This window comes from Spea bombifrons, chromosome 3, assembly GCF_027358695.1.
Source record: "Spea bombifrons isolate aSpeBom1 chromosome 3, aSpeBom1.2.pri, whole genome shotgun sequence".
Taxonomy (NCBI): Eukaryota; Metazoa; Chordata; class Amphibia; order Anura; family Pelobatidae; genus Spea; species Spea bombifrons.
The window spans coordinates 2883770-3169758 of NC_071089.1; the positions used below are offsets into that span (position 1 = coordinate 2883770).

General features: G+C 43.3%; 2 long non-coding RNA genes and 70 other non-coding genes across 72 annotated transcripts; 2 read left to right on the forward strand and 70 right to left on the reverse strand.

The window, feature by feature from the left end:
* Positions 1-1172: 1172 nt before the first annotated feature.
* LOC128488053 (U5 spliceosomal RNA) lies at positions 1173-1287 on the reverse strand. The gene has a single exon (XR_008353493.1). It is a non-coding gene; the product is annotated as a U5 spliceosomal RNA (small nuclear RNA).
* A 1623-nt stretch (positions 1288-2910) lies between these two features.
* Positions 2911-3025, reverse strand: LOC128488101 (U5 spliceosomal RNA). Its single transcript, XR_008353539.1, has one exon. It is a non-coding gene; the product is annotated as a U5 spliceosomal RNA (small nuclear RNA).
* An 8593-nt stretch (positions 3026-11618) lies between these two features.
* On the reverse strand, positions 11619-11733 carry LOC128488054 (U5 spliceosomal RNA). Its single transcript, XR_008353494.1, has one exon. It is a non-coding gene; the product is annotated as a U5 spliceosomal RNA (small nuclear RNA).
* A 1622-nt stretch (positions 11734-13355) lies between these two features.
* LOC128488245 (U5 spliceosomal RNA) lies at positions 13356-13470 on the reverse strand. Its single transcript, XR_008353675.1, has one exon. It is a non-coding gene; the product is annotated as a U5 spliceosomal RNA (small nuclear RNA).
* A 1623-nt stretch (positions 13471-15093) lies between these two features.
* Positions 15094-15208, reverse strand: LOC128488142 (U5 spliceosomal RNA). The gene has a single exon (XR_008353579.1). It is a non-coding gene; the product is annotated as a U5 spliceosomal RNA (small nuclear RNA).
* A 1623-nt stretch (positions 15209-16831) lies between these two features.
* On the reverse strand, positions 16832-16946 carry LOC128488055 (U5 spliceosomal RNA). Its single transcript, XR_008353495.1, has one exon. It is a non-coding gene; the product is annotated as a U5 spliceosomal RNA (small nuclear RNA).
* Positions 16947-18569: 1623 nt separating this feature from the next.
* Positions 18570-18684, reverse strand: LOC128488056 (U5 spliceosomal RNA). Its single transcript, XR_008353496.1, has one exon. It is a non-coding gene; the product is annotated as a U5 spliceosomal RNA (small nuclear RNA).
* A 1624-nt stretch (positions 18685-20308) lies between these two features.
* On the reverse strand, positions 20309-20423 carry LOC128488186 (U5 spliceosomal RNA). Its single transcript, XR_008353619.1, has one exon. It is a non-coding gene; the product is annotated as a U5 spliceosomal RNA (small nuclear RNA).
* An 8580-nt stretch (positions 20424-29003) lies between these two features.
* On the reverse strand, positions 29004-29118 carry LOC128488104 (U5 spliceosomal RNA). Its single transcript, XR_008353542.1, has one exon. It is a non-coding gene; the product is annotated as a U5 spliceosomal RNA (small nuclear RNA).
* Positions 29119-30741: 1623 nt separating this feature from the next.
* On the reverse strand, positions 30742-30856 carry LOC128488113 (U5 spliceosomal RNA). Its single transcript, XR_008353550.1, has one exon. It is a non-coding gene; the product is annotated as a U5 spliceosomal RNA (small nuclear RNA).
* Positions 30857-32479: 1623 nt separating this feature from the next.
* LOC128488057 (U5 spliceosomal RNA) lies at positions 32480-32594 on the reverse strand. Its single transcript, XR_008353497.1, has one exon. It is a non-coding gene; the product is annotated as a U5 spliceosomal RNA (small nuclear RNA).
* A 1623-nt stretch (positions 32595-34217) lies between these two features.
* Positions 34218-34332, reverse strand: LOC128488114 (U5 spliceosomal RNA). Its single transcript, XR_008353551.1, has one exon. It is a non-coding gene; the product is annotated as a U5 spliceosomal RNA (small nuclear RNA).
* A 1623-nt stretch (positions 34333-35955) lies between these two features.
* LOC128488058 (U5 spliceosomal RNA) lies at positions 35956-36070 on the reverse strand. Its single transcript, XR_008353498.1, has one exon. It is a non-coding gene; the product is annotated as a U5 spliceosomal RNA (small nuclear RNA).
* Positions 36071-37693: 1623 nt separating this feature from the next.
* On the reverse strand, positions 37694-37808 carry LOC128488059 (U5 spliceosomal RNA). Its single transcript, XR_008353499.1, has one exon. It is a non-coding gene; the product is annotated as a U5 spliceosomal RNA (small nuclear RNA).
* A 1623-nt stretch (positions 37809-39431) lies between these two features.
* LOC128488060 (U5 spliceosomal RNA) lies at positions 39432-39546 on the reverse strand. The gene has a single exon (XR_008353500.1). It is a non-coding gene; the product is annotated as a U5 spliceosomal RNA (small nuclear RNA).
* A 1624-nt stretch (positions 39547-41170) lies between these two features.
* On the reverse strand, positions 41171-41285 carry LOC128488161 (U5 spliceosomal RNA). Its single transcript, XR_008353597.1, has one exon. It is a non-coding gene; the product is annotated as a U5 spliceosomal RNA (small nuclear RNA).
* Positions 41286-49877: 8592 nt separating this feature from the next.
* Positions 49878-49992, reverse strand: LOC128488061 (U5 spliceosomal RNA). Its single transcript, XR_008353501.1, has one exon. It is a non-coding gene; the product is annotated as a U5 spliceosomal RNA (small nuclear RNA).
* Positions 49993-51615: 1623 nt separating this feature from the next.
* On the reverse strand, positions 51616-51730 carry LOC128488112 (U5 spliceosomal RNA). Its single transcript, XR_008353549.1, has one exon. It is a non-coding gene; the product is annotated as a U5 spliceosomal RNA (small nuclear RNA).
* Positions 51731-53353: 1623 nt separating this feature from the next.
* On the reverse strand, positions 53354-53468 carry LOC128488062 (U5 spliceosomal RNA). The gene has a single exon (XR_008353502.1). It is a non-coding gene; the product is annotated as a U5 spliceosomal RNA (small nuclear RNA).
* A 1623-nt stretch (positions 53469-55091) lies between these two features.
* On the reverse strand, positions 55092-55206 carry LOC128488146 (U5 spliceosomal RNA). Its single transcript, XR_008353583.1, has one exon. It is a non-coding gene; the product is annotated as a U5 spliceosomal RNA (small nuclear RNA).
* A 1622-nt stretch (positions 55207-56828) lies between these two features.
* LOC128488096 (U5 spliceosomal RNA) lies at positions 56829-56943 on the reverse strand. The gene has a single exon (XR_008353534.1). It is a non-coding gene; the product is annotated as a U5 spliceosomal RNA (small nuclear RNA).
* Positions 56944-58566: 1623 nt separating this feature from the next.
* LOC128488065 (U5 spliceosomal RNA) lies at positions 58567-58681 on the reverse strand. Its single transcript, XR_008353504.1, has one exon. It is a non-coding gene; the product is annotated as a U5 spliceosomal RNA (small nuclear RNA).
* A 1623-nt stretch (positions 58682-60304) lies between these two features.
* Positions 60305-60419, reverse strand: LOC128488066 (U5 spliceosomal RNA). Its single transcript, XR_008353505.1, has one exon. It is a non-coding gene; the product is annotated as a U5 spliceosomal RNA (small nuclear RNA).
* A 1623-nt stretch (positions 60420-62042) lies between these two features.
* On the reverse strand, positions 62043-62157 carry LOC128488067 (U5 spliceosomal RNA). The gene has a single exon (XR_008353506.1). It is a non-coding gene; the product is annotated as a U5 spliceosomal RNA (small nuclear RNA).
* A 1623-nt stretch (positions 62158-63780) lies between these two features.
* LOC128488068 (U5 spliceosomal RNA) lies at positions 63781-63895 on the reverse strand. Its single transcript, XR_008353507.1, has one exon. It is a non-coding gene; the product is annotated as a U5 spliceosomal RNA (small nuclear RNA).
* A 1623-nt stretch (positions 63896-65518) lies between these two features.
* LOC128488069 (U5 spliceosomal RNA) lies at positions 65519-65633 on the reverse strand. Its single transcript, XR_008353509.1, has one exon. It is a non-coding gene; the product is annotated as a U5 spliceosomal RNA (small nuclear RNA).
* A 1623-nt stretch (positions 65634-67256) lies between these two features.
* LOC128488143 (U5 spliceosomal RNA) lies at positions 67257-67371 on the reverse strand. Its single transcript, XR_008353580.1, has one exon. It is a non-coding gene; the product is annotated as a U5 spliceosomal RNA (small nuclear RNA).
* Positions 67372-68993: 1622 nt separating this feature from the next.
* Positions 68994-69108, reverse strand: LOC128488070 (U5 spliceosomal RNA). Its single transcript, XR_008353510.1, has one exon. It is a non-coding gene; the product is annotated as a U5 spliceosomal RNA (small nuclear RNA).
* A 1623-nt stretch (positions 69109-70731) lies between these two features.
* On the reverse strand, positions 70732-70846 carry LOC128488149 (U5 spliceosomal RNA). Its single transcript, XR_008353586.1, has one exon. It is a non-coding gene; the product is annotated as a U5 spliceosomal RNA (small nuclear RNA).
* Positions 70847-72469: 1623 nt separating this feature from the next.
* Positions 72470-72584, reverse strand: LOC128488136 (U5 spliceosomal RNA). Its single transcript, XR_008353573.1, has one exon. It is a non-coding gene; the product is annotated as a U5 spliceosomal RNA (small nuclear RNA).
* Positions 72585-74206: 1622 nt separating this feature from the next.
* Positions 74207-74321, reverse strand: LOC128488071 (U5 spliceosomal RNA). The gene has a single exon (XR_008353511.1). It is a non-coding gene; the product is annotated as a U5 spliceosomal RNA (small nuclear RNA).
* A 1623-nt stretch (positions 74322-75944) lies between these two features.
* LOC128488105 (U5 spliceosomal RNA) lies at positions 75945-76059 on the reverse strand. Its single transcript, XR_008353543.1, has one exon. It is a non-coding gene; the product is annotated as a U5 spliceosomal RNA (small nuclear RNA).
* Positions 76060-77681: 1622 nt separating this feature from the next.
* LOC128487885 (U5 spliceosomal RNA) lies at positions 77682-77796 on the reverse strand. The gene has a single exon (XR_008353331.1). It is a non-coding gene; the product is annotated as a U5 spliceosomal RNA (small nuclear RNA).
* Positions 77797-79419: 1623 nt separating this feature from the next.
* LOC128488072 (U5 spliceosomal RNA) lies at positions 79420-79534 on the reverse strand. The gene has a single exon (XR_008353512.1). It is a non-coding gene; the product is annotated as a U5 spliceosomal RNA (small nuclear RNA).
* Positions 79535-81157: 1623 nt separating this feature from the next.
* Positions 81158-81272, reverse strand: LOC128488073 (U5 spliceosomal RNA). The gene has a single exon (XR_008353513.1). It is a non-coding gene; the product is annotated as a U5 spliceosomal RNA (small nuclear RNA).
* A 1623-nt stretch (positions 81273-82895) lies between these two features.
* LOC128488183 (U5 spliceosomal RNA) lies at positions 82896-83010 on the reverse strand. Its single transcript, XR_008353618.1, has one exon. It is a non-coding gene; the product is annotated as a U5 spliceosomal RNA (small nuclear RNA).
* Positions 83011-84633: 1623 nt separating this feature from the next.
* Positions 84634-84748, reverse strand: LOC128488075 (U5 spliceosomal RNA). The gene has a single exon (XR_008353514.1). It is a non-coding gene; the product is annotated as a U5 spliceosomal RNA (small nuclear RNA).
* A 1622-nt stretch (positions 84749-86370) lies between these two features.
* Positions 86371-86485, reverse strand: LOC128488077 (U5 spliceosomal RNA). The gene has a single exon (XR_008353516.1). It is a non-coding gene; the product is annotated as a U5 spliceosomal RNA (small nuclear RNA).
* Positions 86486-89677: 3192 nt separating this feature from the next.
* LOC128488078 (U5 spliceosomal RNA) lies at positions 89678-89792 on the reverse strand. Its single transcript, XR_008353517.1, has one exon. It is a non-coding gene; the product is annotated as a U5 spliceosomal RNA (small nuclear RNA).
* A 1619-nt stretch (positions 89793-91411) lies between these two features.
* LOC128488196 (U5 spliceosomal RNA) lies at positions 91412-91526 on the reverse strand. The gene has a single exon (XR_008353629.1). It is a non-coding gene; the product is annotated as a U5 spliceosomal RNA (small nuclear RNA).
* A 1622-nt stretch (positions 91527-93148) lies between these two features.
* Positions 93149-93263, reverse strand: LOC128488079 (U5 spliceosomal RNA). Its single transcript, XR_008353518.1, has one exon. It is a non-coding gene; the product is annotated as a U5 spliceosomal RNA (small nuclear RNA).
* Positions 93264-94886: 1623 nt separating this feature from the next.
* Positions 94887-95001, reverse strand: LOC128488080 (U5 spliceosomal RNA). The gene has a single exon (XR_008353519.1). It is a non-coding gene; the product is annotated as a U5 spliceosomal RNA (small nuclear RNA).
* A 1623-nt stretch (positions 95002-96624) lies between these two features.
* Positions 96625-96739, reverse strand: LOC128488144 (U5 spliceosomal RNA). The gene has a single exon (XR_008353581.1). It is a non-coding gene; the product is annotated as a U5 spliceosomal RNA (small nuclear RNA).
* A 1622-nt stretch (positions 96740-98361) lies between these two features.
* LOC128488153 (U5 spliceosomal RNA) lies at positions 98362-98476 on the reverse strand. The gene has a single exon (XR_008353589.1). It is a non-coding gene; the product is annotated as a U5 spliceosomal RNA (small nuclear RNA).
* Positions 98477-100099: 1623 nt separating this feature from the next.
* LOC128488211 (U5 spliceosomal RNA) lies at positions 100100-100214 on the reverse strand. The gene has a single exon (XR_008353643.1). It is a non-coding gene; the product is annotated as a U5 spliceosomal RNA (small nuclear RNA).
* A 1620-nt stretch (positions 100215-101834) lies between these two features.
* LOC128488081 (U5 spliceosomal RNA) lies at positions 101835-101949 on the reverse strand. The gene has a single exon (XR_008353520.1). It is a non-coding gene; the product is annotated as a U5 spliceosomal RNA (small nuclear RNA).
* A 1623-nt stretch (positions 101950-103572) lies between these two features.
* LOC128488173 (U5 spliceosomal RNA) lies at positions 103573-103687 on the reverse strand. The gene has a single exon (XR_008353608.1). It is a non-coding gene; the product is annotated as a U5 spliceosomal RNA (small nuclear RNA).
* Positions 103688-105311: 1624 nt separating this feature from the next.
* Positions 105312-105426, reverse strand: LOC128488082 (U5 spliceosomal RNA). The gene has a single exon (XR_008353521.1). It is a non-coding gene; the product is annotated as a U5 spliceosomal RNA (small nuclear RNA).
* A 1623-nt stretch (positions 105427-107049) lies between these two features.
* Positions 107050-107164, reverse strand: LOC128488218 (U5 spliceosomal RNA). The gene has a single exon (XR_008353649.1). It is a non-coding gene; the product is annotated as a U5 spliceosomal RNA (small nuclear RNA).
* A 1623-nt stretch (positions 107165-108787) lies between these two features.
* LOC128488083 (U5 spliceosomal RNA) lies at positions 108788-108902 on the reverse strand. The gene has a single exon (XR_008353522.1). It is a non-coding gene; the product is annotated as a U5 spliceosomal RNA (small nuclear RNA).
* A 1619-nt stretch (positions 108903-110521) lies between these two features.
* Positions 110522-110636, reverse strand: LOC128488162 (U5 spliceosomal RNA). Its single transcript, XR_008353598.1, has one exon. It is a non-coding gene; the product is annotated as a U5 spliceosomal RNA (small nuclear RNA).
* An 8590-nt stretch (positions 110637-119226) lies between these two features.
* On the reverse strand, positions 119227-119341 carry LOC128488084 (U5 spliceosomal RNA). Its single transcript, XR_008353523.1, has one exon. It is a non-coding gene; the product is annotated as a U5 spliceosomal RNA (small nuclear RNA).
* Positions 119342-120964: 1623 nt separating this feature from the next.
* Positions 120965-121079, reverse strand: LOC128488174 (U5 spliceosomal RNA). The gene has a single exon (XR_008353609.1). It is a non-coding gene; the product is annotated as a U5 spliceosomal RNA (small nuclear RNA).
* Positions 121080-122703: 1624 nt separating this feature from the next.
* Positions 122704-122818, reverse strand: LOC128488219 (U5 spliceosomal RNA). Its single transcript, XR_008353650.1, has one exon. It is a non-coding gene; the product is annotated as a U5 spliceosomal RNA (small nuclear RNA).
* Positions 122819-124441: 1623 nt separating this feature from the next.
* LOC128488220 (U5 spliceosomal RNA) lies at positions 124442-124556 on the reverse strand. Its single transcript, XR_008353651.1, has one exon. It is a non-coding gene; the product is annotated as a U5 spliceosomal RNA (small nuclear RNA).
* Positions 124557-126179: 1623 nt separating this feature from the next.
* Positions 126180-126294, reverse strand: LOC128488085 (U5 spliceosomal RNA). The gene has a single exon (XR_008353524.1). It is a non-coding gene; the product is annotated as a U5 spliceosomal RNA (small nuclear RNA).
* An 8593-nt stretch (positions 126295-134887) lies between these two features.
* LOC128488086 (U5 spliceosomal RNA) lies at positions 134888-135002 on the reverse strand. The gene has a single exon (XR_008353525.1). It is a non-coding gene; the product is annotated as a U5 spliceosomal RNA (small nuclear RNA).
* Positions 135003-136625: 1623 nt separating this feature from the next.
* LOC128488221 (U5 spliceosomal RNA) lies at positions 136626-136740 on the reverse strand. Its single transcript, XR_008353652.1, has one exon. It is a non-coding gene; the product is annotated as a U5 spliceosomal RNA (small nuclear RNA).
* A 1623-nt stretch (positions 136741-138363) lies between these two features.
* LOC128488088 (U5 spliceosomal RNA) lies at positions 138364-138478 on the reverse strand. Its single transcript, XR_008353527.1, has one exon. It is a non-coding gene; the product is annotated as a U5 spliceosomal RNA (small nuclear RNA).
* An 8593-nt stretch (positions 138479-147071) lies between these two features.
* On the reverse strand, positions 147072-147186 carry LOC128488137 (U5 spliceosomal RNA). The gene has a single exon (XR_008353574.1). It is a non-coding gene; the product is annotated as a U5 spliceosomal RNA (small nuclear RNA).
* A 1622-nt stretch (positions 147187-148808) lies between these two features.
* On the reverse strand, positions 148809-148923 carry LOC128488089 (U5 spliceosomal RNA). Its single transcript, XR_008353528.1, has one exon. It is a non-coding gene; the product is annotated as a U5 spliceosomal RNA (small nuclear RNA).
* A 1623-nt stretch (positions 148924-150546) lies between these two features.
* Positions 150547-150661, reverse strand: LOC128488102 (U5 spliceosomal RNA). Its single transcript, XR_008353540.1, has one exon. It is a non-coding gene; the product is annotated as a U5 spliceosomal RNA (small nuclear RNA).
* Positions 150662-152284: 1623 nt separating this feature from the next.
* Positions 152285-152399, reverse strand: LOC128488091 (U5 spliceosomal RNA). Its single transcript, XR_008353529.1, has one exon. It is a non-coding gene; the product is annotated as a U5 spliceosomal RNA (small nuclear RNA).
* Positions 152400-154022: 1623 nt separating this feature from the next.
* LOC128488232 (U5 spliceosomal RNA) lies at positions 154023-154137 on the reverse strand. Its single transcript, XR_008353663.1, has one exon. It is a non-coding gene; the product is annotated as a U5 spliceosomal RNA (small nuclear RNA).
* A 1624-nt stretch (positions 154138-155761) lies between these two features.
* Positions 155762-155876, reverse strand: LOC128487884 (U5 spliceosomal RNA). The gene has a single exon (XR_008353330.1). It is a non-coding gene; the product is annotated as a U5 spliceosomal RNA (small nuclear RNA).
* Positions 155877-159441: 3565 nt separating this feature from the next.
* On the reverse strand, positions 159442-159556 carry LOC128488092 (U5 spliceosomal RNA). The gene has a single exon (XR_008353530.1). It is a non-coding gene; the product is annotated as a U5 spliceosomal RNA (small nuclear RNA).
* A 1623-nt stretch (positions 159557-161179) lies between these two features.
* Positions 161180-161294, reverse strand: LOC128488093 (U5 spliceosomal RNA). Its single transcript, XR_008353531.1, has one exon. It is a non-coding gene; the product is annotated as a U5 spliceosomal RNA (small nuclear RNA).
* Positions 161295-162917: 1623 nt separating this feature from the next.
* On the reverse strand, positions 162918-163032 carry LOC128488155 (U5 spliceosomal RNA). The gene has a single exon (XR_008353591.1). It is a non-coding gene; the product is annotated as a U5 spliceosomal RNA (small nuclear RNA).
* A 1623-nt stretch (positions 163033-164655) lies between these two features.
* On the reverse strand, positions 164656-164770 carry LOC128488094 (U5 spliceosomal RNA). Its single transcript, XR_008353532.1, has one exon. It is a non-coding gene; the product is annotated as a U5 spliceosomal RNA (small nuclear RNA).
* Positions 164771-166391: 1621 nt separating this feature from the next.
* Positions 166392-166506, reverse strand: LOC128488095 (U5 spliceosomal RNA). Its single transcript, XR_008353533.1, has one exon. It is a non-coding gene; the product is annotated as a U5 spliceosomal RNA (small nuclear RNA).
* Positions 166507-184693: 18187 nt separating this feature from the next.
* LOC128484264 (uncharacterized) lies at positions 184694-185348 on the forward strand. Its single transcript, XR_008351131.1, has 2 exons — positions 184694-184756; positions 185014-185348. It is a non-coding gene; the product is annotated as an uncharacterized LOC128484264 (long non-coding RNA).
* A 49879-nt stretch (positions 185349-235227) lies between these two features.
* On the forward strand, positions 235228-235951 carry LOC128483908 (uncharacterized). Its single transcript, XR_008351123.1, has 2 exons — positions 235228-235290; positions 235617-235951. It is a non-coding gene; the product is annotated as an uncharacterized LOC128483908 (long non-coding RNA).
* The last annotated feature ends 50038 nt before the right edge of the window (positions 235952-285989 follow it).

Genomic DNA, 285989 nt, shown 5'->3' on the forward strand with positions numbered 1-285989 from the left:
ATCTGATTACTACTCTTTTTTCCAATCGTGGCGTGCTGAACCCATCGGCTTCACAAATACCAAGTTGCCTGATGCTGTTTCCTTTGAAAGCAAATATATCTTTTCCACAAATCCAATCTTTCTAATTAAACCACCTTTCCAAAGTTAGCGGTTAGAAACGTTTAAGCATGGAAAGGTTTGGTGATAGAGCTTGGGTTAGGGGCGGGTTAAGCTCATGGCTTTGAAGAGGCCCAGTTACAGTTAGCGTCGGAGTACTGTTAATGGTTTACGGTTGACAGTTTAGGGTTAGGTAAGGCTTAGAATCCTTCCCCATTGTGGCGTGTTTAGCCCATCCTTTTCACAAACACCAAAAAAGCCTGATTTCCTTCAATTTCTTTTTGTCTTAAGCAGCATCGCCAGTGCCAACATTTTGCACCTAAGATTATAAAAAGTACCTAACAAAATTGTTTTTGTATTAAAACTGCGGCGGGAAGAAAACGCACAAAATCTCGGACAGTTCACCATACGGCCTTGCGACGAACGAGCAAAAGGCTCACTAACGGCAGCGCACGGACGACCGGACTCCCCAGCACCGCCACAAAGAAGGAGCGCAGCACGGCATCGGAGCGGCAAAAGTCAATCCAAACACGGCAGACTAGACACTTTGCCAAAAATGAAGTCTGCAACCTGATCTTTCCACACGCATAGAGCTTCCCAATTCGTGTCGGAAAGCTTTTAAACAAATAGCAAAAAAGCTATGATCACTGAACGTGCAGAGGGCGCATTAGTCCTTTCCATGCTGAAAACCGGCCCCTTAAGCGTGTGGTGAGTACTTTTTCCAGATGTTTCACTATTGATATTTGAGGAAATGAATAATACAACTGCACATGTAAGGAACAGAGATCTCAATGTTAAACATTTAAGGACAGTTGTTTTTTTTTTTTTGGTTTGTTTATTATCATAAAGAACAATTGGGAATATGCTTGAAAGCATATGTACAGGCTTATTTGCATACAGTCTGGAGGGCGTGGTCTAACTCTGCCTCGTTAAAGCATTTCTACAACCCCAAACAGTACATAGCATGACACAGGCAGGATATTTTGCGCTTCTGGATGCGACGCAGCCCTTAGCCAGGGCGAAGCTTGCGACTAAAGCAAGCAATCTTTTTGATCTATCGTTAACAACAGCAAAGAAGCCCAGCAAACGCCAGGCATCAAAAAATTGATTAAGACTCATGGTCGTTCCTCCCCACGGAAATCTTTAGTAAAAGGCGAAAGATTTATTCGGTCTGAAGAGAAACCAGAGTATACCCAAGCATGCCGCAGGGCAACGGCCCGGCCCCAGGCAGTGCTCCTCGAGGTTAAGGTGTGTTTAATTAATCCCACCCAGCTCTTGCCTGATCATTGGAACCTTTAACACATGCAAAATTCAATTGCAAAGGGATTGGAACTATTTAATATTGGGCTGTTTTAAAGTCTTATTAAACTAACAATAAGGCGGGGCGTTTCTCGGTGCATCATGGGTATTCAAATGAGGCGGCAGCTCAAACAAACCTTCCAGCAGTCTTAGTGACTGGGGCGCGAGGTTGCTTCTTTGAAACAATGTTGTTTGCGTTAAGAAAAGAAAAGCTGAAGATTGTAACTCCCCCACCGCTTACCTACGGGGGTCCGCAACTTCCCCTTCTGCTGCAGCCACCAGAAGTTCCTGGCACACATTCTTTGGGCTGTGTTACAAGGTTAGGGGTAAGGCTTCGGGATGGAATCTGATTACTACTCTTTTTTCCAATCGTGGCGTGCTGAACCCATCGGCTTCACAAATACCAAGTTGCCTGATGCTGTTTCCTTTGAAAGCAAATATATCTTTTCCACAAATCCAATCTTTCTAATTAAACCACCTTTCCAAAGTTAGCGGTTAGAAACGTTTAAGCATGGAAAGGTTTGGTGATAGAGCTTGGGTTAGGGGCGGGTTAAGCTCATGGCTTTGAAGAGGCCCAGTTACAGTTAGCGTCGGAGTACTGTTAATGGTTTACGGTTGACAGTTTAGGGTTAGGTAAGGCTTAGAATCCTTCCCCATTGTGGCGTGTTTAGCCCATCCTTTTCACAAACACCAAAAAAGCCTGATTTCCTTCAATTTCTTTTTGTCTTAAGCAGCATCGCCAGTGCCAACATTTTGCACCTAAGATTATAAAAAGTACCTAACAAAATTGTTTTTGTATTAAAACTGCGGCGGGAAGAAAACGCACAAAATCTCGGACAGTTCACCATACAGCCTTGCGACGAACGAGCAAAAGGCTCACTAACGGCAGCGCACGGACGACCGGACTCCCCAGCACCGCCACAAAGAAGGAGCGCAGCGCGGCATCGGAGCGGCAAAAGTCAATCCAAACACGGCAGACTAGACACTTTGCCAAAAATGAAGTCTGCAACCTGATCTTTCCACACGCATAGAGCTTCCCAACTCGTGTCGGAAAGCTTTTAAACAAATAGCAAAAAAGCTATGATCACTGAACGTACAGAGGGCGCATTAGTCCTTTCCATGCTGAAAACCGGCCCCTTAAGCGTGTGGTGAGTACTTTTTCCAGATGTTTCACTATTGATATTTGAGGAAATGAATAATACAACTGCACATGTGAGGAACAGAGATCTCAATGTTAAACATTTAAGGACAGTTGTTTTTTTTTTTTGGTTTGTTTATTATCATAAAGAACAATTGGGAATATGCTTGAAAGTATATGTACAGGCTTATTTGCATACAGTCTGGAGGGCGTGGTCTAACTCTGCCTCGTTAAAGCATTTCTACAACCCCAAACAGTACATAGCATGACACAGGCAGGATATTTTGCGCTTCTGGATGCGACGCAGCCCTTAGCCAGGGCGAAGCTTGCGACTAAAGCAAGCAATCTTTTTGATCTATCGTTAACAACAGCAAAGAAGCCCAGCAAACGCCAGGCATCAAAAAATTGATTAAGACTCATGGTTGTTCCTCCCCACGGAAATCTTTAGTAAAAGGCGAAAGATTTATTCGGTCTGAAGAAAAACCAGAGTATACCCAAGCATGCCGCAGGGCAACGGCCCGGCCACAGGCAGTGCTCCTCGAGGTTAAGGTGTGTTTAATTAATCCCACCCAGCTCTTGCCTGATCATTGGAACCTTTAACACATGCAAAACACAATTGCAAAGGGATTGGAACTATTCAATATTGGGCTGTTTTAAAGTCTTATTAAACTAACAATAAGGCGGGGCGTTTCTCGGTGCATCATGGGTATTCAAATGAGGCGGCAGCTCAAACAAACCTTCCAGCAGTCTTAGTGACTGGGGCGCGAGGTTGCTTCTTTGAAACAATGTTGTTTGCGTTAAGAAAAGAAAAGCTGAAGATTGTAACTCCCCCACCGCTTACCTACGGGGGTCCGCAACTTCCCCTTCTGCTGCAGCCACCAGAAGTTCCTGGCACACAGTCTTTGGGCTGTGTTACAAGGTTAGGGGTAAGGCTTCGGGATGGAATCTGATTACTACTCTTTTTTCCAATCGTGGCGTGCTGAACCCATCGGCTTCACAAATACCAAGTTGCCTGATGCTGTTTCCTTTGAAAGCAAATATATCTTTTCCACAAATCCAATCTTTCTAATTAAACCACCTTTCCAAAGTTAGCGGTTAGAAACGTTTAAGCATGGAAAGGTTTGGTGATAGAGCTTGGGTTAGGGGCGGGTTAAGCTCATGGCTTTGAAGAGGCCCAGTTACAGTTAGCGTCGGAGTACTGTTAATGGTTTACGGTTGACAGTTTAGGGTTAGGTAAGGCTTAGAATCCTTCCCCATTGTGGCGTGTTTAGCCCATCCTTTTCACAAACACCAAAAAAGCCTGATTTCCTTCAATTTCTTTTTGTCTTAAGCAGCATCGCCAGTGCCAACATTTTGCACCTAAGATTATAAAAAGTACCTAACAAAATTGTTTTTGTATTAAAACTGCGGCGGGAAGAAAACGCACAAAATCTCGGACAGTTCACCATACGGCCTTGCGACGAACGAGCAAAAGGCTCACTAACGGCAGCGCACGGACGACCGGACTCCCCAGCACCGCCACAAAGAAGGAGCGCAGCACGGCATCGGAGCGGCAAAAGTCAATCCAAACACGGCAGACTAGACACTTTGCCAAAACTGAAGTCTGCAACCTGATCTTTCCACACGCATAGAGCTTCCCAATTCGTGTCGGAAAGCTTTTAAACAAATAGCAAAAAAGCTATGATCACTGAACGTACAGAGGGCGCATTAGTCCTTTCCATGCTGAAAACCGGCCCCTTAAGCGTGTGGTGAGTACTTTTTCCAGATGTTTCACTATTGATATTTGAGGAAATGAATAATACAACTGCACATGTGAGGAACAGAGATCTCAATGTTAAACATTTAAGGACAGTTGTTTTTTTTTTTTGGTTTGTTTATTATCATAAAGAACAATTGGGAATATGCTTGAAAGCATATGTACAGGCTTATTTGCATACAGTCTGGAGGGCGTGGTCTAACTCTGCCTCGTTAAAGCATTTCTACAACCCCAAACAGTACATAGCATGACACAGGCAGGATATTTTGCGCTTCTGGATGCGACGCAGCCCTTAGCCAGGACTCAGCTTGCGACTAAAGCAAGCAATCTTTTTGATCTATCGTTAACAACAGCAAAGAAGCCCAGCAAACGCCAGGCATCAAAAAATTGATTAAGACTCATGGTCGTTCCTCCCCACGGAAATCTTTAGTAAAAGGCTCTTTTATTATCATAATGCAACTTTACAATTAAACGCAGTGGGTTACATTAAAAGAACACGAATAAAACAAACACAATGGACAAAAAGCCTAAAATAAATACATAACATAAAAGCATTAAAAACTAGCTACAAAACCAGTTAAAATGCATAAAATGTTAATAAGACAGCATACAATTCCACATTTTTAAATTCCACAGTGTCATAGCTCTTGGACTTCCTATTCGTTTACAATCACATAAAAAGTAAATGTGCATAAAACTGATGGCAAGTTTAAGACAGTCCACAATCAAAATCTCACTTTGTCTGTAAAGTAAAATATTTCTCGCTTTCCACAGCGCTTCCTTAATACAGTTGATTTTCTGCCACAAAATCCGGGATTTTTCCCCACTTGGGCAGGAAAAAAGGCCATAAAAAATGCCCTCAAGTGTCAGATCTTTAAGGCCACAAATCCAACATAAAATAGGCCGAGCCTTGTCCCAAACGCCTCTGGCAAAGGCGCAGGTCCAAAAAATATGCTGCACCGACTCTACACCCCTACAGCCAGCTCTGGGACAGAGGGAGCTCGGAACCAGGCCACGACTGTTTCCGAGCTACCGGGTCGGCAGGCATTCAGTAACCACCTGCCACGCCAAATCCCTTTGTAAAGGTGTAAGGTACGGCGCAGACACATTACCCCATACTGTCCGTGACTTCTCGCTACTCAAATTACTCACACGCTCTATAACTTCACCCTGTAAAATGGCAGTCGTTACTTTCTTTGCGTCGTTTAAAATCACGGAAGGGAGGGTGTGAAGACGAAATAACTGAATAATCTTATCTAAAAACTCATACTGCCATGGGGGGAATAAAAGGACAGGCCTAGTCAAGGGTAAGAAATAAAAAGCGTGCTTCCTAAAAACATATCCTGCTGCGTACCTTAAAAAACAGGCAAACGTTGTGGAATCATTAAAGTGCTTAAAACATAATACAAAATACTTGATATATAAGAACAGTTTAAGATCCGGCATCCCTTTTCCGCCATTACAAGGCAACTTACAAACGACATCCCTTTTTAACCTTTCCATGCGGGAATTCCATAAAAACATAAAACATATCCGTATTAGTTTTTTAACATAAAATTCCGTAGGGGGGTAAATCAAAGCCACATATAACATAATGGGTAATAAAATTGCTTTAATAATTAAAATCTTACCCTCCATTGTAAGTTGCCGGGATGCCCACAGTGCCACTTTTTGATTCAGTTTATTTATGACGAGCTCCCATGATTTGTGTCCGTCATTCTTTTTATCAAAAATGATTCCTAAAATCTTAACACTGTCCCTTTGTGTCGGGACCGCAGTTATTTGGCTGCAGTCCCAATCACCCAAGATAAAATAGTCACATTTCCGTAAATTAAGTTTAAAACCGGACACACGGCAAAAATCTGCTGTGACTTTCATAGCTCTCCTAACGGACTCCGGGGTTGCGCAATACACACTCACGTCGTCCATATACCCCAGAGCCTTAACTTGAGCTCCCGCTCCACCTGGGATAGGGACACCCCGTAAAAATTTATCTGCTCGTAGGGAGGCTAAAAGAGGCTCAATGGCACAAATAAAAAGGAGTGGGGACAAAGGACATCCCTGCTTAACTCCTGAACACAGTTCCACCTTTTTAGTTAAAAAGCCATTGATTGATACCTGACTAAAAGAGCCATGATATAAAACCTGTATGTTTCGAATAAAAGTATCTGGGAACCCCATCACCTTTAAAACAGTAAAAAGGAAGTCATGGGACACTCTGTCAAAAGCTTTCATAAAATCCAGTGATAAAATTGCCAAGCTCTGCTTCCTCTCCTGCTGGTACCAGATCAGATCTCTAATAACTCCCAGGTGCTCCCAGATTGCCCTCCCGGGAACACCGCAGACCTGATCAGGATGCACTATTTTATCAATAACGCTTTTCATTCTATTTGCTAAAATCTTTGCTAAAATCTTATAATCTACATTAAGGAGGGTGATTGGCCTCCAATTCTCCAAATTGTCCTTCTCACCCTTCTTTAAAAGCAAAGAAATCACACCTCCCCTCCACGAAGGAGGGAGCTCAGAAACATGCAAAGCTTCAGTAAAAACATTGAAAAGATCGCCCTGAAAAATACTCCAAAAACAATTATAAAACTCAATAGGGAGACCATCAGCACCTGGAGATTTGCCTCTGGAAAGACTCTTAGCAGCTTGATCTACCTCCATGAGAGTGACTTCCATACTCAGACCAGCCTTGTCCACCTCTTCCAATGCAGAAGACAAATTCCCCAAGACAACAGGTAAAACGGAGCGATCTATATGTTTCTCATTAAAAAGCTTCTGATAAAAATCGTGGGTGACTGATAAAATCTCGTGCATATCTACTTTGCCGTCCACAGACGGAACGAGCTCTTTCTTTCGTGCCAGCTGACGGAAGAAGTACCGAGTGCACTTCTCTCCTTCCTCCACATGCCGGACTCGAGAATTAAAAATAATACTTTTACCTTTGGCCATTAAAAACTTCTTGATATCCGTCCTTAATGCAACAATTAATGGCTCAATATCAGCCACCCCAGCTTCCTGTAGCTTATAAAAAGTTTGCAACTGCGTATTAAAACACTTAAAAACCTTCTGTCTCTCTCTTTGCTTCCTCTTACCAGCTCTGATAAAAAAGGACTTAATTTTACCTTTAATACCTTCCCACCATGTTAAAAAGGGCTGAGCAGGATCCTTTTGCACGCGCCAAAGATTATAACAATTTATAAATTGCAATCTTATGGCCTCGTCTTCTAATAAAAGCGTGTTCAATTTCCAAAAGGTCCTGCGTGATCTAGCTTCAACCGGAGCCCTCATAAAAACTTGCAACATACAGTGATCAGAAAATACATTAGCCTCTAAAACAGCATTTTGCAAATTAAAACAGGGAGAAGAGAAGATAAAATCAATGCGCGAGCTCACTTGGGAACTCGACCACGTAAAACCAGGCTCAATAGCGTGTATTTTCCTCCAAGCGTCGCGTAAATTGAAATCAGTAATAAAATGGTTCAGCTGATAAGAGGTTTTGTCGTGCTTCCTATTAGCATCCCCACCACGCCTAGCTTCTCCCAACAGAATGCAATTAAAATCACCTCCCATAATCAGCGGGGACGCACCTGTAGCAAAGAGAGAGACCGTATCAAAAAGGGCACTGCGTTCATTTTTATCTGGCGGAGCATAAACATTTATAAAACGTATGTTAAAACCTTTAAAATCCACATCCGTTAAAAGCGCTCTGCCAGGAGCCACTTCAGTAATAGAATTTAAAAGAACATCGTGAGTCTTAAAAAGGATCCCAACTCCAGCATTCTTGTTCTCATTGGACCCAGACCAATAAGAGGGACCCGCGGTCCAGTCCCTCTTAATATGGCCATAAGATAGTCCATGGGATAATCCACATTCTTGTAAAAGAAACACATCGATGTTCAAAGTCAATAAATACGTAAATAACGCGACTCTTCTTGCTGGGTTTTTTAAACTCCTCACATTTAGCGAGGCAACGGAAATATTTGCCATAGAAAAAGCAATCAACAACTCTTCCTATGCAGCCCTCCACCGTCTGAGTCCGTGGTATCCGATATAGATGGTAAAAAGGATAATTCCTCCTCTGAACTTGAGACGTCCATAATCAGCTGGGACCCAAGAATAGGCAAATTCCCAGGCTCAGCAGCCACAGACCAGGTATCTTCCACAGCCCCTCCAGGTGCTGGATCAAATTCCATCCTCCGCTCAGACATTAATTCCGCAGATGCAAGAAATCCACCGTCGTGGCCTGGTTCAGACTGCACTCCGGGTCTCCCCTTTGTGCCATCCCCCCGGGCCACACGGAAAAGGTCGGATACAGATACCTCGGCAGATTCCCTTACTGGCAGGACCTCTCCGACCACATCTTTCTCATCCTGAGCAGAGTCTGTCTTTTCTGGAACTGGATCAGCAGCCGCCATGGACGATGAAACAATCTCTGCTGGAGAGGAGGATCGGACTTCCCGAGACTCAGACTCCACGCTTTCAGGAACAGCAGTCTCTAGAAACGGACCTAAAGCGGGACTTAAAGAAACATTAGGATCCGCGGGTCCCTCTGCCAGGGAGGGATCCGTTGGACCCAAAGCAGCAACCTTCCGTCTTTTAGCCCCTCGCTGTTCCAGACCCCCACTTTTTTTAGCCAGTGGGTCTTCTGAGGGCCGCATAGCACGAGTCAAAGTAGGTGGGATAACCACAGGAGCTTCAGCAGGCACCCTTGCCCCAGGCCCGCCTGCAACCAAGGCAGCCCACGACTGCCGAGGCTTTGTGGGGCAGTCACGGTACATGTGACCAGCCTGGCCACACCCGTTGCACATTGTAGGTTTATCACAGTCTGGTGTTAAGTGACCCCTCTGACCACAATTCCTACACAAAGGGCGGGGGTCGGCTGTACATTTCGCCTGGGTGTGGCCGTAACCTCCACATCTCCTACATACAAAGGGCATCCCTGGATAAAAACAATAACCCCGATGGCTTCCTATGGAAAAACTGGAAGGAGGATGCATAATCCCTCCAATTCCCTCTGGGTGTTCTTTAAATTTGACAAAAAATCTACGTTTGCCAGTCCAGATTCCAAAGTCATTAGTGACTCTCTTTGCTCCAGTAACAGAGGTACAAAACCGCATAAGCCACATAGTCACAGCTTCTTCCGGAACAAACGGATTAAACATATGGACCGTAATAGGAATTTCCTCACCTCCGTATAACATAATAAAAACGAGGCCGTCTAATCGTGGATCGCTGATGTGATCTTTCAAGGTCTTGAAAAACTGATGACATTTTCCAATAGAGTCCAGCGTGACTGTAAAAATCCCCTTCACCGGATCTTGCAAGCAAAAGATGTCTGCATACTGGACTCCAAGAACCGTCTTCAACACGACCTCCACGACGAACTTCAAGTTCTTCTCCTCCCGGTCTGCATCAGGAACCTCGATACGAAACGAATTGCGAAGTCTTCCTTCCTTCACGGAAGGAAACTTGATGGTCGCTGGCATTCTACCTTGCCTTGGTACTAAAACCCAGTCTCTACAACAGACTCTATCGGGACCCCCTATAGCAGCATCTTGCTTAAGACACCCTAGGATGACAACGAAAGAAGGCCGAGGGCCGAAATCCGCCTGAAGCAGAGACCTACAGGTCTCAGTTTAGTTCCTCCACAACCCAAACAAGCCGCAAAGTTTATTCGGTCTGAAGAGAAACCAGAGTATACCCAAGCATGCCGCAGGGCAACGGCCCGGCCACAGGCAGTGCTCCTCGAGGTTAAGGTGTGTTTAATTAATCCCACCCAGCTCTTGCCTGATCATTGGAACCTTTAACACATGCAAAACACAATTGCAAAGGGATTGGAACTATTTAATATTGGGCTGTTTTAAAGTCTTATTAAACTAACAATAAGGCGGGGCGTTTCTCGGTGCATCATGGGTATTCAAATGAGGCGGCAGCTCAAACAAACCTTCCAGCAGTCTTAGTGACTGGGGCGCGAGGTTGCTTCTTTGAAACAATGTTGTTTGCGTTAAGAAAAGAAAAGCTGAAGATTGTAACTCCCCCACCGCTTACCTACGGGGGTCCGCAACTTCCCCTTCTGCTGCAGCCACCAGAAGTTCCTGGCACACATTCTTTGGGCTGTGTTACAAGGTTAGGGGTAAGGCTTCGGGATGGAATCTGATTACTACTCTTTTTTCCAATCGTGGCGTGCTGAACCCATCGGCTTCACAAATACCAAGTTGCCTGATGCTGTTTCCTTTGAAAGCAAATATATCTTTTCCACAAATCCAATCTTTCTAATTAAACCACCTTTCCAAAGTTAGCGGTTAGAAACGTTTAAGCATGGAAAGGTTTGGTGATAGAGCTTGGGTTAGGGGCGGGTTAAGCTCATGGCTTTGAAGAGGCCCAGTTACAGTTAGCGTCGGAGTACTGTTAATGGTTTACGGTTGACAGTTTAGGGTTAGGTAAGGCTTAGAATCCTTCCCCATTGTGGCGTGTTTAGCCCATCCTTTTCACAAACACCAAAAAAGCCTGATTTCCTTCAATTTCTTTTTGTCTTAAGCAGCATCGCCAGTGCCAACATTTTGCACCTAAGATTATAAAAAGTACCTAACAAAATTGTTTTTGTATTAAAACTGCGGCGGGAAGAAAACGCACAAAATCTCGGACAGTTCACCATACGGCCTTGCGACGAACGAGCAAAAGGCTCACTAACGGCAGCGCACGGACGACCGGACTCCCCAGCACCGCCACAAAGAAGGAGCGCAGCACGGCATCGGAGCGGCAAAAGTCAATCCAAACACGGCAGACTAGACACTTTGCCAAAAATGAAGTCTGCAACCTGATCTTTCCACACGCATAGAGCTTCCCAATTCGTGTCGGAAAGCTTTTAAACAAATAGCAAAAAAGCTATGATCACTGAACGTGCAGAGGGCGCATTAGTCCTTTCCATGCTGAAAACCGGCCCCTTAAGCGTGTGGTGAGTACTTTTTCCAGATGTTTCACTATTGATATTTGAGGAAATGAATAATACAACTGCACATGTAAGGAACAGAGATCTCAATGTTAAACATTTAAGGACAGTTGTTTTTTTTTTTTTGGTTTGTTTATTATCATAAAGAACAATTGGGAATATGCTTGAAAGCATATGTACAGGCTTATTTGCATACAGTCTGGAGGGCGTGGTCTAACTCTGCCTCGTTAAAGCATTTCTACAACCCCAAACAGTACATAGCATGACACAGGCAGGATATTTTGCGCTTCTGGATGCGACGCAGCCCTTAGCCAGGGCGAAGCTTGCGACTAAAGCAAGCAATCTTTTTGATCTATCGTTAACAACAGCAAAGAAGCCCAGCAAACGCCAGGCATCAAAAAATTGATTAAGACTCATGGTCGTTCCTCCCCACGGAAATCTTTAGTAAAAGGCGAAAGATTTATTCGGTCTGAAGAGAAACCAGAGTATACCCAAGCATGCCGCAGGGCAACGGCCCGGCCCCAGGCAGTGCTCCTCGAGGTTAAGGTGTGTTTAATTAATCCCACCCAGCTCTTGCCTGATCATTGGAACCTTTAACACATGCAAAACACAATTGCAAAGGGATTGGAACTATTTAATATTGGGCTGTTTTAAAGTCTTATTAAACTAACAATAAGGCGGGGCGTTTCTCGGTGCATCATGGGTATTCAAATGAGGCGGCAGCTCAAACAAACCTTCCAGCAGTCTTAGTGACTGGGGCGCGAGGTTGCTTCTTTGAAACAATGTTGTCTGCGTTAAGAAAAGAAAAGCTGAAGATTGTAACTCCCCCACCGCTTACCTACGGGGGTCCGCAACTTCCCCTTCTGCTGCAGCCACCAGAAGTTCCTGGCACACATTCTTTGGGCTGTGTTACAAGGTTAGGGGTAAGGCTTCGGGATGGAATCTGATTACTACTCTTTTTTCCAATCGTGGCGTGCTGAACCCATCGGCTTCACAAATACCAAGTTGCCTGATGCTGTTTCCTTTGAAAGCAAATATATCTTTTCCACAAATCCAATCTTTCTAATTAAACCACCTTTCCAAAGTTAGCGGTTAGAAACGTTTAAGCATGGAAAGGTTTGGTGATAGAGCTTGGGTTAGGGGCGGGTTAAGCTCATGGCTTTGAAGAGGCCCAGTTACAGTTAGCGTCGGAGTACTGTTAATGGTTTACGGTTGACAGTTTAGGGTTAGGTAAGGCTTAGAATCCTTCCCCATTGTGGCGTGTTTAGCCCATCCTTTTCACAAACACCAAAAAAGCCTGATTTCCTTCAATTTCTTTTTGTCTTAAGCAGCATCGCCAGTGCCAACATTTTGCACCTAAGATTATAAAAAGTACCTAACAAAATTGTTTTTGTATTAAAACTGCGGCGGGAAGAAAACGCACAAAATCTCGGACAGTTCACCATACGGCCTTGCGACGAACGAGCAAAAGGCTCACTAACGGCAGCGCACGGACGACCGGACTCCCCAGCACCGCCACAAAGAAGGAGCACAGCGCGGCATCGGAGCGGCAAAAGTCAATCCAAACACGGCAGACTAGACACTTTGCCAAAAATGAAGTCTGCAACCTGATCTTTCCACACGCATAGAGCTTCCCAACTCGTGTCGGAAAGCTTTTAAACAAATAGCAAAAAAGCTATGATCACTGAACGTACAGAGGGCGCATTAGTCCTTTCCATGCTGAAAACCGGCCCCTTAAGCGTGTGGTGAGTACTTTTTCCAGATGTTTCACTATTGATATTTGAGGAAATGAATAATACAACTGCACATGTGAGGAACAGAGATCTCAATGTTAAACATTTAAGGACAGTTGTTTTTTTTTTTGGTTTGTTTATTATCATAAAGAACAATTGGGAATATGCTTGAAAGCATATGTACAGGCTTATTTGCATACAGCCTGGAGGGCGTGGTCTAACTCTGCCATGTTAAAGCATTTCTACAACCCCAAACAGTACATAGCATGACACAGGCAGGATATTTTGCGCTTCTGGATGTGACACAGCCCTTAGCCAGGACGAAGCTTGCGACTAAAGCAAGCAATCTTTTTGATCTATCGTTAACAACAGCAAAGAAGCCCAGCAAACGCCAGGCATCAAAAAATTGATTAAGACTCATGGTCGTTCCTGCCCACGGAAATCTTTAGTAAAAGGCGAAAGATTTATTCAGTCTAAAGAGAAACCAGAGTATACCCAAGCATGCCGCAGGGCAACGGCCCGGCCCCAGGCAGTGCTCCTCGAGGTTAAGGTGTGTTTAATTAATCCCACCCAGCTCTTGCCTGATCATTGGAACCTTTAACACATGCAAAACACAATTGCAAAGGGATTGGAACTATTTAATATTGGGCTGTTTTAAAGTCTTATTAAACTAACAATAAGGCGGGGCGTTTCTCGGTGCATCATGGGTATTCAAATGAGGCGGCAGCTCAAACAAACCTTCCAGCAGTCTTAGTGACTGGGGCGCGAGGTTGCTTCTTTGAAACAATGTTGTCTGCGTTAAGAAAAGAAAAGCTGAAGATTGTAACTCCCCCACCGCTTACCTACGGGGGTCCGCAACTTCCCCTTCTGCTGCAGCCACCAGAAGTTCCTGGCACACATTCTTTGGGCTGTGTTACAAGGTTAGGGGTAAGGCTTCGGGATGGAATCTGATTACTACTCTTTTTTCCAATCGTGGCGTGCTGAACCCATCGGCTTCACAAATACCAAGTTGCCTGATGCTGTTTCCTTTGAAAGCAAATATATCTTTTCCACAAATCCAATCTTTCTAATTAAACCACCTTTCCAAAGTTAGCGGTTAGAAACGTTTAAGCATGGAAAGGTTTGGTGATAGAGCTTGGGTTAGGGGCGGGTTAAGCTCATGGCTTTGAAGAGGCCCAGTTACAGTTAGCGTCGGAGTACTGTTAATGGTTTACGGTTGACAGTTTAGCGTTAGGTAAGGCTTAGAATCCTTCCCCATTGTGGCGTGTTTAGCCCATCCTTTTCACAAACACCAAAAAAGCCTGATTTCCTTCAATTTCTTTTTGTCTTAAGCAGCATCACCAGTGCCAACATTTTGCACCTAAGATTATAAAAAGTACCTAACAAAATTGTTTTTGTATTAAAACTGCGGCGGGAAGAAAACGCACAAAATCTCAGACAGTTCACCATACGGCCTTGCGACAAACGAGCAAAAGGCTCACTGACGGCAGCGCACGGACGACCGGACTCCCCAGCACCGCCACAAAGAAGGAGCGCAGCACGGCATCGGAGCGGCAAAAGTCAATCCAAACACGGCAGACTAGACACTTTGCCAAAAATGAAGTCTGCAACCTGATCTTTCCACACGCATAGAGCTTCCCAACTCGTGTCGGAAAGCTTTTAAACAAATAGCAAAAAAGCTATGATCACTGAATGTACAGAGGGCGCATTAGTCCTTTCCATGCTGAAAACCGGCCCCTTAAGCGTGTGGTGAGTACTTTTTCCAGATGTTTCACTATTGATATTTGAGGAAATGAATAATACAACTGCACATGTGAGGAACAGAGATCTCAATGTTAAACATTTAAGGACAGTTGTTTTTTTTTTTTGGTTTGTTTATTATCATAAAGAACAATTGGGAATATGCTTGAAAGCATATGTACAGGCTTATTTGCATACAGCCTGGAGGGCGTGGTCTAACTCTGCCTCGTTAAAGCATTTCTACAACCCCAAACAGTACATAGCATGACACAGGCAGGATATTTTGCGCTTCTGGATGCGACGCAGCCCTTAGCCAGGACGAAGCTTGCGACTAAAGCAGGCAATCTTTTTGATCTATCGTTAACAACAGCAAAGAAGCCCAGCAAACGCCAGGCATCAAAAAATTGATTAAGACTCATGGTCATTCCTCCCCACGGAAATCTTTAGTAAAAGGCGAAAGATTTATTCGGTCTGAAGAGAAACCAGAGTATACCCAAGCATGCCGCAGGGCAACGGCCCGGCCACAGGCAGTGCTCCTCGAGGTTAAGGTGTGTTTAATTAATCCCACCCAGCTCTTGCCTGATCATTGGAACCTTTAACACATGCAAAACACAATTGCAAAGGGATTGGAACTATTTAATATTGGGCTGTTTTAAAGTCTTATTAAACTAACAATAAGGCGGGGCGTTTCTCGGTGCATCATGGGTATTCAAATGAGGCGGCAGCTCAAACAAACCTTCCAGCAGTCTTAGTGACTGGGGCGCGAGGTTGCTTCTTTGAAACAATGTTGTTTGCGTTAAGAAAAGAAAAGCTGAAGATTGTAACTCCCCCACCGCTTACCTACGGGGGTCCGCAACTTCCCCTTCTGCTGCAGCCACCAGAAGTTCCTGGCACACATTCTTTGGGCTGCGTTACAAGGTTAGGGGTAAGGCTTCGGGATGGAATCTGATTACTACTCTTTTTTCCAATCGTGGCGTGCTGAACCCATCGGCTTCACAAATACCAAGTTGCCTGATGCTGTTTCCTTTGAAAGCAAATATATCTTTTCCACAAATCCAATCTTTCTAATTAAACCACCTTTCCAAAGTTAGCGGTTAGAAACGTTTAAGCATGGAAAGGTTTGGTGATAGAGCTTGGGTTAGGGGCGGGTTAAGCTCACGGCTTTGAAGAGGCCCAGTTACAGTTAGCGTCGGAGTACTGTTAATGGTTTACGGTTGACAGTTTAGGGTTAGGTAAGGCTTAGAATCCTTCCCCATTGTGGCGTGTTTAGCCCATCCTTTTCACAAACACCAAAAAAGCCTGATTTCCTTCAATTTCTTTTTGTCTTAAGCAGCATCGCCAGTGCCAACATTTTGCACCTAAGATTATAAAAAGTACCTAACAAAATTGTTTTTGTATTAAAACTGCGGCGGGAAGAAAACGCACAAAATCTCGGACAGTTCACCATACGGCCTTGCGACGAACGAGCAAAAGGCTCACTAACGGCAGCGCACGGACGACCGGACTCCCCAGCACCGCCACAAAGAAGGAGCGCAGCGCGGCATCGGAGCGGCAAAAGTCAATCCAAACACGGCAGACTAGACACTTTGCCAAAAATGAAGTCTGCAACCTGATCTTTCCACACGCATAGAGCTTCCCAACTCGTGTCGGAAAGCTTTTAAACAAATAGCAAAAAAGCTATGATCACTGAACGTACAGAGGGCGCATTAGTCCTTTCCATGCTGAAAACCGGCCCCTTAAGCGTGTGGTGAGTACTTTTTCCAGATGTTTCACTATTGATATTTGAGGAAATGAATAATACAACTGCACATGTGAGGAACAGAGATCTCAATGTTAAACATTTAAGGACAGTTGTTTTTTTTTTTTGGTTTGTTTATTATCATAAAGAACAATTGGGAATATGCTTGAAAGCATATGTACAGGCTTATTTGCATACAGTCTGGAGGGCGTGGTCTAACTCTGCCTCGTTAAAGCATTTCTACAACCCCAAACAGTACATAGCATGACACAGGCAGGATATTTTGCGCTTCTGGATGCGACGCAGCCCTTAGCCAGGACGAAGCTTGCGACTAAAGCAAGCAATCTTTTTGATCTATCGTTAACAACAGCAAAGAAGCCCAGCAAACGCCAGGCATCAAAAAATTGATTAAGACTCATGGTCGTTCCTCCCCACGGAAATCTTTAGTAAAAGGCGAAAGATTTATTCGGTCTGAAGAGAAACCAGAGTATACCCAAGCATGCCGCAGGGCAACGGCCCGGCCACAGGCAGTGCTCCTCGAGGTTAAGGTGTGTTTAATGAATCCCACCCAGCTCTTGCCTGATCATTGGAACCTTTAACACATGCAAAACACAATTGCAAAGGGATTAGAACTATTTAATATTGGGCTGTTTTAAAGTCTTATTAAACTAACAATAAGGCGGGGCGTTTCTCGGTGCATCATGGGTATTCAAATGAGGCGGCAGCTCAAACAAACCTTCCAGCAGTCTTAGTGACTGGGGCGCGAGGTTGCTTCTTTGAAACAATGTTGTTTGCGTTAAGAAAAGAAAAGCTGAAGATTGTAACTCCCCCACCGCTTACCTACGGGGGTCCGCAACTTCCCCTTCTGCTGCAGCCATCAGAAGTTCCTGGCACACATTCTTTGGGCTGCGTTACAAGGTTAGGGGTAAGGCTTCGGGATGGAATCTGATTACTACTCTTTTTTCCAATCGTGGCGTGCTGAACCCATCGGCTTCACAAATACCAAGTTGCCTGATGCTGTTTCCTTTGAAAGCAAATATATCTTTTCCACAAATCCAATCTTTCTAATTAAACCACCTTTCCAAAGTTAGTGGTTAGAAACGTTTAAGCATGGAAAGGTTTGGTGATAGAGCTTGGGTTAGGGGCGGGTTAAGCTCATGGCTTTGAAGAGGCCCAGTTACAGTTAGCGTCGGAGTACTGTTAATGGTTTACGGTTGACAGTTTAGGGTTAGGTAAGGCTTAGAATCCTTCCCCATTGTGGCGTGTTTAGCCCATCCTTTTCACAAACACCAAAAAAGCCTGATTTCCTTCAATTTCTTTTTGTCTTAAGCAGCATCGCCAGTGCCAACATTTTGCACCTAAGATTATAAAAAGTACCTAACAAAATTGTTTTTGTATTAAAACTGCGGCGGGAAGAAAACGCACAAAATCTCGGACAGTTCACCATACGGCCTTGCGACGAACGAGCAAAAGGCTCACTAACGGCAGCGCACGGACGACCGGACTCCCCAGCACCGCCACAAAGAAGGAGCGCAGCACGGCATCGGAGCGGCAAAAGTCAATCCAAACACGGCAGACTAGACACTTTGCCAAAAATGAAGTCTGCAACCTGATCTTTCCACACGCATAGAGCTTCCCAACTCGTGTCGGAAAGCTTTTAAACAAATAGCAAAAAAGCTATGATCACTGAACGTACAGAGGGCGCATTAGTCCTTTCCATGCTGAAAACCGGCCCCTTAAGCGTGTGGTGAGTACTTTTTCCAGATGTTTCACAATTGATATTTGAGGAAATGAATAATACGACTGCACATGTGAGGAACAGAGATCTCAATGTTAAACATTTAAGGACAGTTGTTTTTTTTTTTTGGTTTGTTTATTATCATAAAGAACAATTGGGAATATGCTTGAAAGCATATGTACAGGCTTATTTGCATACAGTCTGGAGGGCGTGGTCTACCTCTGCCTCGTTAAAGCATTTCTACAACCCCAAACAGTACATAGCATGACACAGGCAGGATATTTTGCGCTTCTGGATGCGACGCAGCCCTTAGCCAGGACGAAGCTTGCGACTAAAGCAAGCAATCTTTTTGATCTATCGTTAACAACAGCAAAGAAGCCCAGCAAACGCCAGGCATCAAAAAATTGATTAAGACTCATGGTCGTTCCTCCCCACGGAAATCTTTAGTAAAAGGCGAAAGATTTATTCGGTCTGAAGAGAAACCAGAGTATACCCAAGCATGCCGCAGGGCAACGGCCCGGCCACAGGCAGTGCTCCTCGAGGTTAAGGTGTGTTTAATTAATCCCACCCAGCTCTTGCCTGATCATTGGAACCTTTAACACATGCAAAACACAATTGCAAAGGGATTGGAACTATTTAATATTGGGCTGTTTTAAAGTCTTATTAAACTAACAATAAGGCGGGGCGTTTCTCGGTGCATCATGGGTATTCAAATGAGGCGGCAGCTCAAACAAACCTTCCAGCAGTCTTAGTGACTGGGGCGCGAGGTTGCTTCTTTGAAACAATGTCGTTTGCGTTAAGAAAAGAAAAGCTGAAGATTGTAACTCCCCCACCGCTTACCTACGGGGGTCCGCAACTTCCCCTTCTGCTGCAGCCACCAGAAGTTCCTGGCACACATTCTTTGGGCTGTGTTACAAGGTTAGGGGTAAGGCTTCGGGATGGAATCTGATTACTACTCTTTTTTCCAATCGTGGCGTGCTGAACCCATCGGCTTCACAAATACCAAGTTGCCTGATGCTGTTTCCTTTGAAAGCAAATATATCTTTTCCACAAATCCAATCTTTCTAATTAAACCACCTTTCCAAAGTTAGCGGTTAGAAACGTTTAAGCATGGAAAGTTTTGGTGATAGAGCTTGGGTTAGGGGCGGGTTAAGCTCATGGCTTTGAAGAGGCACAGTTACAGTTAGCGTCGGAGTACTGTTAATGGTTTACGGTTGACAGTTTAGGGTTAGGTAAGGCTTAGAATCCTTCCCCATTGTGGCGTGTTTAGCCCATCCTTTTCACAAACACCAAAAAAGCCTGATTTCCTTCAATTTCTTTTTGTCTTAAGCAGCATCGCCAGTGCCAACATTTTGCACCTAAGATTATAAAAAGTACCTAACAAAATTGTTTTTGTATTAAAACTGCGGCGGGAAGAAAACGCACAAAATCTCGGACAGTTCACCATACGGCCTTGCGACGAACGAGCAAAAGGCTCACTAACGGCAGCGCACGGACGACCGGACTCCCCAGCACCGCCACAAAGAAGGAGCGCAGCACGGCACCAGAGCGGCAAAAGTCAATCCAAACACGGCAGACTAGACACTTTGCCAAAAATGAAGTCTGCAACCTGATCTTTCCACACGCATAGAGCTTCCCAACTCGTGTCGGAAAGCTTTTAAACAAATAGCAAAAAAGCTATGATCACTGAACGTACAGAGGGCGCATTAGTCCTTTCCATGCTGAAAACCGGCCCCTTAAGCGTGTGGTGAGTACTTTTTCCAGATGTTTCACTATTGATATTTGAGGAAATGAATAATACAACTGCACATGTGAGGAACAGAGATCTCAATGTTAAACATTTACGGACAGTTGTTTTTTTTTTGGGGTTTGTTTATTATCATAAAGAAAAATTTGGGAATATGCTTGAAAGCATATGTACAGGCTTATTTGCATACAGTCTGGAGGGCGTGGTCTAACTCTGCCTCGTTAAAGCATTTCTACAACCCCAAACAGTACATAGCATGACATAGGCAGGATATTTTGCGCTTCTGGATGCGACGCAGCCCTTAGCCAGGACGAAGCTTGCGACTAAAGCAAGCAATCTTTTTGATCTATCGTTAACAACAGCAAAGAAACCCAACAAACACCAGGCATCAAAAAATTGATTAAGACTCATGGTCGTTCCTCCACACGGAAATCTTTAGTAAAAGGCGAAAGATTTATTCGGTCTGAAGAGAAACCAGAGTATACCCAAGCATGCCGCAGGGCAACGGCCCGGCCACAGGCAGTGCTCCTCGAGGTTAAGGTGTGTTTAATTAATCCCACCCAGCTCTTGCCTGATCATTGGAACCTTTAACACATGCAAAACACAATTGCAAAGGGATTGGAACTATTTAATATTGGGCTGTTTTAAAGTCTTATTAAACTAACAATAAGGCGGGGCGTTTCTCGGTGCATCATGGGTATTCAAATGAGGCGGCAGCTCAAACAAACCTTCCAGCAGTCTTAGTGACTGGGGCGCGAGGTTGCTTCTTTGAAACAATGTCGTTTGCGTTAAGAAAAGAAAAGCTGAAGATTGTAACTCCCCCACCGCTTACCTACGGGGGTCCGCAACTTCCCCTTCTGCTGCAGCCACCAGAAGTTCCTGGCACACATTCTTTGGGCTGTGTTACAAGGTTAGGGGTAAGGCTTCGGGATGGAATCTGATTACTACTCTTTTTTCCAATCGTGGCGTGCTGAACCCATCGGCTTCACAAATACCAAGTTGCCTTTGAAAGCAAATATATCTTTTCCACAAATCCAATCTTTCTAATTAAACCACCTTTCCAAAGTTAGCGGTTAGAAACGTTTAAGCATGGAAAGGTTTGGTGATAGAGCTTGGGTTAGGGGCGGGTTAAGCTCATGGCTTTGAAGAGGCCCAGTTACAGTTAGCGTCGGAGTACTGTTAATGGTTTACGGTTGACAGTTTAGGGTTAGGTAAGGCTTAGAATCCTTCCCCATTGTGGCGTGTTTAGCCCATCCTTTTCACAAACACCAAAAAAGCCTGATTTCCTTCAATTTCTTTTTGTCTTAAGCAGCATCGCCAGTGCCAACATTTTGCACCTAAGATTATAAAAAGTACCTAACAAAATTGTTTTTGTATTAAAACTGCGGCGGGAAGAAAACGCACAAAATCTCGGACAGTTCACTATACGGCCTTGCGACGAACGAGCAAAAGGCTCACTAACGGCAGCGCACGGACGACCGGACTCCCCAGCACCGCCACAAAGAAGGAGCGCAGCACGGCATCGGAGCGGCAAAAGTCAATCCAAACACGGCAGACTAGACACTTTGCCAAAAATGAAGTCTGCAACCTGATCTTTCCACACGCATAGAGCTTCCCAACTCGTGTCGGAAAGCTTTTAAACAAATAGCAAAAAAGCTATGATCACTGAACATACAGCAGGCGCATTAGTCCTTTCCATGCTGAAAACCGGCCCCTTAAGCGTGTGGTGAGTACTTTTTCCAGATGTTTCACTATTGATATTTGAGGAAATGAATAATACGACTGCACATGTGAGGAACAGAGATCTCAATGTTAAACATTTAAGGACAGTTGTTTTTTTTTTTTTGGTTTGTTTATTATCATAGAGAACAATTGGGAATATGCTTGAAAGCATATGTACAGGCTTATTTGCATACAGTCTGGAGGGCGTGGTCTACCTCTGCCTCGTTAAAGCATTTCTACAACCCCAAACAGTACATAGCATGACACAGGCAGGATATTTTGCGCTTCTGGATGCGACGCAGCCCTTAGCCAGGACTCAGCTTGCGACTAAAGCAAGCAATCTTTTTGATCTATCGTTAACAACAGCAAAGAAGCCCAGCAAACGCCAGGCATCAAAAAATTGATTAAGACTCATGGTCGTTCCTCCCCACGGAAATCTTTAGTAAAAGGCTCTTTTATTATCATAATGCAACTTTACAATTAAACGCAGTGGGTTACATTAAAAGAACACGAATAAAACAAACACAATGGACAAAAAGCCTAAAATAAATACATAACATAAAAGCATTAAAAACTAGCTACAAAACCAGTTAAAATGCATAAAATGTTAATAAGACAGCATACAATTCCACATTTTTAAATTCCACAGTGTCATAGCTCTTGGACTTCCTATTCGTTTACAATCACATAAAAAGTAAATGTGCATAAAACTGATGGCAAGTTTAAGACAGTCCACAATCAAAATCTCACTTTGTCTGTAAAGTAAAATATTTCTCGCTTTCCACAGCGCTTCCTTAATACAGTTGATTTTCTGCCACAAAATCCGGGATTTTTCCCCACTTGGGCAGGAAAAAAGGCCATAAAAAATGCCCTCAAGTGTCAGATCTTTAAGGCCACAAATCCAACATAAAATAGGCCGAGCCTTGTCCCAAACGCCTCTGGCAAAGGCGCAGGTCCAAAAAATATGCTGCACCGACTCTACACCCCTACAGCCAGCTCTGGGACAGAGGGAGCTCGGAACCAGGCCACGTCTGTTTTGAAAGTACCGGGTCGGCAGGCATTCAGTAACCACCTGCCACGCCAAATCCCTTTGTAAAGGTGTAAGGTACGGCGCAGACACATTACCCCATACTGTCCGTGACTTCTCGCTACTCAAATTACTCACACGCTCTATAACTTCACCCTGTAAAATGGCAGTCGTTACTTTCTTTGCGTCGTTTAAAATCACGGAAGGGAGGGTGTGAAGACGAAATAACTGAATAATCTTATCTAAAAACTCATACTGCCATGGGGGGAATAAAAGGACAGGCCTAGTCAAGGGTAAGAAATAAAAAGCGTGCTTCCTAAAAACATATCCTGCTGCGTACCTTAAAAAACAGGCAAACGTTGTGGAATCATTAAAGTGCTTAAAACATAATACAAAATACTTGATATATAAGAACAGTTTAAGATCCGGCATCCCTTTTCCGCCATTACAAGGCAACTTACAAACGACATCCCTTTTTAACCTTTCCATGCGGGAATTCCATAAAAACATAAAACATATCCGTATTAGTTTTTTAACATAAAATTCCGTAGGGGGGTAAATCAAAGCCACATATAACATAATGGGTAATAAAATTGCTTTAATAATTAAAATCTTACCCTCCATTGTAAGTTGCCGGGATGCCCACAGTGCCACTTTTTGATTCAGTTTATTTATGACGAGCTCCAATGATTTGTGTCCGTCATTCTTTTTATCAAAAATGATTCCTAAAATCTTAACACTGTCCCTTTGTGTCGGGACCGCAGTTATTTGGCTGCAGTCCCAATCACCCAAGATAAAATAGTCACATTTCCGTAAATTAAGTTTAAAACCGGACACACAGCAAAAATCTGCTGTGACTTTCATAGCTCTCCTAACGGACTCCGGGGTTGCGCAATACACACTCACGTCGTCCATATACCCCAGAGCCTTAACTTGAGCTCCCGCTCCACCTGGGATAGGGACACCCCGTAAAAATTTATCTGCTCGTAGGGAGGCTAAAAGAGGCTCAATGGCACAAATAAAAAGGAGTGGGGACAAAGGACATCCCTGCTTAACTCCTGAACACAGTTCCACCTTTTTAGTTAAAAAGCCATTGATTGATACCTGACTAAAAGAGCCATGATATAAAACCTGTATGTTTCGAATAAAAGTATCTGGGAACCCCATCACCTTTAAAACAGTAAAAAGGAAGTCATGGGACACTCTGTCAAAAGCTTTCATAAAATCCAGTGATAAAATTGCCAAGCTCTGCTTCCTCTCCTGCTGGTACCAGATCAGATCTCTAATAACTCCCAGGTGCTCCCAGATTGCCCTCCCGGGAACACCGCAGACCTGATCAGGATGCACTATTTTATCAATAACGCTTTTCATTCTATTTGCTAAAATCTTTGCTAAAATCTTATAATCTACATTAAGGAGGGTGATTGGCCTCCAATTCTCCAAATTGTCCTTCTCACCCTTCTTTAAAAGCAAAGAAATCACACCTCCCCTCCACGAAGGAGGGAGCTCAGAAACATGCAAAGCTTCAGTAAAAACATTGAAAAGATCGCCCTGAAAAATACTCCAAAAACAATTATAAAACTCAATAGGGAGACCATCAGCACCTGGAGATTTGCCTCTGGAAAGACTCTTAGCAGCTTGATCTACCTCCATGAGAGTGACTTCCATACTCAGACCAGCCTTGTCCACCTCTTCCAATGCAGAAGACAAATTCCCCAAGACAACAGGTAAAACGGAGCGATCTATATGTTTCTCATTAAAAAGCTTCTGATAAAAATCGTGGGTGACTGATAAAATCTCGTGCATATCTACTTTGCCGTCCACAGACGGAACGAGCTCTTTCTTTCGTGCCAGCTGACGGAAGAAGTACCGAGTGCACTTCTCTCCTTCCTCCACATGCCGGACTCGAGAATTAAAAATAATACTTTTACCTTTGGCCATTAAAAACTTCTTGATATCCGTCCTTAATGCAACAATTAATGGCTCAATATCAGCCACCCCAGCTTCCTGTAGCTTATAAAAAGTTTGCAACTGCGTATTAAAACACTTAAAAACCTTCTGTCTCTCTCTTTGCTTCCTCTTACCAGCTCTGATAAAAAAGGACTTAATTTTACCTTTAATACCTTCCCACCATGTTAAAAAGGGCTGAGCAGGATCCTTTTGCACGCGCCAAAGATTATAACAATTTATAAATTGCAATCTTATGGCCTCGTCTTCTAATAAAAGCGTGTTCAATTTCCAAAAGGTCCTGCGTGATCTAGCTTCAACCGGAGCCCTCATAAAAACTTGCAACATACAGTGATCAGAAAATACATTAGCCTCTAAAACAGCATTTTGCAAATTAAAACAGGGAGAAGAGAAGATAAAATCAATGCGCGAGCTCACTTGGGAACTCGACCACGTAAAACCAGGCTCAATAGCGTGTATTTTCCTCCAAGCGTCGCGTAAATTGAAATCAGTAATAAAATGGTTCAGCTGATAAGAGGTTTTGTCGTGCTTCCTATTAGCATCCCCACCACGCCTAGCTTCTCCCAACAGAATGCAATTAAAATCACCTCCCATAATCAGCGGGGACGCACCTGTAGCAAAGAGAGAGACCGTATCAAAAAGGGCACTGCGTTCATTTTTGTCTGGCGGAGCATAAACATTTATAAAACGTATGTTAAAACCTTTAAAATCCACATCCGTTAAAAGCGCTCTGCCAGGAGCCACTTCAGTAATAGAATTTAAAAGAACATCGTGAGTCTTAAAAAGGATCCCAACTCCAGCATTCTTGTTCTCATTGGACCCAGACCAATAAGAGGGACCCGCGGTCCAGTCCCTCTTAATATGGCCATAAGATAGTCCATGGGATAATCCACATTCTTGTAAAAGAAACACATCGATGTTCAAAGTCAATAAATACGTAAATAACGCGACTCTTCTTGCTGGGTTTTTTAAACTCCTCACATTTAGCGAGGCAACGGAAATATTTGCCATAGAAAAAGCAATCAACAACTCTTCCTATGCAGCCCTCCACCGTCTGAGTCCGTGGTATCCGATATAGATGGTAAAAAGGATAATTCCTCCTCTGAACTTGAGACGTCCATAATCAGCTGGGACCCAAGAATAGGCAAATTCCCAGGCTCAGCAGCCACAGACCAGGTATCTTCCACAGCCCCTCCAGGTGCTGGATCAAATTCCATCCTCCGCTCAGACATTAATTCCGCAGATGCAAGAAATCCACCGTCGTGGCCTGGTTCAGACTGCACTCCGGGTCTCCCCTTTGTGCCATCCCCCCGGGCCACACGGAAAAGGTCGGATACAGATACCTCGGCAGATTCCCTTACTGGCAGGACCTCTCCGACCACATCTTTCTCATCCTGAGCAGAGTCTGTCTTTTCTGGAACTGGATCAGCAGCCGCCATGGACGATGAAACAATCTCTGCTGGAGAGGAGGATCGGACTTCCCGAGACTCAGACTCCACGCTTTCAGGAACAGCAGTCTCTAGAAACGGACCTAAAGCGGGACTTAAAGAAACATTAGGATCCGCGGGTCCCTCTGCCAGGGAGGGATCCGTTGGACCCAAAGCAGCAACCTTCCGTCTTTTAGCCCCTCGCTGTTCCAGACCCCCACTTTTTTTAGCCAGTGGGTCTTCTGAGGGCCGCATAGCACGAGTCAAAGTAGGTGGGATAACCACAGGAGCTTCAGCAGGCACCCTTGCCCCAGGCCCGCCTGCAACCAAGGCAGCCCACGACTGCCGAGGCTTTGTGGGGCAGTCACGGTACATGTGACCAGCCTGGCCACACCCGTTGCACATTGTAGGTTTATCACAGTCTGGTGTTAAGTGACCCCTCTGACCACAATTCCTACACAAAGGGCGGGGGTCGGCTGTACATTTCGCCTGGGTGTGGCCGTAACCTCCACATCTCCTACATACAAAGGGCATCCCTGGATAAAAACAATAACCCCGATGGCTTCCTATGGAAAAACTGGAAGGAGGATGCATAATCCCTCCAATTCCCTCTGGGTGTTCTTTGAATTTGACAAAAAATCTACGTTTGCCAGTCCAGATTCCAAAGTCATTAGTGACTCTCTTTGCTCCAGTAACAGAGATGCAAAACCGCATAAGCCACATAGTCACAGCTTCTTCCGGAACAAACGGATTAAACATATGGACCGTAATAGGAATTTCCTCACCTCCGTATAACATAATAAAAACGAGGCCGTCTAATCGTGGATCGCTGATGTGATCTTTCAAGGTCTTGAAAAACTGATGACATTTTCCAATAGAGTCCAGCGTGACTGTAAAAATCCCCTTCACCGGATCTTGCAAGCAAAAGATGTCTGCATACTGGACTCCAAGAACCGTCTTCAACACGACCTCCACGACGAACTTCAAGTTCTTCTCCTCCCGGTCTGCATCAGGAACCTCGATACGAAACGAATTGCGAAGTCTTCCTTCCTTCACGGAAGGAAACTTGATGGTCGCTGGCATTCTACCTTGCCTTGGTACTAAAACCCAGTCTCTACAACAGACTCTATCGGGACCCCCTATAGCAGCATCTTGCTTAAGACACCCTAGGATGACAACGAAAGAAGGCCGAGGGCCGAAATCCGCCTGAAGCAGAGACCTACAGGTCTCAGTTTAGTTCCTCCACAACCCAAACAAGCCGCAAAGTTTATTCGGTTTGAAAAGAAACCAGAGTATACCCAAGCATGCCGCAGGGCAACGGCCCGGCCACAGGCAGTGCTCCTCGAGGTTAAGGTGTGTTTAATTAATCCCACCCAGCTCTTGCCTGATCATTGGAACCTTTAACACATGCAAAACACAATTGCAAAGGGATTGGAACTATTTAATATTGGGCTGTTTTAAAGTCTTATTAAACTAACAATAAGGCGGGGCGTTTCTCGGTGCATCATGGGTATTCAAATGAGGCGGCAGCTCAAACAAACCTTCCAGCAGTCTTAGTGACTGGGGCGCGAGGTTGCTTCTTTGAAACAATGTTGTTTGCGTTAAGAAAAGAAAAGCTGAAGATTGTAACTCCCCCACCGCTTACCTACGGGGGTCCGCAACTTCCCCTTCTGCTGCAGCCACCAGAAGTTCCTGGCACACATTCTTTGGGCTGTGTTACAAGGTTAGGGGTAAGGCTTCGGGATGGAATCTGATTACTACTCTTTTTTCCAATCGTGGCGTGCTGAACCCATCGGCTTCACAAATACCAAGTTGCCTGATGCTGTTTCCTTTGAAAGCAAATATATCTTTTCCACAAATCCAATCTTTCTAATTAAACCACCTTTCCAAAGTTAGCGGTTAGAAACGTTTAAGCATGGAAAGGTTTGGTGATAGAGCTTGGGTTAGGGGCGGGTTAAGCTCATGGCTTTGAAGAGGCCCAGTTACAGTTAGCGTCGGAGTACTGTTAATGGTTTACGGTTGACAGTTTAGGGTTAGGTAAGGCTTAGAATCCTTCCCCATTGTGGCGTGTTTAGCCCATCCTTTTCACAAACACCAAAAAAGCCTGATTTCCTTCAATTTCTTTTTGTCTTAAGCAGCATCGCCAGTGCCAACATTTTGCACCTAAGATTATAAAAAGTACCTAACAAAATTGTTTTTGTATTAAAACTGCGGCGGGAAGAAAACGCACAAAATCTCGGACAGTTCACCATACGGCCTTGCGACGAACGAGCAAAAGGCTCACTAACGGCAGCGCACGGACGACCGGACTCCCCAGCACCGCCACAAAGAAGGAGCGCAGCACGGCATCGGAGCGGCAAAAGTCAATCCAAACACGGCAGACTAGACACTTTGCCAAAAATGAAGTCTGCAACCTGATCTTTCCACACGCATAGAGCTTCCCAACTCGTGTCGGAAAGCTTTTAAACAAATAGCAAAAAAGCTATGATCACTGAACGCACAGAGGGCGCATTAGTCCTTTCCATGCTGAAAACCGGCCCCTTAAGCGTGTGGTGAGTACTTTTTCCAGATGTTTCACTATTGATATTTGAGGAAATGAATAATACGACTGCACATGTGAGGAACAGAGATCTCAATGTTAAACATTTAAGGACAGTTGGTTTTTTTTTTTGGTTTGTTTATTATCATAAAGAACAATTGGGAATATGCTTGAAAGCATATGTACAGGCTTATTTGCATACAGTCTGGAGGGCATGGTCTACCTCTGCCTCGTTAAAGCATTTCTACAACCCCAAACAGTACATAGCATGACACAGGCAGGATATTTTGCGCTTCTGGATGCGACGCAGCCCTTAGCCAGGACGAAGCTTGCGACTAAAGCAAGCAATCTTTTTGATCTATCGTTAACAACAGCAAAGAAGCCCAGCAAACGCCAGGCATCAAAAAATTGATTAAGACTCACGGTCGTTCCTCCCCACGGAAATCTTTAGTAAAAGGCGAAAGATTTATTCGGTCTGAAGAGAAACCAGAGTATACCCAAGCATGCCGCAGGGCAACGGCCCGGCCACAGGCAGTGCTCCTCGAGGTTAAGGTGTGTTTAATTAATCCCACCCAGCTCTTGCCTGATCATTGGAACCTTTAACACATGCAAAACACAATTGCAAAGGGATTGGAACTATTTAATATTGGGCTGTTTTAAAGTCTTATTAAACTAACAATAAGGCGGGGCGTTTCTCGGTGCATCATGGGTATTCAAATGAGGCGGCAGCTCAAACAAACCTTCCAGCAGTCTTAGTGACTGGGGCGCGAGGTTGCTTCTTTGAAACAATGTTGTTTGCGTTAAGAAAAGAAAAGCTGAAGATTGTAACTCCCCCACCGCTTACCTACGGGGGTCCGCAACTTCCCCTTCTGCTGCAGCCACCATAAGTTCCTGGCACACATTCTTTGGGCTGTGTTACAAGGTTAGGGGTAAGGCTTCGGGATGGAATCTGATTACTACTCTTTTTTCCAATCGTGGCGTGCTGAACCCATCGGCTTCACAAATACCAAGTTGCCTGATGCTGTTTCCTTTGAAAGCAAATATATCTTTTCCACAAATCCAATCTTTCTAATTAAACCACCTTTCCAAAGTTAGCGGTTAGAAACGTTTAAGCATGGAAAGGTTTGGTGATAGAGCTTGGGTTAGGGGCGGGTTAAGCTCATGGCTTTGAAGAGGCCCAGTTACAGTTAGCGTCGGAGTACTGTTAATGGTTTACGGTTGACAGTTTAGGGTTAGGTAAGGCTTAGAATCCTTCCCCATTGTGGCGTGTTTAGCCCATCCTTTTCACAAACACCAAAAAAGCCTGATTTCCTTCAATTTCTTTTTGTCTTAAGCAGCATCGCCAGTGCCAACATTTTGCACCTAAGATTATAAAAAGTACCTAACAAAATTGTTTTTGTATTAAAACTGCGGCGGGAAGAAAACGCACAAAATCTCGGACAGTTCACCATACGGCCTTGCGACGAACGAGCAAAAGGCTCACTAACGGCAGCGCACGGACGACCGGACTCCCCAGCACCGCCACAAAGAAGGAGCGCAGCACGGCATCGGAGCGGCAAAAGTCAATCCAAACACGGCAGACTAGACATTTTGCCAAAAACGAAGTCTGCAACCTGATCTTTCCACACGCATAGAGCTTCCCAACACGTGTCGGAAGGCTTTTAAACAAATAGCAAAAAAGCTATGATCACTGAACGTACAGAGGGCGCATTAGTCCTTTCCATGCTGAAAACCGGCCCCTTAAGCGTGTGGTGAGTACTTTTTCCAGATGTTTCACTATTGATATTTGAGGAAATGAATAATACGACTGCACATGTGAGGAACAGAGATCTCAATGTTAAACATTTAAGGACAGTTGTTTTTTTTTTTTGGTTTGTTTATTATCATAAAGAACAATTGGGAATATGCTTGAAAGCATATGTACAGGCTTATTTGCATACAGTCTGGAGGGCGTGGTCTACCTCTGCCTCGTTAAAGCATTTCTACAACCCCAAACAGTACATAGCATGACACAGGCAGGATATTTTGCGCTTCTGGATGCGACGCAGCCCTTAGCCAGGACGAAGCTTGCAACTAAAGCAAGCAATCTTTTTGATCTATCGTTAACAACAGCAAAGAAGCCCAGCAAACGCCAGGCATCAAAAAATTGATTAAGACTCATGGTCATTCCTCCCCACGGAAATCTTTAGTAAAAGGCGAAAGATTTATTCGGTTTGAAGAGAAACCAGAGTATACCCAAGCATGCCGCAGGGCAACGGCCCGGCCACAGGCAGTGCTCCTCGAGGTTAAGGTGTGTTTAATTAATCCCACCCAGCTCTTGCCTGATCATTGGAACCTTTAACACATGCAAAACACAATTGCAAAGGGATTGGAACTATTTAATATTGGGCTGTTTTAAAGTCTTATTAAACTAACAATAAGGCGGGGCGTTTCTCGGTGCATCATGGGTATTCAAATGAGGCGGCAGCTCAAACAAACCTTCCAGCAGTCTTAGTGACTGGGGCGCGAGGTTGCTTCTTTGAAACAATGTTGTTTGCGTTAAGAAAAGAAAAGCTGAAGATTGTAACTCCCCCACCGCTTACCTACGGGGGTCCGCAACTTCCCCTTCTGCTGCAGCCACCAGAAGTTCCTGGCACACATTCTTTGGGCTGTGTTACAAGGTTAGGGGTAAGGCTTCGGGATGGAATCTGATTACTACTCTTTTTTCCAATCGTGGCGTGCTGAACCCATCGGCTTCACAAATACCAAGTTGCCTGATGCTGTTTCCTTTGAAAGCAAATATATCTTTTCCACAAATCCAATCTTTCTAATTAAACCACCTTTCCAAAGTTAGCGGTTAGAAACGTTTAAGCATGGAAAGGTTTGGTGATAGAGCTTGGGTTAGGGGCGGGTTAAGCTCATGGCTTTGAAGAGGCCCAGTTACAGTTAGCGTCGGAGTACTGTTAATGGTTTACGGTTGACAGTTTAGGGTTAGGTAAGGCTTAGAATCCTTCCCCATTGTGGCGTGTTTAGCCCATCCTTTTCACAAACACCAAAAAAGCCTGATTTCCTTCAATTTCTTTTTGTCTTAAGCAGCATCGCCAGTGCCAACATTTTGCACCTAAGATTATAAAAAGTACCTAACAAAATTGTTTTTGTATTAAAACTGCGGCGGGAAGAAAACGCACAAAATCTCGGACAGTTCATCATACGGCCTTGCGACGAACGAGCAAAAGGCTCACTAACGGCAGCGCACGGACGACCGGACTCCCCAGCACCGCCACAAAGAAGGAGCGCAGCACGGCATCGGAGCGGCAAAAGTCAATCCAAACACGGCAGACTAGACATTTTGCCAAAAACGAAGTCTGCAACCTGATCTTTCCACACGCATAGAGCTTCCCAACTCGTGTCGGAAAGCTTTTAAACAAATAGCAAAAAAGCTATGATCACTGAACGTACAGCGGGCGCATTAGTCCTTTCCATGCTGAAAACCGGCCCCTTAAGCGTGTGGTGAGTACTTTTTCCAGATGTTTCACTATTGATATTTGAGGAAATGAATAATACAACTGCACATGTGAGGAACAGAGATCTCAATGTTAAACATTTAAGGACAGTTGTTTTTTTTTTTTGGTTTGTTTATTATCATAAAGAACAATTGGGAATATGCTTGAAAGCATATGTACAGGCTTATTTGCATACAGTCTGGAGGGCGTGGTCTACCTCTGCCTCGTTAAAGCATTTCTACAACCCCAAACAGTACATAGCATGACACAGGCAGGATATTTTGCGCTTCTGGATGCGACGCAGCCCTTAGCCAGGACGAAGCTTGCGACTAAAGCAAGCAATCTTTTTGATCTATCGTTAACAACAGCAAAGAAGCCCAGCAAACGCCAGGCATCAAAAAATTGATTAAGACTCATGGTCGTTCCTCCCCACGGAAATCTTTAGTAAAAGGCGAAAGATTTATTCGGTCTGAAGAGAAACCAGAGTATACCCAAGCATGCCGCAGGGCAACGGCCCGGCCACAGGCAGTGCTCCTCGAGGTTAAGGTGTGTTTAATTAATCCCACCCAGCTCTTGCCTGATCATTGGAACCTTTAACACATGCAAAACACAATTGCAAAGGGATTGGAACTATTTAATATTGGGCTGTTTTAAAGTCTTATTAAACTAACAATAAGGCGGGGCGTTTCTCGGTGCATCATGGGTATTCAAATGAGGCGGCAGCTCAAACAAACCTTCCAGCAGTCTTAGTGACTGGGGCGCGAGGTTGCTTCTTTGAAACAATGTTGTTTGCGTTAAGAAAAGAAAAGCTGAAGATTGTAACTCCCCCACCGCTTACCTACGGGGGTCCGCAACTTCCCCTTCTGCTGCAGCCACCAGAAGTTCCTGGCACACATTCTTTGGGCTGTGTTACAAGGTTAGGGGTAAGGCTTCGGGATGGAATCTGATTACTACTCTTTTTTCCAATCGTGGCGTGCTGAACCCATCGGCTTCACAAATACCAAGTTGCCTGATGCTGTTTCCTTTGAAAGCAAATATATCTTTTCCACAAATCCAATCTTTCTAATTAAACCACCTTTCCAAAGTTAGCGGTTAGAAACGTTTAAGCATGGAAAGGTTTGGTGATAGAGCTTGGGTTAGGGGCGGGTTAAGCTCATGGCTTTGAAGAGGCCCAGTTACAGTTAGCGTCGGAGTACTGTTAATGGTTTACGGTTGACAGTTTAGGGTTAGGTAAGGCTTAGAATCCTTCCCCATTGTGGCGTGTTTAGCCCATCCTTTTCACAAACACCAAAAAAGCCTGATTTCCTTCAATTTCTTTTTGTCTTAAGCAGCATCGCCAGTGCCAACATTTTGCACCTAAGATTATAAAAAGTACCTAACAAAATTGTTTTTGTATTAAAACTGCGGCGGGAAGAAAACGCACAAAATCTCGGACAGTTCACCATACGGCCTTGCGACGAACGAGCAAAAGGCTCACTAACGGCAGCGCACGGACGACCGGACTCCCCAGCACCGCCACAAAGAAGGAGCGCAGCACGGCATCGGAGCGGCAAAAGTCAATCCAAACACGGCAGACTAGACATTTTGCCAAAAACGAAGTCTGCAACCTGATCTTTCCACACGCATAGAGCTTCCCAACACGTGTCGGAAGGCTTTTAAACAAATAGCAAAAAAGCTATGATCACTGAACGTACAGAGGGCGCATTAGTCCTTTCCATGCTGAAAACCGGCCCCTTAAGCGTGTGGTGAGTACTTTTTCCAGATGTTTCACTATTGATATTTGAGGAAATGAATAATACGACTACACATGTGAGGAACAGAGATCTCAATGTTAAACATTTAAGGACAGTTGTTTTTTTTTTTTGGTTTGTTTATTATCATAAAGAACAATTGGGAATATGCTTGAAAGCATATGTACAGGCTTATTTGCATACAGTCTGGAGGGCGTGGTCTACCTCTGCCTCGTTAAAGCATTTCTACAACCCCAAACAGTACATAGCATGACACAGGCAGGATATTTTGCGCTTCTGGATGCGATGCAGCCCTTAGCCAGGACGAAGCTTGCGACTAAAGCAAGCAATCTTTTTGATCTATCGTTAACAACAGCAAAGAAGCCCAGCAAACGCCAGGCATCAAAAAATTGATTAAGACTCATGGTCATTCCTCCCCACGGAAATCTTTAGTAAAAGGCGAAAGATTTATTCGGTTTGAAGAGAAACCAGAGTATACCCAAGCATGCCGCAGGGCAACGGCCCGGCCACAGGCAGTGCTCCTCGAGGTTAAGGTGTGTTTAATTAATCCCACCCAGCTCTTGCCTGATCATTGGAACCTTTAACACATGCAAAACACAATTGCAAAGGGATTGGAACTATTTAATATTGGGCTGTTTTAAAGTCTTATTAAACTAACAATAAGGCGGGGCGTTTCTCGGTGCATCATGGGTATTCAAATGAGGCGGCAGCTCAAACAAACCTTCCAGCAGTCTTAGTGACTGGGGCGCGAGGTTGCTTCTTTGAAACAATGTTGTTTGCGTTAAGAAAAGAAAAGCTGAAGATTGTAACTCCCCCACCGCTTACCTACGGGGGTCCGCAACTTCCCCTTCTGCTGCAGCCACCAGAAGTTCCTGGCACACATTCTTTGGGCTGTGTTACAAGGTTAGGGGTAAGGCTTCGGGATGGAATCTGATTACTACTCTTTTTTCCAATCGTGGCGTGCTGAACCCATCGGCTTCACAAATACCAAGTTGCCTGATGCTGTTTCCTTTGAAAGCAAATATATCTTTTCCACAAATCCAATCTTTCTAATTAAACCACCTTTCCAAAGTTAGCGGTTAGAAACGTTTAAGCATGGAAAGGTTTGGTGATAGAGCTTGGGTTAGGGGCGGGTTAAGCTCATGGCTTTGAAGAGGCCCAGTTACAGTTAGCGTCGGAGTACTGTTAATGGTTTACGGTTGACAGTTTAGGGTTAGGTAAGGCTTAGAATCCTTCCCCATTGTGGCGTGTTTAGCCCATCCTTTTCACAAACACCAAAAAAGCCTGATTTCCTTCAATTTCTTTTTGTCTTAAGCAGCATCGCCAGTGCCAACATTTTGCACCTAAGATTATAAAAAGTACCTAACAAAATTGTTTTTGTATTAAAACTGCGGCGGGAAGAAAACGCACAAAATCTCGGACAGTTCATCATACGGCCTTGCGACGAACGAGCAAAAGGCTCACTAACGGCAGCGCACGGACGACCGGACTCCCCAGCACCGCCACAAAGAAGGAGCGCAGCACGGCATCGGAGCGGCAAAAGTCAATCCAAACACGGCAGACTAGACATTTTGCCAAAAACGAAGTCTGCAACCTGATCTTTCCACACGCATAGAGCTTCCCAACTCGTGTCGGAAAGCTTTTAAACAAATAGCAAAAAAGCTATGATCACTGAACGTACAGCGGGCGCATTAGTCCTTTCCATGCTGAAAACCGGCCCCTTAAGCGTGTGGTGAGTACTTTTTCCAGATGTTTCACTATTGATATTTGAGGAAATGAATAATACAACTGCACATGTGAGGAACAGAGATCTCAATGTTAAACATTTAAGGACAGTTGTTTTTTTTTTTTGGTTTGTTTATTATCATAAAGAACAATTGGGAATATGCTTGAAAGCATATGTACAGGCTTATTTGCATACAGTCTGGAGGGCGTGGTCTACCTCTGCCTCGTTAAAGCATTTCTACAACCCCAAACAGTACATAGCATGACACAGGCAGGATATTTTGCGCTTCTGGATGCGACGCAGCCCTTAGCCAGGACGAAGCTTGCGACTAAAGCAAGCAATCTTTTTGATCTATCGTTAACAACAGCAAAGAAGCCCAGCAAACGCCAGGCATCAAAAAATTGATTAAGACTCATGGTCGTTCCTCCCCACGGAAATCTTTAGTAAAAGGCGAAAGATTTATTCGGTCTGAAGAGAAACCAGAGTATACCCAAGCATGCCGCAGGGCAACGGCCCGGCCACAGGCAGTGCTCCTCGAGGTTAAGGTGTGTTTAATTAATCCCACCCAGCTCTTGCCTGATCATTGGAACCTTTAACACATGCAAAACACAATTGCAAAGGGATTGGAACTATTTAATATTGGGCTGTTTTAAAGTCTTATTAAACTAACAATAAGGCGGGGCGTTTCTCGGTGCATCATGGGTATTCAAATGAGGCGGCAGCTCAAACAAACCTTCCAGCAGTCTTAGTGACTGGGGCGCGAGGTTGCTTCTTTGAAACAATGTTGTTTGCGTTAAGAAAAGAAAAGCTGAAGATTGTAACTCCCCCACCGCTTACCTACGGGGGTCCGCAACTTCCCCTTCTGCTGCAGCCACCAGAAGTTCCTGGCACACATTCTTTGGGCTGTGTTACAAGGTTAGGGGTAAGGCTTCGGGATGGAATCTGATTACTACTCTTTTTTCCAATCGTGGCGTGCTGAACCCATCGGCTTCACAAATACCAAGTTGCCTGATGCTGTTTCCTTTGAAAGCAAATATATCTTTTCCACAAATCCAATCTTTCTAATTAAACCACCTTTCCAAAGTTAGCGGTTAGAAACGTTTAAGCATGGAAAGGTTTGGTGATAGAGCTTGGGTTAGGGGCGGGTTAAGCTCATGGCTTTGAAGAGGCCCAGTTACAGTTAGCGTCGGAGTACTGTTAATGGTTTACGGTTGACAGTTTAGGGTTAGGTAAGGCTTAGAATCCTTCCCCATTGTGGCGTGTTTAGCCCATCCTTTTCACAAACACCAAAAAAGCCTGATTTCCTTCAATTTCTTTTTGTCTTAAGCAGCATCGCCAGTGCCAACATTTTGCACCTAAGATTATAAAAAGTACCTAACAAAATTGTTTTTGTATTAAAACTGCGGCGGGAAGAAAACGCACAAAATCTCGGACAGTTCACCATACGGCCTTGCGACGAACGAGCAAAAGGCTCACTAACGGCAGCGCACGGACGACCGGACTCCCCAGCACCGCCACAAAGAAGGAGCGCAGCACAGCATCGGAGCGGCAAAAGTCAATCCAAACACGGCAGACTAGACACTTTGCCAAAAATGAAGTCTGCAACCTGATCTTTCCACACGCATAGAGCTTCCCAACTCGTGTCGGAAAGCTTTTAAACAAATAGCAAAAAAGCTATGATCACTGAACGCACAGAGGGCGCATTAGTCCTTTCCATGCTGAAAACCGGCCCCTTAAGCGTGTGGTGAGTACTTTTTCCAGATGTTTCACTATTGATATTTGAGGAAATGAATAATACGACTGCACATGTGAGGAACAGAGATCTCAATGTTAAACATTTAAGGACAGTTGGTTTTTTTTTTTGGTTTGTTTATTATCATAAAGAACAATTGGGAATATGCTTGAAAGCATATGTACAGGCTTATTTGCATACAGTCTGGAGGGCATGGTCTACCTCTGCCTCGTTAAAGCATTTCTACAACCCCAAACAGTACATAGCATGACACAGGCAGGATATTTTGCGCTTCTGGATGCGACGCAGCCCTTAGCCAGGACGAAGCTTGCGACTAAAGCAAGCAATCTTTTTGATCTATCGTTAACAACAGCAAAGAAGCCCAGCAAACGCCAGGCATCAAAAAATTGATTAAGACTCATGGTCGTTCCTCCCCACGGAAATCTTTAGTAAAAGGCGAAAGATTTATTCGGTCTGAAGAGAAACCAGAGTATACCCAAGCATGCCGCAGGGCAACGGCCCGGCCACAGGCAGTGCTCCTCGAGGTTAAGGTGTGTTTAATTAATCCCACCCAGCTCTTGCCTGATCATTGGAACCTTTAACACATGCAAAACACAATTGCAAAGGGATTGGAACTATTTAATATTGGGCTGTTTTAAAGTCTTATTAAACTAACAATAAGGCGGGGCGTTTCTCGGTGCATCATGGGTATTCAAATGAGGCGGCAGCTCAAACAAACCTTCCAGCAGTCTTAGTGACTGGGGCGCGAGGTTGCTTCTTTGAAACAATGTTGTTTGCGTTAAGAAAAGAAAAGCTGAAGATTGTAACTCCCCCACCGCTTACCTACGGGGGTCCGCAACTTCCCCTTCTGCTGCAGCCACCATAAGTTCCTGGCACACATTCTTTGGGCTGTGTTACAAGGTTAGGGGTAAGGCTTCGGGATGGAATCTGATTACTACTCTTTTTTCCAATCGTGGCGTGCTGAACCCATCGGCTTCACAAATACCAAGTTGCCTGATGCTGTTTCCTTTGAAAGCAAATATATCTTTTCCACAAATCCAATCTTTCTAATTAAACCACCTTTCCAAAGTTAGCGGTTAGAAACGTTTAAGCATGGAAAGGTTTGGTGATAGAGCTTGGGTTAGGGGCGGGTTAAGCTCATGGCTTTGAAGAGGCCCAGTTACAGTTAGCGTCGGAGTACTGTTAATGGTTTACGGTTGACAGTTTAGGGTTAGGTAAGGCTTAGAATCCTTCCCCATTGTGGCGTGTTTAGCCCATCCTTTTCACAAACACCAAAAAAGCCTGATTTCCTTCAATTTCTTTTTGTCTTAAGCAGCATCGCCAGTGCCAACATTTTGCACCTAAGATTATAAAAAGTACCTAACAAAATTGTTTTTGTATTAAAACTGCGGCGGGAAGAAAACGCACAAAATCTCGGACAGTTCACCATACGGCCTTGCGACGAACGAGCAAAAGGCTCACTAACGGCAGCGCACGGACGACCGGACTCCCCAGCACCGCCACAAAGAAGGAGCGCAGCACGGCATCGGAGCAGCAAAAGTCAATCCAAACACGGCAGACTAGACATTTTGCCAAAAACGAAGTCTGCAACCTGATCTTTCCACACGCATAGAGCTTCCCAACACGTGTCGGAAGGCTTTTAAACAAATAGCAAAAAAGCTATGATCACTGAACGTACAGAGGGCGCATTAGTCCTTTCCATGCTGAAAACCGGCCCCTTAAGCGTGTGGTGAGTACTTTTTCCAGATGTTTCACTATTGATATTTGAGGAAATGAATAATACAACTGCACATGTGAGGAACAGAGATCTCAATGTTAAACATTTAAGGACAGTTGTTTTTTTTTTTTGGTTTGTTTATTATCATAAAGAACAATTGGGAATATGCTTGAAAGCATATGTACAGGCTTATTTGCATACAGTCTGGAGGGCGTGGTCTACCTCTGCCTCGTTAAAGCATTTCTACAACCCCAAACAGTACATAGCATGACACAGGCAGGATATTTTGCGCTTCTGGATGCGACGCAGCCCTTAGCCAGAACGAAGCTTGCGACTAAAGAAAGCAATCTTTTTGATCTATCGTTAACAACAGCAAAGAAGCCCAGCAAACGCCAGGCATCAAAAAATTGATTAAGACTCATGGTCGTTCCTCCCCACGGAAATCTTTAGTAAAAGGCGAAAGATTTATTCGGTCTGAAGAGAAACCAGAGTATACCCAAGCATGCCGCAGGGCAACGGCCCGGCCACAGGCAGTGCTCCTCGAGGTTAAGGTGTGTTTAATTAATCCCACCCAGCTCTTGCCTGATCATTGGAACCTTTAACACATGCAAAACACAATTGCAAAGGGATTGGAACTATTTAATATTGGGCTGTTTTAAAGTCTTATTAAACTAACAATAAGGCGGGGCGTTTCTCGGTGCATCATGGGTATTCAAATGAGGTGGCAGCTCAAACAAACCTTCCAGCAGTCTTAGTGACTGGGGCGCGAGGTTGCTTCTTTGAAACAATGTTGTTTGCGTTAAGAAAAGAAAAGCTGAAGATTGTAACTCCCCCACCGCTTACCTACGGGGGTCCGCAACTTCCCCTTCTGCTGCAGCCACCATAAGTTCCTGGCACACATTCTTTGGGCTGTGTTACAAGGTTAGGGGTAAGGCTTCGGGATGGAATCTGATTACTACTCTTTTTTCCAATCGTGGCGTGCTGAACCCATCGGCTTCACAAATACCAAGTTGCCTGATGCTGTTTCCTTTGAAAGCAAATATATCTTTTCCACAAATCCAATCTTTCTAATTAAACCACCTTTCCAAAGTTAGCGGTTAGAAACGTTTAAGCATGGAAAGGTTTGGTGATAGAGCTTGGGTTAGGGGCGGGTTAAGCTCATGGCTTTGAAGAGGCCCAGTTACAGTTAGCGTCGGAGTACTGTTAATGGTTTACGGTTGACAGTTTAGGGTTAGGTAAGGCTTAGAATCCTTCCCCATTGTGGCGTGTTTAGCCCATCCTTTTCACAAACACCAAAAAAGCCTGATTTCCTTCAATTTCTTTTTGTCTTAAGCAGCATCGCCAGTGCCAACATTTTGCACCTAAGATTATAAAAAGTACCTAACAAAATTGTTTTTGTATTAAAACTGCGGCGGGAAGAAAACGCACAAAATCTCGGACAGTTCACCATACGGCCTTGCGACGAACGAGCAAAAGGCTCACTAACGGCAGCGCACGGACGACCGGACTCCCCAGCACCGCCACAAAGAAGGAGCGCAGCACGGCATCGGAGCGGCAAAAGTCAATCCAAACACGGCAGACTAGACACTTTGCCAAAACTGAAGTCTGCAACCTGATCTTTCCACACGCATAGAGCTTCCCAATTCGTGTCGGAAAGCTTTTAAACAAATAGCAAAAAAGCTATGATCACTGAACGTACAGAGGGCGCATTAGTCCTTTCCATGCTGAAAACCGGCCCCTTAAGCGTGTGGTGAGTACTTTTTCCAGATGTTTCACTATTGATATTTGAGGAAATGAATAATACAACTGCACATGTGAGGAACAGAGATCTCAATGTTAAACATTTAAGGACAGTTGTTTTTTTTTTTTTGGTTTGTTTATTATCATAAAGAACAATTGGGAATATGCTTGAAAGCATATGTACAGGCTTATTTGCATACAGTCTGGAGGGCGTGGTCTACCTCTGCCTCGTTAAAGCATTTCTACAACCCCAAACAGTACATAGCATGACACAGGCAGGATATTTTGCGCTTCTGGATGCAACGCAGCCCTTAGCCAGGACGAAGCTTGCGACTAAAGCAAGCAATCTTTTTGATCTATCGTTAATAACAGCAAAGAAGCCCAGCAAACGCCAGGCATCAAAAAATCGATTAAGACTCATGGTCGTTCCTCCCCACGGAAATCTTTAGTAAAAGGCGAAAGATTTATTCGGTCTGAAGAGAAACCAGAGTATACCCAAGCATGCCGCAGGGCAACGGCCCGGCCACAGGCAGTGCTCCTCGAGGTTAAGGTGTGTTTAATTAATCCCACCCAGCTCTTGCCTGATCATTGGAACCTTTAACACATGCAAAACACAATTGCAAAGGGATTGGAACTATTTAATATTGGGCTGTTTTAAAGTCTTATTAAACTAACAATAAGGCGGGGCGTTTCTCGGTGCATCATGGGTATTCAAATGAGGCGGCAGCTCAAACAAACCTTCCAGCAGTCTTAGTGACTGGGGCGCGAGGTTGCTTCTTTGAAACAATGTTGTTTGCGTTAAGAAAAGAAAAGCTGAAGATTGTAACTCCCCCACCGCTTACCTACGGGGGTCCGCAACTTCCCCTTCTGTTGCAGCCACCAGAAGTTCCTGGCACACATTCTTTGGGCTGTGTTACAAGGTTAGGGGTAAGGCTTCGGGATGGAATCTGATTACTACTCTTTTTTCCAATCGTGGCGTGCTGAACCCATCGGCTTCACAAATACCAAGTTGCCTGATGCTGTTTCCTTTGAAAGCAAATATATCTTTTCCACAAATCCAATCTTTCTAATTAAACCACCTTTCCAAAGTTAGCGGTTAGAAACGTTTAAGCATGGAAAGGTTTGGTGATAGAGCTTGGGTTAGGGGCGGGTTAAGCTCATGGCTTTGAAGAGGCCCAGTTACAGTTAGCGTCGGAGTACTGTTAATGGTTTACGGTTGACAGTTTAGGGTTAGGTAAGGCTTAGAATCCTTCCCCATTGTGGCGTGTTTAGCCCATCCTTTTCACAAACACCAAAAAAGCCTGATTTCCTTCAATTTCTTTTTGTCTTAAGCAGCATCGCCAGTGCCAACATTTTGCACCTAAGATTATAAAAAGTACCTAACAAAATTGTTTTTGTATTGAAACTGCGGCGGGAAGAAAACGCACAAAATCTCGGACAGTTCACCATACGGCCTTGCGACGAACGAGCAAAAGGCTCACTAACGGCAGCGCACGGACGACCGGACTCCCCAGCACCGCCACAAAGAAGGAGCGCAGCGCGGCATCGGAGCGCAAAAGTCAATCCAAACACGGCAGACTAGACATTTTGCCAAAAATGAAGTCTGCAACCTGATCTTTCCACACGCATAGAGCTTCCCAACTCGTGTCGGAAAGCTTTTAAACAAATAGCAAAAAAGCTATGATCACTGAACATACAGCAGGCGCATTAGTCCTTTCCATGCTGAAAACCGGCCCCTTAAGCGTGTGGTGAGTACTTTTTCCAGATGTTTCACTATTGATATTTGAGGAAATGAATAATACGACTGCACATGTGAGGAACAGAGATCTCAATGTTAAACATTTAAGGACAGTTGTTTTTTTTTTTTTGGTTTGTTTATTATCATAGAGAACAATTGGGAATATGCTTGAAAGCATATGTACAGGCTTATTTGCATACAGTCTGGAGGGCGTGGTCTACCTCTGCCTCGTTAAAGCATTTCTACAACCCCAAACAGTACATAGCATGACACAGGCAGGATATTTTGCGCTTCTGGATGCGACGCAGCCCTTAGCCAGGACTCAGCTTGCGACTAAAGCAAGCAATCTTTTTGATCTATCGTTAACAACAGCAAAGAAGCCCAGCAAACGCCAGGCATCAAAAAATTGATTAAGACTCATGGTCGTTCCTCCCCACGGAAATCTTTAGTAAAAGGCTCTTTTATTATCATAATGCAACTTTACAATTAAACGCAGTGGGTTACATTAAAAGAACACGAATAAAACAAACACAATGGACAAAAAGCCTAAAATAAATACATAACATAAAAGCATTAAAAACTAGCTACAAAACCAGTTAAAATGCATAAAATGTTAATAAGACAGCATACAATTCCACATTTTTAAATTCCACAGTGTCATAGCTCTTGGACTTCCTATTCGTTTACAATCACATAAAAAGTAAATGTGCATAAAACTGATGGCAAGTTTAAGACAGTCCACAATCAAAATCTCACTTTGTCTGTAAAGTAAAATATTTCTCGCTTTCCACAGCGCTTCCTTAATACAGTTGATTTTCTGCCACAAAATCCGGGATTTTTCCCCACTTGGGCAGGAAAAAAGGCCATAAAAAATGCCCTCAAGTGTCAGATCTTTAAGGCCACAAATCCAACATAAAATAGGCCGAGCCTTGTCCCAAACGCCTCTGGCAAAGGCGCAGGTCCAAAAAATATGCTGCACCGACTCTACACCCCTACAGCCAGCTCTGGGACAGAGGGAGCTCGGAACCAGGCCACGTCTGTTTTGAAAGTACCGGGTCGGCAGGCATTCAGTAACCACCTGCCACGCCAAATCCCTTTGTAAAGGTGTAAGGTACGGCGCAGACACATTACCCCATACTGTCCGTGACTTCTCGCTACTCAAATTACTCACACGCTCTATAACTTCACCCTGTAAAATGGCAGTCGTTACTTTCTTTGCGTCGTTTAAAATCACGGAAGGGAGGGTGTGAAGACGAAATAACTGAATAATCTTATCTAAAAACTCATACTGCCATGGGGGGAATAAAAGGACAGGCCTAGTCAAGGGTAAGAAATAAAAAGCGTGCTTCCTAAAAACATATCCTGCTGCGTACCTTAAAAAACAGGCAAACGTTGTGGAATCATTAAAGTGCTTAAAACATAATACAAAATACTTGATATATAAGAACAGTTTAAGATCCGGCATCCCTTTTCCGCCATTACAAGGCAACTTACAAACGACATCCCTTTTTAACCTTTCCATGCGGGAATTCCATAAAAACATAAAACATATCCGTATTAGTTTTTTAACATAAAATTCCGTAGGGGGGTAAATCAAAGCCACATATAACATAATGGGTAATAAAATTGCTTTAATAATTAAAATCTTACCCTCCATTGTAAGTTGCCGGGATGCCCACAGTGCCACTTTTTGATTCAGTTTATTTATGACGAGCTCCAATGATTTGTGTCCGTCATTCTTTTTATCAAAAATGATTCCTAAAATCTTAACACTGTCCCTTTGTGTCGGGACCGCAGTTATTTGGCTGCAGTCCCAATCACCCAAGATAAAATAGTCACATTTCCGTAAATTAAGTTTAAAACCGGACACACAGCAAAAATCTGCTGTGACTTTCATAGCTCTCCTAACGGACTCCGGGGTTGCGCAATACACACTCACGTCGTCCATATACCCCAGAGCCTTAACTTGAGCTCCCGCTCCACCTGGGATAGGGACACCCCGTAAAAATTTATCTGCTCGTAGGGAGGCTAAAAGAGGCTCAATGGCACAAATAAAAAGGAGTGGGGACAAAGGACATCCCTGCTTAACTCCTGAACACAGTTCCACCTTTTTAGTTAAAAAGCCATTGATTGATACCTGACTAAAAGAGCCATGATATAAAACCTGTATGTTTCGAATAAAAGTATCTGGGAACCCCATCACCTTTAAAACAGTAAAAAGGAAGTCATGGGACACTCTGTCAAAAGCTTTCATAAAATCCAGTGATAAAATTGCCAAGCTCTGCTTCCTCTCCTGCTGGTACCAGATCAGATCTCTAATAACTCCCAGGTGCTCCCAGATTGCCCTCCCGGGAACACCGCAGACCTGATCAGGATGCACTATTTTATCAATAACGCTTTTCATTCTATTTGCTAAAATCTTTGCTAAAATCTTATAATCTACATTAAGGAGGGTGATTGGCCTCCAATTCTCCAAATTGTCCTTCTCACCCTTCTTTAAAAGCAAAGAAATCACACCTCCCCTCCACGAAGGAGGGAGCTCAGAAACATGCAAAGCTTCAGTAAAAACATTGAAAAGATCGCCCTGAAAAATACTCCAAAAACAATTATAAAACTCAATAGGGAGACCATCAGCACCTGGAGATTTGCCTCTGGAAAGACTCTTAGCAGCTTGATCTACCTCCATGAGAGTGACTTCCATACTCAGACCAGCCTTGTCCACCTCTTCCAATGCAGAAGACAAATTCCCCAAGACAACAGGTAAAACGGAGCGATCTATATGTTTCTCATTAAAAAGCTTCTGATAAAAATCGTGGGTGACTGATAAAATCTCGTGCATATCTACTTTGCCGTCCACAGACGGAACGAGCTCTTTCTTTCGTGCCAGCTGACGGAAGAAGTACCGAGTGCACTTCTCTCCTTCCTCCACATGCCGGACTCGAGAATTAAAAATAATACTTTTACCTTTGGCCATTAAAAACTTCTTGATATCCGTCCTTAATGCAACAATTAATGGCTCAATATCAGCCACCCCAGCTTCCTGTAGCTTATAAAAAGTTTGCAACTGCGTATTAAAACACTTAAAAACCTTCTGTCTCTCTCTTTGCTTCCTCTTACCAGCTCTGATAAAAAAGGACTTAATTTTACCTTTAATACCTTCCCACCATGTTAAAAAGGGCTGAGCAGGATCCTTTTGCACGCGCCAAAGATTATAACAATTTATAAATTGCAATCTTATGGCCTCGTCTTCTAATAAAAGCGTGTTCAATTTCCAAAAGGTCCTGCGTGATCTAGCTTCAACCGGAGCCCTCATAAAAACTTGCAACATACAGTGATCAGAAAATACATTAGCCTCTAAAACAGCATTTTGCAAATTAAAACAGGGAGAAGAGAAGATAAAATCAATGCGCGAGCTCACTTGGGAACTCGACCACGTAAAACCAGGCTCAGTAGCGTGTATCTTCCTCCAAGCGTCGCGTAAATTGAAATCAGTAATAAAATGGTTCAGCTGATAAGAGGTTTTGTCGTGCTTCCTACTAGCATCCCCACCACGCCTAGCTTCTCCCAACAGAATGCAATTAAAATCACCTCCCATAATCAGCGGGGACGCACCTGTAGCAAAGAGAGAGACCGTATCAAAAAGGGCACTGCGTTCATTTTTATCTGGCGGAGCATAAACATTTATAAAACGTATGTTAAAACCTTTAAAATCCACATCCGTTAAAAGTGCTCTGCCAGGAGCCACTTCAGTAATAGAATTTAAAAGAACATCGTGAGTCTTAAAAAGGATCCCAACTCCAGCATTCTTATTCTCATTGGACCCAGACCAATAAGAGGGACCCGCGGTCCAGTCCCTCTTAATATGGCCATAAGATAGTCCATGGGATAATCCACATTCTTGTAAAAGAAACACATCGATGTTCAAAGTCAATAAATACGTGAATAACGCGACTCTTCTTGCTGGGTTTTTTAAACTCCTCACATTTAGCGAGGCAACGGAAATATTTGCCATAGTAAAAGCAATCAACAACTCTTCCTATGCAGCCCTCCACCGTCTGAGTCCGTGGTATCCGATATAGATGGTAAAAAGGATAATTCCTCCTCTGAACTTGAGACGTCCATAATCAGCTGGGACCCAAGGATAGGCAAATTCCCAGGCTCAGCAGCCACAGACCAGGTATCTTCCACAGCCCCTCCAGGAGCTGGATCAAATTCCATCCTCCGCTCAGACATTAATTCCGCAGATGCAAGAAATCCACCGTCGTGGCCTGGTTCAGACTGCACTCCGGGTCTCCCCTTTGTGCCATCCCCCCGGGCCACACGGAAAAGGTCGGATACAGATACCTCGGCAGATTCCCCTACCGGCAGGACCTCTCCGACCACATCTTTCTCATCCTGAGCAGAGTCTGTCTTTTCTGGAACCGGATCTGCAGCCGCCATGGACGATGGAACAATCTCTGCTGGAGAGGAGGATCGGACTTCCCGAGACTCAGACTCCACGCTTTCAGGAACAGCAGTCTCTAGAAACGGACCTAAAGCGGGATTTAAAGAAACATTAGGATCCACGGGTCCCTCTGCCAGGGAGGGATCCGTTGGACCCAAAGCAGCAACCTTCCGTCTTTTAGCCCCTCGCTGTTCCAGACCCCCACTTTTTTTAGCCAGTGGGTCTTCTGAGGGCCGCATAGCACGAGTCAAAGTAGGTGGGATAACCACAGGAGCTTCAGCAGGCACCCTTGCCCCAGGCCCACCTGCAACCAAGGCAGCCCACGACTGCCGAGGCTTTGTGGGGCAGTCACGGTACATGTGACCAGCCTGGCCACACCCGTTGCACATTGTAGGTTTATCACAGTCTGGTGTTAAGTGACCCCTCTGACCACAATTCCTACACAAAGGGCGGGGGTCTGCTGTACATTTCGCCTGGGTGTGGCCGTAACCTCCACATCTCCTACATACAAAGGGCATCCCTGGATAAAAACAATAACCCCGATGGCTTCCTATGGAAAAACTGGAAGGAGGATGCATAATCCCTCCAATTCCCTCTGGGTGTTCTTTGAATTTGACAAAAAATCTACGTTTGCCAGTCCAGATTCCAAAGTCATTAGTGACTCTCTTTGCTCCAGTAACAGAGATGCAAAACCGCATAAGCCACATAGTCACAGCTTCTTCTGGAACAAACGGATTAAACATATGGACCGTAATAGGAATTTCCTCACCTCCGTATAACATAATAAAAACGAGGCCGTCTAATCGTGGATCGCTGATGTGATCTTTCAAGGTCTTGAAAAACTGATGACATTTTCCAATAGAGTCCAGCGTGACTGTAAAAATCCCCTTCACCGGATCTTGCAAGCAAAAGATGTCTACATACTGGACTCCAAGAACCGTCTTCAACACGACCTCCACGATGAACTTCAAGTTCTTCTCCTCCCGGTCTGCATCAGGAACCTCGATACGAAACGAATTGCGAAGTCTTCCTTCCTTCACGGAAGGAAACTTGATGGTCGCTGGCATTCTTCCTTGCCTTGGTACTAAAACCCAGTCTCTACAACAGACTCTATCAGGACCCCCTGTAGCAGCATCTTGCTTAAGACACCCTAGGATAACAACGAAAGAAGGCCGAGGGCCAAAATCCGCCTGAAGCAGAGACCTACAGGTCTCAGTTTAGCTCCTCCGCAAACCAAACAAGCCGCAAAGTTTATTCGGTCTGAAGAGAAACCAGAGTATACCCAAGCATGCCGCAGGGCAACGGCCCGGCCACAGGCAGTGCTCCTCGAGGTTAAGGTGTGTTTAATTAATCCCACCCAGCTCTTGCCTGATCATTGGAACCTTTAACACATGCAAAACACAATTGCAAAGGGATTGGAACTATTTAATATTGGGCTGTTTTAAAGTCTTATTAAACTAACAATAAGGCGGGGCGTTTCTCGGTGCATCATGGGTATTCAAATGAGGCGGCAGCTCAAACAAACCTTCCAGCAGTCTTAGTGACTGGGGCGCGAGGTTGCTTCTTTGAAACAATGTTGTTTGCGTTAAGAAAAGAAAAGCTGAAGATTGTAACTCCCCCACCGCTTACCTACGGGGGTCCGCAACTTCCCCTTCTGCTGCAGCCACCAGAAGTTCCTGGCACACATTCTTTGGGCTGTGTTACAAGGTTAGGGGTAAGGCTTCGGGATGGAATCTGATTACTACTCTTTTTTCCAATCGTGGCGTGCTGAACCCATCGGCTTCACAAATACCAAGTTGCCTGATGCTGTTTCCTTTGAAAGCAAATATATCTTTTCCACAAATCCAATCTTTCTAATTAAACCACCTTTCCAAAGTTAGCGGTTAGAAACGTTTAAGCATGGAAAGGTTTGGTGATAGAGCTTGGGTTAGGGGCGGGTTAAGCTCATGGCTTTGAAGAGGCCCAGTTACAGTTAGCGTCGGAGTACTGTTAATGGTTTACGGTTGACAGTTTAGGGTTAGGTAAGGCTTAGAATCCTTCCCCATTGTGGCGTGTTTAGCCCATCCTTTTCACAAACACCAAAAAAGCCTGATTTCCTTCAATTTCTTTTTGTCTTAAGCAGCATCGCCAGTGCCAACATTTTGCACCTAAGATTATAAAAAGTACCTAACAAAATTGTTTTTGTATTAAAACTGCGGCGGGAAGAAAACGCACAAAATCTCGGACAGTTCACCATACGGCCTTGCGACGAACGAGCAAAAGGCTCACTAACGGCAGCGCACGGACGACCGGACTCCCCAGCACCGCCACAAAGAAGGAGCGCAGCACGGCATCGGAGCGGCAAAAGTCAATCCAAACACGGCAGACTAGACACTTTGCCAAAAATGAAGTCTGCAACCTGATCTTTCCACACGCATAGAGCTTCCCAACTCGTGTCGGAAAGCTTTTAAACAAATAGCAAAAAAGCTATGATCACTGAACGTACGGAGGGCGCATTAGTCCTTTCCATGCTGAAAACCGGCCCCTTAAGCGTGTGGTGAGTACTTTTTCCAGATGTTTCACTATTGATATTTGAGGAAATGAATAATACAACTGCACATGTGAGGAACAGAGATCTCAATGTTAAACATTTAAGGACAGTTGTTTTTTTTTTTTGGTTTGTTTATTATCATAAAGAACAATTGGGAATATGCTTGAAAGCATGTGTACAGGCTTATTTGCATACAGTCTGGAGGGCGTGGTCTAACTCTGCCTCATTAAAGCATTTCTACAACCCCAAACAGTACATAGCATGACACAGGCAGGATATTTTGCGTTTCTGGATGCGACGCAGCCCTTAGCCAGGACGAAGCTTGCGACTAAAGCAAGCAATCTTTTTGATCTATCGTTAACAACAGCAAAGAAGCCCAGCAAACGCCAGGCATCAAAAAATTGATTAAGACTCATGGTCGTTCCTCCCCACGGAAATCTTTAGTAAAAGGCGAAAGATTTATTCGGTCTGAAGAGAAACCAGAGTATACCCAAGCATGCCGCAGGGCAACGGCCCCGCCACAGGCAGTGCTCCTCGAGGTTAAGGTGTGTTTAATTAATCCCACCCAGCTCTTGCCTGATCATTGGAACCTTTAACACATGCAAAACACAATTGCAAAGGGATTGGAACTATTTAATATTGGGCTGTTTTAAAGTCTTATTAAACTAACAATAAGGCGGGGCGTTTCTCGGTGCATCATGGGTATTCAAATGAGGCGGCAGCTCAAACAAACCTTCCAGCAGTCTTAGTGACTGGGGCGCGAGGTTGCTTCTTTGAAACAATGTTGTTTGCGTTAAGAAAAGAAAAGCTGAAGATTGTAACTCCCCCACCGCTTACCTACGGGGGTCCGCAACTTCCCCTTCTGCTGCAGCCACCAGAAGTTCCTGGCACACATTCTTTGGGCTGTGTTACAAGGTTAGGGGTAAGGCTTCGGGATGGAATCTGATTACTACTCTTTTTTCCAATCGTGGCGTGCTGAACCCATCGGCTTCACAAATACCAAGTTGCCTGATGCTGTTTCCTTTGAAAGCAAATATATCTTTTCCACAAATCCAATCTTTCTAATTAAACCACCTTTCCAAAGTTAGCGGTTAGAAACGTTTAAGCATGGAAAGGTTTGGTGATAGAGCTTGGGTTAGGGGCGGGTTAAGCTCATGGCTTTGAAGAGGCCCAGTTACAGTTAGCGTCGGAGTACTGTTAATGGTTTACGGTTGACAGTTTAGGGTTAGGTAAGGCTTAGAATCCTTCCCCATTGTGGCGTGTTTAGCCCATCCTTTTCACAAACACCAAAAAAGCCTGATTTCCTTCAATTTCTTTTTGTCTTAAGCAGCATCGCCAGTGCCAACATTTTGCACCTAAGATTATAAAAAGTACCTAACAAAATTGTTTTTGTATTAAAACTGCGGCGGGAAGAAAACGCACAAAATCTCGGACAGTTCACCATACGGCCTTGCGACGAACGAGCAAAAGGCTCACTAACGGCAGCGCACGGACGACCGGACTCCCCAGCACCGCCACAAAGAAGGAGCGCAGCACGGCATCGGAGCGGCAAAAGTCAATCCAAACACGGCAGACTAGACACTTTGCCAAAAATGAAGTCTGCAACCTGATCTTTCCACACGCATAGAGCTTCCCAACTCGTGTCGGAAAGCTTTTAAACAAATAACAAAAAAGCTATGATCACTGAACGTACAGAGGGCGCATTAGTCCTTTCCATGCTGAAAACCGGCCCCTTAAGCGTGTGGTGAGTACTTTTTCCAGATGTTTCACTATTGATATTTGAGGAAATGAATAATACAACTGCACATGTGAGGAACAGAGATCTCAATGTTAAACATTTAAGGACAGTTGTTTTTTTTTTTTGGTTTGTTTATTATCATAAAGAACAATTGGGAATATGCTTGAAAGCATATGTACAGGCTTATTTGCATACAGTCTGGAGGGCGTGGTCTAACTCTGCCTCGTTAAAGCATTTCTACAACCCCAAACAGTACATAGCATGACGCAGGCAGGATATTTTGCGCTTCTGGATGCGAAGCAGCCCTTAGCCAGGACGAAGCTTGCAACTAAAGCAAGCAATCTTTTTGATCTATCGTTAACAACAGCAAAGAAGCCCAGCAAACACCAGGCATCAAAAAATTGATTAAGACTCATGGTCGTTCCTCCCCACGGAAATCTTTAGTAAAAGGCAAAAGATTTATTCAGTCTGAAGAGAAACCAGAGTATACCCAAGCATGCCGCAGGGCAACGGCCCGGCCACAGGCAGTGCTCCTCGAGGTTAAGGTGTGTTTAATTAATCCCACCCAGCTCTTGCCTGATCATTGGAACCTTTAACACATGCAAAACACAATTGCAAAGGGATTGGAACTATTTAATATTGGGCTGTTTTAAAGTCTTATTAAACTAACAATAAGGCGGGGCGTTTCTCGGTGCATCATGGGTATTCAAATGAGGCGGCAGCTCAAACAAACCTTCCAGCAGTCTTAGTGACTGGGGCGCGAGGTTGCTTCTTTGAAACAATGTTGTTTGCGTTAAGAAAAGAAAAGCTGAAGATTGTAACTCCCCCACCGCTTACCTACGGGGGTCCGCAACTTCCCCTTCTGCTGCAGCCACCAGAAGTTCCTGGCACACATTCTTTGGGCTGTGTTACAAGGTTAGGGGTAAGGCTTCGGGATGGAATCTGATTACTACTCTTTTTTCCAATCGTGGCGTGCTGAACCCATCGGCTTCGCAAATACCAAGTTGCCTGATGCTGTTTCCTTTGAAAGCAAATATATCTTTTCCACAAATCCAATCTTTCTAATTAAACCACCTTTCCAAAGTTAGCGGTTAGAAACGTTTAAGCATGGAAAGGTTTGGTGATAGAGCTTGGGTTAGGGGCGGGTTAAGCTCATGGCTTTGAAGAGGCCCAGTTACAGTTAGCGTCGGAGTACTGTTAATGGTTTACGGTTGACAGTTTAGGGTTAGGTAAGGCTTAGAATCCTTCCCCATTGTGGCGTGTTTAGCCCATCCTTTTCACAAACACCAAAAAAGCCTGATTTCCTTCAATTTCTTTTTGTCTTAAGCAGCATCGCCAGTGCCAACATTTTGCACCTAAGATTATAAAAAGTACCTAACAAAATTGTTTTTGTATTAAAACTGCGGCGGGAAGAAAACGCACAAAATCTCGGACAGTTCACCATACGGCCTTGCGACGAACGAGCAAAAGGCTCACTAACGGCAGCGCACGGACGACCGGACTCCCCAGCACCGCCACAAAGAAGGAGCGCAGCACGGCATCGGAGCGGCAAAAGTCAATCCAAACACGGCAGACTAGACACTTTGCCAAAAATGAAGTCTGCAACCTGATCTTTCCACACGCATAGAGCTTCCCAACACGTGTCGGAAAGCTTTTAAACAAATAGCAAAAAAGCTATGATCACTGAACGTACAGAGGGCGCATTAGTCCTTTCCATGCTGAAAACCGGCCCCTTAAGCGTGTGGTGAGTACTTTTTCCAGATGTTTCACTATTGATATTTGAGGAAATGAATAATACAACTGCACATGTGAGGAACAGAGATCTCAATGTTAAACATTTAAGGACAGTTGTTTTTTTTTTTTGGTTTGTTTATTATCATAAAGAACAATTGGGAATATGCTTGACAGCATATGTACAGGCTTATTTGCATACAGTCTGGAGGGCGTGGTCTAACTCTGCCTCGTTAAAGCATTTCTACAACCCCAAACAGTACATAGCATGACACAGGCAGGATATTTTGCGCTTCTGGATGCGACGCAGCCCTTAGCCAGGACGAAGCTTGCGACTAAAGCAAGCAATCTTTTTAATCTATCGTTAACAACAGCAAAGAAGCCCAGCAAACGCCAGGCATCAAAAAATTGATTAAGACTCATGGTCGTTCCTCCCCACGGAAATCTTTAGTAAAAGGCGAAAGATTTATTCGGTCTGAAGAGAAACCAGAGTATACCCAAGCATGCCGCAGGGCAACGGCCCGGCCACAGGCAGTGCTCCTCGAGGTTAAGGTGTGTTTAATTAATCCCACCCAGCTCTTGCCTGATCATTGGAACCTTTAACACATGCAAAACACAATTGCAAAGGGATTGGAACTATTTAATATTGGGCTGTTTTAAAGTCTTATTAAACTAACAATAAGGCGGGGCGTTTCTCGGTGCATCATGGGTATTCAAATGAGGCGGCAGCTCAAACAAACCTTCCAGCAGTCTTAGTGACTGGGGCGCGAGGTTGCTTCTTTGAAACAATGTTGTTTGCGTTAAGAAAAGAAAAGCTGAAGATTGTAACTCCCCCACCGCTTACCTACGGGGGTCGGCAACTTCCCCTTCTGCTGCAGCCACCAGAAGTTCCTGGCACACATTCTTTGGGCTGTGTTACAAGGTTAGGGGTAAGGCTTCGGGATGGAATCTGATTACTACTCTTTTTTCCAATCGTGGCGTGCTGAACCCATCGGCTTCACAAATACCAAGTTGCCTGATGCTGTTTCCTTTGAAAGCAAATATATCTTTTCCACAAATCCAATCTTTCTAATTAAACCACCTTTCCAAAGTTAGCGGTTAGAAACGTTTAAGCATGGAAAGGTTTGGTGATAGAGCTTGGGTTAGGGGCGGGTTAAGCTCATGGCTTTGAAGAGGCCCAGTTACAGTTAGCGTCGGAGTACGGTTAATGGTTTACGGTTGACAGTTTAGGGTTAGGTAAGGCTTAGAATCCTTCCCCATTGTGGCGTGTTTAGCCCATCCTTTTCACAAACACCAAAAAAGCCTGATTTCCTTCAATTTCTTTTTGTCTTAAGCAGCATCGCCAGTGCCAACATTTTGCACCTAAGATTATAAAAAGTACCTAACAAAATTGTTTTTGTATTAAAACTGCGGCGGGAAGAAAACGCACAAAATCTCGGACAGTTCACCATACGGCCTTGCGACGAACGAGCAAAAGGCTCACTAACGGCAGCGCACGGACGACCGGACTCCCCAGCACCGCCACAAAGAAGGAGCGCAGCACGGCATCGGAGCGGCAAAAGTCAATCCAAACACGGCAGACTAGACACTTTGCCAAAAATGCAGTCTGCAACCTGATCTTTCCACACGCATAGAGCTTCCCAACTCGTGTCGGAAAGCTTTTAAACAAATAGCAAAAAAGCTATGATCACTGAACGTACAGAGGGCGCATTAGTCCTTTCCATGCTGAAAACCGGCCCCTTAAGCGTGTGGTGAGTACTTTTTCCAGATGTTTCACTATTGATATTTGAGGAAATGAATAATACAACTGCACATGTGAGGAACAGAGATCTCAATGTTAAACATTTAAGGACAGTTGTTTGTTTTTTTTGGTTTGTTTATTATCATAAAGAACAATTGGGAATATGCTTGAAAGCATATGTACAGGCTTATTTGCATACAGTCTGGAGGGCGTGGTCTAACTCTGCCTCGTTAAAGCATTTCTACAACCCCAAACAGTACATAGCATGACACAGGCGGGATATTTTGCGCTTCTGGATGCGAAGCAGCCCATAGCCAAGACAAAGCTTGCGACTAAAGCAAGCAATCTTTTTGATCTATCGTTAACAACAGCAAAGAAGCCCAGCAAACGCCAGGCATCAAAAAATTGATTAAGACTCATGGTCGTTCCTCCCCACGGAAATCTTTAGTAAAAGGCGAAAGATTTATCCGGTCTGAAGAGAAACCAGAGTATACCCAAGCATGCAGCAGGGCAACGGCCCGGCCACAGGCAGTGCTCCTCGAGGTTAAGGTGTGTTTAATTAATCCCACCCAGCTCTTGCCTGATCATTGGAACCTTTAACACATGCAAAACACAATTGCAAAGGGATTGGAACTATTTAATATTGGGCTGTTTTAAAGTCTTATTAAACTAACAATAAGGCGGGGCGTTTCTCGGTGCATCATGGGTATTCAAATGAGGCGGCAGCTCAAACAAACCTTCCAGCAGTCTTAGTGACTGGGGCGCGAGGTTGCTTCTTTGAAACAATGTTGTTTGCGTTAAGAAAAGAAAAGCTGAAGATTGTAACTCCCCCACCGCTTACCTACGGGGGTCCGCAACTTCCCCTTCTGCTGCAGCCACCAGAAGTTCCTGGCACACATTCTTTGGGCTGCGTTACAAGGTTAGGGGTAAGGCTTCGGGATGGAATCCGATTACTACTCTTTTTTCCAATCGTGGCGTGGTGAACCCATCGGCTTCACAAATACCAAGTTGCCTGATGCTGTTTCCTTTGAAAGCAAATATATCTTTTCCACAAATCCAATCTTTCTAATTAAACCACCTTTCCAAAGTTAGCGGTTAGAAACGTTTAAGCATGGAAAGGTTTGGTGATAGAGCTTGGGTTAGGGGCGGGTTAAGCTCATGGCTTTGAAGAGGCCCAGTTACAGTTAGCGTCGGAGTACTGTTAATGGTTTACGGTTGACAGTTTAGGGTTAGGTAAGGCTTAGAATCCTTCCCCATTGTGGCGTGTTTAGCCCATCCTTTTCACAAACACCAAAAAAGCCTGATTTCCTTCAATTTCTTTTTGTCTTAAGCAGCATCGCCAGTGCCAACATTTTGCACCTAAGATTATAAAAAGTACCTAACAAAATTGTTTTTGTATTAAAACTGCGGCGGGAAGAAAACGCACAAAATCTCGGACAGTTCACCATACGGCCTTGCGACGAACGAGCAAAAGGCTCACTAACGGCAGCGCACGGACGACCGGACTCCCCAGCACCGCCACAAAGAAGGAGCGCAGCACGGCATCGGAGCGGCAAAAGTCAATCCAAACACGGCAGACTAGACACTTTGCCAAAAATGAAGTCTGCAACCTGATCTTTCCACACGCATAGAGCTTCCCAACTCGTGTCGGAAAGCTTTTAAACAAATAGCAAAAAAGCTATGATCACTGAACGTACGGAGGGCGCATTAGTCCTTTCCATGCTGAAAACCGGCCCCTTAAGCGTGTGGTGAGTACTTTTTCCAGATGTTTCACTATTGATATTTGAGGAAATTAATAATACAACTGCACATGTGAGGAACAGAGATCTCAATGTTAAACATTTAAGGACAGTTGTTTTTTTTTTTTGGTTTGTTTATTATCATAAAGAACAATTGGGAATATGCTTGACAGCATATGTACAGGCTTATTTGCATACAGTCTGGAGGGCGTGGTCTAACTCTGCCTCGTAAAGCATTTCTACAACCCCAAACAGTACATAGCATGACACAGGCAGGATATTTTGCACTTCTGGATGCGACGCAGCCCTTAGCCAGGACGAAGCTTGCGACTAAAGCAAGCAATCTTTTTGATCTATCGTTAACAACAGCAAAGAAGCCCAGCAAACGCCAGGCATCAAAAAATTGATTAAGACTCATGGTCGTTCCTCCCCACGGAAATCTTTAGTAAAAGGCAAAAGATTTATTCGGTCTGAAGAGAAACCAGAGTATACCCAAGCATGCCGCAGGGCAACGGCCCGGCCACAGGCAGTGCTCCTCGAGGTTAAGGTGTGTTTAATTAATCCCACCCAGCTCTTGCCTGATCATTGGAACCTTTAACACATGCAAAACACAATTGCAAAGGGATTGGAACTATTTAATATTGGGCTGTTTTAAAGTCTTATTAAACTAACAATAAGGCGGGGCGTTTCTCGGTGCATCATGGGTATTCAAATGAGGCGGCAGGTCAAACAAACCTTCCAGCAGTCTTAGTGACTGGGGCGCGAGGTTGCTTCTTTGAAACAATGTTGTTTGCGTTAAGAAAAGAAAAGCTGAAGATTGTAACTCCCCCACCGCTTACCTACGGGGGTCCGCAACTTCCCCTTCTGCTGCAGCCACCAGAAGTTCCTGGCACACATTCTTTGGGCTGTGTTACAAGGTTAGGGGTAAGGCTTCGGGATGGAATCTGATTACTACTCTTTTTTCCAATCGTGGCGTGCTGAACCCATCGGCTTCACAAATACCAAGTTGCCTGATGCTGTTTCCTTTGAAAGCAAATATATCTTTTCCACAAATCCAATCTTTCTAATTAAACCACCTTTCCAAAGTTAGCGGTTAGAAACGTTTAAGCATGGAAAGGTTTGGTGATAGAGCTTGGGTTAGGGGCGGGTTAAGCTCATGGCTTTGAAGAGGCCCAGTTACAGTTAGCGTCGGAGTACTGTTAATGGTTTACGGTTGACAGTTTAGGGTTAGGTAAGGCTTAGAATCCTTCCCCATTGTGGCGTGTTTAGCCCATCCTTTTCACAAACACCAAAAAAGCCTGATTTCCTTCAATTTCTTTTTGTCTTAAGCAGCATCGCCAGTGCCAACATTTTGCACCTAAGATTATAAAAAGTACCTAACAAAATTGTTTTTGTATTAAAACTGCGGCGGGAAGAAAACGCACAAAATCTCGGACAGTTCACCATACGGCCTTGCGACGAACGAGCAAAAGGCTCACTAACGGCAGCGCACGGACGACCGGACTCCCCAGCACCGCCACAAAGAAGGAGCGCAGCACGGCATCGGAGCGGCAAAAGTCAATCCAAACACGGCAGACTAGACACTTTGCCAAAAATGAAGTCTGCAACCTGATCTTTCCACACGCATAGAGCTTCCCAACTCGTGTCGGAAAGCTTTTAAACAAATAGCAAAAAAGCTATGATCACTGAACGTACAGAGGGCGCATTAGTCCTTTCCATGCTGAAAACCGGCCCCTTAAGCGTGTGGTGAGTACTTTTTCCAGATGTTTCACTATTGATATTTGAGGAAATGAATAATACAACTGCACATGTGAGGAACAGAGATCTCAATGTTAAACATTTAAGGACAGTTGTTTTTTTTTTTTGGTTTGTTTATTATCATAAAGAACAATTGGGAATATGCTTGAAAGCATGTGTACAGGCTTATTTGCATACAGTCTGGAGGGCGTGGTCTAACTCTGCCTCATTAAAGCATTTCTACAACCCCAAACAGTACATAGCATGACACAGGCAGGATATTTTGCGCTTCTGGATGCGACGCAGCCCTTAGCCAGGACGAAGCTTGCGACTAAAGCAAGCAATCTTTTTGATCTATCGTTAACAACAGCAAAGAAGCCCAGCAAACGCCAGGCATCAAAAAATTGATTAAGACTCATGGTCGTTCCTCCCCACGGAAATCTTTAGTAAAAGGCGAAAGATTTATTCGGTCTGAAGAGAAACCAGAGTATACCCAAGCATGCCGCAGGGCAACGGCCCGGCCACAGGCAGTGCTCCTCGAGGTTAAGGTGTGTTTAATTAATCCCACCCAGCTCTTGTCTGATCATTGGAACCTTTAACACATGCAAAACACAATTGCAAAGGGATTGGAACTATTTAATATTGGGCTGTTTTAAAGTCTTATTAAACTAACAATAAGGCGGGGCGTTTCTCGGTGCATCATGGGTATTCAAATGAGGCGGCAGCTCAAACAAACCTTCCAGCAGTCTTAGTGACTGGGGCGCGAGGTTGCTTCTTTGAAACAATGTTGTTTGCGTTAAGAAAAGAAAAGCTGAAGATTGTAACTCCCCCACCGCTTACCTACGGGGGTCCGCAACTTCCCCTTCTGCTGCAGCCACCAGAAGTTCCTGGCACACATTCTTTGGGCTGTGTTACAAGGTTAGGGGTAAGGCTTCGGGATGGAATCTGATTACTACTCTTTTTTCCAATCGTGGCGTGCTGAACCCATCGGCTTCACAAATACCAAGTTGCCTGATGCTGTTTCCTTTGAAAGCAAATATATCTTTTCCACAAATCCAATCTTTCTAATTAAACCACCTTTCCAAAGTTAGCGGTTAGAAACGTTTAAGCATGGAAAGGTTTGGTGATAGAGCTTGGGTTAGGGGCGGGTTAAGCTCATGGCTTTGAAGAGGCCCAGTTACAGTTAGCGTCGGAGTACTGTTAATGGTTTACGGTTGACAGTTTAGGGTTAGGTAAGGCTTAGAATCCTTCCCCATTGTGGCGTGTTTAGCCCATCCTTTTCACAAACACCAAAAAAGCCTGATTTCCTTCAATTTCTTTTTGTCTTAAGCAGCATCGCCAGTGCCAACATTTTGCACCTAAGATTATAAAAAGTACCTAACAAAATTGTTTTTGTATTAAAACTGCGGCGGGAAGAAAACGCACAAAATCTCGGACAGTTCACCATACGGCCTTGCGACGAACGAGCAAAAGGCTCACTAACGGCAGCGCACGGACGACCGGACTCCCCAGCACCGCCACAAAGAAGGAGCGCAGCACGGCATCGGAGCGGCAAAAGTCAATCCAAACACGGCAGACTAGACACTTTGCCAAAAATGAAGTCTGCAACCTGATCTTTCCACACGCATAGAGCTTCCCAACTCGTGTCGGAAAGCTTTTAAACAAATAGCAAAAAAGCTATGATCACTGAACGTACAGAGGGCGCATTAGTCCTTTCCATGCTGAAAACCGGCCCCTTAAGCGTGTGGTGAGTACTTTTTCCAGATGTTTCACTATTGATATTTGAGGAAATGAATAATACAACTGCACATGTGAGGAACAGAGATCTCAATGTTAAACATTTAAGGACAGTTGTTTTTTTTTTTTGGTTTGTTTATTATCATAAAGAACAATTGGGAATATGCTTGAAAGCATGTGTACAGGCTTATTTGCATACAGTCTGGAGGGCGTGGTCTAACTCTGCCTCATTAAAGCATTTCTACAACCCCAAACAGTACATAGCATGACACAGGCAGGATATTTTGCGCTTCTGGATGCGACGCAGCCCTTAGCCAGGACGAAGCTTGCGACTAAAGCAAGCAATCTTTTTGATCTATCGTTAACAACAGCAAAGAAGCCCAGCAAACGCCAGGCATCAAAAAATTGATTAAGACTCATGGTCGTTCCTCCCCACGGAAATCTTTAGTAAAAGGCGAAAGATTTATTCGGTCTGAAGAGAAACCAGAGTATACCCAAGCATGCCGCAGGGCAACGGCCCGGCCACAGGCAGTGCTCCTCGAGGTTAAGGTGTGTTTAATTAATCCCACCCAGCTCTTGCCTGATCATTGGAACCTTTAACACATGCAAAACACAATTGCAAAGGGATTGGAACTATTTAATATTGGGCTGTTTTAAAGTCTTATTAAACTAACAATAAGGCGGGGCGTTTCTCGGTGCATCATGGGTATTCAAATGAGGCGGCAGCTCAAACAAACCTTCCAGCAGTCTTAGTGACTGGGGCGCGAGGTTGCTTCTTTGAAACAATGTTGTTTGCGTTAAGAAAAGAAAAGCTGAAGATTGTAACTCCCCCACCGCTTACCTACGGGGGTCCGCAACTTCCCCTTCTGCTGCAGCCACCAGAAGTTCCTGGCACACATTCTTTGGGCTGTGTTACAAGGTTAGGGGTAAGGCTTCGGGATGGAATCCGATTACTACTCTTTTTTCCAATCGTGGCGTGCTGAACCCATCGGCTTCACAAATACCAAGTTGCCTGATGCTGTTTCCTTTGAAAGCAAATATATCTTTTCCACAAATCCAATCTTTCTAATTAAACCACCTTTCCAAAGTTAGCGGTTAGAAACGTTTAAGCATGGAAAGGTTTGGTGATAGAGCTTGGGTTAGGGGCGGGTTAAGCTCATGGCTTTGAAGAGGCCCAGTTACAGTTAGCGTCGGAGTACTGTTAATGGTTTACGGTTGACAGTTTAGGGTTAGGTAAGGCTTAGAATCCTTCCCCATTGTGGCGTGTTTAGCCCATCCTTTTCACAAACACCAAAAAAGCCTGATTTCCTTCAATTTCTTTTTGTCTTAAGCAGCATCGCCAGTGCCAACATTTTGCACCTAAGATTATAAAAAGTACCTAACAAAATTGTTTTTGTATTAAAACTGCGGCGGGAAGAAAACGCACAAAATCTCGGACAGTTCACCATACGGCCTTGCGACGAACGAGCAAAAGGCTCACTAACGGCAGCGCACGGACGACCGGACTCCCCAGCACCGCCACAAAGAAGGAGCGCAGCACGGCATCGGAGCGGCAAAAGTCAATCCAAACACGGCAGACTAGACACTTTGCCAAAAATGAAGTCTGCAACCTGATCTTTCCACACGCATAGAGCTTCCCAACTCGTGTCGGAAAGCTTTTAAACAAATAGCAAAAAAGCTATGATCACTGAACGTACAGAGGGCGCATTAGTCCTTTCCATGCTGAAAACCGGCCCCTTAAGCGTGTGGTGAGTACTTTTTCCAGATGTTTCACTATTGATATTTGAGGAAATGAATAATACAACTGCACATGTGAGGAACAGAGATCTCAATGTTAAACATTTAAGGACAGTTGTTTTTTTTTTTTGGTTTGTTTATTATCATAAAGAACAATTGGGAATATGCTTGAAAGCATGTGTACAGGCTTATTTGCATACAGTCTGGAGGGCGTGGTCTAACTCTGCCTCATTAAAGCATTTCTACAACCCCAAACAGTACATAGCATGACACAGGCAGGATATTTTGCGCTTCTGGATGCGACGCAGCCCTTAGCCAGGACGAAGCTTGCGACTAAAGCAAGCAATCTTTTTGATCTATCGTTAACAACAGCAAAGAAGCCCAGCAAACGCCAGGCATCAAAAAATTGATTAAGACTCATGGTCGTTCCTCCCCACGGAAATCTTTAGTAAAAGGCGAAAGATTTATTCGGTCTGAAGAGAAACCAGAGTATACCCAAGCATGCCGCAGGGCAACGGCCCGGCCACAGGCAGTGCTCCTCGAGGTTAAGGTGTGTTTAATTAATCCCACCCAGCTCTTGTCTGATCATTGGAACCTTTAACACATGCAAAACACAATTGCAAAGGGATTGGAACTATTTAATATTGGGCTGTTTTAAAGTCTTATTAAACTAACAATAAGGCGGGGCGTTTCTCGGTGCATCATGGGTATTCAAATGAGGCGGCAGCTCAAACAAACCTTCCAGCAGTCTTAGTGACTGGGGCGCGAGGTTGCTTCTTTGAAACAATGTTGTTTGCGTTAAGAAAAGAAAAGCTGAAGATTGTAACTCCCCCACCGCTTACCTACGGGGGTCCGCAACTTCCCCTTCTGCTGCAGCCACCAGAAGTTCCTGGCACACATTCTTTGGGCTGTGTTACAAGGTTAGGGGTAAGGCTTCGGGATGGAATCTGATTACTACTCTTTTTTCCAATCGTGGCGTGCTGAACCCATCGGCTTCACAAATACCAAGTTGCCTGATGCTGTTTCCTTTGAAAGCAAATATATCTTTTCCACAAATCCAATCTTTCTAATTAAACCACCTTTCCAAAGTTAGCGGTTAGAAACGTTTAAGCATGGAAAGGTTTGGTGATAGAGCTTGGGTTAGGGGCGGGTTAAGCTCATGGCTTTGAAGAGGCCCAGTTACAGTTAGCGTCGGAGTACTGTTAATGGTTTACGGTTGACAGTTTAGGGTTAGGTAAGGCTTAGAATCCTTCCCCATTGTGGCGTGTTTAGCCCATCCTTTTCACAAACACCAAAAAAGCCTGATTTCCTTCAATTTCTTTTTGTCTTAAGCAGCATCGCCAGTGCCAACATTTTGCACCTAAGATTATAAAAAGTACCTAACAAAATTGTTTTTGTATTAAAACTGCGGCGGGAAGAAAACGCACAAAATCTCGGACAGTTCACCATACGGCCTTGCGACGAACGAGCAAAAGGCTCACTAACGGCAGCGCACGGACGACCGGACTCCCCAGCACCGCCACAAAGAAGGAGCGCAGCACGGCATCGGAGCGGCAAAAGTCAATCCAAACACGGCAGACTAGACACTTTGCCAAAAATGAAGTCTGCAACCTGATCTTTCCACACGCATAGAGCTTCCCAACTCGTGTCGGAAAGCTTTTAAACAAATAGCAAAAAAGCTATGATCACTGAACGTACAGAGGGCGCATTAGTCCTTTCCATGCTGAAAACCGGCCCCTTAAGCGTGTGGTGAGTACTTTTTCCAGATGTTTCACTATTGATATTTGAGGAAATGAATAATACAACTGCACATGTGAGGAACAGAGATCTCAATGTTAAACATTTAAGGACAGTTGTTTTTTTTTTTTGGTTTGTTTATTATCATAAAGAACAATTGGGAATATGCTTGAAAGCATGTGTACAGGCTTATTTGCATACAGTCTGGAGGGCGTGGTCTAACTCTGCCTCATTAAAGCATTTCTACAACCCCAAACAGTACATAGCATGACACAGGCAGGATATTTTGCGCTTCTGGATGCGACGCAGCCCTTAGCCAGGACGAAGCTTGCGACTAAAGCAAGCAATCTTTTTGATCTATCGTTAACAACAGCAAAGAAGCCCAGCAAACGCCAGGCATCAAAAAATTGATTAAGACTCATGGTCGTTCCTCCCCACGGAAATCTTTAGTAAAAGGCGAAAGATTTATTCGGTCTGAAGAGAAACCAGAGTATACCCAAGCATGCCGCAGGGCAACGGCCCGGCCACAGGCAGTGCTCCTCGAGGTTAAGGTGTGTTTAATTAATCCCACCCAGCTCTTGCCTGATCATTGGAACCTTTAACACATGCAAAACACAATTGCAAAGGGATTGGAACTATTTAATATTGGGCTGTTTTAAAGTCTTATTAAACTAACAATAAGGCGGGGCGTTTCTCGGTGCATCATGGGTATTCAAATGAGGCGGCAGCTCAAACAAACCTTCCAGCAGTCTTAGTGACTGGGGCGCGAGGTTGCTTCTTTGAAACAATGTTGTTTGCGTTAAGAAAAGAAAAGCTGAAGATTGTAACTCCCCCACCGCTTACCTACGGGGGTCCGCAACTTCCCCTTCTGCTGCAGCCACCAGAAGTTCCTGGCACACATTCTTTGGGCTGTGTTACAAGGTTAGGGGTAAGGCTTCGGGATGGAATCCGATTACTACTCTTTTTTCCAATCGTGGCGTGCTGAACCCATCGGCTTCACAAATACCAAGTTGCCTGATGCTGTTTCCTTTGAAAGCAAATATATCTTTTCCACAAATCCAATCTTTCTAATTAAACCACCTTTCCAAAGTTAGCGGTTAGAAACGTTTAAGCATGGAAAGGTTTGGTGATAGAGCTTGGGTTAGGGGCGGGTTAAGCTCATGGCTTTGAAGAGGCCCAGTTACAGTTAGCGTCGGAGTACTGTTAATGGTTTACGGTTGACAGTTTAGGGTTAGGTAAGGCTTAGAATCCTTCCCCATTGTGGCGTGTTTAGCCCATCCTTTTCACAAACACCAAAAAAGCCTGATTTCCTTCAATTTCTTTTTGTCTTAAGCAGCATCGCCAGTGCCAACATTTTGCACCTAAGATTATAAAAAGTACCTAACAAAATTGTTTTTGTATTAAAACTGCGGCGGGAAGAAAACGCACAAAATCTCGGACAGTTCACCATACGGCCTTGCGACGAACGAGCAAAAGGCTCACTAACGGCAGCGCACGGACGACCGGACTCCCCAGCACCGCCACAAAGAAGGAGCGCAGCACGGCATCGGAGCGGCAAAAGTCAATCCAAACACGGCAGACTAGACACTTTGCCAAAAATGAAGTCTGCAACCTGATCTTTCCACACGCATAGAGCTTCCCAACTCGTGTCGGAAAGCTTTTAAACAAATAGCAAAAAAGCTATGATCACTGAACGTACAGAGGGCGCATTAGTCCTTTCCATGCTGAAAACCGGCCCCTTAAGCGTGTGGTGAGTACTTTTTCCAGATGTTTCACTATTGATATTTGAGGAAATGAATAATACAACTGCACATGTGAGGAACAGAGATCTCAATGTTAAACATTTAAGGACAGTTGTTTTTTTTTTTTGGTTTGTTTATTATCATAAAGAACAATTGGGAATATGCTTGAAAGCATGTGTACAGGCTTATTTGCATACAGTCTGGAGGGCGTGGTCTAACTCTGCCTCATTAAAGCATTTCTACAACCCCAAACAGTACATAGCATGACACAGGCAGGATATTTTGCGCTTCTGGATGCGACGCAGCCCTTAGCCAGGACGAAGCTTGCGACTAAAGCAAGCAATCTTTTTGATCTATCGTTAACAACAGCAAAGAAGCCCAGCAAACGCCAGGCATCAAAAAATTGATTAAGACTCATGGTCGTTCCTCCCCACGGAAATCTTTAGTAAAAGGCGAAAGATTTATTCGGTCTGAAGAGAAACCAGAGTATACCCAAGCATGCCGCAGGGCAACGGCCCGGCCACAGGCAGTGCTCCTCGAGGTTAAGGTGTGTTTAATTAATGCCACCCAGCTCTTGCCTGATCATTGGAACCTTTAACACATGCAAAACACAATTGCAAAGGGATTGGAACTATTTAATATTGGGCTGTTTTAAAGTCTTATTAAACTAACAATAAGGCGGGGCGTTTCTCGGTGCATCATGGGTATTCAAATGAGGCGGCAGCTCAAACAAACCTTCCAGCAGTCTTAGTGACTGGGGCGCGAGGTTGCTTCTTTGAAACAATGTTGTTTGCGTTAAGAAAAGAAAAGCTGAAGATTGTAACTCCCCCACCGCTTACCTACAGGGGTCCGCAACTTCCCCTTCTGCTGCAGCCACCAGAAGTTCCTGGCACACATTCTTTGGGCTGTGTTACAAGGTTAGGGGTAAGGCTTCGGGATGGAATCTGATTACTACTCTTTTTTCCAATCGTGGCGTGCTGAACCCATCGGCTTCACAAATACCAAGTTGCCTGATGCTGTTTCCTTTGAAAGCAAATATATCTTTTCCACAAATCCAATCTTTCTAATTAAACCACCTTTCCAAAGTTAGCGGTTAGAAACGTTTAAGCATGGAAAGGTTTGGTGATAGAGCTTGGGTTAGGGGCGGGTTAAGCTCATGGCTTTGAAGAGGCCCAGTTACAGTTAGCGTCGGAGTACTGTTAATGGTTTACGGTTGACAGTTTAGGGTTAGGTAAGGCTTAGAATCCTTCCCCATTGTGGCGTGTTTAGCCCATCCTTTTCACAAACACCAAAAAAGCCTGATTTCCTTCAATTTCTTTTTGTCTTAAGCAGCATCGCCAGTGCCAACATTTTGCACCTAAGATTATAAAAAGTACCTAACAAAATTGTTTTTGTATTAAAACTGCGGCGGGAAGAAAACGCACAAAATCTCGGACAGTTCACCATACGGCCTTGCGACGAACGAGCAAAAGGCTCACTAACGGCAGCGCACGGACGACCGGACTCCCCAGCACCGCCACAAAGAAGGAGCGCAGCACGGCATCGGAGCGGCAAAAGTCAATCCAAACACGGCAGACTAGACACTTTGCCAAAAATGAAGTCTGCAACCTGATCTTTCCACACGCATAGAGCTTCCCAACTCGTGTCGGAAAGCTTTTAAACAAATAGCAAAAAAGCTATGATCACTGAACGTACAGAGGGCGCATTAGTCCTTTCCATGCTGAAAACCGGCCCCTTAAGCGTGTGGTGAGTACTTTTTCCAGATGTTTCACTATTGATATTTGAGGAAATGAATAATACAACTGCACATGTGAGGAACAGAGATCTCAATGTTAAACATTTAAGGACAGTTGTTTTTTTTTTTTGGTTTGTTTATTATCATAAAGAACAATTGGGAATATGCTTGAAAGCATATGTACAGGCTTATTTGCATACAGTCTGGAGGGCGTGGTCTAACTCTGCCTCGTTAAAGCATTTCTACAACCCCAAACAGTACATAGCATGACGCAGGCAGGATATTTTGCGCTTCTGGATGCGAAGCAGCCCTTACCCAGGACGAAGCTTGCAACTAAAGCAAGCAATCTTTTTGATCTATCGTTAACAACAGCAAAGAAGCCCAGCAAACGCCAGGCATCAAAAAATTGATTAAGACTCATGGTCATTCCTCCCCACGGAAATCTTTAGTAAAAGGCGAAAGATTTATTCGGTCTGAAGAGAAACCAGAGTATACCCAAGCATGCCGCAGGGCAACGGCCCGGCCACAGGCAGTGCTCCTCGAGGTTAAGGTGTGTTTAATTAATCCCACCCAGCTCTTGCCTGATCATTGGAACCTTTAACACATGCAAAACACAATTGCAAAGGGATTGGAACTATTTAATATTGGGCTGTTTTAAAGTCTTATTAAACTAACAATAAGGCGGGGCGTTTCTCGGTGCATCATGGGTATTCAAATGAGGCGGCAGCTCAAACAAACCTTCCAGCAGTCTTAGTGACTGGGGCGCGAGGTTGCTTCTTTGAAACAATGTTGTTTGCGTTAAGAAAAGAAAAGCTGAAGATTGTAACTCCCCCACCGCTTACCTACGGGGGTCCGCAACTTCCCCTTCTGCTGCAGCCACCAGAAGTTCCTGGCACACATTCTTTGGGCTGTGTTACAAGGTTAGGGGTAAGGCTTCGAGATGGAATCCGATTACTACTCTTTTTTCCAATCGTGGCGTGCTGAACCCATCGGCTTCACAAATACCAAGTTGCCTGATGCTGTTTCCTTTGAAAGCAAATATATCTTTTCCACAAATCCAATCTTTCTAATTAAACCACCTTTCCAAAGTTAGCGGTTAGAAACGTTTAAGCATGGAAAGGTTTGGTGATAGAGCTTGGGTTAGGGGCGGGTTAAGCTCATGGCTTTGAAGAGGCCCAGTTACAGTTAGCGTCGGAGTACTGTTAATGGTTTACGGTTGACAGTTTAGGGTTAGGTAAGGCTTAGAATCCTTCCCCATTGTGGCGTGTTTAGCCCATCCTTTTCACAAACACCAAAAAAGCCTGATTTCCTTCAATTTCTTTTTGTCTTAAGCAGCATCGCCAGTGCCAACATTTTGCACCTAAGATTATAAAAAGTACCTAACAAAATTGTTTTTGTATTAAAACTGCGGCGGGAAGAAAACGCACAAAATCTCGGACAGTTCACCATACGGCCTTGCGACGAACGAGCAAAAGGCTCACTAACGGCAGCGCACGGACGACCGGACTCCCCAGCACCGCCACAAAGAAGGAGCGCAGCACGGCATCGGAGCGGCAAAAGTCAATCCAAACACGGCAGACTAGACACTTTGCCAAAAATGAAGTCTGCAACCTGATCTTTCCACACGCATAGAGCTTCCCAACTCGTGTCGGAAAGCTTTTAAACAAATAGCAAAAAAGCTATGATCACTGAACGTACAGAGGGCGCATTAGTCCTTTCCATGCTGAAAACCGGCCCCTTAAGCGTGTGGTGAGTACTTTTTCCAGATGTTTCACTATTGATATTTGAGGAAATGAATAATACAACTGCACATGTGAGGAACAGAGATCTCAATGTTAAACATTTAAGGACAGTTGTTTTTTTTTTTGGTTTGTTTATTATCATAAAGAACAATTGGGAATATGCTTGAAAGCATATGTACAGGCTTATTTGCATACAGTCTGGAGGGCGTGGTCTAACTCTGCCTCGTTAAAGCATTTCTACAACCCCAAACAGTACATAGCATGACGCAGGCAGGATATTTTGCGCTTCTGGATGCGAAGCAGCCCTTAGCCAGGACGAAGCTTGCAACTAAAGCAAGCAATCTTTTTGATCTATTGTTAACAACAGCAAAGAAGCCCAGCAAACGCCAGGCATCAAAAAATTGATTAAGACTCATGGTCGTTCCTCCCCACGGAAATCTTTAGTAAAAGGCGAAAGATTTATTCGGTCTGAAGAGAAACCAGAGTATACCCAAGCATGCCGCAGGGCAACGGCCCGGCCACAGGCAGTGCTCCTCGAGGTTAAGGTGTGTTTAATTAATCCCACCCAGCTCTTGCCTGATCATTGGAACCTTTAACACATGCAAAACACAATTGCAAAGGGATTGGAACTATTTAATATTGGGCTGTTTTAAAGTCTTATTAAACTAACAATAAGGCGGGGCGTTTCTCGGTGCATCATGGGTATTCAAATGAGGCGGCAGCTCAAACAAACCTTCCAGCAGTCTTAGTGACTGGGGCGCGAGGTTGCTTCTTTGAAACAATGTTGTTTGCGTTAAGAAAAGAAAAGCTGAAGATTGTAACTCCCCCACCGCTTACCTACGGGGGTCCGCAACTTCCCCTTCTGCTGCAGCCACCAGAAGTTCCTGGCACACATTCTTTGGGCTGTGTTACAAGGTTAGGGGTAAGGCTTCGGGATGGAATCTGATTACTACTCTTTTTTCCAATCGTGGCGTGCTGAACCCATCGGCTTCACAAATACCAAGTTGCCTGATGCTGTTTCCTTTGAAAGCAAATATATCTTTTCCACAAATCCAATCTTTCTAATTAAACCACCTTTCCAAAGTTAGCGGTTAGAAACATTTAAGCATGGAAAGGTTTGGTGATAGAGCTTGGGTTAGGGGCGGGTTAAGCTCATGGCTTTGAAGAGGCCCAGTTACAGTTAGCGTCGGAGTACTGTTAATGGTTTACGGTTGACAGTTTAGGGTTAGGTAAGGCTTAGAATCCTTCCCCATTGTGGCGTGTTTAGCCCATCCTTTTCACAAACACCAAAAAAGCCTGATTTCCTTCAATTTCTTTTTGTCTTAAGCAGCATCGCCAGTGCCAACATTTTGCACCTAAGATTATAAAAAGTACCTAACAAAATTGTTTTTGTATTAAAACTGCGGCGGGAAGAAAACGCACAAAATCTCGGACAGTTCACCATACGGCCTTGCGACAAACGAGCAAAAGGCTCACTAACGGCAGCGCACAGACGACCGGACTCCCCAGCACCGCCACAAAGAAGGAGCGCAGCACGGCATCGGAGCGGCAAAAGTCAATCCAAACACGGCAGACTAGACACTTTGCCAAAAATGAAGTCTGCAACCTGATCTTTCCACACGCATAGAGCTTCCCAACTCGTGTCGGAAAGCTTTTAAACAAATAGCAAAAAAGCTATGATCACTGAACGTACAGAGGGCGCATTAGTCCTTTCCATGCTGAAAACCGGCCCCTTAAGCGTGTGGTGAGTACTTTTTCCAGATGTTTCACTATTGATATTTGAGGAAATGAATAATACAACTGCACATGTGAGGAACAGAGATCTCAATGTTAAACATTTAAGGACAGTTGTTTTTTTTTTTTGGTTTGTTTATTATCATAAAGAACAATTGGGAATATGCTTGAAAGCATGTGTACAGGCTTATTTGCATACAGTCTGGAGGGCGTGGTCTAACTCTGCCTCATTAAAGCATTTCTACAACCCCAAACAGTACATAGCATGACACAGGCAGGATATTTTGCGCTTCTGGATGCGACGCAGCCCTTAGCCAGGACGAAGCTTGCGACTAAAGCAAGCAATCTTTTTGATCTATCGTTAACAACAGCAAAGAAGCCCAGCAAACGCCAGGCATCAAAAAATTGATTAAGACTCATGGTCGTTCCTCCCCACGGAAATCTTTAGTAAAAGGCGAAAGATTTATTCGGTCTGAAGAAAAACCAGAGTATACCCAAGCATGCCGCAGGGCAACGGCCCGGCCACAGGCAGTGCTCCTCGAGGTTAAGGTGTGTTTAATTAATCCCACCCAGCTCTTGCCTGATCATTGGAACCTTTAACACATGCAAAACACAATTGCAAAGGGATTGGAACTATTTAATATTGGGCTGTTTTAAAGTCTTATTAAACTAACAATAAGGCGGGGCGTTTCTCGGTGCATCATGGGTATTCAAATGAGGCGGCAGCTCAAACAAACCTTCCAGCAGTCTTAGTGACTGGGGCGCGAGGTTGCTTCTTTGAAACAATGTTGTTTGAGTTAAGAAAAGAAAAGCTGAAGATTGTAACTCCCCCACCGCTTACCTACGGGGGTCCGCAACTTCCCCTTCTGCTGCAGCCACCAGAAGTTCCTGGCACACATTCTTTGGGCTGTGTTACAAGGTTAGGGGTAAGGCTTCGGGATGGAATCTGATTACTACTCTTTTTTCCAATCGTGGCGTGCTGAACCCATCGGCTTCACAAATACCAAGTTGCCTGATGCTGTTTCCTTTGAAAGCAAATATATCTTTTCCACAAATCCAATCTTTCTAATTAAACCACCTTTCCAAAGTTAGCGGTTAGAAACGTTTAAGCATGGAAAGGTTTGGTGATAGAGCTTGGGTTAGGGGCGGGTTAAGCTCATGGCTTTGAAGAGGCCCAGTTACAGTTAGCGTCGGAGTACTGTTAATGGTTTACGGTTGACAGTTTAGGGTTAGGTAAGGCTTAGAATCCTTCCCCATTGTGGCGTGTTTAGCCCATCCTTTTCACAAACACCAAAAAAGCCTGATTTCCTTCAATTTCTTTTTGTCTTAAGCAGCATCGCCAGTGCCAACATTTTGCACCTAAGATTATAAAAAGTACCTAACAAAATTGTTTTTGTATTAAAACTGCGGCGGGAAGAAAACGCACAAAATCTCGGACAGTTCACCATACGGCCTTGCGACGAACGAGCAAAAGGCTCACTAACGGCAGCGCACGGACGACCGGACTCCCCAGCACCGCCACAAAGAAGGAGCGCAGCGCGGCATCGGAGCGGCAAAAGTCAATCCAAACACGGCAGACTAGACACTTTGCCAAAAATGAAGTCTGCAACCTGATCTTTCCACACGCATAGAGCTTCCCAACTCGTGTCGGAAAGCTTTTAAACAAATAGCAAAAAAGCTATGATCACTGAACGTACAGAGGGCGCATTAGTCCTTTCCATGCTGAAAACCGGCCCCTTAAGCGTGTGGTGAGTACTTTTTCCAGATGTTTCACTATTGATATTTGAGGAAATGAATAATACAACTGCACATGTGAGGAACAGAGATCTCAATGTTAAACATTTAAGGACAGTTGTTCTTTTTTTTTGGTTTGTTTATTATCATAAAGAACAATTGGGAATATGCTTGAAAGCATGTGTACAGGCTTATTTGCATACAGTCTGGAGGGCGTGGTCTAACTCTGCCTCATTAAAGCATTTCTACAACCCCAAACAGTACATAGCATGACACAGGCAGGATATTTTGCGCTTCTGGATGCGACGCAGCCCTTAGCCAGGACGAAGCTTGCGACTAAAGCAAGCAATCTTTTTGATCTATCGTTAACAACAGCAAAGAAGCCCAGCAAACGCCAGGCATCAAAAAATTGATTAAGACTCATGGTCGTTCCTCCCCACGGAAATCTTTAGTAAAAGGCGAAAGATTTATTCAGTCTGAAGAGAAACCAGAGTATACCCAAGCATGCCGCAGGGCAACGGCCCGGCCACAGGCAGTGCTCCTCGAGGTTAAGGTGTGTTTAATTAATCCCACCCAGCTCTTGCCTGATCATTGGAACCTTTAACACATGCAAAACACAATTGCAAAGGGATTGGAACTATTTAATATTGGGCTGTTTTAAAGTCTTATTAAACTAACAATAAGGCGGGGCGTTTCTCGGTGCATCATGGGTATTCAAATGAGGCGGCAGCTCAAACAAACCTTCCAGCAGTCTTAGTGACTGGGGCGCGAGGTTGCTTCTTTGAAACAATGTTGTTTGCGTTAAGAAAAGAAAAGCTGAAGATTGTAACTCCCCCACCGCTTACCTACGGGGGTCCGCAACTTCCCCTTCTGCTGCAGCCACCAGAAGTTCCTGGCACACATTCTTTGGGCTGTGTTACAAGGTTAGGGGTAAGGCTTCGGGATGGAATCCGATTACTACTCTTTTTTCCAATCGTGGCGTGCTGAACCCATCGGCTTCACAAATACCAAGTTGCCTGATGCTGTTTCCTTTGAAAGCAAATATATCTTTTCCACAAATCCAATCTTTCTAATTAAACCACCTTTCCAAAGTTAGCGGTTAGAAACGTTTAAGCATGGAAAGGTTTGGTGATAGAGCTTGGGTTAGGGGCGGGTTAAGCTCATGGCTTTGAAGAGGCCCAGTTACAGTTAGCGTCGGAGTACTGTTAATGGTTTACGGTTGACAGTTTAGGGTTAGGTAAGGCTTAGAATCCTTCCCCATTGTGGCGTGTTTAGCCCATCCTTTTCACAAACACCAAAAAAGCCTGATTTCCTTCAATTTCTTTTTGTCTTAAGCAGCATCGCCAGTGCCAACATTTTGCACCTAAGATTATAAAAAGTACCTAACAAAATTGTTTTTGTATTAAAACTGCGGCGGGAAGAAAACGCACAAAATCTCGGACAGTTCACCATACGGCCTTGCGACGAACGAGCAAAAGGCTCACTAACGGCAGCGCACGGACGACCGGACTCCCCAGCACCGCCACAAAGAAGGAGCGCAGCACGGCATCGGAGCGGCAAAAGTCAATCCAAACACGGCAGACTAGACACTTTGCCAAAAATGAAGTCTGCAACCTGATCTTTCCACACGCATAGAGCTTCCCAACTCGTGTCGGAAAGCTTTTAAACAAATAGCAAAAAAGCTATGATCACTGAACGTACAGAGGGCGCATTAGTCCTTTCCATGCTGAAAACCGGCCCCTTAAGCGTGTGGTGAGTACTTTTTCCAGATGTTTCACTATTGATATTTGAGGAAATGAATAATACAACTGCACATGTGAGGAACAGAGATCTCAATGTTAAACATTTAAGGACAGTTGTTTTTTTTTTTGGTTTGTTTATTATCATAAAGAACAATTGGGAATATGCTTGAAAGCATATGTACAGGCTTATTTGCATACAGTCTGGAGGGCGTGGTCTAACTCTGCCTCGTTAAAGCATTTCTACAACCCCAAACAGTACATAGCATGACGCAGGCAGGATATTTTGCGCTTCTGGATGCGAAGCAGCCCTTAGCCAGGACGAAGCTTGCAACTAAAGCAAGCAATCTTTTTGATCTATTGTTAACAACAGCAAAGAAGCCCAGCAAACGCCAGGCATCAAAAAATTGATTAAGACTCATGGTCGTTCCTCCCCACGGAAATCTTTAGTAAAAGGCGAAAGATTTATTCGGTCTGAAGAGAAACCAGAGTATACCCAAGCATGCCGCAGGGCAACGGCCCGGCCACAGGCAGTGCTCCTCGAGGTTAAGGTGTGTTTAATTAATCCCACCCAGCTCTTGCCTGATCATTGGAACCTTTAACACATGCAAAACACAATTGCAAAGGGATTGGAACTATTTAATATTGGGCTGTTTTAAAGTCTTATTAAACTAACAATAAGGCGGGGCGTTTCTCGGTGCATCATGGGTATTCAAATGAGGCGGCAGCTCAAACAAACCTTCCAGCAGTCTTAGTGACTGGGGCGCGAGGTTGCTTCTTTGAAACAATGTTGTTTGCGTTAAGAAAAGAAAAGCTGAAGATTGTAACTCCCCCACCGCTTACCTACGGGGGTCCGCAACTTCCCCTTCTGCTGCAGCCACCAGAAGTTCCTGGCACACATTCTTTGGGCTGTGTTACAAGGTTAGGGGTAAGGCTTCGGGATGGAATCTGATTACTACTCTTTTTTCCAATCGTGGCGTGCTGAACCCATCGGCTTCACAAATACCAAGTTGCCTGATGCTGTTTCCTTTGAAAGCAAATATATCTTTTCCACAAATCCAATCTTTCTAATTAAACCACCTTTCCAAAGTTAGCGGTTAGAAACATTTAAGCATGGAAAGGTTTGGTGATAGAGCTTGGGTTAGGGGCGGGTTAAGCTCATGGCTTTGAAGAGGCCCAGTTACAGTTAGCGTCGGAGTACTGTTAATGGTTTACGGTTGACAGTTTAGGGTTAGGTAAGGCTTAGAATCCTTCCCCATTGTGGCGTGTTTAGCCCATCCTTTTCACAAACACCAAAAAAGCCTGATTTCCTTCAATTTCTTTTTGTCTTAAGCAGCATCGCCAGTGCCAACATTTTGCACCTAAGATTATAAAAAGTACCTAACAAAATTGTTTTTGTATTAAAACTGCGGCGGGAAGAAAACGCACAAAATCTCGGACAGTTCACCATACGGCCTTGCGACGAACGAGCAAAAGGCTCACTAACGGCAGCGCACGGACGACCGGACTCCCCAGCACCGCCACAAAGAAGGAGCGCAGCACGGCATCGGAGCAGCAAAAGTGAATCCAAACACGGCAGACTAGACACTTTGCCAAAAATGAAGTCTGCAACCTGATCTTTCCACACGCATAGAGCTTCCCAACTCGTGTCGGAAAGCTTTTAAACAAATAGCAAAAAAGCTATGATCACTGAACGTACAGAGGGCGCATTAGTCCTTTCCATGCTGAAAACCGGCCCCTTAAGCGTGTGGTGAGTACTTTTTCCAGATGTTTCACTATTGATATTTGAGGAAATGAATAATACAACTGCACATGTGAGGAACAGAGATCTCAATGTTAAACATTTAAGGACAGTTGTTTTTTTTTTTTGGTTTGTTTATTATCATAAAGAACAATTGGGAATATGCTTGAAAGCATATGTACAGGCTTATTTGCATACAGTCTGGAGGGCGTGGTCTAACTCTGCCTCGTTAAAGCATTTCTACAACCCCAAACAGTACATAGCATGACGCAGGCAGGATATTTTGCGCTTCTGGATGCGACGCAGCCCTTAGCCAGGACGAAGCTCGCAACTAAAGCAAGCAATCTTTTTGATCTATCGTTAACAACAGCAAAGAAGCCCAGCAAACGCCAGGCATCAAAAAATTGATTACGACTCATGGTCGTTCCTCCCCACGGAAATCTTTAGTAAAAGGCAAAAGATTTATTCGGTCTGAAGAGAAACCAGAGTATACCCAAGCATGCCGCAGGGCAACGGCCCGGCCACAGGCAGTGCTCCTCGAGGTTAAGGTGTGTTTAATTAATCCCACCCAGCTCTTGCCTGATCATTGGAACCTTTAACACATGCAAAACACAATTGCAAAGGGATTGGAACTATTTAATATTGGGCTGTTTTAAAGTCTTATTAAACTAACAATAAGGCGGGGCGTTTCTCGGTGCATCATGGGTATTCAAATGAGGCGGCAGCTCAAACAAACCTTCCAGCAGTCTTAGTGACTGGGGCGCGAGGTTGCTTCTTTGAAACAATGTTGTTTGCGTTAAGAAAAGAAAAGCTGAAGATTGTAACTCCCCCACCGCTTACCTACGGGGGTCCGCAACTTCCCCTTCTGCTGCAGCCACCAGAAGTTCCTGGCACACATTCTTTGGGCTGTGTTACAAGGTTAGGGGTAAGGCTTCGGGATGGAATCTGATTACTACTCTTTTTTCCAATCGTGGCGTGCTGAACCCATCGGCTTCACAAATACCAAGTTGCCTGATGCTGTTTCCTTTGAAAGCAAATATATCTTTTCCACAAATCCAATCTTTCTAATTAAACCACCTTTCCAAAGTTAGCGGTTAGAAACGTTTAAGCATGGAAAGGTTTGGTGATAGAGCTTGGGTTAGGGGCGGGTTAAGCTCATGGCTTTGAAGAGGCCCAGTTACAGTTAGCGTCGGAGTACTGTTAATGGTTTACGGTTGACAGTTTAGGGTTAGGTAAGGCTTAGAATCCTTCCCCATTGTGGCGTGTTTAGCCCATCCTTTTCACAAACACCAAAAAAGCCTGATTTCCTTCAATTTCTTTTTGTCTTAAGCACCATCGCCAGTGCCTACATTTTGCACCTAAGATTATAAAAAGTACCTAACAAAATTGTTTTTGTATTAAAACTGCGGCGGGAAGAAAACGCACAAAATCTCGGACAGTTCACCATACGGCCTTGCGACGAACGAGCAAAAGGCTCACTAACGGCAGCGCACGGACGACCGGACTCCCCAGCACCGCCACAAAGAAGGAGCGCAGCACGGCATCGGAGCGGCAAAAGTCAATCCAAACACGGCAGACTAGACACTTTGCCAAAAATGAAGTCTGCAACCTGATCTTTCCACACGCATAGAGCTTCCCAACTCGTGTCGGAAAGCTTTTAAACAAATAGCAAAAAAGCTATGATCACTGAACGTACAGAGGGCGCATTAGTCCTTTCCATGCTGAAAACGGCCCCTTAAGCGTGTGGTGAGTACTTTTTCCAGATGTTTCACTATTGATATTTGAGGAAATGAATAATACAACTGCACATGTGAGGAACAGAGATCTCAATGTTAAACATTTAAGGACAGTTGTTTTTTTTTTTTGGTTTGTTTATTATCATAAAGAACAATTGGGAATATGCTTGAAAGCATGTGTACAGGCTTATTTGCATACAGTCTGGAGGGCGTGGTCTAACTCTGCCTCATTAAAGCATTTCTACAACCCCAAACAGTACATAGCATGACACAGGCAGGATATTTTGCGTTTCTGGATGCGACGCAGCCCTTAGCCAGGACGAAGCTTGCGACTAAAGCAAGCAATCTTTTTGATCTATCGTTAACAACAGCAAAGAAGCCCAGCAAACGCCAGGCATCAAAAAATTGATTAAGACTCATGATCGTTCCTCCCCACGGAAATCTTTAGTAAAAGGCGAAAGATTTATTCGGTCTGAAGAGAAACCAGAGTATACCCAAGCATGCCGCAGGGCAACGGCCCCGCCACAGGCAGTGCTCCTCGAGGTTAAGGTGTGTTTAATTAATCCCACCCAGCTCTTGCCTGATCATTGGAACCTTTAACACATGCAAAACACAATTGCAAAGGGATTGGAACTATTTAATATTGGGCTGTTTTAAAGTCTTATTAAACTAACAATAAGGCGGGGCGTTTCTCGGTGCATCATGGGTATTCAAATGAGGCGGCAGCTCAAACAAACCTTCCAGCAGTCTTAGTGACTGGGGCGCGAGGTTGCTTCTTTGAAACAATGTTGTTTGCGTTAAGAAAAGAAAAGCTGAAGATTGTAACTCCCCCACCGCTTACCTACGGGGGTCCGCAACTTCCCCTTCTGCTGCAGCCACCAGAAGTTCCTGGCACACATTCTTTGGGCTGTGTTACAAGGTTAGGGGTAAGGCTTCGGGATGGAATCTGATTACTACTCTTTTTTCCAATCGTGGCGTGCTGAACCCATCGGCTTCACAAATACCAAGTTGCCTGATGCTGTTTCCTTTGAAAGCAAATATATCTTTTCCACAAATCCAATCTTTCTAATTAAACCACCTTTCCAAAGTTAGCGGTTAGAAACGTTTAAGCATGGAAAGGTTTGGTGATAGAGCTTGGGTTAGGGGCGGGTTAAGCTCATGGCTTTGAAGAGGCCCAGTTACAGTTAGCGTCGGAGTACTGTTAATGGTTTACGGTGGACAGTTTAGGGTTAGGTAAGGCTTAGAATCCTTCCCCATTGTGGCGTGTTTAGCCCATCCTTTTCACAAACACCAAAAAAGCCTGATTTCCTTCAATTTCTTTTTGTCTTAAGCAGCATCGCCAGTGCCAACATTTTGCACCTAAGATTATAAAAAGTACCTAACAAAATTGTTTTTGTATTAAAACTGCGGCGGGAAGAAAACGCACAAAATCTCGGACAGTTCACCATACGGCCTTGCGACAAACGAGCAAAAGGCTCACTAACGGCAGCGCACAGACGACCGGACTCCCCAGCACCGCCACAAAGAAGGAGCGCAGCACGGCATCGGAGCGGCAAAAGTCAATCCAAACACGGCAGACTAGACACTTTGCCAAAAATGAAGTCTGCAACCTGATCTTTCCACACGCATAGAGCTTCCCAACTCGTGTCGGAAAGCTTTTAAACAAATAGCAAAAAAGCTATGATCACTGAACGTACAGAGGGCGCATTAGTCCTTTCCATGCTGAAAACCGGCCCCTTAAGCGTGTGGTGAGTACTTTTTCCAGATGTTTCACTATTGATATTTGAGGAAATGAATAATACAACTGCACATGTGAGGAACAGAGATCTCAATGTTAAACATTTAAGGACAGTTGTTTTTTTTTTTTGGTTTGTTTATTATCATAAAGAACAATTGGGAATATGCTTGAAAGCATGTGTACAGGCTTATTTGCATACAGTCTGGAGGGCGTGGTCTAACTCTGCCTCATTAAAGCATTTCTACAACCCCAAACAGTACATAGCATGACACAGGCAGGATATTTTGCGCTTCTGGATGCAACGCAGCCCTTAGCCAGGACGAAGCTTGCGACTAAAGCAAGCAATCTTTTTGATCTATCATTAACAACAGCAAAGAAGCCCAGCAAACGCCAGGCATCAAAAAATTGATTAAGACTCATGGTCGTTCCTCCCCACGGAAATCTTTAGTAAAAGGCGAAAGATTTATTCGGTCTGAAGAGAAACCAGAGTATACCCAAGCATGCCGCAGGGCAACGGCCCGGCCACAGGCAGTGCTCCTCGAGGTTAAGGTGTGTTTAATTAATCCCACCCAGCTCTTGCCTGATCATTGGAACCTTTAACACATGCAAAACACAATTGCAAAGGGATTGGAACTATTTAATATTGGGCTGTTTTAAAGTCTTATTAAACTAACAATAAGGCGGGGCGTTTCTCGGTGCATCATGGGTATTCAAATGAGGCGGCAGCTCAAACAAACCTTCCAGCAGTCTTAGTGACTGGGGCGCGAGGTTGCTTCTTTGAAACAATGTTGTTTGAGTTAAGAAAAGAAAAGCTGAAGATTGTAACTCCCCCACCGCTTACCTACGGGGGTCCGCAACTTCCCCTTCTGCTGCAGCCACCAGAAGTTCCTGGCACACATTCTTTGGGCTGTGTTACAAGGTTAGGGGTAAGGCTTCGGGATGGAATCTGATTACTACTCTTTTTTCCAATCGTGGCGTGCTGAACCCATCGGCTTCACAAATACCAAGTTGCCTGATGCTGTTTCCTTTGAAAGCAAATATATCTTTTCCACAAATCCAATCTTTCTAATTAAACCACCTTTCCAAAGTTAGCGGTTAGAAACGTTTAAGCATGGAAAGGTTTGGTGATAGAGCTTGGGTTAGGGGCGGGTTAAGCTCATGGCTTTGAAGAGGCCCAGTTACAGTTAGCGTCGGAGTACTGTTAATGGTTTACGGTTGACAGTTTAGGGTTAGGTAAGGCTTAGAATCCTTCCCCATTGTGGCGTGTTTAGCCCATCCTTTTCACAAACACCAAAAAAGCCTGATTTCCTTCAATTTCTTTTTGTCTTAAGCAGCATCGCCAGTGCCAACATTTTGCACCTAAGATTATAAAAAGTACCTAACAAAATTGTTTTTGTATTAAAACTGCGGCGGGAAGAAAACGCACAAAATCTCGGACAGTTCACCATACGGCCTTGCGACGAACGAGCAAAAGGCTCACTAACGGCAGCGCACGGACGACCGGACTCCCCAGCACCGCCACAAAGAAGGAGCGCAGCACGGCATCGGAGCGGCAAAAGTCAATCCAAACACGGCAGACTAGACACTTTGCCAAAAATGAAGTCTGCAACCTGATCTTTCCACACGCATAGAGCTTCCCAACTCGTGTCGGAAAGCTTTTAAACAAATAGCAAAAAAGCTATGATCACTGAACGTACAGAGGGCGCATTAGTCCTTTCCATGCTGAAAACCGGCCCCTTAAGCGTGTGGTGAGTACTTTTTCCAGATGTTTCACTATTGATATTTGAGGAAATGAATAATACAACTGCACATGTGAGGAACAGAGATCTCAATGTTAAACATTTAAGGACAGTTGTTCTTTTTTTTTGGTTTGTTTATTATCATAAAGAACAATTGGGAATATGCTTGAAAGCATGTGTACAGGCTTATTTGCATACAGTCTGGAGGGCGTGGTCTAACTCTGCCTCATTAAAGCATTTCTACAACCCCAAACAGTACATAGCATGACACAGGCAGGATATTTTGCGCTTCTGGATGCGACGCAGCCCTTAGCCAGGACGAAGCTTGCGACTAAAGCAAGCAATCTTTTTGATCTATCGTTAACAACAGCAAAGAAGCCCAGCAAACGCCAGGCATCAAAAAATTGATTAAGACTCATGGTCGTTCCTCCCCACGGAAATCTTTAGTAAAAGGCGAAAGATTTATTCGGTCTGAAGAGAAACCAGAGTATACCCAAGCATGCCGCAGGGCAACGGCCCGGCCACAGGCAGTGCTCCTCGAGGTTAAGGTGTGTTTAATTAATCCCACCCAGCTCTTGCCTGATCATTGGAACCTTTAACACATGCAAAACACAATTGCAAAGGGATTGGAACTATTTAATATTGGGCTGTTTTAAAGTCTTATTAAACTAACAATAAGGCGGGGCGTTTCTCGGTGCATCATGGGTATTCAAATGAGGCGGCAGCTCAAACAAACCTTCCAGCAGTCTTAGTGACTGGGGCGCGAGGTTGCTTCTTTGAAACAATGTTGTTTGCGTTAAGAAAAGAAAAGCTGAAGATTGTAACTCCCCCACCGCTTACCTACGGGGGTCCGCAACTTCCCCTTCTGCTGCAGCCACCAGAAGTTCCTGGCACACATTCTTTGGGCTGTGTTACAAGGTTAGGGGTAAGGCTTCGGGATGGAATCTGATTACTACTCTTTTTTCCAATCGTGGCGTGCTGAACACATCGGCTTCACAAATACCAAGTTGCCTGATGCTGTTTCCTTTGAAAGCAAATATATCTTTTCCACAAATCCAATCTTTCTAATTAAACCACCTTTCCAAAGTTAGCGGTTAGAAACGTTTAAGCATGGAAAGGTTTGGTGATAGAGCTTGGGTTAGGGGCGGGTTAAGCTCATGGCTTTGAAGAGGCCCAGTTACAGTTAGCGTCGGAGTACTGTTAATGGTTTACGGTTGACAGTTTAGGGTTAGGTAAGGCTTAGAATCCTTCCCCATTGTGGCGTGTTTAGCCCATCCTTTTCACAAACACCAAAAAAGCCTGATTTCCTTCAATTTCTTTTTGTCTTAAGCAGCATCGCCAGTGCCAACATTTTGCACCTAAGATTATAAAAAGTACCTAACAAAATTGTTTTTGTATTAAAACTGCGGCGGGAAGAAAACGCACAAAATCTCAGACAGTTCACCATACGGCCTTGCGACGAACGAGCAAAAGGCTCACTAACGGCAGCGCACGGACGACCGGACTCCCCAGCACCGCCACAAAGAAGGAGCGCAGCACGGCATCGGAGCGGCAAAAGTCAATCCAAACACGGCAGACTAGACACTTTGCCAAAAATGAAGTCTGCAACCTGATCTTTCCACACGCATAGAGCTTCCCAACTCGTGTCGGAAAGCTTTTAAACAAATAGCAAAAAAGCTATGATCACTGAACGTACAGAGGGCGCATTAGTCCTTTCCATGCTGAAAACCGGCCCCTTAAGCGTGTGGTGAGTACTTTTTCCAGATGTTTCACTATTGATATTTGAGGAAATGAATAATACAACTGCACATGTGAGGAACAGAGATCTCAATGTTAAACATTTAAGGACAGTTGTTTTTTTTTTTTGGTTTGTTTATTATCATAAAGAACAATTGGGAATATGCTTGAAAGCATGTGTACAGGCTTATTTGCATACAGTCTGGAGGGCGTGGTCTAACTCTGCCTCATTAAAGCATTTCTACAACCCCAAACAGTACATAGCATGACACAGGCAGGATATTTTGCGCTTCTGGATGCGACGCAGCCCTTAGCCAGGACAAAGCTTGCGACTAAAGCAAGCAATCTTTTTGATCTATCGTTAACAACAGCAAAGAAGCCCAGCAAACGCCAGGCATCAAAAAATTGATTAAGACTCATGGTCGTTCCTCCCCACGAAAATCTTTAGTAAAAGGCGAAAGATTTATTCGGTCTGAAGAGAAACCAGAGTATACCCAAGCATGTCGCAGGGCAACGGTCCGGCCACAGGCAGTGCTCCTCGAGGTTAAGGTGTGTTTAATTAATCCCACCCAGCTCTTGCCTGATCATTGGAACCTTTAACACATGCAAAACACAATTGCAAAGGGATTGGAACTATTTAATATTGGGCTGTTTTAAAGTCTTATTAAACTAACAATAAGGCGGGGCGTTTCTCGGTGCATCATGGGTATTCAAATGAGGCGGCAGCTCAAACAAACCTTCCAGCAGTCTTAGTGACTGGGGCGCGAGGTTGCTTCTTTGAAACAATGTTGTTTGCGTTAAGAAAAGAAAAGCTGAAGATTGTAACTCCCCCGCCGCTTACCTACGGGGGTCCGCAACTTCCCCTTCTGCTGCAGCCACCAGAAGTTCCTGGCACACATTCTTTGGGCTGTGTTACAAGGTTAGGGGTAAGGCTTCGGGATGGAATCTGATTACTACTCTTTTTTCCAATCGTGGCGTGCTGAACCCATCGGCTTCGCAAATACCAAGTTGCCTGATGCTGTTTCCTTTGAAAGCAAATATATCTTTTCCACAAATCCAATCTTTCTAATTAAACCACCTTTCCAAAGTTAGCGGTTAGAAACGTTTAAGCATGGAAAGGTTTGGTGATAGAGCTTGGGTTAGGGGCGGGTTAAGCTCATGGCTTTGAAGAGGCCCAGTTACAGTTAGCGTCGGAGTACTGTTAATGGTTTACGGTTGACAGTTTAGGGTTAGGTAAGGCTTAGAATCCTTCCCCATTGTGGCGTGTTTAGCCCATCCTTTTCACAAACACCAAAAAAGCCTGATTTCCTTCAATTTCTTTTTGTCTTAAGCAGCATCGCCAGTGCCAACATTTTGCACCTAAGATTATAAAAAGTACCTAACAAAATTGTTTTTGTATTAAAACTGCGGCGGGAAGAAAACGCACAAAATCTCGGACAGTTCACCATACGGCCTTGCGACGAACGAGCAAAAGGCTCACTAACGGCAGCGCACGGACGACCGGACTCCCCAGCACCGCCACAAAGAAGGAGCGCAGCACGGCATCGGAGCGGCAAAAGTCAATCCAAACATGGCAGACTAGACACTTTGCCAAAAATGAAGTCTGCAACCTGATCTTTCCACACGCATAGAGCTTCCCAACCCGTGTCGGAAAGCTTTTAAACAAATAGCAAAAAAGCTATGATCACTGAACGTACAGAGGGCGCATTAGTCCTTTCCATGCTGAAAACCGGCCCCTTAAGCGTGTGGTGAGTACTTTTTCCAGATGTTTCACTATTGATATTTGAGGAAATGAATAATACAACTGCACATGTGAGGAACAGAGATCTCAATGTTAAACATTTAAGGACAGTTGTTTTTTTTTTTTGGTTTGTTTATTATCATAAAGAACAATTGGGAATATGCTTGACAGCATATGTACAGGCTTATTTGCATACAGTCTGGAGGGCGTGGTCTAACTCTGCCTCGTTAAAGCATTTCTACAACCCCAAACAGTACATAGCATGACACAGGCAGGATATTTTGCGCTTCTGGATGCGACGCAGCCCTTAGCCAGGACGAAGCTTGCGACTAAAGCAAGCAATCTTTTTAATCTATCGTTAACAACAGCAAAGAAGCCCAGCAAACGCCAGGCATCAAAAAATTGATTAAGACTCATGGTCGTTCCTCCCCACGGAAATCTTTAGTAAAAGGCGAAAGATTTATTCGGTCTGAAGAGAAACCAGAGTATACCCAAGCATGCCGCAGGGCAACGGCCCGGCCACAGGCAGTGCTCCTCGAGGTTAAGGTGTGTTTAATTAATCCCACCCAGCTCTTGCCTGATCATTGGAACCTTTAACACATGCAAAACACAATTGCAAAGGGATTGGAACTATTTAATATTGGGCTGTTTTAAAGTCTTATTAAACTAACAATAAGGCGGGGCGTTTCTCGGTGCATCATGGGTATTCAAATGAGGCGGCAGCTCAAACAAACCTTCCAGCAGTCTTAGTGACTGGGGCGCGAGGTTGCTTCTTTGAAACAATGTTGTTTGCGTTAAGAAAAGAAAAGCTGAAGATTGTAACTCCCCCACCGCTTACCTACGGGGGTCCGCAACTTCCCCTTCTGCTGCAGCCACCAGAAGTTCCTGGCACACATTCTTTGGGCTGCGTTACAAGGTTAGGGGTAAGGCTTCGGGATGGAATCTGATTACTACTCTTTTTTCCAATCGTGGCGTGCTGAACCCATCGGCTTCACAAATACCAAGTTGCCTGATGCTGTTTCCTTTGAAAGCAAATATATCTTTTCCACAAATCCAATCTTTCTTATTAAACCACCTTTCCAAAGTTAGCGGTTAGAAACGTTTAAGCATGGAAAGGTTTGGTGATAGAGCTTGGGTTAGGGGCGGGTTAAGCTCATGGCTTTGAAGAGGCCCAGTTACAGTTAGCGTCGGAGTACTGTTAATGGTTTACGGTTGACAGTTTAGGGTTAGGTAAGGCTTAGAATCCTTCCCCATTGTGGCGTGTTTAGCCCATCCTTTTCACAAACACCAAAAAAGCCTGATTTCCTTCAATTTCTTTTTGTCTTAAGCAGCATCACCAGTGCCAACATTTTGCACCTAAGATTATAAAAAGTACCTAACAAAATTGTTTTTGTATTAAAACTGCGGCGGGAAGAAAACGCACAAAATCTCGGACAGTTCACCATACGGCCTTGCGACGAACGAGCAAAAGGCTCACTGACGGCAGCGCACGGACGACCGGACTCCCCAGCACCGCCACAAAGAAGGAGCGCAGCACGGCATCGGAGCGGCAAAAGTCAATCCAAACACGGCAGACTAGACACTTTGCCAAAAATGAAGTCTGCAACCTGATCTTTCCACACGCATAGAGCTTCCCAACTCGTGTCGGAAAGCTTTTAAACAAATAGCAAAAAAGCTATGATCACTGAACGTACAGAGGGCGCATTAGTCCTTTCCATGCTGAAAACCGGCCCCTTAAGCGTGTGGTGAGTACTTCTTCCAGATGTTTCACTATTGATATTTGAGGAAATGAATAATACAACTGCACATGTGAGGAACAGAGATCTCAATGTTAAACATTTAAGGACAGTTGTTTTTTTTTTTGGTTTGTTTATTATCATAAAGAACAATTGGGAATATGCTTGAAAGCATATGTACAGGCTTATTTGCATACAGTCTGGAGGGCGTGGTCTAACTCTGCCTTGTTAAAGCATTTCTACAACCCCAAACAGTACATAGCATGACACAGGCAGGATATTTTGCGCTTCTGGATGCAACGCAGCTCTTAGCCAGGACGAAGCTTGCGACTAAAGCAAGCAATCTTTTTGATCTATCGTTAACAACAGCAAAGAAGCCCAGCAAACGCCAGGCATCAAAAAATTGATTAAGACTCATGGTCGTTCCTCCCCACGGAAATCTTTAGTAAAAGGCGAAAGATTTATTCGGTCTGAAGAGAAACCAGAGTATACCCAAGCATGCCGCAGGGCAACGGCCCGGCCACAGGCAGTGCTCCTCGAGGTTAAGGTGTGTTTAATTAATCCCACCCAGCTCTTGCCTGATCAATGGAACCTTTAACACATGCAAAACACAATTGCAAAGGGATTGGAACTATTTAATATTGGGCTGTTTTAAAGTCTTATTAAACTAACAATAAGGCGGGGCGTTTCTCGGTGCATCATGGGTATTCAAATGAGGCGGCAGCTCAAACAAACCTTCCAGCAGTCTTAGTGACTGGGGCGCGAGGTTGCTTCTTTGAAACAATGTTGTTTGCGTTAAGAAAAGAAAAGCTGAAGATTGTAACTCCCCCACCGCTTACCTACGGGGGTCCGCAACTTCCCCTTCTGCTGCAGCCACCAGAAGTTCCTGGCACACATTCTTTGGGCTGCGTTACAAGGTTAGGGGTAAGGCTTCGGGATGGAATCTGATTACTACTCTTTTTTCCAATCGTGGCGTGCTGAACCCATCGGCTTCACAAATACCAAGTTGCCTGATGCTGTTTCCTTTGAAAGCAAATATATCTTTTCCACAAATCCAATCTTTCTAATTAAACCACCTTTCCAAAGTTAGCGGTTAGAAACGTTTAAGCATGGAAAGGTTTGGTGATAGAGCTTGGGTTAGGGGCGGGTTAAGCTCATGGCTTTGAAGAGGCCCAGTTACAGTTAGCGTCGGAGTACTGTTAATGGTTTACGGTTGACAGTTTAGGGTTAGGTAAGGCTTAGAATCCTTCCCCATTGTGGCGTGTTTAGCCCATCCTTTTCACAAACACCAAAAAAGCCTGATTTCCTTCAATTTCTTTTTGTCTTAAGCAGCATCGCCAGTGCCAACATTTTGCACCTAAGATTATAAAAAGTACCTAACAAAATTGTTTTTGTATTAAAACTGCGGCGGGAAGAAAACGCACAAAATCTCGGACAGTTCCCGGTCGCAGGCAACTTAGATTTTGCTCCGGGGATGGAGGACGGGTATCTTTCCTCGATGGGCTTGAACCCTAAGGCCTGCATTTCTGACTTCTGGGACAGTGGTGCTCCCCGGTCTGCTATGAGGGTTTTCCCGCCTCCTGGCCCTGGTATACTCCAAAGGTATCGCTTTTCACAACTCACGCACTACATCCACACACTTCCTGGTAAACATAACCTCACAAGGGACCTCACGGCTTTTGAACGGATCCTTCAATTGGATAAGATACCTCGGGGTGGGGTCTCGATCACATACCAGCTTTTGAACGTGGGTACCCCTGCTGCCCCCCCCTCATTTATGGGTGCTTGGGAGGAAGCCCTAGGGGAAGTCCTCACTGACAACCAGTGGGAGAAGGTTTGTGTTTTAACTCACAAAGGTTCTGTAGCCTCAAAATACCAGGAGACGGCATATAAGATTCTCACTATGTGGTACAGGACTCCAGTCTACATTGCTAAGATTAGCCCGGGGAGTGATCCGTCATGCTGGAGGTGTGGGGAGGAGATTGGTACATTTTTGCATATTTGGTGGGATTGCGAGAGGATCAGACCCTTTTGGAAGGGCGTGCTGCGTGGTGTGGGGGAGGTGTCAGGTCATGAGGTGCCATATTCCCCTGGTCTTTGCCTCATTTCCCTCACGGGTGAATCTCTGACTTCCATGAAACGTTCTGTTACTAGACACCTTCTTAATGCTGCCCGTTCCCTGATCCCCCGCTACTGGAAACGCACTGAAGCCCCATCCCTACGTCAATGGGTTACTCAGGTTGAGGAGATTAGAGAGATGGAGGAATTAGTCCACCTGTCCTCTGACAGGATGGAAGCATTTACTAAGGTCTGGGCAAGTTGGCTTTCATTCCTGTCATCCCCGGTTCTAGCTGCGCTCTTGAGGTGATGCGGTTTGGCGGTTCCCTTCCTTACTCTCTGGTCTCTACCCTCTTCATATCCTTGTCCCCCACTCTCTTTCCCCTTCCTTCTCTATTATTCCATCTCTCCACCCCCCCACCCCCCTTTTTTTTTTTTTTTTTTTTTTTTTTTTTTTTTGTGTGGTCCGGGCGGGTGTTGGATGCCACTGGGGACGATGTGTTTCGGTGGCCTGAACCACCGTAATCCCTCGTGTGTCTCCATTGTTCTGTCCTGTCTGATTTGATTGTATTCATTTGTCTTCCCATTTTTGTCCCCCTCTTGTTTATGCATGTTTTGAATTACGATGTGAGATTACTTGACCATGCACCATAGGTTGTGCTCTGTGATACTGGAGACATTTATACTCACCTGTCATCCACTGTTTTATTTTCTCTCTTTGATTGTTACATAAGCCGCCCCACGATTGTCAATTTGTTTGACCTCTTTAGCAGCCCCTGCGTGGGTTTTAACGTGATTTACTCTGCATTGTCCGACGCATGTTTAAGTGGCTCCTTCTCAGTTTTGACATTTACATGTATCTCATTGTCCGAGTGATCTTTATTGTACTGCCTTGTGTTGTACCCCATATGTGTCAATAAAAACGTTATTTACCTAAAATCTCGGACAGTTCACCATACGGCCTTGCGACGAACGAGCAAAAGGCTCACTAACGGCAGCGCAAGGACGACCGGACTCCCCAGCACCGCCACAAAGAAGGAGCGCAGCACGGCATCGGAGCGGCAAAAGTCAATCCAAACACGGCAGACTAGACACTTTGCCAAAAATGAAGTCTGCAACCTGATCTTTCCACACGCATAGAGCTTCCCAACTCGTGTCGGAAAGCTTTTAAACAAATAGCAAAAAAGCTATGATCACTGAACGTACAGAGGGCGCATTAGTCCTTTCCATGCTGAAAACCGGCCCCTTAAGCGTGTGGTGAGTACTTTTTCCAGATGTTTCACTATTGATATTTGAGGAAATGAATAATACAACTGCACATGTGAGGAACAGAGATCTCAATGTTAAACATTTAAGGACAGTTGTTTTTTTTTTTTGGTTTGTTTATTATCATAAAGAACAATTGGGAATATGCTTGAAAGCATATGTACAGGCTTATTTGCATACAGTCTGGAGGGCGTGGTCTAACTCTGCCTCGTTAAAGCATTTCTACAACCCCAAACAGTACATAGCATGTCACAGGCGGGATATTTTGCGCTTCTGGATGCGACGCAGCTCTTAGCCAGGACGAAGCTTGCGACTAAAGCAAGCAATCTTTTTGATCTATCGTTAACAACTGCAAAGAAGCCCAGCAAACGCCAGGCATCAAAAAATTGATTAAGACTCATGGTCGTTCCTCCCCACGGAAATCTTTAGTAAAAGGCGAAAGATTTATTCGGTCTGAAGAGAAACCAGAGTATACCCAAGCATGCCGCAGGGCAACGGCCCGGCCACAGGCAGTGCTCCTCGAGGTTAAGGTGTGTTTAATTAATCCCACCAGCTCTTGCCTGATCATTGGAACCTTTAACACATGCAAAACACAATTGCAAAGGGATTGGAACTATTTAATATTGGGCTGTTTTAAAGTCTTATTAAACTAACAATAAGGCGGGGCGTTTCTCGGTGCATCATGGGTATTCAAATGAGGCGGCAGCTCAAACAAACCTTCCAGCAGTCTTAGTGACTGGGGCGCGAGGTTGCTTCTTTGAAACAATGTTGTTTGCGTTAAGAAAAGAAAAGCTGAAGATTGTAACTCCCCCACCGCTTACCTACGGGGGTCCGCAACTTCCCCTTCTGCTGCAGCCACCAGAAGTTCCTGGCACACATTCTTTGGGCTGCGTTACAAGGTTAGGGGTAAGGCTTCGGGATGGAATCTGATTACTACTCTTTTTTCCAATCGTGGCGTGCTGAACCCATTGGCTTCACAAATACCAAGTTGCCTGATGCTGTTTCCTTTGAAAGCAAATATATCTTTTCCACAAATCCAATCTTTCTTATTAAACCACCTTTCCAAAGTTAGCGGTTAGAAACGTTTAAGCATGGAAAGGTTTGGTGATAGAGCTTGGGTTAGGGGCGGGTTAAGCTCATGGCTTTGAAGAGGCCCAGTTACAGTTAGCGTCGGAGTACTGTTAATGGTTTACGGTTGACAGTTTAGGGTTAGGTAAGGCTTAGAATCCTTCCCCATTGTGGCGTGTTTAGCCCATCCTTTTCACAAACACCAAAAAAGCCTGATTTCCTTCAATTTCTTTTTGTCTTAAGCAGCATCGCCAGTGCCAACATTTTGCACCTAAGATTATAAAAAGTACCTAACAAAATTGTTTTTGTATTAAAACTGCGGCGGGAAGAAAACGCACAAAATCTCGGACAGTTCACCACACGGCCTTGCGACGAACGAGCAAAAGGCTCACTAACGGCAGCGCACGGACGACCGGACTCCCCAGCACCGCCACAAAGAAGGAGCGCAGCACGGCATCGGAGCGGCAAAAGTCAATCCAAACACGGCAGACTAGACGCTTTGCCAAAAATGAAGTCTGCAACCTGATCTTTCCACACGCATAGAGCTTCCCAACTCGTGTCGGAAAGCTTTTAAACAAATAGCAAAAAAAGCTATGATCACTGAACGTACAGAGGGCGCATTAGTCCTTTCCATGCTGAAAACCGGCCCCTTAAGCGTGTGGTGAGTACTTTTTCCAGATGTTTCACTATTGATATTTGAGGAAATGAATAATACGACTGCACATGTGAGGAACAGAGATCTCAATGTTAAACATTTAAGGACAGTTTTTTTTTTTTGGTTTGTTTATTATCATAAAGAACAATTGGGAATATGCTTGAAAGCATATGTACAGCTTATTTGCATACAGCCTGGAGGGCGTGGTCTAACTCTGCCTCATTAAAGCATTTCTACAACCCCAAACAGTACATAGCATGACACAGGCAGGATATTTTGCGCTTCTGGATGCGACGCAGCCCTTAGCCAGGACGAAGCTTGCGACTAAAGCAAGCAATCTTTTTGATCTATCGTTAACAACAGCAAAGAAGCCCAGCAAACGCCAGGCATCAAAAAATTGATTAAGACTCATGGTCGTTCCTCCCCAGGGAAATCTTTAGTAAAAGGCGAAAGATTTATTCGGTCTGAAGAGAAACCAGAGTATACCCAAGCATGCCGCAGGGCAACGGCCCGGCCACAGGCAGTGCTCCTCGAGGTTAAGGTGTGTTTAATTAATCCCACCCAGCTCTTGCCTGATCATTGGAACCTTTAACACATGCAAAACACAATTGCAAAGGGATTGGAACTATTTAATATTGGGCTGTTTTAAAGTCTTATTAAACTAACAATAAGGCGGGGCGTTTCTCGGTGCATCATGGGTATTCAAATGAGGCGGCAGCTCAAACAAACCTTCCAGCAGTCTTAGTGACTGGGGCGCGAGGTTGCTTCTTTGAAACAATGTTGTTTGCGTTAAGAAAAGAAAAGCTGAAGATTGTAACTCCCCCACCGCTTACCTACGGGGGTCCGCAACTTCCCCTTCTGCTGCAGCCACCAGAAGTTCCTGGCACACATTCTTTGGGCTGCGTTACAAGGTTAGGGGTAAGGCTTCGGGATGGAATCTGATTACTACTCTTTTTTCCAATCGTGGCGTGCTGAACCCATCGGCTTCACAAATACCAAGTTGCCTGATGCTGTTTCCTTTGAAAGCAAATATATCTTTTCCACAAATCCAATCTTTCTAATTAAACCACCTTTCCAAAGTTAGCGGTTAGAAACGTTTAAGCATGGAAAGGTTTGGTGATAGAGCTTGGGTTAGGGGCGGGTTAAGCTCATGGCTTTGAAGAGGCCCAGTTACAGTTAGCGTCGGAGTACTGTTAATGGTTTACGGTTGACAGTTTAGGGTTAGGTAAGGCTTAGAATCCTTCCCCATTGTGGCGTGTTTAGCCCATCCTTTTCACAAACACCAAAAAAGCCTGATTTCCTTCAATTTCTTTTTGTCTTAAGCAGCATCGCCAGTGCCAACATTTTGCACCTAAGATTATAAAAAGTACCTAACAAAATTGTTTTTGTATTAAAACTGCGGCGGGAAGAAAACGCACAAAATCTCGGACAGTTCACCATACGGCCTTGCGACAAACGAGCAAAAGGCTCACTGACGGCAGCGCACGGACGACCGGACTCCCCAGCACCGCCACAAAGAAGGAGCGCAGCACGGCATCGGAGCGGCAAAAGTCAATCCAAACACGGCAGACTAGACACTTTGCCAAAAATGAAGTCTGCAACCTGATCTTTCCACACGCATAGAGCTTCCCAACTCGTGTCGGAAAGCTTTTAAACAAATAGCAAAAAATCTATGATCACTGAACGTACAGAGGGCGCATTAGTCCTTTCCATGCTGAAAACCGGCCCCTTAAGCGTGTGGTGAGTACTTCTTCCAGATGTTTCACTATTGATATTTGAGGAAATGAATAATACAACTGCACATGTGAGGAACAGAGATCTCAATGTTAAACATTTAAGGACAGTTGTTTTTTTTTTTGGTTTGTTTATTATCATAAAGAACAATTGGGAATATGCTTGAAAGCATATGTACAGGCTTATTTGCATACAGTCTGGAGGGCGTGGTCTAACTCTGCCTTGTTAAAGCATTTCTACAACCCCAAACAGTACATAGCATGACACAGGCAGGATATTTTGCGCTTCTGGATGCAACGCAGCTCTTAGCCAGGACGAAGCTTGCGACTAAAGCAAGCAATCTTTTTGATCTATCGTTAACAACAGCAAAGAAGCCCAGCAAACGCCAGGCATCAAAAAATTGATTAAGACTCATGGTCGTTCCTCCCCACGGAAATCTTTAGTAAAAGGCGAAAGATTTATTCGGTCTGAAGAGAAACCAGAGTATACCCAAGCATGCCGCAGGGCAACGGCCCGGCCACAGGCAGTGCTCCTCGAGGTTAAGGTGTGTTTAATTAATCCCACCCAGCTCTTGCCTGATCATTGGAACCTTTAACACATGCAAAACACAATTGCAAAGGGATTAGAACTATTTAATATTGGGCTGTTTTAAAGTCTTATTAAACTAACAATAAGGCGGGGCGTTTCTCGGTGCATCATGGGTATTCAAATGAGGCGGCAGCTCAAACAAACCTTCCAGCAGTCTTAGTGACTGGGGCGCGAGGTTGCTTCTTTGAAACAATGTTGTTTGCGTTAAGAAAAGAAAAGCTGAAGATTGTAACTCCCCCACCGCTTACCTATGGGGGTCCGCAACTTCCCCTTCTGCTGCAGCCACCAGAAGTTCCTGGCACACATTCTTTGGGCTGCGTTACAAGGTTAGGGGTAAGGCTTCGGGATGGAATCTGATTACTACTCTTTTTTCCAATCGTGGCGTGCTGAACCCATCGGCTTCACAAATACCAAGTTGCCTGATGCTGTTTCCTTTGAAAGCAAATATATCTTTTCCACAAATCCAATCTTTCTAATTAAACCACCTTTCCAAAGTTAGCGGTTAGAAACGTTTAAGCATGGAAAGGTTTGGTGATAGAGCTTGGGTTAGGGGCGGGTTAAGCTCATGGCTTTGAAGAGGCCCAGTTACAGTTAGCGTCGGAGTACTGTTAATGGTTTACGGTTGACAGTTTAGGGTTAGGTAAGGCTTAGAATCCTTCCCCATTGTGGCGTGTTTAGCCCATCCTTTTCACAAACACCAAAAAAGCCTGATTTCCTTCAATTTCTTTTTGTCTTAAGCAGCATCGCCAGTGCCAACATTTTGCACCTAAGATTATAAAAAGTACCTAACAAAATTGTTTTTGTATTAAAACTGCGGCGGGAAGAAAACGCACAAAATCTCGGACAGTTCACCATACGGCCTTGCGACGAACGAGCAAAAGGCTCACTAACGGCAGCGCACGGACGACCGGACTCCCCAGCACCGCCACAAAGAAGGAGCGCAGCACGGCATCGGAGCGGCAAAAGTCAATCCAAACACGGCAGACTAGACACTTTGCCAAAAATGAAGTCTGCAACCTGATCTTTCCACACGCATAGAGCTTCCCAACTCGTGTCGGAAAGCTTTCAAACAAATAGCAAAAAAGCTATGATCACTGAACGTACGGAGGGCGCATTAGTCCTTTCCATGCTGAAAACCGGCCCCTTAAGCGTGTGGTGAGTACTTTTTCCAGATGTTTCACTATTGATATTTGAGGAAATGAATAATACAACTGCACATGTGAGGAACAGAGATCTCAATGTTAAACATTTAAGGACAGTTGTTTTTTTTTTTTGGTTTGTTTATTATCATAAAGAACAATTGGGAATATGCTTGAAAGCATATGTACAGGCTTATTTGCATACAGCCTGGAGGGGGTGGTCTAACTCTGCCTCGTTAAAGCATTTCTACAACCCCAAACAGTACATAGCATGACACAGGCAGGATATTTTGCGCTTCTGGATGCGACGCAGCCCTTAGCCAGGACGAAGCTTGCGACTAAAGCAAGCAATCTTTTTGATCTATCGTTAACAACAGCAAAGAAGCCCAGCAAACGCCAGGCATCAAAAAATTGATTAAGACTCATGGTCGTTCCTCCCCACGGAAATCTTTAGTAAAAGGCGAAAGATTTATTCGGTCTGAAGAGAAACCAGAGTATACCCAAGCATGCCGCAGGGCAACGGCCCGGCCACAGGCAGTGCTCCTCGAGGTTAAGGTGTGTTTAATTAATCCCACCCAGCTCTTGCCTGATCATTGGAACCTTTAACACATGCAAAACACAATTGCAAAGGGATTGGAACTATTTAATATTGGGCTGTTTTAAAGTCTTATTAAACTAACAATAAGGCGGGGCGTTTCTCGGTGCATCATGGGTATTCAAATGAGGCGGCAGCTCAAACAAACCTTCCAGCAGTCTTAGTGACTGGGGCGCGAGGTTGCTTCTTTGAAACAATGTTGTTTGCGTTAAGAAAAGAAAAGCTGAAGATTGTAACTCCCCCACCGCTTACCTACGGGGGTCCGCAACTTCCCCTTCTGCTGCAGCCACCAGAAGTTCCTGGCACACATTCTTTGGGCTGCGTTACAAGGTTAGGGGTAAGGCTTCGGGATGGAATCTGATTACTACTCTTTTTTCCAATCGTGGCGTGCTGAACCCATCGGCTTCACAAATACCAAGTTGCCTGATGCTGTTTCCTTTGAAAGCAAATATATCTTTTCCACAAATCCAATCTTTCTAATTAAACCACCTTTCCAAAGTTAGCGGTTAGAAACGTTTAAGCATGGAAAGGTTTGGTGATAGAGCTTGGGTTAGGGGCGGGTTAAGCTCATGGCTTTGAAGAGGCCCAGTTACAGTTAGCGTCGGAGTACTGTTAATGGTTTACGGTTGACAGTTTAGGGTTAGGTAAGGCTTAGAATCCTTCCCCATTGTGGCGTGTTTAGCCCATCCTTTTCACAAACACCAAAAAAGCCTGATTTCCTTCAATTTCTTTTTGTCTTAAGCAGCATCGCCAGTGCCAACATTTTGCACCTAAGATTATAAAAAGTACCTAACAAAATTGTTTTTGTATTAAAACTGCGGCGGGAAGAAAACGCACAAAATCTCGGACAGTTCACCATACGGCCTTGCGACGAACGAGCAAAAGGCTCACTAACGGCAGCGCACGGACGACCGGACTCCCCAGCACCGCCACAAAGAAGGAGCGCAGCACGGCATCGGAGCGGCAAAAGTCAATCCAAACACGGCAGACTAGACACTTTGCCAAAAATGAAGTCTGCAACCTGATCTTTCCACACGCATAGAGCTTCCCAACTCGTGTCGGAAAGCTTTTAAACAAATAGCAAAAAAGCTATGATCACTGAACGTACAGAGGGCGCATTAGTCCTTTCCATGCTGAAAACCGGCCCCTTAAGCGTGTGGTGAGTACTTTTTCCAGATGTTTCACTATTGATATTTGAGGAAATGAATAATACAACTGCACATGTGAGGAACAGAGATCTCAATGTTAAACATTTAAGGACAGTTGTTTTTTTTTTTTGGTTTGTTTATTATCATAAAGAACAATTGGGAATATGCTTGAAAGCATATGTACAGGCTTATTTGCATACAGCCTGGAGGGCGTGGTCTAACTCTGCCTCGTTAAAGCATTTCTACAACCCCAAACAGTACATAGCATGACACAGGCAGGATATTTTGCGCTTCTGGATGCGACGCAACCCTTAGCCAGGACGAAGCTTGCGACTAAAGCAAGCAATCTTTTTGATCTATCGTTAACAACAGCAAAGAAGCCCAGCAAACGCCAGGCATCAAAAAATTGATTAAGACTCATGGTCATTCCTCCCCACGGAAATCTTTAGTAAAAGGCGAAAGATTTATTCGGTCTGAAGAGAAACCAGAGTATACCCAAGCATGCCGCAGGGCAACGGCCCGGCCACAGGCAGTGCTCCTCGAGGTTAAGGTGTGTTTAATTAATCCCACCCAGCTCTTGCCTGATCATTGGAACCTTTAACACATGCAAAACACAATTGCAAAGGGATTGGAACTATTTAATATTGGGCTGTTTTAAAGTCTTATTAAACTAACAATAAGGCGGGGCGTTTCTCGGTGCATCATGGGTATTCAAATGAGGCGGCAGCTCAAACAAACCTTCCAGCAGTCTTAGTGACTGGGGCGCGAGGTTGCTTCTTTGAAACAATGTTGTTTGCGTTAAGAAAAGAAAAGCTGAAGATTGTAACTCCCCCACCGCTTACCTATGGGGGTCCGCAACTTCCCCTTCTGCTGCAGCCACCAGAAGTTCCTGGCACACATTCTTTGGGCTGCGTTACAAGGTTAGGGGTAAGGCTTCGGGATGGAATCTGATTACTACTCTTTTTTCCAATCGTGGCGTGCTGAACCCATCGGCTTCACAAATACCAAGTTGCCTGATGCTGTTTCCTTTGAAAGCAAATATATCTTTTCCACAAATCCAATCTTTCTAATTAAACCACCTTTCCAAAGTTAGCGGTTAGAAACGTTTAAGCATGGAAAGGTTTGGTGATAGAGCTTGGGTTAGGGGCGGGTTAAGCTCATGGCTTTGAAGAGGCCCAGTTACAGTTAGCGTCGGAGTACTGTTAATGGTTTACGGTTGACAGTTTAGGGTTAGGTAAGGCTTAGAATCCTTCCCCATTGTGGCGTGTTTAGCCCATCCTTTTCACAAACACCAAAAAAGCCTGATTTCCTTCAATTTCTTTTTGTCTTAAGCAGCATCGCCAGTGCCAACATTTTGCACCTAAGATTATAAAAAGTACCTAACAAAATTGTTTTTGTATTAAAACTGCGGCGGGAAGAAAACGCACAAAATCTCGGACAGTTCACCATACGGCCTTGCGACGAACGAGCAAAAGGCTCACTAACGGCAGCGCACGGACGACCGGACTCCCCAGCACCGCCACAAAGAAGGAGCGCAGCACGGCATCGGAGCGGCAAAAGTCAATCCAAACACGGCAGACTAGACACTTTGCCAAAAATGAAGTCTGCAACCTGATCTTTCCACACGCATAGAGCTTCCCAACTCGTGTCGGAAAGCTTTTAAACAAATAGCAAAAAAGCTATGATCACTGAACGTACAGAGGGCGCATTAGTCCTTTCCATGCTGAAAACCGGCCCCTTAAGCGTGTGGTGAGTACTTTTTCCAGATGTTTCACTATTGATATTTGAGGAAATGAATAATACAACTGCACATGTGAGGAACAGAGATCTCAATGTTAAACATTTAAGGACAGTTGTTTTTTTTTTTGGTTTGTTTATTATCATAAAGAACAATTGGGAATATGCTTGAAAGCATATGTACAGGCTTATTTGCATACAGCCTGGAGGGCGTGGTCTAACTCTGCCTCGTTAAAGCATTTCTACAACCCCAAACAGTACATAGCATGACACAGGCAGGATATTTTGCGCTTCTGGATGCGACGCAGCCCTTAGCCAGGACGAAGCTTGCGACTAAAGCAGGCAATCTTTTTGATCTATCGTTAACAACAGCAAAGAAGCCCAGCAAACGCCAGGCATCAAAAAATTGATTAAGACTCATGGTCGTTCCTCCCCACGGAAATCTTTAGTAAAAGGCGAAAGATTTATTCGGTCTGAAGAGAAACCAGAATATACCCAAGCATGCCGCAGGGCAACGGCCCGGCCACAGGCAGTGCTCCTCGAGGTTAAGGTGTGTTTAATTAATCCCACCCAGCTCTTGCCTGATCATTGGAACCTTTAACACATGCAAAACACAATTGCAAAGGGATTGGAACTATTTAATATTGGGCTGTTTTAAAGTCTTATTAAACTAACAATAAGGCGGGGCGTTTCTCGGTGCATCATGGGTATTCAAATGAGGCGGCAGCTCAAACAAACCTTCCAGCAGTCTTAGTGACTGGGGCGCGAGGTTGCTTCTTTGAAACAATGTTGTTTGCGTTAAGAAAAGAAAAGCTGAAGATTGTAACTCCCCCACCGCTTACCTACGGGGGTCCGCAACTTCCCCTTCTGCTGCAGCCACCAGAAGTTCCTGGCACACATTCTTTGGGCTGCGTTACAAGGTTAGGGGTAAGGCTTCGGGATGGAATCTGATTACTACTCTTTTTTCCAATCGTGGCGTGCTGAACCCATCGGCTTCACAAATACCAAGTTGCCTGATGCTGTTTCCTTTGAAAGCAAATATATCTTTTCCACAAATCCAATCTTTCTTATTAAACCACCTTTCCAAAGTTAGCGGTTAGAAACGTTTAAGCATGGAAAGGTTTGGTGATAGAGCTTGGGTTAGGGGCGGGTTAAGCTCATGGCTTTGAAGAGGCCCAGTTACAGTTAGCGTCGGAGTACTGTTAATGGTTTACGGTTGACAGTTTAGGGTTAGGTAAGGCTTAGAATCCTTCCCCATTGTGGCGTGTTTAGCCCATCCTTTTCACAAACACCAAAAAAGCCTGATTTCCTTCAATTTCTTTTTGTCTTAAGCAGCATCACCAGTGCCAACATTTTGCACCTAAGATTATAAAAAGTACCTAACAAAATTGTTTTTGTATTAAAACTGCGGCAGGAAGAAAACGCACAAAATCTCGGACAGTTCACCATACGGCCTTGCGACAAACGAGCAAAAGGCTCACTGACGGCAGCGCACGGACGACCGGACTCCCCAGCACCGCCACAAAGAAGGAGCGCAGCACGGCATCGGGGCGGCAAAAGTCAATCCAAACACGGCAGACTAGACACTTTGCCAAAAATGAAGTCTGCAACCTGATCTTTCCACACGCATAGAGCTTCCCAACTCGTGTCGGAAAGCTTTTAAACAAATAGCAAAAAAGCTATGATCACTGAGCGTACAGAGGGCGCATTAGTCCTTTCCATGCTGAAAACCGGCCCCTTAAGCGTGTGGTGAGTACTTTTTCCAGATGTTTCACTATTGATATTTGAGGAAATGAATAATACAACTGCACATGTGAGGAACAGAGATCTCAATGTTAAACATTTAAGGACAGTTGTTTTTTTTTTTTGGTTTGTTTATTATCATAAAGAACAATTGGGAATATGCTTGAAAGCATATGTACAGGCTTATTTGCATACAGCCTGGAGGGCGTGGTCTAACTCTGCCTCGTTAAAGCATTTCTACAACCCCAAACAGTACATAGCATGACACAGGCAGGATATTTTGCGCTTCTGGATGCGACGCAGCCCTTAGCCAGGACGAAGCTTGCGACTAAAGCAGGCAATCTTTTTGATCTATCGTTAACAACAGCAAAGAAGCCCAGCAAACGCCAGGCATCAAAAAATTGATTAAGACTCATGGTCATTCCTCCCCACGGAAATCTTTAGTAAAAGGCGAAAGATTTATTCGGTCTGAAGAGAAACCAGAATATACCCAAGCATGCCGCAGGGCAACGGCCCGGCCACAGGCAGTGCTCCTCGAGGTTAAGGTGTGTTTAATTAATCCCACCCAGCTCTTGCCTGATCATTGGAACCTTTAACACATGCAAAACACAATTGCAAAGGGATTGGAACTATTTAATATTGGGCTGTTTTAAAGTCTTATTAAACTAACAATAAGGCGGGGCGTTTCTCGGTGCATCATGGGTATTCAAATGAGGCGGCAGCTCAAACAAACCTTCCAGCAGTCTTAGTGACTGGGGCGCGAGGTTGCTTCTTTGAAACAATGTTGTTTGCGTTAAGAAAAGAAAAGCTGAAGATTGTAACTCCCCCACCGCTTACCTACGGGGGTCCGCAACTTCCCCTTCTGCTGCAGCCACCAGAAGTTCCTGGCACACATTCTTTGGGCTGCGTTACAAGGTTAGGGGTAAGGCTTCGGGATGGAATCTGATTACTACTCTTTTTTCCAATCGTGGCGTGCTGAACCCATCGGCTTCACAAATACCAAGTTGCCTGATGCTGTTTCCTTTGAAAGCAAATATATCTTTTCCACAAATCCAATCTTTCTAATTAAACCACCTTTCCAAAGTTAGCGGTTAGAAACGTTTAAGCATGGAAAGGTTTGGTGATAGAGCTTGGGTTAGGGGCGGGTTAAGCTCATGGCTTTGAAGAGGCCCAGTTACAGTTAGCGTCGGAGTACTGTTAATGGTTTACGGTTGACAGTTTAGGGTTAGGTAAGGCTTAGAATCCTTCCCCATTGTGGCGTGTTTAGCCCATCCTTTTCACAAACACCAAAAAAGCCTGATTTCCTTCAATTTCTTTTTGTCTTAAGCAGCATCGCCAGTGCCAACATTTTGCACCTAAGATTATAAAAAGTACCTAACAAAATTGTTTTTGTATTAAAACTGCGGCGGGAAGAAAACGCACAAAATCTCGGACAGTTCACCATACGGCCTTGCGACGAACGAGCAAAAGGCTCACTAAGGGCAGCGCACGGACGACCGGACTCCCCAGCACCGCCACAAAGAAGGAGCGCAGCACGGCATCGGAGCGGCAAAAGTCAATCCAAACACGGCAGACTAGACACTTTGCCAAAAATGAAGTCTGCAACCTGATCTTTCCACACGCATAGAGCTTCCCAACTCGTGTCGGAAAGCTTTTAAACAAATAGCAAAAAATCTATGATCACTGAACGTACAGAGGGCGCATTAGTCCTTTCCATGCTGAAAACCGGCCCCTTAAGCGTGTGGTGAGTACTTCTTCCAGATGTTTCACTATTGATATTTGAGGAAATGAATAATACAACTGCACATGTGAGGAACAGAGATCTCAATGTTAAACATTTAAGGACAGTTGTTTTTTTTTTTGGTTTGTTTATTATCATAAAGAACAATTGGGAATATGCTTGAAAGCATATGTACAGGCTTATTTGCATACAGCCTGGAGGGCGTGGTCTAACTGCCTCGTTAAAGCATTTCTACAACCCCAAACAGTACATAGCATGACACAGGCAGGATATTTTGCGCTTCTGGATGCGACGCAGCCCTTAGCCAGGACGAAGCTTGCGACTAAAGCAAGCAATCTTTTTGATCTATCGTTAACAACAGCAAAGAAGCCCAGCAAACGCCAGGCATCAAAAAATTGATTAAGACTCATGGTCGTTCCTCCCCACGGAAATCTTTAGTAAAAGGCGAAAGATTTATTCGGTCTGAAGAGAAACCAGAGTATACCCAAGCATGCCGCAGGGCAACGGCCCGGCCACAGGCAGTGCTCCTCGAGGTTAAGGTGTGTTTAATTAATCCCACCCAGCTCTTGCCTGATCATTGGAACCTTTAACACATGCAAAACACAATTGCAAAGGGATTGGAACTATTTAATATTGGGCTGTTTTAAAGTCTTATTAAACTAACAATAAGGCGGGGCGTTTCTCGGTGCATCATGGGTATTCAAATGAGGCGGCAGCTCAAACAAACCTTCCAGCAGTCTTAGTGACTGGGGCGCGAGGTTGCTTCTTTGAAACAATGTTGTTTGCGTTAAGAAAAGAAAAGCTGAAGATTGTAACTCCCCCACCGCTTACCTATGGGGGTCCGCAACCTCCCCTTCTGCTGCAGCCACCAGAAGTTCCTGGCACACATTCTTTGGGCTGCGTTACAAGGTTAGGGGTAAGGCTTCGGGATGGAATCTGATTACTACTCTTTTTTCCAATCGTGGCGTGCTGAACCCATCGGCTTCACAAATACCAAGTTGCCTGATGCTGTTTCCTTTGAAAGCAAATATATCTTTTCCACAAATCCAATCTTTCTAATTAAACCACCTTTCCAAAGTTAGCGGTTAGAAACGTTTAAGCATGGAAAGGTTTGGTGATAGAGCTTGGGTTAGGGGCGGGTTAAGCTCATGGCTTTGAAGAGGCCCAGTTACAGTTAGCGTCGGAGTACTGTTAATGGTTTACGGTTGACAGTTTAGGGTTAGGTAAGGCTTAGAATCCTTCCCCATTGTGGCGTGTTTAGCCCATCCTTTTCACAAACACCAAAAAAGCCTGATTTCCTTCAATTTCTTTTTGTCTTAAGCAGCATCGCCAGTGCCAACATTTTGCACCTAAGATTATAAAAAGTACCTAACAAAATTGTTTTTGTATTAAAACTGCGGCGGGAAGAAAACGCACAAAATCTCAGACAGTTCACCATACGGCCTTGCGACGAACGAGCAAAGGGCTCACTAACGGCAGCGCACGGACGACCGGACTCCCCAGCACCGCCACAAAGAAGGAGCGCAGCACGGCATCGGAGCGGCAAAAGTCAATCCAAACACGGCAGACTAGACACTTTGCCAAAAATGAAGTCTGCAACCTGATCTTTCCACACGCATAGAGCTTCCCAACTCGTGTCGGAAAGCTTTCAAACAAATAGCAAAAAAGCTATGATCACTGAACGTACGGAGGGCGCATTAGTCCTTTCCATGCTGAAAACCGGCCCCTTAAGCGTGTGGTGAGTACTTTTTCCAGATGTTTCACTATTGATATTTGAGGAAATGAATAATACAACTGCACATGTGAGGAACAGAGATCTCAATGTTAAACATTTAAGGACAGTTGTTTTTTTTTTTTGGTTTGTTTATTATCATAAAGAACAATTGGGAATATGCTTGAAAGCATATGTACAGGCTTATTTGCATACAGCCTGGAGGGCGTGGTCTAACTCTGCCTCGTTAAAGCATTTCTACAACCCCAAACAGTACATAGCATGACACAGGCAGGATATTTTGCGCTTCTGGATGCGACGCAGCCCTTAGCCAGAACGAAGCTTGCGACTAAAGCAAGCAATCTTTTTGATCTATCGTTAACAACAGCAAAGAAGCCCAGCAAACGCCAGGCATCAAAAAATTGATTAAGACTCATGGTCGTTCCTCCCCACAGAAATCTTTAGTAAAAGGCGAAAGATTTATTCGGTCTGAAGAGAAACCAGAGTATACCCAAGCATGCCGCAGGGCAACGGCCCGGCCACAGGCAGTGCTCCTCGAGGTTAAGGTGTGTTTAATTAATCCCACCCAGCTCTTGCCTGATCATTGGAACCTTTAACACATGCAAAACACAATTGCAAAGGGATTGGAACTATTTAATATTGGGCTGTTTTAAAGTCTTATTAAACTAACAATAAGGCGGGGCGTTTCTCGGTGCATCATGGGTATTCAAATGAGGCGGCAGCTCAAACAAACCTTCCAGCAGTCTTAGTGACTGGGGCGCGAGGTTGCTTCTTTGAAACAATGTTGTTTGCGTTAAGAAAAGAAAAGCTGAAGATTGTAACTCCCCCACCGCTTACCTACGGGGGTCCGCAACTTCCCCTTCTGCTGCAGCCACCAGAAGTTCCTGGCACACATTCTTTGGGCTGCGTTACAAGGTTAGGGGTAAGGCTTCGGGATGGAATCTGATTACTACTCTTTTTTCCAATCGTGGCGTGCTGAACCCATCGGCTTCACAAATACCAAGTTGCCTGATGCTGTTTCCTTTGAAAGCAAATATATCTTTTCCACAAATCCAATCTTTCTAATTAAACCACCTTTCCAAAGTTAGCGGTTAGAAACGTTTAAGCATGGAAAGGTTTGGTGATAGAGCTTGGGTTAGGGGCGGGTTAAGCTCATGGCTTTGAAGAGGCCCAGTTACAGTTAGCGTCGGAGTACTGTTAATGGTTTACGGTTGACAGTTTAGGGTTAGGTAAGGCTTAGAATCCTTCCCCATTGTGGCGTGTTTAGCCCATCCTTTTCACAAACACCAAAAAAGCCTGATTTCCTTCAATTTCTTTTTGTCTTAAGCAGCATCGCCAGTGCCAACATTTTGCACCTAAGATTATAAAAAGTACCTAACAAAATTGTTTTTGTATTAAAACTGCGGCGGGAAGAAAACGCACAAAATCTCGGACAGTTCACCATACGGCCTTGCGACGAACGAGCAAAAGGCTCACTAACGGCAGCGCACGGACGACCGGACTCCCCAGCACCGCCACAAAGAAGGAGCGCAGCACGGCATCGGAGCGGCAAAAGTCAATCCAAACACGGCAGACTAGACACTTTGCCAAAAATGAAGTCTGCAACCTGATCTTTCCACACGCATAGAGCTTCCCAACTCGTGTCGGAAAGCTTTTAAACAAATAGCAAAAAAGCTATGATCACTGAACGTACAGAGGGCGCATTAGTCCTTTCCATGCTGAAAACCGGCCCCTTAAGCGTGTGGTGAGTACTTTTTCCAGATGTTTCACTATTGATATTTGAGGAAATGAATAATACAACTGCACATGTGAGGAACAGAGATCTCAATGTTAAACATTTAAGGACAGTTGTTTTTTTTTTTTTGGTTTGTTTATTATCATAAAGAACAATTGGGAATATGCTTGAAAGCATATGTACAGGCTTATTTGCATACAGTCTGGAGGGCGTGGTCTAACTCTGCCTCGTTAAAGCATTTCTACAACCCCAAACAGTACATAGCATGACACAGGCAGGATATTTTGCGCTTCTGGATGCGACGCAGCCCTTAGCCAGGACGAAGCTTGCGACTAAAGCAAGCAATCTTTTTGATCTATCGTTAACAACAGCAAAGAAGCCCAGCAAACGCCAGGCATCAAAAAATTGATTAAGACTCATGGTCGTTCCTCCCCACGGAAATCTTTAGTAAAAGGCGAAAGATTTATTCGGTCTGAAGAGAAACCAGAGTATACCCAAGCATGCCGCAGGGCAACGGCCCGGCCACAGGCAGTGCTCCTCGAGGTTAAGGTGTGTTTAATGAATCCCACCCAGCTCTTGCCTGATCATTGGAACCTTTAACACATGCAAAACACAATTGCAAAGGGATTGGAACTATTTAATATTGGGCTGTTTTAAAGTCTTATTAAACTAACAACAAGGCGGGGCGTTTCTCGGTGCATCATGGGTATTCAAATGAGGCGGCAGCTCAAACAAACCTTCCAGCAGTCTTAGTGACTGGGGCGCGAGGTTGCTTCTTTGAAACAATGTTGTTTGCGTTAAGAAAAGAAAAGCTGAAGATTGTAACTCCCCCACCGCTTACCTACGGGGGTCCGCAACTTCCCCTTCTGCTGCAGCCATCAGAAGTTCCTGGCACACATTCTTTGGGCTGTGTTACAAGGTTAGGGGTAAGGCTTCGGGATGGAATCTGATTACTACTCTTTTTTCCAATCGTGGCGTGCTGAACCCATCGGCTTCACAAATACCAAGTTGCCTGATGCTGTTTCCTTTGAAAGCAAATATATCTTTTCCACAAATCCAATCTTTCTAATTAAACCACCTTTCCAAAGTTAGCGGTTAGAAACGTTTAAGCATGGAAAGGTTTGGTGATAGAGCTTGGGTTAGGGGCGGGTTAAGCTCATGGCTTTGAAGAGGCCCAGTTACAGTTAGCGTCGGAGTACTGTTAATGGTTTACGGTTGACAGTTTAGGGTTAGGTAAGGCTTAGAATCCTTCCCCATTGTGGCGTGTTTAGCCCATCCTTTTCACAAACACCAAAAAAGCCTGATTTCCTTCAATTTCTTTTTGTCTTAAGCAGCATCGCCAGTGCCAACATTTTGCACCTAAGATTATAAAAAGTACCTAACAAAATTGTTTTTGTATTAAAACTGCGGCGGGAAGAAAACGCACAAAATCTCGGACAGTTCACCATACGGCCTTGCGACGAACGAGCAAAAGGCTCACTAAGGGCAGCGCACGGACGACCGGACTCCCCAGCACCGCCACAAAGAAGGAGCACAGCACGGCATCGGAGCGGCAAAAGTCAATCCAAACACGGCAGACTAGACACTTTGCCAAAAATGAAGTCTGCAACCTGATCTTTCCACACGCATAGAGCTTCCCAACTCGTGTCGGAAAGCTTTTAAACAAATAGCAAAAAAGCTATGATCACTGAACGTACAGAGGGCGCATTAGTCCTTTCCATGCTGAAAACCGGCCCCTTAAGCGTGTGGTGAGTACTTTTTCCAGATGTTTCACTATTGATATTTGAGGAAATGAATAATACAACTGCACATGTGAGGAACAGAGATCTCAATGTTAAACATTTAAGGACAGTTGTTTTTTTTTTTTGGTTTGTTTATTATCATAAAGAACAATTGGGAATATGCTTGAAAGCATATGTACAGGCTTATTTGCATACAGCCTGGAGGGCGTGGTCTAACTCTGCCTCGTTAAAGCATTTCTACAACCCCAAACAGTACATAGCATGACACAGGCAGGATATTTTGCGCTTCTGGATGCGACGCAGCCCTTAGCCAGGACGAAGCTTGCGACTAAAGCAAGCAATCTTTTTGATCTATCGTTAACAACAGCAAAGAAGCCCAGCAAACGCCAGGCATCAAAAAATTGATTAAGACTCATGGTCGTTCCTCCCCACGGAAATCTTTAGTAAAAGGCGAAAGATTTATTCAGTCCGAAGAGAAACCAGAGTATACCCAAGCATGCCGCAGGGCAACGGCCCGGCCACAGGCAGTGCTCCTCGAGGTTAAGGTGTGTTTAATTAATCCCACCCAGCTCTTGCCTGATCATTGGAACCTTTAACACATGCAAAACACAATTGCAAAGGGATTGGAACTATTTAATATTGGGCTGTTTTAAAGTCTTATTAAACTAACAATAAGGCGGGGCGTTTCTCGGTGCATCATGGGTATTCAAATGAGGCGGCAGCTCAAACAAACCTTCCAGCAGTCTTAGTGACTGGGGCGCGAGGTTGCTTCTTTGAAACAATGTTGTTTGCGTTAAGAAAAGAAAAGCTGAAGATTGTAACTCCCCCACCGCTTACCTACGGGGGTCCGCAACTTCCCCTTCTGCTGCAGCCACCAGAAGTTCCTGGCACACATTCTTTGGGCTGCGTTACAAGGTTAGGGGTAAGGCTTCGGGATGGAATCTGATTACTACTCTTTTTTCCAATCGTGGCGTGCTGAACCCATCGGCTTCACAAATACCAAGTTGCCTGATGCTGTTTCCTTTGAAAGCAAATATATCTTTTCCACAAATCCAATCTTTCTTATTAAACCACCTTTCCAAAGTTAGCGGTTAGAAACGTTTAAGCATGGAAAGGTTTGGTGATAGAGCTTGGGTTAGGGGCGGGTTAAGCTCATGGCTTTGAAGAGGCCCAGTTACAGTTAGCGTCGGAGTACTGTTAATGGTTTACGGTTGACAGTTTAGGGTTAGGTAAGGCTTAGAATCCTTCCCCATTGTGGCGTGTTTAGCCCATCCTTTTCACAAACACCAAAAAAGCCTGATTTCCTTCAATTTCTTTTTGTCTTAAGCAGCATCGCCAGTGCCAACATTTTGCACCTAAGATTATAAAAAGTACCTAACAAAATTGTTTTTGTATTAAAACTGCGGCGGGAAGAAAACGCACAAAATCTCGGACAGTTCATCATACGGCCTTGCGACGAACGAGCAAAAGGCTCACTAACGGCAGCGCACGGACGACCGGACTCCCCAGCACCGCCACAAAGAAGGAGCGCAGCACGGCATCGGAGCGGCAAAAGTCAATCCAAACACGGCAGACTAGACATTTTGCCAAAAACGAAGTCTGCAACCTGATCTTTCCACACGCATAGAGCTTCCCAACTCGTGTCGGAAAGCTTTTAAACAAATAGCAAAAAAGCTATGATCACTGAACGTACAGCGGGCGCATTAGTCCTTTCCATGCTGAAAACCGGCCCCTTAAGCGTGTGGTGAGTACTTTTTCCAGATGTTTCACTATTGATATTTGAGGAAATGAATAATACAACTGCACATGTGAGGAACAGAGATCTCAATGTTAAACATTTAAGGACAGTTGTTTTTTTTTTTTGGTTTGTTTATTATCATAAAGAACAATTGGGAATATGCTTGAAAGCATATGTACAGGCTTATTTGCATACAGTCTGGAGGGCGTGGTCTACCTCTGCCTCGTTAAAGCATTTCTACAACCCCAAACAGTACATAGCATGACACAGGCAGGATATTTTGCGCTTCTGGATGCGACGCAGCCCTTAGCCAGGACGAAGCTTGCGACTAAAGCAAGCAATCTTTTTGATCTATCGTTAACAACAGCAAAGAAGCCCAGCAAACGCCAGGCATCAAAAAATTGATTAAGACTCATGGTCGTTCCTCCCCACGGAAATCTTTAGTAAAAGGCGAAAGATTTATTCGGTCTGAAGAGAAACCAGAGTATACCCAAGCATGCCGCAGGGCAACGGCCCGGCCACAGGCAGTGCTCCTCGAGGTTAAGGTGTGTTTAATTAATCCCACCCAGCTCTTGCCTGATCATTGGAACCTTTAACACATGCAAAACACAATTGCAAAGGGATTGGAACTATTTAATATTGGGCTGTTTTAAAGTCTTATTAAACTAACAATAAGGCGGGGCGTTTCTCGGTGCATCATGGGTATTCAAATGAGGCAGCAGCTCAAACAAACCTTCCAGCAGTCTTAGTGACTGGGGCGCGAGGTTGCTTCTTTGAAACAATGTTGTTTGCGTTAAGAAAAGAAAAGCTGAAGATTGTAACTCCCCCACCGCTTACCTACGGGGGTCCGCAACTTCCCCTTCTGCTGCAGCCACCAAAAGTTCCTGGCACACATTCTTTGGGCTGTGTTACAAGGTTAGGGGTAAGGCTTCGGGATGGAATCTGATTACTACTCTTTTTTCCAATCGTGGCGTGCTGAACCCATCGGCTTCACAAATACCAAGTTGCCTGATGCTGTTTCCTTTGAAAGCAAATATATCTTTTCCACAAATCCAATCTTTCTAATTAAACCACCTTTCCAAAGTTAGCGGTTAGAAACGTTTAAGCATGGAAAGGTTTGGTGATAGAGCTTGGGTTAGGGGCGGGTTAAGCTCATGGCTTTGAAGAGGCCCAGTTACAGTTAGCGTCGGAGTACTGTTAATGGTTTACGGTTGACAGTTTAGGGTTAGGTAAGGCTTAGAATCCTTCCCCATTGTGGCGTGTTTAGCCCATCCTTTTCACAAACACCAAAAAAGCCTGATTTCCTTCAATTTCTTTTTGTCTTAAGCAGCATCGCCAGTGCCAACATTTTGCACCTAAGATTATAAAAAGTACCTAACAAAATTGTTTTTGTATTAAAACTGCGGCGGGAAGAAAACGCACAAAATCTCGGACAGTTCACCATACGGCCTTGCGACGAACGAGCAAAAGGCTCACTAACGGCAGCGCACGGACGACCGGACTCCCCAGCACCGCCACAAAGAAGGAGCGCAGCACGGCATAGGAGCGGCAAAAGTCAATCCAAACACGGCAGACTAGACACTTTGCCAAAAATGAAGTCTGCAACCTGATCTTTCCACACGCATAGAGCTTCCCAACTCGTGTCGTAAAGCTTTTAAACAAATAGCAAAAAAGCTATGATCACTGAACGTACAGAGGGCGCATTAGTCCTTTCCATGCTGAAAACCGGCCCCTTAAGCGTGTGGTGAGTACTTTTTCCAGATGTTTCACTATTGATATTTGAGGAAATGAATAATACAACTGCACATGTGAGGAACAGAGATCTCAATGTTAAACATTTAAGGACAGTTGTTTTTTTTTTGGGGTTTATTATCATAAAGAACAATTGGGAATATGCTTGAAAGCATATGTACAGGCTTATTTGCATACAGTCTGGAGGGCGTGGTCTACCTCTGCCTCGTTAAAGCATTTCTACAACCCCAAACAGTACATAGCATGACACAGGCAGGATATTTTGCGCTTCTGGATGCAACGCAGCCCTTAGCCAGGACGAAGCTTGCGACTAAAGCAAGCAATCTTTTTGATCTATCGTTAATAACAGCAAAGAAGCCCAGCAAACGCCAGGCATCAAAAAATCGATTAAGACTCATGGTCGTTCCTCCCCACGGAAATCTTTAGTAAAAGGCGAAAGATTTATTCGGTCTGAAGAGAAACCAGAGTATACCCAAGCATGCCGCAGGGCAACGGCCCGGCCACAGGCAGTGCTCCTCGAGGTTAAGGTGTGTTTAATTAATCCCACCCAGCTCTTGCCTGATCATTGGAACCTTTAACACATGCAAAACACAATTGCAAAGGGATTGGAACTATTTAATATTGGGCTGTTTTAAAGTCTTATTAAACTAACAATAAGGCGGGGCGTTTCTCGGTGCATCATGGGTATTCAAATGAGGCGGCAGCTCAAACAAACCTTCCAGCAGTCTTAGTGACTGGGGCGCGAGGTTGCTTCTTTGAAACAATGTTGTTTGCGTTAAGAAAAGAAAAGCTGAAGATTGTAACTCCCCCACCGCTTACCTACGGGGGTCCGCAACTTCCCCTTCTGTTGCAGCCACCAGAAGTTCCTGGCACACATTCTTTGGGCTGTGTTACAAGGTTAGGGGTAAGGCTTCGGGATGGAATCTGATTACTACTCTTTTTTCCAATCGTGGCGTGCTGAACCCATCGGCTTCACAAATACCAAGTTGCCTGATGCTGTTTCCTTTGAAAGCAAATATATCTTTTCCACAAATCCAATCTTTCTAATTAAACCACCTTTCCAAAGTTAGCGGTTAGAAACGTTTAAGCATGGAAAGGTTTGGTGATAGAGCTTGGGTTAGGGGCGGGTTAAGCTCATGGCTTTGAAGAGGCCCAGTTACAGTTAGCGTCGGAGTACTGTTAATGGTTTACGGTTGACAGTTTAGGGTTAGGTAAGGCTTAGAATCCTTCCCCATTGTGGCGTGTTTAGCCCATCCTTTTCACAAACACCAAAAAAGCCTGATTTCCTTCAATTTCTTTTTGTCTTAAGCAGCATCGCCAGTGCCAACATTTTGCACCTAAGATTATAAAAAGTACCTAACAAAATTGTTTTTGTATTGAAACTGCGGCGGGAAGAAAACGCACAAAATCTCGGACAGTTCACCATACGGCCTTGCGACGAACGAGCAAAAGGCTCACTAACGGCAGCGCACGGACGACCGGACTCCCCAGCACCGCCACAAAGAAGGAGCGCAGCGCGGCATCGGAGCGGCAAAAGTCAATCCAAACACGGCAGACTAGACATTTTGCCAAAAATGAAGTCTGCAACCTGATCTTTCCACACGCATAGAGCTTCCCAACTCGTGTCGGAAAGCTTTTAAACAAATAGCAAAAAAGCTATGATCACTGAACATACAGCAGGCGCATTAGTCCTTTCCATGCTGAAAACCGGCCCCTTAAGCGTGTGGTGAGTACTTTTTCCAGATGTTTCACTATTGATATTTGAGGAAATGAATAATACGACTGCACATGTGAGGAACAGAGATCTCAATGTTAAACATTTAAGGACAGTTGTTTTTTTTTTTTTGGTTTGTTTATTATCATAGAGAACAATTGGGAATATGCTTGAAAGCATATGTACAGGCTTATTTGCATACAGTCTGGAGGGCGTGGTCTACCTCTGCCTCGTTAAAGCATTTCTACAACCCCAAACAGTACATAGCATGACACAGGCAGGATATTTTGCGCTTCTGGATGCGACGCAGCCCTTAGCCAGGACTCAGCTTGCGACTAAAGCAAGCAATCTTTTTGATCTATCGTTAACAACAGCAAAGAAGCCCAGCAAACGCCAGGCATCAAAAAATTGATTAAGACTCATGGTCGTTCCTCCCCACGGAAATCTTTAGTAAAAGGCTCTTTTATTATCATAATGCAACTTTACAATTAAACGCAGTGGGTTACATTAAAAGAACACGAATAAAACAAACACAATGGACAAAAAGCCTAAAATAAATACATAACATAAAAGCATTAAAAACTAGCTACAAAACCAGTTAAAATGCATAAAATGTTAATAAGACAGCATACAATTCCACATTTTTAAATTCCACAGTGTCATAGCTCTTGGACTTCCTATTCGTTTACAATCACATAAAAAGTAAATGTGCATAAAACTGATGGCAAGTTTAAGACAGTCCACAATCAAAATCTCACTTTGTCTGTAAAGTAAAATATTTCTCGCTTTCCACAGCGCTTCCTTAATACAGTTGATTTTCTGCCACAAAATCCGGGATTTTTCCCCACTTGGGCAGGAAAAAAGGCCATAAAAAATGCCCTCAAGTGTCAGATCTTTAAGGCCACAAATCCAACATAAAATAGGCCGAGCCTTGTCCCAAACGCCTCTGGCAAAGGCGCAGGTCCAAAAAATATGCTGCACCGACTCTACACCCCTACAGCCAGCTCTGGGACAGAGGGAGCTCGGAACCAGGCCACGACTGTTTTGAAAGTACCGGGTCGGCAGGCATTCAGTAACCACCTGCCACGCCAAATCCCTTTGTAAAGGTGTAAGGTACGGCGCAGACACATTACCCCATACTGTCCGTGACTTCTCGCTACTCAAATTACTCACACGCTCTATAACTTCACCCTGTAAAATGGCAGTCGTTACTTTCTTTGCGTCGTTTAAAATCACGGAAGGGAGGGTGTGAAGACGAAATAACTGAATAATCTTATCTAAAAACTCATACTGCCATGGGGGGAATAAAAGGACAGGCCTAGTCAAGGGTAAGAAATAAAAAGCGTGCTTCCTAAAAACATATCCTGCTGCGTACCTTAAAAAACAGGCAAACGTTGTGGAATCATTAAAGTGCTTAAAACATAATACAAAATACTTGATATATAAGAACAGTTTAAGATCCGGCATCCCTTTTCCGCCATTACAAGGCAACTTACAAACGACATCCCTTTTTAACCTTTCCATGCGGGAATTCCATAAAAACATAAAACATATCCGTATTAGTTTTTTAACATAAAATTCCGTAGGGGGGTAAATCAAAGCCACATATAACATAATGGGTAATAAAATTGCTTTAATAATTAAAATCTTACCCTCCATTGTAAGTTGCCGGGATGCCCACAGTGCCACTTTTTGATTCAGTTTATTTATGACGAGCTCCCATGATTTGTGTCCGTCATTCTTTTTATCAAAAATGATTCCTAAAATCTTAACACTGTCCCTTTGTGTCGGGACCGCAGTTATTTGGCTGCAGTCCCAATCACCCAAGATAAAATAGTCACATTTCCGTAAATTAAGTTTAAAACCGGACACACGGCAAAAATCTGCTGTGACTTTCATAGCTCTCCTAACGGACTCCGGGGTTGCGCAATACACACTCACGTCGTCCATATACCCCAGAGCCTTAACTTGAGCTCCCGCTCCACCTGGGATAGGGACACCCCGTAAAAATTTATCTGCTCGTAGGGAGGCTAAAAGAGGCTCAATGGCACAAATAAAAAGGAGTGGGGACAAAGGACATCCCTGCTTAACTCCTGAACACAGTTCCACCTTTTTAGTTAAAAAGCCATTGATTGATACCTGACTAAAAGAGCCATGATATAAAACCTGTATGTTTCGAATAAAAGTATCTGGGAACCCCATCACCTTTAAAACAGTAAAAAGGAAGTCATGGGACACTCTGTCAAAAGCTTTCATAAAATCCAGTGATAAAATTGCCAAGCTCTGCTTCCTCTCCTGCTGGTACCAGATCAGATCTCTAATAACTCCCAGGTGCTCCCAGATTGCCCTCCCGGGAACACCGCAGACCTGATCAGGATGCACTATTTTATCAATAACGCTTTTCATTCTATTTGCTAAAATCTTTGCTAAAATCTTATAATCTACATTAAGGAGGGTGATTGGCCTCCAATTCTCCAAATTGTCCTTCTCACCCTTCTTTAAAAGCAAAGAAATCACACCTCCCCTCCACGAAGGAGGGAGCTCAGAAACATGCAAAGCTTCAGTAAAAACATTGAAAAGATCGCCCTGAAAAATACTCCAAAAACAATTATAAAACTCAATAGGGAGACCATCAGCACCTGGAGATTTGCCTCTGGAAAGACTCTTAGCAGCTTGATCTACCTCCATGAGAGTGACTTCCATACTCAGACCAGCCTTGTCCACCTCTTCCAATGCAGAAGACAAATTCCCCAAGACAACAGGTAAAACGGAGCGATCTATACGTTTCTCATTAAAAAGCTTCTGATAAAAATCGTGGGTGACTGATAAAATCTCGTGCATATCTACTTTGCCGTCCACAGACGGAACGAGCTCTTTCTTTCGTGCCAGCTGACGGAAGAAGTACCGAGTGCACTTCTCTCCTTCCTCCACATGCCGGACTCGAGAATTAAAAATAATACTTTTACCTTTGGCCATTAAAAACTTCTTGATATCCGTCCTTAATGCAACAATTAATGGCTCAATATCAGCCACCCCAGCTTCCTGTAGCTTATAAAAAGTTTGCAACTGCGTATTAAAACACTTAAAAACCTTCTGTCTCTCTCTTTGCTTCCTCTTACCAGCTCTGATAAAAAAGGACTTAATTTTACCTTTAATACCTTCCCACCATGTTAAAAAGGGCTGAGCAGGATCCTTTTGCACGCGCCAAAGATTATAACAATTTATAAATTGCAATCTTATGGCCTCGTCTTCTAATAAAAGCGTGTTCAATTTCCAAAAGGTCCTGCGTGATCTAGCTTCAACCGGAGCCCTCATAAAAACTTGCAACATACAGTGATCAGAAAATACATTAGCCTCTAAAACAGCATTTTGCAAATTAAAACAGGGAGAAGAGAAGATAAAATCAATGCGCGAGCTCACTTGGGAACTCGACCACGTAAAACCAGGCTCAATAGCGTGTATTTTCCTCCAAGCGTCGCGTAAATTGAAATCAGTAATAAAATGGTTCAGCTGATAAGAGGTTTTGTCGTGCTTCCTATTAGCATCCCCACCACGCCTAGCTTCTCCCAACAGAATGCAATTAAAATCACCTCCCATAATCAGCGGGGACGCACCTGTAGCAAAGAGAGAGACCGTATCAAAAAGGGCACTGCGTTCATTTTTATCTGGCGGAGCATAAACATTTATAAAACGTATGTTAAAACCTTTAAAATCCACATCCGTTAAAAGCGCTCTGCCAGGAGCCACTTCAGTAATAGAATTTAAAAGAACATCGTGAGTCTTAAAAAGGATCCCAACTCCAGCATTCTTGTTCTCATTGGACCCAGACCAATAAGAGGGACCCGCGGTCCAGTCCCTCTTAATATGGCCATAAGATAGTCCATGGGATAATCCACATTCTTGTAAAAGAAACACATCGATGTTCAAAGTCAATAAATACGTAAATAACGCGACTCTTCTTGCTGGGTTTTTTAAACTCCTCACATTTAGCGAGGCAACGGAAATATTTGCCATAGAAAAAGCAATCAACAACTCTTCCTATGCAGCCCTCCACCGTCTGAGTCCGTGGTATCCGATATAGATGGTAAAAAGGATAATTCCTCCTCTGAACTTGAGACGTCCATAATCAGCTGGGACCCAAGAATAGGCAAATTCCCAGGCTCAGCAGCCACAGACCAGGTATCTTCCACAGCCCCTCCAGGTGCTGGATCAAATTCCATCCTCCGCTCAGACATTAATTCCGCAGATGCAAGAAATCCACCGTCGTGGCCTGGTTCAGACTGCACTCCGGGTCTCCCCTTTGTGCCATCCCCCCGGGCCACACGGAAAAGGTCGGATACAGATACCTCGGCAGATTCCCTTACTGGCAGGACCTCTCCGACCACATCTTTCTCATCCTGAGCAGAGTCTGTCTTTTCTGGAACTGGATCAGCAGCCGCCATGGACGATGAAACAATCTCTGCTGGAGAGGAGGATCGGACTTCCCGAGACTCAGACTCCACGCTTTCAGGAACAGCAGTCTCTAGAAACGGACCTAAAGCGGGACTTAAAGAAACATTAGGATCCGCGGGTCCCTCTGCCAGGGAGGGATCCGTTGGACCCAAAGCAGCAACCTTCCGTCTTTTAGCCCCTCGCTGTTCCAGACCCCCACTTTTTTTAGCCAGTGGGTCTTCTGAGGGCCGCATAGCACGAGTCAAAGTAGGTGGGATAACCACAGGAGCTTCAGCAGGCACCCTTGCCCCAGGCCCGCCTGCAACCAAGGCAGCCCACGACTGCCGAGGCTTTGTGGGGCAGTCACGGTACATGTGACCAGCCTGGCCACACCCGTTGCACATTGTAGGTTTATCACAGTCTGGTGTTAAGTGACCCCTCTGACCACAATTCCTACACAAAGGGCGGGGGTCGGCTGTACATTTCGCCTGGGTGTGGCCGTAACCTCCACATCTCCTACATACAAAGGGCATCCCTGGATAAAAACAATAACCCCGATGGCTTCCTATGGAAAAACTGGAAGGAGGATGCATAATCCCTCCAATTCCCTCTGGGTGTTCTTTAAATTTGACAAAAAATCTACGTTTGCCAGTCCAGATTCCAAAGTCATTAGTGACTCTCTTTGCTCCAGTAACAGAGGTACAAAACCGCATAAGCCACATAGTCACAGCTTCTTCCGGAACAAACGGATTAAACATATGGACCGTAATAGGAATTTCCTCACCTCCGTATAACATAATAAAAACGAGGCCGTCTAATCGTGGATCGCTGATGTGATCTTTCAAGGTCTTGAAAAACTGATGACATTTTCCAATAGAGTCCAGCGTGACTGTAAAAATCCCCTTCACCGGATCTTGCAAGCAAAAGATGTCTGCATACTGGACTCCAAGAACCGTCTTCAACACGACCTCCACGACGAACTTCAAGTTCTTCTCCTCCCGGTCTGCATCAGGAACCTCGATACGAAACGAATTGCGAAGTCTTCCTTCCTTCACGGAAGGAAACTTGATGGTCGCTGGCATTCTACCTTGCCTTGGTACTAAAACCCAGTCTCTACAACAGACTCTATCGGGACCCCCTATAGCAGCATCTTGCTTAAGACACCCTAGGATGACAACGAAAGAAGGCCGAGGGCCGAAATCCGCCTGAAGCAGAGACCTACAAGTCTCAGTTTAGTTCCTCCACAACCCAAACAAGCCGCAAAGTTTATTCGGTCTGAAGAGAAACCAGAGTATACCCAAGCATGCCGCAGGGCAACGGCCCGGCCACAGGCAGTGCTCCTCGAGGTTAAGGTGTGTTTAATGAATCCCACCCAGCTCTTGCCTGATCATTGGAACCTTTAACACATGCAAAACACAATTGCAAAGGGATTGGAACTATTTAATATTGGGCTGTTTTAAAGTCTTATTAAACTAACAATAAGGCGGGGCGTTTCTCGGTGCATCATGGGTATTCAAATGAGGCGGCAGCTCAAACAAACCTTCCAGCAGTCTTAGTGACTGGGGCGCGAGGTTGCTTCTTTGAAACAATGTTGTTTGCGTTAAGAAAAGAAAAGCTGAAGATTGTAACTCCCCCACCGCTTACCTACGGGGGTCCGCAACTTCCCCTTCTGCTGCAGCCATCAGAAGTTCCTGGCACACATTCTTTGGGCTGTGTTACAAGGTTAGGGGTAAGGCTTCGGGATGGAATCTGATTACTACTCTTTTTTCCAATCGTGGCGTGCTGAACCCATCGGCTTCACAAATACCAAGTTGCCTGATGCTGTTTCCTTTGAAAGCAAATATATCTTTTCCACAAATCCAATCTTTCTAATTAAACCACCTTTCCAAAGTTAGCGGTTAGAAACGTTTAAGCATGGAAAGGTTTGGTGATAGAGCTTGGGTTAGGGGCGGGTTAAGCTCATGGCTTTGAAGAGGCCCAGTTACAGTTAGCGTCGGAGTACTGTTAATGGTTTACGGTTGACAGTTTAGGGTTAGGTAAGGCTTAGAATCCTTCCCCATTGTGGCGTGTTTAGCCCATCCTTTTCACAAACACCAAAAAAGCCTGATTTCCTTCAATTTCTTTTTGTCTTAAGCAGCATCGCCAGTGCCAACATTTTGCACCTAAGATTATAAAAAGTACCTAACAAAATTGTTTTTGTATTAAAACTGCGGCGGGAAGAAAACGCACAAAATCTCGGACAGTTCACCATACGGCCTTGCGACGAACGAGCAAAAGGCTCACTAAGGGCAGCGCACGGACGACCGGACTCCCCAGCACCGCCACAAAGAAGGAGCGCAGCACGGCATCGGAGCGGCAAAAGTCAATCCAAACACGGCAGACTAGACACTTTGCCAAAAATGAAGTCTGCAACCTGATCTTTCCACACGCATAGAGCTTCCCAACTCGTGTCGGAAAGCTTTTAAACAAATAGCAAAAAATCTATGATCACTGAACGTACAGAGGGCGCATTAGTCCTTTCCATGCTGAAAACCGGCCCCTTAAGCGTGTGGTGAGTACTTCTTCCAGATGTTTCACTATTGATATTTGAGGAAATGAATAATACAACTGCACATGTGAGGAACAGAGATCTCAATGTTAAACATTTAAGGACAGTTGTTTTTTTTTTTGGTTTGTTTATTATCATAAAGAACAATTGGGAATATGCTTGAAAGCATATGTACAGGCTTATTTGCATACAGCCTGGAGGGCGTGGTCTAACTGCCTCGTTAAAGCATTTCTACAACCCCAAACAGTACATAGCATGACACAGGCAGGATATTTTGCGCTTCTGGATGCGACGCAGCCCTTAGCCAGGACGAAGCTTGCGACTAAAGCAAGCAATCTTTTTGATCTATCGTTAACAACAGCAAAGAAGCCCAGCAAACGCCAGGCATCAAAAAATTGATTAAGACTCATGGTCGTTCCTCCCCACGGAAATCTTTAGTAAAAGGCGAAAGATTTATTCGGTCTGAAGAGAAACCAGAGTATACCCAAGCATGCCGCAGGGCAACGGCCCGGCCACAGGCAGTGCTCCTCGAGGTTAAGGTGTGTTTAATTAATCCCACCCAGCTCTTGCCTGATCATTGGAACCTTTAACACATGCAAAACACAATTGCAAAGGGATTGGAACTATTTAATATTGGGCTGTTTTAAAGTCTTATTAAACTAACAATAAGGCGGGGCGTTTCTCGGTGCATCATGGGTATTCAAATGAGGCGGCAGCTCAAACAAACCTTCCAGCAGTCTTAGTGACTGGGGCGCGAGGTTGCTTCTTTGAAACAATGTTGTTTGCGTTAAGAAAAGAAAAGCTGAAGATTGTAACTCCCCCACCGCTTACCTATGGGGGTCCGCAACCTCCCCTTCTGCTGCAGCCACCAGAAGTTCCTGGCACACATTCTTTGGGCTGCGTTACAAGGTTAGGGGTAAGGCTTCGGGATGGAATCTGATTACTACTCTTTTTTCCAATCGTGGCGTGCTGAACCCATCGGCTTCACAAATACCAAGTTGCCTGATGCTGTTTCCTTTGAAAGCAAATATATATTTTCCACAAATCCAATCTTTCTAATTAAACCACCTTTCCAAAGTTAGCGGTTAGAAACGTTTAAGCATGGAAAGGTTTGGTGATAGAGCTTGGGTTAGGGGCGGGTTAAGCTCATGGCTTTGAAGAGGCCCAGTTACAGTTAGCGTCGGAGTACTGTTAATGGTTTACGGTTGACAGTTTAGGGTTAGGTAAGGCTTAGAATCCTTCCCCATTGTGGCGTGTTTAGCCCATCCTTTTCACAAACACCAAAAAAGCCTGATTTCCTTCAATTTCTTTTTGTCTTAAGCAGCATCGCCAGTGCCAACATTTTGCACCTAAGATTATAAAAAGTACCTAACAAAATTGTTTTTGTATTAAAACTGCGGCGGGAAGAAAACGCACAAAATCTCAGACAGTTCACCATACGGCCTTGCGACGAACGAGCAAAGGGCTCACTAACGGCAGCGCACGGACGACCGGACTCCCCAGCACCGCCACAAAGAAGGAGCGCAGCACGGCATCGGAGCGGCAAAAGTCAATCCAAACACGGCAGACTAGACACTTTGCCAAAAATGAAGTCTGCAACCTGATCTTTCCACACGCATAGAGCTTCCCAACTCGTGTCGGAAAGCTTTCAAACAAATAGCAAAAAAGCTATGATCACTGAACGTACGGAGGGCGCATTAGTCCTTTCCATGCTGAAAACCGGCCCCTTAAGCGTGTGGTGAGTACTTTTTCCAGATGTTTCACTATTGATATTTGAGGAAATGAATAATACAACTGCACATGTGAGGAACAGAGATCTCAATGTTAAACATTTAAGGACAGTTGTTTTTTTTTTTTGGTTTGTTTATTATCATAAAGAACAATTGGGAATATGCTTGAAAGCATATGTACAGGCTTATTTGCATACAGCCTGGAGGGCGTGGTCTAACTCTGCCTCGTTAAAGCATTTCTACAACCCCAAACAGTACATAGCATGACACAGGCAGGATATTTTGCGCTTCTGGATGCGACGCAGCCCTTAGCCAGAACGAAGCTTGCGACTAAAGCAAGCAATCTTTTTGATCTATCGTTAACAACAGCAAAGAAGCCCAGCAAACGCCAGGCATCAAAAAATTGATTAAGACTCATGGTCGTTCCTCCCCACAGAAATCTTTAGTAAAAGGCGAAAGATTTATTCGGTCTGAAGAGAAACCAGAGTATACCCAAGCATGCCGCAGGGCAACGGCCCGGCCACAGGCAGTGCTCCTCGAGGTTAAGGTGTGTTTAATTAATCCCACCCAGCTCTTGCCTGATCATTGGAACCTTTAACACATGCAAAACACAATTGCAAAGGGATTGGAACTATTTAATATTGGGCTGTTTTAAAGTCTTATTAAACTAACAATAAGGCGGGGCGTTTCTCGGTGCATCATGGGTATTCAAATGAGGCGGCAGCTCAAACAAACCTTCCAGCAGTCTTAGTGACTGGGGCGCGAGGTTGCTTCTTTGAAACAATGTTGTTTGCGTTAAGAAAAGAAAAGCTGAAGATTGTAACTCCCCCACCGCTTACCTACGGGGGTCCGCAACTTCCCCTTCTGCTGCAGCCACCAGAAGTTCCTGGCACACATTCTTTGGGCTGCGTTACAAGGTTAGGGGTAAGGCTTCGGGATGGAATCTGATTACTACTCTTTTTTCCAATCGTGGCGTGCTGAACCCATCGGCTTCACAAATACCAAGTTGCCTGATGCTGTTTCCTTTGAAAGCAAATATATCTTTTCCACAAATCCAATCTTTCTAATTAAACCACCTTTCCAAAGTTAGCGGTTAGAAACGTTTAAGCATGGAAAGGTTTGGTGATAGAGCTTGGGTTAGGGGCGGGTTAAGCTCATGGCTTTGAAGAGGCCCAGTTACAGTTAGCGTCGGAGTACTGTTAATGGTTTACGGTTGACAGTTTAGGGTTAGGTAAGGCTTAGAATCCTTCCCCATTGTGGCGTGTTTAGCCCATCCTTTTCACAAACACCAAAAAAGCCTGATTTCCTTCAATTTCTTTTTGTCTTAAGCAGCATCGCCAGTGCCAACATTTTGCACCTAAGATTATAAAAAGTACCTAACAAAATTGTTTTTGTATTAAAACTGCGGCGGGAAGAAAACGCACAAAATCTCGGACAGTTCACCATACGGCCTTGCGACGAACGAGCAAAAGGCTCACTAACGGCAGCGCACGGACGACCGGACTCCCCAGCACCGCCACAAAGAAGGAGCGCAGCACGGCATCGGAGCGGCAAAAGTCAATCCAAACACGGCAGACTAGACACTTTGCCAAAAATGAAGTCTGCAACCTGATCTTTCCACACGCATAGAGCTTCCCAACTCGTGTCGGAAAGCTTTTAAACAAATAGCAAAAAAGCTATGATCACTGAACGTACAGAGGGCGCATTAGTCCTTTCCATGCTGAAAACCGGCCCCTTAAGCGTGTGGTGAGTACTTTTTCCAGATGTTTCACTATTGATATTTGAGGAAATGAATAATACAACTGCACATGTGAGGAACAGAGATCTCAATGTTAAACATTTAAGGACAGTTGTTTTTTTTTTTTTGGTTTGTTTATTATCATAAAGAACAATTGGGAATATGCTTGAAAGCATATGTACAGGCTTATTTGCATACAGTCTGGAGGGCGTGGTCTAACTCTGCCTCGTTAAAGCATTTCTACAACCCCAAACAGTACATAGCATGACACAGGCAGGATATTTTGCGCTTCTGGATGCGACGCAGCCCTTAGCCAGGACGAAGCTTGCGACTAAAGCAAGCAATCTTTTTGATCTATCGTTAACAACAGCAAAGAAGCCCAGCAAACGCCAGGCATCAAAAAATTGATTAAGACTCATGGTCGTTCCTCCCCACGGAAATCTTTAGTAAAAGGCGAAAGATTTATTCAGTCCGAAGAGAAACCAGAGTATACCCAAGCATGCCGCAGGGCAACGGCCCGGCCACAGGCAGTGCTCCTCGAGGTTAAGGTGTGTTTAATTAATCCCACCCAGCTCTTGCCTGATCATTGGAACCTTTAACACATGCAAAACACAATTGCAAAGGGATTGGAACTATTTAATATTGGGCTGTTTTAAAGTCTTATTAAACTAACAATAAGGCGGGGCGTTTCTCGGTGCATCATGGGTATTCAAATGAGGCGGCAGCTCAAACAAACCTTCCAGCAGTCTTAGTGACTGGGGCGCGAGGTTGCTTCTTTGAAACAATGTTGTTTGCGTTAAGAAAAGAAAAGCTGAAGATTGTAACTCCCCCACCGCTTACCTACGGGGGTCCGCAACTTCCCCTTCTGCTGCAGCCACCAGAAGTTCCTGGCACACATTCTTTGGGCTGCGTTACAAGGTTAGGGGTAAGGCTTCGGGATGGAATCTGATTACTACTCTTTTTTCCAATCGTGGCGTGCTGAACCCATCGGCTTCACAAATACCAAGTTGCCTGATGCTGTTTCCTTTGAAAGCAAATATATCTTTTCCACAAATCCAATCTTTCTTATTAAACCACCTTTCCAAAGTTAGCGGTTAGAAACGTTTAAGCATGGAAAGGTTTGGTGATAGAGCTTGGGTTAGGGGCGGGTTAAGCTCATGGCTTTGAAGAGGCCCAGTTACAGTTAGCGTCGGAGTACTGTTAATGGTTTACGGTTGACAGTTTAGGGTTAGGTAAGGCTTAGAATCCTTCCCCATTGTGGCGTGTTTAGCCCATCCTTTTCACAAACACCAAAAAAGCCTGATTTCCTTCAATTTCTTTTTGTCTTAAGCAGCATCGCCAGTGCCAACATTTTGCACCTAAGATTATAAAAAGTACCTAACAAAATTGTTTTTGTATTAAAACTGCGGCGGGAAGAAAACGCACAAAATCTCGGACAGTTCATCATACGGCCTTGCGACGAACGAGCAAAAGGCTCACTAACGGCAGCGCACGGACGACCGGACTCCCCAGCACCGCCACAAAGAAGGAGCGCAGCACGGCATCGGAGCGGCAAAAGTCAATCCAAACACGGCAGACTAGACATTTTGCCAAAAACGAAGTCTGCAACCTGATCTTTCCACACGCATAGAGCTTCCCAACTCGTGTCGGAAAGCTTTTAAACAAATAGCAAAAAAGCTATGATCACTGAACGTACAGCGGGCGCATTAGTCCTTTCCATGCTGAAAACCGGCCCCTTAAGCGTGTGGTGAGTACTTTTTCCAGATGTTTCACTATTGATATTTGAGGAAATGAATAATACAACTGCACATGTGAGGAACAGAGATCTCAATGTTAAACATTTAAGGACAGTTGTTTTTTTTTTTTGGTTTGTTTATTATCATAAAGAACAATTGGGAATATGCTTGAAAGCATATGTACAGGCTTATTTGCATACAGTCTGGAGGGCGTGGTCTACCTCTGCCTCGTTAAAGCATTTCTACAACCCCAAACAGTACATAGCATGACACAGGCAGGATATTTTGCGCTTCTGGATGCGACGCAGCCCTTAGCCAGGACGAAGCTTGCGACTAAAGCAAGCAATCTTTTTGATCTATCGTTAACAACAGCAAAGAAGCCCAGCAAACGCCAGGCATCAAAAAATTGATTAAGACTCATGGTCGTTCCTCCCCACGGAAATCTTTAGTAAAAGGCGAAAGATTTATTCAGTCCGAAGAGAAACCAGAGTATACCCAAGCATGCCGCAGGGCAACGGCCCGGCCACAGGCAGTGCTCCTCGAGGTTAAGGTGTGTTTAATTAATCCCACCCAGCTCTTGCCTGATCATTGGAACCTTTAACACATGCAAAACACAATTGCAAAGGGATTGGAACTATTTAATATTGGGCTGTTTTAAAGTCTTATTAAACTAACAATAAGGCGGGGCGTTTCTCGGTGCATCATGGGTATTCAAATGAGGCGGCAGCTCAAACAAACCTTCCAGCAGTCTTAGTGACTGGGGCGCGAGGTTGCTTCTTTGAAACAATGTTGTTTGCGTTAAGAAAAGAAAAGCTGAAGATTGTAACTCCCCCACCGCTTACCTACGGGGGTCCGCAACTTCCCCTTCTGCTGCAGCCACCAGAAGTTCCTGGCACACATTCTTTGGGCTGCGTTACAAGGTTAGGGGTAAGGCTTCGGGATGGAATCTGATTACTACTCTTTTTTCCAATCGTGGCGTGCTGAACCCATCGGCTTCACAAATACCAAGTTGCCTGATGCGGTTTCCTTTGAAAGCAAATATATCTTTTCCACAAATCCAATCTTTCTTATTAAACCACCTTTCCAAAGTTAGCGGTTAGAAACGTTTAAGCATGGAAAGGTTTGGTGATAGAGCTTGGCTTAGGGGCGGGTTAAGCTCATGGCTTTGAAGAGGCCCAGTTACAGTTAGCGTCGGAGTACTGTTAATGGTTTACGGTTGACAGTTTAGGGTTAGGTAAGGCTTAGAATCCTTCCCCATTGTGGCGTGTTTAGCCCATCCTTTTCACAAACACCAAAAAAGCCTGATTTCCTTCAATTTCTTTTTGTCTTAAGCAGCATCGCCAGTGCCAACATTTTGCACCTAAGATTATAAAAAGTACCTAACAAAATTGTTTTTGTATTAAAACTGCGGCGGGAAGAAAACGCACAAAATCTCGGACAGTTCATCATACGGCCTTGCGACGAACGAGCAAAAGGCTCACTAACGGCAGCGCACGGACGACCGGACTCCCCAGCACCGCCACAAAGAAGGAGCGCAGCACGGCATCGGAGCGGCAAAAGTCAATCCAAACACGGCAGACTAGACATTTTGCCAAAAACGAAGTCTGCAACCTGATCTTTCCACACGCATAGAGCTTCCCAACTCGTGTCGGAAAGCTTTTAAACAAATAGCAAAAAAGCTATGATCACTGAACGTACAGCGGGCGCATTAGTCCTTTCCATGCTGAAAACCGGCCCCTTAAGCGTGTGGTGAGTACTTTTTCCAGATGTTTCACTATTGATATTTGAGGAAATGAATAATACAACTGCACATGTGAGGAACAGAGATCTCAATGTTAAACATTTAAGGACAGTTGTTTTTTTTTTTTGGTTTGTTTATTATCATAAAGAACAATTGGGAATATGCTTGAAAGCATATGTACAGGCTTATTTGCATACAGTCTGGAGGGCGTGGTCTACCTCTGCCTCGTTAAAGCATTTCTACAACCCCAAACAGTACATAGCATGACACAGGCAGGATATTTTGCGCTTCTGGATGCGACGCAGCCCTTAGCCAGGACGAAGCTTGCGACTAAAGCAAGCAATCTTTTTGATCTATCGTTAACAACAACAAAGAAGCCCAGCAAACGCCAGGCATCAAAAAATTGATTAAGACTCATGGTCGTTCCTCCCCACGGAAATCTTTAGTAAAAGGCGAAAGATTTATTCGGTCTGAAGAGAAACCAGAGTATACCCAAGCATGCCGCAGGGCAACGGCCCGGCCACAGGCAGTGCTCCTCGAGGTTAAGGTGTGTTTAATTAATCCCACCCAGCTCTTGCCTGATCATTGGAACCTTTAACACATGCAAAACACAATTGCAAAGGGATTGGAACTATTTAATATTGGGCTGTTTTAAAGTCTTATTAAACTAACAATAAGGCGGGGCGTTTCTCGGTGCATCATGGGTATTCAAATGAGGCGGCAGCTCAAACAAACCTTCCAGCAGTCTTAGTGACTGGGGCGCGAGGTTGCTTCTTTGAAACAATGTTGTTTGCGTTAAGAAAAGAAAAGCTGAAGATTGTAACTCCCCCACCGCTTACCTACGGGGGTCCGCAACTTCCCCTTCTGTTGCAGCCACCAGAAGTTCCTGGCACACATTCTTTGGGCTGTGTTACAAGGTTAGGGGTAAGGCTTCGGGATGGAATCTGATTACTACTCTTTTTTCCAATCGTGGCGTGCTGAACCCATCGGCTTCACAAATACCAAGTTGCCTGATGCTGTTTCCTTTGAAAGCAAATATATCTTTTCCACAAATCCAATCTTTCTAATTAAACCACCTTTCCAAAGTTAGCGGTTAGAAACGTTTAAGCATGGAAAGGTTTGGTGATAGAGCTTGGGTTAGGGGCGGGTTAAGCTCATGGCTTTGAAGAGGCCCAGTTACAGTTAGCGTCGGAGTACTGTTAATGGTTTACGGTTGACAGTTTAGGGTTAGGTAAGGCTTAGAATCCTTCCCCATTGTGGCGTGTTTAGCCCATCCTTTTCACAAACACCAAAAAAGCCTGATTTCCTTCAATTTCTTTTTGTCTTAAGCAGCATCGCCAGTGCCAACATTTTGCACCTAAGATTATAAAAAGTACCTAACAAAATTGTTTTTGTATTGAAACTGCGGCGGGAAGAAAACGCACAAAATCTCGGACAGTTCACCATACGGCCTTGCGACGAACGAGCAAAAGGCTCACTAACGGCAGCGCACGGACGACCGGACTCCCCAGCACCGCCACAAAGAAGGAGCGCAGCGCGGCATCGGAGCGGCAAAAGTCAATCCAAACACGGCAGACTAGACATTTTGCCAAAAATGAAGTCTGCAACCTGATCTTTCCACACGCATAGAGCTTCCCAACTCGTGTCGGAAAGCTTTTAAACAAATAGCAAAAAAGCTATGATCACTGAACATACAGCAGGCGCATTAGTCCTTTCCATGCTGAAAACCGGCCCCTTAAGCGTGTGGTGAGTACTTTTTCCAGATGTTTCACTATTGATATTTGAGGAAATGAATAATACGACTGCACATGTGAGGAACAGAGATCTCAATGTTAAACATTTAAGGACAGTTGTTTTTTTTTTTTTGGTTTGTTTATTATCATAGAGAACAATTGGGAATATGCTTGAAAGCATATGTACAGGCTTATTTGCATACAGTCTGGAGGGCGTGGTCTACCTCTGCCTCGTTAAAGCATTTCTACAACCCCAAACAGTACATAGCATGACACAGGCAGGATATTTTGCGCTTCTGGATGCGACGCAGCCCTTAGCCAGGACTCAGCTTGCGACTAAAGCAAGCAATCTTTTTGATCTATCGTTAACAACAGCAAAGAAGCCCAGCAAACGCCAGGCATCAAAAAATTGATTAAGACTCATGGTCGTTCCTCCCCACGGAAATCTTTAGTAAAAGGCTCTTTTATTATCATAATGCAACTTTACAATTAAACGCAGTGGGTTACATTAAAAGAACACGAATAAAACAAACACAATGGACAAAAAGCCTAAAATAAATACATAACATAAAAGCATTAAAAACTAGCTACAAAACCAGTTAAAATGCATAAAATGTTAATAAGACAGCATACAATTCCACATTTTTAAATTCCACAGTGTCATAGCTCTTGGACTTCCTATTCGTTTACAATCACATAAAAAGTAAATGTGCATAAAACTGATGGCAAGTTTAAGACAGTCCACAATCAAAATCTCACTTTGTCTGTAAAGTAAAATATTTCTCGCTTTCCACAGCGCTTCCTTAATACAGTTGATTTTCTGCCACAAAATCCGGGATTTTTCCCCACTTGGGCAGGAAAAAAGGCCATAAAAAATGCCCTCAAGTGTCAGATCTTTAAGGCCACAAATCCAACATAAAATAGGCCGAGCCTTGTCCCAAACGCCTCTGGCAAAGGCGCAGGTCCAAAAAATATGCTGCACCGACTCTACACCCCTACAGCCAGCTCTGGGACAGAGGGAGCTCGGAACCAGGCCACGACTGTTTCCGAGCTACCGGGTCGGCAGGCATTCAGTAACCACCTGCCACGCCAAATCCCTTTGTAAAGGTGTAAGGTACGGCGCAGACACATTACCCCATACTGTCCGTGACTTCTCGCTACTCAAATTACTCACACGCTCTATAACTTCACCCTGTAAAATGGCAGTCGTTACTTTCTTTGCGTCGTTTAAAATCACGGAAGGGAGGGTGTGAAGACGAAATAACTGAATAATCTTATCTAAAAACTCATACTGCCATGGGGGGAATAAAAGGACAGGCCTAGTCAAGGGTAAGAAATAAAAAGCGTGCTTCCTAAAAACATATCCTGCTGCGTACCTTAAAAAACAGGCAAACGTTGTGGAATCATTAAAGTGCTTAAAACATAATACAAAATACTTGATATATAAGAACAGTTTAAGATCCGGCATCCCTTTTCCGCCATTACAAGGCAACTTACAAACGACATCCCTTTTTAACCTTTCCATGCGGGAATTCCATAAAAACATAAAACATATCCGTATTAGTTTTTTAACATAAAATTCCGTAGGGGGGTAAATCAAAGCCACATATAACATAATGGGTAATAAAATTGCTTTAATAATTAAAATCTTACCCTCCATTGTAAGTTGCCGGGATGCCCACAGTGCCACTTTTTGATTCAGTTTATTTATGACGAGCTCCCATGATTTGTGTCCGTCATTCTTTTTATCAAAAATGATTCCTAAAATCTTAACACTGTCCCTTTGTGTCGGGACCGCAGTTATTTGGCTGCAGTCCCAATCACCCAAGATAAAATAGTCACATTTCCGTAAATTAAGTTTAAAACCGGACACACGGCAAAAATCTGCTGTGACTTTCATAGCTCTCCTAACGGACTCCGGGGTTGCGCAATACACACTCACGTCGTCCATATACCCCAGAGCCTTAACTTGAGCTCCCGCTCCACCTGGGATAGGGACACCCCGTAAAAATTTATCTGCTCGTAGGGAGGCTAAAAGAGGCTCAATGGCACAAATAAAAAGGAGTGGGGACAAAGGACATCCCTGCTTAACTCCTGAACACAGTTCCACCTTTTTAGTTAAAAAGCCATTGATTGATACCTGACTAAAAGAGCCATGATATAAAACCTGTATGTTTCGAATAAAAGTATCTGGGAACCCCATCACCTTTAAAACAGTAAAAAGGAAGTCATGGGACACTCTGTCAAAAGCTTTCATAAAATCCAGTGATAAAATTGCCAAGCTCTGCTTCCTCTCCTGCTGGTACCAGATCAGATCTCTAATAACTCCCAGGTGCTCCCAGATTGCCCTCCCGGGAACACCGCAGACCTGATCAGGATGCACTATTTTATCAATAACGCTTTTCATTCTATTTGCTAAAATCTTTGCTAAAATCTTATAATCTACATTAAGGAGGGTGATTGGCCTCCAATTCTCCAAATTGTCCTTCTCACCCTTCTTTAAAAGCAAAGAAATCACACCTCCCCTCCACGAAGGAGGGAGCTCAGAAACATGCAAAGCTTCAGTAAAAACATTGAAAAGATCGCCCTGAAAAATACTCCAAAAACAATTATAAAACTCAATAGGGAGACCATCAGCACCTGGAGATTTGCCTCTGGAAAGACTCTTAGCAGCTTGATCTACCTCCATGAGAGTGACTTCCATACTCAGACCAGCCTTGTCCACCTCTTCCAATGCAGAAGACAAATTCCCCAAGACAACAGGTAAAACGGAGCGATCTATATGTTTCTCATTAAAAAGCTTCTGATAAAAATCGTGGGTGACTGATAAAATCTCGTGCATATCTACTTTGCCGTCCACAGACGGAACGAGCTCTTTCTTTCGTGCCAGCTGACGGAAGAAGTACCGAGTGCACTTCTCTCCTTCCTCCACATGCCGGACTCGAGAATTAAAAATAATACTTTTACCTTTGGCCATTAAAAACTTCTTGATATCCGTCCTTAATGCAACAATTAATGGCTCAATATCAGCCACCCCAGCTTCCTGTAGCTTATAAAAAGTTTGCAACTGCGTATTAAAACACTTAAAAACCTTCTGTCTCTCTCTTTGCTTCCTCTTACCAGCTCTGATAAAAAAGGACTTAATTTTACCTTTAATACCTTCCCACCATGTTAAAAAGGGCTGAGCAGGATCCTTTTGCACGCGCCAAAGATTATAACAATTTATAAATTGCAATCTTATGGCCTCGTCTTCTAATAAAAGCGTGTTCAATTTCCAAAAGGTCCTGCGTGATCTAGCTTCAACCGGAGCCCTCATAAAAACTTGCAACATACAGTGATCAGAAAATACATTAGCCTCTAAAACAGCATTTTGCAAATTAAAACAGGGAGAAGAGAAGATAAAATCAATGCGCGAGCTCACTTGGGAACTCGACCACGTAAAACCAGGCTCAATAGCGTGTATTTTCCTCCAAGCGTCGCGTAAATTGAAATCAGTAATAAAATGGTTCAGCTGATAAGAGGTTTTGTCGTGCTTCCTATTAGCATCCCCACCACGCCTAGCTTCTCCCAACAGAATGCAATTAAAATCACCTCCCATAATCAGCGGGGACGCACCTGTAGCAAAGAGAGAGACCGTATCAAAAAGGGCACTGCGTTCATTTTTATCTGGCGGAGCATAAACATTTATAAAACGTATGTTAAAACCTTTAAAATCCACATCCGTTAAAAGCGCTCTGCCAGGAGCCACTTCAGTAATAGAATTTAAAAGAACATCGTGAGTCTTAAAAAGGATCCCAACTCCAGCATTCTTGTTCTCATTGGACCCAGACCAATAAGAGGGACCCGCGGTCCAGTCCCTCTTAATATGGCCATAAGATAGTCCATGGGATAATCCACATTCTTGTAAAAGAAACACATCGATGTTCAAAGTCAATAAATACGTAAATAACGCGACTCTTCTTGCTGGGTTTTTTAAACTCCTCACATTTAGCGAGGCAACGGAAATATTTGCCATAGAAAAAGCAATCAACAACTCTTCCTATGCAGCCCTCCACCGTCTGAGTCCGTGGTATCCGATATAGATGGTAAAAAGGATAATTCCTCCTCTGAACTTGAGACGTCCATAATCAGCTGGGACCCAAGAATAGGCAAATTCCCAGGCTCAGCAGCCACAGACCAGGTATCTTCCACAGCCCCTCCAGGTGCTGGATCAAATTCCATCCTCCGCTCAGACATTAATTCCGCAGATGCAAGAAATCCACCGTCGTGGCCTGGTTCAGACTGCACTCCGGGTCTCCCCTTTGTGCCATCCCCCCGGGCCACACGGAAAAGGTCGGATACAGATACCTCGGCAGATTCCCTTACTGGCAGGACCTCTCCGACCACATCTTTCTCATCCTGAGCAGAGTCTGTCTTTTCTGGAACTGGATCAGCAGCCGCCATGGACGATGAAACAATCTCTGCTGGAGAGGAGGATCGGACTTCCCGAGACTCAGACTCCACGCTTTCAGGAACAGCAGTCTCTAGAAACGGACCTAAAGCGGGACTTAAAGAAACATTAGGATCCGCGGGTCCCTCTGCCAGGGAGGGATCCGTTGGACCCAAAGCAGCAACCTTCCGTCTTTTAGCCCCTCGCTGTTCCAGACCCCCACTTTTTTTAGCCAGTGGGTCTTCTGAGGGCCGCATAGCACGAGTCAAAGTAGGTGGGATAACCACAGGAGCTTCAGCAGGCACCCTTGCCCCAGGCCCGCCTGCAACCAAGGCAGCCCACGACTGCCGAGGCTTTGTGGGGCAGTCACGGTACATGTGACCAGCCTGGCCACACCCGTTGCACATTGTAGGTTTATCACAGTCTGGTGTTAAGTGACCCCTCTGACCACAATTCCTACACAAAGGGCGGGGGTCGGCTGTACATTTCGCCTGGGTGTGGCCGTAACCTCCACATCTCCTACATACAAAGGGCATCCCTGGATAAAAACAATAACCCCGATGGCTTCCTATGGAAAAACTGGAAGGAGGATGCATAATCCCTCCAATTCCCTCTGGGTGTTCTTTAAATTTGACAAAAAATCTACGTTTGCCAGTCCAGATTCCAAAGTCATTAGTGACTCTCTTTGCTCCAGTAACAGAGGTACAAAACCGCATAAGCCACATAGTCACAGCTTCTTCCGGAACAAACGGATTAAACATATGGACCGTAATAGGAATTTCCTCACCTCCGTATAACATAATAAAAACGAGGCCGTCTAATCGTGGATCGCTGATGTGATCTTTCAAGGTCTTGAAAAACTGATGACATTTTCCAATAGAGTCCAGCGTGACTGTAAAAATCCCCTTCACCGGATCTTGCAAGCAAAAGATGTCTGCATACTGGACTCCAAGAACCGTCTTCAACACGACCTCCACGACGAACTTCAAGTTCTTCTCCTCCCGGTCTGCATCAGGAACCTCGATACGAAACGAATTGCGAAGTCTTCCTTCCTTCACGGAAGGAAACTTGATGGTCGCTGGCATTCTACCTTGCCTTGGTACTAAAACCCAGTCTCTACAACAGACTCTATCGGGACCCCCTATAGCAGCATCTTGCTTAAGACACCCTAGGATGACAACGAAAGAAGGCCGAGGGCCGAAATCCGCCTGAAGCAGAGACCTACAAGTCTCAGTTTAGTTCCTCCACAACCCAAACAAGCCGCAAAGTTTATTCGGTCTGAAGAGAAACCAGAGTATACCCAAGCATGCCGCAGGGCAACGGCCCGGCCACAGGCAGTGCTCCTCGAGGTTAAGGTGTGTTTAATGAATCCCACCCAGCTCTTGCCTGATCATTGGAACCTTTAACACATGCAAAACACAATTGCAAAGGGATTGGAACTATTTAATATTGGGCTGTTTTAAAGTCTTATTAAACTAACAATAAGGCGGGGCGTTTCTCGGTGCATCATGGGTATTCAAATGAGGCGGCAGCTCAAACAAACCTTCCAGCAGTCTTAGTGACTGGGGCGCGAGGTTGCTTCTTTGAAACAATGTTGTTTGCGTTAAGAAAAGAAAAGCTGAAGATTGTAACTCCCCCACCGCTTACCTACGGGGGTCCGCAACTTCCCCTTCTGCTGCAGCCATCAGAAGTTCCTGGCACACATTCTTTGGGCTGTGTTACAAGGTTAGGGGTAAGGCTTCGGGATGGAATCTGATTACTACTCTTTTTTCCAATCGTGGCGTGCTGAACCCATCGGCTTCACAAATACCAAGTTGCCTGATGCTGTTTCCTTTGAAAGCAAATATATCTTTTCCACAAATCCAATCTTTCTAATTAAACCACCTTTCCAAAGTTAGCGGTTAGAAACGTTTAAGCATGGAAAGGTTTGGTGATAGAGCTTGGGTTAGGGGCGGGTTAAGCTCATGGCTTTGAAGAGGCCCAGTTACAGTTAGCGTCGGAGTACTGTTAATGGTTTACGGTTGACAGTTTAGGGTTAGGTAAGGCTTAGAATCCTTCCCCATTGTGGCGTGTTTAGCCCATCCTTTTCACAAACACCAAAAAAGCCTGATTTCCTTCAATTTCTTTTTGTCTTAAGCAGCATCGCCAGTGCCAACATTTTGCACCTAAGATTATAAAAAGTACCTAACAAAATTGTTTTTGTATTAAAACTGCGGCGGGAAGAAAACGCACAAAATCTCGGACAGTTCACCATACGGCCTTGCGACGAACGAGCAAAAGGCTCACTAACGGCAGCGCACGGACGACCGGACTCCCCAGCACCGCCACAAAGAAGGAGCGCAGCACGGCATCGGAGCGGCAAAAGTCAATCCAAACACGGCAGACTAGACACTTTGCCAAAAATGAAGTCTGCAACCTGATCTTTCCACACGCATAGAGCTTCCCAACTCGTGTCGGAAAGCTTTTAAACAAATAGCAAAAAAGCTATGATCACTGAACGTACAGAGGGCGCATTAGTCCTTTCCATGCTGAAAACCGGCCCCTTAAGCGTGTGGTGAGTACTTTTTCCAGATGTTTCACTATTGATATTTGAGGAAATGAATAATACAACTGCACATGTGAGGAACAGAGATCTCAATGTTAAACATTTAAGGACAGTTGTTTTTTTTTTTTGGTTTGTTTATTATCATAAAGAACAATTGGGAATATGCTTGAAAGCATATGTACAGGCTTATTTGCATACAGTCTGGAGGGCGTGGTCTAACTCTGCCTCGTTAAAGCATTTCTACAACCCCAAACAGTACATAGCATGACACAGGCAGGATATTTTGCGCTTCTGGATGCAACGCAGCCCTTAGCCAGGGCGAAGCTTGCGACTAAAGCAAGCAATCTTTTTGATCTATCGTTAACAACAGCAAAGAAGCCCAGCAAACGCCAGGCATCAAAAAATTGATTAAGACTCATGGTCGTTCCTCCCCACGGAAATCTTTAGTAAAAGGCGAAAGATTTATTCGGTCTGAAGAGAAACCAGAGTATACCCAAGCATGCCGCAGGGCAACGGCCCGGCCACAGGCAGTGCTCCTCGAGGTTAAGGTGTGTTTAATGAATCCCACCCAGCTCTTGCCTGATCATTGGAACCTTTAACACATGCAAAACACAATTGCAAAGGGATTGGAACTATTTAATATTGGGCTGTTTTAAAGTCTTATTAAACTAACAACAAGGCGGGGCGTTTCTCGGTGCATCATGGGTATTCAAATGAGGCGGCAGCTCAAACAAACCTTCCAGCAGTCTTAGTGACTGGGGCGCGAGGTTGCTTCTTTGAAACAATGTTGTTTGCGTTAAGAAAAGAAAAGCTGAAGATTGTAACTCCCCCACCGCTTACCTACGGGGGTCCGCAACTTCCCCTTCTGCTGCAGCCATCAGAAGTTCCTGGCACACATTCTTTGGGCTGTGTTACAAGGTTAGGGGTAAGGCTTCGGGATGGAATCTGATTACTACTCTTTTTTCCAATCGTGGCGTGCTGAACCCATCGGCTTCACAAATACCAAGTTGCCTGATGCTGTTTCCTTTGAAAGCAAATATATCTTTTCCACAAATCCAATCTTTCTAATTAAACCACCTTTCCAAAGTTAGCGGTTAGAAACGTTTAAGCATGGAAAGGTTTGGTGATAGAGCTTGGGTTAGGGGCGGGTTAAGCTCATGGCTTTGAAGAGGCCCAGTTACAGTTAGCGTCGGAGTACTGTTAATGGTTTACGGTTGACAGTTTAGGGTTAGGTAAGGCTTAGAATCCTTCCCCATTGTGGCGTGTTTAGCCCATCCTTTTCACAAACACCAAAAAAGCCTGATTTCCTTCAATTTCTTTTTGTCTTAAGCAGCATCGCCAGTGCCAACATTTTGCACCTAAGATTATAAAAAGTACCTAACAAAATTGTTTTTGTATTAAAACTGCGGCGGGAAGAAAACGCACAAAATCTCGGACAGTTCACCATACGGCCTTGCGACGAACGAGCAAAAGGCTCACTAAGGGCAGCGCACGGACGACCGGACTCCCCAGCACCGCCACAAAGAAGGAGCACAGCACGGCATCGGAGCGGCAAAAGTCAATCCAAACACGGCAGACTAGACACTTTGCCAAAAATGAAGTCTGCAACCTGATCTTTCCACACGCATAGAGCTTCCCAACTCGTGTCGGAAAGCTTTTAAACAAATAGCAAAAAAGCTATGATCACTGAACGTACAGAGGGCGCATTAGTCCTTTCCATGCTGAAAACCGGCCCCTTAAGCGTGTGGTGAGTACTTTTTCCAGATGTTTCACTATTGATATTTGAGGAAATGAATAATACAACTGCACATGTGAGGAACAGAGATCTCAATGTTAAACATTTAAGGACAGTTGTTTTTTTTTTTTGGTTTGTTTATTATCATAAAGAACAATTGGGAATATGCTTGAAAGCATATGTACAGGCTTATTTGCATACAGCCTGGAGGGCGTGGTCTAACTCTGCCTCGTTAAAGCATTTCTACAACCCCAAACAGTACATAGCATGACACAGGCAGGATATTTTGCGCTTCTGGATGCGACGCAGCCCTTAGCCAGGACGAAGCTTGCGACTAAAGCAAGCAATCTTTTTGATCTATCGTTAACAACAGCAAAGAAGCCCAGCAAACGCCAGGCATCAAAAAATTGATTAAGACTCATGGTCGTTCCTCCCCACGGAAATCTTTAGTAAAAGGCGAAAGATTTATTCAGTCCGAAGAGAAACCAGAGTATACCCAAGCATGCCGCAGGGCAACGGCCCGGCCACAGGCAGTGCTCCTCGAGGTTAAGGTGTGTTTAATTAATCCCACCCAGCTCTTGCCTGATCATTGGAACCTTTAACACATGCAAAACACAATTGCAAAGGGATTGGAACTATTTAATATTGGGCTGTTTTAAAGTCTTATTAAACTAACAATAAGGCGGGGCGTTTCTCGGTGCATCATGGGTATTCAAATGAGGCGGCAGCTCAAACAAACCTTCCAGCAGTCTTAGTGACTGGGGCGCGAGGTTGCTTCTTTGAAACAATGTTGTTTGCGTTAAGAAAAGAAAAGCTGAAGATTGTAACTCCCCCACCGCTTACCTACGGGGGTCCGCAACTTCCCCTTCTGCTGCAGCCACCAGAAGTTCCTGGCACACATTCTTTGGGCTGCGTTACAAGGTTAGGGGTAAGGCTTCGGGATGGAATCTGATTACTACTCTTTTTTCCAATCGTGGCGTGCTGAACCCATCGGCTTCACAAATACCAAGTTGCCTGATGCGGTTTCCTTTGAAAGCAAATATATCTTTTCCACAAATCCAATCTTTCTTATTAAACCACCTTTCCAAAGTTAGCGGTTAGAAACGTTTAAGCATGGAAAGGTTTGGTGATAGAGCTTGGCTTAGGGGCGGGTTAAGCTCATGGCTTTGAAGAGGCCCAGTTACAGTTAGCGTCGGAGTACTGTTAATGGTTTACGGTTGACAGTTTAGGGTTAGGTAAGGCTTAGAATCCTTCCCCATTGTGGCGTGTTTAGCCCATCCTTTTCACAAACACCAAAAAAGCCTGATTTCCTTCAATTTCTTTTTGTCTTAAGCAGCATCGCCAGTGCCAACATTTTGCACCTAAGATTATAAAAAGTACCTAACAAAATTGTTTTTGTATTAAAACTGCGGCGGGAAGAAAACGCACAAAATCTCGGACAGTTCATCATACGGCCTTGCGACGAACGAGCAAAAGGCTCACTAACGGCAGCGCACGGACGACCGGACTCCCCAGCACCGCCACAAAGAAGGAGCGCAGCACGGCATCGGAGCGGCAAAAGTCAATCCAAACACGGCAGACTAGACATTTTGCCAAAAACGAAGTCTGCAACCTGATCTTTCCACACGCATAGAGCTTCCCAACTCGTGTCGGAAAGCTTTTAAACAAATAGCAAAAAAGCTATGATCACTGAACGTACAGCGGGCGCATTAGTCCTTTCCATGCTGAAAACCGGCCCCTTAAGCGTGTGGTGAGTACTTTTTCCAGATGTTTCACTATTGATATTTGAGGAAATGAATAATACAACTGCACATGTGAGGAACAGAGATCTCAATGTTAAACATTTAAGGACAGTTGTTTTTTTTTTTTGGTTTGTTTATTATCATAAAGAACAATTGGGAATATGCTTGAAAGCATATGTACAGGCTTATTTGCATACAGTCTGGAGGGCGTGGTCTACCTCTGCCTCGTTAAAGCATTTCTACAACCCCAAACAGTACATAGCATGACACAGGCAGGATATTTTGCGCTTCTGGATGCGACGCAGCCCTTAGCCAGGACGAAGCTTGCGACTAAAGCAAGCAATCTTTTTGATCTATCGTTAACAACAACAAAGAAGCCCAGCAAACGCCAGGCATCAAAAAATTGATTAAGACTCATGGTCGTTCCTCCCCACGGAAATCTTTAGTAAAAGGCGAAAGATTTATTCGGTCTGAAGAGAAACCAGAGTATACCCAAGCATGCCGCAGGGCAACGGCCCGGCCACAGGCAGTGCTCCTCGAGGTTAAGGTGTGTTTAATTAATCCCACCCAGCTCTTGCCTGATCATTGGAACCTTTAACACATGCAAAACACAATTGCAAAGGGATTGGAACTATTTAATATTGGGCTGTTTTAAAGTCTTATTAAACTAACAATAAGGCGGGGCGTTTCTCGGTGCATCATGGGTATTCAAATGAGGCGGCAGCTCAAACAAACCTTCCAGCAGTCTTAGTGACTGGGGCGCGAGGTTGCTTCTTTGAAACAATGTTGTTTGCGTTAAGAAAAGAAAAGCTGAAGATTGTAACTCCCCCACCGCTTACCTACGGGGGTCCGCAACTTCCCCTTCTGTTGCAGCCACCAGAAGTTCCTGGCACACATTCTTTGGGCTGTGTTACAAGGTTAGGGGTAAGGCTTCGGGATGGAATCTGATTACTACTCTTTTTTCCAATCGTGGCGTGCTGAACCCATCGGCTTCACAAATACCAAGTTGCCTGATGCTGTTTCCTTTGAAAGCAAATATATCTTTTCCACAAATCCAATCTTTCTAATTAAACCACCTTTCCAAAGTTAGCGGTTAGAAACGTTTAAGCATGGAAAGGTTTGGTGATAGAGCTTGGGTTAGGGGCGGGTTAAGCTCATGGCTTTGAAGAGGCCCAGTTACAGTTAGCGTCGGAGTACTGTTAATGGTTTACGGTTGACAGTTTAGGGTTAGGTAAGGCTTAGAATCCTTCCCCATTGTGGCGTGTTTAGCCCATCCTTTTCACAAACACCAAAAAAGCCTGATTTCCTTCAATTTCTTTTTGTCTTAAGCAGCATCGCCAGTGCCAACATTTTGCACCTAAGATTATAAAAAGTACCTAACAAAATTGTTTTTGTATTGAAACTGCGGCGGGAAGAAAACGCACAAAATCTCGGACAGTTCACCATACGGCCTTGCGACGAACGAGCAAAAGGCTCACTAACGGCAGCGCACGGACGACCGGACTCCCCAGCACCGCCACAAAGAAGGAGCGCAGCGCGGCATCGGAGCGGCAAAAGTCAATCCAAACACGGCAGACTAGACATTTTGCCAAAAATGAAGTCTGCAACCTGATCTTTCCACACGCATAGAGCTTCCCAACTCGTGTCGGAAAGCTTTTAAACAAATAGCAAAAAAGCTATGATCACTGAACATACAGCAGGCGCATTAGTCCTTTCCATGCTGAAAACCGGCCCCTTAAGCGTGTGGTGAGTACTTTTTCCAGATGTTTCACTATTGATATTTGAGGAAATGAATAATACGACTGCACATGTGAGGAACAGAGATCTCAATGTTAAACATTTAAGGACAGTTGTTTTTTTTTTTTTGGTTTGTTTATTATCATAGAGAACAATTGGGAATATGCTTGAAAGCATATGTACAGGCTTATTTGCATACAGTCTGGAGGGCGTGGTCTACCTCTGCCTCGTTAAAGCATTTCTACAACCCCAAACAGTACATAGCATGACACAGGCAGGATATTTTGCGCTTCTGGATGCGACGCAGCCCTTAGCCAGGACTCAGCTTGCGACTAAAGCAAGCAATCTTTTTGATCTATCGTTAACAACAGCAAAGAAGCCCAGCAAACGCCAGGCATCAAAAAATTGATTAAGACTCATGGTCGTTCCTCCCCACGGAAATCTTTAGTAAAAGGCTCTTTTATTATCATAATGCAACTTTACAATTAAACGCAGTGGGTTACATTAAAAGAACACGAATAAAACAAACACAATGGACAAAAAGCCTAAAATAAATACATAACATAAAAGCATTAAAAACTAGCTACAAAACCAGTTAAAATGCATAAAATGTTAATAAGACAGCATACAATTCCACATTTTTAAATTCCACAGTGTCATAGCTCTTGGACTTCCTATTCGTTTACAATCACATAAAAAGTAAATGTGCATAAAACTGATGGCAAGTTTAAGACAGTCCACAATCAAAATCTCACTTTGTCTGTAAAGTAAAATATTTCTCGCTTTCCACAGCGCTTCCTTAATACAGTTGATTTTCTGCCACAAAATCCGGGATTTTTCCCCACTTGGGCAGGAAAAAAGGCCATAAAAAATGCCCTCAAGTGTCAGATCTTTAAGGCCACAAATCCAACATAAAATAGGCCGAGCCTTGTCCCAAACGCCTCTGGCAAAGGCGCAGGTCCAAAAAATATGCTGCACCGACTCTACACCCCTACAGCCAGCTCTGGGACAGAGGGAGCTCGGAACCAGGCCACGACTGTTTCCGAGCTACCGGGTCGGCAGGCATTCAGTAACCACCTGCCACGCCAAATCCCTTTGTAAAGGTGTAAGGTACGGCGCAGACACATTACCCCATACTGTCCGTGACTTCTCGCTACTCAAATTACTCACACGCTCTATAACTTCACCCTGTAAAATGGCAGTCGTTACTTTCTTTGCGTCGTTTAAAATCACGGAAGGGAGGGTGTGAAGACGAAATAACTGAATAATCTTATCTAAAAACTCATACTGCCATGGGGGGAATAAAAGGACAGGCCTAGTCAAGGGTAAGAAATAAAAAGCGTGCTTCCTAAAAACATATCCTGCTGCGTACCTTAAAAAACAGGCAAACGTTGTGGAATCATTAAAGTGCTTAAAACATAATACAAAATACTTGATATATAAGAACAGTTTAAGATCCGGCATCCCTTTTCCGCCATTACAAGGCAACTTACAAACGACATCCCTTTTTAACCTTTCCATGCGGGAATTCCATAAAAACATAAAACATATCCGTATTAGTTTTTTAACATAAAATTCCGTAGGGGGGTAAATCAAAGCCACATATAACATAATGGGTAATAAAATTGCTTTAATAATTAAAATCTTACCCTCCATTGTAAGTTGCCGGGATGCCCACAGTGCCACTTTTTGATTCAGTTTATTTATGACGAGCTCCCATGATTTGTGTCCGTCATTCTTTTTATCAAAAATGATTCCTAAAATCTTAACACTGTCCCTTTGTGTCGGGACCGCAGTTATTTGGCTGCAGTCCCAATCACCCAAGATAAAATAGTCACATTTCCGTAAATTAAGTTTAAAACCGGACACACGGCAAAAATCTGCTGTGACTTTCATAGCTCTCCTAACGGACTCCGGGGTTGCGCAATACACACTCACGTCGTCCATATACCCCAGAGCCTTAACTTGAGCTCCCGCTCCACCTGGGATAGGGACACCCCGTAAAAATTTATCTGCTCGTAGGGAGGCTAAAAGAGGCTCAATGGCACAAATAAAAAGGAGTGGGGACAAAGGACATCCCTGCTTAACTCCTGAACACAGTTCCACCTTTTTAGTTAAAAAGCCATTGATTGATACCTGACTAAAAGAGCCATGATATAAAACCTGTATGTTTCGAATAAAAGTATCTGGGAACCCCATCACCTTTAAAACAGTAAAAAGGAAGTCATGGGACACTCTGTCAAAAGCTTTCATAAAATCCAGTGATAAAATTGCCAAGCTCTGCTTCCTCTCCTGCTGGTACCAGATCAGATCTCTAATAACTCCCAGGTGCTCCCAGATTGCCCTCCCGGGAACACCGCAGACCTGATCAGGATGCACTATTTTATCAATAACGCTTTTCATTCTATTTGCTAAAATCTTTGCTAAAATCTTATAATCTACATTAAGGAGGGTGATTGGCCTCCAATTCTCCAAATTGTCCTTCTCACCCTTCTTTAAAAGCAAAGAAATCACACCTCCCCTCCACGAAGGAGGGAGCTCAGAAACATGCAAAGCTTCAGTAAAAACATTGAAAAGATCGCCCTGAAAAATACTCCAAAAACAATTATAAAACTCAATAGGGAGACCATCAGCACCTGGAGATTTGCCTCTGGAAAGACTCTTAGCAGCTTGATCTACCTCCATGAGAGTGACTTCCATACTCAGACCAGCCTTGTCCACCTCTTCCAATGCAGAAGACAAATTCCCCAAGACAACAGGTAAAACGGAGCGATCTATATGTTTCTCATTAAAAAGCTTCTGATAAAAATCGTGGGTGACTGATAAAATCTCGTGCATATCTACTTTGCCGTCCACAGACGGAACGAGCTCTTTCTTTCGTGCCAGCTGACGGAAGAAGTACCGAGTGCACTTCTCTCCTTCCTCCACATGCCGGACTCGAGAATTAAAAATAATACTTTTACCTTTGGCCATTAAAAACTTCTTGATATCCGTCCTTAATGCAACAATTAATGGCTCAATATCAGCCACCCCAGCTTCCTGTAGCTTATAAAAAGTTTGCAACTGCGTATTAAAACACTTAAAAACCTTCTGTCTCTCTCTTTGCTTCCTCTTACCAGCTCTGATAAAAAAGGACTTAATTTTACCTTTAATACCTTCCCACCATGTTAAAAAGGGCTGAGCAGGATCCTTTTGCACGCGCCAAAGATTATAACAATTTATAAATTGCAATCTTATGGCCTCGTCTTCTAATAAAAGCGTGTTCAATTTCCAAAAGGTCCTGCGTGATCTAGCTTCAACCGGAGCCCTCATAAAAACTTGCAACATACAGTGATCAGAAAATACATTAGCCTCTAAAACAGCATTTTGCAAATTAAAACAGGGAGAAGAGAAGATAAAATCAATGCGCGAGCTCACTTGGGAACTCGACCACGTAAAACCAGGCTCAATAGCGTGTATTTTCCTCCAAGCGTCGCGTAAATTGAAATCAGTAATAAAATGGTTCAGCTGATAAGAGGTTTTGTCGTGCTTCCTATTAGCATCCCCACCACGCCTAGCTTCTCCCAACAGAATGCAATTAAAATCACCTCCCATAATCAGCGGGGACGCACCTGTAGCAAAGAGAGAGACCGTATCAAAAAGGGCACTGCGTTCATTTTTATCTGGCGGAGCATAAACATTTATAAAACGTATGTTAAAACCTTTAAAATCCACATCCGTTAAAAGCGCTCTGCCAGGAGCCACTTCAGTAATAGAATTTAAAAGAACATCGTGAGTCTTAAAAAGGATCCCAACTCCAGCATTCTTGTTCTCATTGGACCCAGACCAATAAGAGGGACCCGCGGTCCAGTCCCTCTTAATATGGCCATAAGATAGTCCATGGGATAATCCACATTCTTGTAAAAGAAACACATCGATGTTCAAAGTCAATAAATACGTAAATAACGCGACTCTTCTTGCTGGGTTTTTTAAACTCCTCACATTTAGCGAGGCAACGGAAATATTTGCCATAGAAAAAGCAATCAACAACTCTTCCTATGCAGCCCTCCACCGTCTGAGTCCGTGGTATCCGATATAGATGGTAAAAAGGATAATTCCTCCTCTGAACTTGAGACGTCCATAATCAGCTGGGACCCAAGAATAGGCAAATTCCCAGGCTCAGCAGCCACAGACCAGGTATCTTCCACAGCCCCTCCAGGTGCTGGATCAAATTCCATCCTCCGCTCAGACATTAATTCCGCAGATGCAAGAAATCCACCGTCGTGGCCTGGTTCAGACTGCACTCCGGGTCTCCCCTTTGTGCCATCCCCCCGGGCCACACGGAAAAGGTCGGATACAGATACCTCGGCAGATTCCCTTACTGGCAGGACCTCTCCGACCACATCTTTCTCATCCTGAGCAGAGTCTGTCTTTTCTGGAACTGGATCAGCAGCCGCCATGGACGATGAAACAATCTCTGCTGGAGAGGAGGATCGGACTTCCCGAGACTCAGACTCCACGCTTTCAGGAACAGCAGTCTCTAGAAACGGACCTAAAGCGGGACTTAAAGAAACATTAGGATCCGCGGGTCCCTCTGCCAGGGAGGGATCCGTTGGACCCAAAGCAGCAACCTTCCGTCTTTTAGCCCCTCGCTGTTCCAGACCCCCACTTTTTTTAGCCAGTGGGTCTTCTGAGGGCCGCATAGCACGAGTCAAAGTAGGTGGGATAACCACAGGAGCTTCAGCAGGCACCCTTGCCCCAGGCCCGCCTGCAACCAAGGCAGCCCACGACTGCCGAGGCTTTGTGGGGCAGTCACGGTACATGTGACCAGCCTGGCCACACCCGTTGCACATTGTAGGTTTATCACAGTCTGGTGTTAAGTGACCCCTCTGACCACAATTCCTACACAAAGGGCGGGGGTCGGCTGTACATTTCGCCTGGGTGTGGCCGTAACCTCCACATCTCCTACATACAAAGGGCATCCCTGGATAAAAACAATAACCCCGATGGCTTCCTATGGAAAAACTGGAAGGAGGATGCATAATCCCTCCAATTCCCTCTGGGTGTTCTTTAAATTTGACAAAAAATCTACGTTTGCCAGTCCAGATTCCAAAGTCATTAGTGACTCTCTTTGCTCCAGTAACAGAGGTACAAAACCGCATAAGCCACATAGTCACAGCTTCTTCCGGAACAAACGGATTAAACATATGGACCGTAATAGGAATTTCCTCACCTCCGTATAACATAATAAAAACGAGGCCGTCTAATCGTGGATCGCTGATGTGATCTTTCAAGGTCTTGAAAAACTGATGACATTTTCCAATAGAGTCCAGCGTGACTGTAAAAATCCCCTTCACCGGATCTTGCAAGCAAAAGATGTCTGCATACTGGACTCCAAGAACCGTCTTCAACACGACCTCCACGACGAACTTCAAGTTCTTCTCCTCCCGGTCTGCATCAGGAACCTCGATACGAAACGAATTGCGAAGTCTTCCTTCCTTCACGGAAGGAAACTTGATGGTCGCTGGCATTCTACCTTGCCTTGGTACTAAAACCCAGTCTCTACAACAGACTCTATCGGGACCCCCTATAGCAGCATCTTGCTTAAGACACCCTAGGATGACAACGAAAGAAGGCCGAGGGCCGAAATCCGCCTGAAGCAGAGACCTACAGGTCTCAGTTTAGTTCCTCCACAACCCAAACAAGCCGCAAAGTTTATTCGGTCTGAAGAGAAACCAGAGTATACCCAAGCATGCCGCAGGGCAACGGCCCGGCCACAGGCAGTGCTCCTCGAGGTTAAGGTGTGTTTAATGAATCCCACCCAGCTCTTGCCTGATCATTGGAACCTTTAACACATGCAAAACACAATTGCAAAGGGATTGGAACTATTTAATATTGGGCTGTTTTAAAGTCTTATTAAACTAACAATAAGGCGGGGCGTTTCTCGGTGCATCATGGGTATTCAAATGAGGCGGCAGCTCAAACAAACCTTCCAGCAGTCTTAGTGACTGGGGCGCGAGGTTGCTTCTTTGAAACAATGTTGTTTGCGTTAAGAAAAGAAAAGCTGAAGATTGTAACTCCCCCACCGCTTACCTACGGGGGTCCGCAACTTCCCCTTCTGCTGCAGCCACCAGAAGTTCCTGGCACACATTCTTTGGGCTGTGTTACAAGGTTAGGGGTAAGGCTTCGGGATGGAATCTGATTACTACTCTTTTTTCCAATCGTGGCGTGCTGAACCCATCGGCTTCACAAATACCAAGTTGCCTGATGCTGTTTCCTTTGAAAGCAAATATATCTTTTCCACAAATCCAATCTTTCTAATTAAACCACCTTTCCAAAGTTAGCGGTTAGAAACGTTTAAGCATGGAAAGGTTTGGTGATAGAGCTTGGGTTAGGGGCGGGTTAAGCTCATGGCTTTGAAGAGGCCCAGTTACAGTTAGCGTCGGAGTACTGTTAATGGTTTACGGTTGACAGTTTAGGGTTAGGTAAGGCTTAGAATCCTTCCCCATTGTGGCGTGTTTAGCCCATCCTTTTCACAAACACCAAAAAAGCCTGATTTCCTTCAATTTCTTTTTGTCTTAAGCAGCATCGCCAGTGCCAACATTTTGCACCTAAGATTATAAAAAGTACCTAACAAAATTGTTTTTGTATTAAAACTGCGGCGGGAAGAAAACGCACAAAATCTCGGACAGTTCACCATACGGCCTTGCGACGAACGAGCAAAAGGCTCACTAACGGCAGCGCACGGACGACCGGACTCCCCAGCACCGCCACAAAGAAGGAGCGCAGCACGGCATCGGAGCGGCAAAAGTCAATCCAAACACGGCAGACTAGACACTTTGCCAAAAATGAAGTCTGCAACCTGATCTTTCCACACGCATAGAGCTTCCCAACTCGTGTCGGAAAGCTTTTAAACAAATAGCAAAAAAGCTATGATCACTGAACGTACAGAGGGCGCATTAGTCCTTTCCATGCTGAAAACCGGCCCCTTAAGCGTGTGGTGAGTACTTTTTCCAGATGTTTCACTATTGATATTTGAGGAAATGAATAATACAACTGCACATGTGAGGAACAGAGATCTCAATGTTAAACATTTAAGGACAGTTGTTCTTTTTTTTTGGTTTGTTTATTATCATAAAGAACAATTGGGAATATGCTTGAAAGCATGTGTACAGGCTTATTTGCATACAGTCTGGAGGGCGTGGTCTAACTCTGCCTCATTAAAGCATTTCTACAACCCCAAACAGTACATAGCATGACACAGGCAGGATATTTTGCGCTTCTGGATGCGACGCAGCCCTTAGCCAGGACGAAGCTTGCGACTAAAGCAAGCAATCTTTTTGATCTATCGTTAACAACAGCAAAGAAGCCCAGCAAACGCCAGGCATCAAAAAATTGATTAAGACTCATGGTCGTTCCTCCCCACGGAAATCTTTAGTAAAAGGCGAAAGATTTATTCAGTCTGAAGAGAAACCAGAGTATACCCAAGCATGCCGCAGGGCAACGGCCCGGCCACAGGCAGTGCTCCTCGAGGTTAAGGTGTGTTTAATTAATCCCACCCAGCTCTTGCCTGATCATTGGAACCTTTAACACATGCAAAACACAATTGCAAAGGGATTGGAACTATTTAATATTGGGCTGTTTTAAAGTCTTATTAAACTAACAATAAGGCGGGGCGTTTCTCGGTGCATCATGGGTATTCAAATGAGGCGGCAGCTCAAACAAACCTTCCAGCAGTCTTAGTGACTGGGGCGCGAGGTTGCTTCTTTGAAACAATGTTGTTTGCGTTAAGAAAAGAAAAGCTGAAGATTGTAACTCCCCCACCGCTTACCTACGGGGGTCCGCAACTTCCCCTTCTGCTGCAGCCACCAGAAGTTCCTGGCACACATTCTTTGGGCTGTGTTACAAGGTTAGGGGTAAGGCTTCGGGATGGAATCTGATTACTACTCTTTTTTCCAATCGTGGCGTGCTGAACCCATCGGCTTCACAAATACCAAGTTGCCTGATGCTGTTTCCTTTGAAAGCAAATATATCTTTTCCACAAATCCAATCTTTCTAATTAAACCACCTTTCCAAAGTTAGCGGTTAGAAACGTTTAAGCATGGAAAGGTTTGGTGATAGAGCTTGGGTTAGGGGCGGGTTAAGCTCATGGCTTTGAAGAGGCCCAGTTACAGTTAGCGTCGGAGTACTGTTAATGGTTTACGGTTGACAGTTTAGGGTTAGGTAAGGCTTAGAATCCTTCCCCATTGTGGCGTGTTTAGCCCATCCTTTTCACAAACACCAAAAAAGCCTGATTTCCTTCAATTTCTTTTTGTCTTAAGCAGCATCGCCAGTGCCAACATTTTGCACCTAAGATTATAAAAAGTACCTAACAAAATTGTTTTTGTATTAAAACTGCGGCGGGAAGAAAACGCACAAAATCTCGGACAGTTCACCATACGGCCTTGCGACGAACGAGCAAAAGGCTCACTAACGGCAGCGCACGGACGACCGGACTCCCCAGCACCGCCACAAAGAAGGAGCGCAGCACGGCATCGGAGCGGCAAAAGTCAATCCAAACACGGCAGACTAGACACTTTGCCAAAAATGAAGTCTGCAACCTGATCTTTCCACACGCATAGAGCTTCCCAACTCGTGTCGGAAAGCTTTTAAACAAATAGCAAAAAAGCTATGATCACTGAACGTACAGAGGGCGCATTAGTCCTTTCCATGCTGAAAACCGGCCCCTTAAGCGTGTGGTGAGTACTTTTTCCAGATGTTTCACTATTGATATTTGAGGAAATGAATAATACAACTGCACATGTGAGGAACAGAGATCTCAATGTTAAACATTTAAGGACAGTTGTTTTTTTTTTTGGTTTGTTTATTATCATAAAGAACAATTGGGAATATGCTTGAAAGCATATGTACAGGCTTATTTGCATACAGTCTGGAGGGCGTGGTCTAACTCTGCCTCGTTAAAGCATTTCTACAACCCCAAACAGTACATAGCATGACGCAGGCAGGATATTTTGCGCTTCTGGATGCGAAGCAGCCCTTAGCCAGGACGAAGCTTGCAACTAAAGCAAGCAATCTTTTTGATCTATTGTTAACAACAGCAAAGAAGCCCAGCAAACGCCAGGCATCAAAAAATTGATTAAGACTCATGGTCGTTCCTCCCCACGGAAATCTTTAGTAAAAGGCGAAAGATTTATTCGGTCTGAAGAGAAACCAGAGTATACCCAAGCATGCCGCAGGGCAACGGCCCGGCCACAGGCAGTGCTCCTCGAGGTTAAGGTGTGTTTAATTAATCCCACCCAGCTCTTGCCTGATCATTGGAACCTTTAACACATGCAAAACACAATTGCAAAGGGATTGGAACTATTTAATATTGGGCTGTTTTAAAGTCTTATTAAACTAACAATAAGGCGGGGCGTTTCTCGGTGCATCATGGGTATTCAAATGAGGCGGCAGCTCAAACAAACCTTCCAGCAGTCTTAGTGACTGGGGCGCGAGGTTGCTTCTTTGAAACAATGTTGTTTGCGTTAAGAAAAGAAAAGCTGAAGATTGTAACTCCCCCACCGCTTACCTACGGGGGTCCGCAACTTCCCCTTCTGCTGCAGCCACCAGAAGTTCCTGGCACACATTCTTTGGGCTGTGTTACAAGGTTAGGGGTAAGGCTTCGGGATGGAATCTGATTACTACTCTTTTTTCCAATCGTGGCGTGCTGAACCCATCGGCTTCACAAATACCAAGTTGCCTGATGCTGTTTCCTTTGAAAGCAAATATATCTTTTCCACAAATCCAATCTTTCTAATTAAACCACCTTTCCAAAGTTAGCGGTTAGAAACATTTAAGCATGGAAAGGTTTGGTGATAGAGCTTGGGTTAGGGGCGGGTTAAGCTCATGGCTTTGAAGAGGCCCAGTTACAGTTAGCGTCGGAGTACTGTTAATGGTTTACGGTTGACAGTTTAGGGTTAGGTAAGGCTTAGAATCCTTCCCCATTGTGGCGTGTTTAGCCCATCCTTTTCACAAACACCAAAAAAGCCTGATTTCCTTCAATTTCTTTTTGTCTTAAGCAGCATCGCCAGTGCCAACATTTTGCACCTAAGATTATAAAAAGTACCTAACAAAATTGTTTTTGTATTAAAACTGCGGCGGGAAGAAAACGCACAAAATCTCGGACAGTTCACCATACGGCCTTGCGACGAACGAGCAAAAGGCTCACTAACGGCAGCGCACGGACGACCGGACTCCCCAGCACCGCCACAAAGAAGGAGCGCAGCACGGCATCGGAGCAGCAAAAGTGAATCCAAACACGGCAGACTAGACACTTTGCCAAAAATGAAGTCTGCAACCTGATCTTTCCACACGCATAGAGCTTCCCAACTCGTGTCGGAAAGCTTTTAAACAAATAGCAAAAAAGCTATGATCACTGAACGTACAGAGGGCGCATTAGTCCTTTCCATGCTGAAAACCGGCCCCTTAAGCGTGTGGTGAGTACTTTTTCCAGATGTTTCACTATTGATATTTGAGGAAATGAATAATACAACTGCACATGTGAGGAACAGAGATCTCAATGTTAAACATTTAAGGACAGTTGTTTTTTTTTTTTGGTTTGTTTATTATCATAAAGAACAATTGGGAATATGCTTGAAAGCATATGTACAGGCTTATTTGCATACAGTCTGGAGGGCGTGGTCTAACTCTGCCTCGTTAAAGCATTTCTACAACCCCAAACAGTACATAGCATGACGCAGGCAGGATATTTTGCGCTTCTGGATGCGACGCAGCCCTTAGCCAGGACGAAGCTCGCAACTAAAGCAAGCAATCTTTTTGATCTATCGTTAACAACAGCAAAGAAGCCCAGCAAACGCCAGGCATCAAAAAATTGATTACGACTCATGGTCGTTCCTCCCCACGGAAATCTTTAGTAAAAGGCGAAAGATTTATTCGGTCTGAAGAGAAACCAGAGTATACCCAAGCATGCCGCAGGGCAACGGTCCGGCCACAGGCAGTGCTCCTCGAGGTTAAGGTGTGTTTAATTAATCCCACCCAGCTTTTGCCTGATCATTGGAACCTTTAACACATGCAAAACACAATTGCAAAGGGATTGGAACTATTTAATATTGGGCTGTTTTAAAGTCTTATTAAACTAACAATAAGGCGGGGCGTTTCTCGGTGCATCATGGGTATTCAAATGAGGCGGCAGCTCAAACAAACCTTCCAGCAGTCTTAGTGACTGGGGCGCGAGGTTGCTTCTTTGAAACAATGTTGTTTGCGTTAAGAAAAGAAAAGCTGAAGATTGTAACTCCCCCACCGCTTACCTACGGGGGTCCGCAACTTCCCCTTCTGCTGCAGCCACCAGAAGTTCCTGGCACACATTCTTTGGGCTGTGTTACAAGGTTAGGGGTAAGGCTTCGGGATGGAATCTGATTACTACTCTTTTTTCCAATCGTGGCGTGCTGAACCCATCGGCTTCGCAAATACCAAGTTGCCTGATGCTGTTTCCTTTGAAAGCAAATATATCTTTTCCACAAATCCAATCTTTCTAATTAAACCACCTTTCCAAAGTTAGCGGTTAGAAACGTTTAAGCATGGAAAGGTTTGGTGATAGAGCTTGGGTTAGGGGCGGGTTAAGCTCATGGCTTTGAAGAGGCCCAGTTACAGTTAGCGTCGGAGTACTGTTAATGGTTTACGGTTGACAGTTTAGGGTTAGGTAAGGCTTAGAATCCTTCCCCATTGTGGCGTGTTTAGCCCATCCTTTTCACAAACACCAAAAAAGCCTGATTTCCTTCAATTTCTTTTTGTCTTAAGCAGCATCGCCAGTGCCAACATTTTGCACCTAAGATTATAAAAAGTACCTAACAAAATTGTTTTTGTATTAAAACTGCGGCGGGAAGAAAACGCACAAAATCTCGGACAGTTCACCATACGGCCTTGCGACGAACGAGCAAAAGGCTCACTAACGGCAGCGCACGGACGACCGGACTCCCCAGCACCGCCACAAAGAAGGAGCGCAGCACGGCATCGGAGCGGCAAAAGTCAATCCAAACATGGCAGACTAGACACTTTGCCAAAAATGAAGTCTGCAACCTGATCTTTCCACACGCATAGAGCTTCCCAACCCGTGTCGGAAAGCTTTTAAACAAATAGCAAAAAAGCTATGATCACTGAACGTACAGAGGGCGCATTAGTCCTTTCCATGCTGAAAACCGGCCCCTTAAGCGTGTGGTGAGTACTTTTTCCAGATGTTTCACTATTGATATTTGAGGAAATGAATAATACAACTGCACATGTGAGGAACAGAGATCTCAATGTTAAACATTTAAGGACAGTTGTTTTTTTTTTTTGGTTTGTTTATTATCATAAAGAACAATTGGGAATATGCTTGACAGCATATGTACAGGCTTATTTGCATACAGTCTGGAGGGCGTGGTCTAACTCTGCCTCGTTAAAGCATTTCTACAACCCCAAACAGTACATAGCATGACACAAGCAGGATATTTTGCGCTTCTGGATGCGACGCAGCCCTTAGCCAGGACGAAGCTTGCGACTAAAGCAAGCAATCTTTTTAATCTATCGTTAACAACAGCAAAGAAGCCCAGCAAACGCCAGGCATCAAAAAATTGATTAAGACTCATGGTCGTTCCTCCCCACGGAAATCTTTAGTAAAAGGCGAAAGATTTATTCGGTCTGAAGAGAAACCAGAGTATACCCAAGCATGCCGCAGGGCAACGGCCCGGCCACAGGCAGTGCTCCTCGAGGTTAAGGTGTGTTTAATTAATCCCACCCAGCTCTTGCCTGATCATTGGAACCTTTAACACATGCAAAACACAATTGCAAAGGGATTGGAACTATTTAATATTGGGCTGTTTTAAAGTCTTATTAAACTAACAATAAGGCGGGGCGTTTCTCGGTGCATCATGGGTATTCAAATGAGGCGGCAGCTCAAACAAACCTTCCAGCAGTCTTAGTGACTGGGGCGCGAGGTTGCTTCTTTGAAACAATGTTGTTTGCGTTAAGAAAAGAAAAGCTGAAGATTGTAACTCCCCCACCGCTTACCTACGGGGGTCGGCAACTTCCCCTTCTGCTGCAGCCACCAGAAGTTCCTGGCACACATTCTTTGGGCTGTGTTACAAGGTTAGGGGTAAGGCTTCGGGATGGAATCTGATTACTACTCTTTTTTCCAATCGTGGCGTGCTGAACCCATCGGCTTCACAAATACCAAGTTGCCTGATGCTGTTTCCTTTGAAAGCAAATATATCTTTTCCACAAATCCAATCTTTCTAATTAAACCACCTTTCCAAAGTTAGCGGTTAGAAACGTTTAAGCATGGAAAGGTTTGGTGATAGAGCTTGGGTTAGGGGCGGGTTAAGCTCATGGCTTTGAAGAGGCCCAGTTACAGTTAGCGTCGGAGTACTGTTAATGGTTTACGGTTGACAGTTTAGGGTTAGGTAAGGCTTAGAATCCTTCCCCATTGTGGCGTGTTTAGCCCATCCTTTTCACAAACACCAAAAAAGCCTGATTTCCTTCAATTTCTTTTTGTCTTAAGCAGCATCGCCAGTGCCAACATTTTGCACCTAAGATTATAAAAAGTACCTAACAAAATTGTTTTTGTATTAAAACCGCGGCGGGAAGAAAACGCACAAAATCTCGGACAGTTCACCATACGGCCTTGCGACGAACGAGCAAAAGGCTCACTAACGGCAGCGCACGGACGACCGGACTCCCCAGCACCGCCACAAAGAAGGAGCGCAGCACAGCATCGGAGCGGCAAAAGTCAATCCAAACACGGCAGACTAGACACTTTGCCAAAAATGAAGTCTGCAACCTGATCTTTCCACACGCATAGAGCTTCCCAACTCGTGTCGGAAAGCTTTTAAACAAATAGCAAAAAAGCTATGATCACTGAACGAACGGAGGGCGCATTAGTCCTTTCCATGCTGAAAACCGGTCCCTTAAGCGTGTGGTGAGTACTTTTTCCAGATGTTTCACTATTGATATTTGAGGAAATGAATAATACAACTGCACATGTGAGGAGCAGAGATCTCAATGTTAAACATTTAAGGACAGTTGTTTTTTTTTTTTGGTTTGTTTATTATCATAAAGAACAATTGGGAATATGCTTGACAGCATATGTACAGGCTTATTTGCATACAGTCTGGAGGGCGTGGTCTAACTCTGCCTCGTTAAAGCATTTCTACAACCCCAAACAGTACATAGCATGACACAGGCAGGATATTTTGCGCTTCTGGATGCGACGCAGCCCTTAGCCAGGACGAAGCTTGCGACTAAAGCAAGCAATCCTTTTGATCTATCGTTAACAACAGCAAAGAAGCCCAGCAAACGCCAGGCATCAAAAAATTGATTAAGACTCATGGTCGTTCCTCCCCACGGAAATCTTTAGTAAAAGGTGAAAGATTTATTCGGTCTGAAAAGAAACCAGAGTATACCCAAGCATGCCGCAGGGCAACGGCCCGGCCACAGGCAGTGCTCCTCGAGGTTAAGGTGTGTTTAATTAATCCCACCCAGCTCTTGCCTGATCATTGGAACCTTTAACACATGCAAAACACAATTGCAAAGGGATTGGAACTATTTAATATTGGGCTCTTTTAAAGTCTTATTAAACTAACAATAAGGCGGGGCGTTTCTCGGTGCATCATGGGTATTCAAATGAGGCGGCAGCTCAAACAAACCTTCCAGCAGTCTTAGTGACTGGGGCGCGAGGTTGCTTCTTTGAAACAATGTTGTTTGCGTTAAGAAAAGAAAAGCTGAAGATTGTAACTCCCCCACCGCTTACCTACGGGGGTCCGCAACTTCCCCTTCTGCTGCAGCCACCAGAAGTTCCTGGCACACATTCTTTGGGCTGCGTTACAAGGTTAGGGGTAAGGCTTCGGGATGGAATCTGATTACTACTCTTTTTTCCAATCGTGGCGTGCTGAACCCATCGGCTTCACAAATACCAAGTTGCCTGATGCTGTTTCCTTTGAAAGCAAATATATCTTTTCCACAAATCCAATCTTTCTAATTAAACCACCTTTCCAAAGTTAGCGGTTAGAAACGTTTAAGCATGGAAAGGTTTGGTGATAGAGCTTGGGTTAGGGGCGGGTTAAGCTCATGGCTTTGAAGAGGCCCAGTTACAGTTAGCGTCGGAGTACTGTTAATGGTTTACGGTTGACAGTTTAGGGTTAGGTAAGGCTTAGAATCCTTCCCCATTGTGGCGTGTTTAGCCCATCCTTTTCACAAACACCAAAAAAGCCTGATTTCCTTCAATTTCTTTTTTGTCTTAAGTAGCATCGCCAGTGCCAACATTTTGCACCTAAGATTATAAAAAGTACCTAACAAAATTGTTTTTGTATTAAAACTGCGGCGGGAAGAAAACGCACAAAATCTCGGACAGTTCACCATACGGCCTTGCGACGAACGAGCAAAAGGCTCACTAACGGCAGCGCACGGACGACCGGACTCCCCAGCACCGCCACAAAGAAGGAGCGCAGCACGGCATCGGAGCGGCAAAAGTCAATCCAAACACGGCAGACTAAACACTTTGCCAAAAATGTAGTCTGCAACCTGATCTTTCCACACGCATAGAGCTTCCCAACTCGTGTCGGAAAGCTTTTAAACAAATAGCAAAAAATCTATGATCACTGAACGTACAGAGGGCGCATTAGTCCTTTCCATGCTGAAAACCGGCCCCTTAAGCGTGTGGTGAGTACTTTTTCCAGATGTTTCACTATTGATATTTGAGGAAATGAATAATACAACTGCACATGTGAGGAACAGAGATCTCAATGTTAAACATTTAAGGACAGTTGTTTTTTTTTTTTGGTTTGTTTATTATCATAAAGAACAATTGGGAATATGCTTGAAAGCATATGTACAGGCTTATTTGCATACAGTCTGGAGGGCGTGGTCTAACTCTGCCTCGTTAAAGCATTTCTACAACCCCAAACAGTACATAGCATGACACAGGCAGGATATTTTGCGCTTCTGGATGCGACGCAGCCCTTAGCCAGGACGAAGCTTGCGACTAAAGCAAGCAATCTTTTTGATCTATCGTTAACAACAGCAAAGAAGCCCAGCAAACACCAGGCATCAAAAAATTGATTAAGACTCATGGTCGTTCCTCCCCACGGAAATCTTTAGTAAAAGGCGAAAGATTTATTCGGTCTGAAGAGAAACCAGAGTATACCCAAGCATGCCGCAGGGCAACGGCCCGGCCACAGGCAGTGCTCCTCGAGGTTAAGGTGTGTTTAATTAATCCCACCCAGCTCTTGCCTGATCATTGGAACCTTTAACACATGCAAAACACAATTGCAAAGGGATTGGAACTATTTAACCCCTTCGCGACCTTTGCCGGTTCAGGACCGTCATGACAAGAAGGTCACTAAATGACCTTTGACGGTCCTGAACCGTCAAAAAGTTAAATAAGCTTAGAAAGTGATCAAGGATCACTTTCTTCGCTTAAACGGCCTTGCTGCAATGCCTCGATGTCGAGGCATTCAGCAAGGCCGAGATCGGCATCGGGGGCCATGTCTGGCCCCTCCCCGGGGCGTCAACAGCCGCCATACATTGTATGGCGGCGGACGCCCGTTTTAAAAGCGTTTAGGAGGCGATCAACGATCGCCTCCTAATCTTAAATGGTGTCGCTGGAATGCCTCGATCAGGAGGCATCCAGCGACACCAAACACTTACCTTTAGGTGGGCTGTGACCGCTCCGGAGAGCGGTCACAGCCGCAGCTGCCGGTGATCTTCGCCATCAAGTAAGATGGCGGCGGCCCGGGAAATAAAACAAGAGAGACGAAAAAGTTCGCTAGAGGGTCTCCAGACCCTCTAGAGAACTGGCTCCACTTGCTGGTTGAATACAGGTACTGCATTCAACCATGCAAGTCAATGGAGCCCAGCTTTCTAATCACTATGTGATTAGTAAAATATTCAAAAAAAAATGGAAAAAAAAATGAAAAAAAAAAAAAAAAATGTGCTAACATTTAAAAATAATTATGCAGTGATGTCACTAGATGAACCATCCAGTACCAGCAAAATGTGTAAAAAAAAATATAAAAAAAGTATTAAAAAAATAAAAAAAAATAAAAAAATAAAGTTTATTATTTTGAGCAAGTGCTAAAATTTCTCAAAAATCTCAAAGAGTTAAAATAAAAACACTTCAAATACCCAAGGGGTGTCTAATATATAAAAAAAAATGGCTGATGGGGTAAATTGGAGTGGCCTAGCTCACAGATAGGGCATAGGTACAGACTGACCAAAATGGAGAAAAAAAGCGCACTTCCCAAATGTGGCATTTTAAATCTGAAACAACCCGACAAACCCATGCATGTCGGGTATCACTGCACTCAGGAGATGTTCCTGAACACATATTGGGGGGTTGTTTGACAGTGACATATACCAGAACCTGTATATCTATAACTAAAGTACAATTTGTGTGAAAAAAATTACTATTACAAAGTTTGACAAAGTGTAGTTCTATAATTGGTGCATGGAAAGGGTTAAAATAACAGCATTCGGAATACCCTGGGGTGTCTAGTTTTCCAAAATATATGGTTTGAATGGGTTAAATTTAATTATCCGGCTTCAAAGATATTCCAAAGAGGAGATGGAGGCAGAATGACCAAATGACCACCTGAATTACGCATGCCCCAAAAGTAGCCTTTTACCAGCCAAACAATCTGACAAACCCATGCATGTGGGGTATCGCTGTACTCAGGAGATGTTCCTGAACACACATTGGGGTGTTGTTTGACTGTGACATATACCAGAACCTGTATATCTATAACTAAAGTACAATTTGTGTGGAAAAAAAAATAAAAAAAATTACTATTACAAAGTTTGACAAAGTGTAGTTGTATAATTGGTGCATGGAAAGGGTTAAAATTACAGCATTTGGAATACCCTGGGGTGTCTAGTTTTCAAAAATATATGGTTTGAATGGGTTAAATTGAGTTAACCAGCTTCAAAGATCTTCCAAAGAGGAGATGGAGGCAGACTGACCAGATTTGTTAAAAAAGATTTGGAAATCATAAAACGCTGCTTGTACTTATTGCCCTATAACGTACAAAAAACAGCAAAAAAACATAAAAACATTGGGTATCTCTAAACTCAGGACAAGTAGTAGAATCTATTTAGCTAGTTTTTTTACTTGCTTTTTTAGGTGAGTAAAATATTTTTCAAATAAAAGTCATAAAATGTCTTTTTTTTCAATTTTTCACCATGTTTTTTTTATTTTTTTTATAGTAAATAAGATGATACAATCAAAATAATGGTATCTGAAGAAAGCCCATCTTGTCCTGAAAAAAACAATATATAACTTATGTGGGTACACTAAATGGGTGAGGAGAAAATTACACCTGAACACAAGCACCACAAAAGAGTCAAAACAGCCTCAGTCCCACAGGGTAGAAAACGAAAAATGAGCCCGGTCCTTAAGGGGTTAATATTGGGCTGTTTTAAAGTCTTATTAAACTAACAATAAGGCGGGGCGTTTCTCGGTGCATCATGGGTATTCAAATGAGGCGGCAGCTCAAACAAACCTTCCAGCAGTCTTAGTGACTGGGGCGCGAGGTTGCTTCTTTGAAACAATGTTGTTTGCGTTAAGAAAAGAAAAGCTGAAGATTGTAACTCCCCCACCGCTTACCTACGGGGGTCCGCAACTTCCCCTTCTGCTGCAGCCACCAGAAGTTCCTGGCACACATTCTTTGGGCTGCGTTACAAGGTTAGGGGTAAGGCTTCGGGATGGAATCCGATTACTACTCTTTTTTCCAATCGTGGCGTGGTGAACCCATCGGCTTCACAAATACCAAGTTGCCTGATGCTGTTTCCTTTGAAAGCAAATATATCTTTTCCACAAATCCAATCTTTCTAATTAAACCACCTTTCCAAAGTTAGCGGTTAGAAACGTTTAAGCATGGAAAGGTTTGGTGATAGAGCTTGGGTTAGGGGCGGGTTAAGCTCATGGCTTTGAAGAGGCCCAGTTACAGTTAGCGTCGGAGATTATAAAAAGTACCTAACAAAATTGTTTTTGTATTAAAACCGCGGCGGGAAGAAAACGCACAAAATTTCGGACAGTTCACCATACGGCCTTGCGACGAACGAGCAAAAGGCTCACTAACGGCAGCGCACGGACGACCGGACTCCCCAGCACCGCCACAAAGAAGGAGCGCAGCACGGCATCGGAGCGGCAAAAGTCAATCCAAACACGGCAGACTAGACACTTTGCCAAAAATGAAGTCTGCAACCTGATCTTTCCACACGCATAGAGCTTCCCAACTCGTGTCGGAAAGCTTTTAAACAAATAGCAAAAAAGCTATGATCACTGAACGTACAGAGGGCGCATTAGTCCTTTCCATGCTGAAAACCGGCCCCTTAAGCGTGTGGTGAGTACTTTTTCCAGATGTTTCACTATTGATATTTGAGGAAATGAATAATACAACTGCACATGTGAGGAACAGAGATCTCAATGTTAAACATTTAAGGACAGTTGTTTGTTTTTTTTGGTTTGTTTATTATCATAAAGAACAATTGGGAATATGCTTGAAAGCATATGTACAGGCTTATTTGCATACAGTCTGGAGGGCGTGGTCTAACTCTGCCTCGTTAAAGCATTTCTACAACCCCAAACAGTACATAGCATGACACAGGCGGGATATTTTGCGCTTCTGGATGCGAAGCAGCCCATAGCCAAGACAAAGCTTGCGACTAAAGCAAGCAATCCTTTTGATCTATCGTTAACAACAGCAAAGAAGCCCAGCAAACGCCAGGCATCAAAAAATTGATTAAGACTCATGGTCGTTCCTCCCCACGGAAATCTTTAGTAAAAGGCGAAAGATTTATTCGGTCTGAAGAGAAACCAGAGTATACCCAAGCATGCCGCAGGGCAACGGCCCGGCCACAGGCAGTGCTCCTCGAGGTTAAGGTGTGTTTAATTAATCCCACCCAGCTCTTGCCTGATCATTGGAACCTTTAACACATGCAAAACACAATTGCAAAGGGATTGGAACTATTTAATATTGGGCTGTTTTAAAGTCTTATTAAACTAACAATAAGGCGGGGCGTTTCTCGGTGCATCATGGGTATTCAAATGAGGCGGCAGCTCAAACAAACCTTCCAGCAGTCTTAGTGACTGGGGCGCGAGGTTGCTTCTTTGAAACAATGTTGTTTGCGTTAAGAAAAGAAAAGCTGAAGATTGTAACTCCCCCACCGCTTACCTACGGGGGTCCGCAACTTCCCCTTCTGCTGCAGCCACCAGAAGTTCCTGGCACACATTCTTTGGGCTGTGTTACAAGGTTAGGGGTAAGGCTTCGGGATGGAATCTGATTACTACTCTTTTTTCCAATCGTGGCGTGCTGAACCCATCGGCTTCACAAATACCAAGTTGCCTGATGCTGTTTCCTTTGAAAGCAAATATATCTTTTCCACAAATCCAATCTTTCTAATTAAACCACCTTTCCAAAGTTAGCGGTTAGAAACGTTTAAGCATGGAAAGGTTTGGTGATAGAGCTTGGGTTAGGGGCGGGTTAAGCTCATGGCTTTGAAGAGGCCCAGTTACAGTTAGCGTCGGAGTACTGTTAATGGTTTACGGTTGACAGTTTAGGGTTAGGTAAGGCTTAGAATCCTTCCCCATTGTGTCGTGTTTAGCCCATCCTTTTCACAAACACCAAAAAAGCCTGATTTCCTTCAATTTCTTTTTGTCTTAAGCAGCATCGCCAGTGCCAACATTTTGCACCTAAGATTATAAAAAGTACCTAACAAAATTGTTTTTGTATTAAAACCGCGGCGGGAAGAAAACGCACAAAATCTCGGACAGTTCACCATACGGCCTTGCGACGAACGAGCAAAAGGCTCACTAACGGCAGCGCACGGACGACCGGACTCCCCAGCACCGCCACAAAGAAGGAGCGCAGCACGGCATCGGAGCGGCAAAAGTCAATCCAAACACGGCAGACTAGACACTTTGCCAAAAATGAAGTCTGCAACCTGATCTTTCCACACGCATAGAGCTTCCCAACTCGTGTCGGAAAGCTTTTAAACAAATAGCAAAAAAGCTATGATCACTGAACGTACGGAGGGCGCATTAGTCCTTTCCATGCTGAAAACCGGCCCCTTAAGCGTGTGGTGAGTACTTTTTCCAGATGTTTCACTATTGATATTTGAGGAAATGAATAATACAACTGCACATGTGAGGAACAGAGATCTCAATGTTAAACATTTAAGGACAGTTGTTTTTTTTTTTTGGTTTGTTTATTATCATAAAGAACAATTGGGAATATGCTTGACAGCATATGTACAGGCTTATTTGCATACAGTCTGGAGGGCGTGGTCTAACTCTGCCTCGTTAAAGCATTTCTACAACCCCAAACAGTACATAGCATGACACAGGCAGGATATTTTGCGCTTCTGGATGCGATGCAGCCCTTAGCCAGGACGAAACTTGCGACTAAAGCAAGCAATCTTTTTGATCTATCGTTAACAACAGCAAAGAAGCCCAGCAAACGCCAGGCATCAAAAAATTGATTAAGACTCATGGTCGTTCCTCCCCACGGAAATCTTTAGTAAAAGGCGAAAGATTTATTCGGTCTGAAGAGAAACCAGAGTATACCCAAGCATGCCGCAGGGCAACGGCCCGGCCACAGGCAGTGCTCCTCGAGGTTAAGGTGTGTTTAATTAATCCCACCCAGCTCTTGCCTGATCATTGGAACCTTTAACACATGCAAAACACAATTGCAAAGGGATTGGAACTATTTAATATTGGGCTGTTTTAAAGTCTTATTAAACTAACAATAAGGCGGGGCGTTTCTCGGTGCATCATGGGTATTCAAATGAGGCGGCAGCTCAAACAAACCTTCCAGCAGTCTTAGTGACTGGGGCGCGAGGTTGCTTCTTTGAAACAATGTTGTTTGCGTTAAGAAAAGAAAAGCTGAAGATTGTAACTCCCCCACCGCTTACCTACGGGGGTCCGCAACTTCCCCTTCTGCTGCAGCCACCAGAAGTTCCTGGCACACATTCTTTGGGCTGTGTTACAAGGTTAGGGGTAAGGCTTCGGGATGGAATCTGATTACTACTCTTTTTTCCAATCGTGGCGTGCTGAACCCATCGGCTTCACAAATACCAAGTTGCCTGATGCTGTTTCCTTTGAAAGCAAATATATCTTTTCCATAAATCCAATCTTTCTAATTAAACCACCTTTCCAAAGTTAGCGGTTAGAAACGTTTAAGCATGGAAAGGTTTGGTGATAGAGCTTGGGTTAGGGGCGGGTTAAGCTCATGGCTTTGAAGAGGCCCAGTTACAGTTAGCGTCGGAGTACTGTTAATGGTTTACGGTTGACAGTTTAGGGTTAGGTAAGGCTTAGAATCCTTCCCCATTGTGGCGTGTTTAGCCCATCCTTTTCACAAACACCAAAAAAGCCTGATTTCCTTCAATTTCTTTTTGTCTTAAGCAGCATCGCCAGTGCCAACATTTTGCACCTAAGATTATAAAAAGTACCTAACAAAATTGTTTTTGTATTAAAACTGCGGCGGGAAGAAAACGCACAAAATCTCGGACAGTTCACCATACGGCCTTGCGACGAACGAGCAAAAGGCTCACTAACGGCAGCGCACGGACGACCGGACTCCCCAGCACCGCCACAAAGAAGGAGCGCAGCACGGCATCGGAGCGGCAAAAGTCAATCCAAACACGGCAGACTAGACACTTTGCCAAAAATGAAGTCTGCAACCTGATCTTTCCACACGCATAGAGCTTCCCAACTCGTGTCGGAAAGCTTTTAAACAAATAGCAAAAAAGCTATGATCACTGAACGTACAGAGGGCGCATTAGTCCTTTCCATGCTGAAAACCGGCCCCTTAAGCGTGTGGTGAGTACTTTTTCCAGATGTTTCACTATTGATATTTGAGGAAATGAATAATACAACTGCACATGTGAGGAACAGAGATCTCAATGTTAAACATTTAAGGACAGTTGTTTTTTTTTTTTGGTTTGTTTATTATCATAAAGAACAATTGGGAATATGCTTGACAGCATGTGTACAGGCTTATTTGCATACAGTCTGGAGGGCGTGGTCTAACTCTGCCTCATTAAAGCATTTCTACAACCCCAAACAGTACATAGCATGACACAGGCAGGATATTTTGCGCTTCTGGACGCGACGCAGCCCTTAGCCAGGACGAAGCTTGCGACTAAAGCAAGCAATCTTTTTGATCTATCGTTAACAACAGCAAAGAAGCCCAGCAAACGCCAGGCATCAAAAAATTGATTAAGACTCATGGTCGTTCCTCCCCACGGAAATCTTTAGTAAAAGGCGAAAGACTTATTCGGTCTGAAGAGAAACCAGAGTATACCCAAGCATGCCGCAGGGCAACGGCCCGGCCACAGGCAGTGCTCCTCGAGGTTAAGGTGTGTTTAATTAATCCCACCCAGCTCTTGCCTGATCATTGGAACCTTTAACACATGCAACACACAATTGCAAAGGGATTGGAACTATTTAATATTGGGCTGTTTTAAAGTCTTATTAAACTAACAATAAGGCGGGGCGTTTCTCGGTGCATCATGGGTATTCAAATGAGGCGGCAGCTCAAACAAACCTTCCAGCAGTCTTAGTGACTGGGGCGCGAGGTTGCTTCTTTGAAACAATGTTGTTTGCGTTAAGAAAAGAAAAGCTGAAGATTGTAACGCCCCCACCGCTTACCTACGGGGGTCCGCAACTTCCCCTTCTGCTGCAGCCACCAGAAGTTCCTGGCACACATTCTTTGGGCTGTGTTACAAGGTTAGGGGTAAGGCTTCGGGATGGAATCTGATTACTACTCTTTTTTCCAATCGTGGCGTGCTGAACCCATCGGCTTCACAAATACCAAGTTGCCTGATGCTGTTTCCTTTGAAAGCAAATATATCTTTTCCACAAATCCAATCTTTCTAATTAAACCACCTTTCCAAAGTTAGCGGTTAGAAACGTTTAAGCATGGAAAGGTTTGGTGATAGAGCTTGGGTTAGGGGCGGGTTAAGCTCATGGCTTTGAAGAGGCCCAGTTACAGTTAGCGTCGGAGTACTGTTAATGGTTTACGGTTGACAGTTTAGGGTTAGGTAAGGCTTAGAATCCTTCCCCATTGTGGCGTGTTTAGCCCATCCTTTTCACAAACACCAAAAAAGCCTGATTTCCTTCAATTTCTTTTTGTCTTAAGCAGCATCGCCAGTGCCAACATTTTGCACCTAAGATTATAAAAAGTACCTAACAAAATTGTTTTTGTATTAAAACCGCGGCGGGAAGAAAACGCACAAAATCTCGGACAGTTCACCATACGGCCTTGCGACGAACGAGCAAAAGGCTCACTAACGGCAGCGCACGGACGACCGGACTCCCCAGCACCGCCACAAAGAAGGAGCGCAGCACGGCATCGGAGCGGCAAAAGTCAATCCAAACACGGCAGACTAGACACTTTGCCAAAAATGAAGTCTGCAACCTGATCTTTCCACACGCATAGAGCTTCCCAACTCGTGTCGGAAAGCTTTTAAACAAATAGCAAAAAAGCTATGATCACTGAACGTACGGAGGGCGCATTAGTCCTTTCCATGCTGAAAACCGGCCCCTTAAGCGTGTGGTGAGTACTTTTTCCAGATGTTTCACTATTGATATTTGAGGAAATGAATAATACAACTGCACATGTGAGGAACAGAGATCTCAATGTTAAACATTTAAGGACAGTTGTTTTTTTTTTTTGGTTTGTTTATTATCATAAAGAACAATTGGGAATATGCTTGACAGCATATGTACAGGCTTATTTGCATACAGTCTGGAGGGCATGGTCTAACTCTGCCTCGTTAAAGCATTTCTACAACCCCAAACAGTACATAGCATGACACAGGCAGGATATTTTGCGCTTCTGGATGCGACGCAGCCCTTAGCCAGGACGAAGCTTGCGACTAAAGCAAGCAATCTTTTTGATCTATCGTTAACAACAGCAAAGAAGCCCAGCAAACGCCAGGCATCAAAAAATTGATTAAGACTCATGGTCGTTCCTCCCCACGGAAATCTTTAGTAAAAGGCGAAAGATTTATTCGGTCTGAAGAGAAACCAGAGTATACCCAAGCATGCCGCAGGGCAACGGCCCGGCCACAGGCAGTGCTCCTCGAGGTTAAGGTGTGTTTAATTAATCCCACCCAGCTCTTGCCTGATCATTGGAACCTATAACACATGCAAAACACAATTGCAAAGGGATTGGAACTATTTAATATTGGGCTGTTTTAAAGTCTTATTAAACTAACAATAAGGCGGGGCGTTTCTCGGTGCATCATGGGTATTCAAATGAGGCGGCAGCTCAAACAAACCTTCCAGCAGTCTTAGTGACTGGGGCGCGAGGTTGCTTCTTTGAAACAATGTTGTTTGCGTTAAGAAAAGAAAAGCTGAAGATTGTAACTCCCCCACCGCTTACCTACGGGGGTCCGCAACTTCCCCTTCTGCTGCAGCCACCAGAAGTTCCTGGCACACATTCTTTGGGCTGTGTTACAAGGTTAGGGGTAAGGCTTCGGGATGGAATCTGATTACTACTCTTTTTTCCAATCGTGGCGTGCTGAACCCATCGGGTTCACAAATACCAAGTTGCCTGATGCTGTTTCCTTTGAATGCAAATATATCTTTTCCATAAATCCAATCTTTCTAATTAAACCACCTTTCCAAAGTTAGCGGTTAGAAACGTTTAAGCATGGAAAGGTTTGGTGATAGAGCTTGGGTTAGGGGCGGGTTAAGCTCATGGCTTTGAAGAGGCCCAGTTACAGTTAGCGTCGGAGTACTGTTAATGGTTTACGGTTGACAGTTTAGGGTTAGGTAAGGCTTAGAATCCTTCCCCATTGTGGCGTGTTTAGCCCATCCTTTTCACAAACACCAAAAAAGCCTGATTTCCTTCAATTTCTTTTTGTCTTAAGCAGCATCGCCAGTGCCAACATTTTGCACCTAAGATTATAAAAAGTACCTAACAAAATTGTTTTTGTATTAAAACTGCGGCGGGAAGAAAACGCACAAAATCTCGGACAGTTCACCATACGGCCTTGCGACGAACGAGCAAAAGGCTCACTAACGGCAGCGCACGGACGACCGGACTCCCCAGCACCGCCACAAAGAAGGAGCGCAGCACGGCATCGGAGCGGCAAAAGTCAATCCAAACACGGCAGACTAGACACTTTGCCAAAAATGAAGTCTGCAACCTGATCTTTCCACACGCATAGAGCTTCCCAACTCGTGTCAGAAAGCTTTTAAACAAATAGCAAAAAAGCTATGATCACTGAACGTACAGAGGGCGCATTAGTCCTTTCCATGCTGAAAACCGGCCCCTTAAGCGTGTGGTGAGTACTTTTTCCAGATGTTTCACTATTGATATTTGAGGAAATGAATAATACAACTGCACATGTGAGGAACAGTGATCTCAATGTTAAACATTTAAGGACAGTTGTTTTTTTTTTGGTTTGTTTATTATCATAAAGAACAATTGGGAATATGCTTGAAAGCATATGTACAGGCTTATTTGCATACAGTCTGGAGGGCGTGGTCTACCTCTGCCTCGTTAAAGCATTTCTACAACCCCAAACAGTACATAGCATGACACAGGCAGGATATTTTGCGCTTCTGGATGCGACGCAGCCCTTAGCCAGGACGAAGCTTGCAACTAAAGCAAGCAATCTCTTTGATCTATCGTTAACAACAGCAAAGAAGCCCAGCAAACGCCAGGCATCAAAAAATTGATTAAGACTCATGGTCGTTCCTCCCCACGGAAATCTTTAGTAAAAGGCGAAAGATTTATTCGGTCTGAAGAGAAACCAGAGTATACCCAAGCATGCCGCAGGGCAACGGCCCGGCCACAGGCAGTGCTCCTCGAGGTTAAGGTGTGTTTAATTAATCCCACCCAGCTCTTGCCTGATCATTGGAACCTTTAACACATGCAAAACACAATTGCAAAGGGATTGGAACTATTTAATATTGGGCTGTTTTAAAGTCTTATTAAACTAACAATAAGGCGGGGCGTTTCTCGGTGCATCATGGGTATTCAAATGAGGCGGCAGCTCAAACAAACCTTCCAGCAGTCTTAGTGACTGGGGCGCGAGGTTGCTTCTTTGAAACAATGTTGTTTGCGTTAAGAAAAGAAAAGCTGAAGATTGTAACTCCCCCACCGCTTACCTACGGGGGTCCGCAACTTCCCCTTCTGCTGCAGCCACCAGAAGTTCCTGGCACACATTCTTTGGGCTGTGTTACAAGGTTAGGGGTAAGGCTTCGGGATGGAATCTGATTACTACTCTTTTTTCCAATCGTGGCGTGCTGAACCCATCGGCTTCACAAATACCAAGTTGCCTGATGCTGTTTCCTTTGAAAGCAAATATATCTTTTCCACAAATCCAATCTTTCTAATTAAACCACCTTTCCAAAGTCGAGGTGGTTGGTAGTTTATGGGGCCATACGTTTTTGGGGGGTCCCTGTCCTCATGCAATGATCATTTTTTACTGCAAACACAGTAAAGGATCCAATCCATATATTCAGGGCGACCTGATGTTATTATATACCAGAGAGATATGAGTTATCAAAATAAAACCGATACAAAGTATAAACAGAAGATACATTCTAAGATGGTATCTATGGTGATTTTTGTCTAAATTTAGAACTCTGCATAAAATTTGCTCCAGTTCTGCTTCGATAATTATGGTTTCAGAATTGGACACAATATGGAAAAATGTTGCAGCTTCGTGGTCTGTAACGTGGCATTTTCACCTGTTTCATATGTAGGTATTTTATGTATCACTTAGCTGGGACAGAATGTGGCCAGAAATCAAAAGGAGCTGGCTGCCGAGGTATTGGCTGGGAAAGCCAGCCAGGAAGATTCAAATTTGGGACTGTTATGACCGATTCGGGACAGTTATCTGCTCTTCTTTCTTCTGTTAATCTTTCTTCCTTTGGTCCCACTGTCTTTACCAACTTTCCCAGATGCTTCTAGTCTTTCAAAACTACGTCATGGATATTTATTTGTATCCCCTGTAGCCAATAATTCCTTTTCCAAGACTCTATCATGAAATGTCAGCTGTCACCACACACTGTACAGGAGCTGATTTTCAGGACGGTCTCACCAGGTGGACAACCCCAGATACTTTTAAGAACAACCTAGCATTGACTCCACTTGAAGAACATCTCTGTGGGTCTCAGAGGTTTACGCGTGTTCCTCAAACTGGGGTGTCTCTGGGTTAATAGGGTTTGTAAGGACTCTTATAGAGAGCCCAAAGTTCTATAGGAGGCACCATCTACAAAATGTATGGTAAGCGATAGAAAAGGGCAGAATTCTCATGATTTTGTGTATCACCTTTCCTATAGACCAGTGGCGTCTCCAGCTTTCATATTTAGGGGGGGGCACATGGGGGGCCAGGGACCAAAGTAGGGGGGCCAATTATAAAATGGTACATATACACTATATATATATATATATATATATACACGTTAGACGTGCATTTTTAACTACATAATATGCACTTATTACCCCCTGCTTCCGATATATATTAATATTAGCTCCTGCTGCTGATATATATTAATATTAGACCCTGCTGCCGGTATATATTATTAGTCCCGGCTTCCGATATATATTAATATTAGCCCCTGCTGCCAATATATATAAATATTAAACCCTGCTGTCAATATATAAATATTAGACCCTGCTGCCAATATATAAATAAATACATATATATACATATATATAAACATTAGACCCTGTTGCCAATATATTTTATAGTGAAAAAATTGGACCCTACCCAAGCATTTCCTTGGGTCCTGCTCAGTGCTCCCTTGCATGCAATCACTCCCTCCGCTACCACACCGAAAAAAATATATTTGCCACACTGACTGCAGATCGGGAGAAGACAGTGAGAGTCAGTCCTGCACCGTGACAGTGAGAGGTCCTCTCTCCTGTAATCATCCCCAGAGTCCCTTTGTCCCCTCATTCACTAAACCATACCGCTCTTTTACTTACACCCTGTAGTTCAGGTATAGATCAAATAAACAACACATGGAAACAACACATGCAACTGAATTAGACAAAAAAACCCCTGTATTTGCATGTATACATAAATAATGTATGCAAACATAGCAGATACAGATCAACAGAATTATACACACTATTTGACATCCAAACAACTATAAATCATTTTTATCACATTATTAAAATCCCAGAAATCAAAAAAGTTAAAAGGCCCAAATAGGGACTTCCGGTCGGCGGCCATACCTGGAGGCAGCATATTGACAGGGCTCCCCCGCGCTTATTACAATCCGAGGTGCATCACCCTTACCAAGCGCCATCGCCGCTCCCTGAGAGTACCGGGAGGCGGCGGACACTCTCCGCGATCTAACTACCGCTTTAGTGCGGAGAGGAAACGGCGGGGGGCTGCCGGCCGGGAGCCCGGCGGTTGAGGCCTACCTTGCCGACCACGCGACCAGCTTTCTGCCACACCGAGGCCTCGTTTCGGCGACGTTGGAGCCGGGGTTGATCGGTCACCATCCCCTGAGCTCGCCGGTACAGCTTCAGACGGTGGAAGAGGTGCCGTCCATCACTTTTCATTGGATCTCCCGGAGCGCCGCGTGGCCGCCACCCGCTGCAGGACCCTGGGCTCATCATCACACCATTCAGGCCTGTATACACCACAGCATATATATGCCCACAGTGCCTGACCACTGTATGGGAAAACAGCTCTTACCTATATATTGATGGGCTATCAGCCATAAATTCATTATACGTATTTTTCAAGTTTTTTTTTTTTTTGTTTTTTTTTTTTACTGGGCCCGGTCTGCCTAACGGCTCCTTTGTTTTGATATATAACACATTGCATGAGGCTCATATCAGTCTTCATTCTACAAATTTTGTGCTTTATCACCGTTATCTTTAAGTGCCAAACTCAAAAATTCAAATTAACCCTTTACACGTCGACGGCTTATTGAATTCAGCAACGATTTCGGCGTTTTGGCCCTAAACTATAAGATCTCTGCTCTGGGCCGTTACTATATGATATATATTTGAATTTTCCTACACGACTCTCTAGCACCTGTGCTGAATACCTGCTATATATTGGAGCCTTACTTCCACGACAAAGCGTGGCTCAGTATTTGTTTTATTTTCCACGTTTTTACATATTATCATTTCAAGCCTGATTTACTTACTGACAGCACCGTGAGCAACAGCGCATCGTGCATGACGCTCTTCAACTTTCACCTTGCAACTACAACACTTCATTGGCAATATTCTTTCCTAGCAAATTCTATTGTCTCCACTGACTCTTTTTATGTCATAGTGTCCTCACCCATTACAGTACCTATTCTTTTCTGCAAATAATCACTACACTGTTCAAGAAAACCAGACAAGGAGAGGTGACAGCCAAGGGCGACCACGTAATGATGGATAAATTCCTCAACTCTTCGGGTAAAACACCCGGCAAATCCTCTCAAAAAAAGCGTTTAACGAAACTACAGTCATCCCAACCGACAAGTGAAGACTCGCAGTCTCTTTCTCCCAAGGCTGCCTTCTTTGAGGAAGATCCAGAGGACGGCGCTTCCCCTCCTCAGGCTCTGGCACTGGTGAAAGCAGTTTCTGACATCATGATGCCAATGCTGGACCAGCGTTTCCAAGACCTCAAAGAAACTTTACTCACTATACGGCAAGAAGTAACAGATCACACTAGTAGACTCACCACGTTGGAACAGCGCCAAAGTGACAGCGAAGACCTCATTGCCAAAATGGAAACTGACCTATCTACTCAGGCCCAACAGATTAAAACACTCACTGACAAATTGGATGACCTTGAAAACAGAAGCAGAAGAAACAATTTGAGATTTGTAGGTATCCCAGAATCTGTCAAGCCGTCCTCTCTACTCACGACGCTTCAGAGCTGGCTTCCGAAAGTGCTGCAGCTGACTCTAGACAACGGCTTACCCCTTCAAATTGAATGTGCCCATCGTTTGGGCCCTGAGAGACCACCAAACAATAGCCGTCCGAGACCTGTCATTATTAAGCTGCTGAACTTTGTCGACAAAATCAAAATACTAACAGCTTACCGTAAAGTTCCTGATCTCCGATTTGAATCCTACAAAATAATAATTTTCCAGGATTACTCGGCTATGGTGGCGGCCAGGCGGCGCGAATTCGCTCCAATATGCAAGCGGCTGATCGAGGGTCAAATAAAATTCACCATGCTTTACCCGGCAAGACTTCGCTTCACAATCCATGATACGACCTGGGTCTGCGACTCACCCCAAGAGGCGGCGCTACACCTGGATGCGATGACGTCTTCGCCTACTCCATCTGCTTCACACAACTCTCCATGAACTCTGGCCTGTTCGTTCCATATTCACACGTATACACGTCTTGTCTGCGGTATTCCGAAGACCCGACGATGATGGCACTCCTTACGGTTTTAAGGTTTCATTTGTTTTGTTTAATTTTTGTACTGCTCCTGCGTGGTGTGTGCGGGTATACCCGCTTTTTCTTTATTTCTCTTGTTTTTGGTTTGCCCACAATACCTCACTTCCTGTGTGAGCTGGGACACACAGGGATGCATATTGTTTTATTATCTTTTCAACAACTAAGTGACCTCTTTCTACCCTCATCTCTAGATATCAATGACTGCACCATCTGATCAGACTCACACACAATGCCCCTTAAAATTGGTATCCTGGAACGTGGCGGGACTTAATACCCCTGTCAAAAGGAAAAAGGTTCTAACAGTGTTACGTAGGTACAAACCCCATATAGTGTTTCTCCAGGAAACGCATTGGAAAGTAGGTTCCCAATCGACATTAAAGGATTACTGGATCGAAGCCTGCTATTCTGCCCCTTATAAAACTAAATCTTGGGGAGTGGCAATCTTAATTAGCAAATCCTTACCTTATGACATCCATAATACAATTATTGATCCCAATGGCAGATACATACTCTTGGATCTCACCATACACCGCCAGAGGTTTAATATTATTAATTTATATGCTCCTAACTACCCGAATCATTCATTTTATGTACACCTTTATGAAATGCTTATTAACCTCTCTTTCTCCTCCAACTTCCTCATAGGCGGTGACTTCAACACAGTTCTAGATGACAATTTGGACAGGACGGGATGGACTTTACATTCGTTAACCCCTTTGGAAGGTATTCACCTATTCACCAACTCATTACACCTAGTGGACCCATGGCGTGTCACACACCCTACACATAAAGAATACACTCATGCTTCTAGAGTACACCATTCTTTCTCTAGGATCGACATGTTTCTCACATCATCGTCGCTTTTACCGTTTATATCTACCACTCACATAGATACAATTGTAGTCTCGGATCACGCACCTATTCGTCTTACGGTCCAACTACCCAACACACAAAGGTCACATAGACATTGGAGATTCCCTGCTCACTATACCTGTAGAGACGATTTTACCACCATGTTACAAACATCTTGGGCAAATTACCAAGATGACAATTTGGAACACATTGATAATCATATGCTTTTCTGGGAAGCCTCTAAAGCAGTAATAAGGGGTAACATCATATCTTATGAGGCAACTCAACGTAAACGCTGGTATCAGAGGTATGATTCCTTACTTGCAGAAGTGCAACGCACTTTTCTTGACTACTCTGTCCATAAAGATGACTCTCACAAATCCAAATACACAGAATGTAAGCAGCTTTTAGACGCTTTGTTATTAGAGAAAGCCCAAACTCAAATAGACTACACAAAAAACAAATTTTTCCGATGGGGCAACAGAGCTGGTAAATTGTTGGCCAATATGGCGAAATCCCGCAAACCTAAACATATTATTCATAAAATCGTTACGGATGCGGGACATAGCGTTTTTCAACCTAAAGATATTAATCATGCATTCTCAACTTTTTTTACACACCTATATACCCCTGCACAAGATAACATAGAGTCAGGCATACAATTACTGCAGAAGGCAAAACTGACAAAACTCACCAATGAACAAAGGGACAACTTAAATGCTATCATAACAGAGGAGGAGGTTAAACACACCATTCACTCTCTGCCCAACGGTCGTGCTCCTGGCCCAGACGGCTTCTCCGCTGAATACTATAAGATACTCTCACAACACAACACCTCGTACCAGCCCTCACTGCATTATATAATGATATTTTTCAAAACAATTGCCCACTACAGTCTTTGACACGTTCCACTACTATACTGATACCCAAACCACACAAAGACCCTACAAATGTTCAATCATACCGACCCATCTCACTTCTCAACCAAGACTTGAAAATTCTCACTAAATTAATTGCCTCCAGACTGCAATCCTTCCTACCAAAATTATTAATACACCACCAATTGGGTTTCGTGAAAGGTCGTAATTCAGTCAGGGGTATCCGTACAGCCCTGGCAGCTGTAATAACATCCAACTCTGACTCTGATCGCCATCCTCGAGCCTTATTAAGTTTAGACGCAGAAAAGGCTTTTGATACTGTAGCTTGGCCTCACCTCTACAGGATCTTAAAAAACCGTTTCTTTGGACAAAACTTTTTAAACTTTATACGCAATTTATACACGTGTCCAGAAACGGTTATCATCACAAACGGGATGGCGTCTGAGTCTATTCGCTTGGGCCGAGGGGTTAGACGGGGATGTCCTCTTTCTCCTCTCCTCTTTAATTTGGCTTTGGATCCCCTACTTCGTATTCTCATTTCATCCACTGATTTTCGAGGTATTTTTTTTGGTTCACTGGAACACAAACTGACAGCTTTTGCTGATGACATCCTCTTATACATCTCTGACCCCAAAACGTCCATCCCACACATTCACCTGGGGAGAGGTGATAGGTTTTAAAATTAATGTCAACAAATCGGAGGCGCTTTATTTGGGCCCTTCTGTTTTGCCTCCGGATACCCCTAGTTTTGGCTTTCATTGGGCGACGACCTCAATTAAATATCTAGGCATCACTTTACCAAAACACCCACGTCTACTCTACAGATTAAACATTACTAGGATCATTAAGGAGGTCACGAATGAACTGAAATTATGGCACGCGTTACACTTGACACTGACTGGTAGGATTAATCTCATTAAAATGATTAGCTTTCCTAAACTCCTTTACACCATACAATCTTTACCCCTTTTGATCAAACCCACTGATCTCAAATTTTTGGATAAACAATTTAACCTCTTCCTCTGGAAGGGAAAGAAGCCCAGGATTGGTTTATATAAACTTAAACGCACACCACAGTCCTTGGGTTTTAATTTCCCGGATATTAAGCAATATAACATAGCTGCTCTTTCACGACACGCAATTGATTGGTTGTCCCTGTCCCACAAATTTACAGACACCTCTCTTGAGAGTCAATTATGCACCCCGCATATGTTATCTGTCTTATTACACACGCCATACCTTTTATTACCGGAAAATGTGAGGGAAAATCCTTTATTATACTCCACGATTAGAGCTTGGAAATCTCTTCGTACCCTCCTCAAACTCAATTGGCAATATACTTCTCACTTACCGCTTGTTCACAACCCAGCCTTTCAGGAGGGCCGCTCCTCACTTCCATTCACCATGTGGCACGCCATGGGTCTCACATCAATTTCTCATCTCATTGATGAGTCTAACCAACGCATTCTTACACTAAGTCAATGTCGAGACAAATTTCCTAACCTACAGATTCCTTGGTTTGCATACCTGCAGCTTCAAAGTTATGTTGGTTCGGTCACTGCTCATTTCACCCACCATGACTGGCACAACCTTCTTGACAGACACATTTACGAACACAGAGGACATACACCTTCCATCAGTTTTTTATACAAATTTATTCGATCAGCATGTGACTCGACTGACAAGATTGGTGGACTGGACAGATGGACAAAATACATACCGACTGTTACCAGAGATGACATATGTAAAGCTACCGTTACCGCCTCCTCTGTTCTGCCGGTGGCGACGTATAAGGAAATGGCTTATAAAATAACTCATGATGTATATTTCTCTCCTGAGCGTCTCCACAAACTGGGTTTGCGGCCAACCTCTAATTGTCCTAAATGCAATGCTGAAAATGCACACTCCTTTCACTGCTTCTGGCAATGCCCTTTAATTCAAATTTTCTGGTCCCAAGTACATACTTTTGTTTTGAACCACAAGATTGTATCGTTTCCGCTATCTCCTGAGGTGGCGATGTTTGGTATGGCTGGTCCTACTGGCCGTTCTTCTAAAAAACTCACACACAGAGCCGGCCTTAGGCGTTGTGACGCCCTGTGCGGACTACTCCTCTGGTGCCCCCCCTCACTACCCCTTCAAACTACCCCCCTGCCCCTTCAAACTAACCCCCCTGCCCCTTCAAGCTACCCCCCTCTGCCCCTTCAAACTACCCCCCCTCTGCCCCTTCAAACTACCCCCCCTCTGCCCCTTCAAACTACCCCCCCCACCACCACCACTTACCTTGTTGCCGGAGTCCTACGGTGAGAGCGGGAGGACTCCGTCTTCTCGCTCTGCCGCGGTGCCGGCATTTCATGTTGAGCGCCAGAACATGAGATGCCGGCCCCGCGATGGAGTCACGGAGAGTAAGGGGCGCCTAGCGGTTACTGAGAACTTCACGAGCAACCGCTCGGCGCCCCTGCCCGGGACTTAGATTAAAGCATCGTTTTTTGGGGTTTTTTTTTAACTTTATTTAACATGAATGATGTTAAATAAAGTTAAAAAAAAACAAAAAAACCCCCGATGTTTTAAGTTAACTCCCGGGCAGGCGCCCCTGCTACCATGGCGCCCTGTGCGGTCGCACAGGTCGCACACCCCTAAGGCCGGCCCTGCTCACACATATTGTTACTGCTGTGGCCCGTAAATGTATACTTCACCACTGGATCCGACCTCAACCACCCACTCTCACTCTTTTCCAAGACAAATTGTTTTACCTATTTCGGATGGATTGGGTAGAAGCCACGCTGACAAAAGAAAAATCCACCAGTAAATTTTTTGACACTTGGGGCACATTTATTTCCACATTGAAAACAGACACACAATTGTTGATCCAATCCGCTTTTCAACATACCTCGTGGTACAGTCTCCAACTTTTTCAAGGCAGAAATCCAATTGTACCTGCATAGGTTCTGTCGCTGTGCACAACATGGTGTTTAATAATGGGCAATCCCCCCCCCCTTTTTTTTTTTTTTTTTTTTTTTTTTTTTTTTTACCACCACGCAGGATGAGCAGAGGGTTTATTTGTTCTTGTTTGTTATGTTCTGTTTCATTTCACACTACATTTATACACGTTCACGTCTATGGATACATAATGTCATATTCACCTCACGACGAGTACCTCTGTACCTACCCATATGGCTGACACACACATTACCATCTCACCTCCTTTTTGTGGACCTCTACTTGATACCATGTCATTCTCCTCAAATGATGAGGACTACTCATGCTTTTCATTCTTTTTGCTAAATATCCTCAACTTATACACATTCTTACTTATATTTATTATACGACATTCCTATTGTGTTGGATCTGTACCCTTTCACATGTACTGTGTGAATATGTTTGTCATTTGAAATTTACCATGGATCTGACACTGCATTTTATTTATTTTTTATGACCCCCCCCTTCTTTCTTTCTGTATCCTTATCGTGACGAACCAAAGAAAACATAAAAAAGAAAAAAACTTTAAATAAAAAGAAGTTTGAAAAAAAAAAAAAGGCCCAAATAAATTAAGATTAGACATAATGGAATCAAACATTTGCTACTGCAAAAAATTTTAGATGAAAAAGTCCAGTTTTATTCAGCGCAACAAAACAGTGATAGCATTATTCTTAACAATATTAATGCATTAATGCATCACAACCATCTTAGCGCTGCGTCACCAAATGAACAAATGAACGCCTCATCACAGATAACACAATGCATGCAGCTGCATATAACTAAGCTGAGTACCACTTGGTCTGAGAAGGCCTGTGAAACCAAAGGGGAATAGCGTCCTGTATAATGAAATCAAGAACTGAGTTTCACAAACTCTGAACCAACATCTACGTTTCCTTTTAATAATATATTCAGACTGAAATAAGAGTAAATAACACAAAACCTTTACTTTTCCTCTCACTGATTTCTAGGCCTAGAAAGTTTTGTCCTCTGAAGTGACCACAAAATCTGGATAAATACAAATTACAAAGTTCTATTTAACCCTCTACAGCAAGTAAAGTGCCAGGAAACAGATTACCAAACACATATCAGGACAGGCTCTGCCACACTGACACCCAAATACACACCCCAGGGCAGGCTCTGCTGCCACATGGACCCCCACATCAGGATGGGATAACCTACTAATATTATTAAGTATAGACTACTACTAGTATAAAAATGCTTTCCACATTGCTCTGTTTGTGTGTATTGCCCCTTGTGTATTTGTGCCCCCCCAGCCACCCTCCTTTGTGCATTTTTGCTATACACCCTTGTGTATTGATTTATTTGATGCCCCCAGCCAGCCCCCCTCCCTTGTGTATTGATTTATTTGATGCCCCCAGCCAGCCCCCCTCCCTTGTGTATTGATTTATTTGATGCCCCAAGCCTGCCCCCCTCCCTTGTGTATTGATGCACCAACCCCTTGTAATGGTTATTATAATGGCCCCCATACAAATGTGTATTAACCCCCCCTGATGTGTAATTATGTCCCCAGCCTGCCAGCCACCATCTTTATGTATTTTATTTTCCCAAGGCAGCCCCCCCCTTGTTAATGTGCCACCTCCAATGAGATCTGGTGTACTTGCTCTAGTGCACTGCTCCTTGCTCTTAGCAAATAACACAAATATTAAATAATGGCATTTTGAACCCAAACATATTTAATGAAGACCCTCAACTATTTTTTTAAAATGAAATAATTACTTTTTTGAAGTCTTCGTTTTTCCGCCTTAACACCGCTGCTCTTGCTCTCCTACCGCGTGCTCCCTGTCATAGAGCATCTGTTCTGAAAGTGCCCACCCCCTTGAGCATCACGGTGCATCTTCAAAGGGGCGGGACGAAGAGCCTCAGCGATTGGCAAGCCATTAAACGGCCGGCTGCTGACAGTTTCAAAGCGGTTTTAAAACCGAAGCGGTTTTAAAACCGCTTCGGTTTTAAAACCGCTTTGAAACTGTCAGCCGCATCGGCTGCAATTTCAGCTCAGACAGTTTCAAAGCGGCTGTAAAACTGCTTCGGTTTTAAAACCGCTTCGGTTTTACAACCGCTTTGAAACTGTCTGAGCTGAAATTGCAGCCGATGCGGCTGACAGTTTCAAAGCGGCTGTAAAACCGAAGCGGTTTTAAAACCGCTTCGGTTTTAAAACCGCTTTGAAACTGTCAGCCGCATCGGCTGCAATTTCAGCTCAATCTGCCGGCACACCGGGAAATGTCCCGGTCTCCCGGCGGTGGGCCGGGTCAAAGCGGCATCGCATTTCAATTGGGGGGGCACACTGGGGGGCACAGCATAATGTAGGGGGGCCATCGCCCCCTCTGGCCCCCCCCTGCCGACGCCACTGCCCACACAGCACTCACACTCCTATCATACCCAGGCAACCAGTAAATGCTGGTACCTAGGCAAGATGGGACTGTGCTTGCTGTGATTGCTGTTAGCAATCACACTCCTATCATGTCAGGTCAGCCAGTACATGATGGTACAGGGTGGCTGTAAGTGATGTGTAGACCCCATACTGCTGGCAGCATCACTACACAAGGGGGCAGCTAGCTAGGTTTCAGCATGTACTGGCTGACTTGGCATGATAGGAGTGTGATTGCTAACAGCAATCAAAGTCCCATTATGCCTAGGTTCCAGCACTTACACATCCAACCAGTAAATGCTGGAACCTAGGCATGATGGGACTGTGATTGCTGTTAGCAATCACACTCCTATAGTTCCAAGTCAGCCACTACATGCTGGTACAGGGTGGCTGTAAGTGATGTGCAGACCCCATACTGCTGGCAGCATCAATACACAAGGGGGCAGCTAGCTAGGTTTCAGCTTGTACTGGCTGACTTGGCATGATAGGAGTGTGATTGCTAACAGCGATCAAAGTCCCATCATGCCTAGGTTCCAGCACTTACACATCCAACCAGTAAATGCTGGAAACTAGGCATGATGGGACTGTGATTGCTGTTAGCTATCACACTCCTATCATGCCAAGTCAGCCACTACAGGCTGGTACAGGGTGGCTGTATGTGATGTGCAGACCCCATACTGCTGGCAGCATCAATGCACAAGGGGGGCAGCTAGCTAGGTTTCAGCATGTACTGGCTGACTTGGCATGATAGGAGTGTGATTGCTAACAGCAATCAAAGTCCCATCATGCCTAGGTTCCAGCACTTACACATCCAACCAGTAAATGCTGGAACCTAGGCATGATGGGATTGTGATTGCTGTTAGCAATCACACTCCTATCATGCCAAGTCAGCCACTACAGGCTGGTACAGGGTGGCTGTATGTGATGTGCAGACCCCATACTGCTGGCAGCATCAATGCACAAAGGGGGCAGCTAGCTAGGTTTCAGCATGTACTGGCTGACTTGGCATGATAGGAGTGTGCTTGCTAACAGCAATCAAAGTCCCATCATGCCTAGGTTCCAGCACTTACACATCCAACCAGTAAATGCTGGAACCTAGGCATGATGGGACTGTGATTGCTGTTAGCAATCACACTCCTATCATGCCAAGTCAGCCAGTACATGCTGGTGGCTAACAGCAATCACAGTCCCATCATGCCTAGGTTCCAGCACTTACACATCCATGCTATCACACACACACACACACACACACATTCATTCATCTACTCATTCATTCACAGATTCATTCCCTCAATCACCCATACTCATTCAAACAACCTCCCCACCCCCTTACCTGCACTGCAGCTCCTCGATGCCGCTCACAGACTTCAGCAGGGGGCGCGGCCTCCCTCTGCGTTCTCTGCTGGCTTCCGCTTCCTCTATGCAGTACAGAAGACCCTCCCACAGGTAAGTAGCAGGGCTCGAGGTGCGGCCCAAGTAAGATCGGTTGCCCTGGCTGCCGATCTTACGCGGGCCGCACCCTCTCTCTCCTCCACATTAAAAAAATAAATAATAAAAAAAAATACGGGATTTAAAGTCGCATTGCGACTTTATTCCAATTTCGGCAGGGGGGCCCCTGTAGCGACGCCACTGCCCCCAGATATGCCTTATATCTCCCTATATATATCTAAAGCTCCGTGCGCAAAATCAATATCAATAGTACATGCCCTATACTCCAGTAACAATACAGCTGAACCAATAATATGAATAACTTAAACACTTCCAGCAACTGAAAGGTTAATGGATACCGGGTGGGTTTTCTTTCTTGTAAAAAGTAACAAAGGTAATCAAGCAGAGACTATAATGTATCCAGGGTCCTTATCTTCAGTCTTCTATTGCGTGTCAGTCAATGTACAGCTTCTGCAATATTCAATCAATATATGTATGCGATGGGTAAATATATTAAATATATGCCTCTTGACCCCCTATTTGCCACTCTGCCACCCAGGTATGCCTTTTAATCCCCCTATATGCCACTCTGCATCCCTGTTATTCCTTTTAACCCCCTATATGCCACTCTGCCTCCAGCAACCCCCTATACCCCCCATATGCCACGCTTACCCTCCCCCACCTTACCAGTGCATCCCTCGACTTGTCCCCTGTGCTTCAGATTCTTTGGTGTCATCGCACAGACCTCCACCGGCTGCCGGAGAGATGGATCCGGTTCTCCTGCAGCACTGTGGGGGATCTGGATCTTAGTCTTGTAGTCAGACCTCTGTGTGAGGTCTGATTAAAAGACCACCTCGAATATAAGACGATGGTTATTTTTTAGTGCATTTGCTCTGACAAAACCTTGTCTTATAATCTTTTCTTGTAGATTCTCCAATTAATAATGTTACTTGGATCACTAAACACAATAGACCAAGCATACTGTGTGTTCAACTCACCCTACCATTCGTCCCGGCCTTCTCTGCTGGGGCAAGATTTCCAAGTCTCAGCAGCTCACCTACACTCCCTCTGTACTGACCACCACTTATAGATTCTAATGTTTGTCCTTAGTTTAGAAATATCTAATGTTTTGTTTTTGTTTTTTTAGCAATAGCACATTACTATTTCAAAAGTCTATTTTCCAAATGTGGCCATCCTGTCCCCTGTCCTATTTGGGACATCTTTGCAGGCGGCTACTTCAATTTTCAAGAACTGGGGGAGCGGGGGTAGATAGTGAGAAGTGGGGGAGAGGGTGTAGATAGTGAAAGGGGAGGGAGAGAGGTAGATAGTGGGGTAGCTAGTGAGAAGTGGGGGAGAGGGTGTAGATAGTGAGAAGGGAGGGAGAGGGGTATATAGTGGGGTAGATAATGAGAAGTGGGGGAGAGGGTGTAGATAGTGAGAAGGGAGGGAGAGGGGTATATAGTGGGGTAGATAATGAGAAGTGGGGGAGAGGGTGTAGAAAGTGAGAAGGGAGGGAGGGGGTAGCTAGAGAGAGGGGGTGATCTATACCTGCATTGCTCGGTTTGCGTGTTATTCTGTTGCTCTTTACCTGCGATGCTCTGTTTCTATACATTATTATTGTATGCCTGCAAATACAGGATTTGTCGCTCTATCTACAAACACGTTCCAGGCTGCTGTTTGTCTGCATGATGCCGCAGTATATGATGGCGCTATATAAATCAGTAACATCGCACATTGTACAGCGCTGCAGCATATGATGGCGCTATATATATATATCACTCAGTAATATCACACATTGTACTGCGCCGCAGTATATGATGGCACTATATAAATCAGTAATATCACACATTGTACAGCGCTGCAGCATTTGATGGCACTATATATATATATCACTCAGTAATATCACATATTGTACAGCGCTGCACCATATGATGGCGCTATTTAAATTAATAAGATCACATTGTACTGCGCTGCAGTATATGATGGCGCTATATAAATCAGTAACAGCACACATTGTCCAGCCCTGCAGCATATGATGGCGCTATATCAATCAGTATATATCAATCAGTAATATCACACATTGTACAGCGCTGCAGCATATGATGGCGCTATATATATATATATCACTCAGTAATATCACACGTTGTACAGCACTGCACCATATAACGGCGCTATATCAATCAGTAACATCAGACATTTTACAGCGCTGCAGCATATGATGGCGATATTTACATGAAAAAGAACACATTGTACAGCGCTGCAGTATATGATGGCGCTATATATATATATCACTCAGTAATATCACACATTGTACAGCGCTGCAGCATATTATGGTAATATATAAATCAGTAACATCACACATTGTACAGCGCTGCAGTATATGATGGCGCTATATATATATATCACTCAGTAATATCACACATTGTACAGCGCTGCAGCATATTATGGTAATATATAAATCAGTAACATCACACATTGTACTGCACTGCAGTATATGATGGCGCTATATAAATCAGTAATATCACACATTGTACAGCGCTGCAGCATATGATGGAGCTATTTAAATCAGTAACATCACACCTTGTACAGCGCTGCAGTATATGATGGCGCTATTTAAATGAAAAGCAACACATTGTACAGCGCTGTAGCATATGATGGTGCTATATAAATCAGTAATATCACACATTGTACAGCGCTGCAGTATATGATGGCGCTATATCAATCAGTATATATCAATCAGTAATATCACACATTGTACTGCGCCACAGCATATAGCAGCGCTATATCAATCAGTATATATCAATCTGTAATATCACAAATTGTACAGGGCTATAGTATATGATGGCGCTATATAAATCAGTAACATCAGACATTGTACAGCGCTGCACCATATGATGGCGCTATTTAAATTAATAGGAACACATTGTACAGCGCTGCAGCATATGATGGCGCTATATCAATCAGTATATATCAATCAATAATATCACACATCCTTCCCTTCATTCTCAGTTTGGTGTTATTATAATGAATATATACTGCTCACAGCGCCCAGCAATAGACTCTGATCCGGCCGGAAAACACCTTAAAGGTTTCTTCTATCTTTACTAGATTTTTATTTTGTATCAAAAGTGTTTTTGTAACATTGCAAACGTACAAAATTGTTTCATTACCTTGAGATCACGGAACACGATGATGTCATGTCTTCATTGTGACATCACAGGTGCAGTACACAGATACAGCACATCACAGAGCAGAAGGACACTTCTACTGTAGACTCCAAACAGAGAAGATGCGGATCGTAGTAGCTTTGCTATTTGCTATTTGCTGTTTGACTTCTGAGACTTTTCCTGTTCCGCACCCGAAAGGTAAAGAATCCGAATAACTCGAGATCCGGATAAAACTGGGGAATATCGGCTTTCTGGGTTCTGGGCTCCCGGTGACCGCAGCAGATCAGCGGCAAATGTTTCCATGAACTATTTCTTGCTAGCGGTTATATTGTTGAGTAAAAACAGCGGTATAATTCTCTTTGTATCAGTAGCTGCCGGAATCGCTGCCCTGCAGCTGCACTCGAGGCGGTTTGGTAGAAAAAATATCAGTTAAATCCGTTACAAATCCAATGAAAACCGGGCTCTTCACCTTACACCGGACAGCATATGATATTTAGAAATGTTTTTGGGACACAAAGGAACCACGTGATTTATTTGGGTTATTCGTAGGATTTGTTATCAGCTTTAAAACACTAAAACCCACAAAAGAATGAGATCCAGTAAGTCCGCTGATAGGATCTGCATCTATAGTACATCTTATTCATTTTATGAGAAGGAAGCTAATCTGCCTGGCAGGAACGTGGTCCGGCCTTAATATTCATGCAATCCAGAAAGTCTCTACCCCAAAAAGTCAAATGATATTCCTGCATTTCCTAAACACAAATAACGTAAGGTTCCTATGAATGAAGAAGTTCGTTGGCCGTTGATGACCCCGGTGTTGTTTTTTTTTTTGCAGGGACAGACGGGGATTTCCAGCCACGAGAATCCAAGCCAACATCTAATGGTAAGATACAGACGCCTCTCAGATGGGCATCCGTGCTTCAGAAGCGTGTGATCCGTGTTATGTGTGTATGTGTACAATGCACACGTATGATTTAATTACCCGTGAGAAAGATGAAATGTGGAATATTAGATAAGAGAGGTTACAGTATCCGCTCCTCATGTAACTGTCATTTGGGGCTGGCTTTATCTGTAACTCGGGGATAATAGAAAGATATTGTATAGAGAACATGCAGCTAATGCTCCTTTTTCCTGTTTATGTCACAAAGGATCTTAAGCGATCGGAGGATTCCGTTCACTGATTACACGAATGGCGCAATCAGGTACGCTATGTGTTTTCTTTTAACATTAATGATAACCGTATGGAATAGCAAACTACACAATAATAGAAAATGCTCTCATAGTGGAGTAACTGGACCCGGAAAAAGAAACGCGTCATTTCTAACTCCTCTACACTAAGATAGAAGCGCAGCGTTAGAGATAAAAGACGTTCTATTAATGCCTTCGGGGAGAGGAAGGTCTGGAAGCGACAATGTGTCCTACTTTCAGAAGAGGACAGAAATGACCATTTTCTCGGATCTCGTTTAGTAGCAGATCCTATTTTTCTTTAAGCTTTAATATAGAAATCTGTCTGTGTGTTATATAAATATGTATTTATCTCCACATTCTTCTTGTGCTAAGAAATATTTTTGCTCTCTCTACAGTTTATTCACGACCGGTGTTGAGGATCGTGCAGAACGCATTCTTCTGTGTTACATGCGCGACGGTCGCCGGACTGGTGGTCTATTTCTACGTAAAGTAAGTTATACAAATTGTTGGAAATTCAAATGCTGCGGAGAGACATCCAACGCAACGCACTATATAAAAAATGACCAAACAGCATGTATACTATACACGGGGAGAAACCCCCCGATGCTGCTGGAATCCATTTCTTCCTTAACGGGGTTTATTATTCTTATTTTAGGTTTCGCCGTTGTAGACAACAAAAAAACATTTCTGAACGGTATGCAGGAGAAACTGGACTGAGACCACCGGATGAAGAGTCCCTCCGCTTCTTAACTTCCTTGGGTAACATATATTAACAATAATGAATAATAGAAAGAGTATAAGTTTATTTTGACCGTATGATGTCATCAAACTTGGACTTTTAAAATTCATTGCTGGTGACTTTTCAACTTAATAAGGTTGAAAGTCACATTATAGGAAAGATTTCTTTGAAACTTGGGAATCATAGGGTTTTTACGTTTTTTTATGTACACGTTGTCATGGGACTATCTATAACATATTAACCGATTTGCTTTCTTTTATTTTTTGTTTTTTTCTAGTAAGTCCATCAATTTCCAGTCTCCAAGAACAGGAGAGTGAAGAAAGCATTGAAAGGAAACCGAAAACATCCAGCAGTTTCTTTCAGAACTTGATGGCATTGTCAGGAAGAGAGCACACTGACAGAAGGAAAAAGAAGATTTATGATGAAGAGAAGGGTGGAGAGGAGAGTGAAGAGGAGGAATGGGAGAGAATGAAGAGAAAGAAGTACTATAAGGAAAAGGAGGACTATAAAGAAAAGGAGGAATGTGAGAGAATGGAGACAGAAAAGGAGAGGAAGAAAAGGGAGAAAAGGGAGAGAAAAGAGGAAAAGGAGGACAGGAAGGAAAGGGAAAAACGGAAGAGAAAAGATGAAAAGGAGGAAAAGAAGTACGGGAGGAAAAGGGAGGAAAGGGAGAGAAAAGATGAAAAGGAGGAAAAGAAGGAAAAGGAGAAATGGGAGAGAAAGGATAAGAAGGAGGAAAAGAAGGAAAAGGAGAAAAAGGAGAGAAGGGATAAAAAGGAGGAGAAGAAGGAAAAGGAAAAAAAGGAGAAAAGGGAGGGAAAGGACAAAAAGAAGGAAATGAAGGAAAAAGAGAGAAGGGAGAAAAAGAAGAAAATGAAGGAAAAGAAGGAAAAGGAGAAAAAGGAGAGAAAGGAGCAAATGGAGAAAAAGAAGGTAGTGAAGGAAAAAGAGAAAAGGGAGAAAAAACATACAATGAAGGAAAAGAAAAAAAGGGAGAAAAAGGAGAGAAAGGAGCGAATGGAGAAAAGGAAAAAAGAGCTTAAAGAAAAAAGCATCAAAGAGATGAAAAAGATGCGAAAGAAGGCGAAAGCAGAATCTAAGAAAGCCAAAGCCAAACTTCAACGCGAAAAGCGGAAATTGAAGTCAAAGGCAAAAATGAAAATGAAGAAAATGAAGAAAATGAAGAAACCTAAATTGAACATCGCAAAAAAACTGAAAAAATTTAGGAAATGAAAGTCATGGAGGGCAAAGCAAACAGACTCTAAACTTGACTATGGTTTCCTAATAATCAGGGAAGCCAGAATCTCGTTTTAATGATGCCCGGCCCACATGCCAACTCTTCATTTCACTTCATTTACCCCCTTTCTCCAGTTGGATAATTCTCCATGAACTCTTCATTTCACTTGATTTACCCCATTTCTCCGGTTGGATAATTCTCCATGAACTCTCCATTTCACTTGATTTACCCCCTTTCTCCAGTTGGATAATTCTCCATGAACTCTTCATTTCACTTGATTCACCCCCTTTCTCCGGTTGGATAATTCTCCATGAACTCTCGGACTGCTATCATTTGGAGAGTTTTCTATCCCAGCAGCGCTCCCTAAGCCGACCTCCTTCCATTCGCTCGATAATCTTGTATGTGGATCCGGATCACCTGCTTTCACACAATCTGAATAAATCACATCCACTGAAACTCTCTGTTCTGGGTTTTACTCAACACTTCATAGAAAGCAATTAATTTCGTCCGGCACGATCTCTGCTTCATAAACCTGAGTTAAATAATAATAAATAGTTTTTTTTATTTTTTTTTGAATATTATCCCTTAACCGGCTTCCAAAATGTCCCCGCTACTGCTGGGTCTATAACCACCTGGCTGAGATTTTGGTCTGTATTGTTAACGCTTCTGCTTTACGCCAAGTGGTTCAGTACCAGAGGGTATATACCATCCGGCCCCGGGGCATTATCTGTTCTACTTTATTTATTTAGCAGATCTGGCACTTTGTCCTCTTTCAGCCAATCATATGTTTGCTGCCAGCTTTTCTGTAGAATGAATTAGCAAACCTGCAGCCGTAAGTGAATTATTGGTAAATACCAAGAAAAAATATTTAGAATGTCTGCCTTCCCCTGATCTTCACGAACCGGATCACCAACAACCTCCTTCGTTTATCTAAATTGTTGCCATTAATGTAGTTGAGCCGCTTGCTATGATTTACACTTTAGCCGATAAAATTCCCCTTTTTGAGTTTTTCTTGATATTTTTGCAGTTTAGAAATGATTCTGCGAATCCATTTGATTTTCTGTATATTATAAAAGTGATTCTGTTTCCAAGGAAACAGACACAGAATATCAAGTTCCTGATTCTGTCCCAAGGAAATAAGGTTGCACAGTATGGAGGTTCAGATATTTGGTTGCAGCAGAGGCGTATCTACTGAAAATAGCGCCTATGGCAAGCATTGAAATTGCGCCCCTGTCCAAATATCTAAAACCCATTTACTAGCCCCTGCTGCCCATATATATATATATGAATATTAGTCCCTGCTGCCGATAGCGGGTATAGATCAACACACAAACCCAGATCAATTGAAATTCACTTGCGATCTCAGCACTGAAGGTATAGATCAAATAAACAGAATCAGACATACAAGTCCTGTATTTGCAGGTATACAATAATAATATATGAAACGTAGCATCGCAGGTATAGATCAACTGAATAAGACATATTAACCCTGTATTTGCAGGTACACATAAATAATGTATGGAAACATAGCATAGCAGATATGGATCTACAGAATAACACAAAAACCCAGCTTTGCAGGTAAAGATCAATTGGAATTCACATAAAAACGCGGCATTAAAGGTATATTTAAAACCCCCTAAATTACAGGCATAGATCACAGGTTGCACACCCCAAAGCCAGCCCTGGCGTCCACACTGCCCACATAGAACCTGACCAACACCCAGATTACACACATAAGATTTGCAATCTTTGTCCCCAAATAGCCCAGCACAAGCCAACTTTGTCCCCAAACAGTCCGGCCAGTGCCATCTTTGTCCCATATACACCCTGCCTGTGCCATCTTGGTCCCCAAGGCTCAAATCTCCTGCTAGTGCCATCTTTGCCCTTCCACAATTATACATCTATGATACACAAACACTTTTACAGTCACTCACTAATTCACACTTTCATTCAGACAACTCATCCACACATTAACTCATGCTCTCCCTGATTCACTCAATGCATCCACAAATTAACTCATGCTCTCCCTCATTCACTTAATGCATCCACACATTAACTCATGCTCTCCCTCATTCAGACAATACATTCACACATTAACTCATGCTCTCCCTCATTCAGACAATTCATCCACACATTAATGCACACCCTTATCACTTTTTAACCCCCTCCCTCCCTTATCACTTTTTAACCCCCTCCCTCCCTCATCACTTTTTAACCCCCTCCCACGCTCATCACTTTTTAACTCCCTCCCTCCCTTCCTCATCACTTTTTAACTCCCTCCCTCCCTTATCACTTTCTAACCCCTCTCCCCCCCCTCTCTCACCTTGAAGTCCAGTGACGGGAGGACGATGCTTCTGTCTTCCTGCTCCGCTCGCTGATGCCCGCTGCTTCACTGCTGAGCGTCATATTTCGGCGCCCAGCAGTGAAGCAGCGGGCACCAGCGAGCGGCTTTTAAACGCTGTCTTCTTTTTTTGATGCGGGGGAGAACGAGGGGCGCTGAGCGGTTGCTAGGCGCCCCTCTCTCTCCTCCGCATCAGTGTTTAAAAGCCGCTCGCTGGTGCCGGCATTTCATGCAGAGCGCCGCAATATGCCGGCATATTGCGGCGCTCTGCATGAAATGCCGGCACCGGGACAGGGGTAGAGGGCTCGTGGAGGAGAATGAGGGGCGCCGAGCGGTTGCTAGGCGCCTCTCTCTCTCCTCCGCATCAAAAAAAAAAAGCCGCTCACCGGCGCCCCCCTTGAGATGGCGCCCATGGCACGTGCCATGGCTGCCATACCCTATATACGCCTCTGGGTTGCAGATATCTTACAAAGCACTGGATGGATATTCAGGTTCTGCTTTTTGCTTTGTTGAGCGCGTTACGTATTGATCTGATTTCATTAAATTATAGACATTCATTATAATAAAACGGTTGCCCTTTCTGCATCCTGATTGGTCGCTGCTCCCCTCACTTTTTACCAGTGACAAGAGATTTATATGTATTGTTTATCTCCCGTTTACTTCTGCTCTTCTCCTCTCCGCTCTGGCATGGCCGTACTCCCCGCTTCTTATTAAACTGCAATTCTTTACCGGGGATCCTACTCACTTTAACGATAAGGGACGTGAGTTTAGGCCGAAGACAACGTCCATATACTGTATGTGCCGGAGCCAGCATATCATGTCCTAAAGTCGTCTCCTTTCTCCTCCCCCACCCTTACAAAGCCTGCCAGCACCAATCAGCACCAATCAGCAACTTAACAGTACAGGAGAGATAACTTAATGGGGAGGAATAATCCTGCAGTTCCTGAGAACCGGAAGTGAATATGGCTGTGTTTTGCAGTTGCTTAGCATGAGATCATCTATAGGTTTCCAGCTATACATTTCTCTGTATTTTGTTGTCAGCAATGAGGTCATTTGGTTACGTCAGCAAATCTTGGGGAAACTGAACAACAGAAAGTGTTTCGTGTGCCGCTGACTCCCATCTGGCGATCGTCCCTCCGGCTGCCGTCAACAAATGAGGTTAAATTGTGTGATTTATTAGTTTAATGCATCTTAATCTCTTCCATTCCTGCGAGTGACCAAAGAGACCGAACGTCTTAATAAAAACTATGATTTTTTGTGTTTTTTGGTTCCTTTTATTTGCCAACCTGCCCCCAGATATGCCTTAAATCTCCCTATATATATCTAAAGCTCCGTGCGCAAAATCAATATCAATAGTACATGCCCTGTACTCCGGTAACAATACAGCTGAACCAATAATATGAATAACTTAAACACTTCCAGCAACTGAAAGGTTAATGGATACCGGGTGGGTGTTCTTTCTTGTAAAAAGTAACAAAGGTAATCAAGCAGAGACTATAATGTATCCAGGGTCCTTATCTTCAGTCTTCTATTGCGTGTCAGTTAATGTACAGCTTCTGCAATATTCAATCAATATATGTATGCGATGGGTAAATATATTAAATATATGCCTCTTGACCCCCTATTTGCCACTCTGCCGCTCAGGTATACCTTTTAACCCCCTATATGCCACTCTGTGTCCCTGTTATTCCTTTTAACCCCCTATATGCCACTCTGCCTCCAGCAAGCCCCTATACCCTCCATATGCCACGCTTACCCTCCCCCACCTTACCAGTGCATCCCTCGACTTGTCCCCCGTGCTTCAGATTCTTTGGTGTCATCGCACAGACCTCCACCGGCTGCCGGAGAGATGGATCCGGTTCCCCTGCAGCACTGCGGGGGATCTGGATCTTAGTCTTGTAGTCAGACCTCTGTGTGAGGTCTGATTAAAAGACCACCTCGAATATAAGACGATGGTTATTTTTTAATGCATTTGCTCTGACAAAACCTTGTCTTATAATCTTTTCTTGTAGATTCTCCAATCAATAATGTTACTTGGATCACTAAACACAATAGACCAAGCATACTGTGTGTTCAACTCACCCTACAATTCGGCTCGGCCTTCTCTGCTGGGGCAAGATTTCCAAGTCTCAGCAGCTCACCTACACTCCCTCTGTACTGACCACCACTTATAGATTCTAATGTCTGTCCTTAGTTTAGAAATATCTAATGTTTTGTTTTTGTTTTTTTAGCAATAGCACATTGCTATTTCAAAAGTCTATTTTCCAAATGTGGCCATCCTGTCCCCATGTCCTATTTGGGACATCTTTGCAGGCGGCTACTTCAATTTTCAAGAACTGGGGGAGCGGGGGAAGATAGTGAGAAGTGGGGGAGAGGGTGTAGATAGTGAAAGGAGAGGGAGAGGGGTAGATAGTGGGGGAGAGGGTGTAGATAGTGAGAAGGGAGGGAGAAGGGTAGATAGTGGGGTAGATAGAGAGAGATGGGGAGAGGGTGTAGATAGTGAGAAGGGAGGGAGAGGGGTATATAGTGGGGTTGTAACGTTCACCCTTTGCTGTATGGACTTGGTTAAACTTTGTGCCATTCATTTTACATTTCAGCCACTAGTGGCCGCCCTTGCCATTCAGAACCACTCAGACTGGTTATCAGGTCCAGCTGTAGTTGATCTCATGATCAAGTCAGCCTTTATAAACCTGCCCAGCCCTGCAGTCTGAGCCTTGACATTGAAGTTAGAGGACTACCTGTTTGGTTCCTGCCTTGTTCCAGTACCTGCCTTGTTCCAGTACCTGCCTTGTTCCAGTACCTGCCTTGTTCCAGTACCTGCCTTGTTCCAGTACCCGCCTTGTTCCAGTACCTGCCGAGCTCCTGAGTTGCGGCCAGCGCCCCACTAAGTGGACTCCAAAGCCTAGTACCCTGCAAGTGGGCAACCTGCCATGTGCCCTGCAAGTGGGCAACCTGCTGTGTTCCTGAGTTGCGGCCAGCACCCCTCTAAGTGGACTCCAAAGCCGTGTGCCCTGCAAGTGGGCAACCTGCCGTGTGCCCTGGAAGAGGGCTTCTAGCCGTGCCGTGTGCCCTGGAAGAGGGCTTCTAGTTGTGTGCCCTGCAAGTGGGCAACCTGCCGTGTGCCCTGGAAGAGGGCTTCTAGCCGTGCCGTGTGCCCTGGAAGAGGGCTTCTAGTTGTGTGCCCTGCAAGAGAGGGCTTCCTGCCGTGTGTGCCCCATCCCGTGGGCTTCCTGCCGTGTGTGCCCCATCCCGTGGGCTTCCTGCCGTGTGTGCCCCATCCCGAGGGCTTCCTGCCGTGTGTGCCCCATCCCGAGGGCTTCCTGCCGAGTGTGCCCCATACAGCGGGCTTTCAGCCAAGAGACTTTCCTTGCATATATATTGTTGTTCATCTACAATACAACTCTTAATCCGCATCTCCTGTCTGTGGTTTATTTCCGACGCCTGTCTGTACCAACCCCAAGCCATCATGCATTGTGGGGTACAGACAGAGCCCCTCGTATCCCCTGCACCTGGGCTCCTTATCAACCTGTGTCCTCGGTTCGTGACAGGGGTAGATAGTGAGAAGTGGGGGAGAGGGTGTAGATAGTGAAAGGGGAGGGAGAGGGGTAGATAGTGGGGGAGAGGGTGTAGATAGTGAGAAGCGAGGGAGAAGGGTCGATAGTGGGGTAGATAGAGAGAGACGGGGAGAGGGTGTAGATAGTGAGAAGGGAGGGAGAGGGGTACATAGTGGGGTAGATAGTGAGAAGTGGGGGAGAGGGTGTAGATAGTGAGAAGGGAGGGAGAGGGGTATATAGTGGGGTAAATAGATAGAAGTGGGGGAGAGGGTGTAGAAAGTGAGAAGGGAGGGAGGGGGTAGCTAGAGAGAGGGGGTGATCTATACCTGCATTGCTCGGTTTGCGTGTTATTCTGTTGCTCTTTACCTGCGATGCTCTGTTTCTATACATTATTATTGTATGCCTGCAAATACAGGATTTGTCGCTCTGTCTACAAACACGTTCCAGGCTGCTGTTTGTCTGCATGATGCCGCAGTATATGATGGCGCTATATAAATCAGTAACATCGCACATTGTACAGCGCTGCATCATATGATAGCGCTATATATATATATATATATATCACTCAGTAATATCACACATTGTACTGCGCCGCAGTATATGATGGCGCTATATAAATCAGTAATATCACACATTGTACAGCGCTGCAGCATATGATGGCGCTATTTAAATTAATAAGATCACATTGTACTGCGCTGCAGTATATGATGGCGCTATATCAATCAGTATATATCAATCAGTAATATCACACATTGTACTGCGCTATAGTATATGTTGTAGCTATTTAAATTAAAAAGAACACATTGTACTGCACTGTAGTATATGATGGCGCTATATAAATCAGTAACATTGCACATTGCACAGCACTGAAGTATATGATGGCGCTATATGAATCAGTATATATCAATCAGTAATATCACACATTGTACAGCGCTGCAGCATATCATGGCGCTATATATATATATAGGGCTGCAACTAACGATTATTTTAATAATCGATTAGTTGGCCGATTATTTTGTCGATTAATCGGATAAAAAAAATACATTATTTTAAATTGAAGAAAAATTGCAATAAAAAACGTACAATTTACACTTTCATCTCTTTATTGCAATGGCCTCTCTCTATTCACCTTCTTATTTTACTGACATAATAATAAAAGCTACAAGAACCCAAACACAGTGTTTCTCAAACTAGGTTTTAATACAAAGTTATTAGTAAATATTAATTCATATGTTAACTATTTTTCATATTTAATAAAAACTGAGAAAAAAGCCTTGTTTAAATTTTTTTATTTACCAAACTGCCCCCAGTTATGCACATCTGACCCCCATCTTGCCACTCTGCCCCCATATATGCCTTATACCTCTTATATGCCAGATTCCACTGTGCCCCTGATATGCCTTATACTCCTTATATGCCAGTGATATGCAACTGAGCCCCCTGATATACCTTTTACCCCCAGATTTGTTTTATGCCCCCCTGATATGCCTAATATCGATGTCTTATACCCCCTATATGCCACTGAGCCCCCTGATATACTTTTTACCCCCAGATATGTTTATGCCCCCCTGATATGCCTAATATCCATATGCCTTATACCCCCTATATGCCCTAAAAATTCATAATACCCCCCATACACCACTATAACTCACCCATACACCACTCTGGCTCCTCCCCCTCCCATACACCACTCTGGCTCCTCCCCCTCCCATACACCACTCTGGCTCCTCCCCTCCCATGCACCACTCTGGCTCCTCCCCCTCCCAAACACCACTCTGGCTCCTCCCCCGCCCATACATCACTTTGGCTCCTCCCCTCCCATACATCACTTTGCCTCCTCCCCCTCCCATATACCACTCTGCCTCCTCCCCTCCCATACATCACTTTGGCTCCTCCCCCTCCCATACTCCACTCTGCCTCCTCCCATACTCCACTCTGGCTCCTCCCATACATCACGTTGGCTCCTCCCCCTCCCATACATCACTTTGCCTCCTCCCCCCTCCCATACTCCACTCTGCCTCCTGTGAACCTCCGTTTCTGACAAGACACCAGGGAGCCGGGTAGAGAGGCAGAGTGGCGTATGAGAGGGGGAGGAGCCAGAGTGGTGTATTGGAGGGTGGCTCCCATACACCCCTCTGACTCCTCCCCCCTCCCATACACCGCTCTCTACCCGGCTCCGTTACTAAAGACACTTTCATTGCAGCTTCATAGAAGCCACAGGGTAAGTGAAGGTGAGTAACGGAGTCTGTCTGTGCGATGCAGAGAGGATGATTCTCTGTCAGCCGGTGAGTGTCTGCATCGCACAGACAGACTCCGTTACTCACCTTCACTTACACTGAGGCTTCTATGAAGCTGCAGGGAAAGTGCCTTCAGTAACGGTGCCGGGTAGAGAGGCAGAGTGATGTATGGGAGGGGGGAGGAGGCAGATGGGAGGGTGGTGAGACGGAAGTGAGAGACCGGCCGACAGTGAGGGGAATCCAGGTCCCCTGCAGCGTAGCGGGGGATCTGGATTCCGGTGTTATAATCCGATCTCTGTTTGAGGTCGTATTATATAAAGAGAGGAGTTTTTCAGAGCATTTGCTCTGAAAAAAACCTCTTTTTATAATCGATAAAAATCGATCCGATTAATCGATGATGAAATTCGTTGAAAACGATTTTCATAATCGATTATTATCGATTTTATCGATTAGTTGTTTCAGCCCTATATATATATATATATATATATCACTCAGTAATATCACACGTTGTACAGCACCGCAGTAGATGATGGCGCTATATAAATCAGTAACATCACACCTTGTACAGCGCTGCAGTATATGATGGCGCTATTTAAGTGAAAAGCAACACATTGTACAGCGCTGTAGCATATGATGGTGCTATATAAATCAGTTATATCACACATTGTACTGCGCCACAGTATATAGCAGCGCTATATCAATCAGTTCAGTATATATCAATCTATAATATCACAAATTGTACAGGGCTATAGTATATGATGGTGCTATATAAATCAGTAACATCAGACATTGTACAGCGCTGCAGCATATGATGGCGCTATTTAAATGAATAAGAACACATTGTACAGCCCTGCTGCAGCATATGATGGCGCTATATCAATCAGTATATATCAATCAATAATATCACACATCCTTCCCTTCATTCTCAGCTTGGTGTTATTATAATGAATATATCCTGCGGCCGGCTAACATTATCCTTTTATGAAATGGTGGAAAACTGTAGCAAATAACTTCCAAAATACTTTAATAATCTATCTATGCTGGAAGAAAAGCTGAAAAAAGTGAATACACAAAAACCTACAGAAAAAATACAGAGCGATGCGTTGGTGGAAGAAGCCCAAAAAAATCACGTTTTGGCTAAATTTATATAGATTGGCTGCCAAATAGCTGCCTCCCGGTTGCCCAGCAATCCCAATGAAACCCCCCGGGCTGTCTGCTTTCCAGAAATATATATCTGTTTGGGTGATAAATGCTTCCAACGGTCATCATTCCCATTTCTAATCAGCAAAATAACCATAAAACCTGCAAAAAAAAGCAGCGAGTAACAATGTATCCCTCGTAATGTCTGCCCCATTACTGCCAGAAAGAGAATAGAATTCCGTCTCCTGTGTATCAGGTGCTTCCCAAATCAGGACGCCTCAAATACTACATCTTGGGAGAATTCACTTTAACAACAATTAACTGAACAATAAACGGATCGGCTCCCTAATTCCCTGCAAACGAACAAATAACAAGAAAATAATAATCCTCACCGCGCCCAGCAATAGACTCCGATCCGGCCGGAAAACACCTTAAAGGTTTCTTCTATCTCTACTAGATTTTTATTTTGTATCAAAAGTGTTTTTGTAACATTGCAAACGTACAAAATTGTTTCATTACCTTGAGATCACGGAACACGATGATGTCATGTCTTCATTGTGACATCACAGGTGCAGTACACAGATACAGCACATCACAGAGCAGAAGGACACTTCTACTGTAGACTCCTAACAGAGAAGATGCGGATCGTAGTAGCTTTGCTATTTGCTATTTGCTGTTTGACTTCTGAGACTTTTCCTGTTCCGCGCCCGAAAGGTAAAGAATCCGAATAACTCGAGATCCGGATAAAACTGGGGAATATCGGCTTTCTGGGTTCTGGGTTCCCGGTGACCGCAGCAGATCAGCGGCAAATGTTTCCATGAACTATTTCTTGCTAGCGGTTATATTGTTGAGTACAAACAGCGGTATAATTCTCTTTGTATCAGTAGCTGCCGGAATCGCTGCCCTGCAGCTGCACTCGAGGCGGTTTGGTAGAAAAATATCAGTTAAATCCGTTAGAAATCCAACGAAAACCGGGCTCTCCACCTTACAGCGGACAGCATATGATATTTAGAAATGTTTTTGAGACACAAAGGAATTGCGCGTCTCTTCCTGACTGCACTGAAACCACGTGATTTATTTGGGTTATTCGTAGAATTTGTTATCAGCTTTAAAACACTAAAACCCACAAAAGAATGAGATCCAGTAAGTCCGCTGACAGGATCTGCATCTATAGTACATCTTATTCATTTTATGAGAAGGAAGCTAATCTGCCTGGCGGGAACGTGGTCCGGCCTTAATATTCATGCAATCCAGAAAGTCTCTACCCCAAAAAGTCAAATGATATTCCTGCATTTCCTAAACACAGAAAACGTAAGCTTCCTATGAATGAAGAAGTTTGTTGGCCGTTGATGACCCCGGTGTTGTTTTTTTTTTGCAGGGACAGACGGGGATTTCCAGCCACGAGAATCCAACCCAACATCTAATGGTAAGATACAGACGTCTCTCAGATGGGCATCCATGCTTCAGAAGCGTGTGATCCGTGTTATGTGTGTATGTGTACAACGCACACGCGTGATTTCATTACCCGTGAGAAAGATGAAATGTGGAATATTAGATAAGAGAGGTTACAGTATCCGCTCCTCATGTAACTGTCATTTGGGGCTGGCTTTATCTGTAACTCGGGGATAATAGAAAGATATTGTATAGAGAACATGCAGCTAACGCTCCTTTTTCCTGTTTTTGTCACAAAGGATCTCTGGCGATCGGAGGATTCCGTTCACTGATTACACGAATGGCGCAATCAGGTACGCTATGTGTTTTCTTTTAACATTAATGATAACCGTATGGAATAGCAAACTACACAATAATAGAAAATGCTCTCATAGTGGAGTAACTGGACCCGGAAAAAGAAACGCGTCATTTCTAACTCCTCTACACTAAGATAGAAGCGCAGCGTTAGAGATAAAAGACGTTCTATTAATGCCTTCGGGGAGAGGAAGGTCTGGAAGCGACAATGTGTCCTACTTTCAGAAGAGGACAGAAATGACCATTTTCTCGGATCTCGTTTAGTAGCAGATCCTATTTTTCTTTAAGCTTTAATATAGAAATCTGTCTGTGTGTTATATAAATATGTATTTATCTCCACATTCTTCTCGTGCTAAGAAATATTTTTGCTCTCTCTACAGTTTATTCACGACCGGTGTTGAGGATCGTGCAGAACGCATTCTTCTGTGTTACATGCGCGACGGTCGCCGGACTGGTGGTCTATTTCTACGTAAAGTAAGTTATACAAATTGTTGGAAATTCAAATGCTGCGGAGAGACATCCAACGCAACGCACTATATAAAAAATGACCAAACAGCATGTATACTATACACGGGGAGAAACACCCCGATGCTGCTGGAATCCATTTCTTCCTTAACGGGGTTTATTATTCTTATTTTAGGTTTCGCCGTTGTAGACAACAAAAAAACATTACTGAACGGTATGCAGGAGAAACTGGACTGAGACCACCGGATGAAGAGTCCCTCCGCTTCTTAACTTCCTTGGGTAACATATATTAACAATAATGAATAATAGAAAGAGTATAAGTTTATTTTGACCGTATGATGTCATCAAACTTGGACTTTTAAAATTCATTGCTGGAACTTAACTCACCCGTCTTAAAAAGAAATGATTTCACAATATAAATAGAATATCAATTATTTGCTACTGTAAAAAAAATGAAAAATAAGGTTGAAAGTCACATTATAGGAAAGATTTCTTTGAAACTTGGGAATCATAGGGTTTTTACGTTTTTTATGTACACGTTGTCATGGGACTATCTATAACATATTAACCGATTTGCTTTCTTTTATTTTTTGTTTTTTTTAGTAAGTCCATCATTTTCCAGTCTCCAAGAACAGGAGAGTGAAGAAAGCATTGAAAGGAAACCTAAAACATCCAGCAGTTTCTTTCAGAATTTGATGGCATTGTCAGGAAAAGAGCACACTGACAGAAGGAAAAAGAAGATTTATGATGAAGAGAAGGGTGGAGAGGAGAGTGAAGAGGAGGAATGGGAGAGAATGAAGAGAAAGAAGTACTATAAGGAAAAGGAGGACTATAAAGAAAAGGAGGAATGTGAGACAATGGAGACAGAAAAGGAGAGGAAGAAAAGGGAGAAAAGGGAGAGAAAAGAGGAAAAGGAGGACAGGAAGGAAAGGGAAAAATGGAAGAGAAAAGATGAAAAGGAGGAAAAGAAGTACGGGAGGAAAAGGGAGGAAAGGGAGAGAAAAGATGAAAAGGAGGAAAAGAAGGAAAAGGAGAAATGGGAGAGAAAGGATAAGAAGGAGGAAAAGAAGGAAAAGGAGAAAAAGGAGAGAAGGGATAAAAAGGAGGAGAAGAAGGAAAAGGAAAAAAAGGAGAAAAGGGAGGGAAAGGACAAAAAGAAGGAAATGAAGGAAAAAGAGAGAAGGGAGAAAAAGAAGAAAATGAAGGAAAAGGAGGAAAAGGAGAAAAAGGAGAGAAAGGAGCAAATGGAGAAAAAGAAGGTAGTGAAGGAAAAAGAGAAAAGGGAGAAAAAACATACAATGAAGGAAAAGAAAAAAAGGGAGAAAAAGGAGAGAAAGGAGCGAATGGAGAAAAGGAAAAAAGAGCTTAAAGAAAAAAGCATCAAAGAGATGAAAAAGATGCGAAAGAAGGTGAAAGCAGAATCTAAGAAAGCCAAAGCCAAACTTCAACGCGAAAAGCGGAAATTGAAGTCAAAGGCAAAAATGAAAATGAAGAAAATGAAGAAAATGAAGAAACCTAAATTGAACATCGCAAAAAAACTGAAAAAATTTAGGAAATGAAAGTCATGGAGGGCAAAGCAAACAGACTCTAAACTTGACTATGGTTTCCTAATCATCAAGGAAGCCAGAATCTCGTTTTAATGATGCCCGGCCCACATGCCAGCTCTTCATTTCACTTCATTTACCCCCTTTCTCCAGTTGGATAATTCTCCATGAACTCTTCATTTCACTTGATTCACCCCCTTTCTCCAGGTGGATAATTCTCCATGAACTCTTCATTTCACTTCATTTACCCCCTTTCTCCGGTTGGATAATTCTCCATGAACTCTTCATTTCACTTGATTCACCCCCTTTCTCCGGTTGGATAATTCTCCATGAACTCTCGGACTGCTATCATTTGGAGAGTTTTCTATCCCAGCAGCGCTCCCTAAGCCGACCTCCTTCCATTCGCTCGATAATCTTGTATGTGGATCCGGATCACCTGCTTTCACACAATCTGAATAAATCACATCCACTGAAACTCTCTGTTCTGGGTTTTACTCAACACTTCATAGAAAGCAATTAATTTCGTCCGGCACGATCTCTGCTTCATAAACCTGAGTTAAATAATAATAAATAGTTTTTTTTTTTTTTGAATATTATCCCTTAACCGGCTTCCAAAATGTCCCCGCTACTGCTGGGTCTATAACCACCTGGCTGAGATTTTGGTCTGTATTGTTAACGCTTCTGCTTTACACCAAGTGGTTAAGTACCAGAGGGTATATACCATCCGGCCCCGGGGCATTATCTGTTCTACTTTATTTATTTAGCAGATCTGGCACTTTGTCCTCTTTCAGCCAATCATATGTTTGCTGCCAGCTTTTCTGTAGAATGAATTAGCAAACCTGCAGCCGTGAGTGAATTATTGGTAAATACCAAGAAAAAATATTTAGAATGTCTGCCTTCCCCTGATCTTCACGAACCGGATCACCAACAACCTCCTTCGTTTATCTAAATTGTTGCCATTAATGTAGTTGAGCCGCTTGCTATGATTTACACTTTAGCCGATAAAATTCCCCTTTTTGAGTTTTTCTTGATATTTTTGCAGTTTAGAAATGATTCTGCGAATCCATTTGAGTTTCTGTATATTATAAAAGTGATTCTGTTTCCAAGGAAACAGACACAGAATATCAAGTTCCTGATTCTGTCCCAAGGAAATAAGGTTGCACAGTATGGAGGTTCAGATATTTGGTTGCAGATATCTTACAAAGCACTGGATGGATATTCAGGTTCTGCTCTTTGCTTTGTTGAGCGCGTTACGTATTGATCTGATTTCATTAAATTATAGACATTCATTATAATAAAACGGTTGCCCTTTCTGCATCCTGATTGGTCGCTGCTCCCCTCACTTTTTTCCAGTGACAAGAGATTTATATGTATTGTTTATCTCCCATTTACTTCTGCTCTTCTCCTCTCCGCTCTGGCGTGGCCGTACTCCCCGCTTCTTATTAAACTGCAATTCTTTACCGGGGATCCGACTCACTTTAACGATAAGGGACGTGAGTTTAGGCCGAAGACAACGTCCATATACTGTATGTGCCGGAGCCAGCATATCATGTCCTAAAGTCCTCTCCCTTCTCCTCCCCCACCCTTACAAAGCCTGCCTGCACCAATCAGCACCAATCAGCAACTTAACAGTACAGGAGAGATAATTTATTGGGGAGGAATAATCCTGCAGTTCCTGAGAACCGGAAGTGAATATGGCTGTGTTTTGCAGTTGCTTAGCATGAGATCATCTATAGGTTTCCAGCTATACATTTCTCTGTATTTTGTTGTCAGCAATGAGGTCATTTGGGGAAACTGAACAACAGAAAGTGTTTCGTGTGCCGCTGACTCCCATCTGGCGATCGTCCCTCCGGCTGCCGTCAACAAATGAGGTTAAGTTGTGTGATTTATTAGTTTAATGCATCTTTTTTTTTTTCAAATAATCTTTATTACCATTTTCTTTTAAGACAATAAAACAAAAAATATACCACAGAGGTATATATACATATAAGAACCAAAAACAAAATTTCTAACATAATATAGGATCAACATAAATAAAATTACTATATAATCCATACATAAAAAAAAAACTAATATGTACATACACATACTTGGAGACGAAATCATGTTTACAAAAAAAACTAAAATGGAGGTAGCCCTTTTATCAGCTTCATCTGCTATCTATTGGTATAACCCAATTTTTGGAGACATTGATCCCAAATATATGTTTTTTTAATATTTGTTTTTAATAGCCGGGAGACTTCTTTTTCCATTATTAATTGCCTTTGCAATTGGTTCAAAAAACAGGACCATTCTAAGTCTCTACTTTGCTTCCATTCCCTTGCAATTATTTTTTTTGCGGCTAAACAGCTGTGGATAGTAATATTTAACTGAACCTGTGACAGGGATGGCCAACCTATATGTAGTAGAAAAGATGATGGAGACATATTTAAAATAATATCAATTTTTCTTAGGAATTCGAAAATCTTTTTCCAGAATTCCACCACTATCGGACAAGACCACCAAATATGGAGAAATGTACCCTCTGTCTGGTTACATCTCCAACACAATTTAGAACTGTTAATATACATATGAGCAAGTCTAGTCGGGACAAGATACCATTTATTTAAACCTTTGAATTGAGTTTCGAGCAAAGACAGGTCGTGTATCCTAGAGCTCAATCTGTTAAATGCATTTAGCCATTCTCTTGTTGAGATCGTTGTGTTTAATTCTTTCTCCCATTTTATTATAGGTGCCCGTATATGCTCATCACCCTCCTTTGTTCTTATATATTCCAAACATTTAGAGTAAAGTTTCTCTACCTTGTTTAGATTAAAAATTTGAGCTAACTTTTTAATTGGTTCTTCTTGGGTAACAAAAACATGTTTGTTTATAAAAAAATTTATTCGCAAATACTTAAATATCGATGGGTCTATTATCTGATATTTTTCCATAAGAGTGGGAAATGGAGTTATTTGTCCCTGAGTCATAAGGTCTATGATTTTTTTAGCTCCCGTTCTTTTCCATGTATTTAGTGATATATTCTCTATATTGACTTCCAATGTTTGTATGTTTAATAAAAAATCTAAGAGTTTATCTTTAATGCCAATCTTTTTTTAATGTCGCTCCATTTAGCTATAATATTTTCTAAAATCCTATTTTTACCTTGTATTTGGCCAATGTTAACTCTATCATTTGTAGTCCAAATAAGACTATTCAAATTATGTTTATCTACTGCTTTCTGTTCAATTTTATACCACACTTCCTCTTTCGATTGTTCCTGATAGGTTCTAACTATATGAAATAGAACACTTGCTTCATATATTAACTTAATCAGGGGAAACCCCATGCCACCTTCTCTTGTTTTAGCTCCCATCAATCTAGCATTAATTCTGGGAGTTTTACCTTTCCATACAAAATTTAAAAAGCAGGAGTGGATAATTTCCAACCAGCTCTGTGGAAAATTCAATGGAAGCATCCGAAACATTTAGGACCATTTAGGAATTATATATGCTCTTAAGGCATTTACTCGACCCCACCATGAAAGATATCCTTTCCGCCATTCTTTTAAGGTTACATTTGTCAATTTCAATAAACGTAGAAAGTTCCTCTCAACTATATCTTCGGTTTTCTCAGTAATGAGTATCCCTAGATATTCGAATTCGTGAGTGTTAGTTGTCAGAGAAAAGGCTTCTAGAAGTGTCTTACATGCTTGGGGGTCGATATTCTTGCTCTGAACAATAGTTTTATTCAAATTCAACTTATAATTTGATACTCTACTAAAGTTTGTAACTTCTTGTAAAAAATGGGGCATAGAAGTAAGTGGATTAGATAAAGAAATTACCACATCGTCCGCATACAATGAAATCTTATAATCTATCATACCTATATTGAGACCTTTTATCTCATTATTATTCCTTATTTTTATTGCATAGGGTTCAAGAGAAAGGATATATAATATTGGTGACAGAGGACAACCTTGACGGGTACCGTTTTGCAGATCGAACCATTCTGAACAGAGACCTGAGCCAACTATTCGTGCACTTGGGTTAGAATAGAGTGATATAATAGCAGTATACAGCCACCCAGTCACTCCATAAGATTTCAAGGAAGATTTTAAATAGCTCCAGTCAACCCTGTCAAACGCCTTCTCAGCATCAAGTGAAAGAGTCATAAGAGGACAACCTGTCTTCTCAGCGTAATCCAATCCGTCAATCAAACGCCTTATATTGTTTGTTGAATCCCTACCTGGTACAAATCCCACTTGATCTGAGTGGATCAGAAAATGTAAAATAAGTTTTAGTCTGTTTGCTAAAAGCGCTGAAAATAATTTTATGTCCACATTGATCAGTGAGATTGGGCGATAATTTTTTAGATCTTCGGGATTTTTATCTTTTTTTAGAATCGGAAGGATGTTAGCCTGCAGTAGTTCTTTTGGGCAGGTGTCTGTTTTTGTTATCTCGTCATAAGTCCCCATTAAATGGTCTAGTAGTTCCTCTTTAAAGGATTTATAAAATAAATTTGTAAAGCCATCTGGACCTGGAGCCTTTTGTTTTGGTAACTTATCTATTATATCGCTTAGCTCTTTTTTTTTCCAGTGGTCTATGTAATAACTCTTGTTGTGCCTCTGTTATATTCGGCACTTTCGCTGATTTTAAGTACTCCTCTATCTCAGTGCTCTCTGCCCCTGATGGAAAGCTATATAGATTTTCATAATATATTTTAAAAGCCCTTGCCACTTCATCTGGGGCCATATAGACTTTGTCCTCTGTCACAATTTTCGTTATTCTCTCCTTGGCTCTTTTCTTTTTTAATTGATTACTCACCAGTTTATCAGGTCTATTGCTTTTAAAATAGTATTTAACTTTAAGTTTGTCCATACAGTATCTAACCTTTTCTAACTCTTTTCGATTTATCATTTCTCTAAGCATTTTTACCTCATTTTTAATTTCTTGTGTAGGGTGTATTTTAGCTTTTTTTACTGAGTTATAGTAAGTCACATATAGTTCATTTAGTGAATGTAAATTTTTTGATCTCATTTCTTTTTAATTTTAATTAACAGTCCTCTCATGTATGCTTTATATGCACACCATCTAGTCGTTTGAGGGGTCTGTTCTACTTTATTTTCCTGAAAAAAAATCTTTTGTACTCATTTGAATATAAAATATTATCATCAAGACGCCATGTGGTATAAGGAGAGAAACTCCATTTGTCTTTTAATACAAATGAGATAATACTGTGATCTGACCAAAAGTTCTCTTTCATTGATATAGATATTATATTACCAATTGATTTTTCATCACCAAATATCATATCGATTCTCGAATAGGTGTTATGAACCTTTGACAAATGTGAATAGTCCCTTATCATAGGGTGCTTTATCCTCCATAGATCATATAAATTGGCTTTATAAATAATATTACGAAATGATTTCGCTCTTTTTTTTAAGTTCTTGTTAATCATTTTATTTTTACCTACCTCTTTATCTATAGTTTCATCTATTATACAGTTATAGTCCCCGGCTAGTATTAATATGCCTATCTTAATTTTATCAATCTTATCCAAAAGTTTTTGAAATTGTGATAAAGGTTCTGTATTGGGAAGATAAATATTAACCAGGGTATACTTTATCTCATTGATTAAGCCTAACCAAATTATATAGCGCCCTTCTGAATCTAAATCCACAAAATTCGTTTGTATTCGGATATTACTCGAAAAAGTTATCGCTACCCCTCTCTTTTTATTATTCTCCAATGATGCAGAAACAGTTAATGGGTAGGCTTTCCCTCCCCATAACATTTTATCCTTAGATCTCCAATGGGTTTCCTGAAAGAAAGCCACATCTATCTTATCTTTACGCAGATGTGAATAAACTCTATGACGTTTTGTAGGAGAGTTTAGACCCTGGGCATTTACTGATATACATTTAATCACCATTCCATGGTGAAGCTTATCTATAGTTATAGTAAATTTGCCACTCGGGTCTCAGCTCTCCTTCCTAAAATCAGGGCAACCTCTATTTCTTGATATAATTTACATATAATGTCTCCAACACAACAAAAAACATAAAAAGACTTTATAACGAAAGAAAAAATCTTTCTCGCAAAGAACATAACACACTCGTGTGTCTCAAAAGTAACTAGACACATTTTTAAGTTCAATAGAACAAACAGGTAGAGAAATTTTTAGGGGTCTCATGGTGGAAGTTAGGCGGGTTATCTATGTTATAAAGAAAAAGAAGAAAACGAAAGGAAAATTGTTCATTACGTGTCTATCACATTATCCAAAATAGATGTATATATCATTAAGGCTATTCCCCCAATCAAAATCCACCATTTATTAAAAAAAAAAATAAAAAAAAATACAGAAATAAATAATTCTTCACGAACATATCATTATCTTGTAAATATCTTAATTGACAATTGTTAATTCACTTGTATATCCTATTTTAGATATTTACATAATTACCTTAAGATTATAGGGATATAACTCCAAATATACAAATTTTAGATAGTTTCCTTCCAACTATCATTATAAATAAAAAAAAAACAAACAAAAAAAATAAATTAAAGAAACAAATCAATATCTTGAAAATTTCTTAATTTGACAATTATTAATTCACTTATATATCCTATTTTGGATATTTAGATAGTTGCTTTAAGATTATAAGGGTATAGCTCCCGCTATACACGTTATAGATAAATTCATTCCCACTAACATTATCACATCTCATTGTAAAAAAAAAAAAACAAAAAAAAAAAACATCCCAGTAGAGCCATATTGGTATTTATTTATACCAGCCGTATAAAAGGGGAGAAAAGAAAAAGAAAGAGAGAAAAAACAAACAAACAAAAAAAAAAACACGTGTATAAGTGTCTCATAGTAGCTAAATTCATTAATGTGTATGTGATAATAGTGTAAGTCATGCCACTATACATACAATGGAAATATAGATGAATCATGTGGGTGCATTGGAAAATGTGTTGGGGGGAAAAAAAAAAAAAAGTGAGAAAATTCCTAGTGATAATCAAAACATAAATCAAACTGAAGTGTAAAGAGTGTCTGTTATAGCTACTTCATACTGAAAGTACCTTATCAGTGTTGTGTAAATTCATATGTTCGTGGATACTATAAAGAAAAAAATAAAAAATAAAAAAATAAAATAAATCGCATCTAATAGGTATCTTATATACCCTGTCAGTATTATATGTTTCTGTGAATTGTGATTTCATTATGGCGATATGTGTATAGTGTAAGTAGTGCAAGTATTAATAATGGGTAAAAAGAAAAGAAAAATAAATAAATAAATAAATAAAAAAAAGAAAAAGAAAAAAAAAAGAATAAAAAAAAAATTAAAATAAAAATAAGACCCCTTTAATAATATATAATGGAAGACTGTGTCCCAGTATGGCCATAGATAGAGTATATTAAAAAAAAAAAAAAAAAAAAAACCATCCTGACAAAAAAAAAAATAAAAAAATTAATTATATAATAAAAAAATATTACAAGTTTTAGTATAATAATAATACTGATACATCTATTCACTGAACCTATAAATTATTCTTCTTAAACCAATTTTTCAAATCAGTCGCTGAAGTAAAAATTTCAAGATCGTTATTCCAAGACTTTCAGGGTTCTAGAGAAACCCCAAATATATTTAATATTTTTTTCTCTAAGGTATCTTAGCTCTTGTTGGAAAGTTCTTCTCCAGCTTCTCGTTAAAGTGGAAAGGTCAGGATAAATTTGAATGTTCTTAAAGCGAGAATCTTTCATAGTGTTATTTCTTCCTGCTCTTATAATTTCTTCCTTCAGGTGATAGAGAATATAACTATAACGTCTCTGGGGATTTCATCGGCAATTGTTTTAGGCTTCCTCAAGCGATAGCACCGTTCTATTTGATTCCCTATAGAGATATCTTTTATTTGTATATGCTGAAACAATTCCATTAGAAATGTTTGCAATTTTTCATTAGAGAATGACTCTGGGATATTTCTGAAACGTAAGTTATTTCTGCGTGAGCGGTCCTCAAGATCTGAAATCTTATTTTGTAGTTCTTCATGGTTTTTTTCTAAATTTTTAACTCTTTCCGCAGTAATTATCTGTTGATTTTCCAAGTTCACCAATTTAGCTTCTATTCCTGTTAGTTTCTTAGTCAATGTAGTGATCTCTATTTTGAGGTCTTCAAAACTGTTGTGAATTTCTACCTTTATATTTTTCATTAAATCATCCAACGAATTTCTTAGCATATCAGGAGTTATAGTTTCATTATTTGTTTTAGTGGGGGTAGACTGTGACTCCTCCATTGAAGAAAATGAGTCTATATGTGAATAATCCAAAACCTCTTTAGTTAGTTTAGGCGAGAAAAAGGAAATTGCTCCTTTGTCTTGTTTCGGATCTTTTTTTTCTTTTTCTTTGTTTTTAGTATTTTGATATTTAGGAGGCATAGTGTAAGAAGCCAATTTTGTATAAAAAAAAAAAAGTTAATCAGTCAGGTTTTCCTTTGAAAGTTGCAGTGATTCGTTCCAAGAGTTTAATTAATTTCACTGAGCTTTTATATTTAAAGTATACAGTATAAAGTATACTCCTGCGTGTAATGTATAAAAACGCTCAAGGTTCATATAGATTGCATTGGTATCTTTAGATAGATAGTAAAACAACAACAACAACAAAAAACGTATATATACAAAGAAAAAAAGGAAAAAGTAGAGCAAACTCTTATCTGTTTGTCCAGTCCGTCTCATAGACCCGGAAGGAGGAAGGAAACACAGCCTCTTTTCTCTTCTAGGCGTTCTCCTCTTTTCTCCCCTCTCAAACGCCTGTAAAACAAACGCCTTTTCCTCTCTCCCCTTTGTTTGCTCCTATTCATTCCCTTCTTTCTTTTTTTTCTTTTCTCCTTCCCTTTTTTCTTTTTTCTTTTTTCCTTCTTTCTTTTCTCTTCTATCTCTCTCCTTTTTTTTTTTTTTTTTTTTCTTTCTATATGTTCACTTCAATGGCGCTAAAAGCCGGACCAAGTTAATCAATAAAGCGGGTGTTAATCCCGGCACTCGTCAGCTCAGGCATGCATATCTTCGGCACTTCGGCACAGCCCCGCACTTAATCCAGGGGAGGCCGCCGAACCGCCAAGCCGCCGGATAAACCCCGCTCGCCGAGCTCTCACGGTCTCACGCCCAAGTCCTCTCAGCGTTCCCCTGCCATGCGAGACCCCCTGAACTCCACCTCCTAGAGCGTCAGCGTCATCACGTCAGTTTAATGCATCTTAATCTCTTCCATTCCTGCGAGTGACCAAAGAGACCAAATGTGTTTTTTTTGTTCCTTTTATTTGCCAACCTGCCCCCAGATACGCCTTTTATCTCCCTATATATATCTAAAGCTCCGTGCGCAAAATCAATATCAATAGTACATGCCCTGTACTCCGGTAACAATACAGCTGAACCAATAATATGAATAACTTAAACACTTCCAGCAACTGAAAGGTTAATGGATACCGGGTGGGTTTTCTTTCTTGTAAAAAGTAACAAAGGTAATCAAGCAGAGACTATAATGTATCCAGGGTCCTTATCTTCAGTCTTCTATTGCGTGTCAGTCAATGTACAGCTTCTGCAATATTCAATCAATATATGTATGCGATGGGTAAATATATGCCTCTTGACCCCCTATTTGCCACTCTGCCACCCAGGTATGCCTTTTAAACCCCCTATATGCCACTCTGTGTCCCTGTTATTCCTTTTAACCCCTATATGCCACTCTGCCTCCAGCAAGCCCCTATACCCCCCATATGCCACGCTTACCCTCCCCCACCTTACCAGTGCATCCCTCGACTTGTCCCCCGTGCTTCAGATTCTTTGGTGTCATCGCACAGACCTCCACTGGCTGCCGGAGAGATGGATCCGGTTCTCCTGCAGCACTGTGGGGGATCTGGATCTTAGTCTTGTAGTCAGACCTCTGTGTGAGGTCTGATTAAAAGACCACCTCGAATATAAGACGATGGTTATTTTTTAGTGCATTTGCTCTGACAAAACCTTGTCTTATAATCTTTTCTTGTAGATTCTCCAATCAATAATGTTACTTGGATCACTAAACACAATAGACCAAGCATTCTATGTGTTCAACTCACCCTACCATTCGTCCCGGCCTTCTCTGCTGGGGCAAGATTTCCAAGTCTCAGCAGCTCACCTACACTCCCTCTGTACTGACCACCACTTATAGATTCTAATGTTTGTCCTTAGTTTAGAAATATCTAATGTTTTCTTTTTGTTTTTTTAGCAATAGCACATTGCTATTTCAAAAGTCTATTTTCCAAATGTGGCCATCCTGTCCCCATGTACTATTTGGGACATCTTTGCAGGTGGCTACTTCAATTTTCAAGAACTGGGGGAGCGGGGGTAGATAGTGAGAAGTGGGGGAGAGGGTGTAGATAGTGAAAGGGGAGGGAGAGGGGTAGATAGTGGGGTAGCTAGTGAGAAGTGGGGGAGAGGGTGTAGATAGTGAGAAGGGAGGGAGAGGGGTATATAGTGGGGTAGATAGTGAGAAGTGGGGGAGAGGGTGTAGATAGTGAGAAGGGAGGGAGAGGGGTATATAGTGGGGTAAATAGATAGAAGTGGGGGAGAGGGTGTAGAAAGTGAGAAGGGAGGGAGGGGGTAGCTAGAGAGAGGGGGTGATCTATACCTGCATTGCTGGGTTTGCGTGTTATTCTGTTGCTCTTTACCTGCGATGCTCTGTTTCTATACATTATTATTGTATGCCTGCAAATACAGGATTTGTCGCTCTATCTACAAACACGTTCCAGGCTGCTGTTTGTCTGCATGATGCCGCAGAATATGATGGCGCTTTATAAATCAGTAACATCGCACATTGTACAGCGCTGCAGCATATGATGGCGCTATATATATATATATCACTCAGTAATATCACACATTGTACTGCGCCGCAGTATATGATGGCGCTATATAAATCAGTAACAGCACACATTGTACAGCGCTGCAGCATATGATGGCGCTATATATATATATATATCACTCAGTAATATCACATATTGTACAGCGCTGCACCATATGATGGCGCTATTTAAATTAATAAGATCACATTGTACTGCGCTGCAGTATATGATGGCGCTATATAAATCAGTAACAGCACACATTGTCCAGCCCTGCAGCATATGATGGCGCTATATCAATCAATATATATCAATCAGTAATATCACACATTGTACAGCACTGCAGCATATGATGGCACTATATCAATCAGTAACATCAGACATTTTACAGCGCTGCAGCATATGATGGCGATATTTACATGAAAAAGAACACATTGTACAGCGCTGCAGCATATTATGGCACTATATCAATCAGTAACATCAGACATTTTACAGCGCTGCAGCATATGATGGCGCTATATATATATATATCACTCAGTAATATCACACATTGTACAGCGCTGCAGCATATGATGGCGCTATATATATATATATCACTCAGTAATATCACACGTTGTACAGCACTGCACCATATAACGGCGCTATATCAATCAGTAACATCAGACATTTTACAGCGCTGCAGCATATGATGGCGATATTTACATAAAAAAGAACACATTGTACAGCGCTGCAGTATATGATGGCGCTATATATATATATCACTCAGTAATATCACACATTGTACAGCGCTGCAGCATATTATGGTAATATATAAATCAGTAATATCACACATTGTACAGCGCTGCAGCATATGATGGCGCTATATAAATCAGTAATATCACACATTGTACAGCGCTGCAGCATATGATGGCGCTATATAAATCAGTAACATCACACCTTGTACAGCGCTGCAGTATATGATGGCGCTATATCAATCAGTATATATCAATCAGTAATATCACACATTGTACTGCGCCACAGCATATAGCAGCGCTATATCAATCAGTATATATCAATCTGTAATATCACAATTTGTACAGCGCTATAGTATATGATGGTGCTATATAAATCAGTAACATCAGACATTGTACAGCGCCGTAGCATTTGATGGTGCTATATAAATCAGTTACATCACACATTGTACTACGCTGCAGCATATAATGGCGCTATTTAAATTAATAAGAACACATTGTACAGGGCTGCAGCATATGATGGCGCTATATCAATCAGTATATATCAATCAATAATATCACACATCCTTCCCTTCATTCTCAGTTTGGTGTTATTATAATGAATATATACTGCTCACAGCGCCCAGCAATAGACTCTGATCCGGCCGGAAAACACCTTAAAGGTTTCTTCTATCTTAATTAGATTTTTATTTTGTATCAAAAGTGTTTTTGTAACATTGCAAACGTACAAAATTGTTTCATTACCTTGAGATCACGGAACACGATGATGTCATGTCTTCATTGTGACATCACAGGTGCAGTACACAGATACAGCACATCACAGAGCAGAAGGACACTTCTACTGTAGACTCCTAACAGAGAAGATGCGGATCGTAGTAGCTTTGCTATTTGCTATTTGCTGTTTGACTTCTGAGACTTTTCCTGTTCCGCGCCCGAAAGGTAAAGAATCCGAATAACTCGAGATCCGGATAAAACTGGGGAATATCGGCTTTCTGGGTTCTGGGCTCCCGGTGACCGCAGCAGATCAGCGGCAAATGTTTCCATGAACTATTTCTTGATAGCGGTTATATTGTTGAGTACAAACAGCGGTATAATTCTCTTTGTATCAGTAGCTGCCGGAATCGCTGCCCTGCAGCTGCACTCGAGGCGGTTTGGTAGAAAAAATATCAGTTAAATCCGTTACAAATCCAATGAAAACCGGGCTCTTCACCTTACACCGGACAGCATATGATATTTAGAAATGTTTTTGGGACACAAAGGAATTGCGCGTCTCTTCCTGACTGCACTGAAACCGCGTGATTTATTTGGGTTATTCGTAGGATTTGTTATCAGCTTTAAAACACTAAAACCCACAAAAGAATGAGATCCAGTAAGTCCGCTGACAGGATCTGCATCTATAGTACATCTTATTCATTTTATGAGAAGGAAGCTAATCTGCCTGGCGGGAACGTGGTCCGGCCTTAATATTCATGCAATCCAGAAAGTCTCTACCCCAAAAAGTCAAATGATATTCCTGCATTTCCTAAACACAAAAAACGTAAGCTTCCTATGAATGAAGAAGTTCGTTGGCCGTTGATGACCCCGGTGTTGTTTTTTTTTTGCAGGGACCGACGGGGATTTCCAGCCACGAGAATCCAAGCCAACATCTAATGGTAAGATACAGACGCCTCTCAGATGGGCACCCGTGCTTCAGAAGCGTGTGATCCGTGTTATGTGTGTATGTGTACAATGCACACGCGTGATTTAATTACCCGTAAGAAAGATGAAATGTGGAATATTAGATAAGAGAGGTTACAGTATCCGCTCCTCATGTAACTGTCATTTGGGGCTGGCTTTATCTGTAACTCGGGGATAATAGAAAGATATTGTATAGAGAACATGCAGCTAACGCTCCTTTTTCCTGTTTATGTCACAAAGGATCTCTGGCGATCGGAGGATTCCGTTCACTGATTACACGAATGGCACAATCAGGTACGCTATGTGTTTTCTTTTAACATTAATGATAACCGTATGGAATAGCAAACTACACAATAATAGCAAACGCTCTCATAGTGGAGTAACTGGACCCGGAAAAAGAAACGCGTCATTTCTAACTCCTCTACACTAAGATAGAAGCGCAGCGTTAGAGATAAAAGACGTTCTATTAATGCCTTCGGGGAGAGGAAGGTCTGGAAGCGACAATGTGTCCTACTTTCAGAAGAGGACAGAAATGACCATTTTCTCCGATCTCGTTTAGTAGCAGATCCTATTTTTCTTTAAGCTTTAATATCGAAATCTGTCTGTGTGTTATATAAATATGTATTTATCTCCACATTCTTCTTGTGCTAAGAAATATTTTTGCTCTCTCTACAGTTTATTCACGACCGGTGTTGAGGATCGTGCAGAACGCATTCTTCTGTGTTACATGCGCGGTGGTCGCCGGACTGGTGGTCTATTTCTACGTAAAGTAAGTTATACAAATTGTTGGAAATTCAAATGTTGCGGAGAGACATCCAACGCAACGCACTATATAAAAAATGACCAAACAGCATGTATACTATACACGGGGAGAAACACCCCGATGCTGCTGGAATCCATTTCTTCCTTAACGGGGTTTATTATTCTTATTTTAGGTTTCGCCGTTGTAGACAACAAAAAAACATTTCTGAACGGTATGCAGGAGAAACTGGACTGAGACCACCGGATGAAGAGTCCCTCCGCTTCTTAACTTCCTTGGGTAACATATAGCAACAATAATGAATAATAGAAAGAGTATAAGTTTATTTTGACCGTATGATGTCATCAAACTTGGACTTTTAAAATTCATTGCTGGAACTTAACTCACCCGTCTTAAAAAGAAATGATTTCACAATATAAATAGAATATCAATTATTTGCTACTGTTAAAAAAAATGAAAAATAAGGTTGAAAGTCACATTATAGGAAAGATTTCTTTGAAACTTGGGAATCATAGGGTTTTTACGTTTTTTTATGTACACGTTGTCATGGGACTATCTATAACATATTAACCGATTTGCTTTCTTTTATTTTTTGTTTTTTTCTAGTAAGTCCATCAATTTCCAGTCTCCAAGAACAGGAGAGTGAAGAAAGCATTGAAAGGAAACCTAAAACATCCAGCAGTTTCTTTCAGAACTTGATGGCATTGTCAGGAAGAGAGCACACTGACAGAAGGAAAAAGAAGATTTATGATGAAGAGAAGGGTGGAGAGGAGAGTGAAGAGGAGGAATGGGAGAGAATGAAGAGAAAGAAGTCCTATAAGGAAGAGGAGGACTATAAAGAAAAGGAGGAATGTGAGAGAATGGAGACAGAAAAGGAGAGGAAGAAAAGGGAGAAAAGGGAGAGAAAAGAGGAAAAGGAGGACAGGAAGGAAAGGGAAAAATGGAAGAGAAAAGATGAAAAGGAGGAAAAGAAGTACGGGAGGAAAAGGGAGGAAAGGGAGAGAAAAGATGAAAAGGAGGAAAAGAAGGAAAAGGAGAAATGGGAGAGAAAGGATAAGAAGGAGGAAAAGAAGGAAAAGGAGAAAAAGGAGAGAAGGGATAAAAAGGAGGAGAAGAAGGAAAAGGAAAAAAAGGAGAAAAGGGAGGGAAAGGACAAAAAGAAGGAAATGAAGGAAAAAGAGAGAAGGGAGAAAAAGAAGAAAATGAAGGAAAAGAAGGAAAAGGAGAAAAAGGAGAGAAAGGAGCAAATGGAGAAAAAGAAGGTAGTGAAGGAAAAAGAGAAAAGGGAGAAAAAACATACAATGAAGGAAAAGGAAAAAAGGGAGAAAAAGGAGAGAAAGGAGCGAATGGAGAAAAGGAAAAAAGAGCTTAAAGAAAAAAGCATCAAAGAGATGAAAAAGATGCGAAAGAAGGTGAAAGCAGAATCTAAGAAAGCCAAAGCCAAACTTCAACGCGAAAAGCGGAAATTGAAGTCAAAGGCAAAAATGAAAATGAAGAAAATGAAGAAAATGAAGAAACCTAAATTGAACATCGCAAAAAAACTGAAAAAATTTAGGAAATGAAAGTCATGGAGGGCGAAGCAAACAGACTCTAAACTTGACTATGGTTTCCTAATCATCAAGGAAGCCAGAATCTCGTTTTAATGATGCCCGGCCCACATGCCAACTCTTCATTTCACTTCATTTACCCCCTTTCTCCAGTTGGATAATTCTCCATGAACTCTTCATTTCACTTGATTCACCCCCTTTCTCCAGGTGGATAATTCTCCATGAACTCTTCATTTCACTTGATTCACCCCCTTTCTCCGGTTGGATAATTCTCCATGAACTCTCGGACTGCTATCATTTGGAGAGTTTTCTATCCCAGCAGCGCTCCCTAAGCCGACCTCCTTCCATTCGCTCGATAATCTTGTATGTGGATCCGGATCACCTGCTTTCACACAATCTGAATAAATCACATCCACTGAAACTCTCTGTTCTGGGTTTTACTCAACACTTCATAGAAAGCAATTAATTTCGTCCGGCACGATCTCTATATTATATATTATTATATATAATTATATAATTATATAATATTATCCCTTAACCGGCTTCCAAAATGTCCCCGCTACTGCTGGGTCTATAACCACCTGGCTGAGATTTCGGTCTGTATTGTTAACGCTTCTGCTTTACGCCAAGTGGTTAAGTAGCAGAGGGTATAAACCATCCGGCCCCGGGGCATTATCTGTTCTACTTTATTTATTTAGCAGATCTGGCACTTTGTCCTCTTTCAGCCAATCATATGTTTGCTGCCAGCTTTTCTGTAGAATGAATTAGCAAACCTGCAGCCGTGAGTGAATTATTGGTAAATACCAAGAAAAAATATTTAGAATGTCTGCCTTCCCCTGATCTTCACGAACCGGATCACCAACAACCTCCTTCGTTTATCTAAATTGTTGCCATTAATGTAGTTGAGCCGCTTGCTATGATTTACGCTTTAGCCGCTAAAATTCCCCTTTTTGAGTTTTTCTTGATATTTTTGCAGTTTAGAAATGATTCTGCGAATCCATTTGATTTTCTGTATATTATAAAAGTGATTCTGTTTCCAAGGAAACAGACACAGAATATCAAGTTCCTGATTCTGTCCCAAGGAAATAAGGTTGCACAGTATGGAGGTTCAGATATTTGGCTGCAGATATCTTACAAAGCACTGGATGGATATTCAGGTTCTGCTCTTTGCTTTGTTGAGCGCGTTACGTATTGATCTGATTTCATTAAATTATAGACATTCATTATAATAAAACGGTTGCCCTTTCTGCATCCTGATTGGTCGCTGCTCCCCTCACTTTTTTCCAGTGACAAGAGATTTATATGTATTGTTTATCTCCCATTTACTTCTGCTCTTCTCCTCTCCGCTCTGGCGTGGCCGTACTCCCCACTTCTTATTAAACTGCAATTCTTTACCGGGGATCCTACTCACTTTAACGATAAGGGACGTGAGTTTAGGCCGAAGACAACGTCCATATACTGTATGTGCCGGAGCCAGCATATCATGTCCTAAAGTCCTCTCCCTTCTCCTCCCCCACCCTTACAAAGCCTGCCTGCACCAATCAGCACCAATCAGCAACTTAACAGTACAGGAGAGATAATTTAATGGGGAGGAATAATCCTGCAGTTCCTGAGAACCGGAAGTGAATATGGCGGTGTTTTGCAGTTGCTTAGCATGAGATCATCTATAGGTTTCCAGCTATACATTTCTCTGTATTTTGTTGTCAGCAATGAGGTCATTTGGTTACGTCAGCAAATCTTGGGGAAACTGAACAACAGAAAGTGTTTCGTGCGCCGCTGACTCCCATCTGGCGATCGTCCCTCCGGCTGCCGTCAACAAATGAGGTTAAGTTGTGTGATTTATTAGTTTAATGCATCTTAATCTCTTCCATTCCTGCGAGTGACCAAAGAGACCGAACGTGTTTTTTTTGTTCCTTTTATTTGCCAACCTGCCCCCCAGATATGCCTTATATCTCCCTATATATATCTAAAGCTCCGTGCGCAATATCAATATCAATAGTATATGCCCTATACTCCGGTAACAATACAGCTGAACCAATAATATGAATAACTTAAACACTTCCAGCAACTGAAAGGTTAATGGATACCGGGTGGGTTTTCTTTCTTGCAACAAGTAACAAAGGTAATCAAGCAGAGACTATAATGTATCCAGGGTACTTATCTTCAGTCTTCTATTGCGTGTCAGTCAATGTACAGCTTCTGCAATATTCAATCAATATATGTATGCGATGGGTAAATATATTAAATATATGCCTCTTGACCCCCTATTTGCCACTCTGCCACCCAGGTATGCCTTTTAAACCCCCTATATGCCACTCTGTGTCCCTGTTATTCCTTTTAACCCCCTATATGCCACTCTGCCTCCAGCAAGCCCCTATACCCCCCATATGCCACGCTTACCCTCCCCCACCTTACCAGTGCATCCCTCGACTTGTCCCCCGTGCTTCAGATTCTTTGGTGTCATCGCACAGACCTCCACCGGCTGCCGGAGAGATGGATCTGGTTCTCCTGCAGCACTGCGGGGGATCTGGATCTTAGTCTTGTAGTCAGACCTCTGTGTGAGGTCTGATTAAAAGACCACCTCGAATATAAGACGATGGTTATTTTTTAGTGCATTTGCTCTGACAAAACCTTGTCTTATAATCTTTTCTTGTAGATTCTCCAATCAATAATGTTACTTGGATCACTAAACACAATAGACCAAGCATACTGTGTGTTCAACTCACCCTACCATTCGTCCCGGCCTTCTCTGCTGGGGCAAGATTTCCAAGTCTCTGCAGCTCACCTACACTCCCTCTGTACTGACCACCACTTATAGATTCTAATGTTTGTCCTTAGTTTAGAAATATCTTTTTTTTTTCAAATATTTATTTATTTTGTTTTCAGAAGAATAAAAGGACACAAAAAGGAAAAAAGGGAAATAGGGGATATTGCACAATCATATAGTACATTAAATATATCACATTTTTTTACATTCTCTTTGATTGTCCAATATCACAAGAGCGAAAAAAAAAAAAAAAAAAAAGGAGAAGAGAGCCGAGGGTATTCTATTTATAATGTATTGTAAATATGGTTGGTTTTTGAAATCCAGTCCTCATATATTGATTTTCTTCTGTAATAGTTCTGACCCAGCCAACCTAAACTTTTTTCCATATGTAATTGGAATAATAATTGATTTTTATATTGAGTAATAGAAAAAGTTTGGTTGTTTTTCCAATTCCTAGCGATTATTACTTTAGCTGCCGCCATAGCATGAGTTAGAAGAATTTTCAGTTCTAAAGATGTATTTACAGGAAATATATGGAGAAGTGCATAGTCAGAGGATTTCGTTATTTTACGATTGGTTACTTCTGTAAGTAGATCAAAAATCATATCCCACAACTGGCTAACTATATTACAAGACCACCAAATATGTATAGAGCTGCCTTTATCTTTAGTGCATCTCCAGCAGATATTGGATGTCCCAGGAAACATTGAACTTAATCTTACCGGAGTCAGATACCAATAGTTTAACAACTTAAAATAATTCTCTCTTATCGAAATTGAATGGATGATATTATGTGTAACAGAGATTGCATTTTGCCAATTTTGTTTTAGAATCGGTATTTGTAGGTCTTTTGTCCATCTAGAAATAATATTATCACTATCTACTTCGTCTAATTTCTGTAATACTTCATAGGTTTTAGTTAGTATTTTCTTACATTCTTTTCCATTGAATATACGACCTAATTTTAAATGAATTTCTGGGTCTGCGTTATAAAGAGTATATCTCAGAAAATGTTTTATTCTTAAGTAAGTAAAAATCTCAATGGAAGGTAAATGGAATTGTTGAGTAATTTGAGAGAAATTTTTAATTTGGTTATTAGACAGAATATCCTTGATATTTCTAATCCCCGCATTTTTCCATCTTGATAATGATATATCTTGTAAATTAAGCTCAATAACCTCTAATCTAACAACATCTAGAATTTTATCTTTTAAGCCAAAATTCTTCTTAATTTTATACCATTCTTGTATAATTTGTTTGCAAACTGTACTATGGCCTATAGAGATCCTCATTTTCAATTTAGATTGAGAGTCCCAAATAATCGAGTCTAAATTATCAAAACCAAATAAAAATTGCTCCATCCTGTACCAAGGTTTTGTCTTATTAATTTCCACTTGTGTATTATATATATGGGTTAACATGCATGCCTCATATGCGCGTTTTATCATGGGATAATTCAAACCTCCCTTATTCGATTTTTGAGAGAGAAGTTTAATTCCTAATCTAGATTTTTTATTATCATTAATAAAATTATTAAAGGAAGTTTGTATAATATGTAGCCAAGGCCCCGGCATTTTCAAAGGTAAATTTCTAAATAAATATGTCCATTTAGGAAGGATATAGGCATTTATTATATTTATCATTCCAACCCAAGAATACATCGTATTCTTCCAGGTCTTCAATAAAGAGTTGGTTTCTTTAATACAGGAAAGAAAGTTCCTTTCCATCATGTTCTGGACATTAGAGGTCAGTTTTAAACCTAGATATTTCAGTTCTTGTGTTACCTCTTTAAATTTAAATTCCCTATGGATTGTTTGTTTAACAGATCTTGTAGTATTTAGATAAAGAATTTCTGATTTTTCTATATTTAATTTATAGTTGGTAAATTCGGCATATTTATTTATAATTTTCATCAATTCCCTTATAGAGGGTTCCACATCCTCTAATGTTAATAGGATGTCATCCGCATAAAGACATATTTTGAGTTCATCTTGTTTCATCATTGGGCCCTTTATTTTTTCATTAGACCTTATTATAATTGCCAGGATCTCTATCGTTAATATATAAAGCATTGGAGATAAAGGGCAGCCTTGTCAGGTGCCATTGTTGATGTGGAACCAATCAGACTTAATGTCTTGACCAACTATTCTGGCTGTGGGGTTAGAATAAAGTGCTTTAATTGCCGATAGGAAACTGCCCTCGAGTCCATCCTTACAAGTATGTAAGGATTGAAACATAAATTTCCAATTAATGCGGTCAAACGCTTTCTCTGCGTCTAATGCTATTATTCCCATTTGTCTTTGTTCAATATTTGCCAAATCTATAATATCGATAATACGTCTAACATTGTCATACATAATTCTATTAGGAACAAATCCTATCTGATCAGGGTATATTAAAAATGCGATAACCTGTTTTAGTCTTTCTGCCAATATACCTGCAAATATTTTCATATCTTCGTTGATCAAGGAGATGGGTCTATAATTAGTGATATCTTCAGATCTTTTATTTTGTTTATGTATAGGTATGATATTGGCTCTCAGTAATTCTTCTGACGCATTTTCTTCTTTCATTAACTCATTGAATAAAGCTGATAAGTATACTCCTATCTCTCCCTTAAATTTTTTATAGAAAAGGCCGCTAAATCCATCTGGGCCAGGACTTTTATTATTCTTGATCTTATGTATAACTTTAATAACTTCTGACTCCACTATAGGTTTATTTAAATGTATTAGTTGTTCTTTTGTCAATTTTGGAGTAAGTACAGTAGCCAAATATTTTTTAATTTGTTCCAAACTAGAATTATTATTCAAGTTATATAAAGCCGAATAATACTTATTAAAAGCCTGTCCAATCTCTTTCGGAGATGTAAATATTTCATTTCCTTCTATAATTTTATAAATACGATTATTAGATTGGTTTTTTTTAAGCCTGTTTGTCATTGCTTTATCTACTCTATTATTTTTGAAATACCAGCGCTGTTTTAATTTCTCAAGATTTTTCCCGATTTTTTCAAATTCAAGATCCCTTATTTTTCCTTTTAATTGCTGAATTTTAATGGATCGAATTTTAGTTGGAGATAGTTGATTTAATTTAGTAAGATCGTAGAAATTAATGTATAAAGTAGATAAATCTGGGCCTCTTCTTTTATTTTCTAATTTAGCTATTTTAATAAGGTATCCACGGATTACACTTTTGAAAGCACACCATAAGGTAGAACGAGATATCAATCTGTCATCGTTCTCCAGAAAATAAAGTTTTATTAATTTCTGTAGCGCTTGTATATGTTGTTGTTGTTCCAAAATAGAGTTATTAATTCGCCAATCTTTAAGAATTTTCTCTGAACGACTAGAATTAATTTCACATATGATCGCATTATGGTCTGACCAAATGATATCTTTAATCAAAACCTTTTTTATGTTATATACTAGAGGGCAGTTTCCTATCAGCAGGTCTATACGCGCATATGAGGCATGCGTTATGGAAAAATGCGTGTATTCTTTTTGAGTTGGGTGTAATACCCTCCAAATATCATAGAGATTATTTTTTTAAAAAAAAAATTGTTAATCTGTTTGCCGATCTTTCTAATCTCTGATCTTGCATTGCATCTTTTCTTGTAATCTTATCCATTTCCATGTTTGGAATTACATTGAAATCTCCTGCCATAATAAGAGTGCCTTGTATATATTCGTCGGCTTTTGAAAATACTTCTTCAATAAATGTAATAGTGCCTGTATTTGGAGCATATAAATTAATTAAAGTGTATACTTGATCTTCTATTTTGCATACAATAATTCTATATCTAGCTTCGGAGTCAATATCTTGGTACAAGATTTCAAAGCTTATATTGGAAGTAACAATTATGGCTACTCCTCTTTTCTTTTTATGTTGAAGAGAAGAGGCGATCATTTTAGAGATCTGTTTACTCTTGATAGGAATATCTAATATGCTTAACCAATGTGTCTCCTGTACAAAACATAGGTCATTTTTTTCTTTTTTTAGAATTTTTAATAATGTAGATCTTTTTTGAGGACTGTTTAGACCTTGAGTGTTTAAGGAAAAAAATCGTACCATCTTTTTAGAATTATATTCTTATACCCTCGGCTCATATAAATTAAAAATAAATACAAATAAGATATTAGAATAGAAGAAACAGACGAAAAAAGAAAAAAGATTAAAAGGAAAGAGGAAGATACATAACCTCTTTCTATTGATACCCAACTTCAAATTTGTAAGGAGTTGGTGTGGTCCATCCCCTCTACCAGGACCAAAGAAACTGTACCTCATAATGTGAAATCTCACTTCTTGAGGTTTACATAAGGAGTTCGGGGGAATTATATCTAACTTTCTATCTTGCTGTTTTTATTGAATAAATTTAGAAGAAGAAAGAAGGAACATAGGAGAAGAATTATGAAAGGAAAGCGAGAGAGAGGAGAAAAAAAAATAAAAAAAAAAATCCATCCCAAAGAGTTAGAATACATTATAATAAGTTTCTAGTAAAGTGCTTTAGGCAATGTAATCTCAGCATATATATATATATATATATATACCAAATTCTATTTTACCAAGTTCTATTTTAGACGCCCAACTATATTCTATAAAGTGCTGTAAAAGTGCATTACCAATTTTATCAATAGGATAAACTAACATTAATTCAAAGTTAAAAAAAAACAAAAAAAAAAAAACTCCTGCAAATATTTCTTAAAGTGCTAAAAGTGCTTACAACCAATATCTATTATAACTCTAATTGACCTCTATATATCTGTAATACAGTAAAGTGCTTGTGCTTACACAATTCTATACGGGCGTCAAACCATAAATTACTAAAGTGCTGAATAAGTGCATTTCTGATTTAAATCAGGAAGAAAAGAAAAAAAAAAAATTTAATATCCGTCTCAAAGAATTAGAATACATTATATAGTAAATTTCTAATTAATATGTAAAGTGCTTTAAACTATATATTCTCAACATATACATACCAAATTCTATTTTAGACGCCCGACTATAATTAATAAAGTGCTATAAAAGTGCGTTATCAATTTTATCAATAAGATAAACTAACATTCATTCAAAAAAAAAAGAAAAAAAAATATGATTAAGTAAATTTGTATGTATTATACTCCACTATTAAGCATTGGATATGAACAAATCATTCAGTGATTCTTCTTTACAGAGTCCCACCATTTTTGAGCATCTTCTGAAGATCTAAATTGTATTGCTCGATTTTCATAAGTTACTACTAAATTGGATAATTGGTCCCATTTATATCTTAATTGTTTCTCACGTAGATTTTGAGTAATAGAGCTGTACTGAGAACGAATTTGTCTCGTACGTCGTGATATATCTTGTAGAAAGATTAATTTTTTATATCTGGGATCCTCCGTCTTATATTTTCTTACTTCTTGAAGTATTTTCTGTCGTGCATCTATTGTAGAGAACCGAATTATTACATCTCGTGGGGATTCTGGAGCAATTTGTGGTGGTTTAGCAACTCTGTATGCTCTTTTTATTAAAGATATTTCCTGAAGGTTGTCAATGCCCATATCCTGAAACAATAATTTTAACTGAGGCATCGGATCAGGGGAAATAAATTGATCCATTAATCCCCTAATACAAATGTTTTTGCGTCGGTTCATATCTTCCATAGTTCTTATATATGATTCCAATTTTAATATTTTTTCTTCTGAATTTCTTAGCTTTTTAGTCGTATCATTTAGTATCGCATCCATCGTATCGACTTTATTTTCTATTAAATTCATTCGATCCCCGATAAGGGTAATCTTTTTTGATATATCTTCATAGTGATTCTGTAATTCTTGTTTGATTAGAATTAATTGTTGATCAGCACATAATTGTATACATTGCTGCATTTTAGAGTGTGAAAATACTTCTTCTTGTTTTCTCGTAGTTTTAGTAGATTTTTCCTGGGAAGATATTTCTGAATATTCTGCTGAATCTTCTAATAATGAAGTAAAAGTAGCTGAAATTGAATCATCCGTATTTGTATTTTGCTGTGATTTCTTACTGAGATTAGGGGAAAATATGGATGCAGTTTTTCTATCTTTTTTAGCCTCCACATTCCTCTCTCTCCTCTTATCTTCAGCTGTTTTTTTTGAGACATGATTCTTTCCTTTCCTTCCCCTCGCTCCTCCTCCTTATTCAGGTTTAAATGTCCAACGTATTTTTCCTGAAATTTATCTTAACTTCTTGATTTTAATGAATTTGCTTTATCTGCCACTCAGTCTTCGACGTAGCTATTTATATATGTACTGTAAACTTCAGACAGTAAAGTGCAGAAAGAAAATAAAGTGCATCATATATATTCTTCTCATACTTTAAAATACTTTAAAATGTCCAATTATGTATATATTATACGTTTCGAACTGATAAAGTCCCAACTGTAGTACTCTTGGAATACTCTTCAAAAAGTTAAAGTGCGGATTATGGTGCAAAAAAAGTTGATTATTCCTTGAAAATTCAGATCAGCGACTATAGACTTCAAACAAATAAAGTGCAATTTATGGTGCATGGAAATAAAGTGCAGCAGATATGTTTTTCCATGAAAATTTATATTGACGCCTTGATTTCAATGAGTTTTGCTTTAACTGCCTCCCAGCCTTCACAATGTCAATTCATATATATATTGTGATCTTCATAAAAGATAATGACTGTAGTAGCCTCGACTTTCGCGCTAGGCATCCATTAAAGTACACATAACCCCACCACCCAATAAAAACACGACAACATGAATTTGGGTAGAAAAGGCCACAGCCGATTTTATTTAAATGCAGGACATTGCCACGCAGACCTAAAACCAAAATAGGTTACGTTAACAAGACAATGCCCAAAACACTGAACAATAAATAACATAAATTAACATAGTTAAACATTAACCATTTAAATGCAAAACCACCCCAAGCTTACCAGGTTATCCAGGTAACACACAGGGAAGGACATACCGAGATGCCCAACCCAAAACCTGAGGTTCCCAGCTCCACCTGCCAGGAAAACCTCCCACCACCAATGCTCTCCTATCAGCATTAACCCCTTAGAATACCTGGTAAGCATACGCCATGAGCCCCATCCCTTGACACCTTAAGCTGGATGGGCTCCCCCACCAAGAAAAAACAAGGCCTTTTCCACACCCTCAACCAAAGCCAAATTGAAAAAATCATAACCAAGGTCCGATAAATGAACCCCATCACCACGAAACAAACCCGCCCCAAAACCTTCTAGGGCCACATGGCGAACTACAACGCCCCTACAACCGCGAATAAAGCTAGCCATAAGCTTATTGATCTTCTTTCTACTGCGCTCCATGGCAACCCCATCCCTAGCATGGCGCCAGCGCAACCGAGGGATACACTCAGACCAGACCACTTTAACAGCAGGAACCAGCGCCAACATGCGCTCCACGTCCCACCGCATCCGGCAAACTAACTCCCGCTGAGGAATAACCCCCAAATCGTTACCCCCAGCATGAATAACCACAACGTCAGGACAAACACCCAAACAGAAATACCGTGAGAACAAAGAGAGAACCCCCTCCCACAGCATACCCCGCACCCCAAACCACCTCACGTCAACCTGGTCCCTAGGAAAACCCAGCTGCAGACCGTTGTCTCTAACTGCGGCTCGCCTCCGGGCCCAATAAACGTGAGAATGGCCGATGATCCACAAGATAAACCGGGACCCTGCAATGTAAACAAAAACAGGACAAGAAAATAGGGGAGAAGGTAGGTACAACAGAAAGCCACCAACCCCCAACCAAAACCCATCACTCCCCCAACCACAACCTCTGCGGCCTGACATATCTCCGAAAACATCCCGATTCCCAACGCCCTATGCGCCATACAACCTCATCCCCCAAACCAAGCCTCGCAGCCTCCGTAGCAGCCCCAATACGGAACGAGTGCGTGCCGAATTCCATAGCCCCCACACCAAGTTTCTCCAAACCCAACCTCATCACTCGAGAAAACTGAAACCTAGATAAAGGTGAGAAATCAGAGTGAATAAGAAAAGACAAACCCCCGCGAGGCCGTACCCGCAAAAACCGCTGCACACAACCAACCGGGCAAATCGAATCACCCGGAAGAGCATAAAGCGTCACTTGCCTACCCTTCCCAAAAACATCCGTTTTAGACGACCTCAACCAGACCGACACCTGCCCCTCGCCACACACCACGTCCGTAAATGCCAAACCACCCTGAACCGACTTTCGCGGGCTGACCAACTCTGACACCCGAAACGCCCTGAAAAAAGCCAACGCGAAGGCCGCCTGAAATAGCACCACTTCATAACCATCCCTGCAAACCTCCCCCAAAACCTGAAGCAACTTCCGCAAAAGTCCAGCAGAAAGCGGACGCCTAGAATCCGGGCGCCGCCTGCCCTTCCTCATGCCCCGCAACATGCGTCGAACCAGAAAAGATTTAGTCAAATCCGCCCAACCACGCAACTGAAACATAAAGGCCAATGCCGCCATGCACTTGTCAACTTGGGAAGGTGACACCCCACGCAATGCCAAATTAGCCACAAACCACAACAGAACATTTAAACGAGCCCCCTCACTAACAGCCTCCCCAACCACCCTAGACAACGCCTCCCAATCTCGCCAAACCTTCTCATAAGCAGCCCAGGTCGCCGGAGCCAAGGAAGACCTCACCCATCCCGCAAGCATGCGGTCCCGAGATTCCACATCACCTCCGGGCAAGGCAAACCCTCCGCGTCGGCCATAGGCGCCTCTCGCCGAAACCGCTCCCACTGCAAGCGAGAGAGAGAATCCGCAATCACGTTCAAATAACCAGGCACATGCTTCGCTCTGAAAGACACATTCAATTCCATACATAAAAGAACGAACCACCGAAGCAAACGCACTACCGGAGGGGAGGATGCCGACAACAAATTAATGGAATGGACCACGGCCAAATTGTCCGTGAAGAAAACCACGCGGCGATTGCGCATCTGCCAACCCCACAACGTCAAAGCCACCACCAACGGGAACAATTCCAGAAACGCTAAATTCCGAATTAAAGGACTCGCAAACCAATGATCGGGCCAACGAGCCGCACACCACTGGCCACCAAAATAAGCCCCAAACCCTACACTACCAGACGCGTCCGTGTAAAGCGACAACGAGTCAGCCGACACCGAAGGTAACTGAAAAAACACCTTACCGTTGAACCTAGACAGAAAGACCTCCCAGACCGCCAAATCCGCCCGCATATTCCGAGACACCCGCACCCTATGATGAGCTGACCGCACACCAGCAGTGGCCCGAGACAAAGACCGAGAAAAAACACGACCCACCGGGATGACCCTACAAGCAAAATTTAGCCGCCCCAGCAGCGACTGCAACTGCCTCAGGGTAACCTTCCTAGCGGAACGAACCTGTGCAACCCCAACCCGTAGCGCAGCTAACTTATCCTCAGGAAGACGACAAACTCCCGCTACCGAGTCAATCTCCAGCCCCAAGAAACTAAGGCAGGTACAAGGACCCTCTGTCTTGTCTGCCGCCAAAGGAACCCCAAACGACCGAGCCACCAGCTGCAAGGTGTGCAATAAATGCAGACATTGACCCGAACCCGCTGGACCCACGCAAAAGAAATCGTCCAAATAATGCACTAACGCACGGCAACCCGCCTCCTCCCGCACAACCCACTCAACAAAGGTACTAAACTTCTCGAAGTAGGCACACGAAATAGAGCACCCCATAGGGAGGCACAAGTCAACATAAAATGCCCCATCGAACCAACACCCCAGAAGGTGATGGCAATCCGGATGTATCGGAAGCAAACGGAAGGCAGATTCAATATCTGCCTTCGCCATCAGAGCCCCGGGGCCAGAATCACGCACCAAATCAACCGCCCTATCAAACGAAGTATAAGAAACGGAACAGAGCTCCTTATCAATATCATCATTGACAGAGAAACCCTTAGGGTAAGACAAGTGATGTATCAACCTGTACTTACCCACCTCCCGTTTTGGAACTACCCCCAACGGCGAAACCCTAAAACCGGCCAACGGGGCCTCAACGAAAGGGCCAGCCATACGACCCAACTGAACCTCCTTAGCCAGTTTGGCACGCACCACTTCAGGAAAAGCAGCCACCGACTTCAAGTTGCGACGAGACAGCCTAGCCTCCCTAGGCAGAAAGGGGATAGGAAAACCATGCGCGAACCCAGCGTCCAGAAACGCCGCATCATCCCGCCTAACGTAGCGGTTTAGCCACGGAAGCATCGCGTCGCGCTTCACCGGTGTTGTCCCCTTTAGACCCAGCCTGAACAGTGGAACCGGCTGCCTTCGCCCGCTTGAAACACTTGGACAAACTATGTGCCCCACCGCACCCGGAGCACTCATGTCGGAACTTGCACGAGGCCCCCCACTTGCATTGGCTTTCGTTAAACTGCCAACAAGTTCCCTTCTTGCCTGCGGCCGGTGTGGATCCCTGAGATCCTCCACCGGCCCCCCCTGGAAAGGGGGACGCCTTCTGCGCCATCATGAGCTTGAGCCAAAGCAGAAGATCCATTTGATCCCACCGCATGCCAGGATTAGCCGCTAAGCGCTGACGAAATTGCTCATCATAACGCCACCATGCCCAACCCCCATAAACCTGATAGGCCTCCCAAATCCCATCAACGTAACAGAATAACGCCGAACATTTATCCGGCGTTTTCTCACCGATGACACTTGCCAAAATACAAAAGGCGCGGAGCCAATTCCCGAAAGTCTTAGGGATCTTACGGTACCTACGCTTCTTATCCTCTTCCTCCTTTTTCTTATCCTCCTTCTTATCGTCCTCTTTTGGTTCAAAAGACTCCTCCAGAGGAAGTAAGGAAAATAGCTCTACAAACTCCCCCTTCCATATCTTTTCCTTCACTTCCAACTTCAAATGAACCCCCAAAGGGCCCGAGAAGGAAACAAAAGCAGTCTGCCGCGCCGCCTCCGGAACACTACTCAGCACCACATCCCCACTATCGGCCACCGCCTCACCACTGGACCCCCCGACCGCGGCATCCGCTGCAACCTCACTGCCCGACGGAGGAGCCAACTCCGCAGCCCCAGAAACGGAAGCCCTATCCCCCCCAGAAACGACCGCCCCCGGGACCCACGCACGCTGCACCCCAGAATGCGAACCCGAAACACCCCCACTACTCCAAGAAGCCACTAGCGCTCGCAACCCATCCAAAAGACCCGCAACTGAACCACTTTGCTCATGCGCCACCGAAATCGCTGCGCCATGTTGCTCTATGCACTCACCAGCCTGGCCCCTGGCCATCCCAGACCGCTGGGCCGTAGCATCCCGATGAGTTGCTGCTGACTCCCTCGGAGCGGCCGACTCCAAAGCCACACTCCTGGGCTGATCCACCGCTGGTCTCCTGGTCCCATCGTCCGAACGAGATCTGGAGGTAGACAAACGCCTGAACGGAGCCGCTGAAGAATGCCCTCGGACCCTCCCAGCCCGAGACCGACACCTCTCCCCCTGTCCACCGCGGTCCCTATCACACTGACCCCCATGCCTGCCACCAACCCTCCCACGCTGCCTACCCCGAACCCCGATATGGGAACCTTCAGAAGAAGATGAACCCCTAGAAACAGAGCGCTGAGCCCGACGCCTAGAAGAACCGCTAAACAAAACCCCAGAGGACTGCCGACCCAACCCCCTTCTACCCCCACTACCAGAGCGCCTACGCCTGCGAGAACTACCCCGGGAGGAACCAACCGCAACCCTAGAGGGAGAAACCCCAGGCCTGGAAGTACGCAGACCCTCAAAACTAGCCCCCCCACCTCCCAGCACCGAGGAACCAGCAGAAGACCCAGGGCTGCTCCCCCTGGAAAACACTACCTCACTACCAAGAAGCGACCCCCCACCCCCCAAAGCTAAACCACCGGCCACCTCTGACAGCAACCCAGCAGACCCTGAAACTAAAGCACCAGGAACCCCAGCTGACCCCTTCCTAAGCCCCCCCCAGCACTACTAACGGCAGGGCCGGAACCAGCACCCCCCGCTGCCCCAGGAACTCGCCTGGACCGTCCAGCGCTGCTGCGTCCCGAATGCCGGAATACAGGCCTCTGTGCCGGCAACACACGGCCGTCCCGCCGACCACGCTTCTCCTGCACACCGCTGCCGGAGGATTCTTCGCTGGGCGACAGCCCAGGATCAGCTGCAGCATCCCTGCTGGGCTCCAACTCCGACTCCGGACACGCCCGCTCCTCCGGAACGACAACGGACACGCTGCCAGCCCTGGAGCGGCCTGCCGCGCCGCCGCGCCCTACTGCCGACCGCTCCACGCCACTGGATTCCAGATGACGCGGCGAGCACCCGCCGGGGCTCAACCGCTGCGGCGGACGCCTCCTCCGTCTGCTGCGCACACCGCTTGCAACCGCACCACCGGAGGAGCGCGAGGGACCGGGCTCAACTCCGGCGGCACGGCCAGGTGTGCCGACGACTCCATCCTCAGCCCCCGAGGCCTCGTCCTGCTGCAGTCGACGCGGCGGCCGGATCCTCCGAGCAGGCCTCTTCGGAACTCCGGCCTGGTTGAAGACTGGAACCAGCTGCTCCTTCAGCCACTCCGGACCACGCTGCAGAGCCGCCTGACGAACGCCCTCCAGAATCTTCTCCACCTCCGGGTCCATGGCGACCTGCAGGGAAGACAAGAGGGGAGAAAAAACACACCGAGAGAGAAAAGAAGGAGAGACAGGAGACAGCCAAGACGACAAACAGGAATGGTAAGTGACAGAAAATGGTGCTTACCCCATTGGCGCCAATCACTTAAATAGCCCCACCGTTAACCCCTCCCCCAACATTCAAAAAATGCCGCCAAGGCCTATCCCTGCTCGGCACCCAGTCAACTGCCCACTCAGGCCCATTCTGACCCCCGTGGTCTTCAAGTGCTGGCTATAGTGCAGAAAAAAAAAAAAAAAAAAGTGCGTCATTTATATTCTTCTGTTCTTATCACAGTTTTGTTTTAGCTGCCTCTCAATCTTTCAAGTGTCCATTCATATATATATTGCACTCTTCCAATTGATAAAGTGCGAACTATAGTGCTTTTCAAACGTTCTTCGGCCAGATAAAGTGCAAATAATAGTACCAAAATATAAAGTGCATCATTTATATTCTTCCTTAGCTGCCTCTCAGTTTTTTAGAATGTCCGGTTATATATATTCTGTAATCTTCGAACATATAAATTGCAATAGTACAGGAGATTTAATGCAGCCAAAAGTAAAAATCCGCCTCCAAAACCGACAGGTTTGAATAGACTCACTGCGTACAGCTTTTAGATTCCGTCCCGTCAAATAGAAAGAATATTGATTGAAGTTGATTGAAGTTCTAACGCGGGAAAAAGCAAATCAGCAGGAGAACCACAGGCAACAGCACCGGACCGAAAAGCACCAAACCGAAGACCACATGGCAGCACTACCGCATTACCGCACCACCGCACCAGCTCAAAACTCCGGTCGACATATCACCGCAGCGGCACGTCAGCACCTCGGCACCTCGGCACCGTACGATAAACGCCAACCTCCGGCATCGGACACCGTCCCAGCAAGCCAGACCTCTCTCACTTTACCCGCGAACTCCGGACGCCCCTCTGGCGTCTTACATCATCACGCCCTCCGATCCTTAGTTTAGAAATATCTAATGTTTTGTTTTTGTTTTTTTAGCAATAGCACATTGTTATGTCAAAAGACTATTTTCCAAATGTGGCCATCCTGTCCCCATGTCCTATTTGGGACATCTTTGCAGGCGGCTACTTCAATTTTCAAGAACTGGGGGAGCGGGGGTAGATAGTGAGAAGTGGGGGAGAGGGTGTAGATAGTGAAAGGGGAGGGAGAGGGGTAGATAGTGGGGTAGCTAGTGAGAAGTGGGGGAGAGGGTGTAGATAGTGAGAAGGGAGGGAGAGGGGTATATAGTGGGGTAGATAGTGAGAAGTGGGGGAGAGGGTGTAGATAGTGAGAAGGGAGGGAGAGGGGTATATAGTGGGGTAAATAGATAGAAGTGGGGGAGAGGGTGTAGAAAGTGAGAAGGGAGGGAGGGGGGTAGCTAGAGAGAGGGGGTGATCTATACCGGCATTGCTGGGTTTGCGTGTTATTCTGTTGCTCTTTACCTGCGATGCTCTGTTTCTATACATTATTATTGTATGCCTGCAAATACAGGATTTGTCGCTCTATCTACAAACACGTTCCAGGCTGCTGTTTGTCTGCATGATGCCGCAGTATATGATGGCGCTATATAAATCAGTAACATCGCACATTGTACAGCGCTGCAGCATATGATGGCGCTATATATATATATCACTCAGTAATATCACACATTGTACTGCGCCGCAGTATATGATGGCGCTATATAAATCAGTAATATCACACATTGTACAGCGCTGCAGCATTTGATGGCGCTATATATATATATATATATATATATATATCACTCAGTAATATCACATATTGTACAGCGCTGCACCATATGATGGCGCTATTTAAATTAATAAGATCACATTGTACTGCGCTGCAGTATATGATGGCGCTATATAAATCAGTAACAGCACACATTGTCCAGCCCTGCAGCATATGATGGCGCTATATCAATCAGTATATATCAATCAGTAATATCACACATTGTACAGCGCTGTAGTATATGATGTAGCTATTTAAATTAATAAGAACACATTGTACAGCGCTGCAATATATGATGGCGCTATTTAAATTAATAAGAACACATTGTACTGCGCTGTAGTATATGATGGCGCTATATAAATCAGTAACATTGCACATTGCACAGCGGTGCAGTATATGATGGTGCTATATCAATCAGTAATATCACACATTGTACTGCGCCGCAGCATATGATGGTGCCATATAAATCAGTAATATCACACATTGTACTGCGCCGCAGCATATGATGGTGCCATATAAATCAGTAATATCACACATTGTACAGCGCTGCAGCATATGATGGCGCTATATATATATATATATCACTCAGTAATATCACACATTGTACAGCGCTGCAGCATATGATGGCGCTATATATATATATATATCACTCAGTAATATCACACGTTGTACAGCGCTGCACCATATAACGGCGCTATATCAATCAGTAACATCAGACATTGTACAGCGCTGCAGCATATGATGGCGCTATTTACATGAATAGAGAACACATTGTACAGCGCTGCAGTATTTGATGGCGCTATATATATATATATCACTCAGTAACATCACACATTGTACAGCGCTGCAGCATATGATGATATGATGGCGCCATATAAATCAGTAATATCACACATTGTACAGCGCTGCAGCATATGATGGCGCTATATAAATCAGTAACATCACACATTGTACAGCGCTGCAGTATATGATGGTGCTATATCAATCAGTATATATCAATCAGTAATATCACACATTGTACTGCGCCACAGCATATAGCAGCGCTATATCAATCAGTATATATCAATCTGTAATATCACAATTTGTACAGCGCTATAGTATATGATGGTGCTATATAAATCAGTAACATCAGACATTGTACAGCGCTGCAGCATATAATGGCGCTATTTACATGAAAAATAACACATTGTACAGCGCTGCAGCATATGATGGTGCTATATATATATAACTAACATCAGACATTGTACAGCGCCGTGGCATTGGATGGCGCTATATAAATCAGTTACATCACACATTGTACTGCGCTGCAGCATATAATGGCGCTATTTAAATTAATAGGAACACATTGTACAGCGCTGCAGCATATGATGGCGCTATATCAATCAGTATATATCAATCAATAATATCACACATCCTTCCCTTCATTCTCAGTTTGGTGTTATTATAATGAATATATACTGCTCACAGCGCCCAGCAATAGACTCTGATCCGGCCGGAAAACACCTTAAAGGTTTCTTCTATCTTTACTGGATTTTTATTTTGTATCAAAAGTGTTTTTGTAACATTGCAAACGTACAAAATTGTTTCATTACCTTGAGATCACGGAACACGATGATGTCATGTCTTCATTGTGACATCACAGGTGCAGTACACAGATACAGCACATCACAGAGCAGAAGGACACTTCTACTGTAGACTCCTAACAGAGAAGATGCGGATCGTAGTAGCTTTGCTATTTGCTATTTGCTGTTTGACTTCTGAGACTTTTCCTGTTCCGCGCCCGAAAGGTAAAGAATCCGAATAACTTGAGATCCGGATAAAACTGGGGAATATCGGCTTTCTGGGTTCTGGGCTCCCGGTGACCGCAGCAGATCAGCGGCAAATGTTTCCATGAACTATTTCTTGCTAGCGGTTATATTGTTGAGTACAAACAGCGGTATAATTCTCTTTGTATCAGTAGCTGCCGGAATCGCTGCCCTGCAGCTGCACTCGAGGCGGTTTGGTAGAAAAAATATCAGTTAAATCCGTTACAAATCCAATGAAAACCGGGCTCTCCACCTTACACCGGACAGCATATGATATTTAGAAATGTTTTTGGGACACAGAGGAATTGCGCGTCTCTTCCTGACTGCACTGAAACCACGTGATTTATTTGGGTTATTCGTAGGATTTGTTATCAGCTTTAAAACACTAAAACCCACAAAAGAATGAGATCCAGTAAGTCCGCTGACAGGATCTGCATCTATAGTACATCTTATTCATTTTATGAGAAGGAAGCTAATCTGCCTGGCGGGAACGTGGTCCGGCCTTAATATTCATGCAATCCAGAAAGTCTCTACCCCAAAAAGTCAAATGATATTCCTGCATTTCCTAAACACAGAAAACGTAAGGTTCCTATGAATGAAGAAGTTCGTTGGCCGTTGATGACCCCGGTGTTGTTTTTTTTTTTGCAGGGACAGACGGGAATTTCCAGCCACGAGAATCCAAGCCAACATCTAATGGTAAGATACAGACGTCGCTCAGATGGGCATCCATGCTTCAGAAGCGTGTGATCCGTGTTATGTGTGTATGTGTGCGATGCACACGCGTGATTTAATTACCCGTAAGAAAGATGAAATGTGGAATATTAGATAAGAGAGGTTACAGTATCCGCTCCTCATGTAACTGTCATTTGGGGCTGGCTTTATCTGTAACTCGGGGATAATAGAAAGATATTGTATAGAGAACATGCAGCTAACGCTCCTTTTTCCTGTTTATGTCACAAAGGATCTCTGGCGATCGGAGGATTCCGTTCACTGATTACACGAATGGCGCAATCAGGTACGCTATGTGTTTTCTTTTAACATTAATGATAACCGTATGGAATAGCAAACTACACAATAATAGAAAATGCTCTCATAGTGGAGTAACTGGAGCCGGAAAAAGAAACGCGTCATTTCTAACTCCTCTACACTAAGATAGAAGCGCAGCGTTAGAGATAAAAGACGTTCTATTAATGCCTTCGGGGAGAGGAAGGTCTGGAAGCGACAATGTGTCCTACTTTCAGAAGAGGACAGAAATGACCATTTTCTCGGATCTCGTTTAGTAGCAGATCCTATTTTTCTTTAAGCTTTAATATAGAAATCTGTCTGTGTGTTATATAAATATGTATTTATCTCCACATTCTTCTTGTGCTAAGAAATATTTTTGCTCTCTCTACAGTTTATTCACGACCGGTGTTGAGGATCGTGCAGAACGCATTCTTCTGTGTTACATGCGCGACGGTCGCCGGACTGGTGGTCTATTTCTACGTAAAGTAAGTTATACAAATTGTTGGAAATTCAAATGCTGCGGAGAGACATCCAACGCAACGCACTATATAAAAAATGACCAAACAGCATGTATACTATACACGGGGAGAAACACCCCGATGCTGCTGGAATCCATTTCTTCCTTAACGGGGTTTATTATTCTTATTTTAGGTTTCGCCGTTGTAGACAACAAAAAAACATTTCTGAACGGTATGCAGGAGAAACTGGACTGAGACCACCGGATGAAGAGTCCCTCCGCTTCTTAACTTCCTTGGGTAACATATATTAACAATAATGAATAATAGAAAGAGTATAAGTTTATTTTGACCGTATGATGTCATCAAACTTGGACTTTTAAAATTCATTGCTGGAACTTAACTCACCGTCTTAAAAAGAAATGATTTCACAATATAAATAGAATATCAATTATTTGCTACTGTTAAAAAAAAAGAAAAATAAGGTTGAAAGTCACATTATAGGAAAGATTTCTTTGAAACTTGGGAATCATAGGGTTTTTACGTTTTTTATGTACACGTTGTCATGGGACTATCTGTAACATATTAACCGATTTGCTTTCTTTTATTTTTTGTTTTTTTCGTAGTAAGTCCATCAATTTCCAGTCTCCAAGAACAGGAGAGTGAAGAAAGCATTGAAAGGAAACCTAAAACATCCAGCAGTTTCTTTCAGAACTTGATGGCATTGTCAGGAAGAGAGCACACTGACAGAAGGAAAAAGAAGATTTATGATGAAGAGAAGGGTGGAGAGGAGAGTGAAGAGGAGGAATGGGAGAGAATGAAGAGAAAGAAGTCCTATAAGGAAAAGGAGGACTATAAAGAAAAGGAGGAATGTGAGAGAATGGAGACAGAAAAGGAGAGGAAGAAAAGGGAGAAAAGGGAGAGAAAAGAGGAAAAGGAGGACAGGAAGGAAAGGGAAAAACGGAAGAGAAAAGATGAAAAGGAGGAAAAGAAGTACGGGAGGAAAAGGGAGGAAAGGGAGAGAAAAGATGAAAAGGAGGAAAAGAAGGAAAAGGAGAAATGGGAGAGAAAGGATAAGAAGGAGGAAAAGAAGGAAAAGGAGAAAAAGGAGAGAAGGGATAAAAAGGAGGAGAAGAAGGAAAAGGAAAAAAAGGAGAAAAGGGAGGGAAAGGACAAAAAGAAGGAAATGAAGGAAAAAGAGAGAAGGGAGAAAAAGAAGAAAATGAAGGAAAAGAAGGAAAAGGAGAAAAAGGAGAGAAAGGAGCAAATGGAGAAAAAGAAGGTAGTGAAGGAAAAAGAGAAAAGGGAGAAAAAACATACAATGAAGGAAAAGAAAAAAAGGGAGAAAAAGGAGAGAAAGGAGCGAATGGAGAAAAGGAAAAAAGAGCTTAAAGAAAAAAGCATCAAAAAGATGAAAAAGATGCGAAAGAAGGCGAAAGCAGAATCTAAGAAAGCCAAAGCCAAACTTCAACGCGAAAAGCGGAAATTGAAGTCAAAGGCAAAAATGAAAATGAAGAAAATGAAGAAACCTAAATTGAACATCGCAAAAAAACTGAAAAAATTTAGGAAATGAAAGTCATGGAGGGCAAAGCAAACAGACTCTAAACTTGACTATGGTTTCCTAATCATCAAGGAAGCCAGAATCTCGTTTTAATGATGCCCGGCCCACATGCCAGCTCTTCATTTCACTTCATTTACCCCCTTTCTCCGGTTGGATAATTCTCCATGAACTCTTCATTTCACTTGATTCACCCCCTTTCTCCGGTTGGATAATTCTCCATGAACTCTCCATTTCACTTGATTTACCCCATTTCTCCGGTTGGATAATTCTCCATGAACTCTCCATTTCACTTGATTTACCCCATTTCTCCGGTTGGATAATTCTCCATGAACTCTCGGACTGCTATCATTTGGAGAGTTTTCTATCCCAGCAGCGCTCCCTAAGCCGACCTCCTTCCATTCGCTCGATAATCTTGTATGTGGATCCGGATCACCTGCTTTCACACAATCTGAATAAATCACATCCACTGAAACTCTCTGTTCTGGGTTTTACTCAACACTTCATAGAAAGCAATTAATTTCGTCCGGCACGATCTCTGCTTCATAAACCTGAGTTAAATAATAATAAATAGTTTTTTTTATTTTTTTTTGAATATTATCCCTTAACCGGCTTCCAAAATGTCCCCGCTACTGCTGGGTCTATAACCACCTGGCTGAGATTTTGGTCTGTATTGTTAACGCTTCTGCTTTACGCCAAGTGGTTAAGTAGCAGAGGGTATATACCATCCGGCCCCGGGGCATTATCTCTTCTACTTTATTTATTTAGCAGATCTGGCACTTTGTCCTCTTTCAGCCAATCATATGTTTTCTGCCAGCTTTTCTGTAGAATGAATTAGCAAACCTGCAGCCGTAAGTGAATTATTGGTAAATACCAAGAAAAAATATTTAGAATGTCTGCCTTCCCCTGATCTTCACGAACCGGATCACCAACAACCTCCTTCGTTTATCTAAATTGTTGCCATTAATGTAGTTGAGCCGCTTGCTATGATTTACACTTTAGCCGATAAAATTCCCCTTTTTGAGTTTTTCTTGATATTTTTGCAGTTTAGAAATGATTCTGCGAATCAGGGGAGGGCTGGCAGCCTAAGACCTGGGGGGCAAGTCTAGTCAACTGACCCATTGCACCATCAAAGCGGCTGCGAGCGACATTGAAAGCGGCCGTCGTGCGGCAGTCACTCCACCAGCGCCTAATGAAATTAAAGTGGCCGGCGTGCAAACACCGCATGCCTCAGCTCTTCATCACACCCCTTTTAAGACGTGGGAAGAGGAGCTGAGGCATGGCCATTGGGTCTGACAGCCGCATGATGCAGGGGCGTACCGAGAGTATTTGGCACCTGTGGCAGACCCTGTATGTGCTCCCCCCCCCACACACACACACTTTAAAACTGCATAGTTTCTATGGTTAGGCAAACATTGACAGGGGTACAGCATAATTGTTATCATTATATACTTAGGGATTATGCGGTACCACCGTCAATGTGTGCCTATACACTGAGCCAGACACTGACAACCCCTATCACTATATACTAAGCCAAACATTGATGTGGTGTAGGCTTACCACTTTAGTGACTGGCATAGTATATAGTAGGGATGCCCCGAAATAAAAATTCTGGACTGAAACTAAAAATTCAGCATTCACAAAAAAAAAAAAACCTTATATATATATAACAACAATCACAATCCTATCATGTCCAGGTTCTAGCATGTGCTGGCTGACTTAGCATGATAGGAGTGTGATTGCTGTTTGCAATTATATATATATAAATATATATATATATATATATTAATACTGTCATTGAATTATTCTGTCCAATAAAAGTGTTAACACACCGAAGTTGGACCAAAAAATAATTTATAACAGCAATCACACTCCTATCATGCCTAGGCAGCCACTACATGCTGGAATCTGGGCATGAAAGGAATGTGATTACGGACTCCCTATGCCAAGCTATCCCCCAACACTTACACATCCATGCTATCTGAAACCCTAATTCACAAACATTCAGCATAACACCCATCACTCTCACACACTTACATTCAGCATAACACCCATCACTCTCACACACTTACATTCAGCATAACACCCATCACTCTCACACACTTACATTCAGCGTAACACCCATCACTCTCACACACGTACATTTAGCATAACACCCATCACTCTCACACACTTACATTCAGCATAACACCCATTACTCTCACACAATTACATTCAGCATAACACCCATCACTCTCACACACTTACATTCAGCATAACACCCATCACTCTCACACACTTACATTCAGCGTAACACCCATCACTCTCACACACGTACATTTAGCATAACACCCATCACTCTCACACACTTACATTCAGCATAACACCCATCACTCTCACACACTTACATTTAGCATAACACCCATCACTCTCACACACTTACATTCAGCATAACACCCATCACTCTCACACACTTACATTCAGCGTAACACCCATCACTCTCACACACGTACATTTAGCATAACACCCATCACTCTCACACACTTACATTCAGCATAACACCCATCACTCTCACACACTTACATTCAGCATAACACCCATCACTCTCACACACTTACATTCAGCATAACACCCATCACTCTCACACACTTACATTCAGCGTAACACCCATCACTCTCACACACGTACATTTAGCATAACACCCATCACTCTCACACACTTACATTCAGCATAACACCCATCACTCTCACACACTTACATTCAGCGTAACACCCATCACTCTCACACACTTACATTTAGCATAACACCCATCACTCTCACACACTTACATTCAGCATAACACCCATCACTCTCACACACTTACATTCAGCATAACACCCATCACTCTCACACACTTACATTCAGCATAACACCCATCACTCTCACACACTTACATTCAGCATAACACCCATCACTCTCACACACTTACTAATCCACTCTCTCCTACCTTTTCTTCTTTCACTCTCACTTTTCCTCTTCCTCCTCATCTTCTTCTACTTCTACTTCTTCTTCTTCCTGTCCTGTGGACTGAGCGCGGAAGACGGTGGGCGTGGCTTCAGTGTTGTGCGCCGGGATCAAGTCCCGGCGCACAGCCACAGTTGCCGCGCGCACCGTTTCTGGTGGCGTGCCGGCATGGTGGCAGCCCTCAGATGAGCGGCAGCCGGGGTGGACCGCCCCCCTCCCTCCCCCGCCAGGTACACGTGACGGCCGCATTCAATCCTGCTCGCGGCCGCTTAGTTTTTAACTTTACGGCCGCGGCCGCAATGAATGCCTGTCTGCCGGTCGTCCGTCCGGCCCACCGGCACGGATTTAGGGCGCCCCTGGTTATTAGACAGAATATCCTTGATATTTCTAATCCCCGCATTTTTCCATCTTGATAATGATATATCTTGTAAATTAAGCTCAATAACCTCTAATCTAACAACATCTAGAATTTTATCTTTTAAGCCAAAATTCTTCTTAATTTTATACCATTCTTGTATGATTTCTTTGCAAACTGTACTATGGCCTATAGAGATCCTCATTTTCAATTTAGATTGAGAGTCCCAAATAATCGAGTCTAAATTATCAAAACCAAATAAAAATTGCTCCATCCTGTACCAAGGTTTTGTCTTATTAATTTCCACTTGTGTATTATATATATGGGTTAACATGCATGCCTCATATGCGCGTTTTATCATGGGATAATTCAAACCTCCCTTATTCGATTTTTGAGAGAGAAGTTTAATTCCTAATCTAGATTTTTTATTATCATTAATAAAATTATTAAAGGAAGTTTGTATAATATGTAGCCAAGGCCCCGGCATTTTCAAAGGTAAATTTCTAAATAAATATGTCCATTTAGGAAGGATATAGGCATTTATTATATTTATCATTCCAACCCAAGAATACATCGTATTCTTCCAGGTCTTCAATAAAGAGTTGGGTTCTTTAATACAGGAAAGAAAGTTCCTTTCCATCATGTTCTGGACATTAGAGGTCAGTTTTAAACCTAGATATTTCAGTTCTTGTGTTACCTCTTTAAATTTAAATTCCCTATGGATTGTTTGTTTAACAGATCTTGTAGTATTTAGATAAAGAATTTCTGATTTTTCTATATTTAATTTATAGTTGGTAAATTCTGCATATTTATTTATAATTTTCATCAATTCCCTTATAGAGGGTTCCACATCCTCTAATGTTAATAGGATGTCATCCGCATAAAGACATATTTTGAGTTCATCTTGTTTCATCATTGGGCCCTTTATTTTTTCATTAGACCTTATTATAATTGCCAGGATCTCTATCGTTAATATATAAAGCATTGGAGATAAAGGGCAGCCTTGTCAGGTGCCATTGTTGATGTGGAACCAATCAGACTTAATGTCTTGACCAACTATTCTGGCTGTGGGGTTAGAATAAAGTGCTTTAATTGCCGATAGGAAACTGCCCTCGAGTCCATCCTTACAAGTATGTAAGGATTGAAACATAAATTTCCAATTAATGCGGTCAAACGCTTTCTCTGCGTCTAATGCTATTATTCCCATTTGTCTTTGTTCAATATTTGCCAAATCTATAATATCAATAATACGTCTAACATTGTCATACATAATTCTATTAGGAACAAATCCTATCTGATCAGGGTATATTAAAAATGCGATAACCTGTTTTAGTCTTTCTGCCAATATACCTGCAAATATTTTCATATCTTCGTTGATCAAGGAGATGGGTCTATAATTAGTGATATCTTCAGATCTTTTATTTTGTTTATGTATAGGTATGATATTGGCTCTCAGTAATTCCTCTGACGCATTTTCTTCTTTCATTAACTCATTGAATAAAGCTGATAAGTATACTCCTATCTCTCCCTTAAATTTTTTTTATAGAAAAGGCCGCTAAATCCATCTGGGCCAGGACTTTTATTATTCTTGATCTTATGTATAACTTTAATAACTTCTGACTCCACTATAGGTTTATTTAATTGTATTAGTTGTTCTTTTGTCAATTTTGGAGTAAGTACAGTAGCCAAATATTTTTTAATTTGTTCCAAACTAGAATTATTATTCAAGTTATATAAAGCCGAATAATACTTATTAAAAGCCTGTCCAATCTCTTTCGGAGATGTAAATATTTCATTTCCTTCTATAATTTTATAAATACGATTATTAGATTGTTTTTTTTTTAAGCCTGTTTGTCATTGCTTTATCTACTCTATTATTTTTGAAATACCAGCGCTGTTTTAATTTCTCAAGATTTTTCCCGATTTTTTTCAAATTCAAGATCCCTTATTTTTCCTTTTAATTGCTGAATTTTAATGGATCGAATTTTAGTTGGAGATAGTTGATTTAATTTAGTAAGATCGTAGAAATTAATGTATAAAGTAGATAAATCTGGGCCTCTTCTTTTATTTTCTAATTTAGCTATTTTAATAAGGTATCCACGGATTACACTTTTGAAAGCACACCATAAGGTAGAACGAGATATCAATCTGTCATCGTTCTCCAGAAAATAAAGTTTTATTAATTTCTGTAGCGCTTGTATATGTTGTTGTTGTTCCAAAATAGAGTTATTAATTCGCCAATCTTTAAGAATTTTCTCTGAACGACTAGAATTAATTTCACATATGATCGCATTATGGTCTGACCAAATGATATCTTTAATCAAAACCTTTTTGTTGTTATATACTAGAGGGCAGTTTCCTATCAGCAGGTCTATACGCGCATATGAGGCATGCGGTATGGAAAAATGCGTGTATTCTTTTTGAGTTGGGTGTAATACCCTCCAAATATCATAGAGATTATTTTTTAAAAAAAAAAATTGTTAATCTGTTTGCCGATCTTTCTAATCTCTGATCTTGCATTGCATCTTTTCTTGTAATCTTATCCATTTCCATGTTTGGAATTACATTGAAATCTCCTGCCATAATAAGAGTGCCTTGTATATATTCGTCGGCTTTTGAAAATACTTCTTCAATAAATTTAATAGTGCCTGTATTTGGAGCATATAAATTAATTAAAGTGTATACCTGATCTTCTATTTTGCATACAATAATTATATATCTAGCTTCGGAGTCAATATCTTGGTACAAGATTTCAAAGCTTATATTGGAAGTAACAATTATGGCTACTCCTCTTTTCTTTTTATGTTGAAGAGAAGAGGCGATAATTTTAGAGATCTGTTTACTCTTGATAGGAATATCTAATATCTAATATGTACAAAGCATAGGTCAATTTTTTCTTTTTTTAGAATTTTTAATAATGTAGATCTTTTTTGAGGACTGTTTAGACCTTGAGTGTTTAAGGAAAAAAGTCGTACCATCTTTTTAGAATTATATTCTTATACCCTCGGCTCATATAAATTAAAAATAAATACAAATAAGATATTAGAATAGAAGAAACAGACGAAAAAGAAAAAAGATTAAAAGGAAAGAGGAAGATACATAACCTCTTTCTATTGATACCCAACTTCAAATTTGTAAGGAGTTGGTGTGGTCCATCCCCTGTACCAGGACCAAAGAAACTGTACCTCATAATGTGAAATCTCACTTCTTGAGGTTTACATAAGGAGTTCGGGGGAATTATATCTAACTTTATATCTTGCTGTTTTTATTGAATAAATTTAGAAGAAGAAAGAAGGAACATAGGAGAAGAATTATGAAAGGAAAGCGAGAGAGAGGAGAAAAAAAAATTAAAAAAAAAATCCATCCCAAAGAGTTAGAATACATTATAATAAGTTTCTAGTAAAGTGCTTTAGGCAATGTAATCTCAGCATATATATATATACCAAATTCTATTTTACCAAGTTCTATTTTAGACGCCCAACTATATTCTATAAAGTGCTGTAAAAGTGCATTACCAATTTTATCAATAGGATAAACTAACATTAATTCAAAGTTAAAAAAAAACAAAAAAAAAAAAACTCCTGCAAATATTTCTTAAAGTGCTAAAAGTGCTTACAACCAATATCTATTATAACTCTAATTGACCTCTATATATCTGTAATACAGTAAAGTGCTTGTGCTTACACAATTCTATACGGGCGTCAAACCATAAATTAATAAAGTGCTGAATAAGTGCATTTCTGATTTAAATCAGGAAGAAAAGAAAAAAAAATGTAATATCCGTCTCAAAGAATTAGAATACATTATATAGTAAATTTCTAATTAATATGTAAAGTGCTTTAAACTATATATTCTCAACATATACATACCAAATTCTATTTTAGACGCCCGACTATAATTAATAAAGTGCTATAAAAGTGCGTTATCAATTTTATCAATAAGATAAACTAACATTCATTCAAAAAAAAAAGAAAAAAAAAATATGATTAAGTAAATTTGTATGTATTATACTCCACTATTAAGCATTGGATATGAACAAATCATTCAGTGATTCTTCTTTACAGAGTCCCACCATTTTTGAGCATCTTCTGAAGATCTAAATATTATTGCTCGATTTTCATAAGTTACTACTAAATTGGATAATTGGTCCCATTTATATCTTAATTGTTTCTCACGTAGATTTTGAGTAATAGAGCTGTATTGAGAACGAATTTGTTTCGTACGTCGTGATATATCTTGTAGAAAGATTAATTTTTTATTTCTGGGATCCTCCGTCTTATATTTTCTTACTTCTTGAAGTATTTTCTGTCGTGCATCTATTGTAGAGAACCGAATTATTACATCTCGTGGGGATTCTGGAGCAATTTGTGGTGGTTTAGCAACTCTGTATGCTCTTTTTATTAAAGATATTTCCTGAAGGTTGTCAATGCCCATATCTTGAAACAATAATTTTAACTGAGGCATCGGATCAGGGGAAATAAATTGATCCATTAATCCCCTCATACAAATGTTTTTGCGTCGGTTCATATCTTCCATAGTTGTTATATATGATTCCAATTTTAATATTTTTTCTTCTGAATTTCTTAGCTTTTTAGTCGTATCATTTAGTATCGAATCCATCGTATCGACTTTATTTTCTATTAAATTCATTCGATCCCCGATAAGGGTAATCTTTTTTGATATATCTTCATAGTGATTCTGTAATTCTTGTTTGATTAGAATTAATTGTTGATCAGCACATAATTGTATACATTGCTGCATTTTAGAGTGTGAAAATACTTCTTCTTGTTTTCTCGTAGTTTTAGTAGATTTTTCCTGGGAAGATATTTCTGAATATTCTGCTGAATCTTCTAATAATGAAGTAAAAGTAGCTGAAATTGAATCATCCGTATTTGTATTTTGCTGTGATTTCTTACTGAGATTAGGGGAAAATATGGATGCCGTTTTTCTATCTTTTTTAGCCTCCACATTCCTCTCTCTCCTCTTATCTTCAGCTGTTTTTTTTGGAGACATGATTCTTTCCTTTCCTTCCCCTCGCTCCTCCTCCTTATTCAGGTTTAAATGTCCAACGTATTTTTCCTGAAATTTATCTTAACGTCTTGATTTTAATGAATTTGCTTTATCTGCCACTCAGTCTTCGACGTAGCTATTTATATATGTACTGTAAACTTCAGACAGTAAAGTGCAGAAAGAAAATAAAGTGCATCATATATATTCTTCTCATGCTTTAAAATACTTTAAAATGTCCAATTATGTATATATTATACGTTTCGAACTGATAAAGTCCCAACTGTAGTACTCTTGGAATACTCTTCAAAAAGTTAAAGTGCGGATTATGGTGCAAAAAAAGTTGATTATTCCTTAAAAATTCAGATCAGCGACTATAAACTTCAAACAAATAAAGTGCAATTGATGGTGCATGGAAATAAAGTGCAGCAGATATGTTTTTCCATGAAAATTTATATTGACGCCTTGATTTCAATGAGTTTTGCTTTAACTGCCTCCCAGCCTTCACAATGTCAATTCATATATATATTGTGATCTTCATAAAAGATAAAGTGCTGGCTATAGTGCAGAAAAAAAAAAAAAAAAAAAAAGTGCGTCATTTATATTCTTCTGTTCTTATCACAGTTTTGTTTTAGCTGCCTCTCAATCTTTAAAGTGTCCATTCATATATATATTGCACTCTTCCAATTGATAAAGTGCGAACTATAGTGCTTTTCAAACGTTCTTCGGCCAGATAAAGTGCAAATAATAGTACCAAAATATAAAGTGCATCATTTATATTCTTCCTTAGCTGCCTCTCAGTTTTTTAGAATGTCCGGTTATATATATTCTGTAATCTTCGAACATATAAATTGCAATAGTACAGGAGATTTAATGCAGCCAAAAGTAAAAATCCGCCTCCAAAACCGACAGGTTTGAATAGACTCACTGCGGACAGCTTTTAGATTCCGTCCCGTCAAATAGAAAGAATATCGATTGAAGTTGATTGAAGTTCTAACGCGGAGAAAGCAAATCAGCAGGAGAACCACAGGCAACAGCACCGGACCGAAAAGCACCAAACCGAAGACCACATGGCAGCACTACCGCATTACCGCACCACCGCACCAGCTCAAAACTCCGGTCGACATATCACCGCAGCGGCACGTCAGCACATCGGCACATCGGCACCTCGACACATCGGCACCGTACGATAACCGCCAACCCCCGGCATCGGACACCGTCCCAGCAAGCCAGACCTCTCTCACTTTACCCGCGAACTCCGGACGCCCCTCTGGCGTCTTACATCATCACGCCCTCCGATCCTTAGTTTAGAAATATCTAATGTTTTTTTTTTTTTTTTTAGCAATAGCACATTGCTATGTCAAAAGACTATTTTCCAAATGTGGCCATCCTGTCCCCATGTCCTATTTGGGACATCTTTGCAGGCGGCTACTTCAATTTTCAAGAACTGGGGGAGCGGGGGTAGATAGTGAGAAGTGGGGGAGAGGGTGTAGATAGTGAAAGGGGAGGGAGAGGGGTAGATAGTGGGGTAGCTAGTGAGAAGTGGGAGAGAGGGTGTAGATAGTGAGAAGGGAGGGAGAGGGTATATAGTGGGGTAGATAGTGAGAAGTGGGGGAGAGGGTGTAGATAGTGAGAAGGGAGGGAGAGGGGTATATAGTGGGGTAAATAGATAGAAGTGGGGTAAAGGGTATAGAAAGTGAGAAGGGAGGGAGGGGGGTAGCTAGAGAGAGGGGGTGATCTATACCTGCATTGCTGGGTTTGCGTGTTATTCTGTTGCTCTTTACCTGCGATGCTCTGTTTCTATACATTATTATTGTATGCCTGCAAATACAGGATTTGTCGCTCTGTCTACAAACACGTTCCAGGCTGCTGTTTGTCTGCATGATGCCGCAGTATATGATGGCGCTATATAAATCAGTAACATCACACATTGTACAGCGCTGCAGCATATGATGGCGCTATATATATATATCACTCAGTAATATCACACATTGTACTGCGCCGCAGTATATGATGGCGCTATATAAATCAGTATATATCAATCAGTAATATCACACATTGTACTGCGCTGTAGTATATGATGTAGCTATTTAAATTAATAAGAACACATTGTACTGCGCTGTAGTATATGATGGCGCTATATAAATCAGTAACATTGCACATTGTACAGCGCTGCAGTATATGATGGGGCTATATCAATCAGTAATATCACACATTGTACTGCGCCGCAGCATATGATGGTGCCATATAAATCAGTAATATCACACATTGTACAGCGCTGCAGCATATGATGGCGCTATATATATATATATATATCACTCAGTAATATCACACGTTGTACTGCGCCGCAGTATATGATGGCGCTATATAAATCAGTAATATCACACATTGTACAGCGCTGCAGCATTTGATGGCGCTATATATATATATATATATATATATATATATATCACTCAGTAATATCACATATTGTACAGCGCTGCACCATATGATGGCGCTATTTAAATTAATAAGATCACATTGTACTGCGCTGCAGTATATGATGGCGCTATATAAATCAGTAACAGCACACATTGTCCAGCCCTGCAGCATATGATGGCGCTATATCAATCAGTATATATCAATCAGTAATATCACACATTGTACTGCGCTGTAGTATATGATGGCGCTATATAAATCAGTAACATTGCACATTGCACAGCGCTGCAGTATATGATGGCGCTAAAGATATATATATATATATATCACTCAGTAATATCATACATTGTACAGCGCTGCACCATATAACGGCGCTATATCAATCAGTAACATCAGACATTTTACAGCCCGGCAGCATATGATGGCGCTATTTACATGAAAAAGAACACATTGTACAGCGCTGCAGCATATTATAGTGCTATATAAATCAGTAATATCACACATTGTACAGCGCTGCGGCATATGATGGCGCTATTTAAATCAGTAACATCACACCTTGTACAGCGCTGCGGTATATGATGGCGCTATTTAAATGAAAAGCAACACATTGTACAGCGCTGTAGCATATGATGGTGCTATATAAATCAGTAATATCACACATTGTACAGCGCTGGAGTATATGATGGCGCTATATCAATCAGTATATATCAATCAGTAATATCACACATTGTACTGCGCCACAGCATATAGCAGCGCTATATCAATCAGTATATATCAATCTGTAATATCACAAATTGTACAGGGCTATAGTATATGATGGTGCTATATAAATCAGTAACATCACACATTGTACTACGCTGCAGCATATAATGGCGCTATTTACATGAAAAAGAACACATTGTACAGCGCTGCAGCATATGATGGCGCTATATCAATCAGTATATATCAATCAATAATATCACACATCCTTCCCTTCATTCTCAGTTTGGTGTTATTATAATGAATATTTACTGCTCACAGCGCCCAGCAATAGACTCTGATCCGGCCGGAAAACACCTTAAAGGTTTCTTCTATCTTTACTAGATTTTTATTTTGTATCAAAAGTGTTTTTGTAGCATTGCAAACGTACAAAATTGTTTCATTACCTTGAGATCACGGAACACGATGATGTCATGTCTTCATTGTGACATCACAGGTGCAGTACACAGATACAGCACATCACAGAGCAGAAGGACACTTCTACTGTAGACTCCTAACAGAGAAGATGCGGATCGTAGTAGCTTTGCTATTTGCTATTTGCTGTTTGACTTCTGAGACTTTTCCTGTTCCGCGCCCGAAAGGTAAAGAATCCGAATAACTCGAGATCCGGATAAAACTGGGGAATATCGGCTTTCTGGGTTCTGGGCTCCCGGTGACCGCAGCAGATCAGCGGCAAATGTTTCCAAGAACTATTTCTTGATAGCGGTTATATTGTTGAGTAAAAACAGCGGTATAATTCTCTTTGTATCAGTAGCTGCCGGAATCGCTGCCCTGCAGCTGCACTCGAGGCGGTTTGGTAGAAAAAATATCAGTTAAATCCGTTAGAAATCCAATGAAAACCGGGCTCTTCACCTTACAGCGGACAGCATATGATATTTAGAAATGTTTATGGGACACAGAGGAATTGCGCGTCTCTTCCCGAGGTTCCTATGAATGAAGAAGTTCGTTGGCCGTTGATGACCCCGGTGTTGTTTTTTTTTTGCAGGGACCGACGGGGATTTCCAGCCACGAGAATCCAAGCCAACATCTAATGGTAAGACACAGACGTCTCTCAGATGGGCATCCATGCTTCAGAAGCGTGTGATCCGTGTTATGTGTGTATGTGTGCGATGCACACGCGTGATTTAATTACCCGTAAGAAAGATGAAATGTGGAATATTAGATAAGAGAGGTTACAGTATCCGCTCCTCATGTAACTGTCATTTGGGGCTGGCTTTATCTGTAACTCGGGGATAATAGAAAGATATTGTATAGAGAACATGCAGCTAACGCTCCTTTTTCCTGTTTATGTCACAAAGGATCTCTGGCGATCGGAGGATTCCGTTCACTGATTACACGAATGGCGCAATCAGGTACGCTATGTGTTTTCTTTTAACATTAATGATAACCGTATGGAATAGCAAACTACACAATAATAGAAAACGCTCTCATAGTGGAGTAACTGGAGCCGGAAAAAGAAACGCGTCATTTCTAACTCCTCTACACTAAGATAGAAGCGCAGCGTTAGAGATAAAAGACGTTCTATTAATGCCTTCGGGGAGAGGAAGGTCTGGAAGCGACAATGTGTCCTACTTTCAGAAGAGGACAGAAATGACCATTTTCTCCGATCTCGTTTAGTAGCAGATCCTATTTTTCTTTAAGCTTTAATATAGAAATCTGTCTGTGTGTTATATAAATATGTATTTATCTCCACATTCTTCTCGTGCTAAGAAATATTTTTGCTCTCTCTACAGTTTATTCACGACCGGTGTTGAGGATCGTGCAGAACGCATTCTTCTGTGTTACATGCGCGACGGTCGCCGGACTGGTGGTCTATTTCTACGTAAAGTAAGTTATACAAATTGTTGGAAATTCAAATGTTGCGGAGAGACATCCAACGCAACGCACTATATAAAAAATGACCAAACAGCATGTATACTATACACGGGGAGAAACACCCCGATGCTGCTGGAATCCATTTCTTCCTTAACGGCGTTTATTATTCTTATTTTAGGTTTCGCCGTTGTAGACAACAAAAAAACATTTCTGAACGGTATGCAGGAGAAACTGGACTGAGACCACCGGATGAAGAGTCCCTCCGCTTCTTAACTTCCTTGGGTAACATATATTAACAATAATGAATAATAGAAAGAGTATAAGTTTATTTTGACCGTATGATGTCATCAAACTTGGACTTTTAAAATTCATTGCTGGAACTTAACTCACCCGTCTTAAAAAGAAATGATTTCACAATATAAATAGAATATCAATTATTTGCTACTGTTAAAAAAAAAGAAAAATAAGGTTGAAAGTCACATTATAGGAAAGATTTCTTTGAAACTTGGGAATCATAGGGTTTTTACGTTTTTTATGTACACGTTGTCATGGGACTATCTATAACATATTAACCGATTTGCTTTCTTTTATTTTTTGTTTTTTTCTAGTAAGTCCATCAATTTCCAGTCTCCAAGAACAGGAGAGTGAAGAAAGCATTGAAAGGAAACCTAAAACATCCAGCAGTTTCTTTCAGAACTTGATGGCATTGTCAGGAAGAGAGCACACTGACAGAAGGAAAAAGAAGATTTATGATGAAGAGAAGGGTGGAGAGGAGAGTGAAGAGGAGGAATGGGAGAGAATGAAGAGAAAGAAGTACTATAAGGAAGAGGAGGACTATAAAGAAAAGGAGGAATGTGAGAGAATGGAGACAGAAAAGGAGAGGAAGAAAAGGGAGAAAAGGGAGAGAAAAGAGGAAAAGGAGGACAGGAAGGAAAGGGAAAAATGGAAGAGAAAAGATGAAAAGGAGGAAAAGAAGTACGGGAGGAAAAGGGAGGAAAGGGAGAGAAAAGATGAAAAGGAGGAAAAGAAGGAAAAGGAGAAATGGGAGAGAAAGGATAAGAAGGAGGAAAAGAAGGAAAAGGAGAAAAAGGAGAGAAGGGATAAAAAGGAGGAGAAGAAGGAAAAGGAAAAAAAGGAGAAAAGGGAGGGAAAGGACAAAAAGAAGGAAATGAAGGAAAAAGAGAGAAGGGAGAAAAAGAAGAAAATGAAGGAAAAGAAGGAAAAGGAGAAAAAGGAGAGAAAGGAGCAAATGGAGAAAAAGAAGGTAGTGAAGGAAAAAGAGAAAAGGGAGAAAAAACATACAATGAAGGAAAAGGAAAAAAGGGAGAAAAAGGAGAGAAAGGAGCGAATGGAAAAAAGGAAAAAAGAGCTTAAAGAAAAAAGCATCAAAGAGATGAAAAAGATGCGAAAGAAGGTGAAAGCAGAATCTAAGAAAGCCAAAGCCAAACTTCAACGCGAAAAGCGGAAATTGAAGTCAAAGGCAAAAATGAAAATGAAGAAAATGAAGAAAATGAAGAAACCTAAATTGAACATCGCAAAAAAAGTGAAAAAATTTAGGAAATGAAAGTCATGGAGGGCGAAGCAAACAGACTCTAAACTTGACTATGGTTTCCTAATCATCAAGGAAGCCAGAATCTCGTTTTAATGATGCCCAGCCCACATGCCAACTCTTCATTTCACTTCATTTACCCCCTTTCTCCAGTTGGATAATTCTCCATGAACTCTCCATTTCACTTGATTTACCCCCTTTCTCCGGTTGGATAATTCTCCATGAACTCTCGGACTGCTATCATTTGGAGAGTTTTCTATCCCAGCAGCGCTCCCTAAGCCGACCTCCTTCCATTCGCTCGATAATCTTGTATGTGGATCCGGATCACCTGCTTTCACACAATCTGAATAAATCACATCCACTGAAACTCTCTGTTCTGGGTTTTACTCAACACTTCATAGAAAGCAATTAATTTCGTCCGGCACGATCTCTGCTTCATAAACCTGACTTAAATAATAATAAATAGTTTTTTTTTTTTTTGAATATTATCCCTTAACCGGCTTCCAAAATGTCTGGGTCTATAACCACCTGGCTGAGATTTCGGTCTGTATTGTTAACGCTTCTGCTTTACGCCAAGTGGTTAAGTACCAGAGGGTATATACCATCCGGCCCCGGGGCATTATCTCTTCTACTTTATTTATTTAGCAGATCTGGCACTTTGTCCTCTTTCAGCCAATCATATGTTTGCTGCCAGCTTTTCTGTAGAATGAATTAGCAAACCTGCAGCCGTGAGTGAATTATTGGTAAATACCAAGAAAAAATATTTAGAATGTCTGCCTTCCCCTGATCTTCACGAACCGGATCACCAACAACCTCCTTCGTTTATCTAAATTGTTGCCATTAATGTAGTTGAGCCGCTTGCTATGATTTACACTTTAGCCGATAAAATTCCCCTTTTTGAGTTTTTCTTGATATTTTTGCAGTTTAGAAATGATTCTGCGAATCCATTTGAGTTTCTGTATATTATAAAAGTGATTCTGTTTCCAAGGAAACAGACACAGAATATCAAGTTCCTGATTCTGTCCCAAGGAAATAAGGTTGCACAGTATGGAGGTTCAGATATTTGGTTGCAGATATCTTACAAAGCACTGGATGGATATTCAGGTTCTGCTCTTTGCTTTGTTGAGCGCGTTACGTATTGATCGGATTTCATTAAATTATAGACATTCATTATAATAAAACGGTTGCCCTTTCTGCATCCTGATTGGTCGCTGCTCCCCTCACTTTTTTTCCAGTGACAAGAGATTTATATGTATTGTTTATCTCCAATTTACTTCTGCTCTTCTCCTCTCCGCTCTGGCGTGGCCGTACTCCCCGCTTCTTATTAAACTGCAATTCTTTACCGGGGATCCTACTCACTTTAACGATAAGGGACGTGAGTTTAGGCCGAAGACAACGTCCATATACTGTATGTGCCGGAGCCAGCATATCATGTCCTAAAGTCCTCTCCCTTCTCCTCCCCCAACCTTACAAAGCCTGCCTGCACCAATCAGCAACTTAACAGTACAGGAGAGATAATTTAATGGGGAGGAATAATCCTGCAGTTCCTGAGAACCGGAAGTGAATATGGCGGTGTTTTGCAGTTGCTTAGCATGAGATCATCTATAGGTTTCCAGCCAGGGGCGTAGGAACCGGGGGGGACGGGGGGGACAGATCCCCCCCAGGAAATCATGCGGGGGGGACCGATAATAGAGAAATCCCCCCCAGGGCTGTGTGAGGTAAGTGCCCTCAGTGCACAGCTGCCCGATCAGCAGCTGCAGCGTGCAGGACTGGTTGGGGAGATCACGGATTTCCCTAACCAGTCCAACATTTAAGGCACACTTACCGGTGTGATCTCTGTCACTGAGCGCCGGGCGATGGGATATGACGTTTATATCCCATCCCCGGCGCTCAGCATAAACAGCTGTGCGCAGCCGCACTGCACTGAGAGTGAGCGGCAAACCAGAAGGAGAGGATGAAGAGAAAGCAGAAAGGAAGAAGAGAAAGGTAAGAGATGTGAAGAACGAGGGGGGGGGTCTGATGTGCAAAACGAGGGGGGGGTCTGATGTGCAAAACGAGGGGGGGGGTCTGATGTGCAAAACGAGGGGGGGTCTGATGTGCAAAACGAGGGGGGGGTCTGATGTGCAAAACGAGGGGGGGGTCTGATGTGCAAAACGAGGGGGGGTCTGATGTGCAAAACGAGGGGGGGGTCTGATGTGCAAAACGAGGGGGGGGTCTGATGTGCAAAACGAGGGGGGGGTCTGATGTGCAAAACGAGGGGGGGTCTGATGTGCAAAACGAGGGGGGGTCTGATGTGCAAAACGAGGGGGGGTCTGATGTGCAAAACGAGGGGGGGTCTGATGTGCAAAACGAGGGGGGGGTCTGATGTGCAAAACGAGGGGGGGTCTGATGTGCAAAACGAGGGGGGTCTGATGTGCAAAACGAGGGGGGGTCTGATGTGCAAAACGAGGGGGGGTCTGATGTGCAAAACGAGGGGGGGGGTCTGATGTGCAAAACGAGGGGGGATCTGATGTGCAAAACGAGGGGGGGTCTGATGTGCAAAACGAGGGGCAGTGTATATATGTACGTGTGTATGGGCAGTGTATATGTGTACGTGTGTATGGGCAGTGTATATGTGTACGTGTGTATGGGCAGTGTATATATGTACGTGTGTATGGGCAGTGTATATGTGTACGTGTGTATGGGCAGTGTACGTGTATATGGGCAGTGTATATGTGTACGTGTGTATGGGCAGTGTATATGTGTACGTGTGTATGGGCAGTGTATATGTGTACGTGTGTATGGGCAGTGTATATGTGTACGTGTGTATGGGCAGTGTATATGTGTACGTGTGTATGGGCAGTGTATATATGTACGTGTGTATGGGCAGTGTATATGTGTACGTGTGTATGGGCAGTGTACGTGTATATGGGCAGTGTATATGTGTACGTGTGTATGGGCAGTGTATATGTGTACGTGTGTATGGGCAGTGTATATGTGTACGTGTGTATGGGCAGTGTATATATGTACGTGTGTATGGGCAGTGTATATGTGTACGTGTGTATGGGCAGTGTATATGTGTATGTGTGTATGGGCAGTGTATATATGTACGTGTGTATGGGCAGTGTATATGTGTACATGTGTATGGGCAGTGTATATGTGTACGTGTGTATGGGCAGTGTATATGTGTACGTGTGTATGGGCAGTGTATATATGTACGTGTGTATGGGCAGTGTATATATGTACGTGTGTATGGGCAGTGCATATCTGTACGTGTATATGGGCAGTGTATATGTGTACGTGTGTATGGGCAGTGTAAATGTGTACGTGTGTATGGGCAGTGTATATGTGTACGTGTGTATGGGCAGTGTATATGTGTACGTGTGTATGGGCAGTGTATATATGTACGTGTGTATGGGCAGTGTATATGTGTACGTGTGTATGGGCAGTGTATATGTGTACGTGTGTATGGGCAGTGTATATGTGTACGTGTGTATGGGCAGTGTATATGTGTACGTGTGTATGGGCAGTGTATATGTGTACGTGTGTATGGGCAGTGTATATATGTACGTGAGTATGGGCAGTGTATATGTGTACGTGTGTATGGGCAGTGTATATGTGTATGTGTGTATGGGCAGTGTATATGTGTGTGTGTGTATGGGCAGTGTATATGTGTACGTCTGTATGGGCAGTGTGTATGGGTACGTCTGTATGGGCAGTGTGTATGTGTGTATGGGCAGTGTATATGTGTATGTGTGTATGGGCAGTGTATATGTGTGTATATTAGGAGTGTATTTGTCTTATAGTGTATACGTCTGTGTAAGTATGTTCAAGGGCAGTGTATATTTATGGGGAGGCATGTGTGTGTGAGCAGTTTATGTATGTTTGGGCAAGCGTGTATAAGGGTAGTGCATATGTGTGAGTACTGGCAAGTGTGTATGTGCAGGCAATTGCAGCGTATATGTAGGTTTTTGTGGGCAGGCATGCGTAAGAGCAGTGCATATGTGTGTGTATGAGCAGGCATGTCGTACTTAAAGGGAAGAGAATGATTCCCTGTAACACATGTTTAACTCAGGGGCACCTAGGGTTAAATCCAGGCCTATTTCTGGTTAAAATGAGTGTGTGTGTCACTGTATGTAGCATTTGGACACAAGAGAATATTGCGGGGTGCTACTTGGTCTAGGGCATCACTAATACAAAGCGCCACGTGTTAAATCTACGGGTAGGCAGAGTAAGTGAATGATGTGTTTGAATGCGTGTCTGGGTGTGATAGCGTATGTTTGTGGGTATGTTATTGTGCACATCTGTTTTTGTGGGTATGTTAGTCTGTTTTCAGGTGTGTTATAGTGGGCATGTGTCTAGGTATATTAGGGTGGGAATCTTTTTGGGTGTATTATTGTGTGGGTGTGTATGTTGGTGTGTATGTATGTGTATGTTATTCAAGTGTTTAAGTGTGTGGATATGTTCCTGTGTGCATGACGTGTTAGGAGTCTTAGATGGATCCTTCAATACATCATAGTAGTCTCTGTGGCCGTGTCCAGTGGGGTCCATCTGTGGTTGTAAGATTTTTCTGTTTCTGTGGGAATTTTCTCCCATTCATCTAGTAGAACGTTTTATGAGCTGAAGGTGATAAACCAAGACATTTTGGACAGCACTATGCTTCTAACTTTGTGGGAACAGTTTTGGGGAAGGTCTGTGCCCCAGTGTACAAAACAAGGTCCATAAAGGCATGGTTGCAAAAATTCCCCACAGAAACTCTCCAAAATCTTGTGGAAATCGTTACCAGAAGAGTGGAAGCCGTTATAGCGCCAAAGGGGGACCAACTACCTATTAATGTCTATGTATTTATAATGCAATGTCATAAAAATCCCTGTTGGTGAAATGGTCAGGTATACCCTACCAGTAAAAATGCTATCCCCCCCAGATTTTTAGGGGTTCCTACGCCCATGTTTCCAGCTATACATTTCTCTGTATTTTGTTGTCAGCAATGAGGTCATTTGGTTACGTCAGCAAATCTTGGGGAAACTGAACAACAGAAAGTGTTTCATGCACCGCTGACTCCCATCTGGCGATCGTCCCTCCGGCTGCCGTCAACAAATGAGGTTAAGTTGTGTGATTTATTAGTTTAATGCATCTTAATCTCTTCCATTCCTGCGAGTGACCAAAGAGACCGAACGTGTTTTTTTTGTTCCTTTTATTTGCCAACCTGCCCCCCAGACAGTGGCGACTCTAGAAACAATATATAGGGGGGGGCACACAAGATACCACAGTCAAACTGGGGGGGCATTCATAATTTCCAAAAGTAATGTGCTATGGAATTATACTTTTGTTATTGGGCTAAAATAATACTTGATCATTCAACATGGGAAGCCTGAAGCCACAATTGAGTGTGACTAATCCTTGAAATAAATATTATAACACAATAAATAACTTTTCCACTAAATGATTTCAGGGCCTTGAACGTTTTGTCCCCTGAAGTCCCTACAACTTCAGAAGGGCATTTTATCTCTGGATAAATATAAATTAAATAATTCGTACCGTAAGTTAAGTGCCAGGAAACAGATGACCAAACACACACACCAACACAGGCTCTGTCAAACCAACACCCAGACACACACACATCAGGACAGGCTCTGCCACACCAACACCCAGACACACACATCAGGACAGGCTCTGCCACACCCACATCCAAACACACACACACCAGGACAGGCTCTGACACACTGACACCCAAACACACACCCTAGGACAGGCTCTGCCACACTGACAACTGAACACACACACCAGGACAGGCTCTGCCACACCAACACCCAAACACACACCAGGACAGGCTCTGCCACACCAACACCTATACACACACACCCGAGGACAGGCTCTGCTACACTGATAACCAAAAACACACAAAGACCAGGACACAATCTACGTCACAGACGTCTACATCAGGATGGATTTTTCACACTGCATTGTCGTTTATACCCCCCTTAGTGTTTTTGCCCCTTGTGTATTGATGCCCCTGCTGCCCATATATATATTAATATTAGCCCCAGTTGCCGATAGCAGGTATAGATCAACACATTAACACACAAACCAAGCTTTACATGTATAGATCAACTGATATTCACTTGTGATCTCAGCACTGAAGCACTGTTCCCTCTAAGGTGTGCGCTTGTGCGCGCGCACATAAGTTTTGATGAGAGCGCACACGAAGAAAAATTGTGCGCACAACGGCTTTTACCAAGAAAAAAAAATGAAAAAATAAATCCTTTACCGTGATTCGGCAGGCAGGCAGTCATCCATCCATCCATCCAACCGCAATCAGTGAGACAGACACGCGACGTCGCGACGTCGTGACGTCACACGTCACGCGTCTGTCTTTTTAAAAGCTCGGGGGCAGTCCGTTGCAGAGGCAGAGGTGTGGAGAGAGCTGAAGGACGCCGACCGCTTTCTGCACGAGCCTGGTGAATTTCTGTTTTGCGGTGAGTATTCTCTCTCTATTGTGCTCCTCTGGTCTTTTATTTATTGTTCATTATATTATTTCTTGAAAAAAAAAATCCTACCTTTCCTCACTATGTTGAGCAAATACCCATATATGTTCTGGTGCAAATTGTGCTTTCTTTATCATTATTTAATTATTATTATTTACCTCCGATTTCCCGTTTTTTTTTTCTTGTTTTTTTTTTTTTTTTTTTTTTTTTTTACTTTTTAATTTGTGTATCACATTAGGACAATATTTCACAAAACCAAAGATTGTCTCCTGTTATTTTTGCCTGTAGAATCTATGTAAAAATCAGCAGAAATTTAGTTTTGTATTTTTTTATTTTTTTTTTACTTGCTGACTGCCCCCCCCAAGTGCGTATGCTGACTGCCCCCCCAAGTGCGTATGCTGACTGCCCCCCCCAAGTGCGTATGCTGACCGTTTGGCGGGAATTCAGGGCGTTCTAGCTCATGCCTCTTTTATTAACACCTAGCAGGTCTTGGCGTCTTAATGATTATTTTTATAGGCAAATGGACGCCTATAAAAATAATCATTAAGACGCCACAATTGTCATTATGTTTGTAGCCACTGTTCCAGACTTCCAGCCACAGAACAGAAGCCCTAGCCAGCCGGTGCCACCAGCATCGAAAGGAAATGTGTTTTCATGGGTGAGTCTAGTACTACTATTGGATAATTATATTTGTCTGCAGTGCTGAATCTTACTGTTTGTGCCTCCTGTGTAAAATAAATAAATAAAAATAAAAAATATAAATCCCATTAGTAAGCTTTATTTTTAATGTTTGGAAACACTGCTTATTTATATATCACATTATTGGGTAAATCATTTGCTTTTGCCTCCATTGTATAGTTTGCAGATTTTCCATCATAATTTTTTTAATGTTTAAGAAACATTAATATATAAAAAATACTGTCCTGCAGATTGCCGTTTGATGTTAGATGAAATAGCCCTCAATTGCCTGACCAAGAGACCAACCTAAATATTCAAGCCACCCTGTCCAATGCTTCATTTGGCTGTCTGCCTGATCTACTGCAACTCTGAACGGTAAGTAGTAAAGTCACCCAAGACCCTGTACACTGTTTCCCCTCCTATTTTTCTTTATTTTCCTCCTACAGAAATCATTGTTTTCTTATTTAATATATAAAAATACTGTCCTGCAGATTCCTGCAGACTGCCGTGTGATGGGAAATGAAATAGCCCTCAATTGCCTGACCAAGAGACCAACCTGAATATTCAGCAACACTGTCCAACGCTTCATTTGGCTGTCTGCCTGATCTACTGCAACTCTGCACGGTAAGTAGTAAAGTCACCCAAACCCTGTACACTGTTTTCCCCCTTTTTTTCTTTTGCATAGTTGGTGTATTTACTTATCAATGATACTTTGGCCATAATGATGGCAATTGAACAATTTGACATGACGTACAGTGAGAATTTCACCTTTAAAATAGACCATGGAAGTGGAGTCAAAAAGGGTGGAAATATATTGCTCCATCCCCTTGCAATGTGAATTTTTTCAGCTCCACCAACTTAGCTTTATATGGACTGTGACATTAGGAGAGAGGCTTGTCTGTCAGACAGGAGGACATTACACTAAGTAATACTGTTGTGTAGCTATATATATTATATATTATCACACTATAATGTAGTGTTATTAACCATGAGCGAGCTGTACCAAAAATATAGAATAACAATTTAAATTTAACATTTGCAGAAGCATATTGTGCGCACAAAATTTTGGCTCCGGGAAAATTTTTGCACAAGAGAAATTTTGTGCGCACACCACCTAAGAAAAATTAGAGGGAACATAGCACTGAAGGTATATATCTGTCAGGGTCCACGAAGAAACCCACAACGCAGTGACTCACCTGAGTACCCGCTGACTGCGGGTACCAGCTCCCACGCCGCTGCTCTCACTGCTCCTGCCACAGTGCCGGTCTCAAAGAGCGAGCGCGCATGCTCCCACCTCTCCTTATTCACTCCTGAATGGAGAGGGCGGGGAACACACACCACCGTCAGCACGTTCAGGGGGAAGGGCGACCTCTGGTGGTAGCTTTAAAAATGAGCACTGAGAATCATTCAGTGCTCAGTTATTGTGCTGTTTAGAGCTACATTGTTGTTCTCTCCTGAGCCCTGTTATTTACCCTCTGGCTTTGATACCGGCTACGCTGTTAAACCTTTGGTTTGATCTGGACTTTGCTGGGTTTTCCTGCATATCGGGTTCCTCACCTTGAGCCTGACATAATAACTGAGCCTATCATGGAACCCGCAGGATTAGCTGACACTATCGCTGCCCTTACACAGCAGTTGACCGGTTTTCAACAGACGCTCCAAGATATGCGGGCTGACCAACAGAATCTACGGCAACAGGTGCATCACCTGCAGTTACAACTGAGTGCACCTACCGAGCAAGTTCCACCTACTCCTTCTACGTCAGCACCCCCAGTCGCTGAGGGCGCTACTGCCCTTGAACCCCAAATCCCATTACCGGAAAGGTTTTCAGGAGATCATAAGGCCTATCGTGTTTTCATTACGTCCTGTGAGATCCTGTTTCGCCTTAAACCCCGGACCTACCCTACCGACTACGTTAAAGTACATACTGCTATAGCCTTACTCTCTGGTGAACCTCAACTCTGGGCACACCATCTTTTACACAGTAATAGCCCACTGTTGGACTCTTGGCATTCGTTCCGTGAAGCCCTGGATTCCCTCTATGAGGACCCCTTCAGAATGTCCTCTGCTGCTACTACTATACGTACCTTGAAACAAGGCCGGCGGCCAGTAGAGGAATACATCACAGAGTTTCGGCGTCTGGCCTTAGAGTCTAACTGGAACGAACCAGCACTCCATGACCAATTTCGCTGGGGTTTATCGGAGGCCATAAAGGATGAATTAGCCCGCACTTCTGTTCCGTCCTCTTTGGAGGAGTTTGTGCGCCTGGCCACACAAATTGATAGAAGGCTCCGGCAGAGGCGATCTGAGCGACAAGCCACGTCTTCTAGCTGGACACCTGTACGTACCCTTCCCAGGGCACTCTCCCCTCCTTCTACAGAGGAACCCATGCAGATCGGCATAATTCGAGGGCCACTCTCGGATGCGGAAAAAGAACGTCGCAGAGCCCTGAACCTCTGTATGTACTGTGGTAGAATTGGCCATACCTACAAAGACTGTAGAACCCGTAACCGCTATACTCAGGGTAAGAAACCAACCACCCTGTTTCATGTTAATTCTGGAAGAAATCCTTGTCTATCACCTCACTTATCCATTTCCGTATCTTTGCAGTGGATTAAAGGGGAGATCAGTCTCCCAGCCATGATAGATTCCGGCGCCAGCGGAAACTTCATTGACGCCAAGACACTTCAGATTTTGAACATCCCTACACGTTACAAGAAAACTCCTGTCTGTATCCAACTAGTGGACGGAAGCCCTCTTAAGACCGGCCCTATTGTAAGGGAGACCATCCCTTTGACCCTCCAAATAGGGGTCGGCCATGTTGAGACCATCCAATTCGACGTTGTTCCTTCTCCGGTATCTCCTATTATCCTGGGCCTCCCATGGCTTAGGAAGCATAATCCTTGTATCAACTGGGAGTCTGGCGTGCTCCAATTTACTTCCACTCAGTGCACCATCCGTTGCATAAAGACTGAATCCATCTGCCGCACACAAGTTATGCTTTTACAAGAAATTCCCCTTCCCTATTATCAATTCAAAGATGTCTTCGAGAAGAAAAGTGCCGATAAACTTCCCCCCTCCCGACCGTATGACTGTCCTATCGACCTTTTGCCAGGTGCGGCTATCCCCTTCGGCCGTATCTATCCCCTCTCAGAGCCTGAACTCATCACATTAAAAGAATATATAAAGGATAACCTGGCGAAAGGGTTTATACGTCCTTCCACTTCACCTGCGGGAGCCGGCATCTTCTTTGTACACAAGAAAGATGGGGGTTTGCGCCCCTGTGTCGACTACCGGGAACTCAATAACATCACGGTGAAGAATCGCTACCCGTTACCCTTAATCTCGGAGTTACTAGAGCATGTGCGTTCTGCTAAAATCTTTACCAAGCTGGACCTCCGTGGGGCGTACAATCTGGTCAGAATACGGAAGGATGACGAGTGGAAAACGGCTTTTCGGTGTCGCTACGGACATTTTGAATATCTAGTGATGCCGTTTGGCCTATGCAATGCTCCAGCCACCTTCCAACACTTCGTAAATGATATTTTCCACGACATCCTAGATCATTTTGTAATAGTGTACTTAGATGACATATTGGTGTACTCTCCGTCACTAGAGGAGCATCGGAAGCATATGTGTCAAGTATTGTCTCGTTTAAGAAAACACGGACTATATATTAAATTAGAAAAGTGTGTGTTCGAAGTGCAAAGAATTGAATTCCTCGGGTATATACTATCCCCAACCAGTATCGAGATGGACCCAAAGAAAGTTTCGGCAATTCTAAACTGGTCAGCTCCTACAGACCGTAAGGGTGTCCAACGATTTGTTGGTTTCGCTAATTTTTATCGTAAATTTATTCGTAATTTTTCCCACATAATACAACCTATTACCGCACTCTCATCAAAGAAACAAAGATTTAACTGGACCGAAGCAGCTCAGAAAGCCTTCGATCACCTAAAAAAAAGATTTTCTTCCGCCCCCATACTCCAATTACCGGATTCTCAAAAACCCTATACACTGGAGGTTGACGCATCTGACACCGCCGTCGGTGCCATCCTTTCCCAGCGGCAGGACGTTGACAGCCAATTGCACCCAGTAGCTTTCTTCTCAAGGACACTCACACCAGCCGAGAGAAACTATTGCATTGGTGAACGGGAATTGTTAGCCATAAAGCTTGCACTGGAGGAGTGGCGACATCTCCTCGAAGGGGCCCTTCACCCTATTACGGTCTTCACAGATCATAAAAACCTAGAATATCTTCGATCCGCCAGACGTTTGCAACCACGGCTAGCCAGGTGGTCTTTATTTTTTACCCGATTTCCATTACATATTACCTACCGCCCGGGTTCTCGCAACACCAAGGCAGACTCCCTGTCCAGAATGCATGAACTTCCTGCAGCAGATTCGCCAGATCAGGATACCGTTCTATCCTCTAACCACTTTCTGGCTGTAACCCATTCCGTTTGGGATTCAGTACGCCAACATTCTAGTAGAACTAACCCACCTGAGATTCCCGGATTACGTCATGAACAGGGTTTTTATCGTTACAACAACTTTATTTATGTTCCACCTGAGGATCGCTTACAAATTTTACAGTCATTTCACGACACTCCGGCTGCTGGTCACGGGGGCATCAAACAAACTCTCGACCTGATCCAGCGCTCCTTCTGGTGGCCCGAGATGAAAAAAGATGTAATATCCTTCGTGAACTCCTGTGGTACCTGTGCCCGCTCCAAAGAGATCCATCAAAAGACGGCTGGTCTCTTGCAACCCCTTCCTATTCCTTCGGGACCCTGGACTGATATTACAGCAGATTTTATTACTGACTTACCGTCTTCCAATAATCAGACTACGATCATGGTTGTGGTCGACCGCTTTACGAAGATGGCGCACTTCCTTCCGTTTAACCATCTCCCTTCCGCCACCGAGACAGCCGCACTGTTCATACGTGAAATCTTCCGCCTTCACGGCTTACCCACGCCAATAGTTACGGATCGCGGCTCCCAATTCACCTCCCACTTTTGGAGGGCTTTCTGCGAACAGTTACACATTCAGCGGTCCCTATCTACGGCATTCCACCCACAGAGTAACGGCCAGACGGAACGCACAAATCAAACTCTGGAACAGTACCTTCGCTGCTTCACTTCCTATCTCCAAGATGATTGGAACCATTACCTACCTTTAGCCGAGTTTGCTTACAATAACCATACTCATCGCTCCATTAAGATGTCCCCCTTGTATGCCAATCATGGATGCCATCCTGCTATGCTTCCGGGTTCTCCCATTTCATGTGCTGTTCCTTCGGTTTCCGAACACGTTTGTAAACTCACCAGAACATTCGAAACCCTTCGCGAGACACTACAAAAGACTCAACAACAACACAAACGTTTTGCAGACCAACACCGTACTGAAGCCCCAATATATCATATGGGCGACATGGTCTGGCTATCAACCAAACACCTCCATCTCAACTGTCCCTCTAAGAAGTTGGGGCCAAGGTACATAGGACCTTTTCGTATCCGTCGCCTCATTTCCCCTTTGGTGGTGGAACTCGAATTGCCAGACACCATGTCTATTCACCCTGTTTTTCACGTATGTCTCCTAAAACCATGGAGGGAGAATCCCTTTCCTAACAGACGACCTGATCCTCCCGCTCCTGTCCTGATTGATGACATTGAAGAATATGAGGTGGAGGAGATTCTGGACTCACGACGACATTATGGTCGCCTCCAGTACCTGATCCGCTGGAAGGGATATGACCCCAATGAAGATTCATGGGAATCAGCTCACGAAGTCCATGCTCCCGATCTCATCTCTGCTTTCCATCGTCGTCATCCGAACCGCCCAGGACCTTCTAGAGTCGGAAGGCCTCCCCTCAGGGGGGGGTACTGTCAGGGTCCACGAAGAAACCCACAACGCAGTGACTCACCTGAGTACCCGCTGACTGCGGGTACCAGCTCCCACGCCGCTGCTCTCACTGCTCCTGCCACAGTGCCGGTCTCAAAGAGCGAGCGCGCATGCTCCCACCTCTCCTTATTCACTCCTGAATGGAGAGGGCGGGGAACACACACCACCGTCAGCACGTTCAGGGGGAAGGGCGACCTCTGGTGGTAGCTTTAAAAATGAGCACTGAGAATCATTCAGTGCTCAGTTATTGTGCTGTTTAGAGCTACATTGTTGTTCTCTCCTGAGCCCTGTTATTTACCCTCTGGCTTTGATACCGGCTACGCTGTTAAACCTTTGGTTTGATCTGGACTTTGCTGGGTTTTCCTGCATATCGGGTTCCTCACCTTGAGCCTGACAATATCAAATAAACAGAATCAGACATACAAATCCTGTATTTGCAGGTATACAATAGTATATGAAACGTAGCATTGCAGGTATGGATCAAATAAATACATGGAAACAGCATTGCAGGTATTACCGTACTGGCTCGGATATAGGCCGCCCCCGTATATAGGCCGCACCCTAAAGGTTTGGTGCTTTTTTAAAGAAAAAGTTTTTTTCTTTAAAAAAGCATCAAAAAAACATCCTGCCACTCTGTCCTCTCCCCCCCCCGAGATATGCTGCCACTCTGTCCCCCCCCCGAGATATGCTGCCACTCTGTCCCCCCCCCCGAGATATGCTGCCACTCTGTCCCCCCCCAACCTATGCTGCCACTCTGTCCCCCCCCCCCGACTTACCAGAGCAGACTCCCGGGTGTCTTGCGGGGCCGGATGGGGACATCTATGCACATCGTGTATACAACTCCCGGTGCCAGCACTCAGCGGAAGTACCGGCACCGGAAGTTGTATACGTGATGTGCATAGATGTCTTCAGCCGGCCCTGCAAGACACCCAGGAGTCTGCTCTGGTAAGTCGGGGGGGGGGATGTAAAATGCATCATGCGGACGTTCACCGGCAGCGGCGCATCGCCGCTGCCGGTGAACGTCCACGCGATGCGCTTAGACAACCTCCCGTGCCGGCACTCCCCCCGTGGAAAGTGCTGGCAGCGGAGGCTGTCTGAGCGTATCAGACAGTAGGATACAGGTTCCCTGCACCGCTGCGGGGGATCTGTATCCTGACCCCGCTGCCTGCCCGGCGCCCGGGACTGCATGTCCCGGGCGTCGGGCGCTAGACCCCGAATATAGGCCGCACCCCCACTTTAAAGACTTAAAGTGGGGGAAAAAAGTGCGGCCTATATTCGGGCCAATACGGTAATCAACTGAATAAGACATACAAACACTGTATTTGCAGGTATACATAAGTAATGTATGGAAATATATAGATATGGCTCTACAGAATAACGCAAAAACCCAGCTTTGCAGGTATAGATCAACTGGAATTCACATAAAAACACGTCATTAAAAGGTATATTTAAAACCCCTAAATTACAGGCATAGATCACAGGTTGCGTCCACACTGCCCACACAGCAATCACACTCATATCATACCCAGGCAACCAGTAAATGCTGGTACCTAGGCAAGATGGGACTGTGCTTGCTGTGATTGCTGTTAGCAATCACACTCCTATCATGTCAGGTCAGCCAGTACATGATGGTACAGGGTGGCTGTAAGTGATGTGTAGACCCCATACTGCTGGCAGCATCAATACACAAGGGGGCAGCTAGCTAGGTTTCAGCATGTACTGGCTGACTTGGCATGATAGGAGTGTGATTGCTAACAGCAATCAAAGTCCCATTATGCCTAGGTTCCAGCACTTACACATCCAACCAGTAAATGCTGGAACCTAGGCATGATGGGACTGTGATTGCTGTTAGCAATCACACTCCTATAGTGCCAAGTCAGCCACTACATACTGGTACAGGGTGGCTGTAAGTGATGTGCAGACCCCATACTGCTGGCAGCATCAATACACAAGGGGGCAGCTAGCTAGGTTTCAGCATGTACTGGCTGACTTGGCATGATAGGAGTGTGATTGCTAACAGCAATCAAAGTCCCATTATGCCTAGGTTCCACTACTTACACATCCAACCAGTAAATGCTGGAACCTAGGCATGATGGGACTGTGATTGCTGTTAGCAATCACACTCCTATCATGCCAAGCCAGCCACTACAGGCCGGTACAGGGTGGCTGTATGTGATGTGCAGACCCCATACTGCTGGCAGCATCAATGCACAAAGGGGGCAGCTAGCTAGGTTTCAGCATGTACTGGCTGACTTGGCATGATAGGAGTGTGCTTGCTAACAGCAATCAAAGTCCCATCATGCCTAGGTTCCAGCACTTACACATCCAACCAGTAAATGCTGCAACCTAGGCATGATGGGACTGTGATTGCTGTTAGCAATCACACTCCTATCATGCCAAGTCAGCCAGTACATGCTGGTGGCTAACAGCAATCACAGTCCCATCATGCCTAGGTTCCAGCACTTACACATCCATGCTATCACACACACACACACACACACACATTCATTCATATACTCATTCATTCACAGATTCATTCCCTCAATCACCCATACTCATTCAAACACCCTCCCCACCCCCTTACCTGCACTGCAGCTCCTCGATGCCGCTCACAGACTTCAGCAGGGGGCGCGGCCTCCCTCTGCGTTCTCTGCTGGCTTCCGCTTCCTCTATGCAGTACAGAAGACCCTCCCACAGGTAAGTAGCAGGGCTCGAGGTGCGGCCCAAGTAAGATCGGTTGCCCTGGCTGCCGATCTTACGCGGGCCGCACCCTCTCTCTCCTCCACATTAAAAAAATAAATAATAAAAAAAAGACGGGATTTAAAGTCGCATTGCGACTTTATTCCAATTTCGGCAGGGGGGCAACAGGGGGGGCAAGGATTAACCTAGGGGGGGCAATTGCCCCCCCTTGCCCCCCTGTAGCGACGCCACTGCCCCCAGATATGCCTTATATCTCCCTATATATATCTAAAGCTCCGTGCGCAAAATCAATATCAATAGTACATGCCCTGTACTCCGGTAACAATACAGCTGAACCAATAATATGAATAACTTAAACACTTCCAGCAACTGAAAGGTTAATGGATACCGGGTGGGTTTTCTTTCTTGTAAAAAGTAACAAAGGTAATCAAGCAGAGACTATAATGTATCCAGGGTCCTTATCTTCAGTCTTCTATTGCGTGTCAGTCAATGTACAGCTTCTGCAATATTCAATCAATATATGTATGCGATGGGTAAATATATTAAATATATGCCTCTTGACCCCCTATTTGCCACTCTGCCACCCAGGTATGCCTTTTAAACCCCCTATATGCCACTCTGTGTCCCTGTTATTCCTTTTAACCCCTATATGCCACTCTGCCTCCAGCAAGCCCCTATACCCCCCATATGCCACGCTTACCCTCCCCCACCTTACCAGTGCATCCCTCGACTTGTCCCCCGTGCTTCAGATTCTTTGGTGTCATCGCACAGACCTCCACCGGCTGCCGGAGAGATGGATCCGGTTCTCCTGCAGCACTGTGGGGGATCTGGATCTTAGTCTTGTAGTCAGACCTCTGTGTGACGTCTGATTAAAAGACCACCTCGAATATAAGACGATGGTTATTTTTTAGTGCATTTGCTCTGACAAAACCTTGTCTTATGATCTTTTCTTGTAGATTCTCCAATCAATAATGTAACTTAGATCACTAAACACAATAGACCAAGCATACTGTGTGTTCAACTCACCCTACCATTCGTCCCGGCCTTCTCTGCTGGGGCAAGATTTCCAAGTCTCAGCAGCTCACCTACACTCCCTCTGTACTGACCACCACTTATAGATTCTAATGTTTGTCCTTAGTTTAGAAATATCTAATGTTTTCTTTTTGTTTTTTTAGCAATAGCACATCGCTATTTCAAAAGTCTATTTTCCAAATGTGGCCATCCTGTCCCCATGTCCTATTTGGGACATCTTTGCAGGCGGCTACTTCAATTTTTAAGAACTGGGGGAGCGGGGGTAGATAGTGAGAAGTGGGGGAGAGGGTGTAGATAGTGAAAGGGGAGGGAGAGGGGTAGATAGTGGGGTAGCTAGTGAGAAGTGGGGGAGAGGGTGTAGATAGTGAGAAGGGAGGGAGAGGCGTATATAGTGGGGTAGATAGTGAGAAGTGGGGGAGAGGGTGTAGATAGTGAGAAGGGAGGGAGAGGGGTATATAGTGGGGTAAATAGATAGAAGTGGGGGAGAGGGTGTAGAAAGTGAGAAGGGAGGGAGGGGGTAGCTAGAGAGAGGGGGTGATCTATACCTGCATTGCTGGGTTTGCGTGTTATTCTGTTGCTCTTTACCTGCGATGCTCTGTTTCTATACATTATTATTGTATGCCTGCAAATACAGGATTTGTCGCTCTATCTACAAACACGTTCCAGGCTGCTGTTTGTCTGCATGATGCCGCAGTATATGATGGCGCTATATAAATCAGTAACAGCACACATTGTACAGCGCTGCAGCATTTGATGGCGCTATATATATATATATATCACTCAGTAATATCACATATTGTACAGCGCTGCACCATATGATGGCGCTATTTAAATTAATAAGATCACATTGTACTGCGCTGCAGTATATGGTGGCGCTATATAAATCAGTAACAGCACACATTGTCCAGCCCTGCAGCATATGATGGCGCTATATATATATATATCACTCAGTAATATCACATGTTGTACAGCACTGCACCATATAACGGCGCTATATCAATCAGTAACATCAGACATTTTACAGCGCTGCAGCATATGATGGCGCTATTTACATGAAAAAGAACACATTGTACAGCGCTGCAGTATATGATGGCGCTATATATATATATCACTCAGTAATATCACACATTGTACAGCGCTGCAGCATATTATGGTAATATATAAATCAGTAACATCACACATTGTACAGCGCTGCAGCATATGATGGCGCTATATAAATCAGTAATATCACACATTGTACAGCGCTGCAGCATATGATGGCGCTATATAAATCAGTAACATCACACCTTGTACAGCGCTGCAGTATATGATGGCGCTATATCAATCAGTATATATCAATCAGTAATATCACACATTGTACTGCGCCACAGCATATAGCAGCGCTATATCAATCAGTATATATCAATCTGTAATATCACAATTTGTACAGCGCTATAGTATATGATGGTGCTATATAAATCAGTTACATCACACATTGTACAGCGCTGCAGCATATGATGTAGCTATTTAAATTAATAAGAACACATTGTACTGCGCTGTAGTATATGATGGCGCTATATAAATCAGTATATATCAATCAATAATATCACACATCCTTCCCTTCATTCTCAGTTTGGTGTTATTATAATGAATATATACTGCTCACAGCGCCCAGCAATAGACTCTGATCCGGCCGGAAAACACCTTAAAGGTTTCTTCTATCTTTACTAGATTTTTATTTTGTATCAAAAGTGTTTTTGTAACATTGCAAACGTACAAAATTGTTTCATTACCTTGAGATCACGGAACACGATGATGTCATGTCTTCATTGTGACATCACAGGTGCAGTACACAGATACAGCACATCACAGAGCAGAAGGACACTTCTACTGTAGACTCCTAACAGAGAAGATGCGGATCGTAGTAGCTTTGCTATTTGCTATTTGCTGTTTGACTTCTGAGACTTTTCCTGTTCCGCTCCCGAAAGGTAAAGAATCCGAATAACTCGAGATCCGGATAAAACTGGGGAATATCGGCTTTCTGGGTTCTGGGTTCCCGGTGACCGCAGCAGATCAGCGGCAAATGTTTCCATGAACTATTTCTTGCTAGCGGTTATATTGTTGAGTAAAAACAGCGGTATAATTCTCTTTGTATCAGTAGCTGCCGGAATCGCTGCCCTGCAGCTGCACTCGAGGCGGTTTGGTAGAAAAAATATCAGTTAAATCCGTTAGAAATCCAATGAAAACCGGGCTCTTCACCTTACACCGGACAGCATATGATATTTAGAAATGTTTTTGGGACACAAAGGAATTGCGCGTCTCTTCCTGACTGCACTGAAACCGCGTGATTTATTTGGGTTATTCGTAGGATTTGTTATCAGCTTTAAAACACTAAAACCCACAAAAGAATGAGATCCAGTAAGTCCGCTGACAGGATCTGCATCTATAGTACATCTTATTCATTTTATGAGAAGGAAGCTAATCTGCCTGGCGGGAACGTGGTCCGGCCTTAATATTCATGCAATCCAGAAAGTCTCTACCCCAAAAAGTCAAATGATATTCCTGCATTTCCTAAACACAGAAAACGTAAGGTTCCTATGAATGAAGAAGTTCGTTGGCCGTTGATGACCCCGGTGTTGTTTTTTTTTTTGCAGGGACCGACGGGGATTTCCAGCCACGAGAATCCAACCCAACATCTAATGGTAAGATACAGACGCCTCTCAGATGGGCATCCATGCTTCAGAAGCGTGTGATCCGTGTTATGTGTGTATGTGTACGATGCACACGCGTGATTTAATTACCCGTAAGAAAGATGAAATGTTGAATATTAGATAAGAGAGGTTACAGTATCCGCTCCTCATGTAACTGTCATTTGGGGCTGGCTTTATCTGTAACTCGGGGATAATAGAAAGATATTGTATAGAGAACATGCAGCTAACGCTCCTTTTTCCTGTTTATGTCACAAAGGATCTCTGGCGATCGGAGGATTCCGTTCACTGATTACACGAATGGCGCAATCAGGTACGCTATGTGTTTTCTTTTAACATTAATGATAACCGTATGGAATAGCAAACTACACAATAATAGAAAATGCCCTCATAGTGGAGTAACTGGAGCCGGAAAAAGAAACGCGTCATTTCTAACTCCTCTACACTAAGATAGAAGCGCAGCGTTAGAGATAAAAGACGTTCTATTAATGCCTTCGGGGAGAGGAAGGTCTGGAAGCGACAATGTGTCCTACTTTCAGAAGAGGACAGAAATGACCATTTTCTCGGATCTCGTTTAGTAGCAGATCCTATTTTTCTTTAAGCTTTAATATAGAAATCTGTCTGTGTGTTATATAAATATGTATTTATCTCCACATTCTTCTTGTGCTAAGAAATATTTTTGCTCTCTCTACAGTTTATTCACGACCGGTGTTGAGGATCGTGCAGAACGCATTCTTCTGTGTTACATGCGCGGTGGTCGCCGGACTGGTGGTCTATTTCTACGTAAAGTAAGTTATACAAATTGTTGGAAATTCAAATGTTGCGGAGAGACATCCAACGCAACACACTATATAAAAAATGACCAAACAGCATGTATACTATACACGGGGAGAAACACCCCGATGCTGCTGGAATCCATTTCTTCCTTAACGGCGTTTATTATTCTTATTTTAGGTTTCGCCGTTGTAGACAACAAAAAAACATTTCTGAACGGTATGCAGGAGAAACTGGACTGAGACCACCGGATGAAGAGTCCCTCCGCTTCTTAACTTCCTTGGGTAACATATATTAACAATAATGAATAATAGAAAGAGTATAAGTTTATTTTGACCGTATGATGTCATCAAACTTGGACTTTTAAAATTCATTGCTGGAACTTAACTCACCCGTCTTAAAAAGAAATGATTTCACAATATAAATAGAATATCAATTATTTGCTACTGTTAAAAAAAAAGAAAAATAAGGTTGAAAGTCACATTATAGGAAAGATTTCTTTGAAACTTGGGAATCATAGGGTTTTTACGTTTTTTATGTACACGTTGTCATGGGACTATCTATAACATATTAACCGATTTGCTTTCTTTTATTTTTTGTTTTTTTCTAGTAAGTCCATCAATTTCCAGTCTCCAAGAACAGGAGAGTGAAGAAAGCATTGAAAGGAAACCGAAAACATCCAGCAGTTTCTTTCAGAACTTGATGGCATTGTCAGGAAAAGAGCACACTGACAGAAGGAAAAAGAAGATTTATGATGAAGAGAAGGGTGGAGAGGAGAGTGAAGAGGAGGAATGGGAGAGAATGAAGAGAAAGAAGTACTATAAGGAAGAGGAGGACTATAAAGAAAAGGAGGAATGTGAGAGAATGGAGACAGAAAAGGAGAGGAAGAAAAGGGAGAAAAGGGAGAGAAAAGAGGAAAAGGAGGACAGGAAGGAAAGGGAAAAATGGAAGAGAAAAGATGAAAAGGAGGAAAAGAAGTACGGGAGGAAAAGGGAGGAAAGGGAGAGAAAAGATGAAAAGGAGGAAAAGAAGGAAAAGGAGAAATGGGAGAGAAAGGATAAGAAGGAGGAAAAGAAGGAAAAGGAGAAAAAGGAGAGAAGGGATAAAAAGGAGGAGAAGAAGGAAAAGGAAAAAAAGGAGAAAAGGGAGGGAAAGGACAAAAAGAAGGAAATGAAGGAAAAAGAGAGAAGGGAGAAAAAGAAGAAAATGAAGGAAAAGAAGGAAAAGGAGAAAAAGGAGAGAAAGGAGCAAATGGAGAAAAAGAAGGTAGTGAAGGAAAAAGAGAAAAGGGAGAAAAAACATACAATGAAGGAAAAGGAAAAAAGGGAGAAAAAGGAGAGAAAGGAGCGAATGGAGAAAAGGAAAAAAGAGCTTAAAGAAAAAAGCATCAAAGAGATGAAAAAGATGCGAAAGAAGGTGAAAGCAGAATCTAAGAAAGCCAAAGCCAAACTTCAACGCGAAAAGCGGAAATTGAAGTCAAAGGCAAAAATGAAAATGAAGAAAATGAAGAAAATGAAGAAACCTAAATTGAACATCGCAAAAAAAGTGAAAAAATTTAGGAAATGAAAGTCATGGAGGGCAAAGCAAACAGACTCTAAACTTGACTATGGTTTCCTAATCATCAAGGAAGCCAGAATCTCGTTTTAATGATGCCCGGCCCACATGCCAGCTCTTCATTTCACTTCATTTACCCCCTTTCTCCAGTTGGATAATTCTCCATGAACTCTCCATTTCACTTGATTTACCCCCTTTCTCCGGTTGGATAATTCTCCATGAACTCTCGGACTGCTATCATTTGGAGAGTTTTCTATCCCAGCAGCGCTCCCTAAGCCGACCTCCTTCCATTCGCTCGATAATCTTGTATGTGGATCCGGATCACCTGCTTTCACACAATCTGAATAAATCACATCCACTGAAACTCTCTGTTCTGGGTTTTACTCAACACTTCATAGAAAGCAATTAATTTCGTCCGGCACGATCTCTGCTTCATAAACCTGAGTTAAATAATAATAAATAGTTTTGGTTTTTTTTGAATATTATCCCTTAACCGGCTTCCAAAAAGTCCCCGCTACTGCTGGGTCTATAACCACCTGGCTGAGATTTTGGTCTGTATTGTTAACGCTTCTGCTTTACGCCAAGTGGTTAAGTACCAGAGGGTATATACCATCCGGCCCCGGGGCATTATCTGTTCTACTTTATTTATTTAGCAGATCTGGCACTTTGTCCTCTTTCAGCCAATCATATGTTTGCTGCCAGCTTTTCTGTAGAATGAATTAGCAAACCTGCAGCCGTGAGTGAATTATTGGTAAATACCAAGAAAAAATATTTAGAATGTCTGCCTTCCCCTGATCTTCACGAACCGGATCACCAACAACCTCCTTCGTTTATCTAAATTGTTGCCATTAATGTAGTTGAGCCGCTTGCTATGATTTACACTTTAGCCGATAAAATTCCCCTTTTTGAGTTTTTCTTGATATTTTTGCAGTTTAGAAATGATTTCCAAGGAAACAGACACAGAATACCAAGTTCCTGATTCTGTCCCAAGGAAATAAGGTTGCACAGTATGGAGGTTCAGATATTTGGTTGCAGAGATCTTACAAAGCACTGGATGGATATTCAGGTTCTGCTCTTTGCTTTGTTGAGCGCGTTACGTATTGATCGGATTTCATTAAATTATAGACATTCGTTATAATAAAACGGTTGCCCTTTCTGCATCCTGATTGGTCGCTGCTCCCCTCACTTTTTTCCAGTGACAAGAGATTTATATGTATTGTTTATCTCCCATTTACTTCTGCTCTTCTCCTCTCCGCTCTGGCGTGGCCGTACTCCCCGTTTCTTATTAAACTGCAATTCTTTACCGGGGATCCTACTCACTTTAACGATAAGGGACGTGAGTTTAGGCCGAAGACAACGTCCATATACTGTATGTGCCGGAGCCAGCATTTCATGTCCTAAAATGCATTTTGCAGTTGCATTTAGCTTGGACACACAAGCGAATCCTGAGCTGGGGCGAATCTCCTAAGTGAGGAGTTACAAGCAAAGAAGGAGAGTATATTTATATCTATTGCAAGGGGAGCACTGTGTTTTGTTTGTTTGTGGTATTCAGAGTAAAGATGTCCTCCATGTTTGACAATGCGGTCAGGTGTACATCTTGCTCAATGTATGCAATCCTTGATCAGCGCTTCGAGGGTGCATATTGCTGTGCGAGATGTGTGCAGGTTGCTCATTTGGAAGCACAAATCCTGAGTCTAGAGGAGCAACTGGCAACACTGAGATCTATTGACAACTTGGAGAGGAGTCTGCTGCTCACTGAGCAAGCTCTCTCGCGGGTAGAGGTGGGGGAGGATAGCGGGATGGAGGTACAGGACAGTCAGGCAGCTAGCTGGGTTACAGTTAGAAGGCGGGGTAGGGGGAAAAGCGCCAGGGAGGCTAGTCCTGATCTAGCACACCCCAACAAGTTTGCCCGGATGGCAGATGAGGGGGATGTTAGTTCAGAGTTAGCAGTACTGCAGCAAGTCACTGCCTCTGACCGCCAGAGCGGTGTCTGCTCCAGTAAGGAGGGAAGGAGGAGCGCAGGGCAGGCCAGACAGGTGCTGGTAGTGGGGGACTCTATTATTAGGGGGACAGACAGGGCAATCTGTCACAAAGACCGGGATCGCCGAACAGTGTGTTGTCTGCCTGGCGCTCGAGTCCGGCACATCGCGGATCAGGTTGACAGATTACTGGGAGGGGCTGGAGAAGACCCAGCTGTCATGGTGCACATTGGCACCAATGACAAAGTAAGAGGTAGGCGGAGTGTCCTTAAAAATGATTTCAGGGACTTAGGTAGCAAGCTCAAGGCAAGGACCTCCAAGGTAGTATTTTCTGAAATATTACCTGTACCACGTGCCACACCAGAGAGGCAGCGGGAGATTAGGGAGCTAAACAAGTGGCTCAGAAGCTGGTGTAGGAAGGAGGGGTTTGGGTTCATGGAGAACTGGGCCGACTTCTCTGTCGGATACAGGCTCTACGGTAGGGACGGGCTGCACCTCAATGGGGAGGGTGCAGCTGTGCTCGGGGAGAAGATGACCAGAAGGGTGGAGGAGTGTTTAAGCTAGGGAAAGGGGGGGAGGGAAACTACAATATAGAAGGGGAAGATAGTATAGATAGAGAGCTGGGGCTTATAAATGTACCTGGGGGTGGAGCGGAGGGAGGGGTTAGAATAGTTAATAGGGATAGGCTTCATAGGAGAAAAAAACCATACACCTCTAAATTGTATGCTTACTAATGCCAGAAGTCTGACCAATAAAACTGGCGAACTGGAGTTAATAATGTCTGTAGAAAATTATGACATAGTGGGTATAACAGAGACATGGTTGGATGATAGCTATGACTGGGCGGTTAACATACAGGGTTATAGTCTATTCAGGAAGGATCGAAAAAAACAAAAAGGGGGAGGAGTTTGCCTTTATGTAAAGTCCAGCCTAAAGGCCACACTGCGGGAGAATATATGTGAGGGAAATGATGATGTGGAGTCATTATGGGTAGAAATATATGGAAAGAAAAATAATAAAATACTGATCGGGGTTTGCTATAAGCCACCAAATATAATTGAAGCAGCAGAAGATCAATTATTAAAGCAAATAAACAAGGCAGCAAATCACAATGAGGTGGTTATTATGGGGGACTTTAACTATCCCGACATAAACTGGGAAACCGAGACCTGGGAATCTCAAAAAGGAAACCGCTTTCTGACTATAAGTAAAGATAATTATCTGTCCCAAATGGTACAGGACCCAACCAGAGGGGGCGCTCTACTGGACTTAATATTAACCAACAGACCTGACAGAGTAACTAATGTGCAGGTCAGAGGGCACCTAGGAAATAGTGATCACAATATAATACATTATAACTTGTCGTTCAATAAGGGAACTCTTAGAGGAGCCACAAGAACTATGAACTTTAGGAAGGCAAAGTTTGATAAACTAAGAGAAGCCCTTAACACTGTAAATTGGGAAAATGCCCTCAACAACAAGAGAACAGACACTAAATGGGAGATTTTTAAAAATATCTTAAATTCTCACTGTGAAAAGTACATACCGTATGGGAATAAAAGAGTCAGGAACAAGAGAAAACCAATGTGGATAAATAGAAATGTAAAGGTGGCAATAAATGGCAAAAAGGCATTTAAGCTACTAAAACAGGAAGGCAGTGAGGAAGCACTAAGAAGCTATCGGGAAAAAAATAAAATATGTAAAAATCAGATAAAAGCAGCAAAAATGGAGACAGAAAGACTCATTGCCAAAGAGAGTAAAACAAACCCCAAAATGTTCTTTAACTATATAAATAGTAAAAAGGTTAAAAATGAAAGCGTTGGCCCCTTAAAAAGTAATGAGGGAGAAGTTATAGACGGGGATCAGGAAAAAGCTAATCTATTAAATATATTCTTCTCTGCTGTATTCACAGAGGAAAATGAAATGCCAGGTAATATACAGCAGGATGAGATAAATGCCCCAGTACATGCCGCCTGTCTAACCCAGGAAGAAGTGCAGCGCCGCCTAAAAATATCAAAATAGACAAATCACCAGATGGCATTCACCCCCGCGTTCTAAGGGAGTTAAGTCATGTAATAGACAGACCCCTATTTCTAATAATCAAGGACTCTATAGTGACCGGGTCTGTTCCCCAGGACTGGCGCATAGCAAATGTTGTGCCAATATTAAAAAAGGGGACAAAAAGTGACCCGGGGAATTATAGGCCGGTTAGTTTAACCTCTGTCGTATGTAAACTGTCTGAGGGTTTCCTAAGAGATGCTATTTTGGAGAATCTCAGTGAAAATAAATGTATGACTCCGTATCAGCATTGGGTTTACAAGGGACCGGTCCGGTCAAACTAACCTGATCAGCTTTTATGAGGAGGTGAGCTCAGGACTGGATCGGGGTGAATCGCTGGATGTCGTATATCTTGATTTTTCCAAAGCCTTTGATACGGTGCCACATAAAAGGCTGGTACATAAAATGAGAATGCTTGGGCTGGGGCAGAATGTGTGTATGGGGGTAAGTAACTGGCTCAGTGATAGGAAACAGAGGGTGGTTATTAATGGTACATACTCTGAGTGGGTGACTGTTACTAGTGGGGTACCACAGGGGTCAGTTTTGGGTCCTATTCGTTTTAATATATTTATTAATGACCTTGTAGAGGGATTGTATAGTAAAGTATCAATCTTTGCAGACGATACTAAGCTCTGTAACGCGGTTAACACAATAGAGGACAGGGCACGATTACAAATGGATCTGCATAGGTTGGAGGCTTGGGCTGGGATGTGGCAGATGAGGTTCAACACAGATAAATGTAAGGTTATGCACATGGGGAAGAAAAATCCAGGCTGGGAATATGTATTAAATGGGAAAACACTGGGGACGACTGACATGGAAAAGGACTTAGGAGTCTTGGTTAACAGTAAATTTACCTGTAGCGACCAGTGTCAGGCAGCTGCTGCTAAGGAAATAATTCTACCACTGTACAAGTCACTAGTCAGACCACACATGGAATACTGTATACAGTACTGGGCACCAGTGTACAAGAAAGATATAGTGGAGCTGGAGAGGGTTCAAAGACGGGCAACCAGAGTAATAAGGGGAATGGAAGGACTACAGTACCCAGAAAGATTATCAGAATTAGGGTTATTTAGTTTGGAAAAAAGACGTCTTAGGGGGGACTTAATAACTATGTATAAATATATAAGGGGGCAGTACAGAGATCACTCCCAGGACCTATTTATACCCAGGACTGTATCTATAACAAGGGGACATCCTCTACGGCTGGAGGAAAGAAGGTTTCTGCACCAGCACAGACGGGGGTTCTTTACAGTAAGAGCGGTGAGACTATGGAACTCTCTGCCAGAGGAAGTGGTAATGGTAAACTCAATAAAAGAGTTTAAAAGGAGCCTGGACGTGTTTCTTGAAAGCAATAATATTACAAGTTATGGATATTAGATTAATAGGGACAGAACGTTGATCCAGGGATTTATTCTGATTGCCATATTTGGAGTCAGGAAGGAATTTTCCCCCTGGTATGGGGCAATTGGCATCTGCTTCATAAGGGTTTTTTGCCTTCCTCTGGATCAACACAGTAGGGACACAATATGTATTTAGGTTGAACTTGATGGACTTTGGTCTTTTTTCAACCTTATGAACTATGTTACTATGTTACTATGTAAAGTCCTCTCCCTTCTCCTCCCCCACCCTTACAAAGCCTGCCTGCACCAATCAGCACCAATCAGTACCTTAACAGTACAGGAGAGATAATTTAATGGGGAGGAATAACCCTGCAGTTCCTGAGAACCGGAAGTGAATATGGCGGTGTTTTGCAGTTGCTTAGCATGAGATCATCTATAGGTTTCCAGCTATACATTTCTCTGTATTTTGTTGTCAGCAATGAGGTCATTTGGTTACGTCAGCAAATCTTGGGGAAACTGAACAACAGAAAGTGTTTCGTGCACCACTGACTCCCATCTGGCGATCGTCCCTCCGGCTGCCGTCAACAAATGAGGTTAAGTTGTGTGATTTATTAGTTTAATGCATCTCAATCTTTTCCATTCCTGCGAGTGACCAAAGAGACCGAACGTGTTTTTTTTGTTCCTTTTATTTGCCAACCTGCCCCCCAGACAGTGGCGACTCTAGAAACAATATATAGGGGGGGCACACAAGATACCACAGTCAAACTGGGGGGGCATTCATAATTTCCAAAAGTAATGTGCTATGGAATTATACTTTTGTTATTGGGCTAAAATAATACTTGATCATTCAACATGGGAAGCCTGAAGCCACAATTGAGTGTGACTAATCCTTGAAATAAATATTATAACACAATAAATAACTTTTCCACTAAATGATTTCAGGGCCTTGAACGTTTTGTCCCCTGAAGTCCCTACAACTTCAGGAGGGCATTTTATCTCTGGATAAATATAAATTAAATAATTCGTACTGTAAGTTAAGTGCCAGGGAACAGATGACAAAACACACACACCAACACAGGCTCTGTCACACCAACACCCAGACACACACATCAGGACAGGCTCTGCCACACCGACAACCAAACACACACATCAGGACAGGCTCTGTCACACCCACATCCAAACATACACACACACACCAGGACAGGCTCTGACACACTGACACCCAAACACACACCCTAGGACAGGCTCTGCCACACTGACAACTGAACACACACACCAGGACAGGCTCTGCCACACCAACACCCAAACACACACCAGGACAGGCTCTGTCACACCAACACCTATACACACACACCCGAGGACAGGCTCTGCTACACTGATAACCAAAAACACACAAAGAGCAGGACACAATCTACGTCACAGACGTCTACATCAGGATGGATTTTTCACACTGCATTGTCGTTTATACCCCCCTTAGTGTTTTTGCCCCTTGTGTATTGATGCCCCTGCTGCCCATATATATATTAATATTAGCCCCAGTTGCCGATAGCAGGTATAGATCAACACATTAACACACAAACCAAGCTTTACATGTATAGATCAACTGATATTCACTTGTGATCTCAGCACTGAAGGTATATATCAAATAAACAGAACCAGACATACAAATCCTGTATTTGCAGGTATACAATAGTATATGAAACGTAGCATTGCAGGTATGGATCAAATAAATACATGGAAACAGCATTGCAGGTATTAATCAACTGAGTAAGACATACAAACACTGTATTTGCATAAGTAATGTATGGAAATATATAGATATGGCTCTACAGAATAACGCAAAAACCCAGCTTTGCAGGTATAGATCAACTGGAATTCACATAAGAACACGTCATTAAAAGGTATATTTAAAACCCCCTAAATTACAGGCATAGATCACAGGTTGCGTCCACACTGCCCACACAGCAATCACACTCCTATCATACCCAGGCAACCAGTAAATGCTGGTACCTAGGCAAGATGGGACTGTGCTTGCTGTGATTGCTGTTAGCAATCACACTCCTATCATGTCAGGTCAGCCAGTACATGATGGTACAGGGTGGCTGTAAGTGATGTGTAGACCCCATACTGCTGGCAGCATCAATACACAAGGGGGCAGCTAGCTAGGTTTCAGCATGTACTGGCTGACTTGGCATGATAGGAGTGTGATTGCTAACAGCAATCAAAGTCCCATTATGCCTAGGTTCCAGCACTTACACATCCAACCAGTAAATGCTGGAACCTAGAAATGATGGGACTGTGATTGCTGTTAGCAATCACACTCCTATAGTGCCAAGTCAGCCACTACATGCTGGTACAGGGTGGCTGTAAGTGATGTGCAGACCCCATACTGCTGGCAGCATCAATGCACAAGGGGGGCAGCTAGCTAGGTTTCAGCATGTACTGGCTGACTTGGCATGATAGGAGTGTGATTGCTAACAGCAATCAAAGTCCCATCATGCCTAGGTTCCAGCACTTACACATCCAACCAGTAAATGCTGGAACCTAGGCATGATGGGACTGTGATTGCTGTTAGCAATCACACTCCTATCATGCCAAGTCAGCCACTACAGGCTGGTACAGGGTGGCTGTATGTGATGTGCAGACCCCATACTGCTGGCAGCATCAATGCACAAAGGGGGCAGCTAGCTAGGTTTCAGCATGGACTGGCTGACTTGGCATGATAGGAGCGTGCTTGCTAACAGCAATCAAAGTCCCATCATGCCTAGGTTCCAGCACTTACACATCCAACCAGTAAATGCTGGAACCTAGACATGATGGGACTGTGATTGCTGTTAGCAATCACACTCCTATCATGCCAAGTCAGCCAGTACATGCTGGTGGCTAACAGCAATCACAGTCCCATCATGCCTAGGTTCCAGCACTTACACATCCAAGCTATCACACACACACACACACACACACACACACACATTCATTCATATACTCATTCATTCACAGATTCATTCCCTCAATCACCCATACTCATTCAAACACCCTCCCCACCCCCTTACCTGCACTGCAGCTCCTCGATGCCGCTCACAGACTTCAGCAGGGGGCGCGGCCTCCCTCTGCGTTCTCTGCTGGCTTCCGCTTCCTCTATGCAGTACAGAAGGCCCTCCCACAGGTAAGTAGCAGGGCTCGAGGTGCGGCCCAAGTAAGATCGGTTGCCCTGGCTGCCGATCTTACGCGGGCCGCACCCTCTCTCTCCTCCACATTAAAAAAATAAATAATAAAAAAAAGACAGGATTTAAAGTCGCATTGCGACTTTATTCCAATTTCGGCAGGGGGGCAACAGGGGGGGCAAGGATTAACCTAGGGGGGGCAATTGCCCCCCTTTGCCCCCCTGTAGCGACGCCACTGCCCCAAGATATGCCTTATATCTCCCTATATATATCTAAAGCTCCGTGCGCAAAATCAATATCAATAGTACATGCCCTATACTCCGGTAACAATACAGCCAATAATATGAATAACTTAAACACTTCCAGCAACTGAAAGGTTAATGGATACCGGGTGGGTTTTCTTTCTTGTAAAAAGTAACAAAGGTAATCAAGCAGAGACTATAATGTATCCAGGGTACTTATCTTCAGTCTTCTATCGCGTGTCAGTCAATGTACAGCTTCTGCAATATTCAATCAATATATGTATGCGATGGGTAAATATATGCCTCTTGACCCCCTATTTGCCACTCTGCCACCCAGGTATGCCTTTTAAACCCCCTATATGCCACTCTGTGTCCCTGTTATTCCTTTTAACCCCTATATGCCACTCTGCCTCCAGCAAGCCCCTATACCCCCCATATGCCACGCTTACCCTCCCCCACCTTACCAGTGCATCCCTCGACTTGTCCCCCGTGCTTCAGATTCTTTGGTGTCATCGCACAGACCTCCACCGGCTGCCGGAGAGATGGATCCGGTTCTCCTGCAGCACTGTGGGGGATCTGGATCTTAGTCTTGTAGTCAGACCTCTGTGTGACGTCTGATTAAAAGACCACCTCGAATATAAGACGATGGTTATTTTTTAGTGCATTTGCTCTGACAAAACCTTGTCTTATAATCTTTTCTTGTAGATTCTCCAATCAATAATGTTACTTGGATCACTAAACACAATAGACCAAGCATACTGTGTGTTCAACTCACCCTACCATTCGTCCCGGCCTTCTCTGCTGGGTCAAGATTTCCAAGTCTCAGCAGCTCACCTACACTCCCTCTGTACTGACCACCACTTATAGATTCTAATGTTTGTCCTTAGTTTAGAAATATCTAATGTTTTCTTTTTGTTTTTTTAGCAATAGCACATTGCTATTTCAAAAGTCTATTTTCCAAATGTGGCCATCCTGTCCCCATGTCCTATTTGGGACATCTTTGCAGGCGGCTACTTCAATTTTTAAGAACTGGGGGAGCGGGGGTAGATAGTGAGAAGTGGGGGAGAGGGTGTAGATAGTGAAAGGGGAGGGAGAGGGGTAGATAGTGGGGTAGCTAGTGAGAAGTGGGGGAGAGGGTGTAGATAGTGAGAAGGGAGGGAGAGGCGTATATAGTGGGGTAGATAGTGAGAAGTGGGGGAGAGGGTGTAGATAGTGAGAAGGGAGGGAGAGGGGTATATAGTGGGGTAAATAGATAGAAGTGGGGGAGAGGGTGTAGAAAGTGAGAAGGGAGGGAGGGGGTAGCTAGAGAGAGGGGGTGATCTATACCTGCATTGCTGGGTTTGCGTGTTATTCTGTTGCTCTTTACCTGCGATGCTCTGTTTCTATACATTATTATTGTATGCCTGCAAATACAGGATTTGTCGCTCTATCTACAAACACGTTCCAGGCTGCTGTTTGTCTGCATGATGCCGCAGTATATGATGGCGCTATATAAATCAGTAACATCGCACATTGTACAGCGCTGCAGCATATGATGGCGCTATATATATATATCACTCAGTAATATCACACATTGTACTGCGCCGCAGTATATGATGGCGCTATATAAATCAGTAACAGCACACATTGTACTGCGCTGCAGCATTTGATGGCGCTATATATATATATATATCACTCAGTAATATCACATATTGTACAGCGCTGCACCATATGATGGCGCTATTTAAATTAATAAGATCACATTGTACTGCGCTGCAGTATATGATGGCGCTATATAAATCAGTAACAGCACACATTGTCCAGCCCTGCAGCATATGATGGCGCTATATATATATATATCACTCAGTAATATCACACGTTGTACAGCACTGCACCATATAACGGCGCTATATCAATCAGTAACATCAGACATTTTACAGCGCTGCAGCATATGATGGCGCTATTTACATAAAAAAGAACACATTGTACAGCGCTGCAGTATATGATGGCGCTTTATATATATATCACTCAGTAATATCACACATTGTACAGCGCTGCAGCATATGATGGCGCTATATAAATCAGTAATATCACACATTGTACAGCGCTGCAGCATATGATGGCGCTATATAAATCAGTAACATCACACCTTGTACAGCGCTGCAGTATATGATGGCGCTATATCAATCATTATATATCAATCAGTAATATCAGACATTGTACTGCGCCACAGCATATAGCAGCGCTATATCAATCAGTATATATCAATCTGTAATATCACAATTTGTACAGCGCTATAGTATATGATGGCGCTATATAAATCAGTTACATCACACATTGTACAGCGCTGCAGCATATGATGTAGCTATTTAAATTAATAAGAACACATTGTACTGCGCTGTAGTATATGATGGCGCTATATAAATCAGTAACATTGCACATTGCACAGCGCTGCAGTATATGATGGCGCTATATATATATATCACTCAGTAATATCACACATTGTACAGCGCTGCAGCATATGATGGCGCTATATAAATCAGTAACATCACACCTTGTACAGCGCTGCAGCATTTGATGGCGCTATTTAAATGAAAAGCAACACATTGTACAGCGCTGTAGCATATGATGGTGCTATATAAATCAGTAATATCACACATTGTACAGCGCTGCAGTATGTGATGGCGCTATATCAATCAGTATATATCAATCAGTAATATCACACATTGTACTGCGCCACAGCATATAGCAGCGCTATATCAATCAGTATATATCAATCTGTAATATCACAATTTGTACAGCGCTATAGTATATGATGGTGCTATATAAATCAGTAACATCAGACATTGTACAGCGCTGCAGCATATAATGGCGCTATTTAAATTAATAGGAACACATTGTACAGCGCTGCAGCATATGATGGCGCTATATCAATCAGTATATATCAATCAATAATATCACACATCCTTCCCTTCATTCTCAGTTTGGTGTTATTATAATGAATATATACTGCTCACAGCGCCCAGCAATAGACTCCGATCCGGCCGGAAAACACCTTAACCCCTTAAGGACAATAGGGGTTATTACTCGTAGTATATTGTGGGACAATGGCTATTTTACAATTTTTCGGTGTTCCTGTTTAGCTGTGATTTTCTTCTTTCTCATTTCATGCTCCCACACATATTATATATTGTTTTTTTCAGGACAAACAGGGCTTTCTTTAGATACCATTAATTTTATCATATCATCTAATTTACTATAAAAAAAATGATAAAATATGGGGATTTTTTGTTAAAAAATTACTTTTTCTCACTTTTTAAACAAAAAACTTTTACTCATCTGCAAAAACGAATGAAAAAACCTGCTAAATAGATTCTACTATTTGTCCTGAGTTTAGAAATACCCAATGTTTTTATGTTTTTTTGCTTTTTTCTGCACGTTATGGGGCAATAAGTACAGGTAGCGTTTTGCTATTTCAAAACCTTTTTTTCCAAATCTGGTAATTCTTCCCCCCATGTGCCATTTCGGGTATCTTTGAAGCCGGCCAATGCAATTTACCCCATCAAGTCATATATTTTTAAAAACTTGACCCCCCAAGGTATTTCACATGCTGGTAATTTAACCCTTTCCATGCACTAATTTTACCACCAGCCTTTGTGAAACTTTATGGTAGTAAATTTTTTTGTATTTTTTTCACACACGTTGTACTTCAGGTATAAATTTATCGCTCCTGGTATATGTCCGTGTCACACAACACCCCAATATGTGTTCAGTAACATCTCCTGAGCGCAGCGATACCCCACATGCATGGGTTTGTTGGGTTATTTGGGAGGTAAAAGGCCGCCTTTGTGAGGTGTGTATTTTTTGGCCATTTAGACATCTGATCCTACTGCCCCCATGTCCATATTTGGGACACCTTTGAACCCGGCCAATTCAATTTATCCCATCCACTCATGCATTTTTTAATACGAGACACCCTATGGGCATTTGTA